Below are 288,358 nucleotides of genomic sequence, written 5' to 3'. Positions count from 1 at the left end.
TTATCACAGAACTGGATAAAATAGCATATGGGATACAAATGCGAACGTGAACTGAGTTTATTAACATAAGTGAGTTTTTGATCTTGGAGAAGACAAATAACAGTTTTTAAGAGTGAATTATAATTCAACTGTAAATATTGTGATTCAAATCAATCAACAAGGACAGGTGACATCAGATGCTTGTGGATGAGAAAACTTCATGAGGTCTACAACTGTTCACAGAACTTCTAGTTGGAAAAATTCATGTTTTCATGAGCATGGACATCTACTGCTTCCATTCTGATTCCATAATATAATTATATCATCTTTTATCTCATCATTGATTTGATTCCGAATCTATTCTGTATTCTATTATATTTTTTCCTAATCGAGATTGATTTGGTTTGATTTCAGGTGGAGCGCACATAGACTCAAGCTCGCACGGGGACAACTCGGACCCCTGGGGGGGCTCAGCCACCAACTCGAGTACAGTGGTGGGAGGAAGCGGCAGTTTGTTCCCCTACTTCGACTTGAATGTGCCACGCAATGTGACCACAGCTGTAGGACAATCAGCCTTCCTGCATTGTCGTGTCGAGCATCTGGGTGATAAAGCTGTGAGTAATTATTTCAATAATTATTTTTTGCAGACTGTTCTTGAACATTTTCGAATATGAGAACTCGAGAATATCACAATTGCTGAAATTGTGATCACCTTCGAGGCGATAAAGCTGTGAGTGATCTCCGAAATTATCTATCCGTACTGATATTTCAAAACGTTCAACTCGAAATTGAACCTCTCTAGATCCCAAATTTATCATGAGTGATATGTTAAAACTCAAGCCTTGAAACTGCTGTGGTTGACTATTCAACAAAGTTACGAGATTATGAATTTGTATTCTAGTTGGATTTATAACTGTTTACTGGAATGCTGTAGAACTTTAGGAATATTGATAGGAAGAATATTATTATAATATGCAATGTGTACTATTGAGGAAAATTGAGAGGGAATACTGAGGAGTGAAATACTGAAATTCTATTACTTTGTGCGCAATGTTCAACTTTTAGTATAGTAGCATGAGTATTAAGCAATACATCTGTTCCACGGTAGTAGTCACCGTGTATAGAGTATTCAACGGAAAAATTGAATTATATGAAAGACGTTGATAAAACAATCAAGATGGATACACATTTTTATAATAGTGTTAAACACAAATTCAAAAAAACATTATATAATCAATTGCATTTTTTCTTTTTTTTGCTTAATGGAAGTGGGAATGTAAGAGATGAACATCAAGTCTTTCAAAGTTGAAAGTTTCATCAAATTGAATTTTTGGTTTATATCACTTTATCGTTTCGTTAAATACACTATGCACAAGATTTCTCTGGAGATCAATAAGCATTCTACTGAATATCACTCAACAACTAGTTTGTTCTATTCAGCAGATGAATTTAAGTGCAAATCTTTATTTGCAACTGAAAGTTCAATTCCGAAGTTCAGATAATCGTTTTCAACCAAACCTAGTTATTATCAAGGATGCAATAGAAAAATTCATTAGAGTGATTGGATTGAGTAAAATAGAAGTATTCGAAGTGATTAACGTCTTGGGTCCTTATTGATTTCGGGGATTGTCAATGGGAAACATTTCAAACTATTGCTAGTTCTTGAGTAACTAATACACTAATAAAAGTCAATAACATTCTCTGATTTCCATAATGAATTCCCAATCAATAATTTCCGTTTTTGCCAAGTTTCATTGTTACCAAGCAAGCAAAATTGAATTTTGCTTGTGCTATCTGCGCACAGGTTTTAAACCTATGCAGGTTCCCTCAAATATTACCCGTAATTATTTATAATAGACATTATATTTATTCTATCAGCAATGTTACTTTCTTATTAATGAACTTCAAATATATAGCTACATTTAGCATCAACCTGCCAATACAATAAGTAGGTTCCCTTATTGTTTTTCGTTTTCTTTGTTTGTAATGTTTTTTGGAAAATAAAGTTCAAAGTTCATAGTGTTGAACTAAACTACTGAAAATAAAAAAGCAAGAGGATTCTTCCAAGCTATTGAATAGTATCTCTACTCATCCATATATTTTGTTGAATCGAAACTAGTTTGAAAATTCCATTGATAGTATTTTTTTCTCAATTATTATGATCGATTTATCGATTTTCAACTTCAAAATTAATTCAATCATGATAGTATTTTTTCACTTTCCTTGCCCTATTACCATTGGTGAGGAAAGTATTGCTCAATGACCTGTATCATTTTTACCTAAATCGAAAATAAGCTCGAAATTCAAGAAATTCAGATGGAGACACACGATATTACATTCAAATACAAAAAGGAAAATTTTTATACCGGCAAGGAATGTTGTGTGAGTGCGCCACACCAGATTTTTCCAGTTATAATCAATGTATCGATTTTCATCTCCCAAAGTGAATATCATCATGAATTCTCCTATGAGTACTCCATGGCTACTCCCATTGAAATTGTGTGAGTTTTTCATTCCTACTTACTAGACTGCCAAGGTTGTTAGATTGGCATCAGCCTGATAACCCAGTGAATGGCTGATTGTAGAAAACAGCTTGATTAGGGACTCTAAGCTTCGATTAGTGGAGTGGAGTTTAAGCTTCATGTTTGTAGGCTTTAAGCTGTGTTACCAGGGGTAATGGACTTTGTTAGCTCAGTTAAAAGCGTTTTGTTGGGCTATTAAGTTGAGCAAAATTGTGTGACAAACTCTAAAGCACATCAATATCGTTCATCCAGTCAACAAATTCCATGACAATAGGCCTGTTTTCCAAGAGGATCATGCTTTAAACAACACAAAAAAGGTTGAGAGTCTATTACCTACGTCATATAATTTGTTGATAATTATTCATGACAAGGGCCACAAGGCAACAAGGGCCACAAGGGCCTGATTGAAGACTTGACCTTCTGAAATTTTAAACCTTTTAGTCTTTTTAAATCTTAAACGGCATTCCTGACCTTCTGATATAACCATCCTTGGTAAATTGAGAATGCGAAATTTCAAGGTAATCAGTCCAGTAGTTCAAATTAATTATAATTTTCTCATGAAATACTTGATACAATCAACCTTACATGACCTTGGAAAGTACAGTTTGGTTGAACTTTCCATAACATATTACATCACAGAACAATGATGAAAAATAGAAATATTCAAATGAAGTTACTCTTGGTATTCTTTCATTGGTTCAATGATACACAATTATTTTTTAAATAATTACCTTAGTTGTGAGAATTGGGAATGTCTCAATATAACCAGTTCAATGGTTTATTTCAAACTTGAATTATACACGGTAGTGGCAGGACAATCAAATGATAAATTATAAATTACTGTCACTTCAATTTTCCAAGGGATATTTAAGGGAAGGAGTATTTTTGTTTTGTATCGAAGTTCGCCAAAATTTTCCGAAAATATGTTAGAAATAGTGACAGAAGTCCCTGTTTATTCTTCCAGTATAACCCAGTTGCATGAAAGCTTGTTTAATTTTTATCATAATTGAATACTACAAGAACCAATCGGGAACGGCTTTTGATCGGTTCTTGTTGTATTCTATTACTGTTGAAATTCAACAGACTCTTGTGCAATCGAGCGTTAGTATTTTGAAAATAAAAATTAAATTGAATGAATGAATACTCAAATCGAACCTCCTTCCACAGTGACTAGTTATTATCACCCGAAGAGCCCGGCTGCACAAAAGCCGGTTAGATTTTAATCGTGTTTGATTTTACGACAACCAACCAGAGTGGGCTTTTCAAAAAAGGAGGCTTCTCTAATTGGTTCTCGTGAAATTATAATTCAATCAGCTTTTATGCAACCGGTACTTGGTCTAGTTACACAGACATCGATTCTTGGACGTACTATTTTTTTGGTCCTTATAAATTCTAAATCAGATTGAACATAGCTTGACAAAAATTTGATGTGTATCTTAACACATGATGTGTATGTCAAGTTACATTCGATCTGATAGAATTCATGAGGACTGAAAAAATCGCAAGTCCAGAAATCGATGTGAGTGTTATTGGGGTTTATAATCTTGAAATCCCAATTTAAAATATCCATTATTACTTCGGCCTATTTTTATTGGATAAATTGAAATTGGTTCCATATTTTTAAATGTTAAAAGGTTCATTATCTTTCTTAATTGCTCCGAATAATTCAATCAATTAATAGTACTAATAGGCCTGAGGTAAGACATCTGGTGGTGATGGAATATATGCAGAAAATTTTGGCAATATATATATATATAATATATATATATATATATATATAAAAGAATCCAAGGTTTGATTCAAAACTGCAGTCTTCTCGGTTGAGAAAGGAGACACAGTCTCCGAAAATTTCCCCCATTTTCAATGTAAGTTTTTAAGTGTTTTCAATCTTTTTATATCGTATCTCCTGTTTCAATTTATATTACAAACTTTAAAGTGTCTTCTATATATATATATTATTGATCAACTCACCGCTATATAATTATAGTCCTCATAAAACCGGCCGACACGATATGACAACGACGTATATGCGTTATCTCTCCTTCACATATGAAGCACCTTCAGTTCTCAGCACATCATCATACGGCACGACCCGACACATATACGACTAACTGATAAGCTTTTTCTTCACCGCACTTCCGAGATGTGACGTCACAGTCAATTGCCAAATCAAGGAAGGCAATAGGATAGGTGGTGAATAGAATTCGATATTTCATTTTATTTCGAATTACTTTAATTTTGAAAATATCATCATCTGTAGAATATTTTTGTTCTTGGGCCTATCAATCTATCAGCTGTATGGGAGGAGCGCTCTCTGTTATAGGCAATAGGAGATAATGAACTCAGAGATTGGCGCCTACTTTCAAAATTCTTTCGATTTAGGCTGTTTCTATTTTTATTGGAGAATATGCCGTGACAGTGTGTTTTAAGTGTTCAAAAATCCGTAAAAGTGAGTGAATGATATATCCATGGTATTGTAACTGAAAATGAAATTCACACTTGAATAAGAAATATTTGCTGGAGACAGTAATCACGGATCGATAAAGTAATGTAAGTCTGGAAAAACAATTGACTATTACCATCGATGTGATTTTTTTTGAGTGGTGATGTGAAGAAGGCAACCATAATTTTGACCGCTGACTGTTAGAACAATGAAGCATCAATCAAGCAAACAACTATTTTGACTTTCGGATGATACTCACGTGATAAGGAAGTAAGACAGTTCATTTTTAGTGTTGGAAGTAATAATTTATCTTAGATATCCATGTTATGGAAGAGATTCGGGATTCACTGTCACTCAACCAATTGAACACTTTTTTCCGATTATAGAATCTGTCTGTGAGTCTTTATATGTATTCCCAATTAATTAATTATCATTATTCTTCATCTATCTATATACTTCAAAAATTGCAGTTAATGTTAATGGCAGTTTACAGTGCCATTAATGAGACATTCAGTCGATCATAGATGATGTTTGATCTCTCATAACTCAACATTGATGTTAACCGGTTTCAAGTGTCTCTCACGTGGAGAAGGTCATGTGTGTGTTCTATCTCATGGCCATATAACATTTTATTGAGTAGGCTCACTGGAGCTCTAAATTGAGATCATCCGTTGGAGAGGTCATTCCAGGTATCAGACTAACAACAACAGATTCGCAAGATTGGTACACATGCATCCATACTCTTCATTGACATATTACGGAGGTTATGAAAAATTTTATAGTCGTCCTGTCAGCTGTGAACGAGTTATGACAGGATTTGTAAAGTTACAACTGGGATCGTGTTTGATTGACCATATTAAATTATTGTCAAATGCCTCTTCAACATACCTGAGCTCTCTTCCATGTATTGACGTGTCATTAAAAAGGCGTGGAGATGATTTTCATTGTTGCGGCTTATTCCAAATAGAGATTTTCAGAATACATATTGAAATTTCACAGAATGTGAGGGGAGTTGAACTTTTTAGTGATTCCAGAATAGAATAAGCTGTTTATTGATTCTTGTTTCATCTATCCCGTATAATTATGAGGGCACTTAGTAAGTTTAGTTGTTGCTATGGCCATTACATCAATCTAGGGTACTGTACAATGTCTTATGTTGGTGGTTGATTGAAGGTGGTTCCCAAACAAGCCAAGTATCGTGTCAGATTTTCATCTTCTATGTGATTTAAGATATTGAAAAATTTCATAACGTTTATGAGTTATCAAATTACTCGAGAGAATAGAGTGTACCTGAATTATGTTGCTGTACTTAGGAGAAATTGTTATTCAATAAATCAGAAAGATTAAATTATCGATCATGATTGCAGATTTGCAGTCCAAATTTGAAAATAATTAAATTAAATACAAGGGGATGAGGGGAATGAACAATTAGAGAGGTGGTGAAAATAATGAGGTGGGGCGCAGAGTCGAAAACAAGCTGTTTTGTTCCAGTTAAGGGGAGAATCAAACGAAAAGTAAACAGAAAGAGAATGAGAAAGAAGTTCAAGAGAAAAGGGAAAATAAGAGTGAAGATAAGGTGAAGAAGGAGGAACTAGTCCAACAAGAGTAGAGCCAGTAAATTTAATTTGCACCACATCTGGAAAACAGATCAATACACTGGAACTCAACAGCTTCTCACCATCTTCTCTCTCACACTTCGTCATCCTATTCTTTCTTATTTGCCTCATTCTTCCTCCTTGATCCCCCAAATCAGCTTTCCTGCCCCTCACACTCATCTCGAAATAATAATTCAATGATGCCGGATTGTGACAGAGGTCGAAGGGGAAGAAAAAGAGTAGAAGAAGAAAGGGAAGAAGAATAAGAAAAAGGCAGAAGATGATGCAGTCAACCTTTAATGGGGAGTTGATGGGCGAATTTATTAAGAACCTGGCTGGCCTGTGTAGCCTCCTGGCTTCTGAATTGCCGTTCACTTTTTTATTCTATTGTCGAGGAATTTGGTCTGCCTATATTTCTCCTTCTTCGGTCTCTTATTTGATGATGGGGTTTGGCACGGGTGATGTGTCTAGTGTAGAATCAATAAATAATGTTGGAGAATTGTTGATAATGTGATAGAGTTCTGAAATAAAAGTTTGTGGTTGATTTTGTTTGGTGATTGTTCATCATTGATTTATAACATTTTCTGTTGATCAACATTCTTGTTGATTCTTCATTGATAATTGAGAAATAGTTCAAGACTAATATTGATATAGGAAACTGTACCTGACTCAGTTTGCCCATTGACTAGTGTTGATATTTCATTATTCAGTGGACCTATGAGTTTTGATTGAATGATTTATTCATTATCATTCTGTAATGTTTAGAAGTAGTTGATGGAGGTGATGGAGTTAATGGAGTTAATGGAGTAGTAGGCCTATTATGTGAAAATAACAAATGAAGATCCTAGCCTGGCATTTTCGCTTGTCCTACTATATTCCATGATCATCATATTGGAAGTCCAGATTGATTATTTAAAATATAGAATACCACATGATGTTGTATACAGAGTCGAGTATATAAGTCACAATTATTATCGAGGCTGATTTTACCTGAACTTTATAATGGGTAGTGATTCTTGAGTTTGAAGAAATGATTGCATGTTTATTTTTCCATTTATTTATATATTCATACATTCAATAACATAAATTATACAGTAGCGGAAGCAGATGCTGGTCCTGAAATTATTTAATGAAGGTCTATAAAACTATTCAGACTCATAAAATTTTTAAAGTATGTTACGTTCACATTACAATAACAATTTTTCTTTTTAGAATATTGGTAACTGGTAGAAATCACATAGTTCTGATTTTCAATTTTTTATAGATCAATTGACGAGAAAAAAAACAATAATCCCAAACACTTGGAAAGATTCTGGAATATGAAAAAATCTTAGGTTTGTGCCATGAAATCCAACATCTCCATCACGAAACACCTCAGCTGATATTAATATGTTCGAGAGGCAATTTGAATACAAAGCAAGAGACATCGAATTGGAAACTACGGAACTAGGGGGTTGATGTTCTGTGTTCTATGAATTGAGTGCGATTTTATACCATATTGCGAATTTTGCTTATCGGAAAATCCTCGCAGATAATATTATCGTGGAGAAGAATAAATTGATGTGAATAATATTAGTGGGAAGTGGGATAGAGAAGAATGTGGAAAAATTGCTGATGGAGTAAAAGAAATCAGAGATGAACGAGATACTGATGAATATGGAATTAATGGAATAAGGGAGAAGAAGAAATGGGAGTGGGACGAGGTGAACGAAGGATAGAGAGAAGATAAAACCAGGAGAAGTTAAGAAGGAGGAGGAGGAGAAGAAGAAGAAGAAGAAGAAGAAGAGAGAGAGTGAGTGAAAGGAGAAGAGTGTGGATGAAATTGTAGCTGCTCTATTATTGTTGCTCGTTAGAGGCGCTTGAGTTTTGGCAGTCAGGGAAGTATCCGGTTATGCTGTTAGATTTAGGAGGCAGTGACTTCCTGTCCGGCGATGCCCCAAAATGGTGGAAAGAGGGGTGAGGGCCACAGGGCTGAATTTGAGCCCTTGTTCTTCAGAGTCGCTCCCTTGCAAGGCAGCGTCGGAAAAGCCTTGTCGGGAAAACACAGCCCGACCTCACGAAAATTCGTGCTTTTCCTCCCGTGTGACTTTTTCCTCACCACAAATCGCATCAATCCTTATTCCACGGATAAGTCCATTTTTCTTTCGCCCACAGCCGGAAATTTACTCCTGAACGCCCGACTAGAAGAAATACCTTCATTGAAAACAAATGCGACACTGTTTATTCTCTACGCATTCTTTTCTACTTTTCGGCACTTTTGTTACTCTTCTGTTCCTCTTCTCACTCTTCTTCTCGTTCTCCTAATCTTCACTTCCTTCTACTCCGTCCCCATTTTACGCAGTACAACGAAATATTCCCTTGATTTAGTGTTTTTTTTTTGTCGCCAGTGTTATAATTTTGTAAGCGACACTAACGCTGTCAAAATCGGTTAGCAAACACTGCTTTTTAGCCTGATATGGTCTTTCTCTGCTACATGAGTGAGAATTTGTGTTGAAGTTTTTATATTTCCTGGTTTTCCCACTATAACTCTTGAGGTAGGACTTTCACGCCATTTTCAGCGTTTAGAAGACTCCTTCCGTGGTTTGTTGTGAATACTACAATAATTCTTGTATGACTTCATTTCAAACACAAATCATCTTCAATAACGTTTTGGAGTGTATAGTGTAGAGTAGCCAGAAACGTTTTGATAGAATAACAAGATTACTAACGCTCGGTATATGCTTTTTTATTTCGTCTGAAATAGGGTACAGTTAATTCCAAAATTGCTCTTCATTCTCTTAAACCAATAAAAAATCAAAACTTCAATATCATTATTTTACTGTTGTTGAATGTCTCCAATATATGTTATTCCAATATATGTGAGGAACATTGCTTGTTGATTAATTAAGGCAAATTAGTAGCCTGTGTTGAAGAAATTATGTTACATCATTATCTGTTCCTTCTCTATGGTTTCATTGGATGCTGATTTCTTCCGTGTCTCAACAAATTAACATTACCACCTATTTCATCTCTATGACTTGATGAAATATTATGGTGGAATGGAATTACTATGGTGGAATTGAATATTTGATTTCCATTGGATTTTCCATTATAGTTTAATCAAAACATTTTCTGACTCGAAGCGATATGCGAAGCAGAGAGAAGGTGATGGTGAACCAGTTTATCCAATTGGAGTAATGGATAAGGGCATACAAACATGGTGTGGATTAAAGTTAACAAAGCAAGCTAAGTCGAAGCAGTGCTTTCAGAGAGGGAACTATGTATCATGAAGTAGTGTTGAACACTCACTGAAGACTACAGATAGCTGTCCGCTTTAGTATACAGCAATATCGCAGCCGCTGCTTCCCTACTTTACCCTGTTTCGCAAATTCTCTCGGTTTTGAAAATGTTATGATTGCAACACTATAGCTTGTATTTCAACCTACAACATAGAGAAATTGACCAGTCATCATTATACACAATACACATGTTCCATTATATAATTTGTAGATATACGGGGTGATTCTTAATTATGGTAGAAAAAATTTGATACGTGATAGTAGAGGTAAAATTAAGAAAAAAACTTCCTATAAACATACATCCATGAACTCTTCATTAGCGAGCTATACAGGGTGAAAGATTTCACCCGGAATTAAGTTCCTCTGGTGAAATACACCGATGCTGAATTGTTTGGGGACTAGTTTTTGAAAAACGTATGGTGGATTCATAAGGAAAAATATCTGAAAAATTGAATGAATTTAGTCTGGAAGCTGTAGTGTGAGTAGTTTTTGAGAAAAAAGTTAAAGTATGCAAAAAATCGAAGTAGAAAAACACAGACTTCTACGTTTTATGCCCGACAACTTCCTTTAATGACCAGTAAACAAATAATTTCTCGCAATAAAAATTGTAGAGAATTCAATTCTGAGAATAATTATGTAAGCTGTGTAAACTAAATTTGTATAAAAGTTGAATAAAATGTATTCTTATGTAGTACATTACACCACAAAAATCTGCTGTTTTATGAGGAGAGAACTAATAACTCATAGGTTGTAGCTGATTGCAAATAAAATATTCGGTTTATTATGAAATGTTTCATTTTTATATGAGATTAACATATCTAAATGACATTTAACTAATACCAAAAGACCAAAGATGATGATCAAAGTGACCTCCGTTGTTCTTAATGCATATGTTTAGACGTCTTCTCATCGATTTTCGGACCCGTTCAAATATTCCAGGAGTCTGCTTTATCATTTCTATTCCGTTCAAAATCCTTTATTGGAGTTCTTCAATGGTATCAATCGGAGTATTGTATACTAAGGTTTTCAAGATAAAAATCCAAAGGATTCAAGTGTGGTGACCTAGCTGGCCATGGTAGTGGCGCACCTCGGCCTATCCATTTAAAATGGAAAGCTGTGAATCAGGTGTTTACGAACAGCAACACTGAAGTGTGCTGGAGCTCCATCATGCATGAACCAAATGTATTGGCGCAACTGAAGAGGTACATCTTCAATTGAGATGAATAGCTCCTCTCTCAAAAAGTTTAAGTAGATTATGCCATTAAGCCTGGGAGGAAGCTCGAATTGGAGAAGATGATCTCCTTTGATTCCTGCCCAAATGTTTACTAAAAACTAATGTTGTGGACGATTAGGATCGATGGCATGAGGATTCTCAGCTGCCCAAATATTTTGGTTGTGGACGTTAACAATAGCTGTTCTAGTAAAGTGTGCCTCGTCGGTAAATAAAACGGTTGTTAAAAAGTTTGGGTTAACAAGTTTTTCTAATAACCATAGGCAAATACCAGCAAGGGGGATACAGACTCGTGACAATAGAGTATGAACTTTCTGGAGGTGGTATGGATATATGTATGGTGTACAGGTATGTACACCATACATATATCCATACCTGTACCTGTATGTTGCTATTTTAGTATCCTCCAAATAATATATTGATTGACATTAAACTGCACTGACAATTCTCTCGTGCTCTTCTCTGGATGTTCATCAATTTCATTAAGAACTTGTTCCTTTAACTCAACAGTCCTAGTATATCGGGGTCCGCCTGCATAAATAATGTGCTCTTTAGACATCAAAGAACCTGTTTCAGACAGATGTTGATGAACAGTGGCAAAAAAGCTTGAACTTGGAAATACTCGGTTAGGAAAGTTCTCTTGATACAAACGTCTTGCTTCAGTACTATTAAAGTAGTGTCCATTCCATACGTTAAATGCATGTCAGCTAATTCGGAGTATGAATGTCTAAAATTTCCTGCCATTTTTTAAAAAGTTAACACTTAACACGAAAGCAAAGTGGAATGGTTACAAATAACTGGTTAATAGATTAAACAAAAAACACAGCGCGGTTACAGTAGGCCTACTACAGCCTCCAGACTTGTTTTTATTATATTTTTCCATATGAATCCACCATACTTTTTTCAAAAACTAGTCCCCAAACAATTCAGCATCGGTGTATTTCATCAGAGGAACTGAATTCCGGGCGAAATCTTTCATCCTGTATAGCTCGCTAATGAAGCGTTTATGGATATATGTTTATGAGAAGCTTTTTTCTTATTTTTACCTCTACTATCACGTATTATATTATTTTACCATAATTAAGAATCACCCTGTATATGTTCCATCACTAATTATGAGTTATTTACTAGTATTTCATATGAATAGTTTGATAGAGCATTGTTTGCTGATCAGGTTGATATTTGTGTGGTTGACAGGTGTCTTGGATTAGAAAGCGTGACCTGCACATCTTGACGGCTGGCGTGCTCACGTACACATCGGATCAGCGCTTCCAGGTGATCCGACCGGATAGGTCCGGCAACTGGACACTCCTGATCCGCTTCCCGCAGCAGCGTGACTCGGGCATTTATGAGTGCCAAGTCAACACCGAACCCAAGATGAGTCTCGCCTTCTGGCTCAACGTTATTGGTCAGTCTACCAGTAGTCTGTAACAATTTAGGTCGGAATTTCAATGTTTATTCACAGCGTTTAATTTATTGAGAGAGATTAAATACTGTTTCAATCGTCGGGCACGGTTGCCTATGGAATACATAATAGTATTTTACGTCACATTGACGGGAAGGGGCCTTTCGCAGGCAAGAATGATGTTTCTAGTCGAGGCGCTAGCCGAGACTAGAATTTCATTCGAGCCCTGCAAAATACATTTATGTTCAAGTGACATTCACTTTTTCTTGTCATAATAATCTAAGAGAAATAATTGTGAAATAGAGAACATTAACTTCTTGTGCTGGAGTTAATACATGCATCCTATAAACATAACCTAATTCACAAATTTCGAATCAGGAATTCTGTGGAAGTTGACAAAACTTCCAGTTAGAGCGCTGAAGGCTGTTTTTTGTAGCAGATTTGCTGTTCCTATTTTGGCACTAGGAAACAAACTCGACTGTAGAGAGAAAAATATGTTTTCCTCCACCTACGGTCCAAAGTGCTTACTTTACTCCCTGAAACATAATACTAAAGTGTCACTTTTTCGCTCTCGGGACGAAAAAATAGAAAAACTCCCTAAGGCGTAAAAGTAACTCCATTTGAATAACATGGGAAGCATCTCTATTTTAAAAACTTACATTTGAAATTGGTTAGAAGGTCTAAGCTCAGATGAGGAAACGTAATAGAGGTGTCTGTCATTGAGTCAACTGAATTCAATAACTCTACCAGAAATTTGATCAACTCATGAAATACATGTTTTACATACTTGATATTGGTAGACGATAAAAAATGTATATATATTTTTAAATATTTTATCATATCCAAGAATACCAAGAAACAAGAGGTTCCGAAACAGCTGCATGACAATGAGGACCTACCCAGGCGCTGATATTCTATCAGATCATAATCCCCTGGTGAGAGATTTCAGAATCAGAATGAAGAAGATCAAAAAGAAATCACCCTCACCTTTCGATTCAAGAAAACTGAGAGATGAGAAAACAAAGGCAGATGTGATACTGACTCTTAATGATCAGTATGAAGGGACAGACAGAGGTGATGTGGAAATGGAACTGAAAGGTCTACATAAAATAGTACAAAATATAAAAACAGATATGCTGAAACCAGAAAAGAGGAGGAATAAACCATGGATGACCAAGGATATCCTTGAACTTATGGAGGATAGAAGATTGTCAAGGGGTAACAAAGGTGAGTACTGTAGGATCCAGAAGATCATTGTAAACAAAATAAGAGAAGCCAAAGAAAAAGAAATTATTGAAAAGTGTGAAGAGATAGAATATTTACAGAGCAAGCATGACGACTTCAACATCTAACAAGAAAGTGAGAGAGCTTACCGGGACTGGCCGAAGAAAGACGGGAAGAGTGCTGTTATCAGATGAGGGAGATGTAATTCTATCTTTGGAAGAGAAGAAAGAACAGTGGACAAAGTACATCGAGAAACTGTTCCAAGACAACAGAGCTGAAGGCATCCCACATGAGATGGGAGAGTGTGGACCGCACATTTTGGAGGAAGAGGTCAATGCAGCAATCAACCAAATGAAGAACGGGAAAGCAGCTGGGCCCGATGGAATACACGCAGAGTTCCTAAAACTCCTTGGAACCGAGAACATAAAACGGTTGACAAGCATTTTTAATCAGATTTACACATCGGGCAGGATCCCAGAGTCATGGCTGAAATCGGAGTTCATCACTTTGCCAAAGAAACCAAGTGCCAAGACCTGTGACGGTTATCGCACCATCAGCTTAATAAGCCATGTGTTGAAGCTGTTTCTGAAGATAATTCATGAACGAATATACAAACTGTGTGAAGAACAGATAGCGCCGAATCAGTTTGGTTTCTTGAATGCTGTAGGTACACGGGAAGCCCTTTCTAGTGTGCAAGTACTATTTCGACGAAGCAGAGATGTTAACTGCAGCGTATTTGCATGCCTTATAGATTATAAAAAGGCATTTGATCGAGTAATACACGAGAAGATGGTGGAAATACTCAGAAAAATTGGAATGGATTCAGAAACAATTAACATAATAATAAACCTGTACTGGAACCAGTCCGCGGTACTCAAAATACAGGGAGAGCAAACGGAGGAGATAAATATTCAACGAGGAGTGAGGCAAGGATGTATTCTTTCACCCATCCTTTTTAATTTATACTCTGAATTCATCTTCAGAGAAGCACTTGAAGACATAGAAGAAGGCATATCCCTTAACGGCTTGTTTATCAATAATATCAGATATGCAGATGATACCATAATCTTTGCAGATACACCAGAAGGACTGCAGGCAGTTTTAAACAAAGTTGTACAAGTAAGTGCTAGATATGGACTAGAAATGAATGTCAACAAGACAAAACTTTTAATAGTTAGTAAGGAAGAATTCAATAATGTCCATATCACTGTCAATAACATAAGAATAGAAAGAGTAAAGCACTACACATACTTGGGAACTTTAATAAATGAAAATTGGGATAATGCACAAGAGATTAAGTGCCGAATAGAGAAAGCAAGAGCAATATTTGTTAAAATGAGTGCCTTATTTGAAAATCACAACATAACTCTTGCCACAAAGGTCCGCTTCTTGAGATGTTATGTCTTCACTGTGTTGCTATATGGAGTTGAAACATGGACAGTCACACAAGAACTTTCTAAAAAGCTGGAGGCCTTTGAAATGTGGCTGTACAGGAGGATGTTGCGGATCTCTTGGAAAGATGAGGTCACTAATGTAGAGGTCCTGCGTCGCATGAATAAGAAGACGGAAATCATGAACACCGTAAAAAGTCGCAAGTTACAGTACTTGGGTCACATCATGCGGAATGAGAAGATACGCACTGCTGCAGCAAATACTCCAAGGCAAGATAAACAGCAAGCGAGGCCGAGGAAGAAGAAGAACCTCATGGCTGGCAAACCTGAGGCAGTGGTATGACAAATCATCTGCTGAGCTTTTTCGCATCGCAACCAACAGGGTCAAAATTGCATTGATGGTCGCCAACATCCGAACCGGATAGGCACCCTAAGAAGAAGAAGAAGAATACCAGCCAACAAATATTTTCCATCTGCGATTCAAATCTGAAATGTGCGAACTGGAGTCAGCATTGTTGATAGCTGGCCAGCTGATAATTGTTACAATTTTTGCCGATTGATAGCGCAATCGGCACTGCTAACTAACTAGACGACCTGTATTTAGGTTTTAGATTATGTTGTTGAAATTCTAGGTTAACCTACTTACACTCATCAAAATAACAATTCATTCACACTTCGAAAAACAAACACATCATCAATTACAAGAAGATATATTATGAATTCGATTCAGAATGATATTACTAGGTTTTCTACAATATTCGTTAATATACTATGTAGGCTACTATTCTACACTAACAGCATCTAGTTACTACTTTGGACTTTCTAAAGTGAGAATGTTTTCTAAACAAAGAGAGATAAACGAAAATAAGTTTTTCTTGCAGAATTTTCCTTCTCGTGAGATCAGCTGGATGATCCCACACACATGCACTCACTTCCATCACCGTATCGACAGACGACATAATTTCCAGATGTTTTTCCAAGGACGTATTTATCCTTTTAACCTTCCGGGACGCGCGCCGTTGTAAAAAGTACAACAGTCAGAAATTTTTTCGTTTTAATTGAGAAATTCACATCCGTGAGGTTGGTAACCTTTAAGTATTCCTCCGCGATATCTTGCTCCGCCCATAGACAAAATATTGCATTACTATCAATCACTGGTCATACCCTATTCACTGTTGAAGAAACCGGTGTCAGTAATGTTGTACTTTTCACATCGCGCACGTCTCAGCTTAGTGTAAAGTTTGAAGTCTAGTGGTCCATTTTTCGAAAGTGAGTGTGATTTCACCGTTAGTTTCAGATGAGTTAATATTAATTTTGTTATATTATAAACAGTTTTGACAATTTTCGTGATGTCAGATATTCTAAGAACAAGTGAAATAGACCAACTCCTCAATGAAAGTAGTTCAGAAGATGAGCAAAACATTTACTTTTCAGATGACAGTGAGGAAGTGATAGAATACAACGAATTTTCGGATGATAGTGAAGTAGAAGGTAACAATGGAAGTGAATGAGAAACCAGTAAATTCGTTGTTGAAAATTCTCCAGAACATGATGATTATTGAGTTTATTCTTGGGAAGGATGGCGGAACAATCTGGTGTACGTCTGAAGTAGCAACAACCAGCAAGACTAGGAATAAAAATATTATAATAATAATATTCTCCCTGGTACAAAGAAGGTGGCTAAGAATGCAAAAGATAAAGTTGAAGCATTTTTATCAGTTATCAGCCTTGATATGATTGATGAGATTTTATATCGCACTAACCAGCATATTGTATCTTTAGCACCTCAATTCAAAAGAGAGCAAGATAGTTTACAATCGAATAGAACTGAAGTGGCCTGAACAAACAAAAATTGAAAAAAAAAGAAATTCAAATATTGAATGAAAGGTATGTTTCTAAATGGAGTTTCTACTATGTGTATTAAAAGTTTTCTAACATAACCATTATTTATTCAGTTCCCTCTAATAATTATTAAAAATCTAAAACATACTAAAAATATCATACTAACATTCAAAAATAGTCTTGTAATGAAAATAATGTTAGAAGTTGCACATATAAATTTGATATAGTAGCTATTTTAATGAAGGAACCAAGTGTTGTATGAAGTACAACGCGCGCGTCCTCATGTTACAAAAATAGGCGCGCGTCCCGGAAGGGAATTCCGTCTGTCCTTTAGCGAGTTATCCCAGGGTTGAGGCCTAGTGCAATCGGATTTTCATATCATAAACCTACTTTGTTCCAAATTTCGTGAGAATCGTTAGAGCTGTTTGCGAGATCCGGTCACATACAGATATATATACAGGGTGATTCATAATTATGATAAAATAATTCAATACGTGATAGTATAGGTAAAAATAAGAAAAAAATCTCATAAAAGTATATCCATAAACGCTTCATTAGCGAGATATACAGGATGAAAGATTTCGCCCGGAATACAGTTCCTCTGGTGGAATACACCGATGCTGAATTGTTTGGGTACTAGTTTTTGAAAAACGTATAGTGGATTCATATGGAAAAATATCTGAAAAAACGAATAAAACTAGTCTAAAAGCTGTAGTGTGAGTAGGTTTTGGGAAAAAAGTTGAAATATGCAAAAAATCTAAGTAGAAAAACACAGACTTCCATGTTTGATGCTCAATAACTTTTTTTAATTACCAGTAAACAAATAGTTTTTCGCAATAAAAATTGTAGAGAATTTAATTCTGAAAAGAGTTATGTGAGCTGTGTAAACTTAATTTTAATAAAAGTTGAATAAAATGTATTCTTATGTAGTACATTACACCACAAAAATTTGCTGTTTTATGAGGAGAGAACTAATAATAACTTATAGGTCGTAGCTGGTTGCAAATAAAACATGGATTTCAATAACAGCTGTTCCAAAACAGCTGATTTATTCAGTTTTAAATAAGAGAATATTTAAAAGGAATTATCAGCTGAAAATTATTTCCAAAAATATTCAAGCTTACTGTTGAACAAAAAAGCAAACTGTGAGTTAGGCCTACTGTAACCGCGCTGTTTTTTGTTTAATCTATTAACCAGCTATTTATAACCATTCCACTTTGCTTTCGTGTCAAGTGTTAACTTTTTAAAAAATGGCAGGTAATTCTAGACATTCATACTCCGAATTAGCTGACATGCATTTAATTTATGGAATGGACACTACTTTAATAGTTCTGAAGCGAGACGTTTGTATAAAGAGAACCTTCCGAGTATGTCCAAGTTCAAGGTTTTTTGCCACTATTCATCAACGTCTGTCTGAAACAGATTCTTTGATATCCAAAGAGCACATTTATGCAGGCAGACCCCGATCTACTATGACTGTTGAGTTAGAAGAACAAGTTCTTAATGAAATTTATGAACATCCAGAGAAGAACACAAGAGAATTGTCAGTGCAGTTTAATGTCAATCAATCTATTATTTGGAGGATAATAAAAGAACAACAATTACATCCATACCACCTCCAGAAAGTTCATACTCTATTGCCACGAGACTGTATTCTCTGTGCTGGTATTTGCCGATGGTTTTTAGTAAAACTTGTTTACCCAAACTTTTTAACAACCGTTTTATTTACCGACGAGGCACACTTTACAAGAACAGCTATCGTTAACGTCCACAATTACGTCAACATATTTGGGCAGCTGAGAATCCTCATGCCATCAATCCTAATCTTCCACAACATCAGTTTTCAGTAAACATTTGGGCAGGAATCATAGGAGATCATCTACTTCTGTTCGAGCTTCCTCCCAGGCTTATTGGCATAATCTACTAGTCTTTTGGTATAAGTTTAATGTCATTCAGATTTTTTATGCTACTTTCATATGAAAAAAAATTTCATAAAAAACCGAATTTTGTATTTGCAATCAGCTACAACTTATGAGTTATTAGTTCTCTCCTCATAAAACAGCAAATTTTTGTGGTGTAATGTACTACATACGAATACATTTTATTCAACTTTAATTTGAATTTAGTTTACTCAGCTTACATAATATTCTTTTCAGAATTAAATTCTCTTCAATTTTCATTGTGAAAAATTATTTGTTTACTGGTCATTAAAAAAAGTATTGGGCATCAAACATAGAAGTCTGTGTTTTTCTACTTGGATTTTTGCATATTTCAATTTTTTTCCCAAAAACTACTCACACTACAGCTTCCAGACTAGTTTTATTCAATTTTTCAGATATTTTTTCATATGAATCCACTATACGTTTTTTAAAAACTAGTCCCCAAACAATTCAGCATCGGTGTATTTCACCAGAGGAACTGTATTCCGGGCGAAATCTTCTACTCTGTATAGCTCGCTAATGAAGCCTTTATGGATGTTATATGTTTATGAGAATTTTTTTCTTATTTTTACCTCTACTATCACGTTTCAAATTTTTTTACCATAAATCAGAATCACCCTGTATATGAACATAAAAACATCTAAACATCTTAGCATCAAAACACATAAACATCCAAACATATAAACACATAAACAGAAATTGCTCGTTTAATAGTATAGGATATACAAATTACTATTTCATTACAGTAGAGTATTCTGAAATAAGAATAATTTATTTATTTAATTCATTTATTTGTTCTGTAAAAAGCTGTTCACCAGCTTGATTTCATGCATGGAAAACAGCTGAAAATAGCTGGTCGCGGCGGACGGCATAGAGTGCCGTCCACTTTGATATTGATTTCATCTATACAAGAAACTTTTACTCTCAGGTTTTCTCCAATACTGAATAATGAATCACTTTGTTCGACACATATCGCAGCTTTTATAGAGATTCTGAATACATATTTTTTCAACATTTTCCATTTTTCCACTATAAAGTTTCTAATCCAATAGTTTCTAAATAATATAGAAATGTAAGTTTTATGAGTTTTACCCAGCAGAATTAACGATGAACATGAAAATAAACAGCTATTCATAATAATAACGATGGATTGATGAATAATTAAAATTAAACAGAAATTATGAAGTGATAAACCTATAGGTGATATAGGTTGATCATAAGTGATTGGAATATTTCTGCCAGAGTATTTTTAAGCTTTGAGCCTGTCGTTACTCTCCCTATCATTCTTATTGTGTCAAGGATGATAATTTTATCTGTGGATGTATATGAATTAGAGAGGGTGAGGATAAACTCATAAGGGTGAGGGTAACTACTTATGTATGGGTGTATGAAGTTAACTTTATAACTCTCATATGAATTCAATATTTCCTGATCATTATAGTACATATTTTCGTAAATCATTAGCGCTTTGACATAGAAGTTCAGAGTGGGCTATTGCTAAACACTCCTTACAGGTGAATTTTGAGCACAAGGAACATGTTGTAATCTTGTTGTTTCGTCAAAAACGTAATGATTCAGGTCGGGATTCAAATTTTTGTTGTCTCCCATCGCTTTTTGAAGACTATCAATCTGAATCAGTAATAACTTGTCGATTGTCAAAACACAAAGAATGTAGTGACGCGTTAACGGGCGGACGACACAGAGTGCTGGAACTATGCATCCTTCCCTTTCACGAGTTAATTGGTCACCAAAGGAAGCAAATAGGGTCCAGCAGACAATGCAAAGCTGTTTCAGAATTGTTGAAAGGCTATCGAATGGAGGTATTATCTGAAATTTCCAAATTTCAAAGCGGGTCAAGTATTAAGGCTTCGGTAATTTCAAATGTGAGTCATCCAAGCAATCAAAATAGTATCTTAGAAAATACATATTTTCTTGCTCACTTCTTGTAAGGTTCAAAGTTGAAATATGAAGTACAGATCAATGTATATATCATAATAATATGAAAAAAGACTCAATATAAAATACTTGAGTTATCGTTTGGAAACTGAAACTGCGTATTCATCCCCCGGTATCAAGACAGTTGGAGAGCCGTAAGCAGAACCCCTCAAAATCGAGCTAAAATTGATTAGCCCTTGATCTACAAACGATTATAGGAAGCAAAGTAAAATAGAGACAAATGGAGCAGGTTGAAAGCGTAACTGGCTGAGATTAAAGCAACCATAAACCTTTTTCAATCAATTTCTGCGTTGAACTTTGAAACGCTTAGAAGAATTACCATCTCACTGGTGTTAAGATCAATGTTTTGAAATCTGCGGAGGAGTTTGGGGGTGTTTAAGTTTCAAAAAGAAAACTTCCGCCATAAAGTTTGAGCAAAATTGCTTTTCTGTGCGCATAAAGTTACACTGCGCGACGCCAGCGCACTCTGAGCGGTTGTGCATTGCAAGAACTTTCATAATGGATGACTCTTTTTGTGCATATTGGAAAAGAGCCGCTTTAGCAAGCCGATTGACTATGCACAAAAGGACTCACTAATGCACGCTTCATGCCAATGCCAAGCAGCGGGGACACATCAATAAATTATCAACTAGAAAATATCGGCGTGCAATCAACATTCGCCAGCTATCAATATTTTAAGTCTTATGTCACACCAATCCACCGAGTCATCAATTTTCCTATTTTCAATTGGGACCGGCTGTGTTTGTACCAGTGAAGTGTTGAAATCGGGTTGAAATAATTAGCTACAATCTATGTCGTAACTGGCAAAATTCCAAGCAGATGCATTAAGAAAGATAATAGCCTACTAGAAACTTAGTCTATTCATTTTTTCTCCTGGATTCTTTGAAGAATGATAATTTATTGTGAGGACTCGCTCTGAATAAGCCTTTCCAACTTAAAACAGTAATATTGAGTTAAAATGAATATTCAACTGATCATGACATTATATTCCAATTTAGAATTTTAGTCCAGTCAACGGAAGATTATAGAGGGAAAATTTTGGAACACAATTTTCAACTCCACAGCTCTTTTAAGGATAGTTAGAAGATTAATATATCAAAAGTCCTCAACCCTACCCACTGTGCTTAATGGATGGGGGTGGTTTGAAAGTACCATTTTTTCATTTTTCGCATATATCTCGGAAACTATGCATATTATGAACATTTGTATACTGTTCAAAATTGGAGCATACAATATTACCAATAAGTTTTGTTATTTAAATTTTTTCAAGATCTCTCATAATTTCTGAGATATCTGCTATTGAAGGTGAGACATTTTTTGAGAAAACACTTCTGCCTCCAATTATTTCATCTTTTTCGTCCAAAGGTGGGTACAGATATACGCGCCTCCAACCCGCTCCGCTCACGCTCCGCCTCCGTTCTGCCATCGCTCCGCAATCGCTCCGCCCACGCACTGATCATGAACGTTACGGGAGATGTTAGCTCTTCTCGCGTTCCACTCTTGCTCCCCGGTCCATCATCAATCGATCTGCTCGAGTGATGTTCGATTGCGGAGCAGAGCGAAAATCTGTATGCACCTTTATAATGTTTGAACGATTGATGAAAAAAATACGTGCTGATTATGAGCTGATAGAGCATCAAATTATCTTCAATTTAATGTATATTTTCACTATTTTAAGCATTTCCTTTAGTTTTGAGCAGCAGCTTTAGTTTTGAGTGTCAAATCTCAAGATTTGCAACAAGTGAATTTTTTCGAATATCACACTATTCTGTCATCATAAATTGGCAGTGTGCTTCAGTATGCACATTCATATTGAGTAGGCCTATTAGAACGTCTGCGGAACTAATAGCCTACTATTCAGGGGGTGTTTCTAAACTTCCTACCAATATCCAAGGGCAATATTCCTGTGTAAGAATATCATTTTCAAACTCTCCAAAAGTCCTTAGTTATTCACACAGCCACCATTCTGTTTCTCTCTTTCACTATTTGTTTTCTCAATGATAGCTGAACATAGGGAAATGAAACTTTGCACAATCATTCATGACAACAAGAGATATTTATAAGATGCATAGTTTCCGAGATATATGAGAGAAATGAAAAAATGGTACTTCAAACCACCCCCACCCCTTTAGCACAAGGGGTAGGGGTGAGGATTTTTTATATGTTTAATCCTCTTCTTCTTCTCTAGGTACCGTCTCCATTTCGAAGGTTGGCAATCATCATGGCAATATTTTCACCTTGTTCACAGCCGCTTCCTTGTTAAACGCTTCCCTCAGGTTTCTCAACCGAGACATTCTTCTACGTCCCACCGAGCGCTTACCAACTAGAACTCTTACCTTGGATTATGAGGTGCAGAATCATGTACTTGAGTCCTCTCATAATGTGTCCAAGGTATGTCAACTTTCGTATTCTCAAGTCACGCACAATATCTAGTTGCTTACCCATTCTTCTGAGAACTTCTACGTTCGTGACTCTATCTGTCCATGATAAACGGAGTATCCGCTGGTGGCTCCACATTTCAAATGCTTGGAGTCTGGTCTCACATTCCCTATTTAGTGTCCATGCTTTCAACCCATACAAGAGAACAGGGAACACATAGCACCTCAAGAGACGGGTCCTAACCTCAAGAGACAAGTCACGAGCCGACAGTAGAGTTTTCATTTTTATAAAGGCAGCTCTGGCCTTTTCAATTCTCATTTTTATTTCTGGCATGTGACTTGCATTGCAGCTGACGCGGGTTCCCAGATAGTTATATGCCTCTACCCGCTCTATCATATCCTATCCAGAAAGAAGGTGCTCTTGTGGAATTTCTTGCTTTGTAATGACCATATACTTTGTTTTCTTGGCATTTAATGTGAGCTCATATTCCTCACTTGCTCTTTTTAAATTGCTCAGCATTCTTTGCAGGTCTTCTATGCTTTCAGCAAGGAGTACAGTGTCATCTGCATAGCGGATGTTGTTTATATGGGTACCATTGATGACAATGATCGCTTCTTCTTATTCAAGAGCTTTTGCTATGATATTTTCCGAGTATAAATTGAACAAGAGTGGGGAGAGTACACATCCTTGATGGACTCCACGCTTTATTGCAAGTTTTCGACTAGTTTTTGATTGGACTCGAACTTCTGCTGTTTGATGAAAGTATAAATTTCTGATTATCTGAAGGTCCCTAGTATCATGCATGCATCAATGCATGCTTCTTCCAAAATTTCCATCAGTGGGTTGTGACATACTTTGTCAAATGCTTTATTGTAATCAATGAAGCATGCATAGACATTCTTATTCACATCCACACATCGTTGAATCATCACATTATAAGCAAAGAGCGTCTCTTTAGTTCCAAATTCACTTCTGAATCCAAACTGTGTGTTTGATAGCTTCTCTTCCAGTTTCATGTTGATTATTTTATGAATTATTTTCAGAAATAATTTGTGAATGTGGCTCATAAGGCTGATTGTGTGGTGGTCTTCACATTTCTTTGCATTATGTTTTTTGGGAAGTGTAATAAATGTAGATTTTAGCCAATCTTCCGGAAATTTCACACTCTTGTAGATCATATTGAACAAATCCGACAACTTGGCAACATGCCTCTCATCCAACAACTGTAAAACATCTCCAGGGAGTTCATCTGGTCCCGCTGCTTTGCCCTTTTCGATATTATGGATCGCATAGACAACTTCCTCCTTCAAAATGTCTGGACCCGTTGTTTCTCCCACATTTGCCATTTGCTCTCTTTCATCAGAAAACAACATCTCTATGTACTCCTCCCATAGTTGAATCTGTTCATCTGAGTCCATGACTATCTTATCCAAATCATTCAGGAGTCCTCTGGTCTCTCCTCCCAGTGAGTTCCCTGATCTTCTTGTGAATGTTGTGGGTATCATGCAATGCCTGTAGATGTTCCATCTCTACACACTTCTGTCTTAACAACTGTTCCTTGGCTTGCCTGCACTCATACCGAATCCTGTTCTGAATCTTTCTCATCTCAACCTTTACCATATTTGAAGCCTTGAGCCTCTGACGTGTTTCCATGAGATTCAACATGTCTTCTGTCATCCAGTCTTTCTCTTTCTTATGTTTCATTCTTTCCAAATGCTTTATACATGGCTCCAAAATTGCTGTTTCAATGGTCTGATCTCACTTCAATTCCCTGGATATTTTTGTTGACTGTGACATCAAGTTTCTCATTAAGATCATTTACAACTTTAATCCTGGTAGATGCATCATTTGATCTGTTGACATCTATTCGGTCTGACAACTTTTGTTGGATGAGCTTGAGCCTCTAACTGTCCTTAAAAGAGCTGTGGAGTTGACAATTGTGTTACAAACTTCCCTCCATACTTTTTTTTGAGCATTCGTTGCCTGGACCATTTTCATAGAAGTGAACACGAGAATAGGTATTTCCTAGCAGACTACCTTCATTATTGATAAGTTCTCCATTGAATAGCATTCATAGAATTCGTCCCCTACCAGAAAAATTATTACAAACTGAGATTTTCACAACGTAATGAATTTATTAAGAGAACACGATTAGATTGCTATGTGTTCAACTCACACTCACGCAAATCAGGTCGAGAAGAGACTCGATTCTATTCCAGAGCATGTGTTTCAAATGGTGACGTCGCGGAGACTAGAATCGATTGGTCTGAGTGTCACCATTGAAAAACATACTCTCGACTAGAGTCGCGTAGGTGTGAGTTGAGCATTACAGTTAACATTCCAATTCAACAGTTTCGTCCCTAAATGAGATTGTTTTGAAAATAGAGTGGATTGGAAAATTGATATATATAAATATATTCATTGATATATGTTCATTTGGATTTCATAAAATATTTCTGAACGACAATTAAAGTTTTTTTTGGGAGCGGATAGATGTTGTAAACAAACATGCGCGTCTGAGAGTCGATCTTGGAGCAGCAAGACCAATATTCACGAGAATTTTTGTCATAGACTGAACTGAATAATAAAAATAAGCGACTCAGTTTCCCTGTAATATTTTTAACTAGGCATCACTTTTATACGCATACAAGTACAAACGATTGTCGTCTCTCCTTTCAAATAATTCACTATGGAAGCCTCATGCAGTCAGTATTCAGTATATCTCCCAAAACAGAGAATTATAGCTGTTTCATGTCTCCTCTTCTACCGCGAATCACAGAAATTTGACTAAGATAAGGATTGAATAAGCACACATAAACTACTGCTGCTTATAGCTGATCATATTACAACTCATAGCTCATAGCATCACTGATTGCTGCTAAAAATAGGATCTCTATTCAGTCACCTTCTCGCTGACAATGATCCCCTATGTGATTCCACTAATCCCAAGCGTTACACAAGGCCGGGATGAGACATGCAACACTGTTGAATGACGTAGGATTGGCAGCGATAATGACGCCTCGCAACATGTCGCCGAACCCCGTTACACAATACGATCAACGTTGGCAATTAATCAAGTGACGATTCAATGAAAGCAACAACACTTCATTGGCAAAACGCAAGTTCTCACGCTCTGTCCGACACCCTGCGAAACTGAACTACATGTACACTGAACTATTGTGTATGCGACCTGTCATCGGCTCATCTATGCACTAAACCTCGTCTCAAACTAGAGGGTATTTAGCTTCCCCCTCTTTCATGTACTCCAAACTCCCACATGATCCCCTCTCTATAGACCTATAGACCTAATCAGTGTGGCGGCGTTAATGCGCGCTAATTATCAGGGTTCTTGACGCATTGCTACTCTGCTAAACCAATCACTGTGTATGAGATTTTATGCGGTATAGTGGTGGGTGGGGGGGTCATTGTGCCTCGTAATTGATCCCGGGATCAAATTGTTATATATTGGTCTCTGATGAAAATCTTGTCTCAAGTTAGATTTTTTGATATGCCCTACTTTCTAAAAGTACCCAGTTAGTAAAAAATATTCATAATTTTGAATATATATATATAACACCTTTTAAAAGTTTTGTTTCAATTACAAAACAAACAGATGAAAATATAGAACATACAACCCGATGAGGTTTACAGATGAACCTAAATACTAATTGTTGCTGCGCCGCACACAAACAGAACGCGTGCAGTACGCAGGGTGATCGCAGATCGCGCGATACTGGTTCGCGAGCAACAAGCCAAGGAATGTATCCATGCACTCGTCGATGGTGTTTGGGAAATATGCAAGTATCACATGCAAATATTTATCTTTTTTCACAGGGAATATAAAAAAAGGAAAATACAATAGTAATTTGAATTATTCTAGATTGAGAAATACAGCTTTTTCTCTCTTAGGGGAAAGCTTGATGTCCGAGGCGAAGCCGAGGGCAACAATTTCCCTGATGGAGAAAAAGCATTTTTCACTTTGTGATGTACACAACATTTTTCCTTCAACTACATTTATAGAAACTGCTTGATGTCCGATGCGAAGCCGAGGGCAACAATTCCCCTGATGGAGAAAAAGCATTTTTCACTTTGTGATGTACACAACATTTTTTCTCCAACTACATTTATAGAAACTGCAAATCAAATAATTTTGAAAACTTACGTTATTGCTTTCTTTTGCAACATAACTTGAAATAAAAAAAATTAAGAAACAGTCATCTGGCTTGCATTGCAACAGCGCTTTCTATCGGAAAAAGTTGTAAAATTTATCAGCTAGAAACAATATTGCCGACTCCAGTCCGCAAGTTCAAGATTTGGATAGCAGATAAAAATAGTTTGAATAGCGCATAAGTTATTCTAAAATATGTTTTCTTTTTTATCGTCTACTGATATTAAGTATGTGATAGCATATTTCATAAGTTGATCAAATTTCTGGTTGGGGTATTGAATTTAGTTGGCTAAATGTCAGACAATACTATTATGCTTCCTCATCTGAGCAACAATCTTCCAACCTCCTTCCAATGTGAGTTTCCAATATAGATATAAATGGGGAGGGACCTTTTGACACACACCGGCCTTGTATTTCATTGGAATATCCCACTTTTCAAAAAATATCAAATTAAATTTTTTGGCTTCTTTAAATCTAGTTCAAATCTTCCTCATTAAAATGACATAGGTTTCTATCGATTGGGTGTCTAGAAATATTTCAATAATTCTTTGGAAGAATGCATAACATGCGGTTATTTTTACAGATAATTTCAGATTCTACTGTGAATAAATTTCATATATATTACTATTTCTCTGGATATCACCTCATTTATTCCCTTTTCTATGACTCATACATTGCATAACCTGAATCCAACAGCTGATTTATTCATAATGAAATTGTTAATCTGTGTTCAGGGTAGAACGCAAAATGTGAATGAGTCTGTAAATAATGTGATTTGTAATCATATTTCAAGCAATTATTTGTGGGGTTGATGTATATGAGGTGGTAACAAACTTCAATGATGGACACATAGGAAAGTGCATGATATTTTGGAAAATTGGTGTCAGGGCTGGGATAAATTGTATAGGAGTGATGAAGATGTTGGATAAAAGGCATATCAATGAGGGACAAGAAGAACTAAAAGAACTCAATAAAGATCAGACAACAAAGACATGTGTTGAATAGGAGACTGGAAGACCAATTGAAGACGAAAATATGCCATCTTTTGCTCCAGGACAGTTCTAAAATTGTGTAATTACTAACTTTTTTGATTTTTCGCGATTTTCTTAGAATCATATTTTTTCAACTTCCTGTTCCTTTTCTTCAGAAACCAATAGAGATATTGAGCTGATTTTTCTCATATGTTTATATCAATGGAATAAATATATGATTGGAGCTAAAATAAATAAATATATCTGTAAAAAAAATTAAAGATTTTTTTTTATTTTTTCAGTGATCATGAAAAAAAAACTTTTTTGCTGAAATTTCGAGAGAAATAGATAATTTTAGTTCCACTTGTGGATGAAGAGCCTACCTATCAGTGGAGAAAAACAGATCAAAATATCTTTACTGGTTTTCTAAAACAAGGGACATAAGCTAATATTACCAAACATAGGGAGAAGTAGTCTCCTTCAAGAATGAGAAAAAACCAAAACAGCTTTTCTTCGTTTTAATTTGATACTCACGCCTAATTCATGTAGTTCTAGTTGAGAATTGTATGTTGAACATACATATGCCAATGAAACAGCACTGACTTATTCTGCAACATCCATAGCAGAACTGAAGAGTATGATGTACTATAAATATTAGGATATCCCGAACCTGATAGATTGGTTTGCAAAAAAATAGATTCAAATTGAATATGAAGAGAACGAAGTTTATTCATTCAAACCTTAGAAATATAGAGAGACACAATAATTCACCTATACTTTCAATACCCATTCACAAATTCCACTGTAACCAGATTAACTGCAACTGTAAAACTATTCCACATGCCAAAACCATAAGATACCTTGGTGTAACGGTAGACTACAATCTAAGGTGGGCTGAGCATTTTTCGATACATATAGGGCCAAGAATCGGCTTTACATTACTTGCAGGAATTTCTCTCGGATATCTATGCCCGGATTTCAAATATATTTTTCAAATGTTTAGTACAAAGCAGACTGAATTATGGGTTGATTGATTGGGAAGGTGCCTACTTCTCTGAGGTAAGGCCACTTTGAGTTGTAAAAACCATAAAACTAGGGTCATTGATATGACGCCGATAAAACATTCTTCATGACACTCATTTAGAGTTTGGAAAATGCTACCACTCCGATATTTGTATTTCTACAAAGGTACTGCGGAGATTCTATTGAAAATACGGAAATTGGGAGCTATATGGGTGGAGGGGAGACAGACCTTGAGATCCGAGAGCTATTTTGTTCCACCTCAACCATATAAAGAAATATGCACACCTTACTATTTATATAATTCTTCCAGAGTCTTGAATGAAATCGGGAAACAACACATTCCTACCGATAAAAAAAACTTGAAAAGTGGATACTACAAATGAACGATTTGGAGAAACTTTTCTCGAGACTTGAATTCACAAGAATTCAAGATCATAGATCATAGAGTATCATCTATGATCATCTAAGATCATAGAGTATCTTCTATGCGTATTAATACAATAAAGCAATTGTGGGGGAATTATTTCTGTTGAAACAGAATACTGTAACCCGGAAATAAGAGGCAAAGCAGGAGTTTTATGTAGTTGCAAATCCTTTTGGTATGCCTTACCATTTGACTTTGTTAATAGTAACAGAAGGCTACACGACTGAAATCCATTAGAGCACAATTTTTCGGTAACATTGCAAGGTTTTAAATCATTGTATTTCTTTGATTAATAACTTTTATTTTCGACGGAGGTGATGCAAATGTGCGTTTAAAGTAATAAAGTAATAAATAGCAGTAGAATAAAAACTGTGTGGCTACAATACAACATATTATTATATTTTTTTTCTCATATTGTAGCAATTGTTCATTCATACTTGATGGAGTTTTTATAATTATCTATAAAAGCGAAATGGCACTCACTCACTGACTGACTGACTGACTGACTGACTCACTCACTCACTCACTCACTCACTCACTCACTCACTCGCAGTACTAAAAATCTACCGGACCAAAAACGTTCAAATTTGGTAGGTATGTTCAGTTGGCACTTTAGAGGCGCACTAAGAAATCTGTTGGCAATATTTTAACTCTAAGGGTTGTTTTTAAGGGTTTTAAGTTCGTCTTTTAGCATGTACATTCTTCTTCTCCCAATCTCTTAATTATAATTGAAATTTCCATATCATATGTTACTATAGAACTATAATCTAGACTAGATAGAGTACCTCTTCGAAACAGTTGTTAACTGACAACTAAATTCATAATTTTGAATATATATATATAACACCTTTTAAAAGTTTTGTTTCAATTACAAAACAAACAGATGAAAATATAGAACATACAACCCGATGAGGTTTACAGATGAACCTAAATACTAATTGTTGCTGCGCCGCACACAAACAGAACGCGTGCAGTACGCAGGGTGATCGCAGATCGCGCGATACTGGTTCGCGAGCAACAAGCCAAGGAATGTATCCATGCACTCGTCGATGGTGTTTGGGAAATATGCAAGTATCACATGCAAATATTTATCTTTTTTCACAGGGAATATAAAAAAAGGAAAATACAATAGTAATTTGAATTATTCTAGATTGAGAAATACAGCTTTTTCTCTCTTAGGGGAAAGCTTGATGTCCGAGGCGAAGCCGAGGGCAACAATTTCCCTGATGGAGAAAAAGCATTTTTCACTTTGTGATGTACACAACATTTTTCCTCCAACTACATTTATAGAAACTGCTTGATGTCCGATGCGAAGCCGAGGGCAACAATTCCCCTGATGGAGAAAAAGCATTTTTCACTTTGTGATGTACACAACATTTTTTCTCCTTTATAGAAACTGCAAATCAAATAATTTTGAAAACTTACGTTATTGCTTTCTTTTGCAACATAATTCGAAATAAAAAAAATTAAGAAACAGTCATCTGGCTTGCATTGCAACAGCGCTTTCTATCGGGAAAAGTTGTAAAATTTATCAGCTAGAAACAATATTGCCGACTCCAGTCCGCAAGTTCAAGATTTGGAGAGCAGATAAAAATAGTTTGAATAGCGCATAAGTTATTCTAAAATATGTTTTCTTTTCTATCGTCTACTGATATTAAGTATGTGATAGCATATTTCATAAGTTGATCAAATTTCTGGTTGGGGTATTGAATTTAGTTGGCTAAATGTCAGACAATACTATTATGCTTCCTCATCTGAGCAACAATCTTCCAACCTCCTTCCAATGTGAGTTTCCAATATAGATATAAATGGGGAGGGACCTTTTGACACACACCGGCCTTGTATTTCATTGGAATATCCCACTTTTCAAAAAATATCAAATTAAATTTTTTGGCTTCTTTAAATCTAGTTCAAATCTTCCTCATTAAAATGACATAGGTTTCTATCGATTGGGTGTCTAGAAATATTTCAATAATTATTGGAAGAATGCATAACATGCGGTTATTTTTACAGATAATTTCAGATTCTACTGTGAATAAATTTCATATATATTACTATTTCTCTGGATATCACCTCATTTATTCCCTTTTCTATGACTCATACATTGCATAACCTGAATCCAACAGCTGATTTATTCATAATGAAATTGTTAATCTGTGTTCAGGGTAGAACGCAAAATGTGAATGAGTCTGTAAATAATGTGATTTGTAATCATATTTCAAGCAATTATTTGTGGGGTTGATGTATATGAGGTGGTAACAAACTTCAATGATGGACACATAGGAAAGTGCATGATATTTTGGAAAATTGGTGTCAGGGCTGGGATAAATTGTATAGGAGTGATGAAGATGTTGGATAAAAGGCATATCAATGAGGGACAAGAAGAACTAAAAGAACTCAATAAAGATCAGACAACAAAGACATGTGTTGAATAGGAGACTGGAAGACCAATTGAAGACGAAAATATGCCATCTTTTGCTCCAGGACAGTTCTAAAATTGTGTAATTACTAACTTTTTTGATTTTTCGCGATTTTCTTAGAATCATATTTTTTCAACTTCCTGTTCCTTTTCTTCAGAAACCAATAGAGATATTGAGCTGATTTTTCTCATATGTTTATATCAATGGAATAAATATATGATTGGAGCTAAAATAAATAAATATATCTGTAAAAAAAATTTAAAGATTTTTTTTTATTTTTTCAGTGATCATGAAAAAAAAACTTTTTTGCTGAAATTTCGAGAGAAATAGATAATTTTAGTTCCACTTGTGGATGAAGAGCCTACCTATCAGTGGAGAAAAACAGATCAAAATATCTTTACTGGTTTTCTAAAACAAGGGACATAAGCTAATATTACCAAACATAGGGAGAAGTAGTCTCCTTCAAGAATGAGAAAAAACCAAAACAGCTTTTCTTCGTTTTAATTTGATACTCACGCCTAATTCATGTAGTTCTAGTTGAGAATTGTATGTTGAACATACATATGCCAATGAAACAGCACTGACTTATTCTGCAACATCCATAGCAGAACTGAAGAGTATGATGTACTATAAATATTAGGATATCCCGAACCTGATAGATTGGTTTGCAAAAAAATAGATTCAAATTGAATATGAAGAGAACGAAGTTTATTCATTCAAACCTTAGAAATATAGAGAGACACAATAATTCACCTATACTTTCAATACCCATTCACAAATTCCACTGTAACCAGATTAACTGCAACTGTAAAACTATTCCACATGCCAAAACCATAAGATACCTTGGTGTAACGGTAGACTACAATCTAAGGTGGGCTGAGCATTTTCGATACATATAGGGCCAAGAATCGGCTTTACATTACTTGCAGGAATTTCTCTCGGATATCTATGCCCGGATTTCAAATATATTTTTCAAATGTTTAGTACAAAGCAGACTGAATTATGGGTGATTGATTGGGAAGGTGCCTACTTCTCTGAGGTAAGGCCACTTTGAGTTGTAAAAACCATAAAACTAGGGTCATTGATATGACGCCGATAAAACATTCTTCATGACACTCATTTAGAGTTTGGAAAATGCTACCACTCCGATATTTGTATTTCTACAAAGGTACTGCGGAGATTCTATTGAAAATACGGAAATTGGGAGCTATATGGGTGGAGGGGAGACAGACCTTGAGATCCGAGAGCTATTTTGTTCCACCTCAACCATATAAAGAAATGTGCACACCTTACTATTTATATAATTCTTCCAGAGTCTTGAATGAAATCGGGAAACAACACATTCCTACCGATAAAAAAAACTTGAAAAGTGGATACTACAAATGAACGATTTGGAGAAACTTTTCTCGAGACTTGAATTCACAAGAATTCAAGATCATAGATCATAGAGTATCATCTATGATCATCTAAGATCATAGAGTATCTTCTATGCGTATTAATACAATAAAGCAATTGTGGGGGAATTATTTCTGTTGAAACAGAATACTGTAACCCGGAAATAAGAGGCAAAGCAGGAGTTTTATGTAGTTGCAAATCCTTTTGGTATGCCTTACCATTTGACTTTGTTAATAGTAACAGAAGGCTACACGACTGAAATCCATTAGAGCACAATTTTTCGGTAACATTGCAAGGTTTTAAATCATTGTATTTCTTTGATTAATAACTTTTATTTTCGACGGAGGTGATGCAAATGTGCGTTTAAAGTAATAAAGTAATAAATAGCAGTAGAATAAAAACTGTGTGGCTACAATACAACATATTATTATATTTTTTTTTCTCATATTGTAGCAATTGTTCATTCATACTTGATGGAGTTTTTATAATTATCTATAAAAGCGAAATGGCACTCACTCACTGACTGACTGACTGACTGACTGACTCACTCACTTACTCACTCACTCACTCACTCACTCGCAGTACTAAAAATCTACCGGACCAAAAACGTTCAAATTTGGTAGGTATGTTCAGTTGGCACTTTAGAGGCGCACTAAGAAATCTGTTGGCAATATTTTAACTCTAAGGGTTGTTTTTAAGGGTTTTAAGTTCGTCTTTTAGCATGTACATTCTTCTTCTCCCAATCTCTTAATTATAATTGAAATTTCCATATCATATGTTACTATAGAACTATAATCTAGACTAGATAGAGTACCTCTTCGAAACAGTTGTTAACTGACAACTAAATTAATAATTTTGTCAGGTAGGCATTAAGTTGAGTTTGACTTTGTCAGGTTGGCACCAAGTTGAAGATTTAAATGCATTTATCGCAGAAAAATTGATTGGGCACTGCTACTTCAATCCTGGGAATATTATATTACTAGCCGTCAGGCTCGCTTCGCTCGCCATATCCGTTGAGCCAGACGTAGTCTGGCCTCCGACTTGATTGTCCTAACATATGATAAAAATGCTCAAATGAAAAATTCAGGCGAGCGAAGCGAGCCGGCTGATTTCATCCTTGGCCGATCCAGTCGGGGGTCCAGGGGGCGGAGCCCCCTGGCTAGACGGATATGGCGAGCGAAGCGAGCCTGACGGCTAGTTTTCACATATGTTTGTAATCTATTCATTTTTAATATCATTATTCATTTTTGAAGTCTTACACGTATCATCTCGGGGCTTGTTGGGAAAAATATTCTATTTGATCAATTCGATCAACCATGAAATCATCGACATTTTTCATTGGAATGGAGTGAACACGTCAATGCCAAATTCCATAATATCAGGTATTTTAAGGACATTCTTTGATAATCTCTCCAACTTATCAGAAATCAATTTCCATGGACATGGAAATGAGATCTGATCGCGGCTATCGGATTATAATTTCATAATTTAATGATCAATTCAACCGCATTGAGGGAATATGAGAGAATCATGAATTTAACATTGCCGATCTCTCCCGCAAACAAAATATAGAGCAAATAAAATGTGAAAAACATTCCGAAACCATTTCCACGAAATCAGTTCAAATTTCACAATAAAATTGAGAAAAATATTTTAATATCATTGCCTAATCGATGAGAATTCCATAGCAAGTTCTGAGAGAAATATTTCGATTCTATGGAATTGATGAAAATTTGATAATAAGATCATAGAAATTGCCCTTGCACGAAATAAATCGAGCTGGTTGTAGTTCGAAATGTATTTTTTTCTCTCATATCAAGAATCTCGAAAAGTAAAGTTTTTCGAAATGACCTCTCTATTCATCAAATTTATGAAAATATTATATATTTCAAGAAAGATTAACCTGAATGACCCGCTCTGCTATTTTGCAGTAGTTTCACGAGACCGCCATAAAAGGATGAGAGGTTTCTGAAATCGGTTTCATTTTTGTGAACCAGCACTGTTTAGCAGCTATTCAATTTGCTGTGGATAATTTAGTGGAAGACGAGCAATGCAAAGGCTTCGAGCTCGGTGAGTCTTCCTGGCAAGTGCAAAAATCTTATCTTGAATAATAGCTGAACAAACTATAACCAGAAACACTGCCGAGCTGTTATAACGTTCCGGATAATAAAAGTACACCAGTCTGAAAGTAGTTGCCAACGTAACCCACATTTGCTTTAATCATCTTTTACTTCATGCTCTATTATTTATCATTTCCTTCTCATTATTCTTCCTTCTTTTTCTTCTTATTTTTTCCTTCAAAATCCTCTTCCTCTTTTCCTCTTTTCCCTTCCACTCCCCATCATCTTCTTCTTTTACTCCTTCTTCTATCTTTCTTCTTATCTCTCAGCTATTAACTCAATTTCTCTCCATCTTCATCATTTTTCCTCAAAACAACCTCATTTTACACTCTTTGAACATATACGAGTAATTTCTGAAAAATGACTTTCTGATTCACAGACCAGGCATGGTCCCTGTTATTTTATTTATAGTATAAGTTGGAATTAAATATTTTTGCTAAACCTCTCATGAAGCTTAGGTTACATGATTACCACAACACTTGACGCATTTCATTAAGTTCAGGAAGTTAAGTTTTTTCAGTTTTAATCTTGGAATTTGGATAATCGATTTGAAGATTTTCCCAAATATCATGACTCTTGAGCCTTCCTTCCTACAATGCAAAATGTATGAGCTTAATAATATAGTCCATAGTAACTTCTAGTAGGATAATTGAATCTTCATTTCATACTACATGATAATTATCTTCGATGTTTCAAATAAGGAGATTAATTGCCAATTATATAATGTTCAATGACATTTTTTCTGATAATGATTAAATAAATCAGCAATTCCTGAATTTTTATGCAAGCTATATGCTTCAATTTGGTGCAGTAGCATATATTTATTTTCTTGCAAAGTTTTTTGTAATTTTTTCCTGGCAAATGAACAAATTCATTGATTGATTGATTGATTGACATGTTGCAGAGTCCAAAGCGCACATCCAGGGTGCTCAGGAGGTGTACGTCCGCAGAGGCAGCAGTGTGACGCTGCAGTGCGTCATTTCGCAGGCTCCTCACGCTCTGGGCACTGTCTTCTGGTACCGCGGAGTGGCGCCCATTGTGTCGTCAGCTGACCGCCAGCTGACCATCGACACCAGCTGGGTGGACGGCCAACAGCTGATCAGCCGACTGCACATTCGCGCCGCTCTGCCCGCACACACTGGCAACTACAGCTGCGTCCCCACCACCGCGCAGCCTGCTTCCGTCAATCTGCATGTCATCAACGGTGAGCAATTACCTATAACAATTTTCCGGAAAAGAAGAAGAATAGTGAGAGGAGAAGGTTGATGATGAGAAGATGAAGAAGAAGTTGGAGTAGGAAGATAGGAAGAATTCAGTAAAGAAAGGCATAAAAAGATCAGAAGGATGAAAGGAGGATTTCATTTTAAAAATAAAAGTTATTTCAATGAAAAAATTGAGTCACTTTTTGTGTAGTTGAAAAGTTATATTAATATAACTATATATAGTATTCATATTAAATAAAAAAGACTGAGAAATTGTCAAAAAACCACAGATTTATTGATAGGCTACTTAGAAAAAAAAGATTTTAAGTATCAATAAATCTATGGTTTTTTGACAATTTATCAGTCTTTTCCATTTAATATTGAGGAAAAATTGAGATTTACAAAGTGAGAAAATCATGAAAAAATCAATGGAAAAGACCAGTGAAGAAGATATTCATATATGTAACTGGAGATATAAAAATATTATTTTCAGATGAGAAAAACATTATGTAGGATAACGGTAAAATTATTAATATCAATAGTATGTGGATGAGTGTAATTACTAACAAAGAGGAACGAAAATGAATAAAATGAATTAATTGAATAACAACAATAACAATAGTTCATCACTCCAATGTTAGAAAGTATGAGAGACATGAGATGAAAAGAGAATCAGAAACAGAATGAAATAGATAAGTTCAGAGAAAGAGCTGGGAGTGTGGGGGAGAATGATTATGAGGGAAGAAATATTGTGAAACGATATGAAAGGGAGGTCACCAGCTCATGACGATGAAAGAGATACGATATGCCAAACTTCCGAGAGAAGAGGTAGAAGATGATACCGACAAAATAGAATACCTCTACGATTATTTTAGTGATTGCAGATGAAAAAAAGAAGTGATGGAAAATACGATATACTACACAGAGGAGAAAGTTGAAGAAAAATCCAAAAAGCAAAATATGATCTTGAAGAAGAAAATATAGTAAAGTCAAACAAGAAGCTGCAATAGAATACGAATAATGATAATATTGAGCAGAAAAAGAAAAACATCACTGAAAATAGGAATGCAATCCAAAAGACTCAACAAAGAACAAACGTTACTCTACCACCTGCCAGAAGGTGCCCATTTATGGTAAAACTGTTGGTCGGTGGGACGATGCTTGGAAGCTCTTTGATCATTCTTGAATATGTTATCGCTAACTTAAAGTATTACAACGGAAGCATCAAAGAAGAATTGAAAGATGAGTAAACACCGTATGTTGAACTGTGCGTTTAGTGATTTCAAAACTGTTTGTAAATAGCGTGAAATAAATTCATGTTTCCACAAATTTAATTGTATTTAAAAAAAAATAATATTGTATGTTACAAAAATAGAGGGAGTAATGATGAATGAAGAAGAGTTAGGAGACGAAATATAAGATTGAAATAGTGGAAAGACGACACTTGAAAAAAAAAATCTGGTGTGGCGCACTCACACAACTTTCCTTGCCGTTATGAAATTTGATCATCTGACGCTAGTGTTCCTGCGCATCGCATCTCAAGTCTACTATTCAAAGATTTGAGCCAACTGGTGACAGGGCAATAACGCTGGAGACACACGAGGTCTGCTATCTCTTCATAGTGAATCATTAAATAGAATCAACAGTGGCCAACAGTTTGCAATAATTGGATAATCACATTTTCTCGAATTTCGAGCTTATTCTCAATTTTAGGTGAAAATGTTACTGAAAATTAATTGTAGAGATTCTCATGCTCAATCTTTTCCACTCGAAATTTTTTGTTCAAATTGTATCTGAAGCCTGATAATTGAGAATCTAAAATCAAACTTCGCATAGATGGGGCGGAGCTCCTGAAATTTTTACAGGTATGAGACTTGTAGCAGTTTATAGAGCTTATCTATGACTACTCTAGGTATAATTTTAATCAAAATCGTTGGAGCCGTTCTCGAGAAAATCGCGAAAAACCCCGTTTTTGACAACATTTTCGCCATTTTAGCCGCCATCTTGAATCGCATTTGATCGAAATTGTTCGTGTCGAATCCTTATAGTGTAAGGACCTCAAGTTCTGAATTTCAAGTCATTCTGTTTATTGGGAGATGAGATATCGTGTACACAGACGCACATACACTCATACACACACACACACACACATACAGACCAATACCTAAAAACTCTACTTTTTTGGACTCAGGGGACCTTGAAACGTATAGAAATTTAGAAATTGGGGTACCTCAATTTTTTTCGGAAAGCAATACTTTTCTTACCTATGGTAATAGGGCAAGGAAAGTAAAAAGCCTTGAAAACAAGTAATGAAAAAACTGAGAAAAGGAATCAGAAGGAAAATGAAAATTTGGAGGAACAGAAGATAAGAATTGAGAAGGTGAGAAGGTGTTTGGTTAGCTGGGAGCTGAAGGTACTGACAATGCTACTTTCTATTGCACATTGTAATATGTTGCAAGAGGCCCCATAATAGCATTAACAGAAGGCGTATTACAGACAAGTTGCAGTAAAGTGGCAAAAGGGAAAGAAGAATAAGAAGGAGAAAAATAGTAAGAATGGAGGTGGTTCAGAGAAACGTACATGTGCTATAGAGTTGCAACTCTCTCTTTCTCACTTTTGGATCTTTCTCCCTAATCGAGCGGAAATTGAAAGGAATGGAGTGTGCTATCTAACAATTCGCTCCCCTTATAAAAAGATACAGGACACAATACTCCCCTACTCTTCCACTCCTCTTACCCATCTCCTTTTGCATGCTGTAGTAGCTTTTACCTCCCTTTATATCTGGGTTTATTCTTCCTTTTACTGTCATTCACTTAGCCTGCACTCACCGATCATATAGCTGTCTCTGTCTCTGTCTTCGTTTACGTTCTATTACGCTCGCCACAATTGAATGCCTCCATCTGAATATCTGATCTCGTACTTTTATATTCCAAGTCTGCGGTTTTTGTTCGAATATGCAACTGCCTTTCTATCCTACCTGGTTCGGAATTTGATATCCAAGTTACAATCCCTTTCTCAAATTCCACCTTAATAATATTCAGGGCTAGATTAAAGATATGTGGGTCCCTTGGCAGATATTTGTGATGCACTTTTACGCCTCCTCTGAGGGTCCCATTACTCATGCATATGAGCTAATTATGATTATAAGATCATAGCTATTCAACCAATCAAGGAATTCAATCAGGAAAATCGAGTGTAAACTAGATCCAACAACAGTGTTGCCACTTATTGACCAAATTCCAAGCTCGGTATTATTCAATTCTCGGCCAATCAGGAGAAAGTGGGCTGAGCTGAGAGAAAATACCGTCTTCAATGATCCTAGTAGTAGACTTAATGAGTCTTGTTTTCTATTCTTTGCACGCTTTCACATATCCTATGCAAGATCATCTATCTATTTGAACGTTGATTAACACCTGTAATCATTCAAATGAATTGATATTACGTACTGAATAGTTTTAGTAAGATAGTATAACAAGTTGGGAATTAATTCTAATTCTTGAAAAAGGATTGAACAATTCTTCCGAATTGAAATTGAGAAATATTATTGATTTTCAACTGTAATCTTGCAGGTAAAAAATGAAAAGGGAAATAGTTCACGGATTGATGATCGATATTGGCCACCACGTGTTGATATTATGATGATATTCTGCATACAACAAATCTGGTGTGGTACACTCACACAACTTTCCTTGCTCACTGAACTGTGAGCCTCATTCTTCAACGAGAATAATTTAGAGGAATAACATAATGACGATTGGCGGCAACATATTTGAAGCTACGATCAGACTACTGTATATGTGTATATATAATTGTTTTCAGAGTACATTTTCCTTTGTGTAAATTGTGGAATTCGATGATTATTTTTAAAAGTCGTCAAAACAGCTGTTCTACACATGAAAATCTCGACTATGTGTTCTTTTTATAAACTGCTCTACCTACCTACTTCATGCAAGAGAAAAAGTTTACAAAGTCCATTTCTCAAGGATGAGGTGGACCCCATTAGTTTCCAATGAAAAAGACTCATACCAGTTGATAGAGCTGATAAATAAAACTATACTGGATATGAATTTGAAATAAATTAGTCAAGTCGTTTTTGAGAAAATCGTGAAAAACATGGTTTTTTAGTAATTATCCGCCATTTTTCTTAAGAATATTATGGAGCCCCTGCAATTTTCCCAGAAATGAGACTCATGTCAGTTGATAGGGCTTATAAGTAGCTATCCATAGTATAAATTTGAAGGAAATCGTTAGAGCCGTTTCCGAGAAAACCGTGAAAAACATGGTTTTGTAGTAATCATCCGCCATTTTTTCCGCCATCTTGCATTGAATTTTATTGAATTTCTTATTGTCGGGTCCTCATGTTATAAGGACCTTAAGTTTAAAATTTCAAGTCAATCGGTTAATTAGGAATTTAGTTATCGTGTTCACAGACATACACACATACACACATACACACATACACACACACAGACCAACACCCAAAAATCATGTATTTGGACTCAGGGGACCTTGAAAAGTATAGAAAACTTGAAATTGGGGTATCTTAATTTTTTTGGGAAGCAATACTTTCCTTACCTACGGTAGTAGGGCAAGAAAAGTAAAAACTCTGTGTTTGGTATTCAAAAAAACTTATATATTATGAATAAATTGTGTTGTTCCAGGTGAGCACCCAGCAGCGATGCAACATGGAAACCACGCTTGGTGCAGAGCAGTCTCCCTGGGCTGCCTAGCAGTCAGTCTGGGTTTAGGATTCTTGTCGGGAAGCTGGAGGTGAAACCCCCACATCTAAGACTTCGATGATTGTACAACCCTCAACTCTTCATAGGAAACGACAGTGTCTAGAAACCTACACACCCATCCACCTACACCAATAAAACCATAGTATCAACCGCCTACAGAAATAAATTTCCGTAAACTGACCCAAGTTATATAACATCCCATCATATAAGAAACCCCTGAGAAACATTTATACCATCATCTGAAATCACTTAACTTCCTCCTTCAAATGTACATTACACACTCGTACCACTACTTATAGAACGTACATTATAATGTAAAGTGTATTATAGCATTTAGGATAAGAAGAGTTTTATGTATAAATATTGAACAATATCATTGTTTAGCTCGTTGTATGAGACTTAGAGGACCTTGAACTTTGGTTGGGTATGAGTTGGCTGAGATCGATGAGAAATAGCAAGACACAGTTTCCCTATTGAATCAACTCGCAAATCAACACAGCCTTGTTTGGATGCTGTGTTACTATGAAGTATAGCATATGGAGAAGATTCAAATAATCTTAGTGCTTTGAAATTGAGGTAGAGAAATTATAATTACCATGGTATTGAATCACTCATTCTTAGAATACAGAATGATTTCATTTCAGCTCATCAGAAAATTTTTTATTGTTTGACTATGTACAGTTGTAGCATGTTTGTTCACTGTATTATTTTTATGAGTCATGATAAGGGAAGAGAGACAACCTGAACTATCACTATTATCTTCATTTATTCACTATCACTATCAAACAATTATTCAGTCTCATATAACGACCTAGACAATGTTCGACGGAAGAAGTGATCTGATTCAATCCACACTACAAACTAAATTCCTATCAGTATGAAATCTATAATTATTATCAGTATAAAGAATTTTTATGATAAAGTATTTCAATAAGGCTACTTGGATTGTCTAATTGTCATGCAAATCACTAGTAACCTTTTTATACTCTTTTTCATAACACAAACTAGTCTCGAACCATTTTTATGTGTCATAATGAATTATTATTTCCAGTAAACAATATTTTATCTCCTTGAGCAGCAGGCTAATTTTATATTTTCAATGTCGAATATTGTGCTTATGTAACAGAGTGTAGAAATTGTACTAGTATTTTCTGTCATAATTATACTTTTTTATCACTTCATTAAGTCACGAGAAATGAACAGTTTGATTCCATCATTTCATAGGAATAGCATGAAGCAACTCATACTGATACAACAGTAATAAGTTGCTATTTATATTTTATTATTAGAATTACTGGTGGAAGCCCTTGGAAGTGAGCTGAGCTTTCCCCTTATTGAATTTTAACAAACCATCGCATTAAAATGTCATGTGAAACATTCAATCCGGCAGCAATTTTATAATTACTAGCTTATCACTTCTTTCGTCGAAAGTAGCAGAAGTTGTTGATAAAAAAGTTTTCCTTTCATTTCAATATTCGATAGAGGAACTGTTTACATTCATCTCTACAAGGTCTGATGGTTCATGAATATAATATATTGAGAATGCATTGACTGCATAGATGAAGGATGTTCAAAAGTAGGTTTGAAGGAAACTGGTCAACCTTTCCTACAGATCCTTATTAATTGAAATCTTGAAATTTGATAATTATTACAAGTAAGTCATAACAATATCAAGTGGCTCCCTCTTGAGTTTATCAATGTGGCTTAAAAATTGAGATAGGTTCCAATAAATGATAATTTTTGGAACGTTTTTCACCCATGCCATCAAAAACATAGGTATAGAAATTATTTTGTAGTACAACATCATCAATCTCACCTGAATCATAGTGTTTTTCAAATTTGTTCTTCAACGTGCATTTAAAATAAATCTTAACTCTCAATTCCTATTTCATCATTCCAGTTTATATAATTTGATTGTCTACATTTTTTGAAGTTTCAATAGGCCTGTCGATAGCAGATTGATATTTCTTCAATTTTAATCTACTGGCAATTACGAGGTGCAGAACAGATTCTGAAACTATTCTTTTAGTTAACAGGTTACAGATTCTGCCTGCTTCTATAGAGGGCTCACAGCAATAAGTTTAACAAGCTCGTAACCGAATTTTTCATCCAAACAGATGAAAACAATGTTTATCATAATATCAAGCATTATAAATGGAAATATTCAATTCGTATGATACTAAGAAACTGAGTGAGCTGGTTTAAAACTTCAGCTATAGTGGAATTCATTTCATACTGTCAATATCCGTTATTAATAACATCAGTACTTTCCATTCAACCAATGCTGACAGTATGGAGTGAATCTCAATAAGCATGATTTGTGCCATCTCTATCAAACTAATTCAAACCAATCAGTAGAATTTCTAGAAAGATGATTGCATAAATTAGCCAAACTAATGTCGTATTTTGGAACTCAATCAATGGAGTTGGGCACAGTAAAAGTGTGCTAATCATATAACAAATTAGTATGACTACAACATAGTGTATGTAGCCTCTACTTTGTCAATTTCAATTTCAATTTCAATTTTATTGATGTCATGCATTGTACAATAATACAATATTGACACAAGTCAAATTCATAGTCACAATGGTAAATTACATTGTAAAAAATATTAAGATATTTAAATAACAAGAAATAATTCAATTCGCTGCCAAGATGGCAAGAATCACATCATTTTAAAAATGTCTCAATTCAAAAAATTCAATTATACTGTAAAAGGATTTTTCGATCAGCCAATTCTTCAACTTAATCTTGAACAAAACTTCAGAGTCAATCTCAGATATAACTGGTGGGAGAGAGTTCAATATTTTCCTGCTCATGTGATCAGGACTACCTTGGAAAAAAGACGTTCTATGAGCATCCAGTCTTAGAGCATTCCTAGACCTCGTGTTGTACCCGTGTATATCTGATCCTCTAGCCCAGGAAGCTCTATGTTTGAGTTGATTGACAAGATCAAGCCGTAGGTCAGTAGCGGCTGAAAGTAACCATAATAAGCCGAGAATACTACTTTCTTGTTCAGACTCGTCGTTAATCTTGATATCGCAAATGTTGCCCTACTAAGTCGCTTCACGACCTCGTCCACATGGTAATTCCACCTCAATCCTGAGTCAACCTCGATTCCTAGAAAACCACAAGCACCTGTAGATTTGATTTGTTTTGAATCCAACTTGAAATTTAGTGAATTAGAGAATTCCGGGCGGTTGGACTTACTAATAGAAAAATCCATAAAACAGGTTTTCTCGACATTGACTTTCAGTTTATTCGCCTTACACCAATTCTCGATGCTTTCTGTGACGCGCTCTCCCTGCCTCAGCAATTGCTGCAGATCATTCTCAACAATAAGAAAGTTCGCATCATCTGCAAATAGAACGCTACTGGCAAGAGGAACATTACTTGGTAAGTCATTTATATACAGTGAGAACAATATCGGGCCGAGGACTGTTCCCTGTGGTACTCCCCTTTTTATCTGGCAAATTTTCGACCTGTATTTATGATTCACTACTTTTTGTTTTCTGTCCTCAATTTCTACAACCTGCACTCTATCAGTGGTAAATGATTTCAACCATTCTAATGCTGAGCCTTTAAATCCATAATGTTGCATCTTTTCTATCAAAATATCATGATCAATACTATCAAAAGCCCGTTTTAAATCGATAAAGGAACCCAAAGCCTTTTTTTCAGCATCCAGTGACTTGTATATTCGGCATAAGAAGTTATTAATGGCATCAATAGTTGACTTTCCACGTCGAAACCCGAACTGGCTTGAGGAGAGAATTCTGTTAACTTCAAGATGTAGCTTCTGTAACTTCAAGAGGACATACTGTCAAATACGGTTCAAGTTCAAGGCAACGGTAATTGGAACTCATACATTAGGAAATTGTTGAAATCAATCAATAAGAACAGAGGCCATGGTTAGATGTATTCGAGGGATTCTGATGATGCAATTCAATTTATCAGGATAATATTCAAGCCGGCCTCAGGGGAATGGGCTTCTGTATTGGAGCTCAGATAAAGCTGATGTTTGAATCAGTTGAATATTACGTTGACTATCACAACACAGAGGCTATCACATGTAATATACATTGATTGGTTTTCATGCTGCTTCACCGTTATGAATCTGGTTTTGTAACAATAATACAAAAAATCTCTTCAAAGGTTCCTTACTTTCAAGGTGGATTTAAAAATGATTTTTCAATATTCCTTCTTCGATACGTTGAAAAATAAATGCTTCAAATTGGAGATTCAGGAACAATGATTATTGTAAATGTCTTGGGGTAATGGGTTTTGTAGTGGTATTGAACTAATTTTTAAGCGTTTCCGGAGTGGGGCTCTGCATGCTGTGGTACTGACTTCATTCTCAGTTTCTTTTGCACTCGATTCTCCGAAATAAGAAAGTCCTTTCTAATTAGAATGTTCTCTTTATCTAGGATTTAGATTTTAATTACGAAGTTTTGCGAATAACTGTTTCTCAACAACGTGAGAAACATATTCTAATTACAATACAAATGACATTGATGTAACAACATTGGTAGATAAAATTAATCTTTCTGCTATTTTTCTTCAGAATTAAGGTGATAACAGCTAAAAATTGTGAAAAAATAGGTATTTGTTTTAGGTTGAGGGAGCCACAACACTTTGTTCATTGTAGGGAAGTTAAGTTCGAATAGTTGACCTATTGTGAGTGGACTTGACACTTAATACACTGCTGTGATACTAACTTACTATTGTACATTAAAAAATATGATTATGAAAATAATAATGTAAATATTCTAGTTGAAGTATAATATCACCATCAATAAGAAAATTAGGGACACAAATGCAAAGGGAATATTGTTGTAATCAATTGATTCAATCGGTTGATTGTTCTAGTTTGTATCAAACATAGAGTTGATAATTGAATTTGTATTGATACGAAATTAAGAGAATGAACTGCACACCACGTTGAGAGTGTTTTGAATATCATTCAATTGATATCAATATCGCCTTATATTGATATCAATTCCACGACTTGACCCAGTTTATTGTATGATATTAATTTAGCCTGTAAGAATGAATAATCAAAATGAATGTAGTGTATTGATGATTTTCGTTGTAAAAACACTAATTTGTAAATTATGTGTCGATACCAAGATGAACTGTTTCGATTTTAATAAAGTCTGTAATATTTTCAATAGTGTTCTGTTAGTTCTCTCATTACCTTGCCTACTTCTTTCACATGGGAAATTAGCATCCTTTAGGTCTATTCTTATCGTACATATTGTCAGAGTTTTTGAAACTACACATCACAGAGTGAAGAATAAGGAATGGAAGATAATGATTGATGATTATTTAATTTGTATTGATACAATATTGGAGAAATAATATTAGCATTAATGTTATGAATATAGATATATTCTAGTAGCACATAACAGAAGACACTTTAAAGTTTATAATATAAATTAAAACAGGAGACACAAGACATAAATAGATTGAAAACACTTGAAAACTTACATTAGAAACGGAAATTCTCGGGAACTGAGTTCCCTTCCTCAACCCAAGGATATGGTGTTTGCAGCTCATTGTTTGGAAAGGGTTGACGAAGGGAACTCAGTTCCCGAAAATTTCCGTTTCTAATGTAAGGTTTCAAGTGTTTTCAATCTATTTATGTCTTTTTATGTCCAGATTTTTATGTCTCATATTTATGTAATATAAAAGGTATATTATTTGTTATATTCTATATATCCATATATTCTCTTTTTTATATTCTATATATCTATTTATGTCTAGATATATTCTGATATACAAGTAATTGTAGTTTACAATTATAATAGAATTGTACGATATCACAAAGTAGGATATTACTGTATCTTCTCTGTGACGATATGCAATTTAATTGTAGTTTTGATGATATGTTGAAGGAATTCGGCGAACCCGATGCAGCTTGAAGCACCGCTACTTCCAACCAAAGAGGATCGGAAGAAAATGTTGGATTTAGAATAGAATGGAATGATAAAAGAATTTTTCCCCCAACACTCTTCGCTTTCAACTATAATGCTTGGAAAAAATCACCTTCTCTCTCAAAAGTGAAGTGATTCAGTTCATTGTTTACAAATAGTCTAATGATACTTCACATTCATTATGAATACACTCACGAACTACGATTATCAATTCAGTTGAAATTTTGTAAATCGAAGACTAGTAGTCTATTTTCGAAACTTTTAGTTTTTAAAGTTTCTCACTTCGGAAACGAGATATTTTGGCTGCGTTGCAATTTCTAGGTTGTGAGCCAACTAGTTAATTGAACGAATATATTATTATTATCGCACACTTTGAAACAATTCGATACGTACATTTCACTGCCCCCCCCCACCTATCCCAATGGCGATTAGAGCATTATGCCGGGTCTACACAACAACGATATTTGCGTAAACTTGGCTCAAAGCCAGGTTTACGCAAATCTGGCTTTGAGCCATGTTTGCTCAAACCTCTGTTCACGCGACACCAACTTTAACACAAACCTGTATAAACTAAACCATATATAAATTCAATACGAAGTCTTTGAAGTGTTTATAAACTTGAGATGAATTGTAACTCAAGCCTCTTCCTTCTCCTCCTCTTCCCCCACCACTTCCTCTTCCTCCACCCTCACCTTCTCGACCCCCTCCTCCACCTCCTCAACCCTCCACCCCGCCAACAACTACTCCTCCTCCTCCTCCTCCTCTTCCTCCTCTTCCTCCTCCACCTTCTCCTTCACCACCACTCCTTCCTCCACCACCTACTCCTCCTCCTCCTCCTCACCCTACTCTTCCTCCTCCTCCAACTATTCCCCCTCCTCGTCAACTACTTCACCACCACTTCTTCCTACTCCACCACCTACTCCTCCTCCTCCAACTATTCCTACTCCTCCTCAACTATTTCACCTCCTCTTCCTCCTTATCCTCCTCCTCCACCTCCTCCAACTCTTACTCCTCCTCCTCCTCCTCCTCCTCCCAATTCTCCTCCTTCTTCTCAATAATAATAATCAAGAATATTGCTTATCAAGTGAAGAGCGAATAACTATATCTATTACATTAATATAGAGTAAATAAAATAATTATTATCTATAAAAAAATATTCCTTGTTTTTGAGTATTTTTGAGAATCGACCTCGCTCACATTTAATTCGAGGGTGCTGAATCCGAATCTGAAATCGCGAATTCTCTATCTTCATTTTGAAGCGATTCAGGTTTTGATGGATAGATGAAACATAATCGTTTCTCAGAAAAATTGACGCAAACCTGGCTGAGATTGATTGAACAAAGCACAAACCTTCAAACCTCATTAATTCACAACGATCTCCCGTCTACACGACGCAAACTTAGCGCAAACCTCGTCGTTGTCGTGTGGACCGGGCATAACACATCGTTTGTGCACACTCTGCGTTTGTGCACGAAACTGAATAAAGTATTTGAAATTTCGATTAGGGGGGCTGGAGAAACGATAGCCCCCCCCCCTTAGCGTAATTGCGATTTGAGCATTACACATCGTTCGTGCATCGTTTGTGCACGAATGTGCACGACCACTCTGCGTTTGTGCACGCAAACTGAACAAATTATTTGAAAATTCGAGTAGGGGGCCGGAGAAACGATAGCCCCCCCCCCCCTTAGCGTAATTGCGATTTGAGCATTACACATCGTTTGTGCATCGTTTGTGCACGAATGTGCACGACCACTCTGCGTTTGTGCACGCAAACTGAACAAATTATTTGAAAATTCGATTAGGGGGGCTGGGGAAACGATAGGCCCCCCACTTAGCGTAATTGCGATTTGAGCATTACACATCGTTTGTGCACGAATGTGCACGACCACTCTGCGTTTGTGCACGCAAACTGAACAAATTATTTGAAAATTCGATTAGTGGCGGCTGGGGAAACAATAGCCCCCCCACTTAGCGTGATTGCTATTTGAGCATTACACATCGTTTGTGCATCATTTGTGCACGAATGTGCACGTACATGTAACGTTTGTGCACACTTTAAGCAAGGAAATTGGTTTTCACAGGAGTGAGGTATAGTAGAGTGGGCAAGGGGGGCTGGGGAAATGCTATCACCCCAAACAGTCAGAACACTCCAATTTCCGGCTCAATCGTTTGTGCACGAATGTGCACGTACATATAACGTTTGCGTACACTTTCTAAGAAAGGAATTGGGTCGTTGCAGGTGTAAGGTACAGTAGAGTGGTCAAGGGAGGCAGGGGAATTGCTGTCCCCCAAACAGTCAGAACACTCCAATTTTGCAAGACAAAACACTGCAATATATGCAAGATTGTGCAAGTTCTTTCGCCTTTTATGCAGTCATCAATACAGAAATGAATAATTATATAGTAATGAAATATATAGTAGTATAGTAATAATAATGTTTGAGGTTAGGTTCTTTGACATTAGGTTGTCTGCGACCTTAGTGATCGGTCGAGCTGTATATTTGAAAATTAGCCAGACACCTTATAGCTAATTAATCGCGTCTAGGTAGCATTTGCTAAGACGAGGATGAGAGGGTTTTGTAAACTAAGCATGCCAAATAAATGTCACCAAAAACGATTAAGAGAACACAAAATATATATTATATCATTGAGCATGAACAAAAAATAATAAAAAACAAAGCAAAAAGATAAAGGAAATGATATTTATTTTTATTGAGCGCATTAATACATATTACAGTCTAGGGATGTACCAATCATAATACAGTATTTGCTCGGCGCTAAAAATTATTTAATTCAAAATCTCCACGTGATCTTTATTAAAATTATAAAAATTTGTAATTTTTATAGAATACATGGAACAATGTTGTTTAGATAAAATAAGAGTTAAGGATAGGAATATTCAATTTTACGATAGTAATATGTTATTGTACTGTGATCTATTTGACAGTACTGAATTGTGTCATCGCGGAGTATTTAAAATCTGCCAATGGGAAAGGATATTTAAATTTAATGCAAATTAAAAAAGGAGGAAGTATCGTCGAAGGAGAATAGGGGACTGAATCCCTTATTGTACATAAATTTATTTTTTGCCGAAGTTTAAGTTTTGATTTATGTAATTAAAAGAAAAATACATATAACTCAGTGATGTCGCAGTATGACATGAGTTGTTAAATTTAAATATTACCACTGGAGAGGATGACAGCAGCCCACCAGAAAAGGCTTAGGACACCAAGACGAATCCAGGCCACCCTCAAAAATTGTGAAAGATCTACACATGAGTTCAAAAATCATTTAAGAGAGCCCTCAGTGCTACGAATTTATCCCAATTACATAAAGCTAGCTCGTCGAAGGTTTATTTGAAAATCAAACTTAATATTGAAATGTGCACAAATATTCAAACTTGAGGGAAAGTCCTATTAAGAACAATTAATGAGAATTTAATATTTAAGTATGCACAGAGTAAATATTTATTGATATTTGATTTATTATATATGCTCACTTGATTGATCTTTTTTATCAGTTATTTATAAGAGCCATCACAAGGGAGCCATCACTCGAGTGAAAACAAGTGTGGGAAGGACCCAAGAGTTTCCAGTGCAAGTTGGCCTTCACCAGGGTTCAGCACTTAGCCCATATCTGTTTGATCTGCTCATGGATGTCGTGGGTGCTGCAGTCAAGAAGCCAGCACCATGGTGCATGCTGTTTGCAGATAAATGGGATAAGGCACAGCCAAAGAAGAAGAAGAAGAAGATCAGTTATTTATAAGAATTTTCGGAAGCTCATGTTCATAAGATAAAGAACATGAAGAGATTAAGAACATTCGGCAGAGGCCGAACTCAAGCCCTGAGATATTTTAATATTTAATTTTTCATATTGTTGGAAGTAAGATTTATAAATTTCATTCGACAAGCAATAGCAGGTCGACAACTGAGCTATAGAAATAGATAGAATATATGCTGCTTAAAAAAGCATGAGATATATTATTTGATGCTAATAAGCAAAGTGAAACATTTTGTGAGCTATCTGTGATATTTTTACAATATATATATTTTCTCATATTATTTTTATATTTATCATTCCTATCTTTCATTATTGCTTGTTGATATTTTCATGCATATTATATATTTTCATATGTTGAATGGTGTACCCTTCATTTATGATCCTGTCTTCATGCATGACCAATCTTGTTCTAGTCTATCTTAATTATTCTATTGTTCACAAATTATTTAAATCATCAACCAATTGTATTCTTCACCGAATAAGTTGCATAAATCGGCGATATACAGCATTGATTATTAAATCTTCAGAAATATTACGTTCTCAAGATTTATTTAAATTATTCAGAACCATCGCAGCCGATTTGGAAGAACCCAAGGGGTCATAGTATTAAGTTGCAGCAGCATTATAAACTGAAAGAATTTATAAGGTACTCTGATAGAGTGTCGCCTTTGATTCCGTTCGGTATCATCTCACACTGCTGACCCCTTTGTCAGATGGTAGCAAGTGGTGTTGGTGTCGATACCATATTGTCTAGTACAAAATTCAGAACCCTTATATCTGTCTATATCTTCTGTATCTATAATTGCGGAGTCGACCAGATCAGTCATGAGAACTGCGAATTGATAAAGCAGACACCGTTTGCAGCCGTTGGAAGCAGAGAACTATTTGAGCTCCTTGAAGAGCTGGTAAGAAGTTTATGGTATTTCTCTTTCAGGAGGCGTAAAAATAATAATAGTATTCAAAAATCTTTTGCTCTACCGACTACTGCCAGCTGGGGCACATGCGACGCCAAAAATAACGTCACAATACGGAATATAAAAACAGCTTGTAAGACATTATTAAGGAATAAGTAATATATGCTTTAATAAGTAAAGGCAAGTAATTTTACTTACAATCCCCTTCAAGCTACATTAAAAAATGTATTCAAATATTTGGAATCTTCATGGCGGCGGCGAGAAAAAAGCTCTCATGGCCATACTATGGTAATGTTGTTAATGTAGCCTAAAACCATTTGGGCTATCAATGGGCCTTACGACTGTCATACTTCAGCGAAACCGACAATTTAACGTGCCCATCCTATTATTGAAAGAAATTGGAATAGAATGCCTACCAAACAACTTAATTTCTGTTGTTTGGAAATTCAGATTGGCTTTTTAAATTAGCCGCCATTTCAGGTTTGTATAAAAATAAAATCTGGCAATTTGAAAAGGCATTTTTTCCATTATTCAAAATACTATTTCTGTTCATATACAGAGTGGGTGAAAAGTCTGAGAACGGCTTAATATTTCATAAACAAAGGTAATATGACTGTGGGTGTGATTGGGGATCCTACTCAAATTTAAATATCACTTTACTATGGCTTTAAAAATCTGGTCCGCCATCTTGGATCCACCATTTTAAACGCAACCTTATTTTTTTAAATAGGAAGGTGATCATGCGATACATGATTTTGAAACGGAATTTCGAGAAAAAGTGAATGCCAAAAACAATTAAAGATATTATCGATATCTCAAATAGTTTAGAAGATATTCACATTATTAATCAAAGCAGAAAGGAGAGAAGAAAGTATGAGAATGGCTTAGTATCTCATAAAAAATGTGATTCCAAAGTGGGTGTTATTAATATTCACATTATTAATCAATAACAGTCTTATGTGATTTCATTTCAGATTTCCATGGTATTGATTAAAAATGTGAATATCTTCTTAACAGTTTGAGATATTGATGTGCGATCTTGGTCATACATTTTGTCTTGAAATTATGTATTGAAATCATGTATCGCATGACAGCCTTCCTATTTGAAAAAATGAAGTTGCATTTAATATTGCGGACCAGATTTTCGAGTGATAAAAAAGTAGTATTCTAGATTCGAGTAGGATTCCCAATCACATTTACCATCTAATTACCTTTGTGAATGAGATATTGAGCCGTTCTCGGACTTTTCACCCATTCTGTATGCATCTCTCTTACATAAAAGTTGGGTCAGTTTTTTACATTCAATGAACAGATTACCTAATCTGTTCATTCTGTTAATAAACAGATTAAAATTAATGTCTAAGGATTTTGGATGAGTATCAGAAAATCGATATTTAATAATACTGATAGTTTTCCATCGATATTTATGGGATTTAAATATCTGAAGCAAAAAATATCAGTAACCAATATTAGTAGGGTCAAGGAGGGGTTAAAGAGGGAAAAATTTTAGAAGAAAATTTTTTAACTCACAGTTCTGTTTCGAGAAGTGAGGAGGTAAACATATCAAAAACTAACTGTCTATAAGAAAATATCTCATGATTGATAATTAATTATTATTATTGCTATGTAGTGCTATTTTCTCATTCCTTATATATTTATAGACATACATAGTACAATATAATGGAAGTATTACATTGGATGATAATTCTTGTGGCTGATCCAGCCACATTCGTGCACAAACGAAGAACAAACGATTGAGCCGAAAATTAGAGTGTTTTGACGGTTTGGGGATAGCATTTCCCCCAGCCACCCTTGGCCGTTGTATTGAACCTCACTCCTGCAACGATCCATTTCCTTGCTTAGAAAGTGTGCACAAACGTTACATGTACGTGCACATTCGTGTACAAACGATGCACAAACGATGTGTAATGCTCAAATCGCAATTACACTAAGTGGGGGGGGGGCTATCGTTTCCCCAGCCCCCCCAATCGAATTTTCAAATAATTTGTTCAGTTTGCGTGCACAAACGCAGACTGGTCGTGCACATTCGTGCACAAACGATGCACAAACGATGTGTAATGCTCAAATCGCCATTTGGCTTGGTGGGAGGGCCAGCGAAATGTACGTCAATTCGATTGCAATGACGAGTTTTGTACTGACAAATAGACCCACTAAATTGGTAACAAACAGCGATGCTTTGCACAATAGGATATAGCTTCGATTGAATTGGTTCGCTTTTTGGGTGCAAGCGATAAAGTTGTGGATGAGATGATGTCCTTAGGCTATAAAAGTTTTTCTCTTGCCAACTTGTTAGTGCTTGTTTCCTGGTCCTTTGTCATTTTCCGTCGTTGAATTGCAGCGCCACAGCCTACGTGATTTCCGTGCTGAGACGAAAACGGCTGCGTTTTTCGATAAGTTATGCCAGGGAAACTCTTTGGAGAAGACAGTACTTGAATGTCAAGCTTTGGGAAAGGATTTATGTGAATTGGCTGGTTATCTAGATGGGGAAGAGCTAATCTTGGTTCACATTCAAGTGAGATTGCTTCATCGTATGAAAATCTCATTCATTAAAACTGTATTGTAAATAGCCTACTTTCTTAACTCACTGTGTCCTTCAAATTTATTCAATCCACATAAGCTCTGCAAAAAACTAATTATGGGCCTTACATGTGCATGATACATGTTTGAATCTTCTATAATGAATATCATGTCAATCAAGCCAAAACACGAAAATAAACTAGAAATACATAATGTGGTGTTATCTCTCCGTATGTTAATGGGCTGTGGAGAACTTCATAACAAAGTGTTTGAAAAGTAACGCATCATAATTATTTCACGCATGAATGGATTTTGGTGTTCGTAAGGCCCAACTTGTCATAATTTTTGTCATGACAAAAATCGTAACAAATAGTCACGACTATTTCGACAGGATTCATATTGTACACATTTTATGACGTATATTGATCATAAAATGATGGGAAAGCATTGATATTATTAAATAACATCAATAAATTTATAAAGAACTTCATAAAAATCTTATTCATCGAAACTCTATCGTGAATAGCCTACTTTCTCAACTCACTGTGAACTCCAAATTCATTCAAATCACATGAACTTTATAGATTTCATAAAGAACTTCAACAGTTTAAAGTAATACTCACTGTATAGAATATAATATAGTATAGAATATATCTAGACATATCACTGTATAGAATATATAAGGTGCGTACAGATATATGCGCCGCGAACATGAGCAATTCACTTTTAATCAGCTGATGCCAAGATAAAAATACAGATATAGTAAGCTGATTAAAAGTGAATTGCTCATGTTCGCGGCGCGTATATCTGTACGCACCTTTAGACATCATGAAATAGCCCTGAGCATTTCATGCTTGGAACTCTAGAATACTAATCAAGCGTGAATTTCACGCATGATTCCATTGAGACAAAAATCCTACCACACCGTCAAGGCGTCCAGCAGAGCTTCAAGGACTCATTCATACCAGAATTTGCATTGAATGAGTACCCAATCATTCGAAAATCAAATAATATCTTGACCTTTGAAAACTGCAACTGATTTGTGGTGAACATGAAATAAAATTGTGCACAGATTTTCATCATCAATAAGAAATTGAAAAAACCAATTACATAGTTTTTTCACTTGTATTCTACTAGAATATTTATATTTTTCTCCTCAAATACAGTATTGTATTATTTAGACTGATCCAATTATTACTAATGTGGGAGTATATCAAAGATTTGAGGAAAAGTGATCTCTTTTGGCTTGGCCATGTAAAGGCCAAGTCGGCCAGACAAGTTGGCCACACAACGAATTCACATTGGAAGACCCCGGCTACTGTATAAAATTTCACTATAATCTACACTATGAAGCAAATTACCAAAGATGTAGGGATATAGAGCTACATTCAACTGAAAAATATAGCTCTGGACAGTGTAACTTTATTTTTCCTAAAACGTTTGCCCTGCTTGGCCGCAGTCGGTAAAGCAAAGATTTTGAATATATATAATAATTTTTGTGATTCCTGAAAGAGCAATAGTACCAATTTCTTACCAGCTCTCCTAGGAGCTCAAACAGTTCTCTGCTTTCGCTGGCTGCAAATCGGCCGCTTTAACAGTTCACAGTTTTTGTGACTGATTTGGTGTACTCCACAAATATAGATGCAGTAGAGATAGACAGATATAAGTTCTCTGATGTATTGTCTGAATTGTACTAGACAATGCGGTATCGCCACCAACGCCACCCGCCACCATTCGCCAAAGTGGTCAGCAATGAAAAATGATACCGAGCGGAATCAAAGGCAATACTCTATCAGAGTACCTCATGAATTCTATTAATTATATTGCTGCAACTTAATACTATGACCTTTGAGTTTCTTCAAATCAGATGTGTTGGTACTGGATAATTTACATAAATCTTGGGAACGTAATTATTTCCAAAGTTTTAACAATCACTGCTGTATATCGCTGATTGATCCAACTTATTCGGTGAAGAATACAGTTGGTTGATAATTTTAATAATAGGTCAATAATAATAATAAAATAGAATATAACAAGATTGGTCATGCATGGAGATAGGATAATAAATGAAAGGCACACCATTCAATGAACATAAAACATATAATTAAGTGAAAAAATCAACGAGCAATAAATAAAAAATATAGAGCAACAAATATAAAAATAATATGGGAATAGATATATATAAAAAAATATCACAGGTAGCTCACAACTTTGTTTCTTAGCACGAAATATTACCATGTGCTTCTTCAATCAGCAAATATAATATACTTTCAAACTATACAGCTCAGATGTCAACTTGCTGATGCTTGTCGAATAAAACTTCATAAATCTCCTTTCCAAATTGATATAAGAAATTAAATATGAAATTATAAATCTCAGAATACATATATGTTTCTCAGGGCTTGGGTTCGGCCTCTGGTGGAAATAAGATAAATCAATTTATCTTATGAATGTGAGCCTTGCAAAAATCTAATAATTCACTAAGCAAAGATATAATGAGTGAGCATAAAATTATAATAAATCATATATTATTAGATATTCCCTCTGTGCATATTTAAATAGTGATCTCATAAACGTTTCTTAAGAATATTTCCTTTACATTTGAATACTTGCGCAAGTTTTTGATATTACTTTTAATATTTAAACAACCTTTTGACGAGCTAGCTTTTATAGATTATGATGATTCGAAGCACTGAGGGCCCTCTCAAATAATTTCTCAATGAACTCACGTGTCGAAAATCACAATCTTGATGGTGCTCCGGATTAGATTCGATGTCCTAGGCCTTCCTGGTGGGCTGCTGTCGTTTCCTTCTAGGGGATTGTTTGATTAATGACTCTTGTTATAATGCAACTTCACTGAGTCTAATACAATTAATTTATAAATTTCAACTTTAGATACCAAAATGTTCAAATATTAAAAAGGGATCTTGTGCTCTATAAATTGGTGGCTGTTCCTGGTGACCTCTAGCAAGCAAGTGGGCTTAGACCTACCCCTATTCTTTTCACAAACATACTTCCATATTTTTGAATTTGCATATAATTTAAATATCCACTCTGATTGGTGCTATCCCTAGCCTCACTACTATGCAATAATATGCTTCAATACAGTCCATGCAATTCTGCTAGGTTACAGCATAAATAGCGAATATTATTGTATAAATATAAATCTGAGTACTGTATATTTTACAAACTCTTATCATTTATATAATAGATAATGTATATTTTGAATCAACTCGCTTTCACCAGCGGTCAATTACTGTATTTTGATTGGCGTATTCTAAAATTACAAATGTATTCATGCGCTGAGTATAGGTACATCCCATTTCCTTAATATTTTTATTTATTTTATACATTTTTCCCATGCTCGTATGACATGATAAATATTTTTGTATTTTCTAAAACGCTTTTTCTTTTACATTGACATGCCATGCTTGTTACTAACCCTCTGATCACAGTTTAAGCGAATGCTATTTGTATGCAACTAAATTTGCCACAGGTGTCTGGCTAATTCTCAATTTATATGGCTCGACCAATTATTTAGGTTGCCGACTAGTAAGTACCAAAGAACCTAACCTCAAAAATTATTATTTTATATCATTAAATAAATAGCAATAATATTTTCCTTTTTATTTGGCTGTTCAAAACTGTAGCCTGGATAACCGTTATTATCTAATCTTGAGTTTGTTGACATCGTATCTAGCGATAGCAATACTGCTGTTTGCTTGAGACCTATAAATTCTTTCCATTCAATGATTTTGATAACTATTCAAAATATCTTCTTACAACAGTAAACAATGGGAAGCTGCCTATCAATAAAATGATTGAAGCTAAAAAAGAAGATTGTATTACTGTAATGCCTAGGACCCCACATAATAATTTCATCCATCTGCCAATTGAACCGTTTTTACTATTTTACCTGCATTGTCCAAAGTGCTAGAAAGACTCATTCATGCTCAAGTTGTAAAATTTCTAGACAACAATAGTAAGCTTCATAACTTTCAATCGGGCTTTAGAAAATTCCATTCAACTGAAACAGCTCTGCTCCGTGTCACTGATGATATAAGGTTAGCTATGGACCAAAGAAAATGTACCATCCTCACCCTATTTGATTTTTCTAAAGCATTTGATACTGTTGATCATACAGTCCTTCTGAATAAGTTGGCTATTCTTGGTTTCAGTCACAACTCGTTAGTTTGGTTTAAATCCTATCTATTAGGTAGGAAACAATGTGTATCTGTCGGTGACAAAAAGTCTACTTGGATACCACAAGGTTCAATTTTAGGCCCTCTCCTCTTCACTTTGTATGCTAATGACCTTTCTTCCATTATCAAATTCTCCAGTTTCCATACTTATGCAGATGACCTTCAAATCTATTTAAGCTGTCCCATAACAAAAATTAATGAAACAGTTGGAAAAATGAATCAGGATATCAATTCGATAGTGGAATGGACAAGGAAAAATGGCCTAAGCTTAATCCCATCAAAACACAACCCATTATAATTGGATATTCTCGTCTTATAAACAATATTCACCTTGAATCGATTCACAAAATTAGTGTAGATGGTAATGACATTCCTTACTGTAGCTCAGTTAAAATTTAGGCATTATTATGAATAATACTCTTGACTGGTCAGAACAAGTGAACAAAACTTGTGAAAAGGTATTCTCAGCCATGCATGCATTGAAGAAAATGCACGATATTCTCCCTAGAAACATTAATTATTATTGGTTCAATCTCTCATCTTCCACATTTAATGTATTGTAATTCTGTTCTTAACGATATGCAAGTCACTCTGAATGATAAACTACAGCGTTGCCAAAATTATTGTCTACGTTTCGTCTACTCTCTCCAACGCCATGATCATATCACCCCAGCCCACATTGCTAGTTCAACATTGAAGCTTCCCAATCAAAGGCTTTTTCGAATAGTCAAGCTTGTTAGAGATATCTTGAAATACGGTAATCCGAACTATTTTAAAGATGATTTCAAATTTGTCTCTGAAGGTAGGAGGATAGATGCTTCACATACTAGAACCGGAGAAAGTACTTTAAGGATACCCAATCATCGAACTACTATTTTCACAAAATCCTTCTTAGTCAGTGCCTGTCGTGCATGGAATGCACTTCCTGTTTCTATCAGGTCCATCGAGAGCCGAGCGAGCTTCATCCTGACTTTAAAAAAACATCTTTTGGAACAAATGACTGAAACTGTCCGGCCCTAGAACGATCACATGACAACCATCCCCCACCCATCCCACAAATACAAACCTTTAAACCTGTTATAGAACGAATTGTATATATATATATTATATAAACTCATGTTATTTCAATTATCCACTGCATACTGCTGTATATTACTGAAAGTTGATAACCCTGATCTACTTTCAGCCTACTTCATTTATTAATCAATTATTTGATCTTATCTACCTATATAATTATTTTACTTTATCAATTTTCTGTTTTTTTTCTCTTAAATATTCATATTGATTAAAACTTTACAATATTCCATTAATAAATAAATCCTTAGTTTAAATAACGAAATTAACGTTTTGGTAGAGAGTTAGTGGGGAGGATATTTTTAATATTCTTTCCGAAGAATGGACATTGATATGTCCAAAGCTCCGCCAATTTATGTAGATGCATAACAATATGATTATTATCTATTGGGAAGCTGCCTATCAATAAAATGATTGAAGCTAAAAAAGAAGATTGTATTACTGTAATGCCTAGGACCCCACATAATAATTTCATCCATCTGCCAATTTAGATGGCTTGTGATAATGCGTATATTCTCCAAAAAATATAGAATTATTGTACTAATTAAATTTTAGAAGTTATAATATAAATGAGTTACATGACATCTGGGTATTTATAAGAATATTATAAAAACATGAATTGAGAAATTGATACTATTGATAGAAATGCCTCAATTTCAGACATGTTCAACAGTAACGTTGGCGGAAAAAGTAATCTGGGGTTAATGATCAATAATAGTAGGCCTATTCCACGATGAATGAGGACCACTAGACACGAATAATACCTCATGGAAAATATACGGTACTTCATGATGAAAATCAACTCATTTTGCTCCAACAGCAATTGAAATAGAATAATATATTACATTTCATGAATCATATAAATTGATCTATGGCATCAGGAATTTCATTACTAAAACTCATAAACAATGAGCATTGAAGTTTCACAACTTACCGCACAATGAAACAAAATCGATAAAATTTTGAGTTTTCCCAACTTGCCCAGTGTTAAGTAGTGAATAATGTCAATACTGTGTAAGTTAACAAATCACCTCTCATCTATTTATAATAACTCTGTTTACTTATATTGTGGTATGTTTACTGCCGTTCATGTTATCAGAGTGATTATTATTGGTTAGCACCTCCAAGTTTACAGTCCACGTTCCAAAATGTATTCACCTCCCCAAGCATCAACAAATTTTCCCGGCTCTGACAAATAATATCGATGAAATTAGGACGAAACCTACTTTGTTATTATTATTCGATAACATCACAGTACTCACTATACAATGTTTGATGATAATTGCTTACTGACAACAATAAATAAACACGAGCTTTGGAACGGAGCTGGCTGTTTCAAAGAGCGAACCTTCATTACAATCGCGCATTGAATTACAGTCAACGCAATAATTAGCATGAATAATAAACTTGTTATGTGCGAGCTGAAATTCGTGATACTGCAAAACATGATCTGTGGGTTGATTGTTGGGCGGGGTGGGGATTTTCAAGTGTTGGTGCAGGTATTATCGATGTTGTGAAGAGTTGAAAATAATAATTTTTTGGAACACTAGACTGAACTAGATAGTTAATCTCGGTCTTGTGAAGAGCGGATGGAATGATCAGTGTGATATTTCATACTCTTATGTGGGGGACAACAGGTATTAGGAATAATACTGCAATGATAATTATTCTATTATTCTCGTTCCGCTGGCATTATAGTCCAACTTTGAGATCTATGTTTGGTATGAGTCTCATACAGCCATTAAGGATAATAGTTTTCACTCAATATTTTCTTTGAAAGAGTCTAATGTCGTATTTACTGTGCTCTGTCAAATACATATAAAAATCTTGCATGACTTATGCCAGTCAATGAGGCAGAATATTGGCTCAACCTAAATGTTTGTTTTTGTCCAAAACTAATACTTCTCTTGTTGACCGAGAGTGATTCGTGAACCAATTTTTTTTCATAGTCTTTTACTTACTAGTTCTTCACCAATTAGCTGATAACACATACTTTGGGTATGAACAGAACGGTCAGGTCAATATGTAGATCTCAGTTCTGACATATCAATATTTATTTGATAAGAACAATATGAAAAGCAATTCATATTGTTCTTATTAATTTGTTAAAAGTAGCCCATTCAAGTGAAGTGTTTTCACAATATTTATTTATACATCTTAATCGATGACTCCAAATAGCTATTCATGTATTAAGAGCGTAAAACACTATTTTATTGCTTCAGCAGAAAATTTTTGCGAAACATTAAAGAAGTTTTACGCTCGGATCAAATACAATATTTTTCTTTATCATTGCCATCTGTTTAGTGGCATCGTGGCATCGATCGCGACATACTCATTCTGTTCGTACCATCATTCAGATATGGAGCTCATTGATCATTGCCCATGATCTGATCTCATTTGCTCATTTCATCATCTGCTCATTTGTCATTTGCTCTTTGCATCATTTTGCTCATTGATCTTTACGTCAGCAGATTATTATTCAGTTGAAAACTTACTCTACAGTATACGGTTTATTATTGATGTAGCCTTTATTATGCATAGAAGAAGAGTTTTGTGTTGGTGTTATTATAATAATTCTGTTCCTCAAGATAGATTATTTCGTTATCTACGATATGCAAGAGTGAATTTAGAGTGTTGATGCACATATATTAAAATCTGTGTTGAGTTGAATGAACTTAATATTTTGTTAAATAATATAATAGTTATAGTTGAATGAAACTCTCTACATTTATCATTCATGTGTGATATCGATATTCATTAATCACACCAACAATTTCAGATTTTATTAGTGATACTTTGTATTAATGATAAATCGTGTCGTTGTTCCATGTTCCAAGTTTCTGTGTAATTGTTTTTGCTTAATTTTTTTCATTTTGGCAATAACACCTACCTACTAATTAATGAGCACTGTGAATGTGTGAATGAACGTACTTGCATGTATGAGCTAATCGTATTATCATACATTATATTTCTATTTACATATTGTTCTTCAGAAATTTATTAATCAGAACTTCTCATTTGAAAATTGTTTCTGGATCTATTTATAGTTTATACATGCTCTTTATATTTAAGTTATCACCATATTTGAGGCTTACATCGAATAATGATATTCTGTTTGATATAATGATACTTGATCTGTTTTGAGCAGTCTTTCATTGAGAATGAATATTGCAGAAAGCTGCTAGTTAAAAATCATCTAAGCTTATATCTATGGAATGCTGATGAACGATAGATTAACTTTGAATTTCGGATCTTATATTTTTCTGATTGTCCGTGTTATCAATTTATTGAATGTGAGTGGCTAGAACTGACTTTTTACTATAGATATAAGATATCATTAGCTTGATATCCGACAAATTATCTTATCTAAAACTTTTCATATTTTCTTCTCTCTCTTTTTTTAGTTTTTCTTTTGTATATCTTCAAATTCTCATTATTCTATCTATTATCAGAATGTTAGAGGACTTCGTACCAAATCGTTGCACTTTCACAAATCCTTACTGAGCACCGACTATGATGTAATTGTGTTGACTGAAACTTGGCTGCATAGTGGTATGGTGAGCTCGGAACTCTTCGATGAGCGCTATTCTGTTTATCGGAGTGACAGGGGTGGTGGTCAGAGAGGAGGAGGGGTGCTGATTGCAGTCAAAAGATCTTTGCACCCTGAATTATGCGATGAATTGTCTAGAGAAAGTGCGCATTATGATTCCGTTGCAATTCAAGTTAGATGATAATTTCTGTTACATTAGCGCGGTTCATTTCCCCCCATCAACCCAATCAAATATTTTCCTACAATATGCAGAATATGTCGAGTCACTAAGTAGTGTGCTTGACGGTAGGCTCATGATAATTGGAGATTTTAATTTACCTGAAATCACTTCCAATGAATATGATTTTGCAGCTGGTTCAATTAAAGTAAGAATACTTAATAGCTTGATGTCTTTTTATGATCTTAATTCTTTCAATTCTGTAGTAAATGAACTTGGTAGGACACTTGACCTTGTTTTAAGTAATTTTCCTGTAAATGTTGTTAAGAATGACGATCCCATGCTCCCTGAAGATGGCCATCATCCCGCGTTGTGTGTTGAAGCCTCATATATTGACCATCCTTCCGAATTCTTTGTAAATGATTCTCAGGAGTACCGTTACAATTTTGCAAGAGGTGATTTTCTTGGGCTTTATTACCTGCTCAGAGACTGTTGTTGGGACTCCCTCTTATGCTGTACTGATGTTGATTGTGCCGTTGATGAATTTTATAGAAAACTTTACCTTTGCTTAGATGAATGTATTCCAAAAGTGAGGATTGAGAGAAAAAGTAATAAGTACCCTCCATGTTTCACTAATGATATAATTTCTGATTTAAAAATCAAAAATAAATGTGCAAGGGAAAGGCGAAATTCTCCTTACCATGATAACCTATTCAAGACTTCCCATACATCTCTTAAAGCTAGAATCACCATTGCACATGACAACTATATTGCAGGGATTCAGGCGGGCATAACAAACAATGTTAAAAACTTTTGGAATTATGTTAATTCCAATAGAAAAACATTTTTTGTAGAGTTATCAATGACATTCAATGGGCGGTTCTACAGTGGTTGTAACGTTGTTGAGGGGTTTGCAGAATATTTTCAGTCTGTATATGAGGCTGATACACCTAACACCCCTGGTGAGCAAGAAGAGAGACCGGAGACATCTGGGATGCCAGTGTTAGATGTTAAAATTGGGGTAATCTCTACCAATGAGGTTCTAACTGCAATAGGAGCTCTGAAGTCTGGATGCTCTGAGGGCCCTGATGCTATACCAACTTTTATTGTCAAGGGTTGCGCAGAAGTACTTATAATGCCTTTGAAGTTTATCATGAATTCAGCTGTGAAAACTGGTAAATTTCCCCAGAAGTGGAAACTGCAAGAATTACTCCTGTTTTCAAATCTGGTAAAAGAACCGATTTAATGAATTAGCCAATTTCAATTTTGAATTGTTTCTCAAAAATTTTTAAAAAATACTACATTCAAATATATTTATGCAGGTCAGGAGTGTCATAGCAGAGGAGCAGCATGGCTTTTTACCATGTCGCTCAACAGTGACTAATCTTATGACCTTCAGTGATGAAGTATCCCAGGTACTGGACAATGGAGGTCGTGTAGATGTTGTTATACCGATTTGTTCAAGGCTTTTGACACTATCAGCCATGAGCTATTGTTGATAAAGCTTGGGCTGATGGGTTTCAGTGATAGCCTTGTCAATCTTCGGCAGAATTATCCAAATTCCAGGACGCAATTTGTTAAAATTCTCAATTTTAAATAAAAATCATTTATATGTTCATCGGGAGTACCTCAGGGCTCCAACCTTGGGCCTCTCTTATTTCTCCTGTACATAAATGACGTTCCATCAGTTATGAAGAATTCTTCCTGTTTCCTTTATGCAGACGATGTGAAATTGTTCAAGGGGATCAAGAATATTGATGATACATTTTATTTACAGGGTGATATCAATAGTTTTTTTCATTGGTGTGAGACTAATGGACTCAAGTTGAATGTTTCAAAATGTAAATTCATGAGTTCCAATCGTCAACTCAACCCTCAAATAAATGTGTATCATATAAGTGACAGACCATTGGAGCAGGTAAGATACTTCAAGGACCTTGGAGTTCAATTTGCTTCTGATTTTTCTTTTAATACACACATTGATTGGATAGCTACTAGGGCAAATCAGCAAATGGGTTTTATTCTGAGAACCTGCTCACCCTTTAATGATGTCTTGCCTCTGATATTAATTTACAAGTCACTTGTGAGAAGTCTGCTAGAATATGCTTCAGAGATATGGAGCCCAAATCATGCAGACAGAGTTAGTGTACTGGAGCGATTGCAAAATAAATTTTTGAGATTCATGTTTTACAAGAAATTCAATTACTATTGTCCGTTAGATTTTCCAACTGAGTCACTGAGAAATTAATTTCACATTAAATCTTTAAAAGTAAGGCGTGATGTCAGAGCACTCATTTTCCTCTTTGGTCTCCTGAATAATGAAATAGATGCACCACATTTACTATCTAAGTTGAATATATATGTATCACCTGTGGCTCGACGTTCTGATTTTTCATTCATGGTTCCTCGCTCCAGAACTCTAAGAAACTATCACTCTCTCCTGAATAGAATGCAGAGAATTTACAATAATTTAACGAGGCAACTAGATGTCTTCTGGTTTTCTCGTGCTAGATTCCGCAAAATTTTATACGCTAGTATGGTTTAGGTGGATGTCAACAATATCTTTTGGATGCATGGGTGTGGCTGTGCACATGGTTTGGGGCGAGAGGTACGGTATTTTGTTATTATTTATATAAGAATTTCTGATCATATTTTGATTCAATCGTTTTTTTTTTCAATTTTGCATTATCAATAATATTATAACTATTTTTCCTTTTTTTTAATCTCAATATTGTATTGTGCAAATATGTAAAGGAGACAGATTTGGGGTGACCCCCGTTGTCTCCATTTATAAATGAATAAATAAATAAATCATTCAGCATTGAGCGTGTACATCGTGTAGGAGGTTTGATGAGACCTCCATCATAATAGATGTGAACTAATGTTATATTGAGTCATGTAAATGTGAGTTCTAGTAAGAATGTGAATGAGAACTTTGATTACAATAAAGTCACTGCATCATTCCAAACACGAAGCAATGCTAATAAAGGACAGCTCGCATGATAGGAGCTAAGAACCTTGAAGGGATTGAGAGGCTGTAATTGGTGAGAGGAGGAACGAGTTAGGACACGCTCACCACTTGAAAAAGAAAGTAGTTAGCAATGAATTAAGCTTGACTACGTAAGATAATATGGAAATTTATAATGAATAACAGTACAAACAGTTTCAATGATCTAAGTCTATTGGTGCAAATGATGGAAACAGCCTTATATTTTTCTTTTAACAAGAATAATTTGACAGTAGGTTTCACTGGGCGTCTCATACGAATTGAAAAACTACTTTTCTGTTGCTTCAAAAATTTGCAATTTTGAATCCAACTCCATTTTTTTCAAAGTATCATGATACATTAGTTCGATAGAGAATCTTGAGAGGAAATGAATGGCAAAAACTGCTCATCGATATCTCAAAAATTGTCAATGATATTAGCATTCGAAGACACTAATAAATTATACATAAAGCCGGCTCCAGACATGCATCATTCGGCAAACACCGAGCAGCGACTCGCCGAATCGCTAGTAGTGTGGATGGATATTTGTCTATTCAGCAAGCAGCAAACATTCGTGCTCGTTGTTTCAGCCGGCTCCAGACATGCGGCATTCGGCGAATACCTAGCATACTCGCCGAATCACGAGTAGTGACGATGGATGTTTGGTATTCGGCAAGCAGTGAACATTCGTGCTCGTTGTTTTCCCGGTCAGTGTGGGACTTTTGAACACATCAAAGTGGACAAATGTTCATGTGAAATGTACATACAATATGTTAATATAGAACTATAGAGATACTACCTCTCCGAAACAGATGGTTAAAATTGGTAACTAAATTATACCCAGTCCAATTTTGTAAGGTTGGCATTAAGTTGAGGAAGGTTTCTAAACAAGATTTGAGTTCTGTCACTTTATTAATATGTTAGTACCAAGTTGAAGAACTTATCTATATTATAATGGAGAAAAAAAACTGGCTTATACACGTACGGGATAGGGAAATTATGTTTCATGCATCATCACGCCTAATCTACTGGACTGAAATTAACTCGAAATTTTGCATATAATTAACCGAAGATGGTTTTAGGCCCACTTCAATCTCTTCAAGATTCTATTGGCTCAAGTTAATTAGTCAACTTTAAAAATAAACCCTTGCTGAGCACGGGTTACCTACTAGTTAATGAATAATTCAAATCTTGATGAAAACTAGATAATAACCAGTCCCGTCCAGGTTACTGAATTATTCAAATATTTTTACAAATATTTTTTTTTAATCAATTGATGTTAAAATTCTAGGGCTTCCCATGTCCTATACAGTTATTGACCCGGGTACATAGGTTTAATTTGGTTTATTTATAGAAGCAGAATAAGCATGAAGAGCATCTACAATATCGAGATCCATGCGTTTATTTATTTATTTGGTTAGCACAAACAATACAATGATCGAGGAAGAAAAAACAGGCTATTGCCTAAAACTTTTCCAATTTCCTAATTTGGTTTCAAATTGTCCAAATATTATACATAGGTTATGTTCATTTCAATTTCTACACCAAATCACAATCTGAGAATATAGATTTGAACAAAACAAACAATTTTAAATTTTGATAGATTGATAGTAAAACTTTCGTAAAAACATGAAACAAACTTTAAATTCACAAAATAGAATGAAACCACTCAAATTTTGAGCTCGAAAATATCACGTTCACCCTAGCTACATAACAGCTCTTTCATGTTGACGGTAGATGACATTCAGTTGACGAGTATTTGCTATTCCCAAAACGAGCAACTGCTCGGAAAACCATGCATGTGTGTAGATGTGGCGCACTGGTGTGGCGCACTCACACAACTTTCCTTGCCGTTATGAAAATTGATCACGTGACGCTAGTGTTCCCGCGCATCTCAAGTCTACTCTTCAAAGATTTGACCAGCTGGTGACAGGGCAATAACGCTGGAGACACACGAGGTCTGCTATCTCTTCATAGTGAATCATTTAATAGAATCAACAGTTGAGTACATGTGCGTCTGTGTACACGATATCTCATCTCCCAATTAACGGAATGACTTGAAATTTGGAACATGAAGTCCTTACAATATAAGGATCCGACACGAACAATTTCGATCAAATGTTTAAATGTTTAAATGTTTAAATGTTTAAATGTTTAAATGTTTAAATGTTTAAATGTTTAATGTTTAAATGTTTAAATGTTTAAATGTTTAAATGTTTAAATGTTTAATGTTTAATGTTTAAATGTTTAAATGTTTAAATGTTTAAATGTTTAAATGTTTAAATGTTTAAATGTTTAAATGTTTAAATGTTTAAATGTTTAAATGTTAAATGTTTTAAATGTTTAATGTTTAAATGTTTAAATGTTTTAAATGTTAAATGTTTAAATGTTTAAATGTTAAATGTTTAAATGTTTAAATGTTTAAATGTTTAAATGTTTAAATGTTTAAATGTTTAAATGTTTAATGTTTAAATGTTTAATGTTTAAATGTTTAAATGTTTAAATGTTTAATGTTTAAATGTTAATGTTTAAATGTTTAAATGTTTAAATGTTTAAATGTTAAATGTTTAAATGTTTAAATTTTAAATGTTTAATGTTTAAATGGTTAAATGTTTAAATGTTTAAATGTTAAATGTTTAAATGTTTAAATGTTTAAATGTTTAAATGTTTAAATGTTCATATATTTATATGTTGTGCATTAACGGCGAAACGCGGTAATAGATTGTCATGAAATTTGACAGGTATGTTCCTTCTTAAATTGCGCATCGACGTCTATACAAGGTTTTTGGAAATTTTGCATTTCTAGGATAATATAAAAGGAGAAAGGAGCCTCCTTCATACGCCAATATTGTAGTAAAAATCAGACTATAGAATTATTCATCACAGATCAGCTGACAAGTGATTACACAGATGTGTGGAGAAGCCAGTCTATAGCTGCGTACACATATACGCTCTTCCAACCCGCACCGAGCACGCTCCTCCCTCGTACCGCCCTCGTTCCTCCATCGAACTACAGTCGGGCCGCCCACGCACCCATCATGAACGTTACGGAAGATGTTAGATCTTCTCGCGTTCCCCGGTCGAACCATTGTTGCTCCCCGGTCGATCATCAATCGCTCTGCTGGAGTGACGTTCGGTTGCGGAGCAGAGCGAAAGTCTGTACGCACCTTATTACACTGTATCTGTTTAAGGTCTATAGTTTCAATCAAAGACATTAAAGAGGTATGTATGTTTAAGCTGGGTTTACCAAGTTATTAACAAAATGCATATAACTTAATCCTTATAGATTCTATAAGATTGAACGGAAGTTGACAAACACATATGTTCATCATGTGTATGATAAGTTATGTTCAATCATATAATATAAAAGGATTGAGTTATTGGCATTTCTTTAATAAATTTGGTCTAATCGCAGCTCTAAGGTCTTTGGTTTCAATATTTTGTTTTGCAGTCATGGTATTATTATGCGTGCCCATCAGTATCAATATTCTCACATTCGAAGAAACTAATTTAATAGGTGAATAAGAATAAACAAATGAACTAAATAATGCTGGGGAAATTATAATATTTTTGATTCTAGAAAATTAATTTTCATCAGATAGAAAGATCTTCACGGAACTGGATGAATTATATCATATGGAATACAAATTCAAACGTGAACTGAGTTTGTTAAAATTCAAAACAGTTGACATCTGGTGCTTGTGGATGAGAATACTGCGTGAGGTCTACTGTTCACAGAACTACTAGTTGTACAGTTCTTTATGCTCAATCTTTTCCGCTTGAATTTTTTTGTTCAAACGTGAACTGAGTTTGTTGAAATTCAAAACAGTTGACATCTGGTACTTGTGGATGAGAATACTGCGTGAGGTCTACTGTTCACAGAACTACTAGTTGTACAGTTCTCCATGCTCAATCTTTTCCGCTTGAATTTTTTTGTTTGAACACACACACACACACACACACACACACACACACACACACCACACACACACACACAGAGACCAATACCCTAAAATCACTTTCTTGGACTCAGGGGACCTTGAAACATATAGAAATTTGTAAATTGGGATACCTTAATTTTTTTCGGAATGCAATACTTTCCTTACCCATGGTAATAGGGCAAGGAAAGTAAAAATGAGCAACTTTTCGGCAAACCACGCATGTGTGTAGATGTGTGCTCGCTAATCGGCAAATATCTAGACGAATAGTTCCCCGAACGCCGAACATTCGCTGCTTGCCGAATGACACACCATGTCTGGAGCCGGCTTAAATGAAATAAATGAGTACAAATCTGTCAGATAAAACTCTCCTCTTCAAAGCTTTATGTGAGCAGATGGTGTTTATCATAGATCTTATCATAGATGTCAATGCATACAGGAGATAAAAGAGAATATTTATCATTAATATTTGATATTTGGTTAGCCTATGGATCACTATTAGCGCTCACTGCGCTCGGTCAATATTCTCATGAGTTTCAATAGGCCTATCCACACTTGCTCAGCTCGCCGTGAGAATAGTCCTATCTGGACTCATGGGATTCATATCTTCACATTATTCGTCATTGACTCAGATACGAATATGAGGAAATTTGCCAATCAACGTGATTAGATTGGTTGTGAACACTTTTGAAACTTAGAGATAATATTCTGGAATTATCACTTAAACTGGGTTGAACGATTGTTCAGTGGCCTGTGAACAATACTGAGCAGCCTCGGTAATCGTGCATGTTCGAGCCAGTGATAATAATTCCTTTTTCCTTTTTCCTTCGTCCTGGTACCCCCAGAAGAAGGGAGTTTATTATAGAAAATATAACAAACAAAAATGAAAAATACACTTATAAAAAGAAATCTTACAAACAAAACAAATGAAGAATAATAAAAAAAAGCAAGAAAGACAAAAGATAAGAAGATTCCCTTTCAGTAGAACATTTCAAATATTACAAACCAGACGAATTATAAATTCTCCAAAACCTTCTAAAGAAGGTTTGACTGGAGGAGTCAAGTTTTACATTATATTAAAAAAAAACCATAGAAATAGTACATTGATACAATCAATCTTGATACAATCAAAATTAATTGATACATTGATAATAATTCATTCAATTGTATTGTGTAGCAATAAAATAATAAAACAATGGGATTTCAGTTGTTGCTTATCACAAACAATAATACACAAGAAAAAATATATATAAAAAAGAAAGAATTTATGAAAATCATTCAAATTCACTCAAATTATTTAACAGAAAGTGTTTCATCTTATTCTTAACAATTGAAATTCTATCCAGACCAATTAAATCATCTGGCAACTCATTGAAAATAGTTGGTACAACATAACTAAGTTCACATTTACCATGATAATTATTGTATTCGGGCACAATAAACCTCTTATAAGCAGCACCTTGTCTTCGCTCATGCAAAATTCTACTTGACATTTTAAAGTTATTAGAAAAATAATTATTTAATAAGATATCATATCTGGAAAGCTCGTTTACAGGAAGAATGCTATATTTTTTAAACAAATTTGGCTTAGGGTAACTCTCTTGTTTTGAATGAACTATTTTCAGCAAGGAATTTTGTAATCTCTTAACTCTATCAATTTCATAGCCACTTGCATTACCCCAAACATTGACACCGTATCTTACTACGGATTCAGCTAGGGCTTTATAAACAACTATCAATGTCTTCTTTGAGACAGATCGCTGTAAGTTATATAAACCAAATAGACATGAGCGAAGACGCTGGCATACACTATCAATGTGAGGACCCCACTTTAAACAATCATCAATGAAAATACCTAGATACTTTTGAATTGTAACTTGTTTGACCTTTTCATTACAAGTACAAGGAGTTCCAAAGTTATTCTCATGTAGACAATTTAAGGAATGCATAGTAATATTAGTGGACTTTGAGGTTTGACGTGGCGGTCTCATATGCATACAAGTGGTTTTTTTAAATTCAAAGTCAAGCCATTATCATGGATCCATCTTTGCATTCTATCAAAGTCTCTTTGTAGCAATATTCTTGCTTCATCAAAACTTGTGTGGCTGGCTACCATAACTGTGTCATCAGCATACTGAAATATCTTAGTTTCCTTTGAAACACCAACCATTGTGATTACTGACACCAGATAAAGCAATGGTCCAAGATTGGAACCTTGTGGCACACCAGAGGTGACAAATTCATGGCGACTGTAGGATTTTCCTACTTTAACAGTAACCTTTCAGTTATTCAAATAATCTATTAACCAGTTAATACCTCGTCTTGACAAACCAATTTCACTCATGGACTGTACATTTTATGAAAAGATAAAGTGTCAAACGCTTTCTTGAAATCTAGAAATAATATTAAAACATGGTAATTCTTATTAATTTATTATTTATATAGTTACATAATTGGGATAAAAGCTGACCAGTTGATTTGTCGCGTTGGAATCCAAATTGAGCTGAAGGGATTAAATTGTGATTTTTTAAATGCATAACTAATTCATTACAAATATACTTTTCAACTATCTTATCAGGTGAAGAAAGTATTGAAATAGGCCGATAGTTAGAAATTTCTGATCTGGATCCATTTTTGAAAATCGGTCTTATTATGGAAGTTTTCAATTTATTTGGAACTTTACCTTCCTCTAATGATAAATTGATTAATCTTGTGATAATTGGTATGAACTTGATACTGTGATTTTTTATATCAGACATCAAAATATTATCAATCCCTGGAGATTTATTTGAACTCATACTTCTGATGATATTACCTATTTTTAATTCATCTGCATCAGGTAAGTCAAAGCTAGGAAAATTAACATTGGTATCATTATCATTTTCTAAATAAGTAGTAATATTACACTCATGTTTTGCAGCTCTAACACCTTCTGTGAATTCACTGCAGAAATGGTCCACAACCTCCTCAACCTGCCTATCACCAACCACTATGTGTTTCATTATATTATCATCAACTGACAACTTTCTTGTCTACCCATGGCAACGTTGATTAATGACCAAGTATTTTTTATGCTATTAATGTTTGTCTCAAATTCATTTTTTAGAAAATTACACTTTGCCTTTTTAATATCTTTATTTAATTTGTTACGATATTTCTTATATGCTTCCAAGCCCTCTGGTGTACCAGAGTGTCTATACAAATTATCCCTTTCTTTCAATCTCCTATGCAACTCTAGAGTCATCCAATTCTTTTTAAGTTTAACTTGAGATTTGTTTTTAACTTTGATTTTTGATTTTTCATATCCCAAGTCATAGACTCGGCATAACTCATTATAGAGCTCATCACAGCTATTCAAACTTAAAATGCTATCAACATCAATATCGCTGAGGTAACGATTTATTCTATTTTTAAGTAAATATATTATAATCACTCCCAATAGTTGAATTCACACTAAGATTTTGATCTATTGGACATGAACATAAAACAGAAAAATGATCACTTATTCTACTTTTTACTACACCAGTATAGATTGGTTCATCATACTTCATCCATCGAACAAAATAATGATCTAAACAAGATCTAACTGGTACTCCCTGCAGGAAAACCTCTCTTGTATTACTCCAAATACCTCTAACAAATCCCATGGAATAGAGCGTATCTAAGTATTCTTTTATAATAGAAGACCTATCCTCATTCAAATTGAGGTTGATATCACCTGACAACAAGAATTTACAATCAATGGGTACTTTATTAATATTTTCATTGAGCTCTTTGATAAAATTAGACTTAGATAAATTAGGAGGGCGATAAATACCCAAGAAATAAGTTTTGAAATTTGCATAATACTAGAACGTATAAATCCTTGAACATTTTCAAAAGTAACAAAATTATAATCTATCCTTTCAAAAATAAAACAATTTCTTAGAAACATACAAACACCACCACCACCTCTATTTTCTCGCAACCAGAAATGCTTATTGAAACCCTCAATTTTGAAATGATCCATCAGGTAAGATTTAGTTTGTACTTCTGTAAAAAATATCAAGTCAAGTGATTGAATAAATTTATCATAAGCTAGTATGAATTCATCAAAGTGCAACTGGATAATAATAATAATAATAATAATAATAATAATAATAATAATAATAATAATAATAATAATAATAATAATAATAATAATAAGCAGTGGAACAAGACCAGCTAACAATAACAAGAGTATTTAGGTTGTAGATCCAGGGTGGCCAGCTTCAAACTTGTCTTTAAGCCACACTAAAAACAAGTACATTTGGAGGGCATCATCATCATCATCATCATCATCATCATCATCATCATCATCATCATCATCATCATCATCATCATCATCATCATCATTTATATGGTTATATGGTTATGTGGTTATCTGGGTGAGATATCATTATATATTATATATATTCATATAATTATCATATGTCATTAATGTATTATATATTATTAATATAATAATATATATATTATTATCTATATTAATATATCATTAATATATTATATATCATTATATGTCATTCTTATATCATTCATGCCCCACAGATCTCAAAAACGGCTCTAACGATTTTGATGAAATTTGCAATAAAATAGTAGGTTCATATAAAAAATCGATTGCACTATGTCTCATCCCTAGGAAAACTCGCTGAATATGGTTATTTGGTTATATGGGTGAGATATCATTCATATAATTATTATATGTCATTAATGTATTATATATTATATATAATTAATATATTAATATATATGATAATATATATTATTATCTATATTAATATATCATTAATATATTATATGTCATTCTTATAATTATCATTCATGTCCCACAGATCTCGAAAACGGCTGTGGAAAATCATAATATCTCATCCCCGAAATCCATTAGCTGACATATGTCAATTCATGAGCCAGCTGTAAAATTTTAACAAACCCTAAAAGATAAGGAAACCGTAAGGAATTGAAAGTTGAAATTATTCATAATTGATCAAAAATAATATTCATATTTAAAATGAAAACATATATTCGTGATGTTTCCAAAACCCCTCGCCTCTGTCGCCCCTTTAAAGACCTCATCCATAATATTGCCCCCTCTTTAAAACTGTTCTGTCCTAGAAATCTTTGTTTTTTATCCTGTAGGCCACATCGTTGATCCTTGTTACCACTTCATAATAATAGCCTCGAACGGATTGTCATAGAAATAAGCAGAATGCATTATTTGACTTATACTTATCTTGACATTCAAACTACAATGTACATTGTAATCACCACATATTATAAAACCATTGAAGGTGATAAACCAATCGATGTTTTGTGGAGGGTTTTTTCCCTGATAGTTTGAAATTGGCCAATATCATACCTCTACATATATCAGGTGATGCTTCAAATCCATCAAACTATCGTCCAATTATCTTGTTGAGTACTCTTCCTAAATATTATTGAAAAGTTCACAGATTACCGTTTAGCTAGCTACCTTCTAAAGCATAATATGATTCTCAAAAATCAATCCGAGTTTCAGTCTGAAAAAGTACAATAGATGCAATATCTCATCTAATCTCATCTAAATTTCAGAAAATTTCAATAACAGAAATAAAACTATAGTCATTTTTTTAGACCAAGCTAAAGCTCTTGACACCATTCGTCACTCAGAATTTCTAATAGAAATGGAAAAGTTGTCAAATTCTCAAAATATTGATGATAAAACCAGCCTTGAAAAACTCACTGATTACGGTCTTCCACAAGGAACAGTCTTGTCGCTGATTCTTTTCCTGATTTACATAAATGATCTTCTCAAGTTAGAATCAAGAAATGGTGCTCCAATTGCTTTTGCTGATGATACTTCATTGTTATTCAGTGTAGCTAATTGGGAGGATACTATATAAAAGAACAGCAGAATCCGGGCTTAAAATAGTTAGTAAAATCCTGGTTTGATGAGCATATATCAACATTGAACATAAAAAAGTAATTTCATGTATTTTTCCCCAAATTCTATAGGCCAGCCGCAAGTTTTGGATTTCATAAAAATTCATAATGTAAATTGCAACGATTCTGATTGGATGAATTGTACATGCTCAAAGCGTAATAGAGAACATCATGTTAAATATTTGGGTGTAATGATTGATCAACATACGCGTTGGGATGTTCACATCAATAGTTCATGTAACAAACTCAGACATTGGATAGGTAAATTTCGTAATATCAGCCAAATTAGTAATAAAAAATCTCAAGAATCATATATTTTGCCTACATCCAATCATTCCGGCAATATGGAATAAAAATTTGGGGTGGAACATACTCAAACCACTTTGAAAAACTTTTTGTAACTCAAAAACACCTTATAAGAGCTATTATTGGGAGAACCCAGACTCTATCCAAGTGAGAACCTGTTCAGTGAGCTAAATGTATTAACTGTCAGGCAGCTATACATTAAAAATTTCAATCATCTACATAAATAAACATAATATGAATCTTTTCAAACAGCGTATTTCACCGTATAACCTCCATCCCTCATCTATTACTTTTCAAATTACAGATACTGTTTTATCAATTTGTAGAAAGCAATTTTCATATCAGGTATCAAAGCTCATCAATCATTTTTCACTAGTAGATTCAATAGAAAACTGCTAATTGAAATTCATACTGCAATGTAATTTCCTCATAGCTTAGTATAAAGACTCCTCATGTTTTCTATGTAACTTTCAATTATTGTTTACTTTCCCGTATACCTTCACTCTGCTCTTTCTCTTTCCTTCCTCACTCACTTTTTCTGTTCCCCATTTCTCAATAATATCTCTTTATTATTCTATTTTACTGTTAAGCATTAAACACTTGGTCTCTGCGCTCAGGTTCCTCGAACCTTGCAGGGACTTCCCGTTTTTAATATAGTTATGTATAGTCCTATTTAATGGTATTTGCCTTTTCTTATTCTATATTGTATTTGACAATTTTTTCTTATAACCCTCTTTGTAATTGTAATATGTTTTTTTGGGACAAACAAAGATTTGAATATTAAAAAAGCTGGTGTGGTACACTCACACAACTTTCCTTGCTCATTGAACTATAAGCCTCATTATCAAACGAGAATAATTTAGGGGAATAACATAATGACGATTGACGGCAACATATTTGCAACTACGATCAGACTACTGTATATGTGTATATACAATTGTTTTCAGAGTACTTTTTCCTTTATGTAAATTGTGAAATTCAATGATTTTTTTGAAATTCGTCAAAACAGCTGTTATACAGATGGAATATATTGACTATGACTGTGTTCTTTTTATAAACTGCTCTACCTACCCACGGTATATGGAAGAAGAAAAAGTAAAAACCGTGTACCTACCTACCTCATGCACGAGAAGGAGGTTACAAAGTCCATTTCTCAAGGATGGGTGGACCCCCCCATCAGTACCCCAGGAAAAAGACTCATGTCAGTTGATAGATCTAATGAGTAACTATACAGGGTATGGATTTGAGGAAAATCGTTAGAGCCGTTTTTGAGAAAATCGTGAAAAACATGTTTTTTCAGTAACTGTCATTTTTCTCAAGAATATTACGGAGCTCCTGCAATTTTCTTAGAAATGAGACTCATGTCAGTTAATAGGGCTTATATCTATCTTATAGGGCTTATATCTAGGGCTTATAGCTATCCATGGTATAAATTTGAAGAAAATCGTTAGAGCCGATTTCGTGAAAGCCGTGAAAAACATGGCTTTTTAGTAATCATCCGCCATTTTTCTCAAGAATACTACGGAGCTCCTGAAATTTTCCCTGAAATGAGACTTATGCCAGTTGATAGGGCTTATAAATAACTATTCATGGTATAAATTTGAAGAAAATCGTCAGAGCCATTTTCGAGAAAAACGTGAAAAACATGGTTTTTCAGTAATTATCCGCCATCTTGAATTGAATTTTATTGAATTTCTTATTGTCGGGTCCTCATGGTATAAGGACCTTAAGTTTAAAATTTCAAGTCAATCGGTTAATTAGGAATGGAGTTATCTTGTTTTACAGACATACACACATACACATATACACACACACAGACCAATACCAAAAAATCATGTTTTTGGACTCAGGGGACCTTGAAACGTATAGAAAACTTGAAATTTGGGTACCTTAATTTTTTTTGGAAAGCAATACTTTCCTTACCTATGGTAGTAGGGCAAGGAAAGTAAAAAATCAGTGTCTTGGCTTCAATTGGATAGTGTGTCAGTGATCTACAAAGTCCTGGTGAGTGATGATATGTGATGTGCTTCGAGATTAGAGATATTGTGTGTATTTTGATGATATGTCGTCATTTGTGATACAAAGTTCTACATCACAATTTCAAAAATTATTACGACAATATTATTTGATGATTAGCATTATTTTAGCGTATGGCAGATACACAACACATAACACATATATGAAGCTCATGTGTTTCAAATGCCCACATATACAATGTATATTTCCAATTACTTTGAGAATTTGTGTAGTTCGGACAGGAGAATATAAGTTTGTCCGACGACATCATTTGCTTGTCCATTTAGTGTTTAATTTGCACCATGGAGGCGAACTGGTGTTACATTATTTGAGTGAAAGATCTGATTGCTAAATATTTTATCACAGAATAAAAATAAATATGTCGAACAGGTGTATCTTTGCTTGAGTTGTTCTTTTGGAGTGCTGGCACAATCCTGTGCAATATTGTATTATCTCCAGAGGTAATAACAATGATCCTCAGTTGACATCAATACGTTATAAAACTGCACTCATAGTTGTTGAAAGGAGTCGGTGTCCTAGATTCACATTCTAGAGGGAAATGTATAATACTGTATAATAGAGAACGACAACCTGTCATCGGAAAGTTGCATCTTTCCAAAAGCATACGTCACTATTGCAGGAAGTGTCTGGTTGTGGTGATTCGAGCTGCGGTGTAGCAACTGGACGGAGAACGTTGAAGTTTCACGAAGTATTGATCATTGTAATTCCAACAGTACACTACAATGTGAACTCAAAAGTGAAGATAGAGAGAGAGAGAGAGAGTGAGTGAGAGAGAAAGAGAGAGAGAGAGAGAATGAGAAAGAGGAAGCGGGAGAATGAGAAAGAGGGAGAGAGAGTGAGAGAAAGTGAGTGTGTGAGTGAGTGTGAATGAAAGAGAATGATGAACAAAAGAGAAGAAGAATTCCATTGGCTATTTTGTCATCAATGGGACAGTGGCTCACCGAATTTCAACCAATTGGTTGTCTCTCTTCTTATTCTTCTTCTTCCTCTTCTTCTTCTCTTTCCTTGCCAGTGCTTTTCCTTCACCAATCCTCTTCACACAACACAACCCTCTTCTTCCTCATGTAAGAAAAACAATATTCACGAGGCCCCACTTCTTTTTTTCAAGGTCACTTAGTCATCCACTACTTGAGTGTCACTCCTTCTAACTTGTTCGTTGTTCGTCTACCTTAATACAAAATAAAAACATCTTCCGAAGTTTAATTTTTTCAGTACTCCGTTTTTTCTTTCTCTTCCTCTTCTTCTCTCGTTCCTAATAATTTTCTCAAACCTATTCTTTTCTTACTGGATACTCTGTCACCTGCTCTCTTGATATACTTCTTTCTTAATGGATCTTGCTTGAAAATCATTAAAATTCCATTGTATATTTTTATCCTTCAAATTATTTGAATAGAATAGAATAACCAGCTTGTCTAACAAATCCAGTTTGCATTGATCAATTTTTTTCTTTTTTGCTTGAGAAATTATAAAATGGAATTATTATTGCCAGAAATTGATCGTTATACGAACATTCGTTATATTCCTATTGTTGTGATATGGTGAGTCTTCATTATCCAGTTTCCAAACATTAGATTTCTTGCTGTCCTGTGTGATGAATCTTTCAAATAGATCTCATGAGAAGAGAGAAAATATGTGATTACCTTTTAAAATGAAAGAATTTGCTAAATAAAAGCTTACTTATCAGTAACTGTATATTAGATAAGAGTACCGTTCTGTACTGAATATTTTCTAGAAAATTATTCAATAAAATTATAATTATTCTGCAAATAAAGCACGAATTATTTATGAATTGCTCATTGAATTTTGAGGTTACACTTTGTTTACTGCCGATCAGATGTTTAAAGCGGCTCGAACGCAGCTGACTGATTCAAAGTATTGTCAAATGTCATGCCGGTTTCATGCAAGATATAATATCATTTCTAAAAATTGAAAAAACTATCAATAAAGGACCAAGAATTTCGAATAAAAAATGAAATGTATATATTATTGTTGAAATTATTTATTATTTAAGAAATTATATTATATGTCAGGTCTCATTGTAACTAACTAGGTCATAGCATGAACAGATATTATTGATAAAGACTGCAGAAATTAATTATAACAATCTCAGACATAATAAAAATTGTATAAGAATATTAATTTATTAATTATTACTTCAACTGAACCACATGGTAATTAAATCTCTTTGGCAAGCCTAAGCCAATCATAGTGCATAGAAATAGCACCAAAAAGGTGATCGTTTGAAAGCAACACATGTTAATCTACTATCAGACAACAAACCTGCCTTATCATATACGCTAGCACATGTACATTGTATAAGAGGAACTATGTCTAGAAGATTAAGCAGTTTTAAGAATTATATAAACTGAGTTATTATTGTAATTAAAGGAATTATATTCTACTGCCTGCCACTGACGTCACATCTACGTCATAATCGTTCCACCAATGGCAAATTTTTATGCAAATTTACTACACCGAGATTCTCAGAAGAAAGGTCTAGCCAAGAAGCTTAGAGAAAAAGACAGCACTTCCCTTTTGAAATCCTCACCGTTCAGATCTTTTTATAGTTACCAAGACCTATTCGTAAAAAAATCTCGTTCGATTTTATATGTTTTATTTGTCAGCCAATATTTTAGGCTATTCTATTTGTTATTTGTAAATTTATTCTCATCAATCGATAAATTAAAGGTTTAAAGTTAAATCATCCCTTAATTAATTTGGTGAAGGAAATATTAAATTAAAAATCCCCCACGTGCTGAAACCAAAGCCTGGATCCGCTGCCGATCAAACGATTTTTTGATCTAAAGAAGAAAACCACGACCGCCAAGGAATTTCACGTGAGTTATAAGTTTAAAGGGGCCCCAATCTACGCTTCGAAAAATATTACAGTGCAGAAAACATAAAAATTTTCTTCGTTAAATTAATGGCCATGCCGACAAGCGCTTTTAGTTATTAAGAGCCTAGAATTTATTCATATAGAATTTCTAAGAACTTGTGGTTGATTAACTATCCTCCGCTGCCAGAACCACGACCCGAACAATTTTAAAAAACATTTTTCATTCATTTTTCACTATTTTTTCAAAACTGTTAAATTTTATCAATTGTAAAATTCTGTCAAATCACGCATGGTATCATGCAAGTACAAGAAAACTGCTAATCATTTTTGTCAATGTTGAAACACTTTCAATTTGTAAATCAAATTCTGAATCTGCACTGTATGATCATATATTTTATTATAATATATTTCAATTTTGTTAATTCGTTTTCTGAGTTCGATTATTTCTTAAGCCTGTCAACTATTGTGTCTGATACATTCTATATCATCAAGAACCGATCGAATACGATCATCGAAATAATTGAATTAAGCTGGATATTGGAACAGGTCTAAGTGGATGTAGTGAGTGGGGTCAGATCGAGATATTTAGTCTTTGTCCTTACCTGCTCATATATCAGCTTTTATCTGTTACCAACCTCGACTTAGGAGCGAATACATCAATTGTACAGCAGATGCAGCCAGAGATCATATAAATTCCTACAATAGAGCTTAAAACCCGACAAGACTCTGTTCTCGAAGTATATTCTGAACGATATTTGGTCCAAATACCGTATTTTAATCCTTCAGAACTTATTAGAGACGCAGTCCCGTAAATTATCTACATCGGGATTTTTGCTCGACCTGTATGATTTGTATGCTCATTCTTCACAGGTAATAATTTTAAGGTATCCGTATTCAGTGTTTAGCGATCGCTACACTACTTATAAAAAATTTCATCATATACAATCTGTCATTAGAAGAATCAAGGGTGAGCGAGCGTTTAGGCCTCCCGAGATTCCGACAATTGTATTGAATCTTGTAGTGAGTCAATCAGTCTGGTGTACACTCAGCGTCCACGCACGCAGTTACAAATTTATAGCCTCTACACCATTGATTCAGTACAAGATTCACCCTACATATGTGAAGCTGTTAAAACGCTGACATGATTTGGCGCCCAACGTGGGGCATTAAATACAGCATTACATGATTATACATATGTGAGGCGAGTAAATACGCTCCACAGTACATACAGGAAACAACAGAAGACAACAGAAGTTACATGCCCAGATAACTAATGCCTATCCTATCCCAAGCTTATTATGCTTCAGAAAAAAATATGCTTCAGTCAATAACTGAAATTGTTAATTTATAGTTTGTATAGTATAGTAGAATAAGTTGATTGATTTTTCTATGAAATTGAAAACTCAAATTTGTTTTCTTTTGAATATCACTCCTCTCAGAATAATTATGATATTTCGTAATAAGTAAGCCGCTATCCTTGACTTTTGACTCCTGAGAGGCCAGGATACGTTCTTACGACTTCTTTAGGCAATTATTGGGAGAATAAGTTTCTGAGGAACTTTCTCGCCTATACCACACACTTATCTCGTAAGAAAGAAGTTTCTAGTATGTCAAGAGATTCATTTTTTCTGCTCTGGATGTCTCGACATTTACAAACATAATCATTCATTCATTCAAAAATAACTTTAGGTTGGATAAAAATTATCTAGACACTGATAGAGAGGATACATTCTTCCCGTTATTGTTATTCGAATTTTCTACTCATTACGACATCTCATAATATTATTCTGGGAGGAGCGATATTGAATTTGAAACAAAACACAATATTTTCCCGATTTTTTCAATTATCTTTTAATCCTGAAACATTTCTAGTATTTATGGAATTGAAGGAATGATATTCTTCTTGGAATTATGTGGTTAAATTGAGGATTTGAGGAAGTCGCTGTTTCATACGATTTGACAACGCTGTTATTTTTTCAGATGGAGGGTCAATTCTCGACTTATTTTATAAAGACAATAATTCATATTATAATTTGCAAAATATGGGATGTACATTGTAATTGTTATTGAATGTATATTGTTTGAGCAATATTAGTTTAGCTTTGCAAAGCAGGTTAGAATAAGAGGATCATCATACAAGAGAGGAAATACTATTGAAATTGATCTTGAACCTCCCCCTCGTTGAGACGAGAATAATAATAATATTAATTTTCTATCTAACAGAAATTCACCAATTCATTACAATGTGAGTCTAGTACACACATATCAATTTTGGACGAACGAATACTAATAGTGGGAACAGAGAATTAAATGTCTTTTTACTAACATCGATCATCAAACTCCATCGTCAGGGTCTTCTCTTCGTACAGCGGTCGCCTCTGTACTTCGTCAGCGGTCTTGACGTCTAGTGGTCGTGAAGGCAGTGGCGCGTGTCACCAAAACTTCATTTTGTATGAATTTTTTTTTACTTCTGGCGTCCGCTTGACTCTACACCCACATAGCAACCATCTGACTGGAATATAAAGGGAATCATCGCTTGTCGGAAATATCGTCCAGGATATGAAACCTTGGAGATACAATAAAAGTTCGAAAAAACTTCTATTCTACCTCCAAAACCGACGTGTGTGTAACTAGGATGAGAGTTCTATTTATTTTCCATCGAACAGAATTTTCACCTAACACATTTCCCACAAGTATGATTTGCTGGAGAACACTTGATATCATTTGAAATGAAACATTATAGCCTACAGCTACAGCAATCTTTATCACATCGTAAAGTTCTGGAAAATTCCATCATTCCCAGGAAATTTTCCAGGAAATCATTTCCAGAATACTTGATGCGATTGCAAGACACTTCTGACTTTCCAATTACTAAGGAACACTTTCATATATAGAATGTTCGGTCTATTTTTCTCTATGTATTTGAGAGCCGACGAGTTACATCTCAAATCTTGCACATAATGGTTCACAGATTGAAAATAATACTCGAAATAGAAGGTTTGGAGGGATATGATAGAACTTTCTCAACTTCCAATTATTCAGGTGTAGACTCCAATTTCGCTGTTAACCAGTTGCTGCTGAAAGTCGTGTCAGTTACAATAGATAATATAAGGAGGAGTACAATGAATATTCACTTTCCTTCAATTATTTGGATTTCAATAGGGAAAACGTCAAGGGAAATTGAGAGAGATTGTGCTCCAGGATATATTGCTTTCCAAGAGGGAGACAGGTAACAACAATAATTGAAGATGGGAATGTTACTAGAATATTCTTACTCATTACGACATCTCATAACTATTCTGACACAAGTGATATTAGAAGAAAACATAACTTCAAAACACTATACAGTGTTAGACCTCCAAAAAATGAATAACAACATCCTATTCTTTCCTACTTCATGCATTATTATTATTTTTTTTTTATTTATCATAAAATAGGATGATGTTATTCATTTCTTGGAGGTCTAACACTGTATAGTGTGTAATAGATTAAATTTGGATAAGCAAGCAAAATCGCTAAATGAACAGATTTTATAGGTCTCGAGCAAACAGCTGCTCTATTATCGCCGGGTGCGATAGCAACAAGTGGAAAATTAGATAATAACGGGTATCATGGCTACTTTTAGAACAGCCAAATAGAAAAGAAAAGAAAGCTTGCAATGATAACCTAAATTTAAACATTGAGTGATAAACATTAAATTTAAACTAAATTTAAACATTAATTGATACCCTAACCTATCCTAACAGAAATAATTGATGTTACTCAACAACCTTTGAACTATCTGGTATAAGGTACATTGAAGAAAAATTTGGAGGGCCGAGAAATCACTTTGATAAGGTGGGTCCAGAGGTTTCCAATCTGGTTTTGACCTGACAAACACATGGGAGAAGTTTCAAGAGACTGGTGAAGAAATGGTTTGATTGAGTGTTTGTGTATGACAGCCTGACAGGGACTGGTCTGACTGCCTGAATAAATCCTTTCAACTCAGACAGGAAAACATTATGGTCAAGTTCTGCATCCTGTGCTGAGAAGAACTGTCCTGGAAGCCTCAGGGTGGATCCAAACACAACCTCAGCTGCACTTACATCAATGTCAAGCCTTATGCGAGTGTGTAGTCCCAGCATGACAAAGGGTAGGCGTTGTGTCCACTGTTGCGAGTCTCTGTGGCACATTGTGGCTGCCTTGAAATCTCTATGCCACCTTCCTATCAGACCATTGGATTGTGGATGGTAAGCTGTTGTGTGGATGCAGTGTGACCCAAGAAGTTCTAAGAGCTGGTGAAAGAGATCTGACTCAAACTGCCTCCCCTGATCGGTGGAGATTGTCTCTGGGGCACCATATCTGGAATCCTGGCCACCACTTTTGCTGACATGTCTGTGATTGGTACCGCTTCTGGCCATCTAGAGAACCGATCAATCATGGTGAGGGCATGTGAGAATCCCTCACTTTCTGACAGGGTGACAATGTCAAGGTGAACATGAGTGAACCGTGCATCTGGTAGGGAGAATTTGGCAGGCATAAACTTGGTATGACGTGCCACTTTTGCCTGTTGACAGGGCAGACAATTCTTGACCCAAGCTGCAATTTCTTTAGACATGTTTGGCCAGACATAGTGTTGTCTAATCTGTTTGTTTGTGGCATTTGGGCCAGGGTGAGCCAGAGAATGGAATTTTTGCATCACTTCCAGTTGTAATGTTTTTGGAACATAAGGCCGAATCACATCTCCTGCAATATTGCAATATATGTTGATGCCATTAGGTCCCCAGGCCATGCATTGGAGTCTCAATGGGTAATTGACATCTTCCAGTATGGTGGTCAGTTCTTCATCTCTTGATTGCAGATCCCTTAACTCTTCAAGTGAACACAGATCAGGCATGGAAAATGCATCAACTTTTGAGGGTGGTGCCTCAACTGTTCTAGGCTGTGATAATCCTAGGTCCATTTCTGCTCCCATTGATGTTGCCCCATAAGCTCTTGAGAGTGCATCAGCGACTGGGTTCTCTACACCTGTCAGGTATTTGATGGATGTAGTATACTGCGATATGTATGAGAGTTGTCGCTGTCTAACAGGTGGAGCATCATTTGGGGCGTGAAGGAAAGCATACTGCAATGGCTTGTGATCACAGTAAACATCCAACTCCCTGGCCTGTGATTCGTCATGGAAGTGTTTGATGGCCAGATAAATGGCTGTGAGTTCCAGATCATAAGGTGCATATTTACGCTGTCCTGTGTTGAACTTCTTTGAATAGGAGGCTAGTGGTTGCCAACCATGATCTGAGTGCTGTTCTAAAGCTGCAACTGCTGCAACTGCTGAAGCATCGGTCACTAGTCGCAGGGGAGCGTTCTCTGCTGGATAGGTCAGCAATGTGACTGTTGTCAAGCTGTCCTTGCAGTCTTGGAATGCCTGATCAGCTCCAGTAGTCCACTTGACTGCCCTCCTTCAGTGCTCCTTGTGTTAAGGCTTGGGGTTAAGGCTCCTTGTGTTAAGGCTACTAATGGGGCTTATGATTCAGCAGCATGAGGTAGAAATGGTCGATAGAGTTTTATGATTCCCAGAAACCTGCGCAACTCATCTATGGTTTAAGGTTTTGGGAATTCCACAATCTTCTCCACCTTATCCTTGGTAGGTAAGTATCCTTGCACATCGATTATATGTGACAGGAAAACCACTTCTGATTGAGCGAATTTGCATTTCTCTACATTGAGGCGTAGGTTGAAAGCACTTAACCTTTCCAAGACCTGCCTGACATGTGACTTGTGCTCTCCCATTGATGCTGAGGCAATAAGGGCATCGTCCAAATGAAAAAATACAAAATCAAGGTCTCCTATTGCTTCATTGGAATGTTTGGGCAGCATTGCGTAACTCAAAAGGCATGGCCAGAAATTCAAACAAACCAAAGGGTGTGATGACTGCTGTCTTTTGAACATCTTCTGGGGCCACCGGAATTTGATAATATGTTTGGTGTAGATCCAGAGTAGTGGAGACTTGTCTACCATGGAGGAATAATGTGAAGTCTTTCGAATGGTGGATGGGGTACCTGCTTGGCTCTTTTTTTGCATTCAGCAGCTTGTAGTCCCCACAGGGTCGCCACTCACCATCTGCTTTTTTTGGTACCATGTGAAGTGGGGAAGCCCAGGGACTGTCTGAATGCCTGCAAATGCCCTGTTTGATCAACCTGGCAAACTCATCCTTTGCAATTTTTAGCTTCTCAGGGTTCAGGCGTCGGGCACATTAGGCCACTGGGGTTCCAGAAGTAATGATATGGTGCCTTGTAAGGCACTTGTGCGATAATGTTGGAAATTCTGGGTTCACCACCTGAGAGAAATCTCCCAGGACCTCTGCTAGAGGGCCTGATGGGTCAATGAGACTGATCCCAGTGATGCTAGTAGCCCTGGTGCTACCTGGAATTCATCGGCCTGTGGTGTTATCTACTAGTCATTTCCATTTGAGATCGGGCAGTAGGTCAAAGAAAACTATTGCATCAGCACCAAGGATGGGGTGGGGAACGTCTGCCTTGATGCATTTCCATTTCATTTTATGCTGAAGACCGAAGTCCAGGTCCAACAAAATTGAGCCATATGTATTTATGGTTGTGCTGTTTGCAGCATGTGGAGTTAGGCCATTTTTTTTTTTTTTTGAGGGGCATTGTTCTGGGGGTTTGGGACTTCTGCACCAGTATCAATGAGGAACTCCCTGTTGGAGTTTGTGTCCTTAATGAAGAGGCGCAGTTGCAAGCAGCCCTTGACATGTGTCTCCATCATGTCTGGACGCTCTAGTTTTCCGAAGCAATTGTGCTCTTGGGTGTCCAGGCACATGGAGGTGTGCATTTGCGTTCCTGTTCCCCAAACTTGAAGTGGTACCAGCACCAATTGTTATTAGGCCCAAACCGCTGGTCTCAAGGTTCTTGTGTTGCAGGTGGTGGCCTCATAAGTTGGGCTTTGATGACAGTTTGGTTGGGATCAATCCCAAAAATAGATCGATCCCAACCAAAAATTTGATGACAGGTATGTTGGCACTGGACGTGCACTTGTACCGATAATAGTAAACTGCACCATACAACGGGAAATGGAAAAGAAAAAACTATGGATGAATAAATAAATAAGAATGATTTTAATATACTAAACGAAAAAGTGCTTCAGAAGCAGTTGAAAATGATTAAGAGAGTGTATATAACAGTTTGTAGTATAATAGATATGTTTTTTGAAGCTTTGAAGGTTGATTTTTGTTTTCACATTCTATGACTGTGTGTGTGTGTGTTGTAATATTGTAGATGTGCGTGTTGGCTCAGCTGTTCACAGCCACCTGAATGCAAGAGACGATAATGTCTGCAAGGTTGAGCACCGATTTAGTAGATTATAGAGTGACTAATGTTGTGATTAAAGTGGTGGAAATTAGAACTTTGAATATCAAATCCCAGATGAAAACTATAATAGACTTTTAATTCAATTTATTGAACACTTTACAAAAATTTTCATTTGTAGTATTATTATAGAATGTATAACTATTATGATGTATGAAATTTGAATACTCCTCAATTAGCTCTAAGCTAGAGGATCAACAAAGCACTGTATGTATATGATACTATGTAACTTTAAATGAAATAAATTGAAATTGATATTATTATTATTATTATATTATTATTATTATCATTATTATTATTATTATATTATTATTATTATTATTATTATTATTGTGCCCGAATACAATAATTATCATGGTAAATGTGAACTTAGTTATGTTGTACCAACTATTTTCAATGAGTTGCCAGATGATTTAATTGGTCTGGATAGAATTTCAATCGTTAAGAATAAGATGAAACACTTTCTGTTAAATAATTTGAGTGAATTTGAATGATCTTCATAAATTCTTTCTTTTTTTTATTAGTTTTTCTTGTGTATTATTGTTTGTGATAAGCGAAAACTGAAATCCCATTGTTTTATTATTTTATTGCTACACAATACAGTTAAATGAATTATTATCAATGTATCAATTAATTTTTTTTCTACCCAAGATTGACAACTATTTCTCTTTTGATATGATTTAAATTGAAAATTATTATTTTGGGATCACTGATTGATTATATCAATGTACTATTTCTATGGTTTTTTTTAATATAATGTAAAACTTGACTCCTCCAGTCAAACCTTCTTTAGAAGGTTTTGGAGAATTTATAATTCGTCTGGTTTATAATATTTGAAATGTTCTACTGAAAGGGAATCTTCTTATCTTTTGTCATTCTTGTTTTTTTTATTATTCTTCATTTGTTTTGTTCGTAAGATTTCTTTTTATAAGTGTATTTTTCATTTTTGTTTGTTATATTTTCTATAATAAACTCCCTTCTTCTGGGGGTACCAGGACGAAGGAAAAAGGAAAGGAAAGGAAAGGAAAGGATTATTATTATTATTATTATTATTATTATTATTATTATTATTATTATTATTATTATTATTATTATTATTATTATTGATATCGAACAAATACACACAAAAACCTACAATTCTATCCAAGACTTCAAAAACTCAATACCCGATACAAAATCATTTGAATGTATTATGCTGAATATTAGAAGTATTAAGAAGCACTGGAATACTCTAATGGCAACCTTGAGCGGAGTATTGGGTAGAATAAAAATACTTGTCCTAATTGAAACAAACACAAAAGAAGATGAGATAGAGTCCTTTAATATCCCAGATTTTGACTATCTCAATTATAGTAGAAATGACGAGAGCGGGTGATGGTATATTAGTCTATTACAGAAAAGAGTTGAGCATCAATTCCATACCTCATAGTTTACAGTTAGTGAGTCCATATTATTTGAAATGACAATGAATGAAAAACAATATTTGATTGCCATATTCTATAGACCACCATCTAATAGTGTATCCAAATTTAACACAGAACTAGGAGAATGGCTAAACAATCAACATATTAAAGATGAAAAAAATCTTCTTATCCTGGGAGATATGAATATTGATATACAGGAGCAAAATATCACTGTACAAGCACAAAACTATCTAAGAATACTGTACACAGCAGGAATAAAAACTGGAATAAACAATCCAACCAGAGAAGAACTAAATGGTGATCACATAACATCAATAACATGCATAGATCATATCAATACAAGAATGTGCCCAACTGAAATAGAAACTATAGTCATTAAATCAAAGATAGCAGATCACTACATAATGGGATTAACATTCAAATAATAAAGAAGAGGCAAGAATGGATGAGAAAAAAATAATTTCTGACCGAATAGTAGGAAGTATGATACATAATACAAACTGGAACGATCACTTAACATCAAACAACCCAACAAAAATATATGAGTCTATAGTCTGTGGTGCGGTATATTGATATCCCTGTTGGGTGATATTCTTACAAGAGATAGTATATTGGATATATACTGGAGCGGTTGCTAAAATCCATATTTTGCAAATAAATTTGCAATAAGCTAAGGCCGTCCGACTCGCAAATATGCTGGGTTCAGACCACAGCTCTAGCTCAGTAGTAGATGCATGAATATTCCAAATATAATGAATCACCATAGGGTTTGATAACTGGTGATCAATAATTCTTACCGCTGCTTCCGTGAAGTTATTGAGGAATACCAATGAGGAAGTCAAAAAGATAGTTGGTGACTGATTATCAGTAACCATATATTCAATCGAGAATAATGAAGATCAACTATGGTTATTCTAGTTGATTTTTAAAACGCTTGTCATGAATAAAGGTATGCACCAATTTACCCTTTTGAAATTCCTTGAAACTTACAACGCCAGTTCTTGAAGTTCTCTGGATCCTTATATGATATACTGTAGACTTATTAATGTAACTATCAGTAAGATTTTTCTGGCTGAATAGTATTACTATCATCAAAGGATAAGTAGTAAATGCTCTGACTAAGATCAATATTAATTTATTCCTTAATTATATATGCTGCGGAATGAAAATGCTTGGTACCAAGACAGCTCAAACTGTATATCACGAGATGAATTAGGAAAAAATAAAAACTTCTAAGATCTTGTATGCTGACATAAAACACAAAATATATTCCCATAAAATAATATATATAAAATATTCCTTGATAATTACAATTTTCTTTGAATAAATAAATTATCTAATATTCTAATAATTATCACAGGATTTGTTAGCATTCACAGTGTTGTGAGCTGTGAAAAAATATATATTAGTAATACTGATATGTAGACTTCAAGTCGGTTCAGAACTTAACAACTTGGAACCTGTTCAGTCTATAGATTTAACAGAACATACTTTGTTCAATGAATAATAATTAATAAAAATAATAATTTAAAATCCCAGGGTTTATGAGTTCGTGCCGTGCATGGAAATAAGCTTCCTACATAATTATATCAAATAAATTCATAAAAAGGTTCTTATAACTTATATGATAGTGGTTGACACGTTGCAAATATCTTAAATTTGAACAAAGATTTATATAGAGCTTTAATCAATTCCCCAATTCACTGACAAAGGCCTTATTATTAAATGAGCTCATTAAGACAATTTGCACACTCACTATAATGATGTTCTTCTAGTTCTCATAGAATAATTAATTATCTCCAATAATTAACTAGCCAGGATCCTTCCGTCTCTGCAGGGCTCGTGTATGGTCCAGGTTTCTTACAAGTAAATAAATAAATAAATAATTTTATTTCCATCATGAAATTCACTTAACATTCATTTTAAGTTTGGAAATTATATGACCACTTTGACAAGTTGTGTGGTCATTGTTAGTAATAATGTATTTAATTGTAATTACTAAATTGTTGAGACATAGATTTTTTTTTGGAGTTCAGCTCATCACTTTACAGACATTTCAGCGCACGACGTCTGTAGCATCCTGTAAACTTTAATCACTATTCCTAACAAGCCAATATAACCAGCAAGAAGCAAAAAATCAAATACAACAAGACAACATACATGAGTAGATCTCTGTACAGTACAATGATATACAAAAAACAAAGCAGCAAACAAAAACAATACCCAAACTGAAGAACAACTTGATTCATGAATTTCTAATCAACATAATCAACTCTAAATAAACAGTAATACAAAAAACTTCAAACCGGGTTGATTCTTAGAACATCAACATCCGTTTGCATCCATGGCCATGCTTTAATTTTCTTTAAAATTTATTCTTATTATTACATTTCCTGATATCCATTGGCAAACTATTAAAATATTGTGTACCCAAGTAACTAAAAGAATTTTTGAAAATCATTCTACTAACTTTTTGAGATCTAAAAAAAATTGAAACTGCTCGTCTAGTATTATAAATCAAGTTATCTGTACTTGTATTTCCACTTTTTTCATAGAATAATCGCAGAACCCTGAATACAAAAAGATACTGAACCGGCAAGACATTAATTGTTTTATAAAGTGGAAAAGAGCTTTCACGCCTTGGTTTCTTCAGAACTATTCTTATAGAGTGACTTTGAGTAGTTCCAATTGGTTTTATCAACGTTTTGAAGGTTCCACCCCAGCATGTTATGCCATATTGCAAATTCGAGTGCACCAATGCATTCTTAACACTTTTTCATCACAGAAGTTTCGCAAGTAATAAAATTTCCTGATTGACATTGTCATCTTATTATGTAATTTATTAATTTGGTAATTCCATCTCATTTTCTCGTCAAAGATTAACCCAAGATACCTGAATTGCTGAACTTTCTCTATTTCTTTGTTATCATAAATTAAGTTACAGTCGAAATCGAATGGTCTGGTACTAAAATTTATATACTTTGTTTTTCCAACATTTATTCCATATTATTTTTAAACACCAGCCACTCAGCAGCCCAAGGTCCTAAACTACCTTATTGTGAATATCCTGAGGATTTTGACCAGTATAAAAGATTGCTATGTCATCGGCAAATGCAGAAACATTACCATTGAAATTCTGGCCTAATAAATCATTGATAAATATCAAAAACAAGGTTGCCGAAAGTATTGACCCCTGGGGTACCCCCATTTTTACCATTTCCGGTTCACTAAGATGGTCACCAATGCGCACCTGTTGCTTCCTACCCATTAAAAAACTATGGAACCAATTTAGCGCTACTCCTCTTATTCCTATACTTTCCATTTTTTTCAATAAACTTATGATCCACTAGGTCAAAAGCTTTTCTATAATCCAGTAGTTTTCAATTTATCATTAATATTATTATAAATATAGTTTGCTACTTTTATCAACGCATCTCGGTTGATTTGCCCTTTTGAAATCCAAACTGTTGTCACTTATAAAATTCATTCTTTGCAAAAAATTAGTCAATCTTACTTCATAATTTTTTCTATTATTTTTGAAAAAACTGAAAGCAAACTAATCGGTCTTATATTATCTATTTTTATTGAGTTTTGCTTCTTGAAGATTGGTACAATAACACTTGATTTGAGATTCTCAGGGAAAATACCTTTTTCAAAATTAGGTTTATTAAATGAACAATAAATGGTGCAATAGAATTCGAAATATTTTTTATTAATTTAGTATTGAAATTATCGCAACCGGATGACGTTTTAGACTTCAAACTTTTGATTACATTGACAACTTCAGGGACAGTGGTTGGAAACAGATAAAACGAATGACTGTTATTTTCAACTGGGCTGTTATCTTGCATTGATAAGCGTGAAGCAGGTACAGTATCATTTCTATCAACCGCAATTAGAAACTGATTTATTTCTCTAGCTACGTCCTGTGACTTTGAAATAATTGTACCATCAGAGAGCTCAACTTGTTCAATACCTTTATTCTTTTTAACTCCAGTTAGACCATTAATTATCTTCCACTGTTTGGTTGAATCAGCCTGGCTTCCTATAAGCAATTTTGAATAGTAATTATTCTTCTCAGTAATGATATCAGCCTTCAGTATTTGACAGAATGAATTAAAATACGTTTGAAAAGAATTATCATAGGGTCTTCACTTTGCAATAGCATTAAGTTGTTTTTTCTTTTTTAATTTATTCAGTAGCTTGAGAGTTATCCACGGACTAATTAATTGCGCTTTAGCTAGTTTTTTATTTACAATTCTAGTTTTTGAACTGGATTCAATTGCATTATTTAATATATCTTCTAGCTTTTGATAACAGAGATTGACATCACTAATTCTTGCAAAGTCTTCTTAAAATACATCTCTAATTTTATTGTTGACTAGTTCGTAATCTATATAGACATTTTTTATTACTTTTTCGGAGTCATTTTGTTTTCTATTAAGCTTCCTATAAACAAGACCTAACATACAATGATCGGTGAGATTAACATCAAATATTGCTGTCTCATATCTGTCAATTCTTCTATCCTTAATAAAAATATGATCTATGCAGGTACTGGTAAATTCTGTTTTTCTTGTTGGTACATTAATTGATGATAGAAACCCTTTATCGTTCAGTAAATGTACATACTTAGAAGCTTGTGAGTTCCTATTTAATATATTTATGTTCATATCACCCATCAGAATTGTATTCGTATTCAAGAACTGAGTATAATCCGATAATTCCTCTATGAATTCATCCTCACTGAACTGCTGTAGCCTGTACAAACAGCAAATTTTGAAATATGAGTTGTTCAATCTTACACTTAACAATAAGAATTGGCAGTTCTCATACTATTAACTGTACTTTGTTGTGCTGTTATTTCATCTGAAACAAAACACAACACTCCTCCAGATCTGTAATTCTCATTACATGAAGCAAATTTATTGTATCCCGGTACCTGACATTTAAAAAGGGTATTGGCTTGATGCTTTTGAAAAATCAATTGGAAAGAAGAACCCTATTCTCCATGTGCTCCTCATAGGTTGCGATCACAAGCCAGAGAGAGCAATTCTCAGAAAAATGTCATCTCTATCAGTATTAAAGATATATTTACGGGAATAAATTACAATTAAGAACTCTTTAACAACACTGAGTTCACAAATAATCAAACATTAATTACATATACCTGACATTTAAAAAGGGTATTGGCTTGATGCTTTTGAAAAATCAATTGGAAAGAAGAACCCTATTCCCCATGTGCTCCTCATAGGTCGAGATCACAAGCCAGAGAGAGCAATTCTCAGAAAAATTTCATCTCTTCCTTTAACGATTTATAAGCTTTCCTCTGATTGGCTTTCTAATCTTAGTAAGACGTGATGTAATTGGTTAATTAGGATTCAGGGTTTCTCCAACTTTGTTATACAAAGATAAATAAAAGTTTACAAATAAATAAATTGGAAAATAGCCTGACAACATTCCAATAAATAAACCTCAATATATGAAGCTATAGTACAATATACATTTAATTTTTTATGTGAGCTTTGTGTACTCTTGGTTTTCATACTTTTTTGGATTTCAATAAATATTCGAGTAACAATAATAGTCATTTTTATCTATTTACATAAACCTACCCTAATATATATAATTATATTTTGTGAGTAAAAATTATAATTCAATTCATAATAGTTGATCGAGCAATCAGCTGATTGGTTTGATATCAATTCAATAAATTGTCAATTGATCCAAGATTGATTGATGTATTAAATCGAAACAAAGGATTCTAACCTCAAATTGTACATGCAATCTTTTTTTTATAATCTGCCAATAAGGAATAAGCCGCTTTATAATTTTATTTCTGCCAAAGAATTCTCATCACTGTTTAATTACAATTTTGCATGGTTCTCTTATCGCTTGATAGATAACATGACTACTCTTTATCATAAATGATACTCGATTTTATTTTAGCGGTACCTTGACTAAGCTATCTATTCTTTCAATTCACAATTCAATTAAAGCTCAGTTATTTACTTCAAAATTATTTAATGGTGCTAAGACACAACATCATATTCTTCATTTGTTTTATTTGTAAGATTTCTTTTTATAAGTGTATTTTTCATTTTTGTTTGTTATATTTTCTATAATAAACTCCATTCTTCTGGGGGTACCAGGACGAAGGAAAAAGGAAAGGAAGGAAAAATTGTTATCATTTGTAAAATATTTAATTTGGATTGATAAATGAAAATCCCTAGCTGAAATATTTATAGGTCTAAGTGAAGTAATTGGCTAATATCGCCAAAGAGATAACGTAAAGATAAGATAATATCAGACGTCCTGGCTAAACTGTACAACAGGCTAAGAGGAATGGAAATAAATTTTGCTAATATATAATATTATATAAAATATTGAAAATTGAGGTTAGGCATAAATATTTACTGATCGGCGACCTAACGATCGACCGAGCCATACAACGTAGAATCTGACCAAACACTTTGGCAGAAATTTATTGTGGCAAAACAGTATGCAATTTGAGGAACTAAAGGTCTCACGTGGCTAATTATTGTAATGTATGAACAACTAATAACCTATAAAAAATTACTTAGCATGTAAAGAGCATATTAAAAACCCCACAAAAAAATTAAAGTATTAAGGGAGTAGGAGGTTACTGGCGCATGAATACTGTAATAATTTGCATGCACCAATCAATTAGTGGCAATTAATAGGCGGCAATAGTGAGCCGATTCAAATATTTGTATATATTTCTACAAATAATAAGAATTTGTAAAAAATTGTTGTATAGTCTATGTTTTGGATATGGCCCGAAGGCAAGAAATTATTAATATATAACATAAGTAATAATTTAATATTTTTGTATGGTCTATTTGAGCCTTGAATGGCGGAGGACTAGAATATTCAAATTGTATGCAAATTTAGAAATCGGAAATGAGAATTGTAAAATTGAGAAACGAGAACCACACTCGCCTGCCAACTGCCACCATGAGAGGTCACCAAAAATTATAGAGCGTAATACCTTGTAATAATTTAAAGTTAAATTGAATTACTATTTCTTATAAGACTTTGTGATGCTCTTATAAAGCAGAAGTCATTTTCAAATAATTTTGTAACCCCTTGGAAGAGACGACTCTGGCTACAATAATCCAGGACCACCAGGAGTTGGATCGACATCAGCAGCTCATGAGAAAATTCCGACACGTGAGTGAAAAATATTGAAATAGTGATAGGGCGCCCTCAGTGCTTCGAAATTACATAAGAATCAAAGCTAGCTTGTCTGAAGGGTTTTCTTATGAATTAAGAATTTGGTGAAAAATACTTGCACAAGTAAATGTAGTATAAAAGGTATTTTATTAGAAATTAAAGAATCAATTCATATATTGGAAGATCTATCAATCAAAGAAGTATAAAATCTAGGCTGTTAATACTTATTCATATGATCATTAATTTCTGCAATATAATTTGCGATAGTTTATGTAGCTCTGATTCACTAGATGAATTTATTGCTCTTTATTCCTTCAGGTGCCGAATCTCGCACCCTGAGATAAAAAATATATTTATTACAAAGAATCTATAGATACTATAGAATTTAATATATATTGGAACACTAGTTTGTCAGTTTGTCATGCTGATTTAAGAATCTATTAAAATAGAATTGTCCAAGTCAACAGGTATTAGCAAGCTGATATCGCAGCTACATGCAAATAAATGCATATGATTATAAAAATGAAAGCACATGGTAATGTTTCGTGCTATAAAATTTAAAGAATAGTATTAGCCTGTGATATTTTATTGATTTCGATTATACAGATTTTTGCATTCTCTTCAGCAGCTCATCTACCAGTCAATACTTCGACATATTTCCACAACCGACTTGAGTATCAGCCATTGACTGTTATTACAGATTTTATTATTATTATTATTTTTATTTATTATTATTTATATTATTATTTTTTTTTGCAGTTACATGCACAGAACAAGAAGACAGGATGTGCATGATCGTCTCTGGTGCTCTATGACACACCCTGCAACTGATATCAGCAACATCCATGTGCATTACTCTGCTGCGGTATGACAATGTGTTGATGACACCATCTTGACATGCCAGTATGAAATCCTCAGAGTAGGCATAATCTGAGATTTTAAAGACGCTTTTTGCTCGAAATCCCCCTCCCCCCTCCACCCTCTCCTATCACACCTCCCCCAGGCCCCCTCCCCCACCCCCACAGGGTGGGGGGTGTTCTAAAAATAGATTTTCCCCCTCCCCCACCACTCTCTCTCTCTCACCCTTTCTCTCTAATCTAATCCAATCTAATCTAATCTAATCTAATCTAATCTAATCTAATTCAATCTAATCACCCTCTCTCTCTCTCTCCACTTCTCCCAGTTAGGACGAAGGGGATGAAGAAGGAGAGAGATATCTCTCTCTCTCAATAGATTTTCCCTTCCCCTTCCCCAGTATAGATGAGGAGGGTGGATATTGATTATCGACTATCGAATATTGGATGAGGGAAAAAATCTAATGCTATACTGACAGATTAAAGTGAATTGAGAAATTCCATATCTCTCTCTCTCTCTCCACCCTCTCTCTCTCTCCACATCTATTGCTTAATAATCTAATGCTATACTGTCAGATTGAAGTGAATCCTTATCTCTACAATAATCTAAGTTCTATAATATCCATATTATGCTTGGTTTCCAACTGACAGTCAAGAGTTCAATCAAACTGTTTATCAATATTATGCATGTGTAAAAAAATTGAGCTCTTTTGCGTACAAGCACCCAGGTTTGTTAAAGTGATTTCTCCAAAACAATATGTAGTATAATTGGAATGAGCTAGCATATCTAGAGATACTTACATATTCTCAGATCCATTTCACTCAGGGTGGTATCTTAATACTCAACACCTATAGTTACCATGAAACTCTCTTGAGAATATGCAATTTCCACTCACATACAATTCCCATGAACGAGAATTAAAACTTCTGACGTTCTCCTTATTCAAAACCACTGAATATTCTTTTGGTAACTTAATAGTGTGTTTAAAGTCACCTTCACTATCAATATCAATAATCTTAAGGTGAATTTTGCCATTATCAGCAAATGTTACCTTCATTACTACGAACCAATCAAAAGGATAAAATTCATAACCCCAATCGGCTAGTGGATTTGCTTCTACAGAGAACTCATTCAAACTTCTCCAATCAAAATAGTGATACATTGTGAACTTATCAGGTCGAGCGTTTAGAGAGAAGTGACGTGTGTGCTACGCCCCCCTGTGGCTGAATGTTTTCCCAGAGAAGAAGTGATGCCTCTGCTACGCCCCCCTGTGGCTGAATGTTTCCCCCTTCCCAAATTCTATAGATCAGAGTGTAGGCCATCATATAACTCCTACATCGAAAAAACTGTTACATTCAGTTAATCAATCATAGACACATGAAAAAAAAAATTTATAATGAGTCAGATTTATCATCTTGAAGTAGCACATGTTCATCTCAACAAGAAAGCGGTTACATTCAGTTAATTGATCATAGACACATGAAAAAAATGTATAATGAATCTGATTTATCATCTTGAAGTAGCACATGTTTGTGTCAGCAAGAAAACCGTTAAAGTTCACTGTACTTCAAATTCAAATTTCTCTCTCATATGCCAAGTGTTATCCTTTCACAAGATTTTATGTTTTCGGAGACAACACAAAGCCTTCATATTGTGCTAATCCCATTTTTTTTGTTATCATTTCTGCAACCTGATTTTCGGAAAGGTTATGTTGCTTAGCTTCTATCCAATTTATATTGAAACTAAACACGTGCTTAGCCACTGACAATATCATAAGCTATCTTATGGATGAATAAACTAAGATAATCTATGAATGCGGCCGAACATTACAGCCTCATAACAGACCCCTCTTCCAAATATTTAATTGCCTCAGCTATTTCATCACGAACGCTTCTCACAGCAACTTCCATCTTGTTTTTCTTAATAAAATCTCCTATATCATTTTTAGTTGCATACTTGTCTGCGATTTGATCAATCAGAGTAGCAATAGCATCTTTTGTAATGAATTGTTCAATACCATCCATAATATTAGCTTTTATTGCACTCACCATTTCAGATAATCGTTTTTCAAACTCTTCCTTTGTTAATAAAGAACTAGTCAATTTCTGCAAAGCAGATTCCGAATATTGCTTATCAATTGATGATGGTTGTGTTTCATTTACTTTAGTAAAAATGTCTGTACTAAGCTGTTTTAATTTAGTTTTGAGGTAGTTTCTGTCCAAAACCTCCAAATTCTTAATTTTATCTGATAATTATGCCTTTTAATTTCTCATCTAAAGAACCTTTATCAACTTTATCATTGTTAATACTGATCAACTGGGATGGAAAGCTGTCTGTTGAAGTTTTCACTTCTCCTAGAGCAGATTGTAAAGTTAGAGTTCTCTCTGCAATAGCTTTATCAATATTGGCACTAAAATTTTGTAATGAACTAATGAGAATATGTTCTCTTCCAATTATGCTCACACCGATATTCTTAGTATTTTCTGAAACAAGTTTGGTTATTTGTGAATCTAAATAAAATTTCACAGCTTCGCTGATTCCTTGCTGATTTATCGATTCAATCATTTTCTGTGTTATCATGTCAATATCGCACGTAAGATTAGCACTACTAGGTGTATCAATCCGACCGAATCGATGCAAAGTCATCGTAACACTGAACAATTAGTTTTGCTTCTTGTAGCTCTTCAATTATAGATGCGATCTCAACATCATGTCCAGTGTTGCCTAACGCTTTTGAGGAATAGAGTGAATTTAATCTTTACACTAATTCGTCAAAATTATCAAAGTATTGATAAATTCTATCATGAGAATTTTTTTTTTGCAAATTTCAATAAACCCCATCCCTTCTTTTTACTAAGTTTTTCACTGGTAAATAATTTCTGAATCATTTGTGATTTAATTCCCTGATTACGTTCAACATACCCTCTTTGATCTAAATGTATGCTTGTGAGTGTTAAGATTTTTTTATACTTATCCAGTTCTCTCTGATTATAAAGATTCGAATTCGGCCTTGAACTGAATAATAACTCAAGTAAACCGTGTGTTATACAAAATCTGTCATTATCAATATCTATATACCCATTAAATGAATATTACTTGCTGATCTCCAATATAATACACGTCATCTTTAGAATTGTATGAAATTCCATAACTAATTGAATTATTCGATTTTTCTGCATGGAACGTTTCTAGGTATTCTGCCATCACCTCATCGTTTTTACTAGAACCAACTAAACTTTTCAAATTTAGTTGAGCTTAAAAGATTCTCTGTTGAACTCCCATAGCTTTTATCATAACTTGCCTCCTCCTCATCAATCTCCATGCTCTCTTCTTCCTCTTTTACTTCTTCCTTTTTTTGTGTAAAACCATGATTAGAGTGGGAACTAGATTTGGTTTTTCCCAGTTCGATTATGGGCTCTATCAATGGTGAGAGCATTTTCCTATTGTATTCCTCCGATCGTTTTCCAAAATTAGTAAGCTTTTATGCTTGTCACTGATTACTTTTTTCAATTTCTTAATTTTATCAATTAACCCAATGTTCTCGCTATTTAGTTTTTTCCTTCGTGTATTAGACAACATGACTGTACAAGGAATTAATCTCTACTGAACGGTAAGAAACATATTGAGTGAATCTCGGTATTTACCGCTATTAATTCCGCACTCGCTCATAATAGATACAGAATTATGAGGTTTATGATTCCAAACTTTATGGCAAAGTTCACTGAAATCTTTATAAGAAATATCTCCTCCAACATGATCTCTGTGAATTAATTTGAGACTCAATAAATCTATCTTGAAGATTATAATCATATTTGCATTGTCCCTAGTGAAATGTTTCTGTGTAGCTCCAAAACTCTAAATTAAATATGCTGTGTCAATGTTACAATGTCGGCCCATAGTAGAATATTCTTTTACTTGAGGTACATGATTAAGTTGTAAATCGTCAAATATTACTAAAGAATATTCTGATATTTTGTTCAGATGTGGTATAGTTTCAGAATTGTTGTTTATATGAAATTCAATATCCTTCATGTTGGAAAAAACGTTTTTTAAAAGAATATATCATCTTGATAGTCACTCTTGGTATGTAAGTATATAGTTTTAAATCTCAACCCATTCTTTGAAAAAATTAAATTAAATAGCAAATTGGTCTTCCCACACCCCAAAGACCCTATTATAAGGATCCTTGCATTATGGGGTAACAACTTACCGTTTTTACACCATGCTGGGTTTTCTTTCTGTCTTATAATCTTGTCAAAATTCACTATCAGAATATTATTCATGTTAGACACATGTACAGCATGTGATCTGATAAGGAACTAAACATTTTTTGTAAGTTATCATGTTGTTGTTATCAAAGGGGGAGTGTGAGCTAGCACATAGCTCTCAGAGTGTGTGTATGTGTGTTATCACATCGGAATGTGGTCAGCATGTGTTAGCTCTCACTCCTTCTTTTTTACAGGAATGCAGTAGCGAACTGCTAGAAGTTTCTCACTTCAATATATCGTTCCCTCTCTCTCTCCCTCTCACTCTTTACAAGAATGCAAACAGCACAGGATAGAAGTATCTGTGCTCTCTGTCCTGCACCCTCTTTTATGCTCTGCTTCTTCTTATATATCGGAAGCTCAAAAATTTTCTAAAGCAAATTACGAAAATGAAACTACAGATTGAAATGAAACTGAGAAGCATTTTTTGATAAAGATGTATTATATTTACACCAAATGTTCATGATATTTATAGTAAATGCAATGTATTACAACATGATATTAAAATAGATTATTTACAAGATGATATTACAATAGATTATTTCATCTAATAGTTGACTTCTACTAATATAACTGGATGTTGAAAATCCAATCCACTCAACAAGCAATCCTTTTTTATCACGCTTTAATATTTTTTCAATCAGATATACTTGTCTCTCCGATTCGTTTAATTTTGTTTTTTTGATTCCTTCTCTATAAAACCAACCACTAATTACTTCTCTGTTAAGATCTCACAAGCTGTACGTTACAGGTTGAGAAGAGAATATAGAATGAATCACAAAATACTCTGCGCTCCAATTTATGTTTTAAGATTTATCGAAAAAAAAACTTTTTCTTTGAGATTCGTACGATATCTCCTAGCTTAAATTTGGTTTTGAATTTTTCAATTTATATCGTCTATTGAATGCAGAATTCAAAGAAATTAGAACATGATTATGATCTTTCTTGCAGACATCTTTAGGTTTTATTCTAATTGAAGTGTGCATTGTTGCATTATAATTTCGAACCAAACTGTCTAGATTGCTTATCCAGTTTTTGGTTCCACATTCAGTTAAATATCTATAAATTTTTGCTTCAATTGTTCTATTGAACCTTTCAACTATGGAAGCTAAAAACATGGTAATGTTTAATACTGTATCTATCTAATAATGCTTCAACTTTTGAATTAAAGAATTCTGCTCCCTGATCTGATTGGAACAACTTAACTCCCTTATTTTCAGAAATAATTGTCTCAAGTGCATCAAATACAGATTGGCTTGACTTGTCTTTTGATGGTACACAATATGCAAATTTTGAAAAACAATTGATAACAACTAAGATATACCTATAACCTTTATTAAAACATGATAAACTGCTCATCTCAATGAGATCAGCTTGAAGCAAGTCTTTTTCACTTTTCAACTCATATTTACAAGTGGGATAGTTGATACATGGCACACTATGAAGTTCTAACGCCATCTTAGATCCAATAATATTCATATTTACAACGGCAAATCAAAATTAGTGGTATTGGATGATCGTCATGGGACATACTGAGCAATCAGTCAGAGCATTGTCTGCAATCTATGATGTCCAAAAGGCAAAGTGTACACGCCGTTCTCCGCAATGTATCTCTTGTCATCATAAGGACTCAAGCAGATTTTCACACATTCAATCTGATACATGCTGGGTTTATAGGATCTCATCATATTGAATTTTTCAATGTGTTCACAACTTTCAATCAGTGATTTCTTGTATAAATTAAAATTAAGTTTTCTACATTTCACTCCAGTCTGTACACCCTTTGCTACACATTTATTTACAGGTTCTTCATTCTCATTACATACTAAATAGGAGTAAAGTTTAGATCAAAGGCCTATGAATTGACTGATAGGCTTTAAGGCTGTCTTGTCCTTGAACTTTCCTACAACTTCATTTCTCTCCATGGAAAAGCAGGGGTGATAAGAGGGGTAGTTACTAGTGTCAAAAAGGTTCAAATTTTCTTTAATCAACTGATACACATCCTCTACTTTTACATTTAAAAGAAAACTATCAGTATCGGTCATACAGAGTTCTATGCAATCCCACAGTATAATCTTCTGCAATTTACAATAGAAGAAATCATACATATGGAATTTACTCAACTCCAGTATGGAAAACCCGGAATAGATAGGCTTGTTCATTTTCAGTTCCAACTTACAAGAGAAAACTGAGATCATGTTTGGACTAATTATTTGCCAGCATTTGCATAACAGATTTGAAATGTACTTATCTGATCGTTTTTCGTCTGTGATAATTTTAACATTGATATGTTTCTGGACTGATTGAATAGTCTTGCCAAAAATCAAATTGCAACACGCCTTAAAGAAAGATACTTCAAATTTATTTTTCTTGGTCTGTCTATTGCGGATATTGAAGTTGATGTAGCTTTTCAGCCAGGGAGATTGGGAAAAGCTAATTATGTGATGAACTTTCATTAATTGCAAACCGAGCTAAAGGTAGAGTTCTGAATTGAGTTAGTGAACAATGTACTTTCCACGGTCAAAAAGTGTGTTCATGAGCTTTTTGGTTACAGTTTGACCATTCTTATTCGTTTGATAATTTTACAGCAATTTGTGTGGAGGTATTTGGTGGAGAGGCATGAGTGGGAAGCTGGCATGCGTATCATGTAACTCTTTCGGATACTTGAGATCACATTCTATTACATATTCAGTTTCTGAATTGCTGTCCAAATTTGTGAAATCAAGCTTGGAAATTTCTTCCTCTGTGAGGAATTTGAAATTTCCAACAGGTAAGTTTCGACTCATGGATTCCGAGTATAAACTGTTCGCATCAATATAAAAGAGATGATTACTCAGTTTTGAGGAGTCGTATGTCTCAGGTAGATGCTTGTTATTTGCCTCACAATAACATTTACCGATAAATGAGACCCCGCCCCTCATCCTCATCACTGCCTCAAACATGAGATGCATGTCAGGATGTGTGATTAACTCTAGTTCGACCTTAGTGTACTTCAACATGCAATTTCAGGTAAAGTGCGCGAGGGAAACAAAATGAGTGACATCAAGTCCATATGAGCTAAAAAGCGTAGACCTCATGGATTCAAAAAATTACGCTAATAGCAACTCATCCAAACATAAATAGAAATTGTGATATTCACAGAGGGATTCCAGTTTGAATGTCGAGAACACTCTTTGTGCATGTTCATATTCTTCGCAAGACAGAGGTGTATCAGTTAAATCATCACGAAAACATTCAATGGGAGGAAGTGATGTTTCTGAAAATTTTTTGGGACAACTCATGTATGAGTAAGGATATATTCCTTTTTTCAACAAGAGATGTCTGTGTTCGCGTGGTGGGTCATGAAACACTTGAAATAAAAATTCAAACTTCTTTTCCATGTCTGTACTCTCTACCAAATTATGCACCATACTCCCAAAGGATTCGTTCATGAACTTTTAGGAATCTAAAAATTTAATTTTGCCTACTGAAAGTGTCAAAAATCTCTCTGATGTATTCGATGCAGGAAATTTCTTTTTTACATTCACCGAGCGCTTTCAGAATGAAATGCGAATCAAACCCGGAGAAATTGTGAAAATAACACGAAATGTACTCCGGAGTACAAGCTAATAAATTACAAGAAACGTGGGCTGCACATAGGTAATTTCCGGTTTCATGCGCATGGTGACGACATTTTATATCAGTGTCTAAGAACGGTTCGGCACAAAGTCCACAGTTTACCAAATTTTGAAATTTGTGCTCTTGACTTTCGGATAAATGTTGCATCGGAATTTTGTGTTTCATATCCTCGTACAAAATGTCACCAAGATCTGTAATTTCCTGAAGAAATTTCTCCATGATTTTTTCATCCAAATTACTCAATCTATGGAGTACAGGTCCGTGAGCGATTTCCCCATTCACATCAATAACAATAAAACAATACCTGCAGTGAATATGTTGTGCTGTTTTCTTTGTATAGCTAAGAGTAATTTCATCAGAATCAGATTCATCATCATCATTATCGATATTAACAACATAAGTTTCTAAATTCACGTAAATTGTATACTTTTTCTTCAATGTTGCGCCTGGTTTCTCAAATTTAATTGTGTCTCCGTATTTAGGATATGAAACACGCTGTGATCAAATTTGCTTTCCCATCACAATTTTTAGATTTGGTCGATATAAATCTATGAAAACAGAAATTACAAACATGTACTTGACCGTTGTGTTTTGAAAGGTGAGAGAGAAGGCCGAATAATCTGTTTTTCCCATTTGCGGTATTAATTGAACAAAAATGTGTTTTTCCAGCATCAGCTATCAACATTAAAAGATTAATTTGGTGTTCACGAGTGTGGAAAATGCTCGTGCCGTGGGGGAAAAACTTTTTGTTCTCATATGCGATGACGTGAATTGCAATAACCGGATTCAGTATTTCAAACTTCTTAATATTGCATGTCGTCACCAGAAAATTTACACAACCAGCAAACTTGCTCAAATACTTTACAGTCAAGCTCGAGTTCGTCTGGTTTATAATATTTGAAATGTTCTACTGAAAGGGAATCTTCTTATCTTTTGTCATTCTTGTTTTTTTTATTATTCTTCATTTGTTTGTTCGTAAGATTTCTTTTTATAAGTGTATTTTTCATTTTGTTTGTTATATTTTCTATAATAAACTCCCTTCTTCTGGGGGTACCAGGACGAAGGAAAAAGGAAAGGAAAGGAAAGGAAAGGATTATTATTATTATTATTATTATTATTATTATTATTATTATTATTATTTATTATTATTATTATTATTATTGATATCGAACAAATACACACAAAAACCTACAATTCTATCCAAGACTTCAAAAACTCAATACCCGATACAAAATCATTTGAATGTATTATGCTGAATATTAGAAGTATTAAGAAGCACTGGAATACTCTAATGGCAACCTTGAGCGGAGTATTGGGTAGAATAAAAATACTTGTCCTAATTGAAACAAACACAAAAGAAGATGAGATAGAGTCCTTTAATATCCCAGATTTTGACTATCTCAATTATAGTAGAAATACGAGAGCGGGTGATGGTATATTAGTCTATTACAGAAAAGAGTTGAGCATCAATTCCATACCTCATAGTTTACAGTTAGTGAGTCCATATTATTTGAAATGACAATGAATGAAAAACAATATTTGATTGCCATATTCTATAGACCACCATCTAATAGTGTATCCAAATTTAACACAGAACTAGGAGAATGGCTAAACAATCAACATATCAAAGATGAAAAAAATCTTCTTATCCTGGGAGATATGAATATTGATATACAGGAGCAAAATATCACTGTACAAGCACAAAACTATCTAAGAATACTGTATACAGCAGGAATAAAAACTGGAATAAACAATCCAACCAGAGAAGAACTAAATGGTGATCACATAACATCAATAACATGCATAGATGATATCAATACAAGAATGTGCCCAACTGAAATAGAAACTATAGTCATCAAATCAAAGATAGCAGATCACTACATGGTGGTATTTAACATCCAAAATAATAAAGAAGAGGCAAGAATGGATGAGAAAAAAATAATTTCTGACCGAATAGTAGGAAGTATGATACATAATACAAACTGGAACGATCACTTAACATCAAACAACCCAACAAAAATATATGAGTCTATAGTCTGTGGTGCGGTATATTGATATCCCTGTTGGGTGATATTCTTACAAGAAATAGTATATTGGATATATACTGGAGCGGTTGCTAAAATCCCTATTTTGCAAATAAATTTGCAATAAGCTAAGGTCGTCCGGCTCGCAAATATGCTGGGTTCAGACCACAGCTCTAGCTCAGTAGTAGATGCATGAATATTCCAAATATAATGAATCACCATAGGGTTTGATAACTGGTGATCAATTATTCTTACCGCTGCTTCCATGAAGTTATTGAAGAATACCAATAAGGAAGTCAAAAAGATAGTTGGTGACTGATTATCAGTAACCATATATTCAATCGAGAATAATGAAGATCAACTATGGTTATTCTAGTTGATTTTTAAAACGCTTGTCATGAATAAAGGTATGCACCAATTTACCCTTTTGAAATTCCTTGAAACTTACAACGCCAGTTCTTGTAGTTCTCTGGATCCTTATATGATATACTGTAGACTTATTAATGTAACTATCAGTAAGATTTTTCTGGCTGAATAGTATTACTATCATCAAAGGATGATAAGTAGTAAATGCTCTGACTAAGATCAATATTAATTTATTCCTTAATTATATATGCTGCAGAATGAAAATGCTTGGTACCAAGACAGCTCAAACTGTATATCACGAGATGAATTAGGAAAAAATAAAAACTTCTAAGATCTTGTATGCTGACATAAAACACAAAATATATTCCCATAAAATAATATATATATATATAAAATATTCCTTGATAATTACAATTTTCTTTGAATAAATAAATTCTCTAATATTCTAATAATTATCACAGGATTTGTTAGCATTCACAGTGTTGTGAGCTGTGAAAATATATATATTAGTAATACTGATATGTAGACTTCAAGTCGGTTCAGAACTTAACAACTTGGAACCTGTTCAGTCTATAGATTTAACAGAACATACTTTGTTCAATGAATAATAATTAATAAAAATAATAATTTGAAATCCCAGGGTTTATGAGTTCGCGTAGTGCATGGAAATAAGCTTCCTACATAATTATATCAAATAAATTCATAAAAAGGTTCTTATAACTTATATGATAGTGGTTGACACATTGCAAATTTCTTAAATTTGAACAAAGATTTATATAGCGCTTTAATCAATTCCCCATTTCACTGACAAAGGCCTTATTATTAAATGAGCTCATTTAAGACAATTTGCACACTCACTATAATGATGTTCTTGTAGTTCTCATGGAATAATTAATTATCTCCAATAATCAACTAGCCAGGATCCTTCCGTCTCTGCAGGGCTCGTGTATGGTCCAGGTTTCTTACAAGTAAATAAATAAATAAATAATTTTATTTCCATCATAAAATTCACTTGACATTCATTCTAAGTTTTGGAAATTATATGACCACTTTGACAAGTTGTGTGGTCATTGTTAGTAATAATGTATTTAATTGTAATTACTAAATTGTTGAGACATAGATATTTTATTTTTTTTTTTTTTTTGGAGTTCAGCTCATCACTTGACAGACATTTTAGCGCACGACGTCTGTAGCATCCTGTAAACCTTAATCACTATTCCTAACAAGCCAATATAACCAGCAAGAAGCAGAAAATCAAATACAACAAGACAACATACATGAGTAGATCTCTGTACAGTACAATGATATACAAACATATGATTAACAAAAAAACAAAGCAGCAAACAAAAACAATACCTAAACTGAGAACAACTTGATTCATGAATTTCTAATCAACATAATCAACTCTAAATAAACAGTAATACAAAAAGCTTCAAACCGGGTTAATTCTTAGAAAATCAACATCTGTTTGCATCCATAGCCATGCTTTAATTTTCTTTAAAAATTTATTCTTATTATTACATTTCCTGATATCCATTGGCAAACTATTAAAATATTGTGTACCCAAGTAACTAAAAGAATTTTTGAAAATCATTGTACTAACTTTTTGAGATCTAAATAAATTTGATACTACTCGTCTAGTATTATAAATCAAGTTATCTGTACTTGTATTTCCACTTTTTTCATAGAATAATCGCAGAACCCTGAATACAAAAAAATACTGAACCGGCAAGACATTAATTGTTTTATAAAGTGGAAAAGAGCTTTCACGCCCTGGTTTCTTCAGAACTATTCTCATAAAGTGATTTTGAGTAGTTCCAATTGGTTTTATCAACGTTTTAAAGGTTCCACCCCAGCATGTTATGCCATATTGCAAATTCGAGTGTACCAATGCATAGTATAGCATTCTTGACACTTTTTCATCACAGAAGTTTCGCAAGTAATAAAATTTCCTGATTGGCATTGTCATCTTATTATGTAATTTATTAATTTGGTAATTCCATCTCATTTTCTCGTCAAAGATTAACCCAAGATACCTGATTTGCTGAAATTTCTCTATTTCTTTGTTATCATAAATTAAGTTACAGTCAAAATCGAATGGTCTGGTACTAAAATTTATATACTTTGTTTTTCCAACATTTATTTCCATATTATTTTTAAACACCAGCCACTCAGCAGCTCAAGTTCCTAAACTACCTTTTTGTAAATAATTAAATATCCTGAGGATTTTGACCAGTATAAAAGATTGCTATGTCATCGGCAAATGCAGAAACATTACCATTGAAATTCTGGCCTAATAAATCATTGATAAATATCAAAAACATGGTTACCGAAAGTATTGACCCCTGGGGTACCCCCATTTTTACCATTTCCGGTTCACTAAGATGGTCACCAATGCGCACCTGTTGCTTCCTACCCATTAAAAAACTATGGAATCAATTTAGCACTACTCCTCTTATTCCTATACTTTCCATTTTTTTCAATAAAACTTATGATCCACTAGGTCAAAAGCTTTTCTATAATCCAGTAGTTTTCAATTTATCATTAATATTATTATAAATATAGTTTGCTACTTTTATCAATGCATCTTCGGTTGATTTGCCCTTTTGAAATCCAAACTGTTTGTCACTTATAAAATTCATTCTTTGCAAAAAATTAGTCAATCTTACTTTCATATTTTTTTCTATTATTTTTGAAAAAACTGAAAGCAAACTAATCGGTCTTATATTATCTATTTTTATTGAGTTTTGCTTCTTGAAGATTGGTACAATAACATTTGATTTGAGATTCTCAGGGAAAATACCTTTTTCAAAACTTAGGTTTATTAAATGAACAATAAATGGTGCAATAGAATTTGAAATATTTTTTATTAATTTAGTATCGAAATTATCGCAACCGGATGACGTTTTAGACTTCAAACTTTTGATTACATTAACAACTTCAGGGACAGTGGTAGGAAACAGATAAAATGAATGACTGTTATTTCCAACTGGGCTGTTATCTTGCATTGATAAGAGTGAAGCAGGTACAGTATCATTTCTATCAACTGCAATTGGAAACTGATTATTTCTCTAGCTACGTCCTGTGACTTTGAAATAATTGTACCATCAGGAAGCTCACCTTGTTCAATACCTTTATTCTTTTTAACTCCAGTTAGACCATTAATTATCTTCCACTGTTTGGTTGAATCAGCCTGGCTTCCTATAAGCAATTTTGAATAGTAATTATTTTTCTCAGTAATGATATCAGCCTTCAGTATTTGACAGAATGAATTAAAATACGTTTGAAAAGAATTATCATAGGGTCTTCGCTTTGCAATACCATAAAAATGTTTTTTCTTTTTTAATTTATTCAGTAGCTTGAGAGTTATCCACAGACTAATTAATTGCGCTTCAGCTAGTTTTTCATTTACAATTCTAGTTTTTGAACTGGATTCAATTGCATTATTTAATATATCTTCTAGCTTTTGATAACAAAGATTGACATCACTAATTCTTGCAAAGTCTTCATATATTACATCTTTAATTTTATTGTTGACTAGTTCTTAATCTATATAGACATTTTTTATTACTTTTTCAGAGTCAATTTGTTTTCTATTAAGCTTCCTATAAACAAGACCTAACATACAATGATCGGTGAGATTAACATCAAATATTGCTGTCTCATATCTGTGAATTCTTCTATCCTTAATAAAAATATGATCTATGCAGGTACTGGTAAATTCTGTTTTTCTTGTTGGTGCATTTATTAATGATAGAAACCCGTTATCATTCAGTAAATGTACATACTTTGAAGCTTGTGAGTTCCTATTTAATATATTTATGTTCATATCACCCATCAGAATTGTATTCGTATTCAAGAACTGAGTATAATCCAATAATTCCTCTATGGATTCATTCTCACTGAACTGCTGTAGCCTGTACAAACAGCAAATTTTAAAATATGAGTTGTTCAATCTTACACTTAACGATAAAGAATCGGCAGTTCTCATACTATTAACTGTACTTTGTTGTGCTGTTATTTCATCTGAAACAAAACACAACACTCCTACAGATCTGTAATTCTCATTACATGAAGCAAATTTATTGTATCCCGGTACCTGACATTTGAAAAGGGTATTGGCTTGATGCTTTTGAAAAATCAATTGGAAATTGATGTCACACTCTGTTGTGACTGATATGTAAATAAGGTGGGGCCTTTTATAGTTTGTTGCGCACATGCACAGCACCAAGTGTCTACTACTATACACACACACACACACACACACACACACACACACACACACCCAAGCGGCTTCGCTGAGTTGATGCATCACTCCCCCACATCTGTTTTGGCACGGCGTTCCTACAGATATGGGTGAGCCGATGGCATCATTTCCCCCCCTTTCAAATTGCGTTCACCTTTTCAGATTTGTTATTTGAAATAATATTCTCATCATTTGAACAATGTTATAAGCACATAGCAATCTGATAGTGTGAATTCATTTCTAACTCGATTGAAAATTAAACCAATTCAATTTTCTTTCGATTAAGTTAGTGTATTGATTAATTAATTAATGAACTTCAGTTAATGTTCAACTATTGAGTTGAAAGGTAAGAAAATGGTATGTAGGAGAAAGCAAAGTCCAAGGAGATGAGGTGGAGGAATCTTGAGTTCAGCAGCCAAAGTTCTTAAGGGTGTGATGGGCATAGCAGGTAATGTCACATCCACTATTTTAAATAAGCTCATTGACCTCCAACGAAACGAAATTCACTTCCCTAGCAATCAGTATTGTGGCCCAGGGACAAAGGTTAACCTGAGGTTATCCCGAGGTGATCAGGGCATAAATGCATTGGACAAAGCCTGCAACATGCACAATATAGCATATACACGAAATAGCTAGAGATAATAAAACTCGAACGATAGCTGACAGAGCTCTAGCAAGCACAGTGTGGGAGATATTCAAAAATCCAAAAACATTCCTTTCTGAGAAAGCACTTAGCTATCTTGTTACAAACGTCATGAAAGCTAAAGCAGTGTTTGGTGGTTCTTTGAGAAAGAAGAAGAAGAATGTGAAGAGGAAGAATGAGAGGAGAAGTTATAGTAATGATATTAGACGCAAAGCTATAGCTCAGTTGAAAGAGCATATTGCAGGAAAAGGGTATTTTTTGAAACCTTATCCTCCAATTAGTGGCAGAAGAGTTTTAATTCCACCCCCTCCACCACAATCATCATCATATGGTGTGAGTTTATTCACCCAAAAACAAGTTAAGAAACATAGAATAACAAAGAAGAGTAGGAAGAAGAAGAAGAAGAAGACATGAATATTGAAGGAGAATTGAGTAATTATGATTTGATTGATTGATCGAAATTATTACAGATTTGGCTAAGAGGTATATATATATGCTAGATGCATTACCCAAGAAAATTCTAAAAAACAAGAATAGTATTGTGAATTTGGCCAGGCAAAGCGAGGATGGGACGCATTGGGTTGCATATGAAAAAGTCGGCTCTAATGTTTGGTATTTTGATACAATTGGAAATTCACAGCCGCCATACAAATTGAACAAATATTGGAGAAAAGAAATCGGAGTAAAAATTTTATTTTATAATGTAGAGCACATGCAGCCATTAAATAGTGATTTTTGTGGTCATCTTACGTTATTGTTTCTTGCAAATCAGTTGTAATTAAGTGTTTGTGCTGAACACATTACAAGATGGTTGTTATTACATTGAGATCTAACACAAGTAACCTCTATGAACATTTACAAGAAATTATAGAATTGGATAAAAATTGTCAATGGGAAATTGGATTGATTAATTTCTGTAGTTACAATAGTATTGCAAACATTAACAAAGGAACAAATTCCAGCTTCAAATATGGTGATAGATTAATTGAGCTGGATAGGGTTGCATATGAAGTTGAGAATATTATAAAATCTTTAAAGAATAAATTGAATATTGATGAGAAGAAGAATAAACCTATTATATGTGCAAACACAAATACTATGAAGATTGAAACTCATTTTGATAAAGCTATTGATTTAATACATGCTGATTCGATTGCTAAGATACTCGGTTTTGATAATGTTGTTTTGCAAGCAAATAAATGGCATTATTCCCTGCATTTGGTTAACATAACAAGCATTGGCAGTATTGTACTCGAGTGTAATTAAGCATTTGGTAGTTACTCTGACGGAAAACAAAAACATATAATCTACGAATTCTTGCCAAAGGTTCCTAGCAGTTATTTAATAAACGAAGTACCATCACCAATTATTTATGTACCTTTGAATGCTCATCAAATTCAAACTATTAATGTAAGGGTAACAGACCAGAACGGATCATTTATTGATTTCCGTGGAGATACAATTACAATTAGGTTGCACATACGTGAAAAACAGAAGTAAATGTAATGGGTTATCTTGTTTTCAATCCACATTCAAATAAGACATGTACGCACAATGTCATTAGAGAGACAAACGTGAGAGTGTCAACACCTGAAAACAAACATGCTTTATCAGCTAAAAGTGCGAGAATATTGGAAAAGTTGGGTTTTATAGTTGATTGGTGGAATGTCAGAAGGAGGAGCTGCAATTAGTGAAATTCTGGACGTGGAGACAGAGCTTCAGTTTTATAATGATATAACCAAATTCCAAATTCACACTCATACAGTTTATTCGGGACCAGAAATAAGAAACTCTGACAAGGCACATATAGGTATAAATTCTTTAGATGTCTATTCTCCACCTTGCAAATCATTTATATTTATTGAGGGAATGGTTAGCTGTACAAAACCGGGAGCAGTGGCAGCTGACCCACCGGTTGTGGCAGACTATAAATTAAGCAGTAATGTAATCGGTAACTTTTTTGACAAAATACGATATGAATTAGCAGGTCAACAAATTCTTAAATCAAGATTGATTAGATTAACATCTACAATTAGAGCTATACTTGTGAAGAATACGCTTGATAAAAACACATATCAGTTGGCTGGTTTTGACAGAGCAGGATATGCGCTAACAGATAATAAATTCACTTTCTGTGTACAGCTAAAATTAATCCTCCCGTTTTTTGAAGATTTTCAAAGAATAATTTTGAATTTGAAACAGGAACTCGTCTTATTGAGGTCACCGACAGACCTGATTCGCATTTAGTCCGCGACTGGAACAAGCGTTTGTGTGAAAATTACAAAATTGCAATCGAGAATGCCCTACATAACTTTAGAAGATCACGTAAGACTGGAATTTTTGAGACTGCTCGATGCTGACACTCCGCTGAAATTAAGTTTCCACCATTGGGAAATTTGTGAATTACCAAATTTGCAAAATTCACTTAACCATTCATGGGCAGTCTGCACAACATCAGTTTTTGATAGTCCAAAATACATTATAATTGCATTACAAACCGATCGTAAGAATAAAATTAGAAAATCAATATCCAATTTCGATAGCTGTGATATTTACAATATGAGAGTATATTTGAACAGTGAGTATTATCCATACAAAAATCTGCTAGGTAGAAAGGAACTAATGTACAGAATGTTTCTAGATTTCACTCCCTCATATTATAATCATACAATCAATAGCGAACTTGGAACAGAAATAGACTTTAAGACGTTTTGTGATTCAACACTGCTGGTTGTTGTGGATTGTTCACACCAAACAAGTCATATGAAATCTTTGACAGATATTCGTATTGAAATGGAATTTAATAATGCAGTACCTGCAAATACTTCCGCTTATTGCGTTTTAATGAGCGATCGTGTGATGGAGTAGCATGGTGGAAGAAGTTCAGTAATTTTATTGATAGAGTGCACTGCGCGCAATATTATATAAGGTGTGCACCCTGACAAATTTGGCTCATTATCAGTTTCACCTTTGAACAGGTAACATCTAAAATGTCCTATTCTTTGTGTTCTGATATTTTGGAGAGTAAGAACAAAGTGCAAACTCGGTCTATTGGTATCCAGTGTGATCTCGATTCTGATAGTTTCTATCATGAGCCAAGATGCATTACACCGATCCAGAAGCCACAGGAGGTGGAGGAGCAGAAACGGGAGGGGAGGAGGGGGAGAAAGATGGCGGATTCGATGAGCCCACTGAACAGAAAGAAGTGGACAAGCAGACGACTATGAAAATTGCTACAGTTGATCTTCACTGGTTTAAACAAGATTGTGATCAAATTATTGTGAAAGAACTTGCCATAATTGATCAGTTTAATAATTATATTGTATTCCATTTCAAATCGCCATTTGCAAAGATGGAATTGAGTGCAAAATTGTATAATGATGTAACATGGTTAGAACGTCACTATCATAAAATGAAATGGGAAGATGGAGATTTAGAATACACTGACTCATTAATACATGGTTACCTTGTAGGTTATGAAAAAATTTTCACAAAAGGAACTGAGAAAGCGAAGTTTTTAAGAAGATTGCATACTAACATTCAATGTATACCAGAGGATTTTGCAAAACCCGATTTCAGCTTTTTCACTAGTTCATGGTGTTATGGTGTGTGTAACATTCATAAAAATAGACCTGATGGAAGATATGCTTTGTTCAGTGCTCAACATTATGATTCTTTGTTGTTTAAAAATAAGTATCAAACAAATAATTTCATGTGTGAAAACAATCAAATGCAAAGTATGAAAATGGTTGTGATGTACACGAATTCGCAGAAAAGAAACTTCGCTCGTTATGGATTTTTCTACAACAGAAAAGAGATTCAGTGTGTTTATTGCATGCATGCATTGAGACCGCATAAAGCACGTACATGTTGCCTGTCTACAATTAATGAAGAAAGACCGCTTAATTACTCTATGATAGTCCCAGCCTACACTTAGTTTTGTTCATTCGCTTATCATGGACCCAAGAAAGTGGTTGGCTGCTGACAACAAGTTGGAAGTAAGGTTAAAAAACTGTATTGATTGGTTTGATGAGTGTGAAAGTGCAATTGGGAAATCAACTCGTAAAAATTATAGTTTGGCAAAACAATTTAAATACATTTTTCTAAGCACGGTTAATTTAAATGACATAAGAGACTATCTATGTTATTCTCGTCCTCATGATTTGTGTATAGATAAGTTAATTTAAATTGAAGATGAAATTATGAATAGTTGTAGTGAAATGTGTAAATAAACTTTTTCTGTGTTCGAATGATTTTCCATTCCAATACTCCTCTCACTTTTTAGTTTGGTAGCAGCTCAGAGCTAGAGCTGATAAGACCAGCACGTGTGCTGCAATCTTTTCATAGAAGTGAGACACACCCCCCTCAGCCATCTGTTGATGCTAACAAGTACACAACGTGCAAATTATCAATTTATAGAACAGAGACACCTGCCAAACAGGGTCGTTAACATGCAGTGTTATGGTTTTTCAAAATTCGAAAAATTAACTCTTCTCTTGATGACAATTTCATTTAACGAATTTGATTCAATTGCGAAGAATATTGAATTTTCAACAGGATGTCAAGATGCTGGAAAGGGGGGAGAGGGGGGAGGGGGATTTCGAGCGAAAAAGAGTATTTAAAATCTCAGATTATGCCCATTCATCAGTCTCAGATTTCAGGGCTGCTGACTTCAGAAAAGCAAAAGTCAGTGGCTTGGACAAGCCTTGCTCCTCAACATGCCTGTAGAAAACACCATGCAAAGACTTGTCCTTATGTTGCTGCAACAGGAGTCTGGACTCAGCAGTCTTTATTCTAGCCCTGAGCTCATTAGGCTCATGCACCTCCTCCCGATCAGAACGAAAATCGAGACCAAGGGTATCTGCTGCATTCTGTGCTGCCTTATATAGGAAGGCCCTAACCCCTGCAACTTCATGGTCATGAACCAGCTGCATAAGGGGATCAGAGCATCTTTGTATGTTGCAGGCAAACTGTAAGGCCACCCTGTTGTGCAGATTCTCCAAACCAAGTAGACCTCTGCCCCCTTCATGCCTCTGCAGGTATATTCGGGCAACAGAAGATCGGGGATGTAAACTTCTCTCCATGTGCATCCTTTCTCGGGTTTCCCTGTCCAGGTCCTGGAGCTCATTCCGATTCCACTTAACCACTCCAAAAGAGTAGGTGAGAACCAGCACAGCGAGCATGTTGGTGGCTTCAACTTTATTCTTACCAGATAACTCAGATGACCAGAGCCTCCTGATTCTCCTCTTATACTCAATGCAGAGAGCCATCTTTATTTTTACAGTATCCTGAGCTTGATTCTGATCAAATCCCAGATACTGGTATCACTCTCCAGCTCTCAGGGCTCTTATTATGCTTCCATCAATAAGCTCCATTTCCTGCACCAGGCCCTGTAACCTTCCTTTCAGGAGATGAGTTACTGCACACTTGTCCAACCCGAAAGACATGCCAATATCATTTGAATATCGCTGCACCACACCTACAGCCAACTTGAAGTCAGATTTGCTAGCTGCATAAATCTTCAAGTCATCCGTATAGAAAAGGTGGCTCACTCTATGGATCCTGTTTCCTGGTGTGCCACAGCAATAGCCCTTTGTTTTCTTCAGGGCAGCAGACAATGGCAGCAGTGAAATGCAGAATAGGAGAGGGCTCATTGAATCTCCTTGGAATACACCTCTCCTATAAGTTACCACTCTAGTTGACACCATTCTCTGCTGTGATCTGACCTCAAAACGGGTTCTCAACAGGGCAAACAGATCTTCCAGGCATCTCACTATGCTTGGAGGCACAGAAAGGCATTGTAATAAGTGCACTATTAGCTGGTGTGATGTGGTATCAAATGCCTTCCTGTAATCAATCCAGGCCATGTACAGGTTACGTTTATATTGAACTGAATCTTGCATGATGCATCTATCAGCAATAAAATTTTCTTTGCAGCCCGCCATGTTCCTTTTACTGCCCCGCTGCTCAAAACACTGCTACCATACTGGCTGAATGTGCTGCAATATTCGATCACTTATGATCCTTGTAAGGATCTTGTAGCAGACATTCAGGCAGGTGATTGGTCTATAATTGCCTGGGTTGGACAAATCACCCTTTTATTATTATTATTATTATTATTATTATTATTATTATTATATTATTATTATTATCATTATTATTATTATTATTATTATTATTATTATTATTATTATTATATATTATTATTATTATTATTATTATTATTATTATTATTATTATTATTATTATTCTTATTCTCTTTTTCACGCAGTTGCGGATAGCTTATGCGAAGAGGGGCAAAATTATGCAACCTCTTGGCATTATTTTTATTATTGATGGAGTATTTTACCAAATATGTTGGAGCGTTTGGCGTACTATGCGAGCTGTATCAAGCAGAACAGACTTCTACATTTTCCCTACCAGAGTTTCTGAGACATCAATAGCCTTACAGCTCTCCACTGTTGAATTAAGAACCAGACCATTCACAGATATTACGATTGGGATTATTCTAACATTATTGAGCCCATACATATCTTTGAGCTCAAATGCTAGCTCTTGATACTTCCTCAATTTCTCACCTCTTGTTCTTTGACAATTTTCATCTGCTGGTATGGCTACATCAATTATCAAGGCTTCTTTTTGATTCATGTTCAACATTAGGATGTCAGGCTTGTTATGAATGACTTGCCTGTCAGTGATCATTTGAACATCCCAATAGATCTTAATCTGGTTTCTCTCAATAAATGCAGGAGGAGAGTAAGAATAGTATGGGGGCATTTCTTCAAAGAAGTCAAATTCCTGCTGCAATTTCAGGTGCACTATTTTTGCAACATTATTATGTCGCCTCAAATACTCTTTTGGTGCCAATATTGAGCAGCCTGAAACTATGTGCTGAATACTTTCTACTGCAGCGTTATTATTATTATTATTATTATTATTATTATTATTATTATTATTATTATTATTATTATTATTATTATTATTATTATATTATTATTATATTATTATTATTATTATTATTCAGTCGAGTTTTGAATGTCTAGCGATAGGAAGTTGTTTTTAGTTGCTCTGTTGATAAGTTATCTGCTTGGCTCGGTACCTCCCTTATCTGAGTTTGACGTGCTGAACTTTAGCTTTCTGTTTCAAAGTTTCTTAATATGTTTCCACTTTACTCACTGTTATAAAATGCCTGAGTGTGGAGATATAAATTTTACAAATGACGAGGAAATTATTGGTGATGATTGCATTTGTTGCGATGGCTGTAATTCAGTTTATCATTACAGCTGTGCTGGGGTCGCAAGAAAAACCCAACAACGAAAAACACAGAAGAGGAATGAATGGCGCTGCCCTCAACGTTGTCGTGCTGCTAGGGAGGTAACTGGTGACAATAGAGATACTGAATGTGAGGTAAGTGATGATCTGCTAGACTTCGATTCAGACTCAATTACAAAAACAATCTCCAATCCAGAACTTAAACTGGTATCCACGTGTCTTATGAAGAAAATACAACTTTACACGATTCTGTGAAATTCATGAGTAATAGCTTCGACGAAGTTCTATCACGTGTAGAAGGAAATGATAGTAAAATAGCATCTTTGGAAAAACGTTTAGTTATGAAAGACAAGAAAATCGAGGATCTGAATACAAATTGAGCTCTATTGAACAATACGGTCGTAGAAATAATATAGAAATCTTTGGACTTGAAGAAAATCAGGATGAGAATGTTTATGAGCTAGTAACAAAAACTGTTGAAAAAATTGTACCTGAGTTTGTGATAGGAGATATTGATATTGCGCACCGTTTACCGACTAGAAATAAGAAACAAAATAATTCTATCATTGTCGTTCTGAAAAGTAGGAATTTGAAGGAAAAAATTGTAAGTTCTGCTCGAAAGGGCCCTAAAATTGAGCAATCTCAGATAATTTCCTCCTGTGCTAAGAATGATCAATTAGTGTTTGTATCTGAAAATATTTCCGCCTATTTCAAAAACCCGAAGTGGCTGACCAAGCAGCAAGCTTTTAAGCATGGATACAAATATGTATGGTACAGAAATGCAAAGATTTTAGTTCGTAAGAATGAAAAGGAACCTGTCATTGAGATATTGAGGGATAATGACCTCACTAAAATCGTTTGAATTATTTCAGAAGCATTGTTTAGATTTCCATTTTCATTTTTGATTCATGCCAATGTTTGATCATGAAAGAGACGAATCAGTTCATGATTTGTTCACTCAAAATTTTGCAAATGAATTGAAGCCAGACTCAGATTCATTTGTTAAGGAGAGTATTGTACTGAGCTCGAATTGTTTGTGCCTCTTTCTTCTTCTTTAGGGACTAAAAGACATAATATGAATGGTATCAAATCCAACTTCAGTTCACTTACTCACAATATTAGAAAAATCCAGTTGTACTTTGATGAATTCATACTAACTTATGATAAATTTCTTCAATCGCTTGACTTGATATTTTTTACAGAAGTACAAACTAAATCTTACCTGATGGATCATTTCAAAATTGAGGGTTTCAATAAGCATTTCTGGTTGCGAGAAAATAGAGGTGGTGGTGGTGTTTGTATGATTCTAAGAAATTGTTTTATTTTTGAAAGGATAGATTATAAATTTGTTACTTTTGAAAATGTTTAAGGATTTATACGTTCTAGTATTAATATAAATTTCAAAACTTATTTCTTGGGTATTTATCGTCCTCCTAATTTATCTAAGTCTAATTTTATCAAAGAGCTCAATGAAAATATAAATAAAGTACCCATTGATTGTAAATTCTTGTTGTCAGGTCATATTAACCTCAATTTGAATGAGGATAGGTCTTCTATTATAAAAGAATACTTAGATACGCTGTATTTCATAGGATTTGTTAGAAGTATTTGGAGTAATACAAGAGAGGTTTTCCTGCGGGAAGTACCGGTTAGATCTTGTTTAGATCATTATTTTGTTCGATGGATGAAGTATGATGAACCAATCTGTACTGGTGTAGTTAAAAGTAGAATAAGTGATCATTTTTCTGTTTCATGTTCATGTCCAATAGATCAAAATCTTAGTGTGAATTCAACTATTGGGAGTGATTATAAATATATTTACTTAAAAAATAGAATAAATTGTTACCTCAGAGATCTTGATGTTAATAGCATTTTAAGTTTGAATAGCTGTGATGAGCTCTATGATGAGTTATGCCGAGTCTATGACTTGGGATATGGAAAATCAAAAATCAAAGTTAAAAACAAATCTCAAGTTAAATTAAAAAAGAATTGGATGACTCTAGAGTTGCATAGAAGATTGAAAGAAAGGGATAATTTGTATAGACACTCTGGTAGGGCTTGGAAGCATATAAGAAATATCGTAACAAACTAAATAAAGATATTAAAAAGGCAGTCTAATTTTCTGAAAAATGAATTTGAGACAAACATTAATAGCATAAAGAATACTTGGTCACTAATTAACGTTGCCATGGGTAGACAAGAAAAGATGTCAGTTGATGATAATATAATGGAACACATAGTGGTTGGTGATAGGCAGGTTGAGGAGGTTGTGGACCATTTCTGCAGTGAATTCACGGAAGGTGTTAGAGCTGCCAAACATGAGTGTAATATTACCACTTATTTGGAAAATGATAATGATACCAATGTTAATGTCCCTAGTTTTGACTTACCTGATGCAGATGAATTAAGATTAGGTAATATCATCAGAAGTATGAGTTCAAATAAATCTCCAGGGATTGATAATATTTTCATGTCTGATATAAAAAATCACAGTATCAAGTTCATACCTATTATCACAAGATTAATCAATTTATCATTAGAGGAAGGTAAAGTTCCAAATAAATTGAAAACTTCCATGATAAGACCGATTTTCAAAAATGGATCCAGATCAGAAATTTCTAACTATCAGCCTATTTCAATACTTTCTTCACCTGATAAGATAGTTGAAAAGTATATTTGTAATGAATTAGTTACGCATTTAAAAAATCACAATTTAATCCCTTCAGCTCAATTTGAAATCCAATGCGACAAATCAACTGGTCAGCTTTTATCCCAATTATGTAACTATATAAATAATAAATTAAATAAAAATTACCATGTTTTAATATTATTTCTAGATTTCAAGAAAGCGTTTGACACTTTATCTTTTCATAAAATTTTACAGTCCATGATTGGAATTGGTTTTTTCAAGATGAGGTATTAACTGGCTAATAGATTATTTGAATAACCAAAAGGTTACTGTTAAATAATTTGAGTGAATTTGAATGATCTTCATGAATTCTTTCTTTTTCATTGTGTATTATTGTTTGAGATATTGAGCAACAACTGAAATCCCATTGTTCTATTATTCTATTGCTACATATTGTTACACAATACAATTGAATGAATTATTATCAATGTATTAATTAATTTTTTTTCTACTCAAGATTGACAATTATTTCTCCTTTTGATATGATTTGAATTGGAAATTATTATTTTGAGATCACTGATTGATTATATCATTGTACTATTTCTATGTTTTTTTTTTAATATAATGTAGAACTTGACTCCTCCAGTCAAACCTTCTTTAGAAGGCTTTGGAGAATTTATATTTCGTCTGGTTTATAATTTTTGAAATTATCCACTGAGAAGGAATTTTTCTCATCTTCTGTCATTCTTGCTTTTTTTATTATTCTTCATTTGTTTTATTTGTGAGATTTCTTTTTATAAGTGTATTTTTCATTTTTGTTTGTTATATTTTCTATAATAAACTCCCTTCTTCTGGGGGTACCAGGACGAAGGAAAAAGAAAAAGGAAAGGAAAGGAAAGGAAAGGATAATTATTATTATTATTATTATTATTATTACTATTATTTTTTTTTTCAAAAGAACATTGTTCAGTACAAAATAATAATATTTCAATAGACGCAATGTTGTCATGACAAGGTATGAAAATACAGCGTTTGATAAATAATCTCCAATTTCAATCTCCAAGCTAAAACAGAATTTAAAACAGACTGGACAGCTTAAAAAATTTGATATAATTATCATTCGCGTCAAGTAGCATTGTGAAGCTACTACATTGTCAAGTCAAATACAAAATAGAAAAGGTATTTGGAGGAGATAATTAGATAGTATTGAAATAATAAAGATATTTCCTGGTAAAGTTGAAAAATTCGAGGAAAGACATGTTTGAAAAAGAAGTCGGTAATGAGTGGGAGAAGAAAATTTGGTTTAGTGTCAAGGAAATAGAGAATAAAATCGAGAATACGAATTCCGTTATATAAAACAGTGGTGCTAGGGGGGAGTGGAGAAAACCGAATGGAATAAAAAGAATGCTAAGAGGAAAAAAGGGTGAATGAGAAGCGGAATTTCGAAAATGGGTGGAGAAGTAAGACATTAGAGAAATCGACAGAGAGAAAAACAAAGGGCTGGTCATAGAATGTGTGTGTATGAAAGCGTGAGAAAATCAAGGGAATTTTGCACGCCGCAAATTGAATCGTGCAGAACGGACGGAATTTCTCACGTTACTCGTAAGAGGATGGGGAGGAATAGGAAGTGGAAGGGCAAGAGGTAGAGGAGGATGATGAGGAAGAGGAGAAGGCCGATAACTTGAAAAATACGTTTTGCGGAAACTTTATAAAACGAAAATAAATTATGGAGCTTGTTAGAGAAGCTGGAATATGGAGGGACTAGCCGCTGAAAAAAGTCTCTATGTTCTTTTGAATAATGTTCACTGGTGGATTGTGAATTGGATAATGCCTTTGCCATGAATAAGCCACGCTTTTTTCAGTTTTGTTGTGTTTCCTGTCCTGCTTCCATTAAAGTCTCGTCGAATTCTGATTCGAATTTTCTCCTTCCACTCTCCCACATATTTTGATGATGTACTCGCCACAATACACTCACTAAAGTTACTAACGTATCTTCTATCTCTCTCTCACTCTCTCTCTCACACACTCTCTTTCACTATCTCTCTTGTGTCCAACCACTCGTGCATTGTGTGCCCACTAAAACCCAACCAGCACTAGTCTCACAATTTGATGACATCCCCCGTAGAACTCTAGAACTAATGTCATTCCATGGTGAACTTCCATCATTGCTGCTTACATTTCCGACAAATCATTTTCTGCTCTGCAAGATTTGTTGCTGTCCTGCAACATTGTCTGCTATCAATAATCTATGCTCAATGAATTTTGCCAATGTACGTTGCATGTTGTATGTCAAACGTGTATAAGAAACAATTCACAATACAAATCATTTAATCGGCATCAAAACTTTATAGAATTGGAACTGCCGGATACAACGATTCTCGCTCAATGAAAATAATCTGGAATTATTTGAAACGAAACAATCTATGATTGTAATTCAAATTCATATAACAGAGCAAACGAAGCATTCGCTTCTTTGTCTATGACGAAGCCCAGAATCTATCAATGACCAAGCAATTTCTATTGAAAGCAGTCTCAAAAACTCCTAGAGAGACGGGAAAAATTCTTAACAGTGGAGCATTTCACATTACAGTCTTCATGGAATAGGTTGGGAACTTGCAGAAAATATTCGTGTTGCCAAATTGTGCAAAATTCCATGCGATCCCATTATGACTGGATGGTATTCCATTCGACAACACATCAACACAGTCGATGTAGAGTTGTTAATTTGAATATATCCAATCATAAACAATTGCATGAAAAGATTGAAATTCGAAAAAAAATGGCTACACGTATAATTTCTCCAAGTCTCAACTCATTTATTGCAAAATCTAGTCTAATGTACCTAGATTACATTCTAAACACATTGCCATAATCTAAGAATTTTCTCTCTACTCTCACCTGGACACTGAAGTATCTCATTGAGAGATATGTGTTCCCTGCCAGTTTTCAATCATTATCTAATGATGATAACGTAATTTGTGATTATTCAGAGCGGTTGACTGCTGCAATTCTCGATATAATTGTATTATGGATTAATAATCTCCAGAATCCCGTTGAGGGTGAGTGAAGAAACTTTAATTGTATTAGTGTTTTTCAAGTAACATTTTACATGTTGTGACTTGTGTATGTTGAAATAAAAACACATAGATGTTGTCAGTTTTCTACACTTTAATTTGGTACACGACCATGGTTTCGTGACCACACAGGTCACATTTTCAAGCTGACTAAAACTAAAACGGACATATTGGGCTGTTCAAAATAATACATGGTAGCCAACTTAACCTAAAGAAATAAAATAGCCTACTAATAATTTGATGCATTGAGACAATAATAAATGGTGAGTTTCATAATCTAATAATGTTTAAAAATTCCAAAATATATTTTAGTAGAATTGAATAAATATATTAATCTATGAAACTAATCAGAAAGAAAGAATAATCATGTAGCCTAAGTAAGTTTGAAAGTTGGGAAACAGCTGAGAGGAGTGAATGTAGTCTGTTTACCATTGAATTTAGGATCGAAGTTAAAGAATTCCCACAGTTAGATTAATGGAAAACACAAAGAACTTGAAAATTAAAAGAACTAACCCTATAAATAATTAAGTAGAATTGAATAAATATATTAATCTATGAAACTAATCAGAAAGAATAATCATGTAGCCTAAGTAAGTTGGAAGTTAGGGAACAGCTGAGAGGGGTGAATGTAGTCTGTTTACCATTCCAATTAAAATTGTAAATATAACCTATTTCAATGAATGTGAGATTGAAATGAAAGAATCCTTATAGTTAAAGTAATTAAAAACATAAAGAACTTGAAAATTAAAAGAACTAATCCTATAAATAATTTTAATCTCAAGATAAGTCAAAAAGATAAGTCATATTAAAAACTGTGAAGCTGATATTTTAGGAAATGTGGTTTGATGGTCTAATTGAATAAATTGAATGGATGGCAAATGAATGAATGATTATGCTAGCTCTAATCACACTATAACCTGAATGACTAAGAAGTACATAAATTTTCCAACTACAAGTACAATATTTATTCTACAGCAGATCTTAAATTATCAGAAAAAATCTCTAATCCTACTATTGTGTGTTGTACAGTTATTGTTGTGAGGTGACTATTGTGTTTGCTTGGTTACTTCTTAAAACCATTTTACTAATGTAGCAGTTAACAAATTCCAACTGTTCGTTAAGGTTGTCACTGTTTGGACATCCAATGATTTTTTGGATTTCCATTGCTTCTAAAATATTCAAAAGCCTTCCTTTTTCGCATACATGTAGAATGTTCACATCTTTGGTGTGATCAAAGCTGTGTCCTGCTGTGATTAAGTGCTCTGCAAATTTGGATGTGTCCTTCTTGTGCTCCCATGCTGTTTTGTGCTCTAAGATCCTGATTCTGAATTTTCTTCCTGTCTGACCTACATATTGGGCATTGCACTCCCCACACTTCAACAGATACACTCCACTTTTATCCCATTTTTCAATTTTGTCTTTTGACATGAAAAATGGGATAAAAGTGGAGTGTATCTGTTGAAGTGTGGGGAGTGCAATGCCCAATATGTAGGTCAGACAGGAAGAAAATTCAGAATCAGGATCTTAGAGCACAAAACAGCATGGGAGCACAAGAAGGACACATCCAAATTTGCAGAGCACTTAATCATGAGAATTTTTTGTAAACCAATACAAGACCTAGCAAATGTAACTACTGCTATTATCTCACCTTATATCCATAATGTTTCACTATGCATCTTATCGTGTATGTCATCTATCTATATATATATAATAATGAATTTATTGTGCACCCACTACCTTATTGACCGAACGAAGTGAGGTCCAAGATTCAAGTCGACAGTTTGGCATTTCTCTTAATGTTTAAATGATTAAAAATGTTTATATGTTTATATATTTTTATGTTGCGCATTTACGGCGGAACGCGGTAATAGATTTTCATGAAATTTGACAGGTATGTTCCTTTTTTAATTGCGCGTCGACGTATATACAAGGTTTTTGGAAATTTTACATTTCAAGGATAATATAAAAGGAAAAAGGAGCCTCCTTCATACGCCAATATTGGAGCAAAAATAAGACTATAGAATTATTCATCATAAATCAGCTGACAAGTGATTACACAGATGTGTGGAGAAGCCAGTCTATCACTGTATTTGTATAAGGTCTATAGTTTCAATCAAAGACATTGAAGAGGTATGCATCTTTAAGCTGGGTTTACACCAGAGTTATTAACAAAATGGTTATAACTTAATCCTTATAGATTCTATTAGATTGAACGGAAGTTGACAAACACATATGTTCATCATGTGTATGATAAGTTATGTTCAATCTAATATATAATCTGAAAGGATTGAGTTATTAACATTTTTTTCAATAAATTTGGTCTAATCGTAGCTTTAAGGTCTTTGGTTTCAATATTTTGTTTATACAAATTCAAAAGTGAACTGAGTATGTTAACATTTAAAACAGTTGACATCTCGTACTTGTGGATGAGAATACTGCATGAGGTCTACTGTTCACAGAACTACTAGTAAAATTATTGTTATGAATATGAATTATTGGAAAACTAACCTCTTTTAATCAACAAGTTTTTAAAATATGTCGAAGGAGCACAGCCTCATAAATTATTCACCTGTCAATAGACGAGAAGTATAAATGTTCTTTATTTTTCATATTTGAATTTTTAAAATATCTTGTTGAATTAGAAAATATTGGATGACAACATGCAATAAAATAAAAAAATTAAAGCTGTGTTTACTCACCGGTATATAGTAGTTGAATTGTGGTTATAGGCAATCACCTGTCAAACTATAATATATTTTATCTATTGTCATTATTATTTATTAAGTTAAGTTTTGCTTGTTTTGAACTGTCCTTTAGTTCTGTTCAGTGATGCTCCTGCAATGCGAACGTGACCTTGTCATCAAGGCCTTTGCATGCAGTATTTTATTTCGTGCATTAGCCTAATTATGGTGTATTTTTGTAAAACAGAGTAGCTGTGCTAGATTACATCTCATCATCCTATAAAGAGAATTAATACAATTAGTATTGTCAGCAAATTTCATATTTATTCAGTTGAAAAGTTATCTTAAGTATTGTTTTATTATTCTTATTTGCTATCTTATTTTTTTCTAGTTTTGTGTGCTGTTCTGTTGTTGTAAATTGGATGCGAAATAAAGAATCTTATTCTTAAACGCTTATCTTTGTACCGTTATTACCAAAATAAGTAATTCCTTACTATTGCCGTATTATCTTCCGTGGAATTTAAAATTTATTTATAGAAATTATTTTTTACTAGCCGTCAGGCTCGCTTCGCTGACCATATCCGTCTAGCCAGGGGGCTCCGCCCCCTGGACCACCGACTGGATCGTCCAATAATGAGATCAGCGGGCTCGCTTTGCTCGCCTGGATGTAGACCTCAGCGGAACCTCTGTAACGAATTAGAACGTATTATGTCAATTTGATCTCGAAAAACACCTGTTACGCCTGCATGTAGACCTCAGCGGAACCTCTGCATGTAGACCTCAGCGGAACGCCTGCATGTACACCTCAGCGGAACCTCTGTAACGAATTAGAACGTATTATGTCAATTTGATCTCGAAAAACACCTGTTACGCCTGCAAGTAGACCTCAGCGGAACCTCTGCATGTAGACCTCAGCGAAACGCCTGCATGAAGACCTCAGTGGAACCTCTGTACCGAATTTGAACGCATTATGTCAAATTGATCTCGAAAAACACCTATTACTATATCGGCGTATTTTTGGCGAAAAAAATTCTTCCACCTCAGCTAAACCTGTGTACTTTTTTTAATATATTTCCATAATCATATATTTTCTTATTGAAAAAGGTGAGGAAACGCAGCAAAGCTGAGAAAACGATAATTTTGGGCGTATCTTTGGCTTTATTTCAAATTCCTTGTAACACAACATTATTGCACCCCATCTGAGCTTCTGTGGTAAATTTAAACATTTTCTGTTCATTTCTTCTCGATGAAACTGAGAAAGCGCAAAAATCGCTGGAAAACGCAGATTTTGGGCGTATCTTTGGCATTATTTCAAATTCCTACTAACACAGCATTATTGCACCCCAGCTGAGCTTCTGTAGTAAATTTGAACATTTTCTGATCATTTATTCTCGATAAAGCTGAGAAAACGCTAAAAAACGCAGATTTTGGGCGTATCTTTGGAAATTTTCCCAAATCCGTCTTATTGCGACTCTAAAGGGCCAACTGAACACTCCTACCAAATTTGAAATGTTAAGTCATATTTTTATCATATGTTAGACAATCCAGTCGGGGGTCCAGACTAAACGTCTGGCTTAACGGAAATGGCGAGCAAAGCTTGCCTGACGGCTAGTAATATTATATTCCCAGGAATAGCTCTGATCGAAGTAGCAGTACCCAATCAATTTTTCCGCGATAAATCAGGACCTCCTAAATAGGCATTTAGGAGTTACTGGATAAATTGGTATTTAGGAGGTCCTGGATAAATGCATTTCAATCTTCAACTTGGTGCCAACCTAACAAAGTCAACTCAACTTAATGCCAACCTGACAAAATTTTTAATTTAGTTACCAGAACAACTGTTTCGAAGAGGTACTCTCTCTAGATTATAGTTCTATATCAACATATGGTATGGACATTTCAATTATAATTTTAAGATATTGGAATAAGAAGAGTATACTCATGCTAAAAGACGAACTTTAAACCCTTAAAATCACCCTTAGAGTCAAAATATCGCCAAAAGATTTCTTAGTGCGCCTCTAAAGGGCAAACTGAAAATACCTACCAAATTTGAACGTTTTTGGTCCGAAGGATTTTTAGTTCTGCGAGTGAGTGAGTGAGTGAGTGAGTCAGTCAGTCTGTGAGTGAGTGCCATTTCGCTTTTATATATATAGATTCCCCGCACTTCACATCACTGTATCATACGACTTGTGCCAATGTTATCGTAGGTCAGTGATTTTTGTAATCACTACGTGAATGTGATGTCTGATAAGGGAGAAGCTAGCTCCATACGGTATGTTTTAAGAGGTTCGACTTTTTTTGTATTAAAAAAATATCCCTGTTTCAAATTTATGTAAGTTACTGATTTTGAATCACTGTATCTGAGAACTACTTTCTTCATTCGAAAACGTCATCATGACGAAAGCAATTTCTAATTAAATCAACCAATTAAAAGCCCGGATTTATTCATTCAGGGGTGTATGAATGTATTTTCGAGAATAACCACTTTTCCAGATGATCGTCCAGCGGTAATTAACCATGGTTGAATGTTCCCTGCTTCAATTGCTTTAAATGTTAAAGTAAATTTCCTAAATAACTGTAAATCAGCACCAAGTACCGTTTCTTATAATTTTTTAATTGATTACGGAGTGAAGTGGAATATAAAAAATTAAAACGTCACCGAACTTAGCCGCCGACACCCTGCCTGTGTCACACCGTGAGCGGCCATATCCAAGGTCCAGTCAATTTTTATCCGAAGGCATCGAGTGAGTAATTTTCCATTTCAACATTTTGTATTGGGCCCAATGCACAGTGCAGTGCATCGATAAAATATAACAAAGCGCTAACGACGAATTATTTGAAACTGTGAGTCTCCGACAATACATGAAACTTGTATTAATTGCAATCTCATTCCTTGCTTTCCACGCCAGCCCCCTGAGTTTCAGTCGCTCAAGGCTAGTAATTAATTTATTCATCAAGTATTATCAAACCTCTCCAGTTCAATATCTGGACTTTGTTGAATCAAATATCCAGCTAAAGGCTTTAAATATAGTCTCTTCAAATACTATCACAGCGTTGAACGTGTTGCACATGTTAAACTGTGATTTTTCGTGTAGAGTGTGGATTGTTAGTGTGCAATATATTTGAAGTTTGTTATCAATTATCCCGTGTTTGGCAAACTCACAAGTTATAGTTATAAATCGAGCAAAGGCCTCCTTGAACTATATTCTTGGCCGTTGGAGTCAACCGGAAGTGTTGAGCTTATTGAGTCATTCGCAAACACCACATTACACCACATTCCATCATCTGTGATTGGATCTTATTTTTATATTTTTATTGAGTTCTATGAGGACGGTGTAATTGAGTCGAAAGGAGAGAATAACCACCTCCCAGACTGATTACTCCAGACTCATTCAACTCATTCTTTGTATTGACCTTCCTGCTCCCGGGCGGAGGTGAACTTCAAACAACGTGGGACACATTACAAGATGACCTACATAAGGTAAACCCCCAGGAAGCTCATTACACCATGTACTAACTTACCATCTATAATTTGGTTCAATATCCATTCAATTGCTTAAACGAAGACAATAATTATCGAAAACAGTTATTTATATAATGCAGTAATGATTAAAATGGATCTATGACTTTTAACATGAATAACTTATTTAGTGTGAACATTTCGTATCACAAGAAGATAATTTATTTCTCATTAAAAAATATTGTATTAAGGTACTTGTAATATTTCATGGTTGAATCATAGGCCTAGATAATTTTCACGAAATTTCAATTTACATTTCAAGTTTATTATTGTATCTGAAATAACGTCGCGTGAATTATACTCGTTTATATGTGTTATATTCATTGAATAATTCCATGAAAATTTAAAATTCAATCATACATTGAATACAACTTGAAGTATGTGACTCATTTCAGCATCACCAAGTAGTTGATACTTCTGTTGCTGGCTTTTGTATACGTGTATTCTTGTATTGAGCTATGAAGATGCCTCGCTGTCGATCGAGGGCTCACGAATTCGCCGAGCGAAATGGCCGGTCATATAGGATATCTGACCTTGCCGTGGGGGACCGAAAGACCATTTCCGATTAAAGGTAGACGCACACAGATCGCCATCGGACGGACGGCACGCGCCTACCTTTAATCACCAGTAGCTCGATGCACAGGTATGCCCGCGTATCCTGGGGGGGGCCTCTTCTATTTCGGGGCCTCTTCTAAGTGATGTTCGAAGAAAAAGGTTAAGGGCGTAGAAAAGAGTATCATGAACTTAGCATTTCAATGAAGAAATCAAAAAATCTAATATAATATATCGAAGAATGAAGCCCTCAAATGCTGTTTTCGATTAAAAACACCAACAATTTTCCGTTTAGGGGAGACGAACGGGGGTGGGTCCCCGGACAACCACCGCAGTCACCTTTCCCCCAAAAGTCAGAGCCCTGGATCCGGGACTGCAAATGCCTGGAGGTCATCCTTCATCTTTATCTATCAACATTTTGGACACCGGACTCGATGACGATGGATCCTATATAAGTTCTTGACATTTCCAACTACAATATCAGTTGTGACCACGTAAATTTTGGTCTTTCTGGAAGACAGGATGATTCAATTTTTTACGTGAAGAATGTTTTTTTTGGAATCAGTTATTATTTTTTGACTGTTCCATTGTAAGAGCAGCCAGTCAACCGCATATCATGTTATTATGCCAATGTCAATGTTCTCATTTCCAAAACCCTCAAATCACTAGAATTTAGACTACATTGTTGGCCAGATCGAAATCGTCGCACCTCAGGGTGACGCACGACATCTGAGCCTTTTATTCCGACAGAATTTATTGTCAACATGAAAGCGGCTCAGTTGTACACAGAATCATTTACTCAACAAGAGTGATATTGGCAATTCCAATTTTTTGTAGCTAATCCTCGAAATAAATAAGTTTGAATTGAATATACTTCCTAAAAAAATTGATTCTTCAAATGATCACTTACAAAACTCAAAGTTCTTCTGTAGTGATGACTGTTGAAGCAGCATCTTTTGGAAAAATTGATTCGAGCTCTCTCAAATTCGAATGTTTTCTCAAGCCTCTACTGTTACTAACGTATGATCCCATTACAGATTAACAATATTCAATACAATTATTTCAGTATCCCCAATAACAATATATACTATCAAACCAGATAAATCATATCTAGAAATATACGATGTCACCCACACAATTATATCAGGTGATCGTATATGAGCTCACACATTATTATCATGTCATTCCCTTTATCTCTCTAACACTCCCCCTCCCACATTATCTTTCCCTCTCACACTTTCTCTGTTTCTCACTCACTCTCTCTCTCCTTACCACCCATTCACTCTCTAATTCTGTCACTCTTTCTCAACCACTCTCACTCTCTTAATCAATTTTCCTCTCTCACACTATCTTACTTGCATTCTCACACTCTCCAGATCACTCTCTATCTCTCACACACACACGCACAGCCGGGCAATCCCATGGGATCCATTATCCGAGACCGAGACAAGGCCACTAGTAGCGTCTAGCGGTAGCGGCAACAGAACAGTTGCATATCAATTACTAGTTGGATGATAATTAATTGATAATTGAATGTGTAGTGGTGCAGTACAAAACTAATACTGGAGTCGCCTTTGATCCTCACCTGAAACCGAGGCAATCAGCCTACTACTCCAGCACGATGAATGAGACAGATATATATTATGAGATGTGTCTCTGTCCTATGTTGCATTCACACCGGTTCAATAGATTGAAGTCATACAAGATATATAGTGTATAGTCTGTTCATCGGTACAACATAAAATTTGCGCTGGTTCAACTTTAAAAGTAATCACTAATATCAGCTTACTAAATATTTTCATTTTCATATTTACCCATTTTATAGGTGCAAAAGCAATGACTCATAAACAACTATTTTAGTTGACACTAAAGCCTTGTAAAACGCTCAAAGTATCAAAGTAAATCAAGTTAGGTTGAAGCACTTGGTTAAGAGCTGATCTGAGGCTCTCTTCTTCCATAGATTATTTTGAATTAATAATAAAATGAGGGAATCTCATTAACTATTTTCTATATGAATATATCACAAGCTTCAAGATTTTTTGAAACGTATCTCTGATCTGGTTTCCACGGATATTGATCAATCAATCTTTTATTTTTGAGGAAAATAGAAGTGTTACAAACAATGTCATTTTCTACAATAGCATACAAAGGCCGACAATACAATTAGTAACACTGGAAATAATACAATAAAATAATAGCAGACACTTAGACGCCTAACACCATTAACAATGTGACATATTATGTGAGGTTTGTCCGAAGACAACTCTCTCACAGAATACAGGCACCTTTCCAATAGCAGATCCCTCAAGTGAGTCTTGAATTATGGGACGTTCATCGTTCGAACGTCCACATCAAGTTCATTGAATAGCTTTGCAGACATGTATTCCCAATTTTTCTGAAAGCGTGTATATTGATTGCTCTCAACTCAATATGAAGGCTGCTTCATGTGAGGTAACTATGGATATCACTATTCACTCTGAAATTACTTAGGTGCTTTTTAACATAAACATCACGAGAGTACATAAAGTGAAGACAGAGTCAATAACCTTAATCTACGGAATAGTGCTCTACATGAAACTTGGGATGAATCATTAAAGATAATTATTACAGCCCTCTTCTGCAGTCTGAAAAGAGTGATAATTGTGGAATAGTTTCCCCACAATTGTATGCCATGAGCTAAGTGACTAGAGACCCAGTCAGGTCAATGCGCATCAATTACAGATACACCAGTGTTCAAAGCAAGAGCTCTACTTGATTAGTTCATGCTCTACTTAATTAGTTCTTGCATTAATTCATGCAAGCTGAAGGATATAAATTTCTGTAGTGAAGAAAATTTGTTCCAGAGACAAACACTGATAAAAAGAGAGCACTCGATTGAACCATGACAGTCCTAGTAATAAAATCTAACAATATGAATTCCAGTTGCAATACTTATAAAGAAACAGATCATTGTAAGGCTCAAACATGGATGAAATGATCATCCAGGAGCAAATAGAGATCTAGATTCAGATTTGGTTTCGAAGGTAAACGAGTAATTTCTGGGTTTCACCTCAAAATCTGTGATCTCACAAAACGTTTTCGTTTTTCAGCACTTGTTATGACGAGGGAAAGTGATTGACTGGCTAATTTCACTTCAGCTTACCTCAGTTCTCTGGTTGCTCTCAGCATTTCAGACCAGTTTTCCTCGTTTAAGGGAAGAAAAATTCAACGAAAGTTAGTTCAAGAGTTCAACTGCTTCCGTCTGCATAAAGTTCTATTATTGAGCAGCCGGTCGGTAGTGGAAGTGGAATTTCACATTTCGCTGATGTTCTTCGTTTAGTGAGAGAGCTCTTTAAAATATGCTTCACAAACAAACTAAACATTCCAGGCACTTCATATCTCATTCCTTTCCCGTTGAATTAGTTTTGCTGTTATACGCTCTCCAATAAAATAATGGAGAATTTTATATTGCTGTCTTCAACAATATCAATCAGACAGAAGAACTGCATCTTACACTGTATTAGAAAGTATACAAGAGTAGAGATACAGAATTTTTTGAGTCATTGACGAACTAGCATTGTTCTGTCAATCTGCTCTGAACTATCCGAGAACACTCAAGTGATTTTAATTTAAATCATGTACTGAGTAGTGAAATACTGTTAAGTATAGAAGTGGTATACTGAGGTACTGAATCATTCAACTAATAAATAGTACCAAAGCATATGATAGGAGTATGGATACGAAAATTGAACATGTACACTCTGGTAAATGGATAATGAATTCTGGTGGATCTGAGAAATGAGTAGCAAAAAAGTTGAAATTTGTGATGCTCAATTGCAGAGTGGTTATCATGCTGTGATTGTTCAATTATTCTCTATTCCAAGATTTTCATGTGATATGAGTATAAATGATAACCATATACAAATTAATGTACAAATTGGCCCCCAACTATGAAACTGAAGACTCATCATTGAATACACGTCATGTAAAAAGAGTAATAGTATGAAGCGCAGCAATTTCTTACTTTACAATATTTAAAGCGGCTGATTGAAGTTTTAGTTTTTGCAGAAATGATTGGTAAATCGCCATTTTGGATACAAGTATTATAGATGAGGGGTTGAAATTCAGTTGTACGTCATGAGGTAGAGTATTCGACCAATAACTTATCCTGAAAGTTACAGTATTATATATACAACAGTCTCCAACTGATTGAAGGGTTCTCATATTGGGTGATTATATTACTCACTTATTACTGTATATCATTCAACTATCATAATCGAATAGTTTCGAATAAATTTCATAATCAGTTTGACTGTGACTCTTGCCAAGCTGTTATTATTCCATGGATGAGGAGGAAGAGGAAGAGGAATTTCAGGACTTCACATCTCTAATCTGCGAATTCCAATACAGTGCAACAGTACTAATAATATAGTACGCGACCATAGCAAGCAGAATAAAATCATCATTTCTTTTCATGTGATGAAAAAAATTAAAGATGGACCGGTAGCACAAAGCAACCATGAATCAATTCTCCATTGTCATAATAAACAAAATAAAATTATACATTGTGATCAGGATATGAAGATACTTGAGTATTTGATATTAACTTTGGGGGACTGTTCATGGAATATTTTGTATATTCACACTTTCATAACGTGAACTTGATACACGAGAAGAGCAAAGTTCTACAGCATTAAATTCTACGAGAGCAATCTCCACTCCAAAACTAATATCATTCACTCATGTTGATTTTCAATTGAAACCAAATGCAAAATGAAAATACACATTTATACACTCTTCGAATGTAGAGAGTCACTTGAAGACGAGTGCAACTTGATTGAAAATTGAAGCAGTTGGTGTCGGCCGCTCATATTATGAGGGAAACACATTCTATTGACATTGCATTATTGCTTTGTCGTTGTTGAGTGACGTCACTGTTAGACGGAGAGGGAGTGATCTGACGACGGTATAGTGAATAACTGCAGTCAGTCAGATTGCTGCCAACGTGAAGCGTTGCCACTGGATGGGAAGCGTTGAGATCCTATAAGGACAGCTGACAGTTTGAAGTAGATTACTTTTCTCAGTACAGCTGCTATCCAATTTTTCTCGTGGTGTGTGAAAGTATCATATTCATCCAATATGATTATCAAGTATTGTCATAAGAATGGAAAACTTTCATAACTGGTAGTTCTGTGAACAGTAGACCTCGCGCAGTTATAGACCGCAGCCTCCTCTTATACTGTCCATCAGAGTAAATTCTGTCTGTATGTCGTGTTGGCGAGATATCGCTTTGGAAACGGCTAATTGCTGTTCGGGTTGATGTATCAAAAATGCTAACATCAAAAGCTGATCTCCTTCAAGACATACTGGCAACAGGACAGCGCGAGTTCAAAGCAGAGAAAGTTAGAGAATCTAACTGCTGCTATTTTAGTTATTATCTCCATGCGTTATTGCACGCAATCAATAATTCATTTAATAGTGCATAAAAATTGCATTCAATGAGGCATGCAATTAATAGTCTACACAGCTGCATATTTTTTACCAAGTTACATTGAGATATTGGCCCATATGAATAAAACCAGAGCAAATGCTCATGAGCAAGAGCATGGAGCATAAGGTTTTGCTCATGAGCAAAAGGTAGAAGCAAAAGCATTTGCTCATTTTTATATGAATAAGCTTTACCTTATACTCTAAAGCCGGCTCCAGACATGCATCATTCGGCAAACACCGACCAGCGACTCGCCCAATCCGTAGTAGTGTGGATGGATGTTTGTCTATTCAGCGAGCAGCGAACATTCGTGCTCGTTGTTTCAGCCGGCTCCAGGCATGCGGCATTCGGCGAACACCTCGCATACTGGCCGAATCACGAGTAGTGTGGATGGATGTTTGGTATTCGGTAAGCAGTGAACATTCGTGCTCGTTATTTTCCCGGTCGGTGTGGGACTTTTGAACACATCAAAGTGGACGAATGTTCATGTGAAATGTACATACAATATGTTAATATAGAACTATAATCTAGAAATACTACCTCTCCGAAACAGATGGTTAAAATTGGTAAGTAAAGTAATACCCAATCCAATTTTGTAAGGTTGGCATTAAGTTGAGGAAGGTTTCTAAACAAGATTTGAGTTCTGTCACTTTATTATCATGGGCGTATAAGGAAAATAATGCACTAAGTGCAATTTTCCCAAACTTTGATTTTTCATTACTTTGAATTAATTGTTTAAACCATGAATATTAAATCATATCAAATCAAATAATCAATTATTAAACAAATAAAGAATATTTTATTCCTTGCAGTATGATATTATTTTGTGAAAAATCACTGTAAGGAAATTGTGATTGATGTTAGAAATTAGAAATAATTGATTTCCTGAGAAATTTACTTTCATGGATTTTTCTTGTATGCCCACGTATGTTAGTATTAGTACCAAGTTGAAGAACTTATCTTTTTTATAATAGTGAAAAAACTGGCTTATACACGAACGGGATAGGAAAATTATGTTTAATGTATCATCACGCCTAAACTACTGGACTGAAATTAACTTGAAATTTTGCATATAATTAACCGAAGATGGTTTTAGACCTACTTCAAGCTCTTCAAGATTCTACTCGCTCATGTTTTTAATTAGTCAACTTTTAAAATAGACCCTTGCTGAGCACGGTTTACCTGCTAGCTAATGAATAATTCAAATTTTGATGAAAACTAGATAATAACAAGTCCCATCTAAGCTACTGAATTATTCAAATATTTTTTTTTAATCAATTGAAGCTAAAATTCTAGGGCTTTTCACAGGACCTCCTAAATACCTAATATTTAGGAGGTCCTGCTTTTCATGTCCTATACAGTTATTAACCTGTAGAGTTTGGTTTATTTATAAAAGCAGAATAAGCATGAAGAGCATCTTCAATATCGAGATCCATGTTTATTAATTTATTTGGTTAGCACAAACAATACAATGATTGAGGAAGAAAAAACAGGCTATTGCCTAAAACTTTTCCAATTTACTAATTTAGTTTCAAATTGTCCAATTATTATACATAGGTTATGTCCATTTCAATTTCTATACCAAATCACAATCTGAGAATATAGATTAAAATAAAACAAACAATTTTAAATTTGGATAGATTGATAGTAAAACTTTCGTAAAAACATGAATCAAACTTAAATCCAGGCATGCGGCATTCGGCGAACACCTCGCATACTGGCCGAATCACGAGTAGTGTGGATGGATGTTTGGTATTCGGCAAGCAGTGAACATTCGTGCTCGTTGTTTCAGCCGGCTCCAGGCATGCGGCATTCGGCGAACACCTCGCATACTGGCCGAATCACGAGTAGTGTGGATGGATGTTTGGTATTCGGCAAGCAGTGAACATTCGTGCTCGTTGTTTCAGCCGGCTCCAGGCATGCGGCATTCGGCGAACACCTCGCATACTGGCCGAATCACGAGTAGTGTGGATGGATGTTTGGTATTCGGCAAGCAGTGAACATTCGTGCTCGTTGTTTCAGCCGGCTCCAGGCATGCGGCATTCGGCGAACACCTCGCATACTGGCCGAATCACGAGTAGTGTGGATGGATGTTTGGTATTCGGCAAGCAGTGAACATTCGTGCTCGTTGTTTCAGCCGGCTCCAGGCATGCGGCATTCGGCGAACACCTCGCATACTGGCCGAATCACGAGTAGTGTGGATGGATGTTTGGTATTCGGCAAGCAGTGAACATTCGTGCTCGTTATTTTCCCGGTCGGTGTGAGACTTTTGAACACATCAAAGTGGACGAATGTTCATGTGAAATGTACATACAATATGTTAATATAGAACTATAATCTAGAAATACTACCTCTCCGAAACAGATGGTTAAAATTGGTAAGTAAAGTAATACCCAATCCAATTTTGTAAGGTTGGCATTAAGTTGAGGAAGGTTTCTAAACAAGATTTGAGTTCTGTCACTTTATTATCATGGGCGTATAAGGAAAATAATGCACTAAGTGCAATTTTCCCAAACTTTGATTTTTCATTACTTTGAATTAATTGTTTAAACTATGAATATTAAATCATATCAAATCAAATAATCAATTATTAAACAAATAAAGAATATTTTATTTCTTGCAGTATGATATTATTTTGTGAAAAATCACTGTAAGGAAATTGTGATTGATGTTAGAAATTAGAAATAATTGATTTCCTGAGAAATTTACTTTCATGGATTTTCCTTGTATGCCCACGTATGTTAGTATTAGTACCAAGTTGAAGAACTTATCTTTTTTATAATAGTGAAAAAACTGGCTTATACACGTACGGGATAGGAAAATTATGTTTAATGTATCATCACGCCTAAACTACTGGACTGAAATTAACTTGAAATTTTGCATATAATTAACCGAAGATGGTTTTAGACCTACTTCAAGCTCTTCAAGATTCTACTCGCTCATGTTTTTAATTAGTCAACTTTTAAAATAGACCCTTGCTGAGCACGGTTTACCTGCTAGTTAATGAATAATTCAAATTTTGATGAAAACTAGATAATAACAAGTCCCGTCTAAGCTACTGAATTATTCAAATATTTTTTTTTAATCAATTGAAGTTAAAATTCTAGGGCTTTTCACAGGACCTCCTAAATACCTAATATTTAGGAGGTCCTGCTTTTCATGTCCTATACAGTTATTAACCTGTAGAGTTTGGTTCATTTATAAAAGCAGAATAAGCATGAAGAGCATCTTCAATATCGAGATCCATGTTTATTAATTTATTTGGTTAGCACAAACAATACAATGATTGAGAAAGAAAAAACAGGCTATTGCCTAAAACTTTTCCAATTTCCTAATTTAGTTTCAAATTGTCCAATTATTATACATAGGTTATGTCCATTTCAATTTCTATACCAAATCACAATCTGAGAATATAGATTAAAATAAAACAAACAATTTTAAATTTGGATAGATTGATAGTAAAACTTTCGTAAAAACATGAATCAAACTTTAAATTCACAAAATAAATAATGAAACCACTTAAATTTTGAGCTCGAAAATATCACGTTCACCTTAGCTACATAACAGCTCTTTCATGTTGACGGTAGATGACATTCAGTTTACGAGTATTTGCTATTCCCAAAACGAGCAACTGCTCGGCAAACCACGCATGTGTGTAGATGTGTGATCGTTAATCGTCAAATATCTAGACGAATAAGCAGCTTCTCTTTTGTCTCAGAAACAGAGTAATGGCCAGCAAAAGTCACAGTTATAGCATAGTTATTCAAAATTATTCTTTGAGTATCTATAGTGAGGTCCACGTTATAATGGTTTAGTGTACGATTTGCAATGGTGTTGCTATCCTTGTCTATCGTTCAACAAATGTGAAAGAGTTAGGAGTTAGTTTTTATTAAGGTTATATTTAATCATGTTTTATTAGGATAGGTTAGGTTATTGCTTTGAAATTGCAATATGCTAGAAGGGGCTAGGGTGCAGTTAGAGTTATGTTTTTTGATGTTTTAAATGTGAAAGGATAGGTTGGGGGGTTAGGATTTTGCTTTGAAATCTAAATTATCAAATGTGAAGGCGTTAGGGGTTAGTGGTTAGGTTTTATTGGATTATATTTAATAATGTTCCATAAGGTTAGGTTAGGTTTTCGCTTTAAAATTGCAATATGCTAGAAAGGGCTAGGGTCCAGGTAGAATAATGCTTTTTGATATTTCAAAGGTGGAAAGATAGGTTAGGATTTTGCTTTGAAATTGCAATATGCTGGAAGGGATTAGAGTTTTTTCAAATATGTATGTTTATTGATGTTTTAAATGTAAAAGGGGAGGTTGAGGGTTCGGTTTTTGTTTTGAAATGACAATATGCTGACTTAGTTATAGTGTTTTTTAACATTAGTTAAATAACAGATGTTATATTTTATTAATTATATTTTTCAAAAGTACTCTTCCTTTTATTAAAAAAATGATAATATATTGATTATTATATTGAATTTAATGATAAATTATCATTGGATAATAATATATTCATCAAATAATAGAATGATGATTGGCTTCAGTTACAGTGCTCGGTAACCATAATCACAAAGAACGTTACATTCAAAGATCTGACTGAATGGAACGGGAAAAACCCGTTGCTAACGCATGCGCGATACAGTGCTGTCTGAGACAGAGAGTGGTTTGTGACGAATAGTTCGCCGAACGCCAAACATTCTCTACTTGCCGAATGACACATGTCTGGAGCCGGCTTTACCTTATGCTCCTGAACTCTGAAGCAAATGCTCATGTATTTTAAAGATTTTTCATCAGCTGATTCGCTTTTGTAGCCTAACTTTGTTTTTATAGCTCACGGAAGCGCTAAATATGCAAGTAGGGTGCACCGCTTGTGTTTGCGTCGTCTGCTCTGTTTACTATTTATGAATAGAGTTTTAGGTTAGTTGTGTTTAGAATTTTGAAATAATAGCGTGAAAAAATGTCATCTCTAGACTAGACTCACCTTTTTTGAAGCATTTGCTTCAAAAGTTGAGCAAATGCTCTAGTTTATTCAGAGCAAAAGCTTTTACTTTTGAGCAATTGCTAAAACTATTTTTTTGATGAGCATGAGCAAAAGGCTTTGCTCATGTTTATTCATAGAAAATGAAGCGAATGCTCAATATTTAGAAGTATAAGCAAATGCTCAACTTTATTCATATGGCCCATTTAATTGCATGCGTCATGGCATGGAATTTATAATCCCCTCAACAGCTGATTTATGATGAATAATTCTATAGTCTGATTTTCACTCTAAAATTGGCGTATGAGGGAGGCTCCTTTTCCCTTTCATATTATCCTTGAAATGCAAAATTTCCAAAAACCTTGTATATACGTCGACGCACAATTTAAGAATGAACGTACCTGTCAAATTTCATGAAAATCTATTACCGCGTCTCGCCGTAAATGCGCAACATATAAACATCATTATAAACATTTACACATATCAACATTCAAACATAAAGAGAAATGCCAAACCGTCGACTTGAATCTTAGACCTCAATTCGATCGGTCAATAATAAATACAAATATAACTTTTGTTCTCTCAATGGTATTTCATGTCATATTGAGATAGAAAAAAAAAACACTTGATAGCTTAAAACATAAATTAATATATGGATATATTTCGATTTCGATAGTAATTATGCTTCCTTCCTCAGTGAGTCATGTTGATATCTGTTCATAAAAGTTTACATCATCTATAATATTATAGAAGAAATAATCGGCATACACACGTACGGGATAGGAAATACACGAATGACGCATCATCACGTCTGAGATACTGATCTGATGAATTTGGAATTTTGCATCAAGATTCAGATTTTACCGAGGATAGAAATAGGCTAATTTTCATTGATATTGTTCAATTTATTCTAATTAATTAAAACAATTTATTTTATTTGTAAATTTGAGTAATTATGAAAGCCCAACCAAGCAGGGCTTTCTCCAAGTGACTCCGTAGCTTAGTTTGTAGCACGCGCAGTTCCTTAATCAAAGGTTAGGGCATCAGAACTATCAAACACACTTCTTAGCTGAACATTTTCAACTCTTATAAAGATTATCCATGTAATTTCGAACAAAATAATAGATCATTGATATTTCTCTTATGTTCACTGGACATAAAGTGATTGCATTTTACGACATCAAATTTCCCCCGGTGCAAATCACGGGTTACCTGCTAGTTAGAATGAATTTATGAAAGAGGGTACAAGAGGCATATGTAGCGAGTTAAACTGCAAAAATATGCATTAAAGTGTTGATTCCCCGTATAAAACTAGGTCAAACTAGCCATGGGAATTGAATTTTAACATTTTCAGTACATTCGTTAAAAGCGGTGGTGCGTTAATAGAAGCAAACGATATTATCATCTCATGGCGGTGGGTTGAGTTATGATTCAGTTGGAATGGGGGGAATTGCTGAGGTTGACCTCCTGTGATGGAAGAGTGCGGAGGGGACTCCCCAGGGATCCTTGGCGGTGGGGGTTTCAACTTGCATCAATCTCGCCAACTCGGCATTTCTTGTTGGCTCCGCTGGGGGAACAAAGTTGCAAATGTGTCCAAAAAATATTCTTGCGCGCAAAAAATTGCCTTATGGGGGACTCGAGGCCCTGGCTCTTGTGCGGTCCATGCATTTTCCAATGAATATGGTAAAAACCTCGGTCCAAAAATCACTATGTCTTATATATAAAAGATTGATACAATCTCTCCTCAATACTTTCATCATAGTCATAATATTGAATAACAATTCCAACATTAACACTGATACCCTATATTAGTACTGATAAAAACATACTTCAGTATTGAGTTTGATTGTTCAAATACATCGTTCAAATAGAATGTTTCAACCATTTAATATGTTATTATATATTTTTTACCTGTATCATTATGTTGGATAATTATGATAATATTCATTCGACCTTTCATGAAATCTAAACCAGGTGAAACATTAGTGGAAGACCCATGGCCCCCTCATTCGATTGCGGGCCCTGCACCCAAGTTCAGGGACGCCCCCCCCCCCACTCACGTCCTAACAATATCATAGGCGTATCTTGACTAGGTAGACCTATGGAGGAGGGGGTTTGAGTAAACGTATAATATGATTAATCATGCTGAAGAGAATGAAGACACACCTTTGAATTATGTAGCTGATTTACACGGAAATTTGAATCTATATATACTTACTTTTCTGAAGACTCACAAGTAAAGCGTTTTTGATATTTTGGTTTAATGTAAACTTGATATGAAAAAGCTTTCCATAATGACATAACATTCATTTCTCAATAAAGTTTTTCCACGAAATATATTATCATCTCATTTGAATGATATGAGCATAATTATATACTTGTTTTGATCTCTGTAATAGCTTTCTTTGAACCAACAATATATTTATATTTGTGCAGCTTCATTTTGAGACTGACATTCCTTCATCTCCCCACATCCTTTGCTGCATGCTGTTCTTTTATGACAAGGACAGGAATGCTACCGGTTGACATTATGTCAATTTTTCATATCATCTAATTCCGAATTTCTAATCACCCTATTTTAACCTCGATCATTAACTCCTCTTAAGCGTCCTCATTTCGAAGACGATCCCATTTTTTATGGCACATACCATTTTTTCACAAGAAAAATGTATAATCAATTCGATTTATAGAAAAGATTCAGATGACCTATATAGCTTGATGTGAAGATACCTACTCGTTCATTGAAAACAACTAACCGTTGAAAAAAGAGCATAATACGGGCTTTATGCATACGGGCTTGATTCTGAAAATGATAGATATGAACACTTATTAGCCCTCTTGCCTTTATGATGATTCATCATTAATTATCCATACTATGTAAATTGAATGTAAATTGAAGTGTTTATGAATGTATTCAGAAAGTCATGATAATCGACTTTAAAATTTTAAAGTTAATCATTATTTCAAGTGATTAGTGAGTGCTATTTTGTTATTCAATTTGTTTTTTGAACAATTTTAATTCAAAATTTTCTGTTTTCAAATGTTTTGTTTTAAATTCATAAGTGTATGGAACACAACCAACTTTTTGGACTATAGTGAGTGTATAAATCAAAATTCGGGGGAAAAACAGTTTTGGGCTGTGCCTGTTGGTCCTTTCCCAATCATATTAATGAATTGTGTTCTGTGCATCAGTAAATCTTTATGAAATCTACACCATGAACAGAGATATTGTCAGTTCCAAATAGTTTATTTGAGCGAAACTTAAATTTAAATGCACTGAGGTACCAACTTCGTTGAGCTTTTTTGGTTAGACTTAATTTGGAGTCCAACCAAAACAAAAATGACAACACTGAAGATGATGCCTTAGTGCATTGATAGTCAAGTTTGGCCCAAATAAATTATGTGGAACTGACAATATTGTTTTTATTCCACCTAAATTTTGAGGATAATGACAATATAAATTTAATACATAGGTAGGCTATTCTGTGACACTCAACCACTGAATAAAAAGACTCTGGAAGGAAAACAAGAGATTCGATGCAATTTTTGAAATGAGGTTCTCGTTCACAGAGGAGTTCCGTGAAAATGCCTGAAGCCATTTGACAGCATCGGTGAATACTGCAAATTTGAAGAGTGCTCCACTACTCAGCTCATATGATGATGTTTCCTCTCCTCACAGCAGAGTGATAGAAAGGAAAGTGCAAGAGGGATGAGTGAGGGAGCTAATGATGAATAAATCAAGGAACACGTGTTGCTCAATTGCTAGTTGTTAGTGACAGGATGGCTCTAGCAGAATTCACTCTTGATCCTTAGTCCTTTATCGGCGTTAGCGGGTTAATGAGAGCAATGTTCAACTCAACTAAGCTTCAGTTACCTGAATTATGAATTCAATGAATTCGATAGACTATAATATTATAGTGGAGACAATTTATGAATTCCATTATATTCTCCAATTCCACTCCTGATTATCAGTCAGCATCCTCTACAATGCTCGCCTGTGCAACCAGTGCTGGAAGTTTGAATAGTCCAAGTATAGGAAATGTAACTATAATTTATGATAAATATAACAATGCCGGCCAGTCGGTCAAAATTCTTGGAATTGGCTGTTTGACGAATTTCAATTTCCGTGATTTGCATAAGGCCAGTATAACTAGACCTACAACCGTGAGTGAACATTGGATAAACACAAAGAGATGGTCCAGGAATGGAAACTGAGCACAGTAAATTTGTCCTACCAGTTCCAAGAAATCTCGTCAAATGAAACATAAACAATTTTCAGCCAATATCCGCCAACATTTACTCCAAGCAGCGTTAAATTTGTAGGCTGTATGCGGCTCTCATTATCTTTCATCTGTGCATCTGTTTCTCTGAACTGCACAGTTCTCAAAAAAATGTGAGATTTGGCGGTCTTTGGGAGGTTAAATTCGAAAATAGTCGATCAGCTCTACCAGCGCTTGGGGCAGTATGAGCCATCAGGGATCAAATTGCTACAAGCTTCATTTGGAATAATAATTATTGTGTTATTAAAATTATATTATTTGATTTGAAAATTGGATTCACTTTCAGGAAATACACGAGAGTCATTTTTTTCAACCTCAGATTGGCCATGAATAAAATGCGATTGCATATGGAAGAATAATTTTTCCACCAAAAGTCTGTTATTCTCCAACATAATTGCCGAGAAGGTTGAGGCATTTGTGATACCAGTGGAACAGACTACCAAAACGCTCTTCATAGAATGCTGCCGCCAAATGAGTGGGCTATGTTTTGGAGCTCCTCCTCATTAGTTTGGGAGCTCTGCTCTGAGAGTATCATGTTTTGAGTTTGAAGATTAGGTATTAGTAACTGAAAGCCAAGTCAGGCTTGTATGGTGGGTGACCGGAGTTACCCCATTTGAATTGCTGGAGAAGCCGTTTGTTTGCACCAGCACTGTGAGTCCTACTTGTCATACATCACAACGATTCCAGAAGTCATTTCAATTGACTTCCTTCATTTTCCGAGACAATCCACGCACAACGTCATCACTTATAACGTTTTCTACGTTAACTTAAATTATTTCGCATTTGACTTATTCCATAGAGAAACGATAGCATAGATATCCCATGGTATAGGGCGTTTATGTCGCAAGTTTTACTGTTATCTCAAGCCGATAGTTCACATAGGTTTTTCCAATGCAGCTGTGTGACGTTGGTAGTCTCTCAAATTGTGCCGTTCATACACTATCAAAACAGTCAAAATTGACAATAATCGACAGTAATCGGCTTGAGATAACAGTAAAAGTTGCGACATAAATTCCCTATACCATGGGATATCTACTTACGCTATTGTTTCTCTATGATTATTCTGAACTATTGCCTTTTGCTTGCAAAAACGGATAATGCTACCCAACTAGCACTTGGCGGGAAAGTCAAGTGAGGCGGCCTTGTGTGTTGGTCCATAACTCGACAACAGTTTATAAACGTTCTGACCGCACCAATCACAGAGCGTTAAGTGGGTATGAGAAGCTGTTCGGCTGTGTAAAAATCGCCCACCCATCCTTTGTTAATCTCTCAGGATAATTATGTGATCGGAGGTTGAAAAAAATTACCCTCGTAATTTATAATATAGGATGAACCAGCAACATGTTCCGAGAACTCATCCTATTTTGTAGAACCTTTTCAGATGGAATCCAACATCGATTTTAGTTGACAGTACAATCGAGTTTGTGATGAAGTTTGAGAGAACAATTTTGCGAATAATAACAATTCGGCATTCCCAATTGGCCTTCAAAAGCTATCTAATCAACAACAAAAACAATCTATTTCCGACCAACCCTTCTATAGAGATTCAGTTTAAGCAGTCAGCACTCCTTATAAGTAACGTTGATGCTTCCCATGCAATAGTGCTGACAGAGTGACAGTAGGCTATAACGTGAATCTTTCAATAACATCTACTCATTCCCGATTCCTTTCACCTTTGCTATAGTAATATACAATGTGGAATTGTTTACAGCATAAGAATGAGAAAACTCCTGTATCTTGGACATCTAATGAGAAGCCACAAATATATAACTCTGCAGAATATAGTTGAAGGAAAAATCAGCGGAAAAAGGAGTGTTGGGAGGCGACGTGTTTCCTGGCTTAAAAATTTGATGGATTGATTTGACTGCAGCAGCAAAGACTTGTTTCGAGCGGCAGTGAATAAGATCTGGATTGCTGTGCTGATAGCGAACCTCCGATAGGAGACGCACTAGAAGAAGAAGAAGATAGTAATATACAATTTCAATTCAATTTCTACTTTTACTCACTTTGTCTCACTCACACCGTTATTCTTCTCATATTTTTTCAACTCTCATGAATTTTCATTCTACAGTAGTTATGATTTCGACATTTTCACATTAACAGAAGTGGTATTTTAGAGTTAAACATTAATAGTCCTTTGATTCAGGTGGAATAGTGGATCAATCCTATAACCCAATCGTAATCGTATTGTTGTTCATTATCAATAATGACTTTAATATTCTATCAATATCTATCTATATCAATATCAATATCTATCCATCTTTTGTAAAATGTTCAATCGTTGATTGGAAATTACAAAAAACCAAGTATACTTTTTGAAAAACAGCATGATTTTCCCATTTGAAGGACTATCCACTGGACCAATTCTTTGTAAAATCAAATCAAGTCATATTCTTATTATTATAAAATTATGGCACGCTGGCTGGTTTACCAAAATAGCTGAACGATTGAATGTTCTATGCGTCTTGATGCTGTAGAAGGGGTTGATCGATTCTCGAATTGAGTTATAAATCCGGGAATGTAGGAATGATTTAATATTACATCCACATTTAAAAACACTGGTCAGTGAATTATAAAGCTTACAAGTAATTGTAAGATCCATGAAAGAAAAATATTTCCTGCTCGATCAAACAAAGAAAAATGTCACTTATTACCAACACGACCAATGATTTTTTTTTCAAACTAACAAAAAGCTTCTCTTTGATCTTCATCGAACGCAAAACAGTTTCAGAGTCAGAAGTAAATAGCTTAGTTTTTCCAAATTGATTGAACGTGTTAATGCGCAGAATGTAGTGATTTGAATAGATTATGGGGAGAGGAGGAATGAAGGTAGTGTTGAGATTTTCCATTAGAGTACGAAAGTATATCAGCTGCAGAAGTTTAAAATAGAAGGATGATTCAAAGAATACAGAGAAAAATGGTAGGGATTGGTAGATGAGGGAAAAATGCGAAATAGGAAAAGAAGCTATGACAAGAGATTAAAAAAGTAGGATAGAACTTAGAAAGAAGATTGGAACTTGGAAGTAAGGAGAATGAGAATTTCCAATACTGCAAAAGATAGAATTCAAGGAAACTAGAAGAGAATACGATGCAAGGAGAAGATTAAGAAAGTGGATGGAAGGGTTTGGAGGCGAAAATATGAATAATACATTTTACGACCCTCTTTATCCTTGAAAGCTTGGCTTATCCAATCCTGTAGAATGCAACATGGGCAGTTTTGGATGGAATTTATTGAATAACAAATTGTTCCTCATCCTTGGTCGCCTCAATAGTATCCACAAGCCTCACACTCCCACCTTCAGTCAATCCTCAAATTCACTCCCTCTCTTTATCTTTCTTCATTCATTCTCTCTCTTCCCCTCTCGCGCCGTCTAAAGTGGGATGGTTAGGTACTCTAACCGATCCACCCTGCTTGTCGATGTTAATCCCAGAAATAGTGTGCCTACATAACGGAATACTTTCATACATTTCACCTGTGAATAATTTATCAGATCATACTGTTGTCAGGTTGCTGTGGTGAGATCCACTTCTAACTGTTAACATCTCTCATGAATAACATCCATGTTTCCCTGTTTCTCATTCAAACAATGCTGACAGATTGAAGTGACTCTCACTGGACTGTGTAGCTGATGCACTTTGCACTTTCGAAGACTCTCAAGTCTAAAATAATAAAGATCAGTAGAGACGGTTTTTACAGGTTTGAACAGTAGAACTCATTCAGTTTTCTCATCCACAAGAATCTGGTGTCACCTGTTTACCGACATCCAGACATCTGTGGAATGCATGCAATGAATAATCCACTTGTCAGATGATTGTGAATAATCCTATTATATTAAGGCTGTGCGAGGGTTAAATAGTTATTTGTATATCTAGAGTGAAAAGAACCACTTTTTGTCCCTGAGGGGGAAAGTTTAAAGCCCCAGGCGAAGCCGAGGGCAACAATTTCCCTGAAGGAGAAAAATCATTTTCCACTCGTGTTGTACACAACATAGAACAGCAAGGAAATGTTATAGAGGGGAAAGTTGGGAAGAGAATTTTTGACTCCAGATCTGTTGAGGGTAGTAAGGAGGTAAACATATAAAAAGTCCCCACCCCTACCCCCTGTGCTAAGGGGGTGGGGGTGGTTTGAAAGTACCATTTTTTGGTTTCCCGCTTAAAACTCAAAAACTATGTATCTTGTAACGTCCCTTTTGGGGTACACATAAAATATATGCCCCACGTTGGTTGTGACATGTTATGTAACGCCGTGTTAGGGTGTACATATGCCCAGCTCGCTATAATCGGTAAAGCAAATAAGATTAAAGAATTTTTACGTTCACTCCTGCTGAAATAAAAATACCACAGTGTTCTTACCAGCTCTTCAAGGAGCTTATATTAAATTTTGCTATCGATTTCTGCAAACTGCTGCCATTCTATCAATATGCATATCTTACTGCTGCCCTGGATGATTCCGCAATCATAGATGCTGAAGAGATAGATGAATATAAGGAATCTAAATATTGTGCAAAACAATGTAGCATCGACACCAATCCAACTCGCTACCATCTGACAAAGGGGTCAGCAATGTGAGATAATACTGAGTGGGATCCATGGCGACACTCTATCACAATCTCTTATAATTTCTATTTATTTATATTGCTGCTTCAACTCAATACTATGACCCTGTGTTTCAATCTATTCAATTTCGACAATGATGCTGAACAATTCAAATAAATCTTGAGAACGTAATATTTCTGAAGATTTAATAATCAATGCTGTATACTGTGTGATGTACCAAATGATTGCACAACCCCTGATTCATAAATTGAAAAATTTCATAGACTATTAAGTGAATGAAACAAATTCCAATACTGAGTAAGAATCACAACTTTATCAAAGGCAGATAAACAACAGTTATCTGACCTATGAAGGCTGTAATTAGTAAATCGAATATAGTATATTTTTCAGAAATTTATTAACAGAAACCACATATATTCATAATGTTTATTATTTTGAATAGTAGTTCGAATATTTGGAGGTTAGAATTGAACCGATTCATAACCCTAAATAAACCAAACTCACTTGTGCCAACAACTAGCCAATTGAGAAGGCAGCTTGTGTAATAATTATTTGCAACAGCTACATGATATTAATTTTAATCTTTTCATATTATAAATTATATACCAAATGGGCCCAAATATTTATTCATGAGCTGTCATAAAGCTATATTTATTTTAGAATTCCAATATTGTTTAATTGTGTGTAGTGATTTGGGGTTGACATTCAATCACATCAAAAACAATATAAAAAAATCTGGTGTGGTACACTCACACAACTTTCCTTGCTCATTGAACTATTTAAAATTTTACATCTATTTTCGCTTAAAAACCTTTCCCCTTATTTTGATCAAATATTTCTCTTGTAAAAAAAACATCCACGGAACAAAGTGCCCTTTTTATAACCCTACCTTAAAATTTCCAATATAGTTCGCTAAATAAACCTAAGCCTCAATATCAAACGAGAATAATTTAGGAGAAAAACATAATGACGATTGACGGCAACATATTTGCAACTACGATCAGACTACTGTATATGTGTATATACAATTGTTTTCAGAGTACTTTTTCCTTTATGTAAATATTGTGAAATTTGATGTTTTTTTTTTTAAATTCCTCAAAACAGCTGTTCTACAGATGAAATATCTTGACTATGACTGTGTTCTTTTTATAAACTGCTCTACCTACTCACGGTATATGGAAGAAGAAAAAGTAAAAACCGTGTTCCTACCTACCTCATGCACGAGAAGGAGGTTACAAAGTCCATTTCTCAAGGATTGGGTAGACCCCCCATTAGTACCCCAGGAAAAAGACTCATGTCAGTTGATAGAGCTAATAAATAACTATACAGGGTATGGATTTGAAAAAAATCGTTAGAGCCGTTTTTGAGAAAATCGTGAAAAACGTGGTTTTTTAGTAACTGTCATTTTTCTCAAGAATATTACGGAGCTCCTGCAATTTTCACAGAAATGAGACTCATGTCAGTTGATAGGGCTTATAAATAGCTATCCATGGTATAAATTTGAAGAAAATCGTTGGAGCCGTTTTCGAGAAAACCGTGAAAAACATGGCTGTTTAGTCATTATCCGCCATTTTTCTCAAGAATATTACGGAGCTCCTGAAATTTTCCCAGAAATGAGACTCATGCCAGTTGATAGGGCTTATGAATAGCTATCTATGGTATAAATTTGAAGAAAATCGTTGGAGCCGTTTTCGAGAAAACCGTGAAAAACATGGTTTTTTAGTCATTATCCGCCATTTTTCTCAATAATATTACGGAGCTCCTGAAATTTTCCCTGAAATGAGACTCATTTTAGTTGATAGGGCTTATAAATAGCTATCCATGGTATAAATTTGAAGAAAATCGTTAGAGCCATTTTCAAGAAAAACGTGAAAAACATGGTTTTTTAGTAATTATCCCCCATTTTTTCCGCCATCTTGAATTGAATTTTATTGAATTTCTTATTGTCGGGTCCTCATGGTATAAGGACCTTAAGGTTAAAATTTCAAGTCAATCGGTTAATTAGGAATGGAGTTATCGTGTTCACAGACATACACACATACACACACACACACACACACACATACACACACACACACACATACACACACACACACATACACACACACACACACATACACACACACACACACATACACACACACAGACCAATACCCAAAAATCATGTTTTTGGACTCAGGGGACCTTGAAACGTATAGAAAACTTGAAATTGGGGTACCCTAATTTTTTTTGGAAAGCAATACTTTCCTTACCTATGGTAGTAGGGCAAGGAAAGTAAAAATCTGGTGTGGCGCACTCACACAACTTTCCTTGCCGTTATGAAAATTGATCACCTGGCGCTAGTGTTTCCGCGCATCTCAAGTCTACTATTCAAAGATTTGAGCCAGCTGGTGACAGGGCAATAACGCTGGAGACACACGAGGTCTGCTATCTCTTCATAGTGAATCATTTAATTGAATCAACAGTTGCCAACAGTTTGCAATTCATATTTTCTCGAATTTCGAGCTTATTTACAATTTTAGGTGAAATTGTTACTGAACATTAATTGTAGAGATTCTCATGCTCAATCTTTTCCACGCAAAAGTTTCTGTTCGAATTGTATCTGAAGCCTGATAATTGAGAATCTAAAATCAAACTTTGCAATTTTTACAGATGAAATTTTTACAGATATGGGACTTGTGGCAGTTGATATAGCTTATTGATGACTATTTCAGGTATAACTTTAATCAAAATCGTTGGAGCCGTTTTCGAGAAAATAGCGAAAAACCCTATTTTCACAACATTTTCGCCATTTCAGCCGCCATCTTGAATCACATTTGATCGAAATTGTTCGTGTCGGATCCTTATATTGTAAGGACCTTACGTTTCAAATTTCAAGTCATTCCGTTAATTGGGAGATGAGATATCGTGTACACAGATGCACATACACTCATACACACACACACACACACACACACAACACACACACACACACACACACACACACACACACACACACACACACACACACACACACACACACACACACACACACACACACACACACACACACACACACACACACACACACACACACACACACACACACATACAGACCAATACCCAAAAACCACTTTTTTGGACTCAGGGGACCTTGAAACGTATAGAAATTTAGAAATTGGGGTACCTTAATTTTTTTCGGAAAGCAATACTTTCCTTACCTATGGTAATAGGGCAAGGAAAGTAAAAAGGGAAATATATTTATTATTATTATTATTATTATTATTATTATTATTATTACAAGCATGTTTGCTATCATATGTATTTATACTTCTACTTTATTCTATAAAATTATGTCTATGTTTCACAAATTATTGGCTATTTTAGAAGTTCACAAAATTAGCACCAGCACAAGCTCTTTTGAATTGTTAAGCCTATCTCTCTATTTAACAAATGTATATCGTAGTAGATGTGATTATATTATTCATTTTATGTTTTAAAGGAACCTAATGATAATTTAGAACAACTTATAATGTGTTTAGTCATTACTATAGATCTAAGGGTACTAAAGTTATTATAAATAATTCTTATTTTAATAAGTAAAATTTAATATTCTTGCTGTACTTAGTCGAAAGGTCTATTTCCTTAGGCGAACCTTCACCCTGAAATATTTTACTAGTAACTTCAGAATATTTTCAAATTATAATTTTGTACAAGCCTACTTGACCTATTTAGTTTTTGTATGTCTTATGACCCTTTCCAAGGGCTATCACCTATCTCATTTAGTCAATTTGAAATTATCACATTTTCATACAGTATCTATTATTTGAAGATTCAATTTTACTATCATTTAATATTCATTAACAGTTTGTAACTATATTTTGTATAATCTGTTCATCTATCAATTCAATTTTTTGCTATTTGGGTATTTCTTCAACAATATATTTATATTATCTATTCACCTCTCTGAATTTATCTCATTACACCTCCAAGTTCGTTCTTTCTCAACTGACACATATCAATCGTGCAAGACACGACCTGCTCTACAGTAGTCAGATATTGTTGAGTATCATAAATATTATTAGAACGTTATTTCTCCTGGTGGTTGATGGTAGTCAATATTCATATCAAGTAATAAAACATTTTATTGGAGATATCCTCTCGAGTCAAATAAGATCGACTGCCATCAACCTACCACATCGAGGTGTATTGGATCTAGCATTGACAACCAGTTAATGCTACAAGGGGAGGTAATTGATCGCCTAGAGAGCATCAATATCAAACTCGGTACTTCTTGCATCTACTATCTTGGTTTAGCACTTTGCAATATAACTACCTATAGTATTTGTCAGAGACCCGGTTCGCATGGATTTGCCATTTTGTTTGTTGTCTTGTGCAGTCTAATAGCTCTCCCAACTGTAAAACAGGTATTAGAATTTCAGTATTCTGACTATTATTTGAAGAATGAATTCATTCAGAAGTTTAAATCTCTGCTAGGTTCTGACAACAGCATTGATTATAATAAGCAGATACAACTCGAACAGCATCTCATTATTGAATTCAATTTAATTTTAATTTACCATATTTCCAACTACGGCATTAGTTCAGAAGTTTACAGTTCCAACTTCGGCTGCTTTGTAGACCGTCAACCTACCGATTCAGCAAACTATTTTTTTTTTAATCAACCTTTTACTATATAAAAGACCGTTAAAGGTCTTAGACCTAATGGTCTAAAAACCGTTACAGGTCTTGATTACCTTGTATAAAAGGTAATCAACCTTTTACCGTTCACTCTGTCCAGATCATATAACTTCGTTGCCGTCTATGCATTTGCAGGCCGGGCAAATATCAACATAACCTATAATTACGAGGTACAGTTTGATAACCTCAAAGATTCCAACTGTTTATTTAGTGGATGGTTTTACAGCTACAACTTTATAATTATTCATTTTTAGTGCATGTTCATGCCCCTCCCAGGAGCAGAACATGACAACTGCTAATTTATCCAACACATCCGATGAACAATGTTGTTGGTTGATAATACAATTAATACGTCAATAATGGAAAAAATGTGCTAATACCAGATTGGTCATGCATGAAGACAGGGTTATAAATGATAGGTACACCATTTAACAAATAAAACCATATATTTTACACCTACAACAGGGACACCTACTTATTGGCCAACAGATTTGAATAGAACGCCAGATCTTCTAGATTTCTTCATAACAAAGAGAATATCCAGTAATTTTATTGACATTGAAGAGAGCTTCGACCTGGATTCGGATCATTCAGCTGTAGTTCTCACACTTAGTGAACGAATAATAAAGAAAGAGGACAGACCAATGTTAGTCAACGGGACAACAGACTGGGAAGCTTTTAAAGTGGAGTTGGAGAATGAAATCAAATTGAATATTCCACTCAGAACAGCTGAGCAGTTTATGAAGCAGCAGAAAATTTCATGTGGCAAATCCAGAAATCAGCCTGGAAAAACACCAGACAGTTCACCAGGAGAACAAAAGAATGCAATTACCCCCTGGAGATTTGGCACCTTGTTTTAGAAAAACGAAGGGCAAGAAGAAGTTGGCAACAAATTTGTGATCCTGCTGACAAGAATATCTCGAATAACAAAACACAACAATTGAGAAGAGAGATGAGAAAACTAACTGAGGAATCCAATAATAACTCCCTTCAAAATTTTACAGCTGATGCCAGTACAGATTATTCATTATGGAAAGTAACAAAAAGAGTTGAGCGACCAATATTACAATCCCCTCTTATTAGAAAACCAGATGGTACATGAGCAAGAAACAGCAGAGAAAAATCAGATATATTTGCTAATCATCTGGAAGAAATCTTTCAGCCAAACAACATTCAATCTGAAATTGATCCTGGAGAGAATATAATAGATGATTTAGATACAGAGATTGATCTTGTTTCTATAAATGAGGTTCAAGGAGAAATAAAATATAATCTGAATAACAAAAAAGCACCTGGATTTGATCTGATTACAGGTGAAATCATGAAGAAACTTCCAAGGAAAGGTATTGTCATGCTAACATTTCATTTATTCAATGCATCACTCCGATTACAGCATTTTCCTACAATTTGGAAGGTTGCAGAAGTCATTATGTTGCAAAAGCCTGGGAAATGTCCACAAGAAGCAAAATCGTACTGCCCAATATCTCTTCTACCTGTAATTTCAAAGCTTTTTGAGAAATTGCTGATGAAGAGATTGTCTCCCATCATAAGTAGCAGGAATCTGATACCAGCCCAATTTGGTTTCAGGCAGAAGCATTCAACCCTGGACCAAGTACATATCAAAATAACCTACTATTACTGAGGCTGTGTTGTAGAATATTCCAGAAGCTTTAAAATGGCATCTAGTTGAGGGCTGTAAGTCCATTTTTCACTTCTGGAGCGTCATTGGAAAAAGAGAGAAAAGTATGGTTTGCAGCCGAAATCACGTTTTTCCCTCCAAATTAGACCTATGATAAACCTGACAATTAGAAAACCGTGTATCTGAATTATCCTTAGAGGTACAGACTTGGAAATGGTATCAATCGCTTTGTTATAATGTGAGAAAAGAGAATATCCATGATGGCAATCTTAAAAATAGTTTTCATCATGAAAATCCAAGATGGCAGAAAAAAATTGTAAATTTTCAAGAAATTGCTTGTAATTCTATTGATATTAAGGTATCAGATTAGTCTGGTAGTTTCAAATCAATCATACAACAATATTTGAGTCATCTCATTGAAACTACGCATTTCATCTAAGATATAACTAAAATAAAACTTGGAATCTGTTTTTTTTTTTTGTGGACTTGATTTCATTCGAGATCGAGACTAAATGTCTTAGCAGTGAACAAGCAAGAATATTATTGGCACATTGTTGAAGAATATTCCATAAACTTTGAAATGACGACCAGTAGAAGACTGTAGGTCAATTTCTGATGCCTGGAGCGGCACGAGAAGAAGAAAGAAAAGTACAGCTTCAGGCGGTAAATCAAGAATTTTCCACCATACGCCAAACTAAACAAGTGAAAAAACAGTGTTATCTCACGACTACTTTGAGATACAGACTTGGATATAGTATCAATTTATTTTTGTAATAACTTGTAGAGAGAGAATATCTATGATCGAGTTCGCAAAAGTATTTTTCCTCCACCTACTATCAAAAGTCTCATTTTACACCCTGGAATCGAATACTAAAGTACTACTTTTCCTCCCATGGGACTAAAAATAATTCCCAGCGGGAAAAGTGATCACTTTTACTCCCAAGGGAGTAAAAATAAACCCATAAGATTAACATGGGAAGAAGTCCGACAACGCCGCGATTGAAGAATGAGGAATGTGGCAACACTGTCGTGGTCGGTAGAGGAAAAGTAAAAGAGCTCTATTTCGATCTTTGGAATATTTTAGCTCTAGGAAATAAGTAGCTCTATTTCGATTGTTAGGTTATGTTCAACCGTTGGTGGATATGAAAAAGTACACACCTCTAACGTCATCGGCATCTCTACGAGAGCGTTCATCTAAAGGTACGTTTTCGTTATTATACGAAAACGACAAAATTCGTTATTATATTATTCGTTATTATTCGTTTCGTTATTATACGAAACGTTATTTTTCGTTATTATACGTTTTCGTTAAAGGTACGTTTTCGATCTTTGGAATATTTTAGCTCTAGGAAATAAGTAGCTCTATTTCGATTGTTAGGTTATGTTCAACCGTTGGTGGATATGAAAAAGTACACACCTCTAACGTCATCGGCATCTCTACGAGAGCGTTCATCTAAAGGTACGTTTTTCGTTATCGTACGTTTTCTATTATCAGAGGTGAGCTAAATTTTGTTTTTAAAAAAATAGTGTGAAAGCGTGAAGATGTAGTAAAATTATTCATTGTTATAGGTATTGGTGTAGGTGGAGGAAAAATGTTGTGTGCATCACGGGACTAAAGTACTTATTCTCCCTCAGGGAAATTGTCGCCCTCGGCTACGCCATCGGGCGACAACAGTTTCCCTCAGGGAGAAAAAGTTGCACTTTAGTCCCTAGATGCACAAATAACTATTTCATCATTGAAAAACAAAATGGCGGCAGAATTTTATAGACTTTTATAGTTTGTGTAAACAAGTTGAGACTTGGCCCTCCATCTAAAGAAATTACAAGGTTGCCAAATCGTGTAAAATTGCAACTTTCTAAAATTTCCAATTCAACGTCAGAATTGGATGTATAATATTATCCCCGATATCCTAGTAGTGCTTAAAAAGTTTCAGGGTTGAAGGATTAAAAGGAAATTCAACTTTTATGATAAAATTGGAAATATCGCGAAGATTTGTTTTTCTTTTGAATATCACTTCTCTCAGAATCATGTAGCGTCGTAATGCTTAATAATTTTAGATCAAATGAACTGTGGGGGAGACTGTCTCCTTTCTATTGGTGTCTGGATCATTTTTATCCGACCCATAGATATTTTTTAATTAATAATTATGTTCGACCAAAATACGATCTTCCGACTACTTTTGACAATTGAAAATATAATTTCAATTATTTCTGAGAAACTTTCTCGCTTTCACCACCCACTTATCTTTTGAAACAAAAACGTTTCTAGCATGTCGAAAATTTAATGTTTTCTGCTCGAAATGTCTCGACATTGACGAACATAATTTATTATTAATTGAAAAATATCTATGGGTCGGATAAAAATGATCCAGACACCAATAGAAAGGAGATAGTCTCCCCCACAGTTCATTTGATCTAAAATTATTACGCATTCGACGCTACATGATTCTGAGAGAAGTGATATTCAAAAGAAAAACAAATCTTCGCGATGTTTCCAATTTCATCATAAAAGTTAAATTTCCTTCTAATCCTTCAACCCTGAAACTTTTTCAGCATTACTAGGATATCATATTGGATGATTTTATAGTTCAGTTTTAATGATAGTTGATTGGCTCAGGCGCTAGAATGACATCATAAAAAAATCATAGCTCCAGAACAAGAGGTTATAAAAGCTTGAAACAAACGAGATTAGGTCATAAATTCTATTCCAAAGAAGTTTTGTTTGGCAGTTTATATTCAAAAATAGTCATTGAAAGTGTAGTTATTCAGGAAAAATTCTCGTGAAAAATTAAATGTTGAGAAAGTGCATTTTTGTAGGTTAAAATCATGTTTCAGGTGGAAATGTGTAATAGCAAACTTGGTAGAATAGTTCATTGTGATTCGATTCGCGTTAACTAGAGATCTCTATCATGGATGGTAACCTCGGGCCACTCCCGTGTTTCGGATGGTCACGTTATATGTCGGTCCCGGCTGCCTAAAAAGCAGTCGTTAAGTCATGTCAGAGGCCCTGAAATTGATCAGTTGCGACCTGAAAACTCTGACACCAGACCTGAGCCAGCCAGGTCACTTGATATTATTATTATTATTATTACCATTCTATGACCGTTCTAATTAATGCTGGATCCGCCATTTTGAATCAGCCATTACGCGGCCCAGTCGCGACCACCAAAATGCGCATCAAGTGGTTCGGATATCCTGAGGTACCCTAGAATCAGAATATTTGGGTTTGTTTCCATCTTCACGAAGTGCCCACGAAATCCCTTTAGTAACCGGACTGTTGGAAAAAAACAAATAATTTTAAATTATTTCCTGGTGTGTTGCAGGTTCTGTTTGGCCCAGACGATTTAAATGGATTTTTGCCCCCATGTGGAAGGTTTAATATGAAAAATGTTTGGGTAGGTCACAATATGTTTGATAATACTGTTTTTATTCACTTGCTTATCATTACCTTAAAAAATTGATAATATAGTGTAAGGATACAGTTCAGAAAGGACGTGTCATTAGCCGATAAACAATAGTTTGAATATGCCGCCAGAGGCCGTCGACTTGATGACGTCACAAATCGATTCAGAGTGACCAATTGGAAAGTAATAATAATGATATTTGTTAATTGAAAGGCAATTTCAATATAGCTAGAAAAATATTTAATATTATGATCGTCACAACTAAAATGACAAATTCACAAAATGGTTATATCATCTTTGGTTGGCAATTCTAAAGTGAGCTGACTCTAGATGCTTAAAACGAGAAAAATTTTGGTGACGCTCTGTTCTTGTCTTGTGCTGATCGATTCCTGATTGACTGTGATACCTAAATGATCTCAACTATTTTTTAAATGTTTTATCTGTTTTTTTCTAAATTTAAATTATAGTTGGAGCTAAAAGAAGTAGAAACTCAAATGATATAAAAAGTAAAATCCAAGTTAAATTTAGTTTGCTCAATAATCTATCGCGAATGTGAAGTTAGTAGGCTACCAATACGTTGAATTGAACTACAAGTAAAGAGAAAAAAGTTAATTTCACTCCCAAACAAAAATTAGACGAAGGGCGCGTAAGTAATAGTTTTAGTGGCCACTAGTTTTTAAGTCAGGCAGTTAAATTTATCTAAAAAAGAGAGATCGTTATATGAGACTTAATAGTACAAATTCTCTTGTGCCAACTTGTTTGTCGAGACGAATATTCCTATTGAATATTGTCCCAATTGCTTCAAACAAATAATAAGCTGCATATTCGATAGAAGTGTTCTGGTCTCTGTGAATATTTCAAGCTCGCAGTATCATATTATCATCTTGTAAGGTTAACTTCTGGCTCACCTACGATAGCCTATTGTATCTACCACCCAACTGGCCATTCGAGCAAAATTAAACGTCAAGGAGGCCCTGAGGTGAGTCAATTGTTGAATTCCTATCATAATATAAAAAAAACCCTTAAAATAGCTTGTGAAATTCTTGTAGTTATAGTTGCTTCCTCTTGTTTCATTGCTGTGACGTTTCCGTGATGAGTTAGATTATCTTGCAGCCGTCTGGTTCCTGATAGATAATCGATGCCGTCCTATTATTGATAATTTTATTCCTTCTTCATAAATTTGAAACCTCTGAATCTTGTGTACCGATTCAAACTATCAACTGGTCCTTTAAAACTGATTTCTTTCAATCTATTAAATGCTTTCCATCTATATATATAAAAGCGAAATGGCACTCACTCACTGACTGACTCACTCACTCACTCACTCACTCACTCACTCGCAGAACTAAAAATCTACCAGACCAAAAACGTTCAAATTTGGTAGGTATGTTCAGTTGGCCCTTTAGACGCGCACTAAGAAATCTTTTGGCGATATTTCAACTCTAAGGGTGCTTTTTAAGGGTTTAAAGTTCGTCTCTTAGCATGTATATTCTTCTTATCCCAATATCTTAAAATTATAATTGAAATGTCCATACCATATGTTAATATAGAACTATAATCTAGAGAGAGTACCTCTTCGAAACAGTTGTTCTGGTAACTAAATTAAAAAATTTGTCAGGTTTGCATTAAGTTGAAGATTGAAATGCATTTATCCAGGACCTCCTAAATACCAATTTATGCAGTACCTCCTAAATACCTATTTAGGAGGTCCTGATTTATCGCGGAAAAATTGATTGGGTACTGCTACTTCAATCAGAGCTATTCCTGGGAATATTATATTACTAGCCGTCAGGCTCGCTTCGCTCGCCATATCCGTTTAGCCAGACGTTTAGTCTGGACCCTCGACTGGATCGTCCTAACATATGATAAAAATATCACATAACATTTCAAATTTGGTAGGTGTGTTCAGTTGGCCCTTTAGAGGCGCAATAAGAACGGATTTGGAAAAATTTTCAAAGATACGCCCAAAATCTGCGTTTTCTCAGCTTTATCGAAAACAAATAAACAGAAAATGTTCAAATTTACTACAGAAGCTCAGCTGGGGTGCAATAATGTTGTATTAGAAGGAATTTGGAATAACGCCAAAGATAAGCCCAAAATTAGCGTTTTCACAGCTTTTCGGCGTTTCCTCACCATTTTCAATAATTGATGTAATTATATTTAGAAAAAATCAGTACACAGGTTTAGCTGAGGTGGAAGAATTTTGTTCGGCAAAGATACGCGGAAATAGTAACAGGTGTTTTTCGAGATCAAATTGACATAATACATTCAAATTCGGTACAGAGGTTCAGCTGAGGTCTCGTTGCAGGCGAGCGAAGCGAGCCCGCTGATCTCATTTTTGGACGATCCAGTCAGGGGTCTAGGGGGTGGAGCCCCCTGGCTAGACGGATATGGCGAGCGAAGCGAGCCTGACAGCTAGTTTCTCTATATGATCTTGCTCATTCATTATTTTCTATTCATTTTTCATCTTCATCATTTCATTAATATCACAGCCATTAATTAATATCCTTGCCATACAAGATTTCCAATAATTAACAAATTCCTTCAGCAACAACATTTTAACTTTTATTACCAAATTAATATTGCAACCTTTATCGAATATCACAGCCATACTTACAATAAACATAAAACAATAAATCAAACATTCCATCATCTCCTTTAGAATATAACATCTTAACATATAATCAGGTACTTTCACTTTCTTTATACAATTCTTTATTTCTTTCAATCTTATTAAATACTTACCATCCTTCATTAATCTACTACAGTAATCCACTTCATTATTATCTAGGCATGAATCAATAATTGCTTTTCTACCAGTTTCAGTTTTATTACAGTTACTTGGTCCATTTTTTCGGTCACAACGATGAGCATAACTTTTAAAACGTATGTGTCTCAGGTGCATGCCGTCGGTCCCCGTATTTCCGTCATCCTTTAAATCCTGGTAGACTGCATCGCTCTCCTCCTTGTAGGCTGTCTCCCTCCGATTGCCGTCCGGTCCCGAGGTGTCCCTCCGTCGTTTGAACCTGGTGTGAGGGTCATATCTTCGCGCGCGGTTTCTCCCTTGTCACTTCCGCCTCCTGGCCTTCCGCCTCTGGGCCTTGCAGTGCTGACTCCTTCACCTCGTCCTGGTGCCATCCTCCCGATCCTCCATCTTGGGGTCCTTGGTCTGCTGCGCGGGTGTGGCGTTTGGGTGCGTTACATCTATGTTCAGCAACTCCTTTACAGTATCCTGATACTCCTCGGTGGCTGGTTGCTCTTCCTGGTGGCCGCTTATGTTGTCCTATGGTGACAGGATATGTGTATTATTGTTTAGGTTGGGTAGGCTGGTTTGTTTGATGTTGATGCTATTGATCATTTCCTGTAGTTCAGTATTCGCCGGTATTGAATTTCCAGTATTTAGTGGTTGTTGCGGTGGTGGTTCTGTTCTTTTTGTTGATTTGATTGTGTTGCATGCTTGTCTATACTATGTGGGAAGTACCGCTTTGATTGGTGTTGCTATTGACCATTTTCTTTGTTGTAGTGATTGCCGGTGGAATATTTTTTTATTTTTGGGGGAAATAATAAGTTCAATATAGGCTGTTGTTTACAAGATAGTTTAGGTGCATGATAGGTTCCTTTATTTGGAGGCGGGGTATTGCAGTGGTGGATCATTTCTTTTTTTTTATATCCAACGATACATTGCTATCTAGTCTAGGGACTAATGAGCAACTTTTTTCTGTCCAATAATACTAATGAATACTTCATACAAGAGAATCCTCCATAGGGTCTCCTATTCAAATTCTAATATTATTAGTACACTGCCTATGACTGTACTACACAGGTGGCTTTCACTCATTTCCACTGCTCTGCTTTTCACTGAACACAATACACTTGAATCAGCACTAGACCAGTTCAAATGGCTTCTTCCTTTTCAGCCTCCTCTTCAATCCTTCATTTTCCAGCATCTAGATTGCTTTGATGTTGTCGTGTTGGTGGAGTCGAGCCTCGTGTTTTTCTGCATGCCTCTGGATTTCGCTGCATACCAGGTCGACTTGCAGGTCTCTGTGAAGATCGCTGTTTCTGACGTACCAAGCAGCATCAGCAATGTTTCTCAGCACCTTGTTTTGAAAGCATTGTATGACTTCGATATTACTGTCTTTGGTACACCCCCAAAGTTGTATACCATACGTCCATACTGGCTTCAGAATCTGCTTATACAGGAGTAGTTTGTTTGGAATTGACAGGATGGAGTTCCTTCCAATCAGCCACCAGAGTCTCTTGTAATTTATTCCCAGCTCTTCTCTCTTCTTCTTAACATGGACCTTCCAGCGAAGCTTTGCATCTAAAGTCATACCTAGGTACCTGGCATCATTGGAAAATGGTACTATTTGATTGTTAATGGTTATTGGTATGGGTTGAGCCCTCTTGTTGGTGAAATTGATATGAACTGATTTTGCTTCATTGAGTTTAATCTTCGTTTTGTTGTCCAGTCTTCAATTTTTCTGAGATATCTTTGAAGTTTTGCTGTGGCACTTTCAATCTTGTCATCTATTGCTAATATTGCTGTGTCGTCGGCAAATGTTGCTATTGTATTATTCTCGAGACATGGTAGATCACTTGTAAACAGAAGATAGAGAATCGGCCCCAAAACACTCCCTTGTGGTACTCCTGCTTCTATTTCTCCCAATCCAGAATAAGCATCTTCATGGTTCACTCTGAAGTATCGTCCAGTTAAATATGAATGTAAGATGTCTGTGAATTGCTTTGGAAGTAACTTTTTCGACTTATTGATTAGTCCTTCATGCCAGACTCTATCAAAAGCTTGACTCACATCCAGAAATTCTGCAGAACAAACTTTTTTCTCTTCCAAAGACCTTTCTATCATATCTACGATCCTGTGTACCTGATCAATTGTTGAATGTTTTTTCCTGAAGCCAAATTGATGATCTGATATCAATTTTTTCCTTTCAATAATCGGAGTCAGCCTTTTCAACAATATTCTTTCAAAAAGTTTTGACATTACTGGGAGCAAAGATATTGGCCGGTATGATGAGATGTTGTGAGGCTCTTTTCCAGGTTTTGGAATCATTACCACCTCAGTTGCCTCAGTTCTCTTTGAAGATTCATTTGTGTTGCATGAGTAGGGTAAAAAGGACAGAGGGTGATCAAAATCAGCTGTTTTGACCCCACTAGCATTGACCCCCCACCCCCCCGCCCCTTAGCAGAGTTGCTGACGTCATGTGACAGCAGGTTAGTGATGTCATCAGCTGATCAGTGATGTCACTTGACCTTGAAATTTCCTGCCACAACAAATTTCACTCCTTTTTTTCTTCTAACCTCAAACTAGATTATCTTTCTCCCCTTCCCAGGGGGCAACATAACCACAAAAATCTTCTTCCTGCCATAAGCAGGGTGCACACGTTCAGCATCACCCCCCCCCCTCAGTCCAAGTATTGATTTGATTTCACAGACACACTCAATTGTTGTAGTATGAAATAGGCTATTGAATATAAATATTAAGAAGTAGTACCAACACTATTGATTTCCTCCCTTTACCCTGCTGCTTTGGCACTCAATTACAGGTGCACACTTACTGCCTAGTGCGCGCACGGCGCTCAGTGTCCAAGTATTGATTTGATTTCACAGACACACAATATTGTTGTGCATCTAATAGGCTATTGAAATTAAATATTAATAAGTTGTAGTAGCTGCAATCAAACAATACTATTGATTTCCACCTTACCCAGTAAGGAAGCTTTTTCAGTGACACACCAGTCCAAGTATTGATTTGATGTATTGCCGGTTGCATAAACAACCCCTTGTTTCTTACCCCTGTTTACTACCTTTGGTTAGCTTGATGATACTATGAGCTATTGATTTTCTCCTTTTTGGCTAACAAGCTGGGAGGAATGAAGGGGGAGAGTGGGGTAGCAGCAGCCTGTAATTGTTACTATTGATTGAAGTGTTTTTGTGGCCTACACAACTAATTTTTTCTATCCCTTCCCCATTGGGGTAGGGCATGTAAAACTGTCACAAGACAAACTTGCTATATTGATTTTCCTCTAGAATAACAACTGACACAGTTTTCAGTTGTGTGTTTAGTGTAGTTGGAGTTAGGAATAGAGAAGAAAGAGAGAGAGACAGTGTGAGTTAGTTATGCTTTTATATAAACACATTATGGAATGAACACACAAAAACTTTTGATTTTCTTCTGAATAACAAACAAGAGTGACTGTATTGTATAAGAAACAAGAGTGTTAGTAACATATAATAATATTAACAATAATAAGTGCAAGATTTATATTATAAACATGAACACTATAGAGTGTGTTAGTGGCATACAAGTCACAAATTTGATTTGACAAACACATACACAACCTTTAAAAACACTATGATTTTCTTCTAAATAACAAAACAAAGAGTGTCAGTGTTGATAGTAACATATAATAATTACAATAATGAGTGAAAGATTTATGTATAAAACATGAATACACACACACTATAGAGTCTTAGTGGTGGCATACAAGCCACAATATAAGGTTGATGATGTTGATGATGGTGAGGAGAACAAGAACCATAGTAGTATTTCACTATTAATAATTATGTACCTTTCAAAAGAAATGACGAGAAGTAAAATGATGCACTGTTTGACTTTACAATTGTTTCAACACATGTAAAATCACTTTTTCGTACTGTCAATTCTATTTCAAACCATAGTCTGTTGATATTCATTTTGACCGCTAGACGATCACCTGACGCTAGTGTTTATGCACATCTCAAGTCTACTTATAAACAAAGATCTGAGCCAGCTGGTGACAGGACAATAACGCTGGAGACATACGAGGTCTGCTATCTCTTCATAGTGAATCATATAATAGAATCAACAGTTGCAATCAGTTTGCAATTGGATAATCACATTTTATCGAATTTCTAGCTTATTTTCAATTCTAGGTGAAAATGTTACTGAACATTAATTGTAGAGATTTCCATGCTCAATCTTTTGCACTTGAGTTTTTTTGTTTACATTGTATCTGAAACCTGATAATTGGGAATCTAAAATCAAACTTTGCATAGATGGGGCGGAGCTCCTGAAATTTTTACAGATATGGGACTCGTGGCAGTTGATAGAGCTTATCAATAACTATTTTATGTATGAATTTGATCAAAATCGTTGGGTCCGTTTTCTAGTAAGTTCCAAATTTCAAGTCTTTTCGTTCATTGGGAGATGAGATATCGTGTACACAGACGCACAAACATTCATACACACTCACACACACACACACACACACACACACACACACACACACACACACACACACACACACACACACACACACACACACACACACACACACACCCAAAAATACGCAATACCCAAAAACCACTTTTTTGTACTCAGGGGACTTTGAAACGTATAGAAATTTAGAAATTTGGGTACCTTAATTTTTTCGGAAAGCAATACTTTCCTTACCTATGGTTATCAAGGAAAGTAAAAACATGTTGACTAAATGAGGTTAGTTTTACAATAATCCATATTCATAACAATAATTTTATACGGAAGTGAGTGCACAATAAATTCATTATTATATATAAATGACATACAAGATAAGATTCATAGTGAAACATTAGTTACACAGTAGTTACATTTGCTAGGTCTTGTATTGGTTTACAAAAACCTCTCATGATAGAGATATTTTTATTTTCTATGATTTGATTTTTCCATAATTCATTTTTCGAGTTTAGTTCCTAAAGGGAAGAATATCGTGACAATGGAGATATCAATAGACATAGATAATTGGATAAAATGTAGAATTGGACGCGTATGAAAAAGTGTTTTAGTATGAAATTATAATAGAAAAGTAGTGAATAATTTCGAATGAAACAAAAGCATCCTGTTGAAAATGCTACAAACTGGTGGAATAAAACTAGTAGGAGAGAAAAACTCCTGAGGAATAAAAGGCGAAAGAAGTAGTAGGGCATAGATACAAAGTGGTCTTATTTATCTACAAATTGACTAACCTATTTGAGGAAGAATCAGTGTAAAAGAACCGTTTACTCTTCTTATACAGTATCTTCTCTCAGCCTTCAATCATGAATAGCTTCACGTTTCTCACCTCTTAACGCTCTCCTTCTCAAGTTTTTCTCCTTTCTTCTAACCCCCTTTATCACTCCGTTTTCCACCCAGCAGAGTAAAACATTCAGAGCGTTAACACGCTTTTTCTACTCGAAACCAGAGATGGAGCTTGGATTTGAATCGATATCAATGTAGAATGTCTCTGACGTCTATAGAATCCCTGCAGTACTTTTTCTCTTTTATTCATCCCTAAGTTCCCATCTACAGGGTGTCCGAAATAAATGTTTACCTATCACGGCACTCTCCCTATTCTTTTCTTCAGTTAAAGTTGCGAGTAAGTCAGTGCCGTTCCGTATGCTCAAACTTTGACTATTATGTAAATGCATTGCTCGCATTCTTTCAAATCTGCTTTTCTCCAGTGAGTTTGGAGAATCTTTGTTTAGAATATTGCTGAAGTTGCGAAGCATCTTAGTTATTATTATAGGAGTGGGTTCTGTATTTTATTGTATAGAAAACTTTTATTGTTTTGAAATACCTGTTTCTCGTCATTTCATTTCCATTTCAATGTAGTTATCACAATCACAATATATGCTATTATTCAAGATCGAAAGTGCGAATAGAATAGAATAAAATTCTACAGTGTTAATGGAAGCTTAATATATTGATAATGTATATGAATTTACTGGAGAAGTACATAAATAAGATGCTTGATACGTCACAATAATAATTTTGGAGAATAATTCCAACAGAGAAATATTTTTAACATTAGTCATTCGGCTCCAGTCACCAGGAGCAGCCAACTTACTGCTTTCTCAACCAATCAGGAGTCAGCATCTGCTGAAGAATGCTTCATTCGCACTCTTGCGATGGTCAATCATATTGGTTCTTCATTTTGAGGCGTGGACTCGGAGCTGTCACTCTAACGATTGGAGACTTCTGGTTAACCGTGATTAAGGAGAGAAATGATAGAAAAATAACGCTAGTCTGCTCCTTCATTTACTGATCGATACTAAGAATTCCATAACCATATAAGACATCTGTCTTGTAATACACGGCATATACTTCTCCAGGTATTATGTGAGGATACTTACACACTTGAGAGAAGAAGGAATGCTGTATATAGATAATAAAGCAAATACTGAGACCGAGTTGCGTGTACGTTTCATGAATTTATTCGCGATTACCCGATAATTGAGGAAGTCATCCGTTTCTCTTATTGTTTCTACAGGCATTTAAATGTCATTTAATCATGATTGAATACAAAATACTAGCAAATGAGATTTTATTCGTGAATATTGAGTTTAAAAATGATTGCAGAACAAACAAATAGGGAAGAGATCTACTCCAAACAGTCAGTATTAGTGGAAAGGGGAGCATTGATAATATTCATGATAAATTCTTACAGATTGAAGTGTGTCTTACTATACACAATTACCCAATTTTAGAACTGTCAATAACAAACTGGCACAGCCACTGCCACTGGCACCATCCAAAAATAGCTCTCCAGATATTATTTTTCGTTGTAAAAAAAAGAATGGTCAGTCATCAATTGCTCTAAAAGTAGCTTACAAAGAGATTTTTTCTGTTCAAAACATGGGCAATTGCGAATAACAGGTAACAGAGATATTATTTGACAAGTGAGCAGAGCACTCAAACCACCTTTGTACATGTTACTCTATGATGAGGGGCTAGTTAGCAGTTGAGGAGGTCTGAGGTTCGGAGGGTGATTTGAACGAGGTAGCAGAATAAAGTGAGTTGTAGTGGACCTGGACCAGACCATCCCCCCCCCCCACTTACTGGGTTGGGACCCTCGTTTGTGTGGCTGACCCTTCCATCCACCTTCATACCCCAAGGGAGATGGGAGAAGTACCTCCTTCTATAGGTGGGAGAAAGGTGGGGGACCCCAGGGAGTCCTAAAAATAAATAATCTGCCTCTTTTACTTGTAGTACGCCTCTTTATCATGACTCTGCTCTATCGCATTTCTCGTTCTTCCTCTTTCTTGTTCTGCTTTTCTATGCTTCGCTTCAAATCTACTAGTAAATTATCATTCTGTTCTATCCTTCTTCTGTCTGCCTCCATATTTCAGTTCCTCCTGTCTGCTCCACCTATTTCTTCTCGTTGTATCTCTGATATTTTTCTCATCGAGCTTTACCTGTCAACATTCAATCTATTTTATTCCACTTGTTACAACTGTTCCAATATTCCTCACCTGTTGAAATTATATCTATTAACTACATGGCTAATTTTCCCGAATTTTCTTTTCTCCCCACCCTAATTCTTGGATACATTCACATTTCCGTTCCCTTTTCTCAATCAACTAATTTTTTATCACCTCCTGACTCTTCTATTTGAATAAAAAAGTCACTCTATTCTATTCTTCTTTTTTGTTTTCTTACTCTGTCATTTTTGAGCTCCCCTACTATTTAGTGACTTCATTTTTCCCAATTGTTATTCTTTATTCCTTTGTTCCATCTTTCTCCCATTTTAATTTTTCACCCATTGCTCTCTTTTACCTTCAATCCTCCAGTTTGTCTTTCTGAACCTCTCCAGCTTCTCTTTTCTATCTTTTCTGCAGCTTCCCCTAATTTCTCTTTCTTCTTCATTTTTTCTATTTGTCTTTCTTCTCTCCGTTCAAATTATATAATTATCTCTATCCCTATAATTTGTTTTTTTCCTCTGTGAGAAAATTGATGCAGGATTTTTTTGCAATTCTTTCCGTTCCCTGATACCTGAATTTCATTTTTCATCTGCTTTCTCTGTCTCTTTGAACCTTCATCACCACTTTTATGATATCTCATCACTTCTTGCTTCTATTTTTTTTCATCATTTTCCTTCCGATCGTTTTCTTACACTCTCACTCCAAAAACTCCACTTCATATAGTTCTCCGCATTTCTTCCCTCTCCATATCTATCTCTATCACATATATTCTCTCACATTTTCCCTCAAATAATTACCATCAAATCTTCACCTCCTATCATTCCTCTCTCATAATCTTCCTCCAACTGAATTGCGTTATTCTTTCTCTCTCTTCCAATTGCAATAATCGTTGTCGAGCAGTTCAGAGTTGCGTATCTCCGGCTTCAGGTGCCTGTTTGCTAGAAATACGCGTCTAAAACACCGCTCCACCACCTATCAAGAAAGTTGCTGTAACATTACAGCATGTTACGGGAGATGTTGAATCGATACTGGCCACATCTTTCCCGGCCGATAATTCATGCTACGAAAATAATCGCCCCCACATCCAGTAGAGGGATAGTTTTTGGAAATGTTCGGCCAATACAAATCTTAGCCCTGGTTGAGGCCTTACAATTCCAGATGCTGAAAATGTGTGTGGGAGGTCGGAATCTGCGTTCCTTCTTCCCTTTACATTAGAAATGTGGAATTCACTCCCACACTTCTATTCTTAAATGATTTGAATTTATTGAATCAAGTATCCACCATTATTATTGGGAATTTCTGATAGTGACCATAGTATTCTGTGTTATTGTGCAGGGTCAACATTCACTATGAGTTCTAATATCCTGTAATATTTCTCCAGTTTACATTGTTTTGCCTTGAATTTTCAAGTGAGAATTCTGATGTGAGCTTAATTTGCAGTGGCATAACTCACCGTTGAACGATTAATCAATCCATTTTTACATAGGAAAGCTTTAAAAATAGCGCCTGTTTTATTATTGTAAACGCCTTTCTATCACTGTAGTACTCTATCTGAAAAAGTATGTGTGATCAGTATTGATATATTCTTTTATGTTTGTGTTTACCATCAAGGAATGCATTCCCAACTGATCAAAATAGTGTATTCCATGTGTGTTTGTTCCATATTGTTTGTAGATCAACTGCTAAAAGCAAACATGGAATTTCGCTTAACCACTTATTTAATTAGTGACAACAGGGATTTCATCGATAAATTTTTCCTCAAATAGTGTCAATTTATTTCGATGAATAATTACACACGTGAATCAATTATTTACAATGATAAAGATTATGATAATGATAACTATGATACACTACAATAAAGTGCCATCGAATAATTTTATCAAATATATTTATGAATTGATGAAGAAGCACTTTTCTGTTGTTACTGTTGTTTTCTGTTGAACTATTAGTATTGTCTGTTGAATTATTCTCGTGAGTTTCAAGTAGAATAGATCTGTCTATGCCACAGATCACAAAATCATCACACTCCAGTAAATTTCGGATTGAAATTTTTCCGTCCCTCCAAAGTTGTATGATTAAGCTGCATTCATCTGATTCAAAATCCTTTATCCTTTATGTCTTCCGCAAAGTACATCTATCTCTGAAATTGTGATAATTGAGGGAATTGAATCTGAATCAGGCCTTCTTTTGATATATGTTCGTACTTGGCAGTCGCTGAAAGCACAGAATTCAGCTTACGTGCGCAAAACTGATGATACCCAAACTTGTGAGCGCAGATAGTCAGGCAGCTACATCTAATGACTCCGCCAATTACACGGTTCATCAGGTTTCTCTCTCATCGTCACTATGTCTATCTCTCTTACTTCCTCATACTGATGAGAAACAGAGCAGAAGAGGGGAGAGAGAGTGGTAAAGAATATTAAGAAGTTATTGGAGAGCGCCCATCCGCAAGTTACTTCTCAACTTGGTCTCCCAACAGAGGGCTCACAAGCTGATCTATATTTAACCATGAATCCTGTGAATATACAGGAATATTTAAAGCTTGTATAGTTTTAGCTTGAAGCTTGGCTTCAACATGTATTGAATTATCATTCAACATCCATCCGAACCTACACATGCACCATCTATGATATGGAAGACATCGATAATCGATACAGTATAATAATCCTTCGAGCATCTCATAGAATAATTCACATGACTTGTTCGTCATAACTGCATCAAGAAAGCAACGCTCCCGCAAAATATGACACGTCAAAGTGTAAACTAATATATTACTAATATCCCTCATCTATCAAACTCAACAGACAAGAGAACACAACAGATTTCACATAGCGTACATTAAACAAAAATCAACCAACAACGAATTCTGTTAATTTATAAGGACACAATACAATAAGGAATTTTCTAAGTGTTCTCTGAACTTCCTCAAGCCCTCAATTTCTCTGATGTAAGATGGGAGTTAATTGAATATTCTCATTCCCATATAAAACGGGCCACTCCCCAGCACCCAGAGTCTATGAGGTGGGTAAACAAAACCTCTAAATTTTGTATTATGGCGATGACTCACCTGGTTCTCCTCATATACCCTTCTATTTTTCAAAACGAAGACTGAAAAATCAAATATAGCAAGAACCGTCAGCAATTTCTTTTCTTTTAAATAAGGCCTTGCAAGAACACCTTGTATTAAACTTATAAAAACATCTTTCTTCTGCAGTATTAATATTCCATTATTCTCTATACTTTTTTTTTAAATATTACTACATATCCCATGACTGACAGAAAATAAGCATGATACATCGAAAGAAGAATTTTTCACTCCCTACTCATAATGCAAACAAGGCTCTATTCAACTCACTAGTGACATGAGAATTTGTAATACCTTCTCAATCTTAAAGGAAACAATTCAAGATTTATTTCCATATTCAAACCTAAGTTGAAATGAATCCTACACATTCAAAGAGAACACATATCATGATGTTCTTTGATAATCATACTCGATTCTTAGTGGTCAGCCACCATTATGGATTTGTCATTGACTAATCATTCAAATCTTCTAGAGTAGAATGCATGCTTGTATGCATATCACAAACTAACAATTACTCTAGATCCTGAGTAAATCCATACAATATTAATAACTTCATTATGATTTATGATAATCTATTTCATGTAAAAATAATCATCAAAATCAACCATTTTGATCAAATCCATAATAATGTACATGTATTTTCATTTTGTCTTTGAAAAAGCCTATTCACTTTTGGGCTCAAAATACTTCACCAATAAACTTTATCCAAACCACTCCCTACATTTTTATGGATCTGCAAGCGATTTGAAATTTTTCAAAAACAATAATATTCATGGTATACATCACGTATAACTTCACTGACTTCGAGAAGTGCATCTAGTAGTTCCTATAGCATCTAATAGTTCCTATATTGCTTTTCTGAAAATGTGGTATTCAGTGTGTTTGATTTTGATGTATTTGTAGAGGAGATAAATATGGAGTCATCTCCATAAATGAATGTTTCCTGAATATTAATAATTGAATCTTGAATCTTTTCAATTTTTTGTAGAGCTGAGAATAACTATTGATTCTCTGCAATCTCATTCTCTACATCTGTCTACATCCGCTAGCTATTCAAGATAGATGCATCTATATAAATGCCTTTTGAAATCTTAATAGACAAGTAAGCTTTAGTTCGAGTGAAACTTGGCCCATTCCACTGTTTTTTATTGCTTGGAAAACCTTCCATGGCGTTTAATTTTTGTTTCCAGCCTGTTGAGGCGAGTGTGTGTATTGGCGGCGGAAGAGAAGTATTACGTTTAGAACGATCTTGAAAAGTTTGCAAGCTCTGAAAGTGATTCTGGAGATTCAGGTTATGGTTCTGAAATGAATAGTAGGACGGACTGATACTACTAATTAAACTGGATTCTGTTGAAACGGCTTTTAGTTCACACATTACTTTATTTTATTATCAATCTATCTCAATTTGAAATTTTTTCTTTCATTCTGATTCATATTTTCAGATTGATGATGATTTGGTGTAGAAATTTAAATGGACATAATATTTGGACGATTTGAGACAAAATTAGGAGAAGTTTTGGGCAAACTTGTGTTTGATTTAATTTAATTCAGAAGTATTTTATTAACTAAAAAATGATTTTTGTGAGTTTTGAATAAATTGTAAATTGAGTGTGTAATTGAAGAATGATAAGTGACACAAAACCTAGCTACATTTGAACTGTTGTATAAATTAGAATTGGAACCGTTTTGGGCTTATGAGCATGTGGTACTTTTCTGTAAGTTGTGTAATCCTGGATAATTGAAAAAAAATAAAAGCCTGTTTTTCCCGACTATTGTATTGTTTGCTCTATCAAATGAATGAATAAATAAATTACAGTGTAGAAAACTGCTCTTACTCATATCTTGTCATTACTGTCATTTCAATTAATATTAATAATTTACAAAGTTTTTCCTATGTATTCAGTCTCTTGATCATGTATAAAGGAGGCTAGAAATGTTCCTAGGGCTATTATATTTCTTCATGAGGTTTTTGATGAAGTTATCAACAATATCACCATATCCATCACACTAACGATCAACGAATGACTGATTGAGGGTCCAGTGACCTATTTACTGGTGAAACAGAGTACTCCTGCACACAGTAGCCTATGTAGGTAATTTACTGAGAAATAAAGGTTGTGAGAGTGAGGAGGGGAGAGTAACAAAGTGTTAGCATGCGGCTAGATTGTTATATTATGATGGGTGGGGGGTATAGAGTGAGGGAGGAAGTTTCAAAAGCCCCCCTGGGACCTGTAAAAATGAATAATTTTGCAGCTTAAGTTCAGCTGCCTTTAATCCGGCTACGGTACTCCGGTTAATCGAGACCCCAATTTCTTGTTCCATTGGCTGCACTTGTGCCTCCCCTCCCCCTCAATTGTTTGTAATCCCCCAAACCTAACCAACCTCCAACTCAATTTACAGCAAGTCTCAATTAATGGCTCCATGCCGGCACAGAGTATGCCAATAATGGCTGAGCTAATTTCAATCCCTTTCTTTTTCTTGTTCTATTATCGTTTTTGTGATTTTAGTTATGGCCAATTTCAATCTCCACTTTTTTCCTTCTTCTGTATTCATGGTCGTGGATGTTTGCATTGTTCAGTGAGGATGATACTCTCACGAAATTGAGAAATGATTGATCAAGATTATTATTCTGAGGATTTATAGCTAAAGATTCCAATCCGTCGTTAAGTGACACAGCATTGTTCTAAATTATGAAATTCCAAATTTGAAAATTTAAAAATCTCAATTCAGAACATTCTTATCATATATAAGCTAATATTTTGTTCTTCTGTGATTTTCATGTTCTAGAATTTAACTAACCGGGTTACACCTACCAGAACCAACTGTTTTCACTTTTCTTGCCCTATTACTAGAGGTAAGGGAAGTATTGCTTTCAAAAAAAAATAAGGTATTCTGATTTCAAGTTTTCTATACGTTTCAAGGTCCCCCGAGTCCAAAAACATGATTTTTGAATATTGTTATGGATGAGAACTTTTGAGGTTGGGGGAAACCCTCCCCCACCCCGGTTTTCAGTGGCGAGGGGCTTCTGGAATCTTCCAGTGTGTTCCCGTCGACAGAGCTGTCGACCAATGGCAAACGCTTCCTAAAACCTTCTGGTAATCAACACGGCGGAGATCATTCCCGTGAGTTCAAGTCTTGGTGCAGGAAGCCGTCGACCAATGACAAGTCCGGAACCTTTTGGTAATCAACAACCACTGTGATTGGTTGGGTGTGTTCGACACCTCCAGATCCTTCTCGAGAGTTCTGCTGGCCTTATATTAATGGCGCGTCTCAGTCGGAAGTTCAGTTGAGAAGTCAGAGTGGAATCGTTGGCTACTCCGAATCGTTACAGAAGTTATAAAGTGATAATAGACTTTTATAGTTAATTATACAGTTATTATTCTTAGTGGCAGTTATTCTTATACCGTCTTTTTACTACTTATTTATTTATTTGTTGATACAATTACAAATAATATGAATATCAGGTTAGTGACTAAACGAACGCTTGTATAAATTCTGTGTAATTTATAAGGTAGTTTATCAGTTTATAGTTTTTCTGTAGTTTATCTCCGTGTGTTATAGTGTTACAAGTAATAAACCTAATCAGTATAAATCGCCTCTTGTTTTATTAGTGAAGAAACCCGCAACAATAAGTAGATCTTACAACTGACTTGTATTATGACATTTCATAGTTTCTATGGAACAGGCACAAGTTTGAAAAAGAACTACATTCAACCAAAAATCACTGAAAAGATTTTCTGAAATTCATAACAAGAAATAATAATAATCAATTTATTCGTAAACGAGCACATACAAATGGAGTTGCTGATAAGAGCCCATGAATAACAATACGAATATTAAACAGTAAAAACGTACGGTAACATAATGACAAGAAGCAATAAATTTACATAAAAAAGGTAAGAAGTTCAAATCTATATAAACAAGTTTTCAAGCACCATTGAAAGTTCGTTTGTTCCAGAAACAGTGATTATTGACTAGAAAACTTAAACTTATCATTTACACACAATGATAATATAAATTGTAACTTTTTTAATTCGACGGATTAGATTATATTAGTACAATAATAATTCGGCTATCAATGACTATCACTTTCCAAAAACAACTCAAGCAACATAACTTAAAACAATGATATATACTTTGTCAAAAGTAATTTGATATAGGCGACCGCGGCCAGCAACCCCGGCCCGGAAACACCGGAGCATCCTTATCCTACTATATAATATACATTCAAGCAGATGATAAATTACTATCTATAGCCTTTTATCTTTCTTCGATAGCCTCAATACAGAACATGTAGACGTTTTTTATTTCTTCGCTATTTAGGTTTGATAATAAAACTAACACTTGATCTGAAGGACTAACAATATTTTTTATATGTTTCATCAGATACTTGATTCTCAAATTATGATATCTTCTACAATTAATGAAATGTCTCCAATGTCTCCAAGCCGGAGCCACACGCCAAGCACCCATTCTCCGGATTGAGATTAGTCTTTCTACAATTATTAAAGAACAAATGCACACCAGTTATCGTTGGTATGCGCAACTGCGTAACACATCTCACTCTATTTATTGGCATTGGGACGGTCAATTGCTCTGCTATTATGAAATTTGGATTCAGTTTTGAATATCGTTGACAAGTAAGAGAACCCAGTGCGTTCTGCCTATCCACCTCTCTCAACAGCCATGAGTATTTATTCAATATAGCAGCATAAGAGTTGCTTAAATCCACCTCATCAAACCCATCGAACTCATCTGAAAACCCTGGTCTTTCCACTCCAATATCCCTCAGCTGTCTCCTAATACAGTGCACCCAATTATCCCTCCTGTCATATTCAGATTGGGGAAAGAACCCTGTAACATACATAAGGTATTCTTGATTCACTCATATTTAGAATTTTCAACAGCCAGTTCAACTGCCTCTCAAAAAGATACAGTTTCAAACTGGAGCGGTTTGTCTCTATCCTGACTGCCCACCCGGGAGCGGCGCGATTTAATAAAAGAGTACGCTTGAGAAAAAATAATTGAACACGCTCGACAGCCTCCTCTCTACCTATGGACCAGACTTCAGCTCCATACAATGCAGATGGTAGGATTACCGAATCGAATAGTTTAATTTTTCCTAACCAATCATCCGATTTCACCTTCGCTAGAACTCAGTTTTAGCTTTATTCATGGAATTTCTACACATTGCTGTAAATTTGCCTTACGACTGGAAAGTGACTCCTAAATAATTATATTCTTTACATATCTCTATACAATATCCATTGACAAAAAAGGGCCTAAGTGCTCTCAATCTGCCCCTGTGAAATGGTAATACTTTGGTCTTTTCCGAATTCACCCTCAAACCCAATTCCTCACTGTACTCGACTAGACATTTTAATTTATTCCGTATATCCACCAGGATCACCACATCATCAGCGTACTGAAGCATAATGATATCGTTATCACTGCCAATTCTAAGTCCAGAGAGCCCCTTCTTTCTGAAATAATCCTCCATGTCAGCTATGTACAGGGAAAAAAGAAGCGGACTGGCCGGGTCCCCCTGCAATACGCCCCTTGAGACCCTAACTGGCTCTGAACGGGCACCGGAACGACCTATGTCAACTGCCACCGTAGCTTTGGAATATATGTCTTTAAGAACACAAAGAAATTTACCGCTCACTCCAAAATGTCTTAATCTGGGCCACAGCTTACAATGAGGAATGGAGTCAAACGCGGCTTCATAATCTACGAAAACTCCATACATGGGTTGATGCTTCAATTCGAGATAGTAATAAATAATAGAATAAAGTGAAAAGATATTATCCATGCAACCACGACCTCTATGAAAGCCAGACTGACTCTCGCCAAGTACATGGAAATACTCTGCCCAGGTTGATAAACGCACAGTTAACAGATTTGTAAAAATTTTTAACAGACAGTTTGAAATAGCTATTGCCCTGTAATTCTTTGGTTCAGTTTATCGTATTTTTCAAACAAAAGGAACAAAATCATCTCTGCCCAGCTTGTTGGAATTCTACCCTTATCCAGTATGCAATTAAATAATTCTACCATGTAATTTTTCCAGGAAAATGGAAGAGACTTATAGAATTCGTAAGACAAGCCATCGATGCCAGGAGTTTTTTTGTTTTTAGTTTTTTTTAGTATGGCTTCTAAATCCTGAAAATCAACTTTCCTATCCAGAAGGGGATGACTCATGGCTGCCAGAGCTATTTCATTTCTATTTTCCATCAAATTTGATGTGAATTTATTCTTCAGAAACACTACCCAATCCTCCAAGCCTATCATATTTAATTGCGTATTTTTCTTTCTAAAATAGCGAACTGCACTCCAAAATTCATTACCATTTTTAATATTCCTGAATCTGTTTTCCAAACTTTTGTAATAATCTACCTTTTTCTGTCTAATCATACTCTCATATTCATTCTTAGCTGCTATATATACATTTAATGAAACCCTATCGAAATTTTTGGCCTTTGCAGTTCTGTAAGCAGTACGTAGATTTCTCTTCAGATTATTACAGTATAGGTCAAACCAAGGTTTATTTTTGAAATTCGTAGCATTTGATTTAGAAACAATCATTCGCGAAAATTCGGCCTCTTCTTTGATGGCTTGCATTAAATTACCAGCCAATCTGCTAGGACTGTCACTACGGAAATGTACTCTCTCAGAGATGTAATGATGTAAATTTTCGCCCCATGTGTTGGGTGACATTTATGTAATGGTGTAGACTGCCAACCATTCATATGTGGTGTGGTATTTTTGATATTTATAAGAGCAAGTGCTAAAATCCCTATTTTGCAAATAAATTCGCAAAAAGTTAAGGCCGTCTGGCTCGCAAATATGCTGGGTTCAGACCGCAGCTCTAGCTCAGTGGTAGACGCATGAATTTTCCAAATATGGTTAATCACCACAAGGTTCAATGATTTGAGATTAATAATTCTTACCGCTGCTTCCGTGAAGTTCTGGAAGAATACCAATAAGGAAATCAAAAAGATAGTTGGTGACGGATTACCAGTAACCATGTATCCAATCGAGAATAATGAAGACCAACTATGGTTTTTTCTAGTTGATTTTTAAAACGCTTGTCATGAATACAGGTATTCACCAATTTACCCTTCTGAAATTCCTTGGAACTTACAACGCCAGTTCTTGAAGTTCTCTGGATCCTTATATGATATACTGTGTACTTATTAATATAATTATCGGTAAGATCTTTCTGGCTGAATAGTGTGTCTATAACCAAATTAAAATCCTATCATTTATAAATCAATTATTATTATTGCAAGTAATATAATTTCTTAGATAGGAAGATGAGCTCAAGTAAAACACCGAAGGTTAATAATAGAAATGTAAACATAGCGAGAGTACTTACGCGTTCCCAAAACCAAAATTCAAAAACGCCAAAACCAAAAACCCCAGTTCTTCAAACTACTTTAGCCGAAAAAGTTGCTCAACTACAAAGTAGCCACACTAATTTAAAAAACCAATTAGAAGTAACTTTAAAAACGTCTGAGGAAGAAAGGTTAGGGATGGTAGAAGAAATTAAATCTTGGAACTGATTATAAAATTACAAGATGAAGACCATAAAAAGAAATACTAAATCTAAAAATCAATGTAGTCTAATGTCGGAGGAAATAAAGAAACTAAAATCTAAATTTGATAATACTAAATGTATGATAGAACCTCCGTCCAAATGCAAAAAAATAGAATCTAACCTAAATGATGGGAAATGCTCTGAAAATGGTCGAAATAAAACGTACAGTGAGGTTTTGAAGACAGCAACCAAAAATATAGCTGAGGGAAATAAAGATAGGAAAGGGAGAGTTCTGCTACTGACGTCCAGTCATGGACGTGATTGCAGTGATCTCCTTGATAAAAGATTAAAAAATAAATTTGATGTCCAATGTTTTTTCAAGCCAAGTGCATCAATTAATGCAGTTGTAGAGTCAGCTAGGGAACAAACTAAAGACTTTGATGAAAATGACTATCTAATTGTACTGGGTGGCTCAAATAATATAAATGAACCTAACTTGAATCATCTTCCTCAAGTAACAGAAAAAATCAAGGAAATTGTGCCACTCAGCAAAAAAACAAACTTAATAATAAGTACTATTCCTAATAGGTTTGATAGGCCAGAATTAAATGAAGCAATCAATCGACAAACAAATCAATCCATAATACAATCAACAGCCTAAAAAATAAGAATTCTAAACAACTGGGGATTTGTTTTCTAAATGAAAGGCTGAAAAGACATAACTTCACTAATCATGGGTTGCATCTAAATCGATCTGGCAAAGTAATCTTTTGTAATAGATTGGCAGAGCTGATTGAAAGCCGTTTGCAATCCTCTGGTTTAAAAACAGTCAAAAAAACAAATAACGATTTTTTAGTAAATTGGCTCAAAACAGGGAAAGGGAAATAGCTACAAATGCTAGAGATAGAGTAGCACAAGATGGTAAGGTTTTTAGTATTTATCATCAAAATATTCAGTATCTTCGCAACAAAATTGACAGATTAGAAGTATTTCTTAAACAGGAGGATCCTGACATTGTTATTTTCACAGAGCATGGCTTAAAAATAAAGGAAATAAATCAAGTTAGGATTCCAGGCTATTCACTGAGATCAGAATTTTGTAGAATAGCTCATAGAAGTGGTGGTGTATGTATATTCACTAGCAATGCTAAACATACCCAAACTTATGAACTGGATTTTGTTAAGAGATTTTCTGTTGAGATGGATTTAGAGGTGACGGGACTAAGGTTAAAAATTGATGATCGATTTGAGGTAGCAGTGTTAGGTATCTATAGGTCACCAAATGGAGACTGGCAAAAATTTTGTGAGCTGCTCCATACACTTTTGGAAATTACAACCGCTCGTTTCACAAATGTTATAGTAGTAGGAGATTTCAATACCGATTTTGCCAGGCAGGATAAAATGACAGAGGACATTAGAGATATTATTAATATGAATAATTTAGAAATTAAGGTCCACGAATATACAAGAGTAACTCGAACTTCACAGACAATTATTGATAATATCCTCACAAATATAGAAGGTTGTAATGTCAGGTTAGGTAGCTCAGATCTATCAGATCATAACTATCAAATTTTAGATGTTAAGTTGCAGGGCCAGAATCCAAGCAGAAAAAAAACTTTTGTGAAAGAAATTCAGCAATATGAGCTAGGAAATATAAATTGTTTGAAGCAGGAACTGCTTCAAGAAAATTGGAGTAGTGTTTATAACAGTTGTAACCTAAATTACAAATATAAGCAATTCATTGATACTCTAAGATTTCACATTAGTGTATGCTGTCCAATAAAAAAAGTCAAAGTAAAAAGTAATTAAACAAAGTAGATGAATGGATAACTGAAGATATTCTTACTCAAAGAAATATTGTTAGGGAAGCTTATGAGGAATTTAAATTAGTGAGGGATGTTCCGAGTGAAGTCAAATACAAATGTCTAAAGAAAAACTATGCAAAAGAAGTGAGGAAAGCTAAGTGTAAGAAAACAGCTGAAATATTAACAACTAGTACCAATTTTAACTCTGCTGTTTGGGAGGTAATTAATAGAAATAGGAGAGCAGCTCAAAAAGATACAGTTACTAATGTCCCTAGGATAATCGATGAACATGGAAATTATATGGATGATAGTATAGACATTTGTAACTTTTTCAATAAGTATTATCAACAGGTTGCATATAATCTCCAAAAGTCACTGAACACTAATACTTATAATACAACTACATTAAATGCTGAGCCAATTGAAAAGGTATTTAAATTTCATCCATTATCAAGAGATGAGTTGTCAAGAATAATAAAAAATTTGAATAACAAAAAAACAGTAGGATTGGATGGGGTCTCAAGCAAAATTTTAAAAGAATGTGAAAATGAATTACTGGACCCTTTATTGCATCTCCTTAATACTTCACTAGAGCAGGGTATTTTCCCTGATGATCTGAAACAAGGAAAAATTTTGCCAATTTTCAAGAGCGGTGATTCTGAAAGAGTTGAAAATTATAGACCCATTAGTATTCTAAATGTAATAAGTAAAATTTTTGAAAGAGTAGTTTTAAATAGGCTATTGATGCACCTGGAAGAAATTAATTTCATATGTGATGAACAGCATGGGTTCCAGAAAGGGAAATCTACTAAGACTGCAATAGTATCCCTTGTTGAAAGACTAATAGATATAATAGATTCAGGTGAGAAGGCAGCCGCAATATTTCTTGATTTATCCAAAGCTTTTGATTGTGTGAACCATAGAATATTATTGGAAATACTAAAAACTGTAGGTGTGAATGGTATAGAACTAAAATGGTTTGAATCATTTCTCATAGGTAGAAACCAGTGTGTTGAGCTTACCAAGGTGGATGGGAATGAAATAGTAAAAATTAAATCTCAAAAACTGGAGGTCCAGGCTGGAGTACCTCAAGGCTCAATTCTGGGTCCCTTACTGTTTCTGTTGTATGTGAACCAATTACCAAAAGAGTTAAAAGATCACAGAGCTCTGTTGTTTGCTGATGACACATCGCTTATCTTTAACAATTATTTATTAGATAGTCTAGAAATAAATGCTTTTACTGGAGTACAGTCAATTGTCCAATTCTTGAAGCAAAGGCAATTAACAATAAATAGTAAGAAATGTCAATTCCTACAATTCAAAAGTAAACATAATTCAGTAGAGGATAGAGAAATAAATGTGTTTGTAGAGGAAAATGAATTAGACCAAGAAGAGAAAGTAGCATTCTTGGGAATTTTATTGGACAGGAAATTAACATGGCATCCTTACATTGAGAGGATATGTAATAAGATATCATCTGGGGTATTTGTCCTGCGGCAGCTTGCTAGGCTGAATGATAAAAAACTACTGTTAACTGCTTACCATGGACTTATACTATCTCATATTAGGTATGCTATTTTAGTATGGGGTAATTCATCTCAACAAAATATGGACAGGGTGTTTAAGATTCAAAAGAAGGCACTCAGATGTATAGAGAAAGTGAATAGGTTAGACTCTTGTAGGCCTTTATTTAAAAAGCTTGGTCTATTAACTGTGCCATCTTTGTATGTATATGAAGTTGTAATGCATGTGAAAACGAGTGGTGTGATCCAGAATTCAGATGTTCATGAGTATAATACGCGAAACAGAGCAGATTATCATATAATGGGTCACAATAGTAGGTTATTTGAACAAAAACCAGATTATATTGGTAGGAAATTTTATAACAAGCTACCTCAAATCTTGAAAAGTAATGATGATTTGAAGATTTTCAAAAAACAAATTAAAAAATATTTAGTTGATAGAGCTTTTTATAGTGTACAAGAATTCCTTTCAAACCTAAACTAGGTTGAACTACTTAGTGTTAGAATTATTATGTAATAACATGACTTGTCTTATACTCCATGACTGGAGTCTTTAGGACGTAATCTAAAAAAAAAAAAAAAAAAAAAAAAAAAAATATACTGTGTACTTATTAATATAATTATCGGTAAGATCTTTCTGGCTGAATAGTGTGTCTATCATCAAAGGATGATAAGTAATGAATGCTTTGAATAAGATCAATATTAGTTGATTAACTGATTTTATATGCTGCAGAAGATTTTTTCTTGGTACCAAGACAGCTCAAACTGTATATCACGAGATGAGTTAGGATATAATAAAAACTTCTATGATTTTTTATGCTGACATAAAACATAAAATATATTCCCATAAAATAATATATATGAGATATTCTTATATCTATAATTCCAATATAGATAAATTCTTTAATATTTTAATAATTCTCACAAGGTTTATTAGCATTCACAGTTGTGAGCTTTAAAAATATATATGTGTATTTAATACTGATACTTGGACTTCAAGTCAATTCAGAATTCTACAACTTAAAACCTGTTTGGTCTGTAGATTTAACAGGACATGCTTTGATCAATGAGCAAATAATAATTAATAAAAATAACAATTTAAAAATCTCAGGGTTTTTGTGTTCATGCTGTGCATGGAAAAAAGCTTCCTACATAAATCAATTAAATTCATAAAACGTTCTTATGAACTACTAGCAGGAACCCGTGCTTCGCAAGGATCTGTTGTAAAACTTGACGTAATGAAATTTTGAAGAATTGAAAATAGGCCTATAACCATCCTTGGTTAATAAAGAATCTATATGCAAAATTTCAAGTTAATTAGTCCAGTAGTTCAGACGTGATGATGCGTCAAACATAATTTTCCTATCCCGTACGTGCATAAGCCCGAAGCTCTTTACTTCATATAATTATTATAGATATAGTTAACGACTGCAAGAGGTAGGACTGAGGAACAGAATAGTGGTGAAACTATGATAGCGCCAGAAGTGTCTCAAACACATTAGTAGGTACTACATGAACTTTTGGAAGTGATTCGAAAAAAATGTTAAAACAACAGAACTGAATCCTTATCATTCTACCTTCATTTAGAGACGAGGCTTTTGTTTGAGCCGAATGAAAATCTATTTATAAAAAAATGCTAATAATAATTATTTATTAATCCATTTTACAGACCTATGTTTTCGAAATTTTCGGCCGAGCAGCTACCGAAGAGCGGAAAGATGATCATGATTCAAGATCATATTATTGTGATAAAATGATTTGGCATCTAAAGTTACCAGCTGTAATAAACACGTCACTCTATGATAAATTGTGTACTGGTATTAAGACGGTAGTTTGGAGTTGAAGTGTAGTTGATTGGTACCAGCTGTTAATAATGGTTCCTTAGAAGACCTATCACTCCCCTATCATTGAGAAACTGGAAAATGTTGAAAAAAAATTATTCACCTAATGAAAGAGAGTTGTTCATATTGTATTCATTAATTACTGAAGAATGAAAGAATAATTTAATTTTTTTTTTGAATTTAGCTTAGCTTATATTCATCCTAAAATGGAAAGAATATGCAATTCTGTGTGATTCATCGTACATTGCATATTTCCTGGACCATATATCGACAATCTACAGCTATGAAAACATTGAATTCATCTTTGAAACACTGATTTAACCTTTCTTTTTTTTAATTGAAAACTTTACTGATAGATATTACTACCATTTAATTGAGAATAATAATATGTTTTTGGAATAATTAATGCTGCATGACTAAGCATATAGGAAGTCCGTATTGAGACGTAAATGAAAATATTGATTGTCAGATGAATTTCATGATTCACCAAATAAAGTCAAGTGTGACATGAGATACATTGGCGGTACAAAGTTTGTCGGGTAAGCTAGTTGTAAATTAAGCTTTATTATTAATAGTCAACGCTGAAAAAGACAGGCTCAATCACCAGAAATACTATAAATTCTATGAGGGAGCAGTAAGCCATTAATCTTGAGTAGTTCAATTACTTCCATTATGGACACTGGATACATTAAGGACAATTAATACATATGAAATTTATTAGCTACCATACAGAATAAAAAACTTTTGATTGCAATGACCCCGACTACTATATTATGAATAACCATTTGGATAGAATATAAGGAATCACACTCTCATCTCTCATGAACCCGTAATTTTTATTCACAAAATATTAACAAAAAATTTATATATTAAGTTATATTCAATAAACTCACGGCTAGTACTCAAGTTTGTCTTTTTCTGGCCGTGCTACAAATAAATGTATGTATATGTTTGACATTTTGTTTCTGTAATCTTGTTGTCTATTAAGAAAGTTTTCAATGTGATGGCAATAAAATTTGAATTTGAAAAAAGAATTATCAACAAACTCCTAACCAAAGAAAAAACCTCTGTGCTCTGTTCTAATTGGAATGTATGCGACTCCATTTACAGATGATAGAAGGCGCGAACCGAACTTGCCAAGCATATAACAATGGAACAAACACGTGGCAAGCTTGCGCTCTCAATCAACGCAAAATCAATTTGATCAGCCGATTGATGAAATTGTTTTAAGCTTTCCAATGATTACAACATATGTTAGAATATCATGTGTCAATTATCTCAGAAGAATAGATTATTATGTTGCTTTGGCCTGCGATCTGTATAAATGTCCTGTAACAACTAAAGGTGCGTCCAAACATGCCGAACCGAACTTCGAACCGCGCAGCAAACGGCGCATTCCTCCGAACATCTTGCCTTTCAGTGAACATGAGCTCATGTTCCATAATGTTAAAAATCAGCTGTTAATCATTCGCCGTACCATACTCCGAACCGTTCGCCGTGCTGCTTGGCTCTGTTCTAACTGTTCGCCTCACCGCACTCCGAATGCTGAAATTTTCAGCCAATCAGAGCCCTCGATTACAATTCGCCGTGCAGCTCGCCATACAATATTTTGGCTATCCATCACAAGTGGAAAACATGCGAACATGAATACAGAAGTATGAGCCATTTTTTTATTTGATTAAATTCATGTTTTGAACAATTCATTGTTACGAATGATAAATTGATAGGAGCTTATAAATATTTCCTAATTCAAATTAAATAACTTCTGAAAAAAATAATGATTGGATAAATACCAATATTAAATTATTGTTGACCAAAAACTCAGTACATCGACAATTCATTCAACTAATTCTTTACTAATAAAATTATAATATTTTTTTCATTGATAATCAATTTCATCAACTAATCATAAACTGACTGAAAAAAGTAATTCAATTTCCATTACTTCAATTAATAGAATTATATAAATCTAAAGTGTAGGTCATATCTAAATTCACAAAGAGTTTGATTCTTGTTGTCAAAAAAGATGTTATTCAACGCAGAAATCATTGTTATTTCACTAAAAGATAGGATAAAATGAATAGTTTCCCTTTCAGGGTGTCATGTTCTGCTCCTGGGAGGGGCATGAACATGCACTAAAATTGATAATTATAAACACTTACCAATTAAACCAAAACTACAATCATAAATCATGGGCAATATTCCTCAACATTTAATGCCCCACTGTTTTGTTCCGTAGAAAGAAAAGGACGCAAAATGAATAAGTGATTTACGATTAGAATAGTCTGATTAAATAAGATAATTAAACGGTTGTAATATTTGAGGTTATGATTCAATGATAGATATTTGTAGGTTAGATCGGTTGATGTTTGTTTAATCGAATTGTCGATATTACTTAGGTCGATGTATTGAAGCAGAATGACTAATATATGGATGGGACAAATTGAAAAAGTTAATTTGCACAGCAGAGGGTTTGACGGTCTACAAAGGTAGCCGAAGTAAGGGATCTGAGACTCTAACTTAATATGGTAGGTGGCTATAATATAGTGAGGTGGAATTAAATTCACTTTAATAATAAAATACAGTGCAACTTGAATCTGCTGAAAATAAATCCTGTTGTCACTATGATCCAACAGAGATAGTAACTTTGGAGTGAACCTTTTCTCCAAGTGATGACCAATATATCCAGAATCCAATGCTTGTGCCGTAATTTGGAAAGATATTAGACCGTATGAAACAACAGGTAGAATGGCAAATCCATGCGAACCAGGTCTCTGATAAATACTATGGGTTATGTAGCGAAGTGCTGGACCAAAATAGTAAATATTTCGAGCACCGAGTTTAATTCTAACGTTGTCTATACGATCTATTACCTCTCTTTTCAACGTTGATCGGCTGATGATGCGGGATTCACTTCACCTCGGTGTAGCAGGCCGGTGGGAGTCGATTTACTATTTGATTCTGTGGGATACTCCCAATGACAGAATTTATTACTTGATAAGAAAAACGACCACCACTTACCACCAGGATAGATAATAGTCTAATGATAGATACTATACTCGCTACTGTCTGACTATTGCAAAACAGGACGTGTCCTGAATGATCAATGTGTGTCAGTCGAGAAAGAACGAATTTGGAGGTAAAATGAAGTAAATCCAGTTTAACAAAACGGTAATATGGATATATTCTGATAGATAAACTGTTACAGCAAATATGGAATAAATTAATGAACAAATTATGTGAATAATAATTTTCGATAGATACAAAATAAATATTGGTTGATAGTAGATTTGAATCTTTAATTTATAAATATTATATAGAAAGTTCGGTATTCTTCAATTAAACAAAATGAAATGGATAGTAGCCCTTAGGAAAGGGTCATAAACTGAACTAGTTAAACAAGAAAAAACAAGTTAATATGAAATAGTGATTCAAAAATAGAATAAATTAACAATTGAAATTATTCTCAGGGTGTGGTTTCGCCTAAGGAAAATAGACCTTTTAGCTAAGTACAGCGTGGATAGTTAAATGTATTTAATATTATAAAAATTAATTATGATAAGTTTTTGTACCCTTAAAACTATAGTCATGACTTTTCTAACTGAACGAATTTATGCGCTGTACAATTTTCGCAGATTTATGGGGATCCCCTTTTATATTCGACAACTTACGTAGACTTTTGTTTCCGTTTTTTGGTTTTTCGAAATATATTCGGCCGTAGAATATATCGTTCCGGCTGGGTCCTTCCACGTGGCGAAAAATGTTGAACAGACTTCACTGATATAATTTAGGGGTTTATTTAAATGAAATTTAAAATCTTGATATCACAATTATTATAGGAACTTTGGAACAACTTTTTAAAAAACAGAAAACGAAGATTAAGTTACATGAAACAGAAATTAAAGCTTTTAAACAATTAGGTACGTGGACTAGGTCTGCATCCTACCGATGATCCTTGCAAAATGGCCTCGAGTCTTCCTCTTCTAATTTTCACTTCAATTTCTTCTCCAAATTTTATCTTGCCAAATTTACATATTAATTCGGGATTGGTCCGATCCTGTGACGTAACCAATACGCCGAATGGGGGTGTCACTGTGTCCAACTTTAAAGCTTTAAATATGGTGAAATTCCTGGTTCGAAGTTGTTCCAAATTATTATATAGTTTTTTTATAATTATAATAATACATAAATAATAGAATTCGTCTATGATGATATACTTTTAAATTGGTTTCAACGAACAGCTAATGATTATAAAACATAGACATGCTAGTATAAGATACAGTAGACAAAGATATATATGTTTATAACAATAACGAATAACATAATAAATAAATATTTCTTCCTATTTTTTTTGTTTATATTGTTTTTTATACGCTAGTATATCGACCCTCAAACGTTATATATGGCTAAGCTAGTTTGTTCATATATTTTCAACAAGTATATTTTTCTTTGTAGTTTAAATAAATAAATATTCGGGCTTATTTGGCCTAGAAACGAAAGTATAAAATGAAAAATTTAATAATATATTATTTCTTTGATCGATGTTTAGTTGAACTGCCTTCTCAATTTGCTACTTGTTAATGAGCTGGCCTTGGTTTGTTTCGGGGTTATGTTTACATTTTGAAACTAACCTTCAAATATAACTTTACCGTTCTAATCCATTGGCATATAAACATATATGGTTTTTTCCATTGACTAATTTTTTGGAAGGCATACAATTACAGATTTATTTATTTCTTGCCTGGTAAGTTAGATAGCGATCGTCTATCGACCTCAGATAAGATTATATGTTTCTACGGTGATAGAAGCTATTCCGTTCTTGTACTAGCCTATGAACAAATTTATTTTGTATTTTGAGGGCTGTACGATCATTGGTACGTCACAAAAAAGTCCCTCTAAATTGAGTCGGCGGGTTTATGATACAGGAACAGGATCTATGAGCGCGCAGGCTCGATTTACTCAAGTACCAAATGATTGACTCGGTATCTGCTATCTTACGTAGCTGGTCTCAATTAACTGAGCAAATTTTTGGTTCATCGAACACAAAACGGGTGCAAAGTGCCCTAGATGGTGCGCAGACTCATCCGGTGCAACTTAAGGTGATAAGGTACCCCTTAATGGCACGCAGGCCATTGGTAGTAACCTTTAGGAGTGAGGTCTGTCCCTCTAGTCTCCTATGAATTAGATAGAGTCAAGCTGATTTTTTCAGGTTGATCTCTTTACAAAGGTGAGTGTAAATGATACAGTGATACATTTACCTCAAAGTATAGATTTTTGGCATTTCGCCATGCAATGCAATGTTTAAAACATAGATGTGACCTCAACAGTTAGTCGACATCGAGTAGCTAATTTCCGGCTACTTTTCCTTCGAGCAATCATGTGTACTGAGTTGATGTTTTCATTAGATACCGCCTGTCCTGGATGGCTTTTACACAAAAATAGACATAGAACGTTTATAACATTTAAATTTGGCTAACTTTACATTAATCAGTAGGTATTATATGCTTAAATTTGGTACAGACTAGACAAATCGATTCTTTTTCATAATTTTGAACTATGACTTCATATCTTTGAGGTTATGGGTCGATATCTAATTCTTTTTCCATGCAATAACATAAAATAGACATATTATGATGAACATAAAATTATTTTTGGTTTTTCTCATTGGTTTTTTACATGATATACATTTATAAATACTATATTACCTCGAACAATTTTACAATTTTTGGCATTTGTGAAGTTGGTACCTCTGCTTAATATCTACTTTTGCTTACAGCTGGCTATCGATTTTTATGATCTCGAAGCAATTTCCTGTATTTTCAGGCTAAATGCATAACTTAATATCATCAATATTTCATTTAATAATATTTATAATTTGTGCACAGATTCTTAATTGGACAAATTTATCCGGCTTCATTTTTAATTATAATTTTCTTTTCCAGGTCTGTAACAATGTCCATGGAGCTTTGTTTTGGTTTGAGTTGGAACTCGACCTTGCCTCGTTGTGGACAAAATATCATAATATTTACTCGGTGAGTATTACAGGCATAAAAAATTGTTTACTTTCATTATCATCTCTAGTTGGATTGATGCCTACTTATCTTGCTAACCACTAATGTTTATTTATCCTTTCATTACGCTTGTTTACATCCGTAGCTGTTGTACCTTTTTCTTAGGTTAGCTAGGCTGATACTGCGACTGGATCTGTGTTGACGATGTTGTGTGGTGTAAAATTCTTCAGTAAAGCTGAATATTCTTTAAAGTTGTCTTGATTGAAGATCTTTCGTGTAATATAATGATGATAAATAAGTTTTCAATAGATGCTGGCTTCTTAAATACTCCAATACGAGATGAAATGAGACATGTTCAGGTTATGCTTACTATGTTGTTGTTGCTATTTAATGAAGTTGAATTTGAAGTTTTACTCCGCCGTCCCTCATTCAGTATTATTTGGGTAAGCTTGTTCCTATTTGATAATTCTTTTTCATAAATTTGAAGCCCCGGTATTTCAGGTATCGGTTCAAAATATTTATCTGTCTTGTTCCTTTTACTCTATTACTGTAATTATATAATTTGTTTGTTTTATTACCACCATTCATCGATTTTTTCCAATCACATTTCCTCACTGCTTTCCAATCGTGTTTACTACACCAACTTATACCAGTTTTCCATTTATATTTTCCCATCATGCTTACAATAATAATAAAAAATATCAAATTACTAATCTTCACTTTATCAATAAATTTTCTCAATAACAGCATCACAATCTTTAACAATAACATCATCATATCAATATCACAACCTTTCATTAATACCGCAGCCACGCTGATAATAAACATAATACAGCACATTAAAACATTTCTTCTCCATTTCATACTACAATTTCTTAACAAACAATAATCAGGTACCTTCATTTCCCACATACAACTCATTAATCTTTTCGATTTCACACAACACATTTCTATATCCAATAATTCCATCTGATAGTCCATATTATTTTCCTTCCAGTAACAATAATCCATGATTTCCTTTCTTTTATTTTCGGGTCTATTCCAGTTATCCTTCCGATTTTGGTGGTCACATAGATAAGCGGCTTGCTTAAATCTAATGTGCCTCCTATGCATGCCATCAGTTGCTTTCTGTCCCTCATCCTGGGGTCGATCATTGTGGTCCATCTGGTAGGCTTCTTCACAGTGGTTCTTGTCCATTGTCTGTGCGTCCTTCTGGCGGTGCGGTTTGAAACGGGCATGGGGCCGTCGGCGCGTGCATTTCTTCCTTCTCTTCTTCCACCTCCTAGCCTTCCGATGCTGATTCCTCCTCCTATTCCTCCTGAAGTCGTATGGCTGGTCCCACGTCCTAAACTCCTTCTCGGCGGCTGGTCGCTGTTTAGGCCTGGTGTGTCTCTGCCTTTTTCCAAACATTAATCTCCTTGGTTGGTGTTTGGATGTTGGTATTGCTGACTTTGTAGGCTTGCACTTATTTTCTGAGAGTAGCTGTGTGTATTTGAAGTTTGTTGCTTTTGTTTTGTGGTAATGTGACAGGTTATGATGTTTGCCGGTTTTATCTGTTACAGGAGGTGTCTTCGGTGGATTGGTGATGCCGGCCATCGACGGTTCGGGCTGTCCCTCAGACTGGTGGATGGCGTCCTCCGGCTCCTCTCTGTGTTCGGCGGGATATGGATCGGCTCCAACATGGACATGCTGGGTAGGTTGATCCTCCATGCTTGTACTGTAGTTGTTTGCTGGCGCCATGATCTGGGATGTCCCTTCCGTTTTGGTGCTGGTGATCTCGAGGGGTAGACAGGTTTGGAAGGATTGGTCGTTGTTAGTCAGGTTATTCTCCTCTATTTTCCTAACATCTTCACTGAAGTTGCTCCTATCCTCTTCTCTTCTCACTTCTTCCTCATAGTTGCTTCTAGCAGTCTCCTCCTCTTTCCTCACACCTCTCCTAATCTCACCATCAACATCCTCATTTTTACAAACGACGTCCTCAGGAGGCTTCACTACAACATCTTCCTTGAAGGACGCAACCTGTGGCTTAATACCATCAGTTTTGGGAAGGTCTATATCCATATCTAGGGGCTTCTGCACCTCCTCAATTTTCATGGGTTGGTCTACGTCCATGGCTACATTATCCTCGGGACTGGACTTTTTTTCTATGTTCTCCGGTTTGCGGTCCTGTTCCGGGTCGGTGTTTATTATGTTCTCCCTTTGATGTTGTTGGTTTGAATTGTTGTTAGCCGTCGACGGTCTGGGCTGTCCCTCGGATTGATGGATGGCGTCCTCCGGCTCTTCTCGGTTTTCGGCGAGATACGGGTCGGCTTCAACATAGACATGCTGGGTAGGTTTATCCCCCATGCTTGTATCGTATTTGCTTGCTGGCGCCGTGATCTGGGACGTCTCTTCCGTTGTAGTACCGAGTTTGTTAGAGACTTGGTCCGATTTCACGATCACATCTTTAGTTGCTCCAGTATGTTCTGACTTTTCCAGACCGAGCATGTCAGCAATCTTTGTTGCTATTATTGCACATCTAGCTTCAGCCTCTTCCGTAGTGGTTGTAGTTGGGTTCTCTAATTGGGAACTCTCTCTCATTTTTTGCTTGAACCATTCTCGTTGTTCTTCTCTGTACCTTTTCCTTTCTTCTCTGTCCTTGTCTCTCTCTTCCTGCCGCTTACGTTCCCTTTCCTTCTGTTCTTCTCTGTACCTTTCTCTCTCTTCCTGCCGCTTACGTTCCCTTTCCTTCTGTTCTTCTCTGTACCTGTCCCTCTCTTCCTGCTGCTTACGCTCCCATTCTTCTCGGTCCCTTTTTCTCTCTTCGCTGTCCTTGTCCATCTCTTCCTGCCACTTACGTTTCCTTTCTTCTCTGTCCTTGTTTCTTTCTTCTCGGTCCCTGGCTCTCTCTTCGCTGTCCTTGTCCATCTGTGCTAGCATCCGAGACAGCCTCTCCGTGATTCTCCTGTGAATGGCGAATTCTTGTGCCGTCATCGCAGGTCTATGGGTGTCTTCCTGTACTAATGTTTCTTCTGTTTTAGGTATCTGCGGAGCGGTATGCGGAGACGAGGTGGTCGGCGGGGTTGACGCATCGGGGATTGCAGCAACGCTGGTGACTGGCTCCGAATGATGTGCGTCCGGATGGGAAACAGACGAGTCTGGATTGGTGTTGTCCATCGTGAACCAATAAATCCGCGGATAATAGTACGAAATTCAAGCAGTAATTCAGTAGTATGTGAGCAGACAAGTGAATCGATGCTAATTCGTGTAAAATGATGTAAGTGATGAGATGAGTGAACAACAAATATTTATCACAGTGATTAGTGCCGCGAGATGACTAGAGGATAATTCAGTGCACGTTGACCTTCAATTGTTCGAGGTAAACATATAAACATTAAAAATTAACAATAAAAATAGGACATATAGTACTAACATATAGCAATTTCTTGTGAGGTAGGATACGAAACCTTCTTGTTTTATAATTTTCGTGTGGTTCAGTCCACATACAAAATTGATCTGTTCAATCTCAAGTTCGTTCTTTCTCTCCCCTAAAAATTCATCACTAGTTGACAAATCTTTTACCCGCATTGATCATACAGGGCACGGCTTATTGATAATTGGGGTTCTGTGTCCCTCTAGTTTGATTAGGATTGTTATGATGAATATTCAGGCTAAGTTTGACAAGTTGGGATTGATCCAAAGTTTGAAAAAATTTCTGGGTACTAGTGAAATAATTATGTAATCTAATGGTGTAGCTGTACATGCCTAGGGGTCTCATCAGAGGCTAACACAGTTGGGCGCCATGTGTCATGTTCTGCTCCTGGGAGGGGCATGAACATGCACTAAAATTGATAATTATAAACACTTACCAATTAAACCAAAACTACAATCATAAATCATGGGCAATATTCCTCAACATTTAATGCCCCACTGTTTTGTTCCGTAGAAAGAAGAGGACGCAAAATGAATAAGTGATTTACGATTAGAATAGTCTGATTAAATAAGATAATTAAACGGTTGTAATATTTGAGGTTATGATTCAATGATAGATATTTGTAGGTTAGATCGGTTGATGTTTGTTTAATCGAATTGTCGATATTACTTAGGTCGATGTATTGAAGCAGAATGACTAATATATGGATGGGACAAATTGAAAAAGTTAATTTGCACAGCAGAGGGTTTGACGGTCTACAAAGGTAGCCGAAGTAAGGGATCTGAGACTCTAACTTAATATGGTAGGTGGCTATAATATAGTGAGGTGGAATTAAATTCACTTTAATAATAAAATACAGTGCAACTTGAATCTGCTGAAAATAAATCCTGTTGTCACTATGATCCAACAGAGATAGTAACTTTGGAGTGAACCTTTTCTCCAAGTGATGACCAATATATCCAGAATCCAATACTTGTGCCGTAATTTGGAAAGATATTAGACCGTATGAAACAACAGGTAGAATGGCAAATCCATGCGAACCAGGTCTCTGATAAATACTATGGGTTATGTAGCGAAGTGCTGGACCAAAATAGTAAATATTTCGAGCACCGAGTTTAATTCTAACGTTGTCTATACGATCTATTACCTCTCTTTTCAACGTTGATCGGCTGATGATGCGGGATTCACTTCACCTCGGTGTAGCAGGCCGGTGGGAGTCGATTTACTATTTGATTCTGTGGGATACTCCCAATGACAGAATTTATTACTTGATAAGAAAAACGACCACCACTTACCACCAGGATAGATAATAGTCTAATGATAGATACTATACTCGCTACTGTCTGACTATTGCAAAACAGGACGTGTCCTGAATGATCAATGTATGTCAGTCGAGAAAGAACGAATTTGGAGGTAAAATGAAGTAAATCCAGTTTAACAAAACGGTAATATGGATATATTCTGATAGATAAACTGTTACAGCAAATATGGAATAAATTAATGAACAAATTATGTGAATAATAATTTTCGATAGATACAAAATAAATATTGGTTGATAGTAGATTTGAATCTTTAATTTATAAATATTATATAGAAAGTTCGGTATTCTTCAATTAAACAAAATGAAATGGATAGTAGCCCTTAGGAAAGGGTCATAAACTGAACTAGTTAAACAAGAAAAAACAAGTTAATATGAAATAGTGATTCAAAAATAGAATAAATTAACAATTGAAATTATTCTCAGGGTGTGGTTTCGCCTAAGGAAAATAGACCTTTTAGCTAAGTACAGCGTGGATAGTTAAATGTATTTAATATTATAAAAATTAATTATGATAAGTTTTTGTACCCTTAAGACTATAGTCATGACTTTTCTAACTGAACGAATTTATGCGCTGTACAATTTTCGCAGATTTATGGGGATCCCCTTTTATATTCGACAACTTACGTAGACTTTTGTTTCCGTTTTTTGGTTTTTCGAAATATATTCGGCCGTAGAATATATCGTTCCGGCTGGGTCCTTCCACGTGGCGAAAAATGTTGAACAGACTTCACTGATATAATTTAGGGGTTTATTTAAATGAAATTTAAAATCTTGATATCACAATTATTATAGGAACTTTGGAACAACTTTTTAAAAAACAGAAAACGAAGATTAAGTTACATGAAACAGAAATTAAAGCTTTTAAACAATTAGGTACGTGGACTAGGTCTGCATCCTACCGATGATCCTTGCAAAATGGCCTCGAGTCTTCCTCTTCTAATTTTCACTTCAATTTCTTCTCCAAATTTTATCTTGCCAAATTTACATATTAATTCGGGATTGGTCCGATCCTGTGACGTAACCAATACGCCGAATGGGGGTGTCACTGTGTCCAACTTTAAAGCTTTAAATATGGTGAAATTCCTGGTTCGAAGTTGTTCCAAATTATTATATAGTTTTTTATAATTATAATAATACATAAATAATAGAATTCGTCTATGATGATATACTTTTAAATTGGTTTCAACGAACATTTAAACATTTAACATTTAAACATTTAACATTTAAACATTTAAACATTAAACATTTAAACATTTAAACATTAAACATTTAAACATTAAACATTTAAACATTAAACATTTAAACATTTAACATTTAAACATTTAAACATTTAAACATTAAACATTTAAACATTAAACATTTAAACATTAAACATTTAAACATTAAACATTTAAACATTAAACATTTAAACATTAAACATTTAAACATTTAAACATTTAAACATTTAACATTTAAACATTTAACATTTAAACATTTAAACATTAAACATTTAAACATTTAACATTTAAACATTTAAACATTTAACATTTAAACATTTAAACATTAAACATTTAAACATTTAAACATTAAACATTTAAACATTAAACATTTAAACATTTAAACATTTAACATTTAAACATTTAAACATTTAACATTTAAACATTTAAACATTTAAACATTAAACATTTAAACATTTAAACATTTAACATTTAAACATTTAAACATTTAAACATTAAACATTTAAACATTTAAACATTAAACATTTAAACATTTAACATTTAAACATTTAACATTTAAACATTTAACATTTAAACATTTAACATTTAAACATTTAAACATTTAACATTTAAACATTTAACATTTAAACATTTAACATTTAAACATTTAACATTTAAACATTTAACATTTAAACATTTAACATTTAAACATTTAACATTTAAACATTTAACATTTAAACATTTAAACATTTAACATTTAAACATTTAACATTTAAACATTTAACATTTAAACATTTAAACATTAAACATTTAAACATGAAAATATTGTTTACCAAAACAATACTATTATTATATTCATCATAATAATTAATTATCAAAACAATACTTTTATTATATTGATAATAATGATAATAATATTATTAAACATATTGATCAATTATCAGAACAATATTATTGAGGTTAAGTGGAATCAGGTAGAATGCAATAATAGAACAGATGTTCTTTTTCGAATTTCTATCATATTATTTTGTTATTTTCAATTATTACAACATATGTAAGAATATCACATGTCAATAAAAAAATTATCTCATTTCCATATGGCATTCACCATACCATGTTCATAAGATTACTTAGTTAGATCCTTTTTCATCCTTTGAAACCCTTAGAGGCAAAATATCTCAAAATCCGTTCTTAGTGCGCATCTAGCATGTTTGAAGAATATTTTTGCGAAATTTTAAGTCTGTAGGCTAAGTAGTTTGGGCTGGAGTGTGACTTTCCATGAAAATTTTCGAAAAATACCCTCTCCTGGAATTTTTCTGCATAGGTCCAAGTTTTTTTCATAGCTGAACAAAAACGTTCCTTATGACTTTGCTGTGAAATGAGCGGTTTAAAAGTACGAAATTTTGGGGGGGCCCCAGCTCCCTCAGGGGGGCAAATTTCTGAGAATCCTTTCTTAGTGGATGTTTTGAGGCTACCATGAACAATTGTGCAAAATTTCAAGTTTTTAGGCTTAGTAGTTTGGGCTGTGGTGTGATTTCAGTCTGTCGGGGCTTAACCTTTTATAAGTATAGAGAAGATATGATAGCATTCAACACGTTTCAAATTTCTTAAACTTGAATAAATTTATATAGTGCTTTGATCAATTCCCCAATTCACTGCTAAAGGCCTTCTTAAAATGAGCTCATTTAAGACAAATTCTGCACACTCACTATGATGATGTTCTTGAAGGTCTTGTAGAATAAATTAATTATTTCCAATAATTAATTAGCCGGGTCCTTTCATCTCCGCTGGGCTCGTGTATGGTCCAGATTTCTTATAATTTTCTATCAGTATTAAAAAATATAATTACGGGAATAAATTACAGTTAAGAAGTCTTTAGCAACACTGAGTTCACAAATAATCAATCATTAATTACATATACTTCACATTTAAAAAGGGATTGGCTTGATGATTTTAAAAATTAATAGGAAGAAAGAAGCCTAATCTCCATGTGCTCCTCACAGATCGATATCACAAGCCAGAGAGAGTGATTTCTAGAAAAGTTTCATCTCTTCCTTGAATGATTTATAAGCTTCCTTCTGATTGGCTTTCTAATCTTAGTAAGACTCAATGTAATTGGTTCTTTAAGATTCAGGGTTTTCCTGACTTTGTTATACAAAGATAAATAAAATTTTTTAAATCCATAAGTTAAGTAATAGTCTTAGATTATTCCAATAAATAAATCTCGATATATAATGCTATGAAATGATATACATTTAATTTTTTATGTGAGCTTTGTGTACTCTTGGTTTTCATACTTTTTTAGATTGCAATAAATGATCGTGTAACAATAATAGTTGTCCTTATCTATTTATATAAACCTTCCCTGGTGTATATAATATATATTTTGTAAGTAAAATTACAATTCAATTCATACTGATTGATCGAACAGTCAGCTGATTCATTATGTATTGATTCAAAGAACTGTCAATTGATCCTAGATCGATTGATTCATCAGAACAAAACAAAAAAATTCTAACCTAAAAATGTACATGCAAACTTTTATTTTTCATGATCTGCCAATAATGAATAAGCCGCTTTATAATTTTTATTTCTGCCAAGGAATTCTCATTATTGTTGAATTACTATTTTGCATGATTTTCTTATCGCTTAAAGATAACCTGATTTCTCTTTATCATGAATAACATTCGATTGAGAGAGGGAAGCCGAGTACTCTCTACCAGATTCCTCTCTCCATCGATACCCTCTCGCCCACTGACAGTTATCAGTTGATAAGAACGACTTGGCTATTCTTCTATTAGTTTTTAAAAACAACGGCAAATGATAGGAAGAAAAGATAGAATCAGACACTATCATATCCTCCACCCATTCGATCCCCTGAATATTAACCTAAATCTGATCGATAGTACTACTGCCATTCGAGTTGTGAAAAGTGAATTTCACTATCACTCCTACCGTTAACTACTATAAACAGATTCTCTTCCATGATATCGACAAGTCTACCTGCATAGCGTGATAAGCATTCATCCAATACAACTCTCCGCGCCCACAGTGAGGAATTATCAAATACTTCGCTATCTACATGTTGATTGGGAGAACCTATACGTAAATTAAAGTCTCCTCCTATTATAACCGGTAGAGTGGAGAATAATTGTTCGTTTTCATAGAAACAATCCTGCAAACCTTTCAATGATTTTTCAATCTCATTTGGCCTTATGTAAATTAGATCAGCTATACAGCTAAGCATATCATTAGATAACTCAACAAGCAGTAGAGAATCAGTAGCAGTAATCAATTTCGTTTTAAAGCTATTCTTTATCAACATTACAAGTCCTCCACTTGGCCTACCTCTAATATCGCATTTTAAAGCCGGAACTGATAAAATATTATAATCATCAAAACCACTAATGTATTGTAATGAGTTTAAAAGCCATGTTTCACTAATGCATATCAAAGAGTAATTATTAAACAGATTAATTTGAGATTTGTGCATATTATAGAAATTTCCAAATCCATGACTGTTCCAATGGATAACGTTAAAAAAGTTTATACAATCACTTGAATTAGAGTTTATGAGGTTCTGAGAGTTTTGACGTGATTGCTAGGATTGCGGCAACTCACCTGCCTGGGACTGATTCTTCTCATTGGAAACTGCTTGCCTGGGTAATCTGCCACTCTCCAGCCAACCCGCCAACGGGCCCGATACGTTGCTTGCCGCTCGCTTCGAAGTTTTTCTCAGCTGACCGTCATCATTGGGTGAAGCATTGCTTGCTGCTCGCTTTGCTGTTTTCCTCGGCTGAACTTCATCATCGGGTGAGCATCTTTCCGCGGGTGGCGCGGCGCATACCACCACACTGGAGCCGTTATCGCCATTACCATGCTGGAAACGGCCATCATCGGTGCAAACTTCGTGTTGAGACTGGCCCTCATCGCCTTGAGAAAACAACGAACTCGATTCAGCGATAACCTCCTGCGATTGGCTTTCCTGAGAAAATCCCCGTGGTCCAGAGCTGCCCGGGAGCCGACTTGAATTTTTCGCATCTGCATCAAAGTTATCAGCTTCTTGGATTTTGGAACGTGACCTATTGCAGGTCACGTCCTAATGACCTATTTCAGGTCACGACCTAATGCAGGTCTCTCTAAACCGTTTTCTCGATCAATCTCTCCAATTTCTTCGAGTGTATAATATCTTCCGTCAATCACTAATTTATCAAATCTGATAGTGGAAGAGTGACCGTCTCTTCTCATCCGCTCCTCATACATTCTCAGCTTCTCTCTTATCTCCCTCACTCTCTGTGAATAGTCCTCCGATATACTGATTTTTGTTCGAAATAAATTTTTCCTTGCCTGAAGGACCTCCAACTTTTTCTTCAAGCTCAACCATTTGACAATAATAGGACGATCTCTACCTTTATTTCTGCCTAGCCTGTGCACTCTTTCAATGTCCATAGGGTGAATTTTAACTCTCATCACTTCCATAATAATTTTTGTAATAATTGTCTCTGTTTGTGCGGGTGACTCCCTATAATCTTATTTGATGTTGAAGAATAACAAATTAGAACGCTGGGAATGATTTTCAAGACTGTCCACTTTATAACGCAAGAAACTGTTCTCGTCTTCAAGGTTTGCAATTTTATCACTTTGTAACTTAGCATCTTTCTGAACTTCACAAATTTTACGCGAAATTTGAGTAAACGAATCTTTTAGCTCACTCAAATCCTTCATCATAACGTCCAAATTTTCGAGTTTTTCGAGCTTTCTCCACACATCGTCGAGGGTAACGTTCTCGGGACCAGGATTCAACTCAACACCTCCAATAATTAGTAACGATGCAAGTACAATAAACCATGAAAAGCAGCACTGTTCTAATTTATACAACACTATGTTATTCACAATATAACACCGAATATTACGAAACGAGCCTATTTGCGCGCGGTAACTTGCTAAATCTATCATCGTTGAGCGATAAGGGAGCACCGAATCTTGCGACCGTTCTCTTCGACTGCTCTATCGCAACCGGAACAAGAAGTAATAGTAGGTAGTTTTGTAAAAATCCCGATCAAGAGACTCCCAAAAATTCGAACAATTTCGAACCCCAACTAGATTTTTTTGGAACGCCCCGAGGATTTCAATGACGTGGTCTGCGTCTACACCCCTACTCCATCGTGGTCATACCTGGCGTACCGCTCCTTCCTCCTTCTTGATAAAAATATTGTGTCTGCTTTATGTTATTTTTTATGGGTATTGTCTCCATTTCTTCTCTCGTATATTTTAATAATATTGTGTACTGTATTATGGATTGTGTAGAATTTTAAAAATTCATTATATATCCTAAAGTGATTAAAGCAGATTAAACTGAGTTTTTCATGCATATTGATAAATATTTTTCGAGTAAGTTATTTTACTACATGACTACCTCAATCATTCTTATAAACAACAAGTACTAATGGCTCTTGATGCACTCAACTTTGAGTATCATTTTATGGATGCGTAAGACTTTTTTAGAGTTTTCAACTACGCTAGTAAGGCTAGTTACACACACTGAACGTATGATTTTTGGATGTACGATTTTTGCCGTTTTTATGAATTCTATCAGATTGAACGAAACATGACAAACATCATCTGTTCAATCTAATAGAATTAATTATAAGGACGGCAAAGATCGATGTGTGTGTAACTAGCTTTACTCCCATTACAAGTGGATAATCACGAATCGAATGACTGCGTCAGTTTCCAGGAAGCGTCATCAATGTTGGACAAATTATCCAAAGTTCACTGCATCAGTACTCAGTACTCAGACGGCTCTTGATCAAATTAAGATATTTGTTGGATTGAATAGACTTGATTTGAGTCTCTTACGGATTGATCGGGAATTTCACGAACCTCGATGAGTTTTTCCATGGATAAGTCTGATCTGAAGAGAGCACTGGATGAATGGTAATTCCAGGTTTTCCAGATGTTTCTGTGAGTTTTCCTGGAATTTCGAGAGACTGGAAATTACAGTACTTTTAATACACCAGCAACGGAGTGATTGAATTATCCACTCGTATTCTTCGTTGAATTGATATTTTCTTATTAGCTCCATCCTATAATAATATTCTGCGCCATATATCATAGAATAGTGAAATTCTAATAGAATTGTATAATAATCAGAAACATAAGTTATGATGAAATGCTAGTTTACTATGAATTGGAAAAGTTATATCGTTTTTAATCGTAATTGTTATGATCCTCTGTCGTCATTCTAGTATAGTTCAGAGTCCTATAGTCCAGCAATAGTCCTTTCTTTCTCTTTCTTTCTCTTTGTCTAATTCATCCTCAATCCTTCATCTCTTTGCATTGTCTGTTGCATATTGCTGTCCGAGACTTGGAATGATTTGCAAACATTTACTTAGCAGAGTGTCACGACGATCTATCCACGAAATTTACGCCCTATTTAACGCTACTGTCACAATGACCGAATGTCCTCTTCGTTCCTGCACGCTCCTTCCTACATTTCGGCTCATCCATCATTTTCTTACCACGTCAAACTCCAACTCCTCTCCCTCATTCACAACTCCTCTCCCTTCTCATTTCCATTTCATACCTTCAACCACGTCCTGCACTTTTTATTGAAATCCTTCAGTTATCTTCATTGCATGCCTCTTTGATTCATCTCTCTTCTTCATTCCATTCATGTTCATATTCTCACCATGTCTTCTCAAGCTTCCATTCCTTCTCATCGTTTTCCATGCACCTCTCTTCTCATCATCCGCCTTCTCCTTCTCATCTCCAAATCTCTGTTTTTTTTCTCCAATATCCTAATCATCTAATATCCTCTCATAGTTCTCAACTCAATGTTTCTTCTCTTCACAATTATTGTTGTACTCCTCTCCATATTCATCTTCTCTTACACAAAAAACAGGGTGTCGGAGTTCATGAGGAAAGATAGGGATTCATATGTGGAATGGATGAGAAGAAATTAAAAATATGGAATAATTTTGTTATTGAGAACAGAGAGGACATTTCTGTCATATTTTCTTTGTTATCTTATACTTCTATCTCATTCTATCTTCACTCCTCTCTCGTTCTTGTTTCTCTTCCTTCTCCATTGCTTTCTACTGCTGTATTCCCCTTCTTCCATTCTACCTTCTCATTTTTCTTCACTTTCCATATATTCTTCAACTCCTCTTCTTGATCAAACTGTTGGTCACCTCTAATAACTCCTTCCTCCCCACATCTCCATTCTTCTTCTCATTCGTCTCCTCCACTCTTCATTCACAACTCCTCCATCCACATCACCTCTTTCCTTCCTTCATCATCCCCAAATTGAGATTTGTTTTCTAGATGCTAATGATGTTTGCTTTAGCAAGACAAATGAATTCAATCTGCTCTCGGACCATCCACTTCTCACTCATTTCCAACTTCCCCTCTTCCTCTTTTTGCGCTCTCGTCCAACAGAACTGTCCTTCAGTCCTTTAACTCTTGGTTGCAATAGAATTATCTCCTATTCCCCCAACCCCTTGACTCGATTATTTTATTCTTCTTCTTATATTCTAGTCCTTCCCGCAATTTCTAGTGCAGAAATATGTGTTGAACGAGTAACGCAAATCAATTCACCAACATTGCGATTTTTAATTTATCAAAGAATAAATATTTTTCCTCGCATCTCCATCTCTATTTCTCAATTTGGCATTTCAGAAAATTTTCACAATTACACTGAATTTAGTGTGTTAACTGGTGATGGTACTTGTGTGTCACTTATGCTTGGAGCTGGTAAAGTGGACTGTACTGTAAGTCTTCCACAAGCGACGACATTCAAGTATTTTGTCATTTTCTAATATTAATTGATAATTTGCTGCTGAATCGTTCTCTAATTGAGTGTCATATTTTCTAATTGTATGATGTTTCAACATGAATATTCGGCGTTTAAAGGTCGTCACACACCCAGCTACTTGTAGGTAGGAATGCGTCTTTAAAATATACGTCTTCAATTTTGAAAGCTACGCTACGCTGGTGTAAACGGGACAGACTGCGTAGCGTAGAATCGACATTGGGAGAAAGGATAGCTACGTATTCCAGTAACGTATCCCTAGTTAAACGTCTGGATAGCTACGTCTTCCAGTAACGTATCCCTAGCTACACGTCTGCATAGCTACGTCTTCCAGTAACGTATCCCTAGCTACACGTCTGCATAGCTACGTCTTCCAGACAACGAAATAGAGAGAAGATATCAAATATATTGTCGCCTCTTACAGTTAAATTCAACAGTTAATGAAACAAAATCTAAGTTGCATCATGAAAACCGAAAATTGAATTACTGAATTTAGAAAGTTATCTCCGACATAGCTAATTCAATAGTAGCCTACTCTGTCTGCTTTACATTGAAAACGTTCTAGATTGAATCTTAAGAAGCTTAAAGGACCCTGATTTCAAAAGAAGAACTGGAAGTTATCATAGATATTTCTCAGAAGATGATCATAAATAACAATACATATTTTAAGAAAAGATCAATATAAAATTCAGGAAACTCTTAGCACATTTAGAACACACTTGGAAACTTTTAAAACACTATCAAAATATGATCAAATATTAATAATCCCCGATAATATTTATTCTGTATTATTATATTATGAAAGCTGCAAAGACGAATATTCCTAAAGTATCACATCACGGAATTCTACATAGGAAGACTATTCAAAAATGTGTGATATCAAAACAAATTTAAAAAAGGCTATGGTCATTGAAGCTTCGATTCTTCATAACATCAAGATGAAAATATCATTTACAAAACATTTATGGACCTTTAAACATTTTTAGTAGTTTAGTAGATTATAGAATATAAATTTAAAGAAAACTGAAATTCTCAGCTGGATCCTTACAGAGAAAATATGGCCTCACATTTCAATGTAACAACCGAGAATCTACTATTCAAACGAAATAAAAATTTGTAATCTATTAATCCCCAAGTCCTGAATCGTTACCTGAATCAAAGTTACGATTTAACAAAAACAGAGTCTAATTCAGCACGTTTTAATTGATTAAATGGTTCACGTTTTACACCCCTCCCTTTTTGAAAGTCTATAGTCACTAAAACCCATTTTGTCACATCCGGAATTCCTTGAACGTTTGTTTAATTTGGAAAAAAGTTGTTACCTCAAAGCTGTTTCTTCAATTTGAATCTATGCTCAGTGATTGAGCTCTACACGTCCAAATGGGACAGGAGACAGCAGACCCCAAGCTTCTAGGACTGCCATCGATTCAGAGGCATCTCAGCGGCTTAAAGACACACGTTCACGAGACATTCATGAACCCGTACATTGATGAACCCGTACATTGATGCACTCGTACATTGATGGTCCCGTACATTGATGAACCCGTACACTGCCTTTTTCCTAATCGAAATTACCAAAATACAATACTAAAATTACTAATATACTATAAACATCAGTCAATTTGGATTTAAACAAAAGTAATTTGAATTTAGGTTAATAGCTTCCTTTTCAGAAATAATCTCAAATCAAAATATCTTAATTCTTTCTAATAGGTACTCTAAATTTCTACAAAACATATACCGTTCATTTTCTTCCAACATTCATCAGTTTGAATATACAAACACCACCTTCCATTACAAGAGAATCAAAAGGATTATTATACTTTAATTATATTACAATAAATACTTCGATGGAAGCTTTCATCGATAATAATTTCCTAAATTATATTATAATCTATGACGTACCTTTAGTAGCAGTAATAGGAGGAAAATCTCCATTGTGAGGCGACAAATTTGATATCCTCTCTTCTTAATTAAAGCATTTACTGCAGCGGAAAAAACTAAAACATGCTATTGGAACAGATGGTTCCACAACCAAATACTAACAAGCCTAAAGCTGGCATAAAAGTCATTATCAACACAAAATACTGAGACTACATTATCCAGTTCTGCTAGCGGCAATGGATAGATGCTGAATGAAAACACATAACTTCTCCCATCTTGCCGTGGACAGCTGTAAACGGCCTCAGTAGATAGGAACCTAACCAACGTTAACTGTGATTGGCAACTATTTTATTGAAATTATTCATTAGAAATTCCGCCAATAGAATGAAACGGTACAGCTATAATTTAAGATACATTCTCCCGCCAAGCAACAGCTATTTTCCAAGTTCCTAACCGAATAAGGCATGATTGATAATCAGTTGAACACAAATTCCTTGCCTCATAAGGTCATGAACTAGGCTGATGCTCCAGGAAAATCGTTGATTTTCTTACTAGCGTGACTTCGACGCACACACTGTAAGAGAATTTTTGTATAGTTATAAAAATCACTAAATGAAAAGAATGTATAGGTCTCAAGCAAACAGCTGTATTGCTATCGCTAGATACGATGTCAACAAACTCGAGATTAGATAATAACAGGTATCCAGGCTACAGTTTGAACAGCAAAATGAAAAGGAAAATATTATTGCTATTTATTTAATAATAAAAAATAATAGTTTTTGAGCTTAAGTTCTTTGGTACTTACTGGTCGGCAACCTAAATAATTGGTCAAGCCAATCTTGTTATAGTCTATTTTATTACCAGTATTGATATATTATTAAGATTACCAACCAACTTAGTAATTACAGACTTTCAAAAAGGGAGGGGTGTAAAACGTGCGGAATTAGACTTTTGTTAAATCGTAACTTTGAAATATTATTGGGGATGGATAGTTTACAAATTTTATTAATTTGGTTTGAGTAGTAGATTTTCGGTTGTATTTTTACATTGAAATGTGAGGCCATATTTTCTCTGTAAGGATCCAGCTGGGAATTTCAGTTCTCACGTTTTAAATATTATCGGGGATTATTAATATTTGATCATATTTTGATAGTGTTTTGAAAGTTTCCAAGTGTGTTCTAAATGTGCTAAGAGTTTCCTGAATTTCATGTTGATCTTTTCTTAAAATATGTATTGTTATTAATGATTAACTTCTGAGAAATATCTATGATATCTTCCAATTCTTCTTTCTGAAATCAGAGTCCTTTAAGCTTCTAATGATTCAATCTAAAACGTTTCCAATGTAAAGCGGACAGAGTAGGTTATTACCGAATTATCTATATCAGAGATAACTTTTTAAATTTAGTAATTTTATTTTTCGGTTTTCATGATGAAGCTTCATTTTGTTTTATTAATTGTTGAATTTAACTGTAAGAAGTGACAATATAGTTGATATCTTCTCTCTATTTCGTTGTCACTCTTGTCATTTCTGGATTCCCGTTCTCTAGCACTCGGTATGTTTATCAAGAATCCCTTTTATTAAGCTATATTGTGTGTGCTTCTAAATTCTAAATTCCAAATTAACTTTCTAAATTCATAGCACGGCACAGAGTACACCAAATCAGCCACAAGAACTGTGAACTGTTCGAAGCGAAAGCAGAGAACTGTTTGAGCTCCTGGGAGAGCTGGTAAGAAATTGGTACTATTATTTTTCCAGGAATCACGTAGCTGGGTGTGTAATAATCTTCAGTGTTCTCCATGGCCTATGAAACAAGATCTTGGAACAAGATAAGACAGATACTGATCCTGACACCATCAGGCACAGGAAATCAATCATAGTTTTAGTACTTACCAAGTCATGATTTGGTAACAGTATCAGGAGTGATTGGACACTCATCTTAAAAGCAGCAGAGTTTCTCGACCAATGATCGATAAGCATGAGGAAATTATTATTCTAGAATTTATCAGTATTAGAACTATTCTACCATCTTTATCAATCATTTTTTTGGATATTCACTCTTCCTTTTATAATGATAACTGTAGAAATGATTCTCTCCAGAATCCCATCACAATTGTAGCCTCGGAGAATCACCCGTGATATGGTTTTCTATCATTAAATAGTAATCAAACAATACAAAAAAGACAGAATCGGAACTAACTGGATGAAGACTGCCTACTATTGAAAGCGTGGGTCTACTATGGCGTGGGCAGAAGCCATTTGCGTACTTATAAACGGACAGACAGGCCATCAGAAACTCAGTAGGTGCTACTTCTTCTTTTTTCGTCTTCTTCTTCCTCTTTTTCTCTCTTATTTCCCTCTAATTGTTGGTCCTATTGCACTTCTATCTCTTCCTGGGACTCCCTGCAAGCGCGACTGCTGCAGTATGGTGAGAGACAGTTGAATTCTTTCTCTCCATCATTTTGTTGTTCTCTTCCATAAATGGGTTTGTTTTGTTTCTGGCAGTCTCTCCGCTAATGGTGTTTGCCAAGCCTCCCTTCTTCCTCACCTTCAGTTTCTCACTACCTCTACTTCCATTCTCTGTCCATATATTCTAAACATTATTCCTTAATCTTATCTCTGCTCTCGTAATCTGCACTTCTCTTTTCTCATCATCAGCCTCCCTTCATTCTTCTCCATCCACTTTGCAGATGCTCTGCTGAAATCATCTATACATTCAAAATCCTTATATTTTTCTAATTCATTGGAATTGGAATGATTTCGGTCTCATCCTTTCCCCCCCCCCCATTTTTATCATTAACCTCAATTTGAATAGATATATATCCATCATATTCATGAATAATATTTATTATATTATTCCAATTTGTTCTTTTACACTACTTTCGATACATATGTTTCCATTCCACTTATGTACTAATACTTCCGAAACTAATATTTCATTCCTCAAATCCCTTCTGTTATTGTAAATTCCATTCTCATGTTCCTTCTATTTCTTATATCTGACATCTTTGATTTTTTCCTTCCTCTCCTTTGTTCTCTCTATTGTTGAGGGTTACTACTAAAACACTTGAGGTGATTTATACTCATTAGATTTATAACTTACAACACTATAACACACGGAGGTAAACTAGAAACAACTGTAGAATTATCACAAGCTTACTTTAACTAATATAAGTGTATAAGAATAACTGTCACCAAGAATAATAACAGTATAAACAACTACAAAAGTCTATTCTCACTTTATCACTAGTCTGACACGATTAGAAGGAGCAAACAATATGACTGTAGTCTGTCAACTGGACTCCCGACTGGAACTCTCGCCATTCATGCAAAAGAACTTTTGACAGGGTTCTGAAGGTGCCGAACACGCCCGACCAATCACAGTGATTGTTGATTAGCAGAAGATTCCAGAACGCGCTTGTCATTGGTCGATGACTCCCTTCACCAAGACGTGAACTCACAGGAATGATCTTGAAACCTCCACCATGTTGTTTACCAGAAGATTCAAGGAAGCGTTTGCCATTGATCGATAACTCTGTCGACTGGAACACACTGGAAGATTGCAGAAACCCCTTGCCACTGCTACCCCTCTAAAGGCCTCATCCATAACACTATAATATAATTCTGTTCTTCTCCCATCCATTACACTAAGAATGATTCAAACATAGAATATTTATCATAGCCCTTTCCTTCCAATACTCAGAAATCATATTTCTTCAATTTACACCTCTTTTTTCTTCTTCGTTACTCTCTTTCAATTTCTATTGTTCTCGATCTGTTAAGCTATGTCTCTCTTCATTTACCTACTTCCATCATAATACATTGTTCTCAATTAACCTTTTCTCATATTAGTAATTTTTTCTCTAGGTAGACTAATATTAATAACATTACGGCGAGCTCTACAATACCTATTAGCAATACAGAGAATGCCAGCTCATAGGTACCCCGCAATAATGTTTTCTATTCTTCGAGAAAAGTTCCTCCTTGGTGTACCAAATAGAAACAATAATAATTGGGTTTCACAATTGAGAAATATGTGTCCGAAAAAAATATGGGAAGACTATAATAGAGAGTTTCATAATATTGATGGAGCAGAGATAAAAATCCTTTCAAATTTATTCAGGGATAGACTTAGGCTTGCGGATATAAATAGATCCCTGGAATCTGAAGCTCATTCTTTTTACAAAATTATAAACCCCAATTTTTCATTAGGAGATGAGTTGAGTATGAGAATCGGTATAGAAAAAATAAGATGTGTAGCACAGCTAAGGTTATCATCGAAAAGAATGATTGGTTTTTTTCTGCAAGGAAAGAGTTATTTAGTTAACTGTACCGAACGTTGTCCTAGTTGCAATACAAACGCAATAGAAGATCTTGAGCATATTTTGTTATCTTGCCCGGTTTATGAGAGTTCTAGACGTCGACTCATTATTAAATATATACAAAATGTAGTTCAGAATCAAGATAAAATAATGATATTGTTGTCAAATTTCTCAGTAGAAAAGATTCATAATGTTTATATTTATGTGAAAAATGTTCTATTTATTAGATCCATGATAATGGACTTATAACTCGTATCAAGATCAAATACAGATATTTTTTTTAAATATAATCTTGAATATAGATACGATAATGGTGAAAATCTCCAATGAAATTGGTATGTTTTGTCTGAATCAGTTCTCTGCCACTATATTTTATAATTACAAATTAATATATTTTTTATGAACGTGTGCGTTGTAGAGTTTGGTTGCTGGTCAGAATGAATCATCATTAGCCAAAGTTTAATTTTTCTAGTCATGCATAATTCTCCTAGTCATTCCTTACTGGTTTTCTGATTAATTATTTACTATATTGTTTCGGTTAATTATTGTTATTAAGTTTCCTACATTGTATCTTGTTGAGTGATATTGTCATATATATATTGATATGATAATCATATGTCATGAATCAGTTGTTTGAATTATTCTAAATCATCAGAAAGTTTGTTATTTTATCTCAGTTTATTTTAGTCAATAAAAGCCATTATTCTAGCTCTTCAATGGTCTCTATTTATTACAATTTTATTGACTAAAATAAGTACCGGTAATCAAAATGCCAAAGAGAAAAACCCGGGATCGAAATAATGTTGAATCTCCATCACGGAATCAGGATAAGCCTACCGAATTATCTCGAAATGAACCCGTTGATACATCTTTCAACTCGGAATCAATTGGGAAAATTCTCAAACCAAAATGTCTAAGTGTGGATCCAGATTCTCCTAGTGCACCAATGGAATGGAGACACTGGAAAAGAATGCTGGATGCCTACTTGAAAGGAAACTATTACACTGAAGATACGAAATTGGATATTTTAGTTATCTTGCTGTCAGCTGAAAATTACAAATTGATAATAGATTGTACTACATTCGAGGAAAGTATCTCCATCCTTGAAGGCATATTTATCAAGAAGAAAAGCGAAATCTTTACAAGGTACCTTTTCTCTATAAGAAAACAAAAACAGTCCATCGATAATTTTTTCCTAAAACTGAAAGAACTCAGCCTAGAATGTAATTTTAGAGCGATCTCTGCTACAGAGAATCGAGAAGAGCACATAAAAGAAGCATTGATTGCAGGTTTATATTCATCCGAAATCCGCCAACGAATTTTAGAAAGCCCAGATATGTATTTGCATGAAACTCTTAATCGTGCAAGAGCTTTTGAGTCTGCAAAAGATCAATCACAATGCTACAATAAATCTAATACTCCATTTGAGCTTAATGCTTGCAAAGATACAGAAAATGCATCAAATCTAATTCCTAATCAAAAAAACACTTCAGACTCCTCATTATCAGCTGTTAGTATTAGTGGACAAGCATGCTTTTTTTGTGGCAACAAAAAACATTCTCGACTATTTTGCCCAGCTAAAAACGAATTCTGCAAGAAGTGTGGTAAGAAGGGACACTTTGCTCGGGTATGTAACTCGAAATCTTCCGTATTAGAGAAAAAAAGAGAGTTTAGTAATTCGATATTACTAACACCTTCAGTGCAAGCCGAAAAATGTCTTTCAAAGGTTATTATTCCTATTACCATAAACTGAACTGAAAGTCAAGCACTGATCGATACTGGAGCAACTGGCAACTTTATTGACGATACCTATGCAAAAAAACTGAATTTAGAAGTTATACCAGAGATAGGAAAAGTAACTTTAGGCTCAAAACGCTTCACACCACAAATCCGAGGCAAAGTTAACGTGAATTTAACAGTTCAGGGAGAAAGTTATACAAACACAACCTTAATGCTCATGCAAGACCTCTGTGAAAATATTATTCTTGGGCACGAATTTATGAACAATTTCTCCAGTATAGAAATACCATTTGGAGGTAATAAGCCACCTCTTACTATTTGCGGAATAACTCAAGCAAAAATTCCTCCTTGCTCCCTTTTTCAACATCTAAAACCCAATTGTCAACCAATTACAACCAAATCTCGCAAATTATCAAAAGATGATGAAGATTTTATTTCCAATGAAATTCAACAATTACTGGAAGATGGCATCATAGAAGAAAGCCACACACCTTGGCGTGCCCAAGCATTTGTTGTTAAACCCGAAAACCGAAAAAAGGATGGTTATAGATTATTCTAGAAATATAAACAAATTCACTGAATTGGACGCCTATCCCATTCCAAATATGGAAGATTTAGTTCGCAAAGTAGCTCAGTATTCCTGGTATAGTACTGTAGATCTGAAATCCGCATATCACCAAGTACCAATCTTACTTGAAGAAAGGCAATACACAGGATTTGAAGCATGTGGGAAACTTAATTAGTTCTGTCGTATTCCTTTTGGTGTCACTAATGGTGTTTCAGCTTTTCAAATTGTAATTGATTCACTCATACAAAAAGAGAAATTATTTACTAAATAATTAATAAGCATATACCTATGCTTATTTAGATGACGTCATAATTTGTGGAAATTCAAAAGAAGAACATAACACTAATCTTGAACGGTTTCTTGCAGCAGCTTCAAATAACTCATTTACTATAAACAAGGAGAAGAGTAAATTCTGTCAAAAGGAGATACGTTTGCTAGGATTTTTAGTTGGAAACAAATCATTACGTCCAGATCCCGAACGCCTTGAGCCTCTACTTAATATGCCCCCACCTCCTAATCCCAAAACTCTTCAGAGAACTGTGGGCCTCTTCGCACATTACTCTCGATGGATACAAAATTTTTCAAGTAAAATTCATGCCTTGGCACACTGTACGCTCTTCCCTCTTCAAGGAAAGGCCCTTGCAGCTTTTGAAGATCTTAAAAAAGAGGTAGCTGCAGCTGTAATACATGTTTTTGATGAAGGAGGCATTCTCACTGTAGAGACTGATGCCTCAGATTTCTGCATAGCAGCAACACTATCTTACAATGAACGTCCTGTTGCATACTTTTCACGAATGCTAAACGAAAGTGAAAAACGACACTCATCAGTTGAAAAAGAGGCATATGCCATTGTAGAATCTATTAGGAAGTGGCGTCATTACTTATCTGGTCGTTTCTTTCAACTTATTACTGATCAAAAATCTGTTTCATTCATGTTCAGTAGCGCGGCAAGAGGCAAGGTGAAGAACGAAAAAATCATGAGGTGGCGCCTTGAGCTATCTCAATACACCTATGAGATCATTTACCGACCTGGTAAAGAGAACATAACTGCTGACGCTCTTTCTCGAGCATGTGTGATAATGGGATGTATCACATCAAAACAAGACTTGATAAAATATCATCAAGACCTCTGCCACCCCGGCATCACAAGATTTTTTCACTGGACTAAAGCTCATAACCTTCCATACTCGGTAGATGACATCAGAGAAGTCTGCATGGAATGCAAGATCTGCTCAGAGCTGAAGCCAAGATTCAACTGTTTCAAAGGAAAATTGATAAAAGCAACTCGGCCTTTTGAAAGGATCAACATTGACTTCAAAGGACCCCTGCCATCATCAACTAGAAACAAGTACATCCTCACTATTGTGGATGAATATTCGAGATTTCCCTTTGCCTATCCCTGTCGAGACATGTCATCAGAAACAGTGATTCAAAATCTCAATGACTTATTCACCACATACGGCTATCCTTCATACATACACACTGATGGAGGGACCAGTTTTCTATCAAAAGATGTCAAAGATTACTTAATGTCCAAGGGTGTAGCTACCAGCTCCACAACACCTTACAACCCTCAAGGAAATGGACAGGTGGAACGCTACAATGGAATAATTTGGAAGACAATCCGTTTAGCCCTACGGTCCAGGAACATGGATACTTCTCACTGGGAAAAGGTACTCTTAGAATCACTAAGCAGCATTCGCTCGCTTCTCTGCACGACCATCAATTGCACACCTCACGAGCGAATGTTCATTCATCCTTGTAATTCCACGTCTATGACAAACTTGCCAAGCTGGCTGATCAACGCCAAGGAGGCATGGATGAAGACCTTTGTAAGACGCAGTAAGCATGATCCTGAGTTGAAAAGGTAGAAATTATTCATTTGAACACTCATGTCGCTCAAGTAAGACTTTCTGATGGAAGAGAAGTTTCTGTCAACATTCGTAGGTTCGCCCCGATAGGTTCCACTACTGGGAGGGAAGAATGATATGATAATCATATGTCATGAATCAGTTGTTTGAATTATTCTAAATCATCAGAAAGTTTGTTATTTTATCTCAGTTTATTTTAGTCAATAAAAGCCATTATTCTAGCTCTTCAATGGTCTCTATTTATTACATATATATATATATAATATATATATATATATATAATATATATATATATATATATATATATTATATATATATATATATATATTATAAATAAATATATATATATATATATATATATATATATATATATATTATATATATATATATTTGATTATATTATTTGAATGTTATATTGTTTCCAAATGCTGATACATGGATAGCAACTCTATTTGTATGAAATATGTTCGATAACAAATAAAAATTTTGATTGAAAAATATTAATCATTATGTGAGATCATAATTGCCAACGCCATAATCATCATCATCATCATCATCATCATCATCATCATCATCATCATTATTATTATTATTAACAACAACATCATAATCATCACCAGTAACAATATTATGATCTCCATGAACGACAAAAGAGCGAAATTACGAAGAGGCCTGCAAACCACAAGTGTAAAAAGAGAACTCCAATAAGCACAACTGCTGACACAAAAATATTCGGATCTCTTAATGCAATTTTGTCACACCAACTTCTCATTAGCCAGATATTCCAGTGGCGCTGGAATTACTCTTTGAAATATAGACCTCATTACATGAAAGCTTTTTCCAAAGCTACCGGCATTGTAACAAAATTATTATTATAATTTTGGTTTCAGATGTTGTACAGATTTTGAGAGTATTATTTGAGTTGCCATTCAAATAATTTTATTGTAGACCTGACATGGATTTTGTTTTATAAGATGAAACGAATCAAACAATGATGATTTGGTTAGTTTTATAAGTAAAGCGGCCTGGGGGAAGTGGAATTATAATTTGGTATTTGGAATTATAATTTTTATAGTGTAGCCTACTCGGTATATGCTCAATCTATTTTGCAATTCGGAATTCAGGTATAGGGTGGTGCTTGGATACTCATATCTATACCAAATACTTGCAATAGAAAGAAATGTAATGAAAGCCTCGACTTTACCCAACGTTTGTGAGTTCATTCAGAACTAACAATCGTCCTAACAATAAAACATAAGAAATAAACTCATTTACATGGTACTTGAACACTTCCTGCTAGAGAACTTTAATGGATTGGAAATATAGTTGAATTGATAAAATCTGTTGATGTATCTCACCTCATTCATGATTGATTTCCTTATCCTTTGACACTCTCATAATATAATCTATGTTATAGATTTTAGTTTCAATTTTGATTTTTTTCAATTACCATCTCTATAGTAAATCACTACTTTTATTTATCTTTTCCAATATCGATAATCTATCGATGAAATGAATAATATTTAGGTTTAGTAATTTTATGAGATTTGATTTCTAAGATTGATGCTTGTTGCAGCATACGATCCTTTTGTTCTGATGGCAACGCCTATAAGGTTATGTTGAGTTATATATCTATATATCATGTTGTTATATATCTATGTCATGTTTATGTTAAAATTGAGTATTCGAATGGTGTTTTTGTTCTAGAAAATAGTATGGTAATGTGGCAAATGAATTATTTGATTTGATTCGATTTTGATTTCGATTGAGGCTGACTTGTTCAATAACGATCACAGTCGTTACAGCATCTGATAAAGGCAGAGAAATATGTATCTTGTAAAGTATTAAATTTGGGTAGATAAAAATTCCTAACAGAAACAGTAATAGGTCTGAAAATAAAGTAACTGGCTAATATCGCCAAATAGATAATAACTAAGATTAGATAGCATCAGCTTGTTCTGGCTAAATGGTACAAAAACCTAAAAAGGATTTGAAGGAATTTTATTGCTCATAAATAGATTATTATATAACATATTTGAAGATTGAGGTTATGTTCATGTATTCACGGATCGGTGACCTAGAGATCGATCAAACCGAGAAACGTAGAATCTGACCAAAACCCCTTGGCAGAGCTTTATTGCAATCAGATGGTGTGCAATGTGAAAAAACATCTGATCACGTGGCTAATTATTAGGTAGCATGGAATTAATATTAATGTATAGAATATTAGCTAGCATGTAAAGAGCATAAATAAAAAACCAAATAAAAATAATTTAATGTATTCAGGAAATAAGAGGTACCAGGCGCATGAATACCGAATAAAATTTGCATGCACCAATAGTAAAACGGCAGTTAATAGGCGGCAACTGTAGGCCAATTCAAAAATATTTCTATATATTTATATAAATGTACGAGATTTTGTGTTAAAACTTTGTATAGTCTATGTTATCGATATGGCTCGAATGCAAAGAAATTATTAATCATACAATCTAAGCAATATTTTGGCATTTTTTGTAAGATCTATTTGAACCTAATGGCGGAGGACTAAGATATTTAAATTTTATGCTAATTTGAAAGTCGGAAATAGGATCTGTAAAACTTGAGAAAGGAGAACCAGCACTCGCCAACCAAATGCCACCAGGAGAGGACCCCAAATATTTTAGAGCGTAGTACCTTGATAATGATTTTGTAAAAGTTAAAGTTAAATTAAATTATTAAATTTCTTAAAAGACTTCGTGATGCTATTGTGAAGCAGAAGTCATTTTCATTTTTAATTAAATTTATAACCCCTGGGAGGAGACGATTCCGGCTACCATATTCCCGGACCACATGGAGTTGGATCGACATCGGCGGCTTACAAGAAGATTTTCGACACGTGAGTGATAAATTTGAATTAGTGATGGGCGCCCTAGTGCTTCGAATTAATCTGATGATCAAAGCTAGCTCGCCGAAAGGGTTTTTATTATAAATTAAGAAATTAATAAGAGTAATACTTGCGCAAGTAAAATTAGTATTAAAGGTATTTTATTGAAAGAAAAAGATAGATCAATATTTCAGAAATTTCTATTAAATCAAAGAAGTACAAAATCTAGGCTATTAAAACATATGCATATGATATTTAATTTTTGCAATATAATTTGCGATAGCTTATTTTTAGCTCTAATTCACTAGATGAATGGCTCTACCTATTCCGTCAGGTGCCGAATCTTGCACCCTGAGATAAAAATATATATTCGATATAAAGAAATCTACTAAGTACTAGAGATTTTAATATATATATATTTGGATTATTAGTGGCTAATTTATCAAGCTGATCTTAAAGCACATATTTTTAATTGAATTGTCCAAGTCGACAAGTATTAGCAAGCGCATATCGCAGCTACATGCAACAGAATGCATATGATTTTAAGATAAAGGCACATGGTAATGATTCGTGCCATAAATCCAGAATATAAAATTCAGCCTGTGATAATTTACTGATTTCAATTATTGTTCTATTTTTATATTATATTTTTTATCGCTCTTTATATATTTTTTTTTGCCTCGATCTATTTTTTGCATTATTTGTGTAATATATGTATGAAACGTTTATGGTGTGCAATTTATTTATTATTCCTCAACACTATTGTATAAGTATCATATTTATATATATTTATTTTTTTTATATTGAATTACAAGAGTTATAGGAGAAGCCCATACCTAGGCCTATCAAGATTTTTTAAGACTGAATACTATTAGAAAACCACGACCTAATTATATGATTATATCAAATCTCATGCTTTACCGACTGATGCCAAGCAGGAGGCTAATCGTTATTAAATATAAAGAATAACGTGACATAAAGACATGCCGTACCAACGTGGGACTGATGATGAGAGCCAAGCTCATTGAATAATTATTTGAAATTAAGTCAATAACCATATTGAAAATTATAGATAACTTATACGAGTTTTGAGGAAAACTGGCGAAGTGAAATTTGTATTACTTTTTGGGGAATCAATAGCTTTAAATAAAGAGAAATTATATGTTTTAAAGAAAATTTTATATTATTAGTACTGTAAAAAATACATGTTATAGAGAGAGATTATATTTTATAAGCCTAAACTGCTATTACTTTCTAGTCAAAAATATATCATATGTTTAAGCCGGTTGGAAAATAAGTCACAGCCTGTAAACTAGCCAAGAATAAATTAAAACAAAACATTGGGGGCGCTAGAGCATTATAAAAAACTTAAGTATAAATACCTTGTCTTTGAGTATCCAAACACTTTACACATCACTGTTTCACTGTAAGTCCCGGTTTGTGTCTCTTTTTTAAGCATTTTCGCTTATCATTTTTATCACTTTTTAATTAGCATTTATCATATTGACATAATGAATCACACTCCCGCAAACTCTGAAGTTTCATATATGTACGGCGGTTGCACAGATCCCACTTGTCGACTCCAAGCACATCAAACCCCACCACGGTAGATGCCAATACGCCACGAGAAAGGGAACCAGGAAGCGTCGGGTCGATAGTCTTCGATCCACCAGGTCTGCAACCTCTATCATCCACTCGAATCGACGCCGCTGACACACCATTGAATCAACGGATAGCAGAGATCAACTTTGAAGGGGGCGAGGAGCAGCCTGCAGAGCCCGCATCGCCGGAGGCCGAGTCACACCTGAGCAGACAAAGTATATTTTCAATCACAGAGTTAGATCCGCTTCAAAAGGTAATAATGGAACAAACTAGCAGTACTTTCAATATTATGTTACAAAAAACAATGGATAATATGATGCGGGAGATTAAAAAAGAGATTGCTACAGTAAAAGAGGAAAATAAACAAACAGTGGAACAGGGCATGAAAGAGACCGCAGGCGCTATAAAATCAGTAGAACAACGGTTGGATAATATTGAAACTAAAGTAGAGAATCATAGGGAAGAATTAAAAGCAATGATAACCCTACAAAAAGAAAGTCAGGATAAAGTTACGGCAGGATTATCGGAAAGGTTGGATACGGTTACATGTGAACTCAATGAAAGGATAGATAACCTAACCACACAAATCACTACACCCGTTCAGGATATAACAAATAACATTAAGGCCGATTGCCACCAAGAAATCCACAAGCAAATTACCGTTGCCAATCAAACATTAACAACTACAGTTGACAAAAATATTAACAGTATTAAAGAAATACAAAATAAACAGATTAATATGTCCACAAAAATGAACCAACTGCAAGGTAGCATAAATCAAAATACAGAAACCTGTAAAGCTTTAAACGGAACTCTACTAATTCAAAAATCCACTCTGACTCAATTAAATCAAGAAATAAACGCAAATAAAATTACACATAATAGTCAATGGCAGATAACACAGGAAAAAATAACAGCATTAGAAAATCATATTCAACAACGACCTCAAGGGATTCAAACAGACAACCTCAACGTACATAGTATATTACAAGGACTAGGAAAATTTGATAATACTGATCGCCATTTGCAACCTCAACCATTCATTGATCAGATAAAATTAGTACAAACTCTTGCACCTACCTCGTGGAATTTTTGGCGTCTTCGTTTGACTAATTTATTGATTGGCGAACCCCTGATGTTCTTTCGGAGTAGAGCTCATGAATTTACATCATTGGATGAGTTTGTAGCTGTCTTCCTGGAACAGTATTGGAGCAGAAGTAAACAGTTGGACGTGCTAGCGGACATTATATCATGCGATTTCAACCCTAACTTAGACGGTGCATGTACCACTTTCGTCACTGCCCTACAGTTTAAAAATTCTCAATTGAGCGAGCCCATTAATGAATCGGCATTAGCAAGTATTATTTTAAAGAAGCTACCGTATCAAGTTAGAATGGCACTCGCCACACAACCCATCACTGATTGCAAGCAGCTGATAAATCATTTATATGGCATACAGTCTGTGATGGCAATATCAAACCACCGTTCAGACCAGAGATACGCACCAAATCAACATAACTCAAAATTTAATCAGTATAACAGCCAAAATTATGAACCGGTATCATATGATCGCTACCGATCTGCTCCTCAATTTGAACGCCGCTATGAGCACAGGCAAAATGGTAACTGGAATAATGAAAAATTTCAAAATCGCACAACCAACCACTATGCCCAGCAGAGCAATCGTAAGAATCACTATGATGGCCGTGATCGATTAAACTCACATAATAATCACACACAAAACAATTACAACAGAAATTATAAACCGCCACCTCAACAAGTAAGTACAAATTATACATTAGCACATGCAATAGGATTGAATCAACAAAAAACCCGGAACCCAGCACCCAACGACCCGCCACCAGATATACAGAAAACTACAGCTAATAAACCAGGACTATATGATACCCCCGATATAACACCGACAAGCTCCAATGAAACAAACAAAGAAAATCAAGATATTTCAACATCATACACCACCTTTAGAAATGATTTACCGAAAATAGTATTAGAAGAACCGAAGCCAATACAAGACAGCCTACCACAAAAAACCGCCGCCAAACATGCAATTAAAACCAGCCGCAAGCAACAACCCATTTTAAGTATTCTGTTTCCCACTGAAGAGCAACCCGCCACCGAAGAATCACTACCGGCCACAACCCTACAACAAGAACCGATACACTATAATAATGCTGAAATCCCACCACTGCCAAAAATAAACAGTCGCCAGGAGGAGACCGCCACCATACTACCTGTTTTAAACACCACCATGCATCCGCACACAGAGTCTACACCCGCGCATCATTCCACCACACGGCAAACCAAGGACCCCATGGAAGAACGAGAGGACGGCATCCAGGACAAGAGGAGCGCCCATCGCAAGGCCCGGAGACGGAGGCGCCCGAGGACACCCGACCGGCATCAGGACGAGGAGGACGGACTACATGACCAAAGGAGCATGCATCGCAAGGCCCGGAGGCGGAAGAAACGGAGGAACCGCGCGCGCCGATGGAAGCCGCATGCACGCTTCAAGAGGCAAAGACGAATACCGGACCGGGACCAGGTTGGAGAACAGACCACCGACGTCATGCATCCACGGCACATACGCTTTAAAGGCTATGATCAGCGATGTGACCGGAAAAATAGGCCAAAGGAATATGACAGAAACGGAACTGATAGGAATACTATTATGGATTCATGCCGGGAAAACAATGAAGTGGACTACTTGTGGGAACTAATAAAGGATAAACGGTGTTTGAGAAGAATGGAAGCAATAGAAAGTAATATAAAGAAAGTGGAAGTACCTGGCTATATGTTGAGTGATTATATTGTTAAAATGATGATAAATGTTTGGATATGGTGTTTAATATTTGGTATGATGGCTGTGATATTAGTAAAAGACTGTGTTGTAGATATGATGGAAAATATTGTATTGTTATTATTAAATGAATCTATGATTGATAATTGGAAATTTAATATTATAAAAATGTTTATTGTTGTAAGCCTATTGAGTTATAATGAGCCGAGATCAAGAATATTAAATGAACATAAGAGGAAAGATGAATTAAAATTACATGATGATTGGAATAAGAATGGATTGAAAGGAACTACCATTAATGAATTAAGAAATTGTTTGAAAGAGTACACAAGATACAAGGGCTTTAAATTTATGTTGAAAAAATTATCAATTAGGACAGCCTCAACAATCAACAGCAGATAACCCAACCAGCCTACAGTATAGCTACAAGCAAAAAGTATACAAGATACGGGAAAGCCACGAAATTTCTACATGAAATATCACAGAATTTGAAATAAATACGATAAGCAATCAAAGAAAACACCACTATCAAGCCGATTACTAACCTTCCTTAATAAATTTAATCTTGGCATAGGACCGCATGGCAACAATCCAGTGTTTTAATTCCTTCCAGCCGTTAGAAGCCTGCAATAAGAAAAAGAATAATTTTTAAATGTGTAATTAAATTAGCTACATCCACTAAAAAAGGACACAAGCGGGGATAGTATATTTAAAATTTGTAAATTACCTTTAAAGAGAAAAAATGCAGCAGTTAGGTTAATTATGAAATTCGACAGCAAAAACGTAGAACCAGTGACCAGCTGGGCAAGGCCACCTGAATCAAATATGTAATGCCTGCAAACATATGATTATGAAAAAGTATGGTTACCCCAAAATTATTATTTATTATTGTTATTTATTATATTTATTAATGTCGGTATATTTATTTATATGTTTTATATTTATTACTTTTAATTATGCCACGTTTGTTACCTGAAAAGACCTAAAGTGAATACAAGCTACCAAAAAAGCAAAGAGCCATTAGCAAAAGAAAAGTATTGTACCTGATGTATAGAAAATTATTTATATTAAGACCTAAGGAATACTATAAGATATAAGCCCAGAAGTTTTGTGAATCGAAATTATTGTCTAAAGGGAATCATTTATGAGAATTATGAAATGTGTGTAGTTAGGTTGGCGGCCCTGCAAGCGGCGAATTTAAAAATTACTATGTTTAAGTGTTGTCAGGAGGAGTGCGTTTAGAAGTTTATATTTATGATATTTTATATGTGTTGAGGAGGAGAATTTGTTATTGTATTTGATAAAGGTATAAAGGAGATGCAGCAAATATGTCTGCGAACTGTGATAGAAGTATGAGAGTATAATTTATGAATAAAGTATAGTGTATATCGATGTATTGAAGGGTGGGTTTTCATTAAAAACATTATGATTCTCAAATATTTTGAATTCAAACCCAGGGGCGCGTGTAAAGTATTAAATTTGGGTAGATAAAAATTCCTAACAGAAACAGTAATAGGTCTGAAAATAAAGTAACTGGCTAATATCGCCAAATAGATAATAACTAAGATTAGATAGCATCAGCTTGTTCTGGCTAAATGGTACAAAAACCTAAAAAGGATTTGAAGGAATTTTATTGCTCATAAATAGATTATTATATAACATATTTGAAGATTGAGGTTATGTACATGTATTCACGGATCGGTGACCTAGAGATCGATCAAACCGAGAAACGTAGAATCTGACCAAAACCCCTTGGCAGAGCTTTATTGCAATCAGATGGTGTGCAATGTGAAAAAACATCTGATCACGTGGCTAATTATTAGGTAGCATGGAATTAATATTAATGTATAGAATATTAGCTAGCATGTAAAGAGCATAAATAAAAAACCAAATAAAAATAATTTAATGTATTCAGGAAATAAGAGGTACCAGGCGCATGAATACCGAATAAAATTTGCATGCACCAATAGTAAAACGGCAGTTAATAGGCGGCAACTGTAGGCCAATTCAAAAATATTTCTATATATTTATATAAATGTACGAGATTTTGTGTTAAAACTTTGTATAGTCTATGTTATCGATATGGCTCGAATGCAAAGAAATTATTAATCATACAATCTAAGCAATATTTTGGCATTTTTTGTAAGATCTATTTGAACCTAATGGCGGAGGACTAAGATATTTAAATTTTATGCTAATTTGAAAGTCGGAAATAGGATCTGGCAAAACTTGAGAAAGGAGAACCAGCACTCGCCAACCAAATGCCACCAGGAGAGGACCCCAAATATTTTAGAGCGTAGTACCTTGATAATGATTTTGTAAAAGTTAAAGTTAAATTAAATTATTAAATTTCTTAAAAGACTTCGTGATGCTATTGTGAAGCAGAAGTCATTTTCATTTTTAATTAAATTTATAACCCCTGGGAGGAGACGATTCCGGCTACCATATTCCCGGACCACATGGAGTTGGATCGACATCGGCGGATTACAAGAAGATTTTCGACACGTGAGTGATAAATTTGAATTAGTGATGGGCGCCCTAGTGCTTCGAATTAATCTGATGATCAAAGCTAGCTCGCCGAAAGGGTTTTTATTATAAATTAAGAAATTAATAAGAGTAATACTTGCGCAAGTAAACATTAGTATTAAAGGTATTTTATTGAAAGAAAAAGATAGATCAATATTTCAGAAATTTCTATTAAATCAAAGAAGTACAAAATCTAGGCTATTAAAACATATGCATATGATATTTAATTTTTGCAATATAATTTGCGATAGCTTATTTTTAGCTCTAATTCACTAGATGAATGGCTCTACCTATTCCGTCAGGTGCCGAATCTTGCACCCTGAGATAAAAATATATATTCGATATAAAGAAATCTACTAAGTACTAGAGATTTTAATATATATATATTTGGATTATTAGTGGCTAATTTATCAAGCTGATCTTAAAGCACATATTTTTTAATTGAATTGTCCAAGTCGACAAGTATTAGCAAGCGCATATCGCAGCTACATGCAACAGAATGCATATGATTTTAAGATAAAGGCACATGGTAATGATTCGTGCCATAAATCCAGAATATAAAATTCAGCCTGTGATAATTTACTGATTTCAATTATTGTTCTATTTTTATATTATATTTTTTATCGCTCTTTATATATTTTTTTTGCCTCGATCTATTTTTTGCATTATTTGTGTAATATATGTATGAAACGTTTATGGTGTGCAATTTATTTATTATTCCTCAACACTATTGTATAAGTATCATATTTATATATATTTATTTTTTTTTTATTGAATTACAAGAGTTATAGGAGAAGCCCATACCTAGGCCTATCAAGATTTTTTAAGACTGAATACTATTAGAAAACCACGACCTAATTATATGATTATATCAAATCTCATGCTTTACCGACTGATGCCAAGCAGGAGGCTAATCGTTATTTAAATATAAAGAATAACGTGACAATCTTTGTTTTTATTTTATGAGCTTAAGAAATGGCTTCTTCAATATAAAGCTAGACACAACGAAATCAAATAGAATAGAACGAAGAAAGCTGAATTTCTACAATACATAGTGAAGTTCTTGAAAGTTCAAGTGGAAGTCGAGAGGTGTGAACAGAACGAGTGAGTCGCGGTGTAGATTTCGAAGATTTTGGTTCCGATCGAAGCCACTAATTAGTTATTTAAGACTAGTAGTTCTGTGAGCAGTCGACCTCGCGCAGTTATAAACCACTATCTATAGTAAACTCTATCCTGTAGTTTCGTGTCGGAGAGATATCGGTATGAAAAAAGCCAATGGCTGATGAGGTTGCCGTATCGACAATACTAATCATCTGTTGTAAACTACTTTCAGAGCAGATAAATCAGAGAAAGGTTGAAAGAAAATATTAAGTAACTTAATATAGTAGCTAAGTAGCTGATTGATTGATCATGAGCATGAATATAATAATTATATTAATAAATATATAATATAATTATTATATTCTGATTCTTACAGTAATATGAAGAAAATCATCCTGTCATATTATCCTTGGAACACACAATTCCATAAAAACTTATTTGGATATCGACGCGCAATTCAAAGGTTAACATTCGTGTCAAATTTCATGAAAACTTATTACCCAGTTCCGCCGTGAATGCGCAACAAATTCTAACATGAAAACATACAGAGTGGGTGAAAAGTCCGAGAACGTCCTAATATCTCATACACCATGACGGTAGGTGTGATCCTATTCAGATTGAAAATACTACTTTACTACGACTTTAAAAATCTGGTCCGCCTTCTTGGATCAGCCATATTGAATGCAACTTTATGTTTTCAAATAGGAAGGTGGTCATGCAATACATAATTTCGATACGAATTTCAAGAAAAAAAGAATGACGAAAACCGCACCTCGATAACTCAAAAAGTTAAGAAGATATTAACATTATTAATCGATACCATGCAAATCAGAAGAAATACATAAGTGGTGCATGGTATTGAAATAATGTGAATATCTTCTAAACGGTTAAGATATCGATGTGCGGTTATCGCCATTCACTTTTTTCTTGACATTACGTATTGAAATCATGTATCGCATAACAGCCTTCCTATTTGAAAAGTAAAGTTGTATCTAAGATGGTGGTCAAATTACCTTCGTGTATGAGATATTGGGCCGTTCTCGGACTTTTCACCCACTCTGTATATAAAAACATACAATCCTAAAGAGAAATGCATGACCTTCAACTTGAATCTTGGACCTCACTCCGCTCGGTCAATAAAACCATTTTGAATGTCATCTTTTTGAACGGAAATCTGAACTTGATCATACTGTTCACTTCGACACTTCGTCAATTGCAAGCGCCACCTAGACTGAAAGCTCCATATCTAGCTGAACGTTCTGTTCTCGTAGCCTACCCTTGCGTTGACATAGTGCATTCGCTCACTTGCTAAAGGCTCCACACTGCTAAGTTGAAGTTAATTGGACATTATTGCTAGGATAATTTGAACAAGACACATTCAGACTGGATCATTGTTGTATATTGAAACTGAGGCATATTGCATGCTAGGATGCAAAATAATGATCATCTGTAGTCACTTGGTTATTAGAATTGGAAATGAGTAAAATATTCGTTTATATTCTATCATGCAACAGGGCCCGGTTGTGGACGTTATTTGAATCGAAAATAAACGACTTAGTAAGTCGGATAATAGTCAGTGTACCTTTCCAGTGATGGATGAATTATTCTAAGAATGTTCAGGTAGAATCGGTGAAAGAAAAGATCAAGTTGAAGAATGATTGGTGAAGAGGGAGATAGGTGATGGTAAAGTGGTTAACCGTAGAGAATGAAGTTGTCAGGTAGCTAATTGAGCTCGATTCTTATCAGACAGATCTGATAATACTTAGACCGACTTCATTGAACTTTTGAATCACGGATGAGTGATGAAGACTGAGAAGGGGAAAAGGAGAGAGAAGGAGGAGAATGAGAAGGGATACGAAGAGGAGTGAAAGCAAGCAGAGCTGAGTTTTTCTTTTACAGGAATTCGTCATTTGTTTATAGCGAACCTACTTCATTATACCCTCCCTTCACCCCTTCACGCATACCAATATTGAATCAGTACTAATCTGATTGAGAGGGTTCAATCTGTGACGCATCGATGGTAACTCTCTTATTCATTCATTTCACTCTTCCTCCTCCTCATCCACTTCCCACATTTCTTCTTCTTTTTTCTAATCTATCATTCTTCTTCTTCTGTCTTTTTGTCCTTCTGATCAATTCCTCTTCTTGTCCTATTCTTCTTATTCTCCCCTCCGTTTCTTTCTTATTTTTCTTCTTGTCCGCCTAATCCATCTCTTGCCATACCCTCATCAACTTCCTTCACTACATTTCATACCTCCTCTTCCACTTTCTCCCTCAATCATTCTCCTTCTCTCTCTTCTGTGTCCAAAGTTTTCAACCTCTTTCACTGATTCTATCTATTTCCGCCGCTAATATTGCTCTTTCCAAATCATTTTCATCTTCACTTCTATCCATTCTCCCTCCACCCTTTCCAACCACACAAGCTGTTTCCCCCTTTTTCCCCTCAATGGCCTCTTCGTCGTCTCCAATCTTCCTTTTGCTCTTTTCCTTTCATCCGTCTTTGAGCTTCCTTTTGTTGAGAAACTCTTTCCATTCCCTCATGCGATCAATATTGTGGTGGTATGTGATAGTTCTAGTTTATACTAGTGACCCCCTGAAAACTCACTCATAAACTGTTGTATTGATCTTTGAAATCCGCAACTTGTGAAGTGTTGATGAAAACTATGGAAACAGCTCAATATTCCATTACAAATATAATTTGACAGTGGCATTTCAGTCAATATAGTCATGAAAAAGGGAATATTCTTGCAATTTATTGTGGTCACACATTGTTTGGATACATTATAAGAGAAGTCCATAACCAATGTTTCCATGCGGAATTCCCTTGTGCTAGATACATGGTGGTCAAAAACCTGGTATTTTTGGTTCATTTTTACCAGTTTCTAGCTATTTCCGCCAAATCCAGTCATCGGACAGAAAAATCAACTCTCGCCTTCACTTGAGAGAATTTTGTTTGAGAAATTTCGAATAAAATGAAATTATTCGTAGCTCTCCGAATGAGCATTGAGTTAAAAATTAGCATTTTTGAGTTCCTGCTAAATCTCATTCTTTGATCAACAATATCTTTCGATTATTTCACTATTCGAATGTATGATTTAAAATCCCTAGGGCGTAATTTTGTAGTCTACAATCAGAGACCAGGTAGAGCGCTCAATTTCAAATTGATTTCCAGGTACACCTGATAACGATGTTCCTTCTATTTCGGAAACACGTAATTTTTGGCTTTAACCATCATCATTGTCCTGAGATAAGGATTTCGCGCAATTATATAAGTTAATAATATCATGTTCTATGTGAAACATAGAACCTACAAATCTATTTCATTTCAGTATTTTCTAGTGAAAAGACGCGCATAAATACACCTCAAGTATCAAAATATCAAACAATCATAACTTTTGACACAATGTTCGGATCTCCTCGTATCATATATCATTCTACTCGGTACATCGAGGCACTCTTCAAGGTTCATCACAATCATGTATCATAACAACAATTTGTTATAAAAATGTGTACTTCAACCAATATTCTCATACACAAAAATGGCGAATTTCTTTATTCAAAGATATGTACCTCAGTAACCCGTTATTATAAAAAGAGTACTCGATCAAAAGCGAGTTGATATGACGTTGTAGTAGTTGTGAATTGTGTTGTATATTGATCAGCTGAAATCATCTGTCGGCGCATAAAGGACAGTCTGTGTGATAGCTCTTAAACAGATACGAATAAATAAAAAAATTGTAGAATGCATGCAATTAATAGGTAATCCAGATGATACCATGATAAATAGTAGAAACATTTTTCTTATTCATTTCCAATGCTATTTTGTTAAATGCTGGAAAAGGACGAAGGAGTGAGTTAATTTCGTTGTCCAACGTACTTGATCTGTAAAAAGGTCCGAAGGATTTTTTCAAAATTTGAAGCTTATTGGTCAAATCGTTCAAAAGTTATTTTAGAACATACGAACAAACATACAAACCCAAAGACGGACAACGACTTTGGCCTTGAGTCAGAAGTATAAACTCGCTAACGCTAGATCAACATCAGTTTTATAATGAGGGTCTTTTGATGACAGATCGAAAACTTGACAAAATGAGAATGTGATGTACTTGAATTTCGACGAAATGAAAACTTGACTTACTGAAAACGAATTGAGTACTTGCCAAACTGAATACTTGATTTAATGATAACTTGACAAACTGACACCTCCTCCTCTACTTCTTTTCCTTGATTCTTTGTAGTTTCTGTGCATTGCACACAATATTTTTGAGCAATTCATCTGGAGCGGTGCGATTGATTAAAGCTGCTCCTGTTGCTGCTGCTGTTGCTGCTGCTGAAATGAATGGGTTGCTGCTCAGTGTTTGCCTGCAAACTGCAGTCTATCTTCAGCGATTGACTCACTGACTTGTGGCTCAAATCGATCCACCTGATTCTCTCACGTGCTTTTGTAACACTTCAATTATTCTATCAATGTTTTCATGTTTTAATTTCCCTTCCAATAATATCGAATGATCTTTCGAGAAAAATATTAGCAACTAAAAGAAGGTATCCAGAGTATAATGAATCACCCTCATAAAAAATCACTGAAAACGATCACGAATGATAGTCTGATCTTACTTCAAGTACCGTTAAGCAAATATAGGTCAAACAAAAAGTACAGAGTGTAATGAGAATGTACAGTAACAGTAACGTTACCGTTACGGGATGTTGGTTAATTCTAACAAGTACCTCAAGACTAATAAATTACAGAAAATGGCAACAGCGAATTTAGGAAGAAGATAATTTTGAGAAGAGACTCTCAGCGCAAAATCTTGGAGAAAAGAATGCTGCTGTTATAATACCGGCTACCTTAATAATGTGAGCTATATATCATCATTATGAAGGGACAAAGCGATTCAATGCCGTCTTTTGAAGGCATGGTTTACCCGCGTTCCTCTCTCCCTCCTTTTCCTGTCCTCCATCCACTCTTTTCCATTCTATAATGATTGTTACCGCTAGGCTGACAGCTACATCAATGAAACCATGATCATAAATATTATTAAAAATCATTACAAAAGGAATCTCTTTTGATTTTCGATTTGCAAACAACAAAAATTGTATGAATATTGAACTATATGGTACTAGAAATGTTGAGGGAAATTCAATCTTGTATGAATTTGAGTTGAGCTTAAAATCAATCTAACACCCTCCATACTAACCTGGATTGATAGTGAGCTATATTCGAAATTATAATTTGAGTTATAATAGAGGTTCCGAACTTATTACGAAAGAGTTCTCCACACTCCCAAGTCAATTTTATGAACAGTTTCAAAGTCAATGAAACTCATCAGTGATAAGGTGATAAGCTAGGGAACACTAGGAGGCAGATGATGTCATGATCATACAAAAAAATTGTACAAGGTCGAATCTAGTTTCTAAATCAATCAAAACCTAGAAAACATCACTCCGTTTGATTCTGAATTAATACCCATTCAAAGTATTTATTGAAGCTCATATTACTCTACTCACCTCACACACAACAAATTCTATACCAATAAACAAATTAATATAAATATCGAGTGACCTGGCTGATTGCAATACTTGAGCATAACTCTTCTGTCCAGAGATACTAAACTGAGATTGATAGAAGCTGATAAAGTCTTGTAGTAGTTTGTAAGCGAATACGTGAACACAAAAGTTTTCAATGCTCTCGTAACATTTTTATCTTCCTTTAACAAAAAAGTAACTGGAGACTAGAACATTCATCTGAAGTGACTGGAGTGACTGAATGAAACCAAACAATAACTAATTGAGAGTCATCCCTGTCATCCCTAACACTTGTTCTCTGAATAATCGCCTATTTCTGAATCTGCTTCACTTATTACTTCTGCTTCAATTATTATCAACAGAAAATCTGTTCACCACCAATCATTTCCTCAAGTGGCAAACAAAATCTGGATGACAGCCTAATAATATGTATTAATAGCGATTGTTGTAATTTTCGGTCAAAACTGAAATCTTTTCCAGGTGCCAGAAAATAACCGTAATTATCGGCGATAATAACGATAATTTCGTCTGTGACAGGTGATCATTGTAACGGTGATTACCGTGATTGAGGGAACTTCGAAAGTGGAGTTTGTTGGGAGTTGTTGGTTCAGTAGTGTCTGGAGAGCAGCATGAAGCGGGAGAGCTCTGACAAAAATGTACCTGTCAGGTTAGTGAAGATAAGTTTGACAGCTTCATTTGACAACTATCTACCAGTTTTGGTTATTTGAAATATGTCCAAGAGTGGAAATAGCCAAAGTTGTCAGAATCCTGGGGGGAAGAGTATAGTATCACAAGATAGACAAAGAAAAAGTTCGTCTCTCAAATCGCGGGAGAATAAGACCTTGGTAGGGAGAAGTTCTTAGAAGTGTTCAATTTCAATCGCAGATCTGATCAGTCTCTCAAGTTCTTGAAATCTTTTTTGAACAATTTTATCGCTTAAAAACTGTTTCAATATCCATTCTGGATACTGCTTGTTCCTCCAGGAAATACTGCCAGGCGGTCGTGTAGTAACATTTTTCGAAATCTGTCAAACAACTTCAACTTCGGAATTCTTTTCTGCCCACTTTAGTACTGTTGTAGTAACTCTATTTTCATTCCTTTCCGAAACATCTGCTCTGAATATCTCTCCATTCTGAACCTAATTGTACGTATTCATTCTACAGTGGAGAAGTTTTCAGTACTAGGCTAAGTTATACTTCTCTCATAAGCTTTTTGCTTATCCAATTTTTCAAACTTGACATTATAGCAAAAATAAACTGTATTTTATAATTTTGAAAGGCATTATTATATATCTGCAATTTTCAACATGGATGGTGATTATATTTATTAACATTTCACAGCATGTGATGGGAATGTTGATATGAGCAAAATAATGATGTTTAACTATTAGACTATTTATTGAACAAGCGCTAGCGAGTTTTTACTTTCGAATTTCTGAAGGCCAAAGTCGTTGTCCGTCTGCATGTATGTTCTACAATATTTTTAGAAATAATTGATCAATCAGCTTCAAATTTGGAAAACGTATTCTTTGGAGCTTTTTACAGGTCAAGTTCGTTGGAAAACAAAATTGACTCACTCCTTCTTCCTTTCTCAGGAAATAAAAATAATATTGAAAGTGCATAAGAAAAATGTTGTGATTTAGTCAGCTGAAGAATTCATTGCATGCAATTACTACAGCTGTTTTCCATTCATTCATTCATTCATTCATAACATCAGCTGAGGCTATTTGGGACACATGCGCTTCATGCGTTGAAACATGATTTCAGTTGGTTAATATGAACCAATATCGGAGCACCGAGCTTCGCTCGTTATTTTCATTTATTGATAAACAGAACACAATTCTCTTAAATGATCGTGTTTATATTCAACAGCTGGCTATACGTCATCTTATGAATTTCGGGGATGCGATTTTTTTATTTTTCACATACTCACTTTTTACTATCGACAGCTGTTTCAGCCAAGGATGAATAAATTATCCTTTTAATGTCGTTCAGCAAGTTTTCTCAAGGATGAGACCTAGTGCAATCGAATCTTTATATCATAAACCAACTATGTTCCCAATTTCGTGAAAATCGTTAGAGCCGTTTTCGAGATCCGTTAAACATAAATAACCAGATATAAATATAAATAACCAGATAATTAACCACTCATAAAAAAATACAGAAATTGCTCGCTTAATATAGGATAGGCCTGATATACAACTTTTACATCGACTAACTGATTACTTGGAGCTTTGTATCGAAATTATGTATCACATGACCACCTTTTTATCTCAAAAATTAATTTGGATCCATATGAGGGTCAAAGATGTTAAAGCAATATGGTAATTTTTGAAGAGTGATATTTTATTCCAAATTATTCTTGTTAAAGAAATATTTAGCTGTTTCCATGATTTTCATCAACACTCTGTATAATTGAAAGTTGCGGGTTTCAAATATTACAATACAACATTTCTTGAGCGAGTTCTCCAACCCAGGGGGTCAGTATTGGTTGTCTGTCAGGTTGCATAAGGCATGACCGTGATAGATCAAAATTCAAGGAATTGTTAAGAGCATATTTGATTTGATAGATTTAGCATGCTCCAGTATAAACTAGTATTGATAGTCATTCTTTATCAATATTGTTTCATATTTAATTATTCGTATTTTAAGAAGTGGTTTAGGTTGATTGTTAGAATGATCATGGAGTAACTGATGATCTTTAATTGATTATTCACGCGTTCATGAAATATCCTACTATCTATCAGGCCATATGCATCATTTACGTTTAACGCTCAACCACATTTACTTGTAGATATAGTTTCATTTCTCATAATGTGTTTCATTCGAAGTTTAAAAGAACAGCTAATATTTCTCCGTTTATTTCGACAGAATATCTGCATACGGGCCTTAGTTACAATCATTGTTCATTTTCCTGATACACTATTGAAAAGACTGATTGGAGGAATGACTGTTTTTCGTTTTAATATTCCCCATTGGCTTTTATCGCTGTTAATACTTTACTCAAATTCTCGAAAATTTAAATAATAGGAAATAGCGGAATGTTAATAGTTTGTTTGCAAGATTGATGTACTGTTGAGTGTTGAATAAACTTCCGATCTACTCAGTAACCGTTTCATCCTTTTCACTCCAACACTTTTATATGAGTTACAGCTTTTCTTGAGTAACTGTATTAGAATAGAAATGGTGATGCCCATCCATAATGAAGATTCTAGAATGAATTGTCCTCTATCACGGATTTATTGAGAAAATTACATCTATGGTGTTGAAAATGTGACATCCATACAGACATCTATGTCTGTATCTAATGCTTTCAATGAATTCTTGATATAATATTCTAGTGTTTTCATTATGTTCCCAGACTGATTTGTGGTCTAGTGCTTGCGTAGCAGCTTAGAGATTCCGGTTTCAAACCCGCTCATCACCAAAAGTTTTTGACCAGGTCATTTCCGTTCTATCGGATGTGTTAAATTGTTGATCCTGGCTGAAGTATGACAGTCTTTAGGCCCATCCACGGCTTAAATCATACATTCATGAGTAGTGGGACCTTCTCACAAGGAACTCCCCACCAACAAAAGCCATGCGAATTTACTTTTTATTATGTTCCCATGTCATTTTACATCGAAAAAATAGTTTAAACTTATTGTTCCAGTATTCTCTTCAAAACGTTTTTTTCAATTACAGTGAGAGTGGTGGTGAAGAGCCAATCAACTCGGAGAAGCTCATCTCATACTTTGGAGACAAAAGACTGATCGGCTACAAAGCAATACCTTACCTGCTGATCACATGCTTCATCTTTATAAACTTGGTGTTCTGCCTGAACTATGAATGGCCGCAGTTCATCCGACGAATCCTAACTATCAAAGAGTTTTGTTTCGCCATTTTTGCACTAGGAGGCTACTTCGTACAGTTCGACTACTACGTTGTAGAGAAAGACTACATTTTGAAATATTTGAAAATTGTGGACCAGCATGCTACATCCGATGCTAAGAGAAAAATCATCAGGGAAACTAATGATTTCATCCGCTATCACAGCAGGTTTGCCGTCAGAGCTTTTTCATTCATGTTCGTATTCGCCTGTTGCATTCCACTGTTGCAAGTGATTATAGTTGTGATGAAATCGGTCCTGAAACAGGAACCCATGCTTAAGCTGCCGTTCGTCATTTTCCTCTACATGCCTGAAGGGTTCAGATCGCCGCTGGTCTACCTTGCAACCCAGATGGTGAGATCAGATAAAATATTTATCCATTTAACATAGCATATGACTACATTAAACAATAGAATATTGTCAAAACAGGTATACATGTACAACATTACATCTCTCAATAAGATAATCAGCAAATAATATCAGAAACTACAAAATCGAACATGTCAAACTAATTGGATATTTGTTATACAGTACAGTAGTTTACATACGGTGGGATTTCAAAACAGGTTTTCATGTATCACATCACATCTCTCAATACATCTGCAAATAATATCCAAAACTATAAATCCTATTATATTAAGCTAGAAACTCCTGTATATATTCATTTATTTGGGTCTTTATTTATTTGTTTTGGTATCTACTTATTTGGGTATTTATTTATTTATTTATGTCCAACGGATCTCGATAACGGCTCTAACGATTTTCACGATATTTAGAACATAGTAAGTTTATTATATAAAAATTCGATTGCACTCATTGGTCTCATCCCTGCAAAAACACACTGAAGGACATGAAAAGGATAATAATTATTCGTCCTTGGAGAAACAGCTTTGATTTCGTCGTTTGTCGATGATGGAAGATGCGAGTGCATGTGTGGGAGTGAGACAGAATTATGTTTAGCTTTTGAACTTATCTCACGAGAAATATTATCTAGACATTTTTATATAATTTTATTCAAGACCCATTATTTTTACTTTCCTTGCCCTATTACCATAGGTAAGGAAAGTATTGCTTTCCGAAAAAAATTAAGGTACCCCAATTTCTTAATTTTGTATACGTTTCAAGGTCCCCTGAGTCCGAAAAAGTGGTTTTTGAGTATTGGTCTGTATGTGTGTGTGTGTGTGTGTGTGTGTGTGTGTGTGTGTGTGTGTGTGTGTGTGTGTGTGTGTGTGTGTGTGTGTGTGTGTGTGTGTGTGTGTGTTTGTGTGTGTATGAGTGTATGTGCGTCTGTGTACACGATATCTCATCTCCCAGTTAACGGAATGACTTGAAATTTGAAACGTAAGGTCCTTTCACTATAAGGATCCGACACGAACAATTTCGATCAAATGCAATCCAAGATGGCGGCTAAAATGGCGAAAATTTTGTCAAAAACAGGGTTTTTCGCGATTTTCTCAAAAACGGCTCCAACGATTTTAATCAAATTCATATCCTGAAATAGTCATTGATAAGCTCTATCAACTGCAACAAGTCCTATATCTGTAAAAATTTCAGGAGCTCCGCCTCATCTATGCAAAGTTTGATTTTAGATTCTCAATTATCAGCCTTCATACACAATTCAAACAACAAATTTCAAGTGGAAAAGATAGAGCATGAAAATCTCTGCAATTAATGTCAAGTAACATTTTCACCTAAAATTGAAAATAAGCTTGAAATTCGAAAGAATGTGTTTATTAAATTGCAAATGTTGGCAAGTGTTGGTTCTATTAAATCACTCACTACGAAGCAGACCTCGTGTGTCTCCAGCGTTATTGTCCTGTCACCAGCTGTCTCATATCTTTGAATAGTAGACTTGTGCGAGAACACTAGCTTCAGGTGATCAATTTTCATAACGGCAAGGAAGTTGTGTGAATGCGCCACACCAGATTTTTTATTCATATTAACGAATATTGTAGCAAACATAGGTATATAGCATATCATTCTAAATTGAGGTATATCAAAATTTTCAGAGTTAATCATTATTTTACAGTTTTTAATGATTAGTGAGAGCTATTTTTTTATTCAATTTGGTTTGTGAAAAATCTAAATTCGACCTTTCTTTTTTCAAATTTTTGGACTGAAAATTGGACCTGAATTCAAGTGTATTGAACATAACCTACTTTTTGGACTATTTATAGTGTATGAATCAAAATTCGGGGAAGAAACAGTTATGAACGGGCCTGTTAGTCCTTGACCTGTGCCTGTTAGTCTGGTGCTCTGGCTAGCATCATTCTTCAGATTTCTATGTTTAATACCACATATGTTTTGGAAGCTTTGTATGTTGTTGGTAGTATATCTCCCTTTCCTGTAAGATATGTCACAGCCCAAGTAATTGAAATTTGATACCTGTTCCAGTATACTATTATTTAATACTATATTGCTCCTTACTGGCTCCTTTCCCTGAAAAGCCATAACCTTCGTCTTTTGCTGTGATATTCAGGTCATATTCTTGACAGAGGCTGTATAGCTCGAAGATAGCTTTCCGCAAGTCATCCTCACTGTTCTGTATGATTATTAGGTCATGGATTAGATGATAATAATAATGATAATATTCAGTGACCTGGCTGACTCAGGTCTGGTGTCAGAGTTTTCAGGTCGCAACTGATCAATTTCAGGGCCTCTGACATGACCCAACGACTGTTTCTTAGGCAGCCGGGACCGACGATTTAACGTGCTCATCCGAAACACGGGAGTGGCCCGAGAAAAATATCTTGCCGGGGCTAGGATTCGAACCCAGGTCTCTAGATGAGGGGTTAAAAATGGATTAGATGATGGCTTTATAATTCAGAGGCCCGGGTTCAAATCCCGCCCCGGGCAAAATATTTTTCTCCGGCCACTTGTAACTAATGTCACTTCCGAGTAACTGAATATTTATTATTATTATATTATTAATCGTATAATATGTTGAAAATATTGTATTGTGTGAAGGAGGCAGAATGGGTTTCTACCTGTTGACTCCATTATTGAAAATTATTATTATCACAAAAATACTCCTTATTCAACCAATTCTGATAGTTTGAAGTGGATCCCACAGTAGTGTATGTTTATAATAAGAATTTCCAATGCATAACAAATAAAATTCTTCCAAATCAACCAATATTCTGATACGTTGAAGTAAATCTCACTACAACAGGCCATGCTTATTCTGACACGCTTTCTACTATACTGTAGGTAGCTTTCACATGGTACGGACTGGCCATGCTGATGTGGGGGATCGGCTACAAAATATTCTTGATCGCGATGAAATGCATTTGCGCAGAGATGCAGCTGCTGTCGCAGAGTCTGATGGAGCTGGACACGGCGCTGATGACCAATCGAGTCGAGCAGCATTTGGATGCCATCGGCGAAGACCTGGTCATAGGAGCTGAAAACAATGTCAGACTCAAGAGATACTTGCAGAAAATCATCAGGCACCATCAGGACATTATCAAGTAGGTTTTTATCGATATTATTAGTGATAGTGGTATTTTGTAGTGGCTATCAACTACAGTTGCCGAGAAAATCATTGGAGTGGATTTTCTCATTAGTAGTAAATCATTTGACGTCATCATAACTCATCACTTGTGTGATATACGAGTGTTCAGTGATTCTCGCTGGTTGAACTCTATAGAAATAAAAATATAAATCTGAGTACACTTTTTAAATTTTTTCGTCAAAAATTATTTTTTGTGACGAAATAATTTCAAAAGGTCTGACGGTACATTTTGATACCAATAGAAATTTCATTAACTGAAATGAATTACTAGGTCTCAGACAGAATAGCAGGAATATCTGTCACCAATGGTATTATCAGTCAAATATAAGACGATAACGACTAGGAAAGCCAAGATTATGGCTTACAACTTGAAATGAAAATCAATTTCTCAATTATTTAATAAAATAATAATATATTGTGTGAATTTGAGGTTAGGTTCTTCATAAACAGCGCTTGTCGGCAATATCAATAACGACCAAGCTGAACATCTACAATTTAATTAGCTACTTGCTAGCAAATTAATTGCATCTAGGTAGCATTCATTGAGACTAGGACAAGAGGGTTTTGTAAACTAAGCATGTCAAATAATTGTCACAAAAAACGATTAAGAAAACACAAAAATATTTATTGTATCATATAGCATGAAAAATTATTAAACACAAAACAAGAAGATAAAGGAAATGGGATTTATTTTCATTGAGCGCATTAATACATACTACAGTTTGGGGATGTACCAATCAAAATACAGTATTTGCTCGGCGCTAAAAATTATTTAATTCAGAATCTCCACGTGGTCTTCATAAAAATTATAAAAATTTGTAATTGTTATAGAATGCACGAAACTATGTAGTTAAGATAAAATAAGAGTTTAAGATAGAAATATTTAGTCTTAATATAGTAATATGTTATTGTATTACGAACTATTTGACAGTATTAAATTAAGTCATCGCAGAGTATTTAAAATCCGCCAATGAGAGGAGATATTTAAATTCTATGTAAATTAAAAAAGTCGGAAGTATCGTCGAAAGAGAATAGGGGAAGACCAACAGCACTTGCTTGCCAGGAACACCCACCAATTATGAGAGCATTAGAATGAATCCCTTATTGTACATTAATTAATTTTTGAAAAAGTTCAAATTTTGATTTATGTAATAAAAAATAAATTCATATAACTCAGTGATGTCGCTGTATGACGTGAGTTATTAAATTGAATATCCCCATTGGAGAGGACGACAGCAGCCCACCAGAAAAGGCTTAGGACAAACGAGACGAATCCAAGCCATCATCAAAATTTGTGAAAAATCTACACGTGAGTTCATAATTATTTAAGAGGATCCTTAGTGCTACGAATTGATAGAATTTCCATAAAGCTAGCTTGTCGAGGGTATAACTTAAAAATCAAGCTTGATTTAGACTTAATTGTGCAAGTAATATTAATAAGGGAGAAGTCATATTTAAAATATATATATTTGAGAATTGAATGTTAAATTATATATCACAATTTGAAATTATTAAATATGCTCAGTTAATGTACATAAATATCAGTATTATTGTTTGCATAATAAGATTTATTGAAGCTCAAGTTCACAAGATAAATTATTTATCTTACTTCCACTGACGGCCGAACCTATGCCTTGAGATTTTATATTCAAAGTATCAATTATCATTGAATTATTTTATATTATTGAGAATTTGAAATATAAAATTCTAATTTGATAAGCAGAAGCGAGTCAAATCATTGAGCTATAGGAATCTGTAAAATGTATGCTGATACAAAAATCAGGAAAATTGATAATTGATGCTATTGAGCAAAATAAGAATTTTAATTGAGCGAGCTGTGATACTTTTCTTGTGTATTTCTCATATTGTTTTTCGCATTTATTGTTTCATATATTATTTTTTGCCCGTTGATTTCATTGTAATTATATATTTATTGATTGAATGGTGTCTTCTTGCATGACCAATGTTGTACTAGTATTTTTTATTATAATTATTGACAAATTAGTAAAATTATCAACCAACTGTATTCTTCATCGAATAAGTTGGATAAATCAGCGATATACAGTACCGATCATTGAATCTTCAGAAATAATACGTTCTCAAGATTTATTTAAATGGTTCAACTCATTCAATGAAATCAAATTGATTGAAATACAGAGTCTTAGTATGAAGTCGAAGCAGTATTACAGCCTCTTCAACATCTATAATTGCGGAACTGGTCAATGCAGCGGTAAAAATTACCGATTGACAGAGCAGCAGCCGTTTGCAGTAACTGATAGCAGAATTTGATATAAGCTCCTCAAAGAGCTGGTAAGAATTATATACTATTGGTATTTCAGCAGGTGTCAAATTACCAGAAATATTCAAATATCTCATGCTCTACCGACAGACAGCCAGCTGGGTATATGTAGGTCAAATACGGCTTTACAAAGGATACTTGGATTTATATTTTTATTTATATTCAAAAGTAGCCCTATTGAAAAAAACACTCTTTCTATAGATATGAAAGTGAAAATGCACTAATTCACTCACTCAATCACTCATTCATAATCAACATAACTAGAAATCTACTGAGCTAAATACGTTCAAATTTGTCATGTATGTTAAGTTGGACTTCTAGAACAGCACTAATAATGGCTTTTGAAAAATCTTCGAATATACGCTTAGAAGCTGCTGTTTTCAGCTTTATTCTGCGTTTGCTAAGCTTTTTCAAGAGTTAATTGACAAAAAAATGTTCAAATTAGGTGCACAAGCTCAGCTAAGGTGTAAAAATGATGTATTGAGGGACTTTTAGAATAACACCAAAGATCCGCCCAAAATCGGTGGTTTTGAGCGTTTCCTCAGATTTTTCAATAACTAATTAAGATAAAATGTTCAAATTTGGTATGACGTTCAGCTAGGGTGTAGAAATTATATCCTAAGAGGACACAAAAATTAAACCATAGATATGACCAAGAAGAGTGGTTTAAAAGCGTTTACCCAGCGTTCCCCTGCTTTTTTTAAATTTGGTACACTGGCCCAGCTGGAGTTTAAAAATGTTGTATTGGAGGATTTTTTGAATAACGCCAAAGATTCGCCCAAAATTTGCAGTTTCATTTTGCTGGAAAGAGCCTGAAAGTCTATATTTGACTAATTGAAGGGAGGAAGCAAGCAGAATGAAGAATGCAGATATGCAGAATGATACAGCCGGGGGTCCAGGGGGCGGAGCCCCCTGGATAAGGCAAGCGAAGCGAGTATTATATAAGAAAAAATAATGTTATTATTAAAATTCTATATAATGTAGATTGTAATTTAAGAAGTGAGATAGTATTGTTCTATTAGTATAGCAAACGATTATTCCAGTATTGTAGGTAGGTACTGAATTGATTTTTATGAAAATTATTTTTCTTCTTCTTCTTCTTTTTCTCCTCATCAGGAATAATGAAGAATTGATGCCGTTCATGGAACAGTATATTTATTCATTCATATTGTGAAGATGGTTCTAATTAAATGATAAATATAATAATTCTAATTGTTTGGCTCACCTCAGGGCCCCCTGACGTGTACGTGCCCGAGCAGTCTGCGTAGGTAGTACTACATAGGCTAGGTGAGTCTAGAACTCGGCCTTACACGATGTAATAGCTTGAAATTCTTTTGAGATCATATCACTTGTATCGATCATGCGATTTTTATTTATTGCTCAAGCGTAATTGTTGAAATATTTAATTGGAAATATTGTATGTCGGTTTACTTGACAAACAAGTTGGTACAAGAATAGGACTAGGTGCGTCTGGAGGGAACGACTTTTTTCAAATAAATTTAATTACCTATCTTGAAATTAGTGGCTAAATTACTGAAATTACAAGAATAAGTGTTAGTGAAATCAAATCTAGTATATAGATAGTACTATTACTCACATGTCCTTCATTCAATTTTGTTCGTTTAAAGGTGAAATTACTTTTCTTTCTACTGACCACTATACGTGGTAATCTAGCCTATTTCCAATTTCTAATCACGATAGAGATTATTATTTTAAACGATTCCACTTTTGTACTCCTTACAATATTGAAACAAGAAATGATGAATGTGTTAATACCGCATCAATACTGTTTAGTTCATTGATTGTGACCGGAATTGTGTGTGACCTATTTTAATGATGAATAATACGATCGAAACAGTCCCATCCATCCATCATAGATTATATTGACGAGCTTATTAAATCAGGATTGTTAATAACATCTTTTAAATAGATCCACAATGGTAATCATACCTCAATCTTTTCAATAATATTTGTTTTAGTCCACCACAGAACGCATACACTGTGATCTTTCCAATAAGCCATTGAATATTTATAATTCAGTTTGGGTGTTTCAGAGACAACAGATTTTTCATTAGAAACAAAAATTTTCTGCTTTGGGTTGTACTAAACATCTTATATATATTTTATTCCAGATCTATGAAATTGTTGAACAACGAATTCCAACTGACAATAATAATATTCATTAATATCTACAGTTTACAGCTTTGTCTCTACATAATATTCATTTTGAAGGTAAGCTGTCACATTGAATCATTTGCCAATCATTCTTAAATTTTGAAGCATCTACTCGTAGTATTCATCTCAATAATAATCATAATTCAAATTTTTATAAAAAATATTTATTTTTTACAGATGCCAGAGATTGTTCACAGAATTAAATATCTATTCGTCTACGTGGTTGTATTGTTCATTCAACTTCAATGGGCGACTTATGGACAAGATCTTATTAATAACGTAATAATAATCCATATTTTATACTTCTCATAAATATATTAATTGATCAATCATTTTCCAACATAGACTTGATAGAATGTCTCATCTGTTATCACTTATCATCATCATTTCCAAATTATTGAAAGTTAATAAATATTAGTCATATAAGTGAATAATATAAGTAATATGGTTGATAACTCATACAACAGCAAGATAACATTAGGACAGACAGACAGACAGACAAAAGATATTTATTTCAAAAAAATGCACTTTACATACAAAGTAATAATCTTATGTACTCATTCTTATTATCAATAAAAAACAACAACAGAAAATAAAAACAACCTCATGAATACACGAAGCCAAATGGGTATTTAGAAAATGGTCTGCATGGGCGAAACTTGTAGGTCTTGGAAAGATCTGAAGAGTCATTCTCAGTCAATATTGATGAAGGGGACCATTTCGGTGATTTCGAGGAAGTACGGCCAAATTGGTGGAATTGATACTTAATGAGTATTAAAGCTTCCCCCACAATTCAGTATTGAATATCAAGAACAGCGTTTCACAAATTGTACTGATGGTGTCTTTTCTATCATTGCAAAGACTTCAAAGGTCACTAGCTCGTGATAATTATTATAGCCTACAACATGCATGTCAGAAATATATTATATCGTAACATGTCTTAATTAGTAGGTACATTACATGACGATGTAACATACGACTTTCCTTGTTGGCTTTCCATTAATATTCCATTATTAGGTATTCCTTCCCATTGGATATGAATGCATTAATGATCATCAACATATAGATGACGTCATTCCATATTATCAATATCTCTATTAGTGATTGAGGTAATCAATCTACATTATTATGCTTTTAAACAACGAGAGCAACAGCAAAACAAAAAAGACATCAAATGTAGAGAAAAAGTAATAGTCATAATGCGTTAGAAAGTATAATGTTGAACAGACAGAGCGAATAACACTTTTTAATAGATAGGTAGATACGAAGATGCTCCAAAACAAAATTACCAGAGGAGACTTGGGAAAACTAAGCAGGACTCCGTATTGTAAGTGGGATAGTGGGAAACTATACAGACTGAGTCATATGTGTGGGAACCCTTCAATAAATTGGAGACTGTTGTGTATATATATAATACTGTAATTTTCAAGATAAGTTATTGGTCAAATACCTACTCTACCTTTTGACGTACAACTGAATTTCAACAACCTCATAAGGGGGTGACTTAGGGGTTGTAACTCGAATATTTTAAACGTAAACACCCATTGTGTGATACATCATTCCAAAGGCCTCTTTAAAATAAGAAAGATGGCATCGATAAAAATGTTCTATGATACTTTTATCCAAAATGGCGGCTGATTAAACTGTATCAATTATTTCTTAAACAACTCAAACTACATTCAGCCGCCATTTTGGATAAAGATATCATAGAACATTCTTATTGATGTCATGTTTCTTGTTTTAGAAAGGCCTTTGAAATTATGTATCACACAATGGGTATTTACATTCAAAATATTTGAGCTACATTTCCTTAAAAACTAAAACTTCAATCAGCCGCCATTTTGGATAAAAGTATCGTAGAACATTTTAATTGATGTTACCTTTCTTGTTTTCAAAAGGTCTTTAAAATGAAGTACCACACAATGAGTGTTTACATTTAAAATATTTGAGATACAACCCCTGAGTCACTCCCTTATGAGGGGTTGGAATTCAGTTGTACGTCAAAAAGGTAGAGAATTTGACCAATAACTTATCTTAAAAGTGACAGTATTATATCTACAACAGTCTCCAACTTATTAAAGGGTTCCCATACATATGACTCACTCTGTATAATCTCTATGTATATAAAAATGAATGTCTGTTTGTTTGTTTCCTATAGACTCAAAAACTACTTGACAGAACGGCATGAAACTTTGGGGATATGTTGTGTGAATATTGTGTATGTCTGTGAACATGATAACTCCATTCCTAATTAACCATTGACTTTAAATCTTAAACTTAAGGTCCTTATACCATGAGGATCCGACAATAAGAAATTCAATAAAATTGAATTCACAATGGCGGAAAAAATGGCGGATAATTGCTAAAAAACTATGATTTTCACGATTTTCTCGAAAACGGCTCTAACGATTTTCTTCAAATTTATGCCTTGAATAGCTATTCATAAGCCCTATAAACTGACATGAGTCTCATTTCTGGGAAAATTGCAGGAGCTCCGTAATATTCTTGAGCAAAATGGCGGATAATTACTAAAAAACCATGTCTTTCACTTTTTTCTCAAAAATGACTAGACTGATTTCTTTCAAATTCAAACTCTGTATAGTTATTCATCAGCTCTATGAACTGGCATGAGACTTTTTCCTGGGAAACTAATGGGGGGTCCACCCCATCCTTGAGAAATGGACTTTGTAGCCTCCTTCTCGTGCATGGGGTAGATAGAGCAGTTTATAAAAAGAACACATAATCGACATATTTTATGTGTAGAACAGCTGTTTTGACGACTTTTAAAAAATCATCGAATTTCACAATTTACACAAAAGAAAAAGTACTCTGTAAATAATAATTCTTTCTCTTCTCTTCTTCTCTTCTTCTTCTCTATATCTATAAAAGGCTAAGCGCCGACAGACTGAAATCACACCACAGTCCAAACTACTGAGCCTACAAACTTGGAATTTTGCACAATTGTTTATGATAGCCTCAAAACATCCAATAAGAAAGGATTTTCAGAAATTTGCCCCCCTGAGGGAGCTGGGGCCCCCCAAAAATTTTGTACTTTTTAACCGCTCATTGCACAGCAAAGTCATGAGGAACTTTTTTGTTCAGCTACGAAAAAAAATCAGATCTATGCAGCAAAAATCCGACCAGGAGCAGAGAGGGGTCCAGGAGAGGGAATTTTTTGAAATTTTTTTTTTCGTAAAATCACACTACAGCTCAAACTAATTGGCCGACAGACTTAAAACTCTGCACAAATATTCTTCAAACATGCTAGACGCACACTAAGAACGGATTTTGAGATATTTTGCCTCTAATGGTTTCAAAGGATGAAAAAGGATCCTATTTAGTAAGGTTATGAACATGATAAGGTGAATGCAATATGAACAACTGTCTTCCATCAGGTGAATAATTTCTACTTTCCTTGCCCTATTACCATAGGTAAGGAAACTATTGCTTTCCGAAAAAAATTAGGTACCCCAATTTCTAAATTTCTATACGTTTCAAGGACCCCTGAGTCTAAAAAAGTGGTTTTTGGGTATTGGTCTGTATGTGTGTGTGTATGAGTGTATGTGCGTCTGTGTACACGATATCTCATCTACCAATCAACGGAATAACTAGAAATTCGGAATTTGAGGTCCTTACACTATAAGGATCCGACACGAAAAGTTTCGATCAAATTCAATTGAAGATGTCGGCTAAAATGGCGAAAATGTTGTCAAAAACAGGGTTTTTCGCGATTTTCTCGAAAACGGCTCCAACGATTTTGATCAAATATATACCAAAAATAGTCATTGATAAGCTCTATCAACTGCCACAAGTCCCAAATCTAAAAAATTCAGGAGCTCTGCCCCATCCATGCGAAGTTTGATTTTAGATTCCCAATTATCATGCTTCAGATACAGTTTAAACAAAAAATTCCAAGTGGTAAAGATTGAGTATGACAATCTCTACAATTAATGTCCAGTAACATTTTCACACAATATTTAAAATAACCTCGAAATTCGAGAAAATGTTATTATTTCAATTGCAAACTGTTGGCAACTGTTAATTCTATTAAATCATTCACTATGAAGAGATAGCAGACTTCGTGTGTCTGCAACGCTATTGTCCTGTCACCAGCTGGCTGAGATCTTAGAAAAGTAGACATGAGATGCGCGGGAACACTAGCGTCAGTTGATCAATTTTCATAACGGCAAGGAAAGTTGTGTGAGTGCACCACACCAGATTTCTTCCCAACATTTTCCGGTTACTCAATGATAGGGGAGTGATAATTATTTGTATAGGTCTCCTAAGGAACCATTATCTACAGCTGGTACCAATCAACTACACTTCAACTCCAAACTACCGTTGTAATTCCAGTAGCCTACACAATTTATCATAGGGTGACGTGTTTATTACAGCTGGTAACTTCAGATGCTAAATCATATTATCTCAATATGATCTTGAATCATAATCATCTTTCCGTTCTTCGGTAGCCGCTGGGCCGACAATTTCGAAAACATAGGTCTGTAAAAAATGAATTGATAAATAATCATTATTAGCCACCCTATTAAAATTTCTGGTCAGAAACCATCCCCAATATTCACACAACATTTTCCTAAAGTTTCATGCCGTTATGTCAAATATTTTTCAAGTCATAGGGAACAAACACACAAACAGACATTCATTTTTATAAATATATATAGAAGATAGAAGATTTCATTCGGCTCAAACAAAAGCCTCTCTAAATGGAAGTTGAATGATAAGGTTGATATCTTTCAGTTCTGTTGATTTAACATTTTTTTTCAAATCACTTTCAAAAAGTTCATGTAATACCTAATATTGTGTTTGAGACACTTCTGGCGCTATCATAGTTTCACAACTATTCTGTTCCACACTCCTATCTCTTGCAGTCGTTAACCATATCTATAATAAAATAAAGAGTTGGCTTATACACGTACGGGATAGGAAAATTATGTTTGACGCATCATCACGTCTGAACTACTGGACTAATTAACTTGAAATTTTGTATATAGGCTGGACTCTCAATTAACCAGGGATGGTTATAGTCCTATTTTCAATTCTTCAAAATTTCATTACGTCAAGTTTTTAGATTATCAAGTTTGAAAATAGATCCTTGCGAAGCACGGGTTCCTGCTAGTAATTATATATACACATATACAGCAGTCTAACCGTAGTTTCAAAAATGTTGCCAATCATAATATTATGTTATTCCCCTAAATTATTATCGTTTAAGAATGAGGCTTGCAGTTCAATGAGCAAGGAAAGTTGTGTGAGTCATCAAGTGTTACCGATTAGCCCAGTCAACGAAGTGTTATAGAAGGAAAAGTTTGGAAGACAATTTTTGACCCCGCAGTTCTGTTTAGGGTAGTAAGGAGGTAAACTTATCAAAAGTCCCCACCCCTACCCCCTGTGCTAAGGGAGTAGGGGTGGTTCAAAGGTAAAAGTGAAAGAGATATAGAAAAATTTGTGAAATCGATATTGTAGGAAATTATGTGAGCTTTAATTTTTTATGGAATAGTCATGTTTAAAAAATGTATAATTTTCGAGTTAAATGCGAAAAACCAAAAAATGGTACCTTTGAACCACCCCCACCCTCTTAGCACAGTGGGTAGGGGTGGGGATTTTTAATGTGTTTACCTCCTTACTACCCTAAACAGAACTGTGGGGTCAAAAATTGTCTTCCAAACTTTTCCCTCTATACCCTTTTTACTTTCCTTGCCCTATTACCATAGGTAAGGGAAGTATTGCTTTCCAAGAAAAATTAAGGTACCCCAATTTCAAGTTTTCTATACGTTTCAAGGTCCCCTGAGTCCAAAAACATGATTTTTGGGTGTTGGTCTGTGTGTGTGTGTGTGTGTGTGTGTGTATATGTGTATGTCTGTGAACACGATAACTCCATTCCTAATCAACCGATTGACTTGAAATTTTAAACTGAAGATACCATGAGGATCCGACAATAAGAAATTCAATAAAATTGAATTCACAATGGCGAAAAAATGGCGAATAATTACTAAAAAATCATGTTTTTCAGGGTTTTCTCGAAAACGGCTCTAACGATTTTCTTCAAATTTATACCATGGATAGCTATTTATAAGTCCTATCAACTGACATGAGCCTCATTTCTGGGAAAATTGCAGGAGCTCCGTAATATTCTTGAGAAGAATGGCGGATAATTACTAAAAACCATGTTTTTCACGATTTTCTCAAAAATGACTTGACCGGTTTTTTCAAATTCATACCCTTTATAGTTATTTATCAGCTCTATCAACTGGCATGAGTCTCCCTTCTGGGAAACTAATGGGGGGTCCACCCCATCCTTGAGAAATGGACTTTGTAACCTCCTTCTCGTGCATGAGGTAGGTAGGTAGAGCCGTTCATAAAAAGAACACATAGTCGAGATATTTCATTTGTAGAAGCTGTTGACGACTGTTCCTATTAAATTTTCATCTTTCAATATTTTAGGTTGAATTTCTATTAGAAGTCAACACATGTTTTTAGAATGTTCTGTTTGACCTGCGAAAAAGTTGATACACATGCTATGAAAAATTATTGAATAATGAATGTGTTATTGATTTTAGAAACATTCAATGTGTGAAGAAAAATCGTATCAACGATGCAACATCAACAGAGAAAATTAATTTGTTCATGAAAGTATAGAATTCATTCTATATATTTATATCAAAATGGATGTATGTATGTGTGTCTGATATTGCATGAATTATACAATTCTGATGTGATACTGTAATAGTATTTGAAAGTTTATGATGTGATTTATATTAGCTGTTACTCAAGGTTGGTATATGGAAACAGCTATAGGCTATCTAATATTTGAATTGATTTTAATTTAATCAAAATAGGCTAGCGCGCTTTATTTTTTCCCCTTCCAAAAAAAGTCAATATCTTCAATGATCTATTATAAAAATGAATATCTATTTTTTTGATTCAACACTTTACTGATAGATATTACTACCAATTGATTGAGATGAATAGGTTTTCGGAATAATAAATGCTGCATTATTAAGCACATAGGAAGTCCGTATTGAGATGTAAATGAAAATATTGATTGTCAGATAAAATTCATGATTCACCAAATAAAGTGTGACTTGAGATACATTGCCTTTTTGGCGGTACGAAGTTCGCCGGGCAAGCTTGTAACAAATAGAAAAAATTATCAATTGGATAAGTAGAGACAGAGAGATATTGTATCTTGATTGTTAGCTCATGGAAGAGAGAGGGAATAAGGAAAAGCTGAATTAGCCTGCTAGAACAGGGATTGATAATGTGATACTCGTTAATAATCTGTGTTCATACATTATTTCAGTAAACAATAAGGGCTGTTTGTTCTCTTCGATTTGTTTACTACAGAGTTATTAAATGTGCATCGTGCTTTATTGCAACATCGAACATTATAATAATACATAGATTGCATTCATACAACCTATCCTGTTCTTTGGTTGAGATAAGGAAAAAGAAAATATGTGATGTATTGGAATGGTTATCACAGCCTCCTATTTATTTGAGGAGTCTACAAAAAATACCACGCAATACATATTGAATCATTACTGCTTGACTAGCTTTGACAATATAAGTCCAGTCAATATAGCGATGAAAAAGGAGATGTGCTTGCAATTATTTATTCTGTGGTTCTGATTTTCTAATATATTGTTTGGATGCATGAGAGAAGTCCAGAACCAATTTTTCATGGAAAATTTCCTTGTGCTAAATACAGGCTGGCCCAAAAACCTCGATTTTTCGGTTCATTTTCCGGTTTTCAGCAATTTCTGCCAAATCCAGTAATCAGACAGAAAAATTTGCTTCTGCCCTTTTTTTATATTACAACATTTTGAATAAAGTTGAATCATTCTGAACTCTTGATAGTGAGTTATGACTTTTCAAAAACGAGTAAAAATTTAAAGAAAAAATCAATTCTGATGAATTTTAGTTTTTATCAACAATATCTTCCGATTGTCAACATTTAGATGTATAATTCAAAATCCCTATAGGCTTATTTTTGTGCTCTACAATCTGAGACAAGGTAGAGCGCTGTATCTCATATAAGTTTCCAGGTAAACCTGACAACAATGCTCCTTGTATTGTGGAAAACACCTTATATTCAGCTTCAACCATCATCAACAACTACATTGTCCTCACATTGATAATTCACACATAGATTCATACATGGTTCTATGAGAATCACCCGTTAGATGCACTTCATTCCAGTACATCTTAGTGGGAGGCGCGCATAAGGATAAGGACACCTCAAGGATCAAAATTTCAAACACTTATAACTTTTGACACAATGCATGATTTTGGACCGCCTTGACGAGCCGAGAAAAATGAAGTGTAGTACGATGAGATCTGAGCTTTGTGTCAAAAGTTATATGTGTTTGAAATTTTGATCCTTGAGGTGTCAACAACTAAAAGTTTGGTCATTTTTAGTAAAATGAAAAACTTTCTCAAAAATTGATATTTCCGAGAAATTTTGGTTTTATTCAATCAAAAATATAATGAAGAATTTTTCCTCTAAATCTCATGGACTTATCTCCTACCGAATTTGAAATGTTCTGTCCCTAACATTTAAACTTTGGGCGCTCATATCTCAAAAAGTATTGATGGGAAAAAAATGTTTTCTGAGAAAACTTTAACATTTTGATAGCTTGATGATAAACAGTTCGAAAAACTTTAAAAAATATCACCAGAAGAAAGTTCATTCTTAGCCTTTGCACAGCCTTAATAGTCCCAACCCCAAGACAGCGCAAGACACCATGAACCCTGCCCCCTTTGTTTAAATGAAATTCAGCTCCCGTCATCCCCTTAACCTCTTTCTGTTTACAAGATAGTTTCGTCAGTGGTCATTTGTAACACTGCTGACCTCTTTCTTGTGCCCCCCACACGAGAATTTTCTAAAATTCTCTAAAAGTCCAAACCCCCCTCAGTCAGCACCACTGCAATAGTGATACTACTCCAATATGATACTATCTCACTAACTTAACGTTCGGAAATGATTTTTACTGTGAAGAATAATAATAAATAAATAAATAAATATTTATTTCCCAAAAAAAACTAAAACATCATCAATTACACGAAATAATAGAATGATAGAGTGAATGTGGGTTGAATTTAGAGGAAAAATTGAGAAGTGATACAAATACAATATTCAAAAATTCAAAATGAACAAATCATAATAGGAAAGTGAAAATAGGAAAATAGAATCCTCAGTTTATTTATGATCGTTTGACTGTTTTGGAAGATGCCGAGAGATAGTATTCAACATCTGCTGACAAATGGAACAAAGTATAAAAACTGAAAAGAGATTTGACCGATTGTTGATATCTAAGAATGAAGAATTGCTCTTGTGATATTCATCTATAAAATTGAAACTATCCTTGTTTTTACCCTTTAGAATTGAATCCAAAGGCTCATAGTGCATTCTACACTACATTCACTACATATTGCATTCCTTTTGATATCTTAAAACACTTTGAGACTATACTACACTAATCAATTCATTTCTCTTGATTTTTATCTTAGAGAATATTTTTTTTAAATTGAATTTCGTTATTGGTTGCAGGGAGACAGACTTAGACTAGCGCTATACGAGAGTTCTTGGATCAATAAACCTCTCTGGATGAAAAAGTCGCTACTTATCATGATGGCCAGAGCAGAACAACCCTTAGAGTTCAAACCGTATGGATTATACGTGCTGGACAAACAGTACATGGCAAATGTAATTATACGATCACAGATCAAATTAATATAATCTTGAAATAATTCATATTTAATTAATCTCTTAATCCTAATTGTTTGACAAAATTATTCTGAATTTTGTCTCGGAGGGGAGGGTAGACATTTTACTACTAACGAGTGGAAATGTTAAAAAAAACCACCTGTAGTAAAATACCGAGCAGTATTGTACTCAATTCTTATGGATACTTATTTTTGTCTAGAATCAAGCACAGACATAATATTCTGACTTGATCCTATGTCATTAAAACAGTGAAGAGAAGAATCGATGTTTCGCCTATGAGCGATAAAAACTTGCTAACTCATTCGCTGAATCATTTGTTCCATATTGATGATAATAGGAAATGATATTCCAGTAACCAACTGATAATAGAACAAAATTGCAGTTATTGATGTAAAGATTCAATTCATTCATTTACCACTCAAAAAGCTGACCTTCAGAACAACGTATCGATAAGAAGCTAATTGATGATGAGCCCAAGGAGACGACTGATTGATCAATAACTACTATATAATTCTATAAAACTTGAATCCATGTTCCTAATACAAGAAATATTCAAAGGTTGAAATTGGAAAATATATTCCCAATCTACAACATATTGTTCTAAGAGCTAAAGATCGAAATTAATCTCATTTTTCAAACTTAATGGTTTTTTTACAGCTCTTCAAAGCAACGTACACCTACGTCAACGTAGTCTACGAATTCTTGAATTGATCTTTGGATTTCAACATAACTATCAACTTGCTCATTTTGAGATACATTGCTAACGATCTTTTCTACTTTGATTAAATGTTGTAAATAAATGAATGAATGATATAAACACTGACAGGTTGTGTTTTTCATTCTCAGACCTGAATAATTTCCAATAAAATAAATCTCCGGCCACATAGCCTAGTTGACTAAGGCAGGCGTTGCACCCTTCAGTCTGCTAGTGCTACCTGGTCGAGAGTTCGAATCCCGTTAAATCCCAACGAATAGATATTCATCATCTGATAATTCACCCTCGCACTTCTCATTACCCACGAACAAGCAAGAAGCTTATGCATCATCCGCAATAAAAAATAATTACTATAAACCAACAACTCCAAGGTTTCTTTACTGTCATCTCCACTTGACTGGTGGACACATTATTATTTCCTGATTGAGCAGACATTTCCTATTTAGAGGGTTCAGCTCAATACTGTACTTGAAAAAAATTACTCAGGTATCCTTCATAATATTTTCAATTCTCTTCAATCAAATCTTAGTTCAACTTTCAACAAATTCTCATTCATTGTTTAAGCTGTTTCTCTTGATATTTATCCTCGAATGGTGATTCTATTTCCTACTCAGTAGTTCATTGACTACATTCACATACGTGTATGTGGCCTTCATCATCTGGAAATGAAATTATCAGATTAAATTGAAAGAAGAGTAAATGAATAAAAGAATGTTGCTGGACTTTCAAAGTCAGTACCTAGTTATAACATCAGGCCACACAACTAGAATAAGCACGTCATATACACTGTGGCCTGAGGTTATAAGTAGATACAATATTCTTCAACAATATTGACTGTGTAAGGGCAGCTGAATCCATCAGTCCAGTTACTTAAGGGATTTCGTGGGCACCTCCTGAAGATGGAAACAGACCCAAATATTCTGATTCTGGGGTACATCAGGATATCCGAATCATTTGATGCGCATTTGGGGGTCGCGACTCGGCCGCGTAATGGCCGATTCAAAATGGCGGATCCAGCATAAATTGAAACGGTAATAGAATGGTTACCATCCATAATAGAGACCTCTAGTAAACGCGAATCGAATCACAATGAACTATTCTACCAAGTTTGTCATCACACATTTCCACCTAAAACATGATTTTAACTACAAAAATGCACTTTTTCAAAAACATTCAATTTTTCACAAGAGTCTTCTCTGAATAACTACTTTATGGATGGTAACCATTCTATTACCGTTTTAATTTATGCTGGATCCGCCATTTTGAATCGGCCATTTCGCGGCCCAGTCGTCGCGACCCCCAAATGCGCATCAAGTGGTTCGGATATCCTGATGTACCCCAGAATCAGAATATTTGGGTCTATTTCCATCTTCACGAAGTGCCCACGAAACCCTGTTTTTGAGCCAAAAGAAGCTGGACTGCATAGAATTTTGAAAAACTCAAATAAAGAGAGGGAAAATGAGAGGAAACTCTCATTTTCAGTGGTGTTTGATCTTAGAACCAATAACTTCTCAAATCATTAATCCAATTTGACAAAATTGAGTTGGCTATCAATCATTTCTATGATAATTCAATTTCCACAAAACACTTTGATGGAAGTGCTCAAAAGGAATTGAATAATTCAAAAACATTGTAACTCATTATGCTCATCTGATGGAGTTCTAATTTGGATTGTGAATGGACTTCTCATAATCATGATCACATAAGTCTGTGACTTGATATCTTTATATATTTTTCCATCTGTAGATTTCATCACATTATTTATTCACTGTTCTTCAATCTGTGCTTGAATATGGGATGATGAAATCAATACCCGATCCATATGGGAATCGAACCCATGACCATCGTAATGACAATCTTGTCACTCCTTTAAGCCTTGTGCACTCCAATGCGATGACGATGACAGTGACTATCGTAACCATTATCCACGGGTTGACTTGAGAATTATTATTCTTCCATTTACTGACATCGCAATATTGTGCACATGGCATTATAACTCAAGATTGAAAATCAAGTCAGTCCATTTTGATGTCAGTTTACTCGAAGCAGGACCTCCTACATACTACCGGACTAATCTGCTGTTAGAGGGCGTCTCAGTTCGTCAAGATCTCAGTTTGTCTAGTTCCCATTTGATATATCAATGCCGGCCATCACCTAAGGTGGCCGTTTTTTTTTTTTTTGTAGGTGCAGGTCCGGTATATAGGACCTGGGAGTATATAGGTATCGAGCAGGGAGTCCTGCTCGAAGTCTCCAAACATAAAATGTAGTACAAGACATGAATGAAATAACTTTCATGTGTTGTCATGTATGAATTAATCAGAATTTATGCCATAGATTTGCTGAATTATCTATTTTAATACGAAATCAGATCAACTTACATTTGCCATGCAACTCTTGTTCAAGGCATACAAGCCGTAAGGTCGTAATTCCAATGGCTGATTGGCTTTCATTATCATGAGAACAAGACATCTCTTCATCCATTGTGGTTTATCTAGCCAAGAGCAACTGTACAAAGCCATTCTCAATTTTTCCCCCTGAAAAACATTTCTCATCAATAAATACGTTCTATTGATTTCAACAATAATCTTTCTTCAATTTGATGGGCATGAAATGGTTTTCATGCTGTACTGATGACATTCTATACTCACTGCTGACGACTTGATATCATAATGTCAGCATGTCCGAAGTGTAGAACAAAAAGACTTGATGAAGCTAAGAAGTTCTATGATGAAAATACATTTATGAAGGAATAAGTGAGCGAGAAGATTCACAATCATTTAAATTCCAGAATATGCAATGTTTGACATTCAAATTAGTTGAAAATTGCTGAGTATGCGAAAAATGTAGAACCAAGCACGTTATTGTGAGTTAGTATAGACTTGTTTTATCAAACTCACATTGTCTTGTATATCTTGCGCATAGATAGCCCACTGCATTTGGATGAACAAGATCACCATATAAGTGAATACATATTTCATTTTCTGAGCGAGCTCTTTAAGCTGTAACAGAACAAAATGTATCAGTGTAATTTTGAGTTATCATGAATAGTTCAAGTTATTTTTCAAAAAAACTAGAATAATTAGGAATCCTCATTTCCTCGATTTATCACAATTCTACTAAACATTTTTCAAATAATTTAGAAATCAAACTGAATTCTGAATCAAAATGAAAATCAAAATCCTGAATCAAATTCTGGATTTTTAAATCAAACTGATGGAGATGGCGAATAACAACACACAAATTCAGTTAAATAAAGAACGTTTGAAAAAGACCATCAAGGTATTCATTGAGAAGACCTCTTCTGTTCTCTCACTGTCAATCAATTCAGTAAAATTCATTATGCTTGTGATTGAAATGTTGTGAAGGAACCCATTGTAATAAAATTAAAATGGTAAATAATGTGAAAATGCCAAAACCATGGAAATGCTTGCAGACTGCAGTGGTACATTCAGAGCTTTAAAGCTATGGAAAAATAATTTAATAAATTGATAAAACAATAAATAAATAAATCTCCATGATGACAGGGAACTAAAAGATAACCTCAATCTAAAGAATGAAACCAAGTCTGTACACTTGCGCCGAAAAACATATATTTTTGTTTTGTGGCAAGCTGGTGACTATGAGAGTGAGCCGCGACAGACATCACAACGTGTTTCTATGACTCAAGATTGCTTTCTCAAGCGTGCATGCAATGTTATCGCAGCCTTACCGATCATTTGAATTCATCAATGTGTTTATCTCATCATTTCAAACTTTTGGTGAACGTATCCATCGAAACTGTTTTCATTTTTCATGCATGAGAAAGTAATCTTGTAAGGGGTCAGAATAATCAATGTCTCTAAACTATAGCTGGAATAAAACTTAACGTTTTTTGAGCTCTTGTTTGTAATATCGAGGATCTTAAGATGAAATACATCAAGGCAACCAATGTGTTCAAGGCAAGTTTTCCGGCTGGTATGTGCTTATAACAGCTTACTCACTAGTAGCATAGTTGGTTTTGGAGTGGAGAAGGGTATTTCATGGATTCAGAAAATGAATGAATATCCAAAAGTTGTGACACCAACAAGAAGGAACCGAGAAGGCTCATCCAAAAATCAACACTATCAAGAACACAGGTTCTCTAATCAGAATTGAATACTCCTCAATTGAATGATTATAGAACCAATCATTCTTTTCAGATACGACCTGATTGAAAAATAAACTAAAATAGTAAATTTTCCGGTAAGCATTGACGTCATCATCTCATCAATTGCCTAAGTACTTCCATTACCTACGTACCAACTAAAAGCTCATCCGCAAAAGAAAAAAAATTATGAAATGATGATATAATAAAACATTCTGAAGCAGCATTCAAAAACCAATTTCTACTAACCTTGATAACAAATATTATGTATAGACCGAGCTGTATACTGTACACGTTGATGAACAAGAAAATGTACAGTTTTGTGCAGTCATTGACCAATTTCAGCGATCTGAAAGTGAGAGAAGCGATATATTTTGTAATAATGTAACCATGAAATATGCTTAATCCTCCAAAAGGAGGATGAATCCATTGATATGATAGAACCATTGATTTATTTCGAATGGTTTGAAGTAGAATCAAAATCTTGATGGAGTCAAAGTAGTATCGAACTACGAAATATTAATAGGAATTTCAACATTCTGACTGATTTCAAGCTGATTGAACTGGTTCAAACTGGTTCTAGCTGATTGAACATGATATATTTTGTTTTACACTCACAGTAGAATATCCTGATGGTGTTCTACAGTCCTATTCAAATGATCTTTCAGTCTTCTCTCGTGATCGGCACTGACCACGGCAAGTGGCTCCTCATTTCCTGTTGATTCAGCTATAGCCCGTCTCTTCTCGAATCCATCCAATTCCTTGAGAGATTCAATCAGCAGGCTCACTTCACTGCTGATACATTTCAAACCAATTAGAAACACCTTATAGTTAACGCCCCACATGTACACTAAAAATCCGTACAGAACAAAAGCTGCTAATTGAGTTGATAGATACATTAGAGGTGTTTTGTAGCCTTCAGGAAGATACAGATGTATCACAAAAGCCATTTTCCCAGCTTCAGCTCCAGTTAGATACATTTTCAAGGTTTTTATCGTGATTTGTAGCAAGGGAAGGCAACCTCCCGAAATGAACAGAAACTTGAAAGCTCGTTGGGCCACAATGTTATGACGTGTGATGTAGTCATTTGTTTCATTAATGATTTTTCTTTTCTCGTCCGATGTTTCATAGTTTTTTGCGTTTGCCAAGTACTTCAAAATATATTTTTCCTCTACGTCTCTCAGGTGGAATTGTACAACATATCCTCCTATAGCTGAGAACAGTATCAGCATAATCTCTTTAAGTGTCAGTAGACGGTCGAAGAAATCAGACCATTCTTCGATTAGACAGAATATGAGGTTCAAGAATATTGGCAGTGTGAGTGAGAGGAGAATGAAAGCTTTGAGGCCTGTCACCCGTTTGTCACCGAATATTGATATTAAACTTTCGGCTGATGGTCGATCTTCCATCTATTCTTCCGCCTGAAACTGAGAATAGAAAGTTATATGATGAAATTCAAATTTATCGATTTTAGAATATTCACACTATACATTATCAAATAGTGGTTGATAGTGGTTTCATGAAAAGTGGCATCAAAAGGTTTCATGAAAAGAAATAACCAAAACATTTTGGCATGAATGACACTACTTAATATCGCAGATATTCATCTCGCAACTTGATACATTATTACCGGTACTATAACATACGGTTATTCAAGTGTAGGAGTGTATCAAGTTACTGTAATTATTATTTAATTCAGATCTAGACCCAGATAAGCTTCGAAGAGTGATTCAATATGAAATTATAGTTTATGAGTCAGTTGAAAATTGACTGACATTGATTTGAAGGCAAATCATTGTTGGTAGCAAATATGGAATTTAAACAGTACAATTAGAATAGTGAGAATATTATTCTGTGATATTGCACAAAGCAAAAATAGAGTAATGAATACGTAATAGACTATTTGACAATAATTGGATTCATTCTTTCTAGGACTTTTACCTGAACCTTATAATATGCTCCATGATTTCGAGGTGTTAAACTATGAGAAAGAACAACATTTACTCGAATTATTCTATGGAATTTCGTATATTTTTCAATTGTCTTTATTTGTAGACAAAAGTTTATGTAAATTTTATTCAACGATCAGTGCTCATTCCAGCACTAAATAACCTCAGACAACGTTGAGAATCATTCTTTTTCCCTCCAAAACAGCATTGATCACGTTCTATAAGAAACTTCATAGATCATGCTTTAAAGTCACGATTACTTGATAACATTTCAATTGGGCGTCTGAAGTTCTTTAATATTGAGAGCTAATAACAATATGGAAAATCCATGTTTGCAGTGAAAAACGATAAATTAAAGTATCAATATTGCTCTGAATGGGAGAGCCAGTACTAACAACAAAAGAATGTAACTACTCAACAATCCAAAAGAAGGTTTTAGCCGCTATTTGGTCTAACTGATCCAAGTACTAAAATATATCTTTGAACAATTATTGTTCAAAGAGGTTCATAAAGAATTATAATCGTTTTGCAAAATCACATTAGTTTATTCGTTGGTGAAATATATTCTGGTGCTCTTCTTACTTGAATGGTCTTACCTGATTTGCTGAAGATGGACAATGTTACAAAGCCTCAAGTGTTGTGCTTTGAATGAGATGTGGATCAGAAATGAGCTGACGGTCTCTCCTGTCCAATTAGCGACAATCTCGTCAACAAAATAACAACAAATGAAGGTAAAACAAAACTTCTCCTCAATCCGCCTATTTTTTGCTAAATACCAGTTATTACACATACCTTTCCTAAATTACTATAATCCTACCTAGAATCTGCAATGATTTGGATGATTTTGTGAAGATAATTGTTCTAGTTTTCTGGTTGTACCTAATAGCTGCAATTTGCCTTATTGTGAACCGGATTTAATTGGAGCTTTAATTTTGGGGATACTTTTCCACCAAATCTGGAAGTGATTTGGATGATTCCATGATATTTCCAGTATTATTAGTGAGGAGTTAATTCTGGGTTTCAGATTTCTGGTTAGTGATTCAGTCGGGCAAAGTTAAAGTGACTTATTTCGTAGTTTATTCTGCTGTCTGTCTGTTGTGTGTCCTGTAAACATTTAAACTTTTTGAGAGAATCTGCAGACCATGAGTTTGACGTGAACATGTGAAGAACTTTCAAATCACTGCTTGAATGGAAATCAAAAAGTTTTCAATGTACATATTTGGAATAGTCTGTTGAACCTGTGAATATCTGTGATCCATAGAACAAATTTGCTGTCAAAAATCATGTATGATTCAAAGAATCATTTATAAAAACAATCTGAATATTCTGGGTTGCTCATTAACAATAATGAAGACAATAATATGAGGTGATGTCATTGGTTAATTTTTGTTCTCTCCAAAAAGTGGACATTACAAAGTCCTATTATGTTTTGTTCAACGATTCTTACATGGAAATGATGTAAACTGTTTAAGAAACCTACTCATATATAATATAATTCAATCAACACTTATGCAACTGAATATATTCTAGATATAGTGTTTGGTATAATAATATTATATAGTGTTATCTATAGTACAGGGACCGGCATATTAATCTGACGATTTTGTAGTAATATTGTTGTGTTCACACCACTGTCATTGAAAAGGCGGGAATATTGTTAATCGACAGGTCTATTCATGCCATTTCGGTAGCCAGTATATCGTGGTCAAGTGAACATCGAGCGTTTTTGATTGGCACATTCTCATTTGTCGGGATTTGTGAATAAACAAAATTACCGTTAATGGGCAGCCAATAAATAATCCACAGAACTAGAGGAAGTCATTCAAAGAGAAATTGAAGTAACTCGACAAGTGATGATTGAGTGAGAAATGGCAAATTTTAGAATTAGCTCAAGTGAGTGAGTGAGAAATAACGGAAAACATTTGGATGAAAACATCTTCAAATAGAAAAACATTGTGAGTGATCTATATAACTCTCTGTGAATTGCAAAATTTGATCTTCAATTTGATATATTACATGTTTTAATTGTACGGAACATACTTTGATTCATCCCTCAAAAATCGTCAGGTTTTTAAGCCGGATCCGGTATATTGATCATTCAATTGTATTGAGTCCAACAATAGAAGTTTCAAGGAATATTTTGTGAACATCGATGATGATGATTTTGACGTTTTTTTAACAGAAGATGAACCTTTTGCTTCGAAAAACTTGCTGTTTGTATTGTCTGTGAACTTCTTTCCTGAAAACTCTTTATTTAATATTTTCTCCTACAGGGCTTTTTTCTATTTAGTTTCCAATATAAATCATGGGCCAAGGGGATAAACTAGTTTTTTTCTTCGCACTGAGGGGGAAACAGAAATTTAGTATCCACATTATGATTTGAAAGTGGCTTTCCGATCCCTATTCATAGTGCATGTATTGGACTCACAAAAATTGGGCAACGCTTCATTTTTAAGTGAATACAACACGTTAAGAATGGGAGAGGAAAGAATATCGGGAGCAAATACATACAGAATAAAGATTTGACGAGAATGATATCAACATTAAAAACAGCACGAAGAAGAATAGAAACCAAGAGAAGGAGTAGTAGAAGGAGTTTGAGGAAAAGGTGATGAGGAGGAGGAGGTGGAGGAGGACAAGAAGAGGAGAAAGAAAAAAGGAGTAAGGAGAGAGAGGAGAAGGAAAAGGATGAGGATCAGGAAGAGGAGGAGGAGAAGAGGAGGAGGAATAAAAAGAAGAAATAGTAGAAGAAAAAAAAAAGAAGAAGAAGAAGAAGAAGAAGAAGAAGAAGAAGAAGAAGAAGAAGGAGGAGGAGGAGGAGGAGGAGGAGGAGGAGGAGGAGGAGGAGGAGAAGGATGAGAATAATAATAAGAAGAAGACGAATGAGAGCAAGAAAGAGATTGAATATAGAAATCATGGAAAAGCAAGGAGAATAGTGAAAACGTGATGTAGCACTGGTTTGCTACTTCTTTTATTGCATAGGGGAGACAAATAAATATGAATGAGAAAATCAGAAAGAAGTACGACAAATAAATATAAGGGTGGGAGAGGGCTTGTAGGAGGGGATGGGGGGAAGGGAATAAGAATGTAAGAAGCCGCAGCGACCACGACGATCTTTTCTTGTTGCTGTTCAGACTCCCCGAGGACCAAAGTATGCAGGTTAGAGGGGGAAGGAGACGAGGAGAAGAAGGGGAGATTTACAATCCAGATGTTGGGGACCCCGTGGGACAACACACGATCCTGCCCGAAAGAAACGATCCTTGAATCTGCTAATCCATCGCCATTTATATCTATCCTGCCGCTTCTCCTTCCTTTTCTCCATCATCTCCTTCTCCCTTGGCCGCAACAGTCGTCATTCAATCCGTCCGATGCCATTCACTCTGCTCAACATCTCACTGTCTGTGCTCCTACTCTCTCACTCTCTACTCCACTTTCTTACCTTTGTCCTTCCAATTCATCAATGTTCAATTTTATCCTCTCCATATTACGTATAATTCTTGATATTTCATTTTCATGTCGTTTTTCCTTATTCTCATTCTTTATCTGGCTTCTTTATTATCTTCTTCCTCTTCTTCACCTTCTTCTTTTTTTCTTCTTCTTCTTCTTCTTCTCCTTCTTCTTCTCCTCTTCTTCTTCTTCTTCAACTTGTTATTTTCACTTGTTCTTTCAGTTTCTCTTCTTCTAATTATTCTTCGTCTTCAACATTCACTTTTCATCTTCTTTCATTACCCTCTTCATTGCACACTACTTGATCACTTCCTGATTGTTCAAAATTGTGTTCTCATTGTCCATAATTCCTACTACGTTCCCCTTTTCTGTTCTCCATTCTGCTTTCTCTCAACATTCTCATGTTCCTTTCTCCAACTTCTTTTGTTTTCTTCTCATCTTTCTGCCTCCTCTTCTCTCACCTCATTTCCGTCTTTTCTAAATTTTCTTGTCTCCTTGTTCTTCCCTTTTCTGCACCTTTCAAATTCTAAACATGAGTATCTTTCTGTCATTTTTTCTTCTCCAAGCTCCACTCAATCTCATCATACGTCTTTTCTCTCAATTATCCGTTTTCTCTCTTTTTTTTCCTATTCTTATTTTCCTTACTCTTATTCTCTTTCTCTTCTTTTTTTCGCCGCATAAACCGCTCATCCTTTTCGTCTTTGCACCCGATTTCATACATCCTCACAGCAGAGCTTACCTGAACAATCTGTAACTTTGCACCTTACTACCAAACAAATGAATTCCTTTCACCTGTCCACCTTCTCCTTACCTACACAGCTCATTCTACGCCTCTTTTCCAACTATTTTCTCTTTGCAGTTGTGTTTTTCGCCCTTTTCTTTCTTCTATACTCTGTTTCTCATCCTCTGAGCCGAGTAATCCCTCTGAATGGTGTTCACTCCGGCCCAACATCCAATAGAGTGTAATGTTCGACACTTCTTGATAGTGACTTTCAATACTTTTTCTACTTTCTTTCTTACCCTATTTTCTTTCCTTTCACTTCTCTCCGTTTTCCCCTCATCTATCAATGATACATCCTTAATCACTTATTAGAGATGGAATGAACTTCTGTGAAAATTAACTGATTGGAACACAAAATTTCGGTCGGTTTGGACTCAAACTTGTCATTATGTTCACAGCTACTTTCAATTATTTGACTCTTGTATCGTATCTGAAGTCCTCTTCAATGGCTGCAATGGAGTTTCTATTCTATTCTATTCTATTCTATTCTATTCTATTCTATTCTATTCTATTCTATTCTATTCTATTCTATTCTATTCTATTCTATTCTATTCTATTCTATTCTATTCTATTCTATTCTATTCTATTCTATTCTATTCTATTCTATTCTATTCTATTCTATTTATTCTATTCTATTCTATTCTATTCTATTCTATCTATTCTATTCTATTCTATTCTATTCTATTCTATTCTATTCTATTCTATTCTATTCTATTCTATTTATCTATTCTATTCTATCTATTCTATTCTATTCTATTCTATTCTATTCTATTTATTCTATTCTATTCTATCTATTCTATTCTATTCTATTCTATTCTATTCTATTCTATTCTATTCTATTCTATTCTATTCTATTCTATTCTATTCTATTCTATTCTATTCTATTCTATTCTATTCTATTCTATTCTATTCTATTCTATTCTATTCTATCTATTCTATTCTATTCTATTCTATTCTATTCTATTCTATTCTATTCTATTCTATTCTATCTATTCTATTCTATTCTATTATATTCTATTCTATTCTATTCTATTATATTCTATTCTATTCTATTCTATTATATTCTATTCTATTCTATTCTATTCTATTCTATTCTATCTATCTATTCTATTCTATTATATTCTATTCTATTCTATTCTATTCTATTCTATTCTATTCTATTCTATTCTATTCTTTCTATTCTATTCTATTCTATCTATTCTATTCTATTCTATTCTATTCTATTCTATTCTATTCTATTCTATTCTATTCTATTCTATTCTATTCTATTCTATTCTATTCTATTCTATTCTATTCTATTCTATCTATTCTATTCTATTCTATTCTATTCTATTCTATTCTATTCTATTCTATTCTATTCTATTCTATCTATTCTATTCTATTCTATTCTATTCTATTCTATTCTATTCTATTCTATTCTATTCTATTCTAAAGCTGCGGTTTTTGTCGTTTTTGGATATGAAAATGAGTGAGCGAGTGCGTCTGTGGAAAATCAGAATATCTCATCCCCGAAATTCACAAGCTGACATATAGCCAAACTGTAAAATGTAAACTGTAAACACGAGCTAAACAATGAAGAAACCTTGAGAGTTTGAAAAATGAAATTAATTATGATTAATCAAATTCAAAATAAAAACATATTTTCGAGATGTTTCTGGATTTCTGAAGTGAATTTCTGAATTTCTATACGTTTCAAGGTCCCCTGCGTCCGAAAAAGTGGTTTTTACTTTCCTTGCCCTATTACCATAGGTAAGGAAAGTATCGCTTTCCGAAAAAAATTAAGGTACCCCAATTTCTAAATTTCTATACGTTTCAAGCTCCTCTGAGTCCAAAAAACTGGTTTTTGGGTATTGGTCTGTATGTGTGTGTGTGTGTGTGTGTGTGTATGAGTGTATGTGCGTCTGTGTACACGATATCTCATCTCCCAATTAACGGAATGACTTGAAATTTGGAACTTAAGGTCCTTTCACTATGAGGATCCGACACGAACAATTTCGATCAAATGCAATTCAAGATGGCGGCTAAAATGGCGAATATGTTGTCAAAAACCGGGTTTTTCGTGATTTTCTCGGAAACGGCTCCAACGATTTTGATCAAATTCATACCTAAAATAGTCATCGATAAGCTCTATCAATTGCCACAAGTCCCATATCTGTAATAATTTCAGGAGCTCCGCCCCAGCAATGCAGATAGATTCCCAATTATCAGGCTTCAGATACAATTGAAACAAAAAAAATCAAGTGGAGTAGATTAAGCTAGAAAATCTCTACAATTAATGTTCAGTAACATTTTCACCTAAAATTGAAAATAAGCTTAAAATTCGAGAAAATGTGATTATTCAATTGCAAATTATTGTTGATTCTATTAAAGCATTCACTATGAAGAGATAGCAGACCTCATGTGTGCCTCCAGCGTTATTGCCCTGTCACCAGCTGGCTCAAATCTTTGAATAGTAGACTTGCGATGCGCGGGAACACTAGCGTCAGGTGATCAATTTTCATAACGGCAAGGAAAGTTGTGTGAGTGCGCCACACCAGATTTTTGGCTATTGGTCTGTATGTGTGTGTGTGTGTGTCTGTGTGTGTGTGTGTGTGTGTGTGTGTGTGTGTGTGTGTGTGTGTGTGTGTGTGTGTGTGTGTGTGTGTGTGTGTGTGTGTGTGTGTGTGTGTGTGTGTGTGTGTGTGTGTGTGTATGAGTGTTGTGCGTCTGTGTACCTGTGTATACCTGGAATAGTCATTAATAATCTCTATCAACTGCAACAAGTCCTATATCTGCAAAAATTTCAGGAGCTTTGCTCCACCTATGCAAAGTTTGATTTTAGATCCTCATTCAACAGCCTTCATATACAAATAGAACAAAAAAATTCTAGTGGAAAAGATTGAGCAAGAAAATCTCTGCAATTAATGTCCAGTAACATACCCACCTAGAATTGAAAATAAGCTTGAAATCCGAGAAAATGTGATTATTGAATTGCAAACTGTTGGCAACTGTTGGTTCTATTAAATCATTCACTACGAACGATAGCAGACCTCGTGTGTTTCCAGCGTTATTGACCTATCACCAACTGTCTCATATATTTGAATAGTAGACTTGAGATGCGCGAGTACACTAGCGTCAGGTGATCAATTTTCATAACGGCAAGGAAAGTAGTGTGAGTGCACCACACCAGATTTTTGGATAGTAGAATAATTAGAAGTAATTCTCAAGTGAATACTTCATCATATGGTTGTGAATGTTGGGCTAAGTTTATCCTCTAAAAATTCCAAAATACTAACCAGATGCTATTAGTGAAGAATAGTAAATGGTAAATTAACAGAAATTGTAGTAAACAGAGTATATCATCCTATAAACTATAAATATATTATAATTTTCTCTTTTGTTATAAAATTTGTATGCTTTTGGTCCCCCGATATTATAGATAATACGACGATATTAATGACTAATTATTATCAATTAATAATGACTTATATTTCCAATAACTTTCAATATCTTGCTCAAAATCCATCACTCACTTTTCCTAGCAGCTTAGAACGTATGCTCCCGATACAGAATTAATTAACCTGACCTAACTATAGTTAGTGAACTTATTACCCAGTTCTTGAAAGCTGCCGAGATTGTAATAGGATAGCGATGGGAAAGCAATTACCTATCTAATCAATAGGCCTTGGTAGTTTCGGAAAGTTGTGGAAGCTGGGTCTAGGCCTACCGACTTTGTCAAGTTAGAAAGCTTTTCGATGGCTTAGCTTAATTGTAGGCCTCGACGAATACATCACTGCATCAAAAAGGATCAACTGAATAATTCAGTGGCAAATTAATCACTTTCACCTTGACTGGTCCTGCTATATCCTAATCGCTGGTCACCAGTAAGTGAATATAATATATTATAAACGTATATTTGGAAATCAAAATTCACAAGGACTCTGAAGAAACAGTCTAGAAAGCTCAAGAACTTCATGCCATCCAATATTGTGAGTATCTAAGATTCCGATTGAACTCAAATAGTCACAACAACATGATGATCGTGACATTTTTCGTGTGAGAGTTCTAACGACAGTTACACACACATCGATTTTTGCCATCTTTGAAAATTCTACCAGATTAAACGGAGCTTAGCAAACACATTATTTGTGCAGACACTTATCATGCGTTTGCCAAGTTATGTTTTTTCCTAGAGAATCTATGAGGATGACAAAACTCAGACGTCTAAAAAGCAATGTGTGTGATTGTCTTTACTCTGTCAGCTCCCCATCCAAGCAATATTTTCAATATTGTAATGTTTTTGACTAAATAAATGAATGAGAATGGATGCTGTCAGTTTGAAGTGAGTCTCAACATAGTGATATTGCCAACTGTAAATCGCTTTATATTAGCAGTGTGCAGTATTATAGGCTGAAGAAGCGACAAAGGCTTGTGAGCAGTGAGCAGTGAGCAGTGATGTGGTTGCGGGGAGTTGGTTATCTATCCTCCATCTTCGTTAACTCGACGGAGCTGTCTTGTTCTTGAGTTGCATACGGCATCAGATTACTAGGGCTAATGTACGCTGTACAGTATACAACCACCCACTCGCCTCGCAAGCTAGTTCTCAAATTTATGCCCTCCATATTTCATCATCACTTTGTCATCTTGCGTCATTCTCTTGCTTTGCTATGATGCAAAGTGTGAGAAAGTGAGAAAGTACGACTGGATGTGGTGCAAAGTGGAAGAGATGGGAATATTCTCGTTGTTACCTACTCCTATAAGATTCAGAGACTCTCGAATAGTCGTAGCTTCTGAGAATATTCCAATTAATAGAAATAAGCTCACATTAACTTTTGAGACTATTTTTGGACTGGTTATTTTCGGACATTTTATATATATTTGTTAAAACAGCTTGAGTTCACTCCCACAAAGACAAGATATCCTAATATTCAGCTGCTATATCTCGATCAAATGGTACAGTATTTTGTTACCTACTATTATTAATTTATTGATTTATCATTAGTTGATAATCTCTTACATATAAGGTAATCTCTTTCATTCACATATTGAATAAATATAAATGAATCAACAGAATTATGATATTTGTTTCCAATAATGATGCTGACGATTCACTTTAGCCGAGTTCGTGCAAATGACGACGAACGCGAGAATGTGGATTCTCCGTCACTGATCGCCATTCCAACCATATAGATGTGAACAAGCCGCTCGTGTTGGCCATCCGCATTCGGCCAGCGACTCGGTGACACTCTCGGCGAGAGTGTAGCGGAGGCATAAAATGCTCATCACCCAACAAACAACGAAATGGAAGATTCCATTCATTCAAATCTGTCTATAGAATATTTTCCTCAAAAAATGAATAACATTGATTGAAATTCTTAGCAAGAACAAATCTTCATTGCTTAGTCTACAGTGTTTAGGAGATATACCGTCTTGTTTTATATGCCATGGTTTAGTCTTGAGAGGTCATTCACCAGTATCTTAAATACTGTATACCATTAATGTATCAGAACAAAACAGTATGTCAGAAATGGGATAATCAATTTTTTTTAATTTGCTTATGGTCGTATACTAGGTTTCAGTAACCTAAATTGGTGAAAAAACTTCGTCTCAATAACCAGAATCAATAATGGAACGATCACGAATCAGCATAATGCTGATCAGAACTGTTTTTACTTTCCTTGCCCTACTACCATAGGGAGGAAAGTATTGCTTTCCAAAAAAATTAAGGTACCCCAATTTCAAGTTTTCTCTAAGTTTCAAGGTCCCCTGAGTCCAAAAACATGACTTTTGGGTGTTGGTCTCTGTGTGTGTATGTGTGTATGTGTCCCCAGAGTCCAAAAACATGACTTTTGGGTGTTGGTCTGTGTGTGTGTCTGTGTATGTGTGTATGTGTGTATGTGTGTATGTGTTTATGTGTGTATGTGTGTGAACACGATAACTCCATTCCTAATAAAATTAACCGATTGACTTAAACTTTTAAACTTAAAGTCCTTATACCATGAGGACCCGACAATAAGAAATTCAATAAAATTCAATTCAAGATGGCGGAAAATTACTAAAAAAAAACATGTTTCTCACGATTTTCTCAAAAACGGCTCTAACGATTTTTTTCAAATTTATACCATGGATAGCTATTTATAAGCCCTATCAACTGACATGAGCCTCATTTATGGGAAAATTGCAGGAGCTCGTAATATTCTTGAGAGAAATGGCGGATAATTTCTAAAAAAACATGTTTTTCACGGTTTTCTCGAAAACGGCTCTAACGATTTTCTTAAAATGTATACCATGGATAGATATTCATAAGCCCTATCAACTGACATGAGTCTCATTTCTGGGAAAATTGCAGGAGCTCCGTAATATTCTTGAGAAAAATGGCGGATAGTTACTAAAAAACATGTTTTTCACGATTTTCTCAAAAATGACTTTACCGATTCATTTCAAATTCATACACTCTATACTTATCCATCAGCTCTATCAACTGGCATGAGTCTTTTTCCTGGAAAACTAATGGGGTCCACCCCATCCTTGAGAAATGGACTTTGTGAACTCCCTCTCGAGCATGAGGTAGGTAGGTAGAGCAGTTTATAAATAACACATAGTCGAGATATTTCATCTGTAGAACAGCTGTTTTGACGACTTTTAAAAAATCATCGAATTTCACAATTTTATTTACACAAAGAAAAAAGTACTTCAAAAATAATTATATACACACATATATACAGTAGTCTGATCGTAGTTTCAAATATGTTGCCGCCAATTGTCATTATATTATTCCCCTAAATTATGCTCGTTTATGAATGAGGCTTACAGTTCAATGAGCAAGGAAAGTTGTGTGAGTGTACCACACCAGATTTTTACTTTTTAATTCTTCTTCCTTCCTCTTTCCCATTTCCACCCTTTACTTCTTTTCCTTCTTCATCTTCAATTTTTAATTGTATTCCCTCCTACTTCTTCTAAATCTTTTTTCTGTCTATTTTTTCTTTTCCTTTGATATCTCATAGTTCATTGTGAATCACTGGTACGTCTCCTCTTTTTCTTATAGTCATTCACTCAGCGCATACATGCACAACCACACACAGTTAAACCAGTTGCGTATAATATGCATATTTTGCGGTCTCCTCGCTCATCATTCTTCCACCTTTCTTCCCATCCTCCCTCTTTCTCCACCCTCAACCAAATTCTAGATCATTAATCATTCCGTATGCACAAAGAGCACTGACAAACTGGCATTACTCTGGCTGGCACATCAAGTTGGCCTCTGTGCTGTTATAGTGAGCGGGAAAACAGGAAAAACAGTAGCGTGAGAAACGTTTTGAGACCGGCAATGGATTTTCTAAAAACGAAGAAAACCCTAACAGCTTCCTACGTTTTTCTTTCAGTATGTAAGCAGAGAGTTTTCTCAACTAGGTGATGCTGTAATTCAGGGCATGTATTCTGTCATAGAAAACGTACAAAGAAATTGTATTGTGAAACTGTTTTCGAAATCTGAGGTTCTGTTGAGAAGGAACTTTATGAAATGGAACGTGCATTGATTTTATACAGCTATTTGGTAACCAACTTAATCACAAAAAATTTCGAAAACACTTTGTACAATATGTTCTATGGCGATTACCATACCATAATATGGATTAGGTATTATCCATTTTTATTTTTCATCGTTAGATTGTTCAGGAGAATTTTTTTCACTCTTTCTCCTTTTATTAGTTTTTTTCTATCTACTTTATTGATTCTCATTCAATCTTTTTCAACCACTTTTATCTATCATCTTTTTTCACTATGTGATCCACTTACAGTTCGTCTTTTTCCATCTCCTCAACATTGACCTTGATTCAAGCTCTTCCTCTTTATGCACTGCTCCCCTTTTTCCTTTCAGCCCTTTCCTACTCGAACATTGTGTTGAAGGGTGGCTGCTCTTGGCTAAATTTCAATGCAAATTCCAAATTTCTCCAGCAGATACATAGAGTAATTTCTGGGTAGAGAGGGAAGGGGTTCTGAGGGTGGAGTTGAGGGGTGGAACTTAGCGACCTCGATAGCAAACTTAATGGCAGTCTACTGCCACCGTCTAATTTTACAACTTGCCAACTTTAAAGTGGCCCTCATAGATAGTTGGAACCTGCATTTGAAGCTAGCTCACTTTTGGAGCATTCTGTTTCACTGGAACACCCGTTTAGCATCGGAGCTTCAATTAAAGATCATTTAATATTATTTTTCAGACCACCAGATGGTTGGCTTAGAGTTACACGGAAATCCTTCCAATCCTATTGTACAATAATAATAATATACAACATACGATTTATTTACAAAATGTAGTAGCTAATGAATAGCGATATGAACGAAATTGTAGGGAATCTTCTAAAACAGGAAATTCGAAAGAATCATTGAGGTGATTTAGAGTGGTTTCATGAAAAGTGTCGAGGAATCTTAAAGAGTTATTTACCATTTTTAGTTTTGTGGAAAATTTCCATGAAGCAAGAAATCATGACTTTCTGACAAGATTTCATGTTATAAGTATTTCATACAAAAACATTTAGTCTGCATCAACAGACAACACATCCGGAGAGCTTTCAGTTCTTTCAGAATAAAGAAATATTCCTGGATAGATTGACTCATTAATAAATTAGTGTGGATATTGAATTGGTTTGTCGAACTCTGATGTAGAAATAATAATCGAATCAAATCAATTTATTCTCCCAATTTACAAATAATACAGTACAGTTACAGTAACTAAATTTAAAAATTAATATTATATCAAACTAAATTTGAGAAAAATACAGATTAAAAATACAATATGAATAAATTTTAATATTACAAAAAGAAAACGATTATTATAGAAAAGATAAGATCTTATCTATACTATAATAAAGGAAAGAGCTGGCTTATACACGTATGGGATAGGAAAATTATGTTTAAGGCATCATCAAGTCTGAACTACTGGACTGATTAATTTAAAATTTTTCGCCACACTCCACAGAAAGCAGCTGTTTTCCAGTCCCTACGTAGATCTGAAAGACATTGTTTGCAGACGACTCTCGTCTGACGTCAGAACAGGTTTCTTTCCGGCCTAGGTCGGTAAGATTACCCTTTCCAGCCGCTAACATGGAACTAAGAAAGGTGATCAAAAAACAGCTGATCAAAAAACTTTTCATTATTTGTGTTCATTATTCAATAATTAAAACATTTATAATAATATCATCTTATTGTCATTTGAAAGAATAAAAAAGTATAAACTCAACCTCCCACATAATTGAACATCATCTTTTAGGTTATTTAGACAAATCAGAATAAAAAATAAAAATACTTGGACAACTTCCTGATATTCAGATTACCTCAGCTCAAGCTATCACCTTCCACTTCTGCTTTCGGAAGTGCTTAGTAAACAACTATTCTCATATATCTATTGTTTATTTTTGTGTGTGGCGAAAAATAGCGTTCGCACCACTGGCAAAAATGTTTTTCCGGCCCTCAATCTTTTCTAGTCCTCCGCCTCGGACTTGAAAACCGATTTCGAGCCGGAAAAATCTCATTTTCTGCTCAGAGTGCGAAATATACTATTGCATATTATTATTATTATTTTATTGATTCAATGATACAGAATTATTATGTGAAATAATTTGGGGAGGATCAACAGGCACAGCCCAAAACTCTTCCTCCCTTGAATTTTGATTTATTAAAATAGTCCAGAAAATAGGTTATGTTTTCTTCACTTTATAAAATTTTGTCTAATTTTCTCACCATAGAGATTCTTAATTTATTAACCGAGGATGGTTATAGGCTATTTCCATTTCTTCAAGATATCATTACGTCAAGTTTCAAAATAGACCCTTGCAGATCCCGGGTTTCCTTCTAGTTTCAAAAAATATATATATATATTATCGCATTGAAATCATAGCGTAGAGGACAGTGAACCAGCTGTCAGCGTTTATTTAATGAGTAGCATTAATGTTGTGATGGTTTGTTTTGTTTCAAGGTCAAATGAATAAGAAGTAGAAATTTGACAAAAGTATGACAGTTTATTATTCTTCAAGACTGTATATGACAAATATTGAGATAGAAAGCTAATCGAGACTTGAAACTTGAACATAATGGAACGTCATGCTGAAAGATTGAAGAAGTATTCTAGAGGTGTTTCTAAAAGTGAGCATATTTTAAAAGTTGAACATATTTTGATGGAGGCTTTTGTCACTTCTTCAATCTTCCTTCTTCTTACAAACAAGGATTAGGCTATTGCCTGTTCCGACTCACATCTAGCTAATAATCCAAATAAGCCTACAATCTTGCAAAGTTTCCTATTATTTCCACCGCTTGCGTGTTCTGCCATCATCTCTCTTGCCTTCTGGCTGATAATTATAGATTTTTAAATGAAATTTTCTCAGCTGACATTCTTTGGACATGCTCCCTCCATTGATGCCGATTCTCCGCAACTCTTTCATTTATGCTATAGATATTCAATTCTTTCCTAATATCTTCATTCCTGTATGATTTCTTCTGTCACACCCCTTGGTTCTTCGAAGAAGTCTCATCTGGGCTGCCTGCAGTCTATTCTCAAGTGACTTCGTTGTCACCCATAATTCACTACCGTAGCGGAGTCTGAAACGGCCATTACCTTACAGAATTTGATAATTGTGTCTTTTCTAGCTTTTTGCCCAAAGTCCTGCTGATATTCCCAGTTATAATTTGGAACTTTCCTATTCTCTTTCCAATATTTAATTCATGTCATTCCCAGATATTATGTGTATTGAGGTACTTGTTCCAACACAGTATTGATAATTACAATTTCAATCTGACCGGATATTTACCTATGAATTCCATAATTTTAGTTTTCTCAGTTGATATTTTAAAATTATATTTTTCACATATTTCATTAAGAATATGAATTGATCTTTGGAGGTCCTGCACTGTACCTAATTGTCCTGCACTATCCGAAATCATCAGTAAATAACAATGAATTCAGGTGGACATTATTGTCAAGTTCTATTCCTAAACCTACTCTACATTCCCATTTTCAGAAAATGTGGTCAAGATAATATATTGAATAAAGTGGGAAACAAACTATACCCTTGCCTCACACCTTGGTTGACTACCATTTCGTTCAGTCACCTGTATTTATTATTATTTGCGTATCATGGTACAACCTTATAACATTCACAAGATGGAGAGGATAACCTTCTCCAATCAAAATCCTCCACATAATACTTCTATTCACTCCATCAGAAGCCTTTTGAAAATCAATAAGAGCTATTTTTTATGTATATTTGAGAATTAATTAATCTGATAAATTCTAAATTTTAGTAGATACATTTTTTGGACATAAACTTGTGTGTTAATTATACTTTTTTGGGCATGAACCTGTTTGTTAATTATCATTTTTACATAACTTCAAACTGTGTATTCCAGTTATGTAATTGAGGTATAAAGTAATTTTGGGTGAATGCCTGTTGCTTCAACCGGTATTTATATAATTGACCGAGCGAAGTGAGGTCTAAGATTCAAGTCGACGGTTTGGCATTTCTCTTAATGTTTAAATGTTCAAATGTTTATATGTTTATATGTTTTTATGTTGCGCATTTACGGCGAAACGCGGTAATAGATTTTCATGAAATTTGACAGGTATGTTCCTTTTTTAATTGCGCGTCGACGTATATACAAGGTTTTTGGAAATTTTGCATTTCAAGGATAATATAAAAGGAAAAAGGAGCCTCCTTCATACGCCAATATTTGAGTAAAAATCAGACTATAGAATTATTCATCATAAATCAGCTGACAAGTGATTACACAGATGTGTGGAGAAGCCAGTCTATTGCTGTATTTCCATAAGGTCTATAGTTTCAATCAGGTATTTGTGGATGAGAATACTGCGTGAGGTCTACTGTTCACAGAACTACCAGTGTAGTCTATATGAATCGATAAATAGTTACAAAAATAAGCTAGTAGAACTTCAGCTGGAGAATAATATTCTTATAGACACCTTAATTTATTCACTTATTCAATATTATTCTTATCTATATATAAAAGCGAAATGGCACTAACTCACTGACTGACTGACTGACTCACTCGCAGAACTAAAAATCTACCGGACCAAAAACGTTCAAATTTGGTAAGTATGTTCAGTTGGCCCTTTAGAGGCGCACTAAGAAATCTTTTGGCAATATTTTAACTCTAAGGGTGGTTTTTAAGGGTTTAAAGTTCGTCTTTTAGCATGTATATTCTTCTTTTTCTCTTAATTATAATTGAAAAATGTCCATATCATATGTTAATATAGAACTATAATCTAGAGAGAGTACCTCTTCGAAACAGTTGTTAACTGGTAACTAAATTAATAATTTTGTCAGGTTGGCATAAGGTGAGTTGACTTTTTTAGGTTGGCACCAAGTTGAAGATTGAAATGCATTTATCGCGGAAAAATTGATTGGGCACTGATACTTCAATCAGAGCTATTCCTGGGAATATTATATTACTAGCCGTCAGGCTCGCTTCGCTCGCCATATCCGTTTAGCCAGACGTTTAGTCTGGACCCCCGACCGGATCGTCCAGGCGAGCGCAGTGAGCCTGCTGATCTCATTTTTGGACGATCCAGTCGGGGGTCCAGGGGGCGGAGCCCCCTGGCGAGACGGTTATGGCGAGCGAAGCGAACCTGACGGCTAGTAGAATAATATTCTTATAGAATGATGATGAAATCGTATTGAGTGCTGTTTTTCAAATTTGATACCTTTTCTAATTCTCTTCTTTCTTAATGAGAAAGAATTTATTTTGAACAAAACAAACTTGAAATGAATAGTCAATACAGATTGATGAAGAGTAACTCGAACTTGAATTAGTCTGAACTTTACTAGTCTGTAACTCGAACTTTTGTAGTCTGTACAAGTATTCATCAGCAAAAATATTTGAGACCCAAACAACAAAGAAGTTTCTCAAAGAACGACTACAATTTACTTCTTAATAATTAATTTGCGATCTATTGTTCCAGTAAAATATCGTTTTTCGTAATACTTTTGCTCCATTTTTCATAGATGCCATCATCATTTACGATACAGAGGAGTGGGGCTCCATCAGTGGAGTGGGACTCAGTTCAAACTAACAGTATTCCTTATTATAGAGCATCAATGCTTCCCATTTATCTAATGCTGACATTTTGAAGAAGGCCGCCAGCGACACATCTAGCAAAAGTTGTAACAAAAGAGAGACAACTTTCGTTTCATTCAATAATGATTAATAGGCTCGCTACCAACTTCACTACTTCCTCGATTATTCTTCTTGGCGTTTTACTTTTCTCTTCCACCAATGTTCTTCTTATTTTCGTATTTTACAGCTCCTGCTACCTATCTTCTTCAACATCATCCCTATTCACAACATATACCTCATTCTTTCCTCCTCTCTCCTCTTCCACCTCCTTCAGCTCTCACTTCTCTCCTTATCCACACCTTATTTTCCTTATTTATCCTCATTCCTATCTTTATCATCTTCTTCTTCTATTCTCAGTAGGACAACTTCCAATTTCCTAATTCTGATTCCTATCATTCTATCCTTTCCCTTCTGTTCCGAATAGTGATGAATTATATCATACTTTGATCTTCAGTTCTTATTTTCCATTCACATATGTTTTTCTTCTGTATGTATTGATCGTCGACTCCCAATCTATTACTTATGATCTCATCTATCAAAATTTTTACCATTATTTCCTCACTTTTTCTCACATTCTCACTTTTTCTTTGATTCCTTTCTCTTCTTGCACTCCTCCTCCTCAATTTCCCGGATTTTATTGCCATCTTCTTACACTCATTTTCAATTTTTACCCACCTCCTTCTAACCGTATTCTTCACCATCTACTGCATATTTTTCTACTAATTTTTATCTAACACCTCCTTCTTCAAAACCTGCTTTTCATCGTCGCCTCTGGTTGATCTACTCATTTATCGCTTTGTCTAAGCTTGTTTATGCTACGCTATTTTATTTTGTCTATGTTAACTTTATATTCGCCTTCCACTTGTTCATAATCCAAGTTCTCTTTCTACTAATTTATATCATTTGTCGGTTGGTTCTTCCTCTTATCTCCCATATTTTTCTCGTCTCATGCTCTCTTTTTGTCTAGCTCCTTTTTACTGCTCCCCTCCTCTAACACCTCTCTCATGCATTTTTCTGATTCTTCAATTCCTCCAACTATTCCTTCCATTTCGCTCAGTACACTTTTTTCTTCGTCCTCTTTCTTTTCCTTTTTTCCCTTCTTCTTCTTCTTCTTCTTCTTCTTCTTTCCACACTTCTTACCCACCTCCTTCAGCATCTTCATAATAGATGAACTATTTTTGCTGAGAGTCATTTGAGCAGCTGCTGCTCTGTGTCAGCTCCTTAGTGCTGCTCAGTGCTCGTTTGGCGACTAACAAGCGCCTTCCACCCGCAAAGACTCCAAATTAACAAAGTTGGTCGCCTTCGGCAGTCTAACCGATGTTATTCCTCTAATTAATTTCCAGCCACTTGCAGATCCAACTTGAATCTTCCGCGAAAAATGTCTGCTCCGGGAAATGAGACCGCAAAAATGTGCAGCAAGCATATTTTCTTCCTTCAAGTCTCGGCGACAGAAGAATGCTAATAACTTGCCATTTTCTGCTTGGAGATTTTGTTCGATCATTCAATTTAATGTGTGCTGCTCGGAGGAGATTTCAATTATAATCTGATGTCAATGAAGAATAGAATGTCAAATGTATAGCTTGTGTCTATTTTAAGGCTTTTATCGTTGCCGAATCGTCGGTTGATGGTGCATAAAGTTGATAAAGGCATTGGTGTTCAAAAAATCAAGAAAACAATTATGTAATCACGTTTTCATTGGGAGAATAAGAAAAGGAAAAGAAGCAGGCATTTTCAAGATGAAATAATGTTGGTGATGAGCGGCTAACTCAAATCGACTACACTATTGAGTACATGAATTACATTATTGACAGTCATTAGAGATTCCCATTCACATAAAAGAACTAGAAGAAGATGAAAAAAGAAAGGAGTTTTTTTGCGGATGATGTCTGCATGAGCTTTTCGCTTGTGCGTGGGTAATGGGAATTGCGAGTCGCGCTAGTCAACTCGTATATCTGGCCGGCTAATTGATGAAGTAGTACAAGTAGTGGAAGAAGAAGAAGAGGAAGAGGAAGAAGTGGTAGCAGGATGAGCAGAAAACGGAGATTTGACATTGAAAGAGAGGCTGGTGAAACGTTACTCAGTCATTTGAAAATGTCCTGTTATTGATGGTGGCTTACATGCCTACCACTTCTCGTAAGTCACTTACACACACACACACACACACACACACACACACACACACACACACACACACACACACACACACACACACACACACACACACACACACACACACACAACACACACACACACACACACACACACACACACACACACACACACACACACACACACACACACACACACACACACACACACTTCTTCTCTCTTTCTCTCTTCCTCACGTCTTCAGCTTCGCTCCATCGCTCAACAACGATAATAGTGTGAATCGTCCAATAACTGCAAATCACAGATTTAGAAGAGTGACTCACTCACTCAGTCTTGAAATCTGTCGGCGACACCTAAGTCCACGTGTTGACAAAATCCTTGTGATTTGCTGGAGTTGGGGGTATTGCGGGTGAGGGAGGTTAGAGGGATGTGCTTGATATAAAATCCCTAGAGATCTCCCTCCCCCTCAACACTCACCTACCACCTACAGTTACTTTCAAGATCATTTTTCTTTTTCTCCTAATACCCCTTTGTCATCGTTCACTCCTGGAAACCATTCCTCTCTCTCACTTTCCTCCTATTTCTATCTAAGTTTTCTCTTTCCATCTTTTTCTTGTCCCCTTGTTTCTATCCCCATCTTTCACACGTTCCACCTTGTCTCTCCACCGTTCTTATTTTGTTTCTTCTTCTTCTTCTTCTTCTTCTCTTCTTCTTCTTCTTCTTCTTCTTCTTCTCCTCCTACTACTAATTTTTCCATCCCTCCCTCCTTCTCCTTTGTTCCTCTCATGTTTTCTATTCATTAAAAGGTCCCCTGAGTCCAAAAACATTATTTTTGGATGTCGGTCTGTGTGCGTAAATGTCTGTGAACACGATAACTCCATTAATAATATTAATAGATTGACTTGAAATTTTAAACTCAAGGTCCTTATAGCATACGGATCCGGCAATAGGAACCTTAATAGAATCCAATAAAAACGGCGGAAAAATGGCAGAAATCACTGCAAAACCATGATTCCACAGTTTTCTCGAAAACGGCTCAAACGATTTTTTAAATTCTTACTCTGAAGGCTATCTATCCCTACCAACTGACATGAGTCTCATTTCTGTAAAACATCGATAGATTAAAATCTGAATGATTATTACATTCAAATAAGAGTTCATAGTAATTACCAATTCTCATTATTTCCATTTCGAGAATGTCACGTGAACACGAGCGGCCACCCAGCAGTCAATCAAAACCGATAATAAAATCAATTATCATCCAATTTTGATGATTGAGGAAAGTTATTTATCAGCTTATGGTATGAAATAAGTTAATTCCATCTAGATTCTCCAATTGCTACTGGAATATTCATTCGTAGAAGTTCATGAAGAATCATTGGAAGAAATTCATAGAATTTGGAATCAAATGAAGCTAGTGGAACATAAAGAAAAAATACTTGGAGGGAAACTCTTGGATGGATATTGAAACAGGAATGTTTTTATGGAGAAACTCCATGATGCTGATCAACATGCAGAGATTGAGAAAACGTGGTACAGAGAAGTGGATTCAAAGAGGAAGACAGAGACTTTGAGGAAGAACTATAAGGAAAGTTGAAGCAAGAAGGAATTGAAATTTAACCTCATAGCAACACTGGCTTAACACTGGCATGGACCAGTAAGTTATGAATGAAATAAGAAGTGGGTTCAAGAATGTGTTCAAAAGTAAAGTAATTGAAGGAGAAAGAGCGAAAATTTCCAAAATACGGATAGAATTTCAAATTAGTGGTAAAGAGGTAACCGCAAAGAGAAAGTCCCTACTGGTGGAGAGAATCCATAACTGGAGAACATGCCGATTCCAGGAATCCGCCCAGAGAATGGCCTGCAGAGTCTGGAGATTCCAGACAAATAGCTGCGTCAGCGATTATTATAGACGGAGTATTGTTTGGAGTCGAACATGTGCTTCTGTTCCCGTTAGCTAATAATAGCGGCTCGAATCATTTGTCTTTTGATAACATAATAGCAAAGCGAGCGCCGTTCGATTGGAAGCGATTTGCTATTTGTGTGCTGCGGGCTAGCCCTTTCATGGCCGAGCTCCAATCTAGACTCGCATGGATCTCTAATCTATATCGTACGATAGGAACTAGTCAATTCATTTTTCAGATATGAGTGAAGCTGAAAAGCTTTCTTCTCACCCCTATCCTCAAAACGAACATACTTGCTCTTACTTTTCCATAACTGGAAAATAATCGGAAAACTCATAGGAAAATCTGGTGTGGAACACTCACACAACTTTCCTTGCTCATTGAACTGTAAGCCCCATTCTCAAACGAGAATAATTTGGGGGATAACATAATGACGATTGGCGGCAACATATTATTTGAAACTACGATCAGACTTCTATATATGTGTATATATAATAATAATTGTTTTCAGAGTACTTTTTCCTTTGTGTAAATTGTGAAATTCGATTATATTTTTCAAAAGTCGTCAAAACAGCTGTTCTACAGATTAAATGTCTCGAGTATGTGAACTGCTCTACTATCTACCTCATGCACGAGAAGGAGGTTACAAAGTCTATTTCTCAAGGATGGGGTGGACCCCCCATTAGTTTCCCAGAAAGGAGACTCATGCCAGTTAATAGAGCTGATAAATAACTATACAGGGTATGAATTTGAAAAAAATCGGTCAATCATTTTTGAAAAACATTGTTTTTTAGTAATTATCCGCCATTTTTCTCAAGAATATTACGGAGCTCCTGCAATTTTCCCAGGAATGAGACTCATGTCAGTTGATAGGGCTTATGAATAGCTATCTATGGTATAGATTTGAAGAAAATCGTTGGAGCCGTTTTCGAGAAAACCGTGAATAACATGGTTTTTTAGTGATTATCCGCCATTTTTCTCAAGAATATTACGGAGCTCCTGCAATTTTCCCAGAAATGAGACTCATGCCAGTTGGTAGGGCTTATAAATAGCTATCCATGGTATAAGTTTGAAGAAAATCGTTGGAGCCGTTTTCGAGAAAACCGTGAAAAACATGGTTTTTTAGTAATTATCCGCCATTTTTTCCGCCATTTTGTATTCAATTTTATTGAATTTCTTATTGTCGGATCCTCATGGTATAAGGACCTTAAGTTTAAAATGTCAAGTCAATCGGTTGATTAGGAATGGAGTTATCGTGTTCACAGACATACACACACACATACACACACACACACGCACACACAGACCAACACCCAAAAATCATGTTTTTGGACTCAGGGGACCTTGAAACGTATAGAAAACTTGAAATTATGGTACCTTAATTTTTTTGGAAAGCAATACTTTCCTTACCTATGGTAATAGGGCAAGGAAAGTAAAAATTAAAATCTGAGATACTCCCAAATTAAACGCTGCAACATGATCTCGAAGATATTTTGAAAGATTCTACCGAAAGCTTTTTGTATGTGATGAATATTCCATGCATTGATGGCAGATACAAAAAAAGAGTTATGAAATGCGGTTCTATGTACTAGAATTTTTAAGGTCTATTGCTCTTGTAAACTCTATCACGCGCATTTCACATCAAAGTAAAGGATTCTACTGGATAATTATGTGGGTGTATGTCAAAGATGTGATACATGAGGCTCATTCAATAAGTAACGAGAAAAATCTCCACTTCTCAAAAACGACGGTGTTGATTCACATGAAATTTTCAGCACAGATGCTCTGAATTCCGTACTTCTCTACTCATTCTATATTCTCACACAATTCAACACATGATGAACATAACTGACTGATTGTCAGTTTTCATAATTAAAAAATCTAACTAGGATATGATAATAATACATCATATTCGTGGTTACTGAGTGTATGAATGATAATACCACATATATTTCAAAGATAAAAATAATAGAAAGAGAGAATCTACAAAAATAAATAAAGATGGATTGTTTTACGATTATTGAATGATGAGATGACTTTGATGATTCACAATTTGCATCTCAACATCTGAGAATGAGTTCGGACTCTTGATAGAATAGTAGGCCTATTATAGTGAGGTGGGCAGCAACTGCCAAAGTACTGAGAAGGTGGGTAGGTCCCACCGCAACTATAGTGGGTTTCACTTGATATTGTCAGCATTGAATGCATAGGAAGCGTTGGTGTCATTCATACAGGGAATGCTGTCAGTTTGAAATGAGTCTTCTGTGGATTGATAATTTCATTTGGGCCAAGATTGTGTTCTTGTGTGTGTGTGTGTGTGTGTGTGTGTGTGTGTGTGTGTGTGTGTGTGTGTGTGTGTGTGTGTGTGTGTGTGTGTGTGTGTGTGTGTGTGTGTGTGTGTGTGTGTGTGTGTGTGTGTGTGTGTGTGTGTGTGTGTGGTGTGTGTGTGTGTGTGTGAGTGCTCCCTTGCCTTGACATGTGGGTTGTGTACTCACACACGCACACACGCGTGACCTATTTGCCAAGCGCTGCATTCCCAGACTCCAGGTTCGTGAGACAGGAGTGCTCTCCTTCTATCTCCCAGTACACTACGTAATTACAATGCTAATTTTGCTCTAATTGCCTTTCTTCTCAAACCCCACCACCACCAACTCCAATGAATTCACTTCAATCGTTGCTTCTTTCTTTTCACTGCTCCTTACGGACGCTTCTTCTTTCTCTTTTCATTAGCAAGATCAACCACTACATAAATAGCAATGTATCTAGAATGTATTCTAGGTACCTTGATAAATGGGTTATCTTTTCAACTCATGCAAAAATTATGCACTGAATAAATAGGTTATATTTTCAACTTATGCAAAAATCACCTAAGTATAGAATCTAAAGAATCATCAGCTAATATGTGAGATTTGATCAAATTCAGAATTAAAAAGTATTATTATTGTATAGATATACATATACATGAGAACGTTTTTACAAATGCTCGAAATCGTGTAATAGCCTTATATTATTAAGTACATCCAGACTAACTTCTCTTGGAAAGTTAAGTGTAATTTTTATGCCTCATCAAAGTTTGAGGAATTGTATCATCTGATGGCTCAGACTCGGAATGTGAGACATTCAATTCTATCTATGAATATTATAACATTTCGACTGTGTTAATTGGAATTAGAGATTGAAACGGTATTGGGCGAGGGTCTGTTGTATCATTTGATATTATTTGTAGTTCAAATTCAAATATTTTTCACACACATAATATAATATTCATCATTACAAAACAATTCAATTGAAAATTAAAAACACGTGGTATGTATAGATATCATATAAGTGAAGATGACTCTTGTTCGCCAGAGGGAGTAGGAGAAAGATTAAAAAATACCAGGACCTCCTAAATATATAGGAGGACCTGAAATTACCATACGATCAAGCTGTATCTAATCAGATTAGAACAGAAGCAAATATAATTATAAATAAAGAATA

General features: G+C 34.8%; 4 protein-coding genes across 5 annotated transcripts in view; 2 read left to right on the top strand and 2 right to left on the bottom strand.

Annotated features, from left to right (window-relative positions):
- LOC111052577 (zwei Ig domain protein zig-8) overlaps positions 1–46,819 on the top strand; it is a 475,708-nt gene extending 428,889 nt beyond the window's left edge. Inside the window, exons 2-5 of the mRNA XM_039421498.1 lie at positions 394–593; positions 12,246–12,456; positions 36,611–36,910; positions 41,570–46,819. Coding sequence (XP_039277432.1) covers positions 394–593; positions 12,246–12,456; positions 36,611–36,910; positions 41,570–41,682 — 824 coding nt within the window. The 3' untranslated portion in view covers positions 41,683–46,819. The remainder of the gene's footprint in view (positions 1–393; positions 594–12,245; positions 12,457–36,610; positions 36,911–41,569) is intronic.
- A 94,234-nt stretch (positions 46,820–141,053) lies between these two features.
- Positions 141,054–197,747, bottom strand: LOC120349638 (zinc finger CCCH domain-containing protein 13-like). The gene is made up of 2 exons (XM_039420116.1): positions 195,489–197,747; positions 141,054–141,212 (listed from the first exon to the last, which is right to left on the bottom strand). Exons 1-2 carry the CDS (start codon positions 197,745–197,747, stop codon positions 141,054–141,056), a joined length of 2,418 nt encoding a protein of 805 aa, XP_039276050.1.
- LOC111045943 lies at positions 162,969–257,572 on the top strand. The gene is made up of 8 exons (XM_039421497.1): positions 162,969–163,215; positions 235,687–235,816; positions 238,833–239,370; positions 242,227–242,486; positions 246,962–247,061; positions 247,182–247,283; positions 256,573–256,728; positions 257,407–257,572. Exons 2-8 carry the CDS (start codon positions 235,779–235,781, stop codon positions 257,458–257,460), a joined length of 1,248 nt encoding a protein of 415 aa, XP_039277431.1. The 5' UTR covers positions 162,969–163,215; positions 235,687–235,778; the 3' UTR covers positions 257,461–257,572.
- A 410-nt stretch (positions 257,573–257,982) lies between these two features.
- On the bottom strand, positions 257,983–264,234 carry LOC120349930. Of its 2 annotated transcripts, XM_039421495.1 has the most exons (6): positions 264,133–264,234; positions 262,206–263,014; positions 261,837–261,936; positions 260,362–260,463; positions 259,843–259,998; positions 257,983–258,123 (listed from the first exon to the last, which is right to left on the bottom strand). In XM_039421495.1, the coding sequence occupies exons 2-6, from the start codon at positions 262,994–262,996 to the stop codon at positions 258,064–258,066; spliced, it is 1,209 nt and encodes a 402-aa protein (XP_039277429.1). In that variant the 5' UTR covers positions 262,997–263,014; positions 264,133–264,234; the 3' UTR covers positions 257,983–258,063. The 2 variants fall into 2 exon arrangements, with proteins under 2 accessions (XP_039277429.1, XP_039277430.1); XM_039421496.1 differs by lacking the exon at positions 260,362–260,463 and having other exon boundaries at positions 258,003–258,123.
- Positions 264,235–288,358: the final 24,124 nt, after the last annotated feature.

This window comes from Nilaparvata lugens, chromosome 2 (genome assembly GCF_014356525.2).
Source record: "Nilaparvata lugens isolate BPH chromosome 2, ASM1435652v1, whole genome shotgun sequence".
NCBI lineage: Eukaryota > Metazoa > Arthropoda > Insecta > Hemiptera > Delphacidae > Nilaparvata > Nilaparvata lugens.
This window is presented reverse-complemented; position numbering and strand designations above follow the sequence as displayed.

What these genes read in the sequence shown, in the direction of transcription:
- LOC120349638 (XM_039420116.1), bottom strand. Translation starts at nt 197,747, where the DNA reads ATGGACAACACCAATCCAGACTCGTCTGTTTCCCATCCGGACGCACAT. An exon ending in GTTGTATGTGGGAAATGAAG is followed by an intron (nt 141,213 to 195,488) that starts GTACCTGATTAT and finishes TGATTCGGCCAG; the next exon opens with TATGCGAGGTGTTCGCCGAA.
- LOC111045943 (XM_039421497.1), top strand. Translation starts at nt 235,779, where the DNA reads ATGAAGCGGGAGAGCTCTGACAAAAATGTACCTGTCAG. An exon ending in GACAAGATCTTATTAATAAC is followed by an intron (nt 247,284 to 256,572) that starts GTAATAATAATC and finishes TATTGGTTGCAG; the next exon opens with GGAGACAGACTTAGACTAGC. An exon ending in ACAAACAGTACATGGCAAAT is followed by an intron (nt 256,729 to 257,406) that starts GTAATTATACGA and finishes GTTTTTTTACAG; the next exon opens with CTCTTCAAAGCAACGTACAC.
- LOC120349930 (XM_039421495.1), bottom strand. Translation starts at nt 262,996, where the DNA reads ATGGAAGATCGACCATCAGCCGAAAGTTTAATATCAATATTCGGTGAC. An exon ending in CACCATCAGGATATTCTACT is followed by an intron (nt 261,937 to 262,205) that starts GTGAGTGTAAAA and finishes TCTCACTTTCAG; the next exon opens with ATCGCTGAAATTGGTCAATG. An exon ending in ACAAGAGTTGCATGGCAAAT is followed by an intron (nt 258,124 to 259,842) that starts GTAAGTTGATCT and finishes TTTCATTTCCAG; the next exon opens with ATGATGAAGGCCACATACAC.